Source organism: Pseudorasbora parva, chromosome 12, assembly GCF_024679245.1.
Source record: "Pseudorasbora parva isolate DD20220531a chromosome 12, ASM2467924v1, whole genome shotgun sequence".
Classification (NCBI taxonomy): Eukaryota; Metazoa; Chordata; class Actinopteri; order Cypriniformes; family Gobionidae; genus Pseudorasbora; species Pseudorasbora parva.
This window is the reverse complement of record NC_090183.1, coordinates 14,408,903-14,697,260: the sequence shown is the minus strand read 5'-3', so window position 1 is coordinate 14,697,260 and position 288,358 is coordinate 14,408,903. Positions and strand designations below refer to the sequence as shown.

General features: G+C 38.8%; 4 protein-coding genes, 1 long non-coding RNA gene and 1 pseudogene across 19 annotated transcripts; 5 read left to right on the top strand and 1 right to left on the bottom strand.

Moving 5' to 3' along the window:
- Positions 1–87,130: 87,130 nt before the first annotated feature.
- Positions 87,131–98,811, top strand: LOC137093516 (uncharacterized). Its single transcript, XR_010908473.1, has 3 exons — positions 87,131–87,268; positions 95,975–97,104; positions 98,434–98,811. It is a non-coding gene; the product is annotated as an uncharacterized lncRNA (long non-coding RNA).
- Positions 98,812–113,300: 14,489 nt separating this feature from the next.
- Positions 113,301–117,407, bottom strand: tmem182b (transmembrane protein 182b). Its single transcript, XM_067458330.1, has 5 exons — positions 117,201–117,407; positions 116,027–116,153; positions 114,637–114,735; positions 114,400–114,537; positions 113,301–114,310 (listed from the first exon to the last, which is right to left on the bottom strand). Exons 1-5 carry the CDS (start codon positions 117,339–117,341, stop codon positions 114,042–114,044), a joined length of 774 nt encoding a protein of 257 aa, XP_067314431.1. The 5' UTR covers positions 117,342–117,407; the 3' UTR covers positions 113,301–114,041.
- Positions 117,408–120,391: 2,984 nt separating this feature from the next.
- Positions 120,392–201,102, top strand: inpp4ab (inositol polyphosphate-4-phosphatase type I Ab). 9 transcript variants are annotated; one of them, XM_067459310.1, is made up of 24 exons: positions 120,392–120,547; positions 163,500–163,686; positions 163,778–163,822; positions 164,263–164,381; positions 166,807–166,923; positions 167,022–167,101; positions 167,245–167,356; positions 167,460–167,550; positions 171,165–171,312; positions 171,437–171,567; positions 172,578–172,682; positions 174,530–174,638; positions 175,801–175,818; positions 179,626–179,812; positions 179,960–180,175; positions 180,992–181,292; positions 182,314–182,349; positions 183,974–184,146; positions 185,212–185,335; positions 185,537–185,804; positions 185,955–186,052; positions 186,167–186,279; positions 189,217–189,371; positions 199,704–201,102. In XM_067459310.1, exons 2-24 carry the CDS (start codon positions 163,602–163,604, stop codon positions 199,834–199,836), a joined length of 2,964 nt encoding a protein of 987 aa, XP_067315411.1. In that variant the 5' UTR covers positions 120,392–120,547; positions 163,500–163,601; the 3' UTR covers positions 199,837–201,102. The 9 variants fall into 9 exon arrangements, with proteins under 9 accessions (XP_067315411.1, XP_067315407.1, XP_067315402.1 ...); XM_067459306.1 differs by having other exon boundaries at positions 179,623–179,812; XM_067459301.1 differs by lacking the exon at positions 199,704–201,102 and adding an exon at positions 192,578–194,137 and having other exon boundaries at positions 179,623–179,812.
- A 7,276-nt stretch (positions 201,103–208,378) lies between these two features.
- cacnb4b (calcium channel, voltage-dependent, beta 4b subunit) lies at positions 208,379–254,172 on the top strand. 3 transcript variants are annotated; one of them, XM_067459297.1, is made up of 14 exons: positions 208,379–208,583; positions 227,577–227,660; positions 232,365–232,496; positions 234,779–234,901; positions 235,076–235,203; positions 237,832–237,881; positions 238,150–238,169; positions 238,377–238,457; positions 243,585–243,643; positions 243,749–243,858; positions 244,759–244,910; positions 245,012–245,107; positions 247,912–248,100; positions 251,985–254,172. In XM_067459297.1, exons 1-14 carry the CDS (start codon positions 208,521–208,523, stop codon positions 252,267–252,269), a joined length of 1,572 nt encoding a protein of 523 aa, XP_067315398.1. In that variant the 5' UTR covers positions 208,379–208,520; the 3' UTR covers positions 252,270–254,172. The 3 variants fall into 3 exon arrangements, with proteins under 3 accessions (XP_067315398.1, XP_067315399.1, XP_067315400.1); XM_067459298.1 differs by lacking the exon at positions 237,832–237,881 and having other exon boundaries at positions 208,380–208,583; positions 238,151–238,169; XM_067459299.1 differs by lacking the exons at positions 208,379–208,583; positions 227,577–227,660 and adding an exon at positions 228,017–228,510.
- LOC137094680 (5S ribosomal RNA) lies at positions 209,958–210,074 on the top strand (annotated as a pseudogene).
- A 23,721-nt stretch (positions 254,173–277,893) lies between the features above and the next one.
- etv5b (ETS variant transcription factor 5b) lies at positions 277,894–284,796 on the top strand. 5 transcript variants are annotated; one of them, XM_067459292.1, is made up of 13 exons: positions 277,894–278,068; positions 279,404–279,551; positions 279,713–279,797; positions 279,911–279,958; positions 280,213–280,263; positions 281,141–281,264; positions 281,352–281,639; positions 282,005–282,291; positions 282,600–282,662; positions 282,817–283,055; positions 283,138–283,245; positions 283,407–284,377; positions 284,411–284,796. In XM_067459292.1, exons 2-12 carry the CDS (start codon positions 279,504–279,506, stop codon positions 283,641–283,643), a joined length of 1,578 nt encoding a protein of 525 aa, XP_067315393.1. In that variant the 5' UTR covers positions 277,894–278,068; positions 279,404–279,503; the 3' UTR covers positions 283,644–284,377; positions 284,411–284,796. The 5 variants fall into 5 exon arrangements, with proteins under 5 accessions (XP_067315393.1, XP_067315392.1, XP_067315396.1 ...); XM_067459291.1 differs by having other exon boundaries at positions 277,895–278,068; positions 279,710–279,797; XM_067459296.1 differs by having other exon boundaries at positions 277,896–278,068; positions 283,138–283,239.
- The last annotated feature ends 3,562 nt before the right edge of the window (positions 284,797–288,358 follow it).

The following is a 288,358-nucleotide window of genomic DNA, read 5'->3' as shown; positions in this document are numbered from 1 at the left end:
TAATGTCTACGCCTAAATTTACTTAAACCATTTTAATTATGAGTTTGTTTCATAAAGTACACTTATTTTGCTAATGACAAAGCACATGGAAAATAAATGATTTAAAAAAAAAAATTAGTTGTCCAAATTTACATTGGTTAATTTATTTTTCTTCAAAATTTCACTCGCTTACACTCCAGTACAACATACTGTTGAAATGTTATAACTAGCTCATATGAACACAACTACAAGTGTCAGTTTTCTACATAATTTGACATTGTCAATCTTTATGAGAGGAGTTGCCTAATGTACTGTAGGCTACTTTACATCTGTGTACAGAATAACCTACTTTAAATATTATGTTGTTGTATGGCGATTAAACACACATTTAATTGCATTAATTGCAAGAAAAAAGTTGAACAAATCTAAACCAAATTAATTTGCATTAAAATTAAGTTAAAATAGGCTACATTTCATTTTAATCAGACTCACTGTAAACATGATTGACTTTTAGTTAGGTGAATGAGTCAAGTTCTCTGATCTACAGTCTAACTACACAGTGTTTTAGAACAACCTGAACAGAAATGGATAATTAATACGTCATTTATAATCAACATTTAATGCACGAAATATCTTATTTTATATTTATACTTAATATTTCTATGCGCATGCGCCAAAAATACTACGTCATGATTTTGAAAAATGCGCGGTCTGCCATGTTTGCGTCATCGCGATGCGTGAGGGAAATGAAGCTGAAGGACAACAGACAACAGAGGAGCGAACCGTTTGGATCATTACAGATGAGACGTTATATGCTACAAATAACGAGTCAAGTAAGTATATATTGATATAAGCTCTCTTGATTTTACATTTTCACCGTAACATGGTAGCTCTCTATTACGGTGTAAGTTAGTTATTTAGTTTAATCGCAGATAGGATAGACGCACTATGGACTCGGGAGGTGAATTAACGTTAATCATGTTTCCTATGTATCTAAGATTGTATTATTCATATTCATGTATCTAAGATTGCATTATAATAATTTCTTAAATCGGAATGTGATCGCCGGTGTGGGCATGTTCAATGAATCTGCTGTAAATACAATATTTTAATCGAACTCCTACTTTTTAAATGGACAGAAGACATTTAACGTTATATACATTTATTCCATATATTAACTTATAACAACCAGTAATGAAATAATGATTTTAATATGTTCTTTTCTTTTTGCATTTGGAGAGTAAGATGTTAAAGTACTATTTGTGTTTTTAATATTTTGTGCTTATCAAAATGTGCTTATGAGGTCAAGTTAATGTTAATTATGAATTTATGCCCAGCCATGACACTGATCACACAAGCTTAAACATTGCTATCAAGTCTTTAGCTTTCAAATGCTTTGCATCTTGTCCATTTGTAAGTAATACATTCCCACTTGTGCATTTCCAGATCCCCTAATCATTATATATTTTACAGGCCACACACCCAAAGGAATGGAGCCGCAGCATTGCTGTGCCAGGCGTGGTAAATGCAGGAACATCCTTCATGGAGATGGTGCGAGGTAAACTGAAACTTGCAAGCAGGGCCGGCGCGTGCCTATAGGCGAACTAGGCAGCCGCCTAGGGCGGCAGCTCAGCCAGGGCGGCAAGAGAGAGAGAGGGCGATACCTTTTTAAAAAGGTATTTGTTAGTTTTACATTAGGTAGGTTACAATTATCGCACTTATACCAACAACATTTTTTCCCACTCCATTAGTATACATTTAAATTAACTTTAAATTTAGAATAAAAATTCCCGCCCGGCTGCGCCCCCACCATTTTCACACCGCAACGCGTGAGCGGCGCGTGAGCAGCGCGTATTTTTTTCGGCGCCCATGTTGATCAATGAGTGCATTCACACCGGGAGCAGGAGCAGTGCGTGAGCGTCAAGCAGGAGCGTCGCGTGAGCAGCAGTGAAGCGGGGGTTTCGGCGGCGAGCCTATTTTTGCTGCGCTGCTGACGCTTCTGACGCTCAATTAAAGTGAAAGCACATGTTTAAAGGACAAAATAAATGTAATTTCACACAAAAAGTGCCTAAAATGCACACAGGAAGCACGTGTAGTGTATTTGAACAATAACTGGAGTAGCCTATGTCAGAAAAGAAAACGAAGAATAAAAAATATCTGTGGAAGATTTTATCAAATGATTATTCAGTTTGGGTGAACGTATGGTTATGATTATAAAAAATAAAGTAAACTAGCCAGAAAATATAACAAGCTTTCGTTTAGTTTAGTATTTAATAGGCTACTCAGACAGGTAAAGGCTCTCGGTCTGCAGCTGCAGTCACGGTGTAGCTAAAGCACACTTGATGGACAAAATAAATATAATATCACAAAAGCGCTCAATGCACACAAGAAGCACATGTGGTGTGTTTTAACAATAACTGGAGTATGTAGCCTAATTAAAGAAAACGAAGAATAAAAATCATCTGTAGAAGATTTACCCATTTAAACTAGTTTTAATTATTCAGTTTGGGTGAAAGTATTATAAAAATTATAGTAAACTAGCCAGAAAATATAATAATTTATTTTAGTTTAGTATTTAATACTCAGACAGGTATGCTCTATCATTGTGGGACTCGGGAGCCGCTGCTGTGACGCTGCACCAACGCTTCCAGTGTGAATACTCTCGCGCGTCTGCAGCTGCGATTAGTAGGCTATATGCGTGCAAAATACGCTCGACTGTGCCATCCGTTCCGTGGAAGAGTGCTTTTCGCTGCTTCGAGACCATGGGCGCATATTTGGATGACATCGCATCTCTCAAAGAAAAGGAGAATAGCCTACAATAGTTCTTCAGGATTGCTTAAGACTGAAAAAAGGCCCTGACTCATGGAGACTCACGGGATGGTGGGCAGACGTCTGGTTGCTGGATCTAAACCACTGGATGCGCTTAAATTCATCTGTGAAAAAAGGATGGAATCAATTTTTCCGAGCCCGATCTCACGAAAATGCGTATAAATAGTCCGAGTTTGCAATCTCGTGGAATGTATAGCCTACGCCAAAATGAGTTTTAGCGTGCACTTTATGGCGTATTATACATACGAACCCCCCACCCCACCACCCTAAACCTATCCAAGAGCGTGTCATATCATATGCACGCCATAAAGTGCGTATATGCACGCAAAAAAGATTTTACACTCGTAGACTATACGCATGACCATGAGATTGCGTTGATTTTTCCAAATGTTTTTATAGCATTAAAAGAGTGCTTCTCACTCTCACCGTCACTGTGAGCTCTGGAGAACGCAGTTTCTCAGAGCTTAAACTGATTAAAAATTATTTCTGAAGTACAAAGACACAAGACAGACTCAATGGACTATATTGCAATTGAGCACGAACTTGCTGAAAAAGTCAAACTCGAGGACGCAATCAAAGCGTTTGCCGCTGCGAAAGCCCGATGCGCGAGACGCGCACGCTTCTGAAATGTAGGCTATTAGTTATGTGAATGTGTGTTTGTGTGTATCAGTCAAGAAAAAATCGAAACCTCCAATGAGCTAAAAAGTTGTGTGCATGTTTAGTTTTATTCTGTACACTGTCTATTATTAAAAAAAAATTATATGCAGCTGTAGCACTGTGTACTTTTTTCACGTTGCAGAATAAAAAATAAAATCTGAAAACATGCTTGCACGTTTTTATTTTAGTGTAATTTCATAGATAAAGAAACTATTAATTTGTTTAAATGCATCTTAAGGATACCTAATTGTGAGTGTGAGGTGGGGGCGGCACGATCATGCTCTGCCTAGAGCGGCATTTGAGCTTGCGCCGGCCCTGCTTGCAAGGCAAGATGAGGAAAAATGCAAGAATACTTTTCTCAATTTACATTGGTCTTGGGTTATTTATCTATATTTAAGTTATGTTTAATTCCCTGTAAAGAAGGAATAAAAACCATTATTAAAATGTTCTCTATTTTTAAAGTCCAGTGTCAGTGAAGATGATGTGCTCAGTGGGATACGTGAAGGAACCTCTCCAATCATTCTACCCTGACGACTGAGGTAATTCATCACATAGGGGATGCAGTTGTGGTCAAAAGCGTACACACACCATGCAGAATAAACTGCTTCATCAGGGCAGTACTAGATAAAAAAGAGACAACATGCTCATTTTTATGATTTCTTTTTTTTTCTTCTTTTTTTCATACAGATACTGCTGTGTGAATATAAACTTTGGAGCACAACTGTACATCTATCGTTTTAATTTAATTGAGCCAATTATAATAATGGATAGATCTGATTTATAAACAAGTTTTTTCTTTGCGTTTTCTTTTTCTTTCCTCAAGGTATATATTTTTTTGCTTTTCTGCCTCTTTGGAACATGTCCATTCACATCTACTGTGGAGAGATGGTGCACCAGTTTCCTACTGATGGAGAGCTTCTGGGACATTGACATAAACAGCACTTTCCAAACAACTTGAAAATAGTTGGTGACAAACAATTTTGTGTGCCTTTGGAGTTCTTCAGTTTTTTTTTTCTTTTTTTTTTTTTTCTTTCACTATAATGCTGGAATAAGATTTTAGAATAAACCTTTTGGTCCTAATTTTGGTGCTAGTAAAGGTTTAAGAGCTTATAAGTTCAGTAACACTTTACAATAAGATCTAATTTGTTAACGTTATTTAATGTATTGGCCGACATGATCTAACGGTGATTTCTTTTTATTTATTTCTTTTATTTAATTTTTTACAGTGTTTATTAATAGTTGTTGACCTTGCTTAATAAATTATAGTTCAAAGCTGGTTAATTAAATTTATAGTCATTGTTCATGCAAGTTAAAAATGCATTAAATAATTAACATATATACAACTTTTGATTTTAAGATTGCATTAATAATAGGGGTGTAACAGTACACAAAGCTGACAGTTCGGGGAGGAACACTAAATATAAAAATGCTATTTTTTTTTTTTTTTATTGGTTTACTGAACAAATTGTAATTGTCCTAAACTAAAGGTTTCTTAAAGAATTAAAAATATAATATAAAAAATATCTCTACTAATTATTATTATTATTACCTTTATTTAACCAGGAGAAAAACTCACTGAGATTAAAATGTCCTGTCCTGGCCAAGATAGGCAGCTGTGTTTGCATGTACAGTTATACATAAAAAGTCACATAAAAAACATAAAACATACAACCAGTCAAAAACAATTACACACCATTAATTTACTCTCAAAATGATGAAGTAAAATTTTAAAATGACTAAATGTCACCAGATCTTTTAGCTTCAACTCAGTCTGGAGCAAATTCCAATCTGAGGCTGCGACATATTTGAAGGACGTTTTACCAAGCTTAACTCTAACAAAGGGCACACAAAGATGATAATTTGATTCAGAATGTAATATATAATTGCCTTGTTGTTTCTGTTTAATCAAACGACAAAGAATGCTGTATAGTGTAGACTATATAGGGAGGCCTTACTTGCACTTGCATTGTATGCAAACGTGTAAACTTCTCATGCATTAACTTATAAATCTAATTATAGATTAGATTTTTTTCAGGTTTTAAGGTTAAGTAGAATATGATGAATATATAGGCTAATATAATGCATACATTTAGTGAAAGAGTTCATCTCTCTCGTGTTTTATCGACATCTTTCTGCTGTTGAAACACTGAACGATTACACAATGTGATACATTTTAGTAAGTTGTAATGTATCCTTAACATACCTTCTGATGTTAATTCATGTTTATTCTTTGACTATGACAAGGTGATCACATTCACTCGTGCCGCAGTGCTGCTTGAACTGATGTGTCTTTACAGTGATCTGTCATGTCACATTAAAGAGCATCAATATGGCATCACTTGAATTTAATGATAAAATTGACAGAATACATATGTTCTTGTGTTTGTGTAAATAGTTTTTTGGGTTTTTCTTGGGCATCAAAAAAAAGTTTTTTTTGTATATTTGTTTTACAGATTGTTTTGTCAATAAATGTAGAGGATTTAAATTTGGATGTGTTTATTATACGAAATTGGAGCTGTATTATTTGAAAAATGTAATTATGAATGTATTTCATTATATTAGAGTGTACATGTAAATTACGTTAAGGTATATTTTAGTTCATATTAATTGCTTGTTTTTAAGACAGTAGAATGGATGTCAGTACATTGAGCAGTGCACTTTAATTGCAATTTCAATACACTAGAAGTGATTATGAAAGTACATATAAAGTTGTATTTAAGTACCACTTAAGTTGTTCCAAAAAATCACTCTTAATTGCAACTTATTGTATTTTATTTCAACTTAATATGTGATAAATTTGAAATCAATTACATATAATGTGTGTTAAGTACACCGAAAACATTGCATTTAATTCACACTTAAGCGTATATTTAGCTGACATTAAAGTATGTTTTAATTCACATTAATTGCTTGTCAGTACATTGAGCAGTGCACTTTAATTACAATTTTAATACACTAGAAGTGATTATGAAAGTACATATAAAGTTGTATTTAAGTACCACTTAAGTTGTTCCAAAAAATCACTCTTAATTGCAACTTATTGTATTTTATTTCAACTTAATATGTGATAAATTTGAAATCAATTACATATAATGTGTGTTAAGTACACCGAAAACATTGCATTTAATTCACACTTAAGCGTATATTTAGCTGACATTAAAGTATGTTTTAATTCACATTAATTGCTTGTCAGTACATTGAGCAGTGCACTTTAATTACAATTTTAATACACTAGAAGTGATTATGAAAGTACATATAAAGTTGTATTTAAGTACCACTTAAGTTGTTCCAAAAAATCACTCTTAATTGCAACTTATTGTATTTTATTTCAACTTAATATGTGATAAATTTGAAATTAATTACATATAATGTGTGTTAAGTACACCGAAAACATTGCATTTAATTCACACTTAAGTGTATATTTAGCTGACATTAAAGTATGTTTTAGTTCACATTAATTGCTTGTCAGTACATTGAGCAGTGCACTTTAATTACAATTTTAATACACTAGAAGCGATTATGAAAGTACATATAAAGTTGTATTTAAGTACCACTTAAGTTGTTCCAAAAAATCACTCTTAATTGCAACTTATTGTATTTTATTTCAACTTAATATGTGATAAATTTGAAATCAATTACATATAATGTGTGTTAAGTACACCGAAAACATTGCATTTAATTGCACAATTAAGTGTATTTAGTATAAGTATATTATCTGTGTAATAAGTACACTTTATAAAAGTACACTAAAGTGCACTTTTTTTTCACAAGGGGTTGCATTTGTTTTCAGGTGCTAGTGTTTGACGATTCATTAAAAGGAATCTTCACCCAAAACAGAAACTTCTGCAATCATGTATGTCATTTTTTCTTCTGCAGAATGGAAAGACTATACATTGAAGAATATTTCAGCTATTTTTCTCCCAAAAGTCCCATGGACAAAACTAATGGTATACTCTGACATTTTATGGAATATCTACTTTTTTAGATCTACAAAAAAGACAACCTAGTCTCATTAGAAATACACACATCTACCTTATTTTTTACTAAACTACAATAACTTACCAATCAATGCAATTTCTAGCTGAAATAAACACGAGGCAGTAAAACACCAGCAAATGTTTTTAATTTTCACACAAATTGTGATTACAGGTAAAGTTCAATTAATAAAGGCTTCCTTTCATGGTTTCTTGCACAATACCAGTTAATGACATCAAGATACTTTTACCATTGTGCATTATTCACAAACTAACATTCCATTTCCTTTTTGCATAACCAGCTCCAACTTTCGGCTTCTCTTACATAATAAACTTGCTTAGCGGCTCACCTGGAATAGCGCTGCACTTCCAATGCAAAAAGCATGGGTATGAGTCCTGTGAAACACAAGTCATGATAAAAGAGCTCAAAGAATTATCGAAGCAAGCTGAAATTGCATGGTTATCTCAACAAATGCCTTTTTACCTCACATCTGCTTTTGTTAACACTTTTGTGAGGTGTAGGTAGTATTTTTTTCACATGTGATACAGTATAAACCATTTAGCGCCATTTAATTTCTGAACTGCGGGATATGCACAAAAACCAAAGTAATAAAACGTCGCCAGATTCACATTAATCTGTTGTTGTTGTTGTTGTAAAGTTTTGCGAAACATGCAAGCAGCATAAATGTCACCATAGGCATGTGTTTCTGATCATCCTGGGTTGCATGTAATGCATCCAGGGTTGAAACAACAGTACATTTCTTTTCTGTTTTTTTTTCCCCTTTTAACAACAAATCTGCCTATAAAGATAATCTGTTCCCTAGCAGATTGACTACCAGCCTGAGAGACACAACAGCAGTAGACGCTGTCTGCGGCCCAGACCTAGGCAGCTGTGCTACAGAGAAGTGTCATCAGCTCCTTTCAAAAGGCCACTGACAGCCATGGGAGAGATTCAGACAGACTCACTGTCAGTTCCTCCTACTCTGCTTCTCCCTTTATTCTCCGAGCAGTGTTTTAGCACATTCTCATGGCGGGTAAAAAGGCTACAGAGAGATAGAGGAGTGACAGCAATAGCATCTTTGCAGCAGAGCCAAGCTCCTTACTCCATCCACACAGAGGTCCCCAAAGGAGCTTCAACCTGGCAACATAATCCATTTTACTGTCCACAAACAAAAGAGAGAGGGAGTCCTGGACAGGTTCTGTAACTCTCTCTCTCTGACTGCCGAAATCCCAGAGGGTTTGAGTGACAGGCGCTGTTGTCGGGGCTGTGGTGACAGCTGGTGAGGGCTTTCTGTGAAAGAGAGTGGCCTGCACTCTTGTCCTCTGCACTGGGCGCCACAGCGAGGAGCATTGTGCCAGCTGGGCTCCACTGGCCCAAACACGCCCAAACAGGTAGCATATCAACTATGTGTACTGTACACTCCCGGTCAAAAGTTTAAATCTGTCACGTCATTAAAAATGTTTTTTTGAAAGAAGTCTCTTTTGCTCCCCAAGGCTGCATTATTTGCTGAATACAGTAATACTAGTAATATTGTGAGTTATTATTGCAATTTAAAATAACTGCTTTCTATTTTATTTTAAAATGTCATTTATTCTTGTGATGTCAAAGCTGAATTTTCAGCAGCCATTACTCAGTCTCACATAATACTTTAAAAATCATTCTAATGTGCTGATTCGGTGCTCAATTATTGCCAATTATTATTGATGTTCAAATATTAATAATAGCTATTATTATTATCAAAGTTTTTGCGGCTTAATATTTGTGATATATTTTTTCAGGATTCTTTTAAGAATAGAAAGCTCAAAAGAATTTTAAAACGAGTTTATTAAAATAGGAAGCAGATATTTTGAATTGTAACAACATTTTCACAGTTATACTGATTTTATTTTATTTTTGATTAAATAAATGCAGCCTTGGAGAGCATAAGAGACTTTGTTTAAAAACATAAAAAATCTCAATTATTTTAACTTTTCACAGGTGATTTATGATTGCTTTCAGATGAATATAACCATGTTTAACTGATACCTGGTTTAACTTTAAAAGCAGCAATCATGTTTTTCATTGATGTCTGTGTATGTTCTTTAGGAAATTTTGTTGGCACAGCAAATGTTATGGGGAGAAAATGTCCCTAAAAAGACGGCAATATCCAAAATATTGGACAAGTTGCATATTAAGTGTTTATATATGCAGAAGCTTTTCTGTGATTGGTCGTTTTAGGGGTAGAGTAGTGCAAGGGGATAGAAGATACATATACAGTATAAAAATCATTAAGTCAACACGGTAAAATAGAATTAGTAGATTTAAAAAAAATCATGCAAACCGATTGCCTTAAAAAACAAGAAAAATGAAATACACTCTAAAAACAAACGGTGCTATAGTACTTAAAGTGGTTCTTTGGCTTGTAATCATAGGGGAACTACTTTAAGTGCCGTATAACACCAAATCTTAGTGATTCAGTGGTTCTTCAGCGGTTCTTCACCAGTTCTTTGGGATGACTGAGGTGCTATAGTACTGTTACCATATACAGAACCTGCATGGTTCTTCAGCGGTTTTTCAGTGGTTCTTTGGGGTGGTAAAGGTGCTATATAACACCACTGCCATACAAAGAACCTTTCAATCCCCTTTAAAGGTTCTTTAAATGCCAAAGAACTACTGTTGGTGCCCTTTAGCACCATTTTTGAGGAAGAAATAAAATGCGATATGGCACCTCTTATGGGTTCTACATAGCACCATTTGACAAAGATGTAAATGTAGGTGCTGTAGAGCACCTTTAAAGATATGGTGCTATTTGGCACCAAAAGTGGTTATCCTATGATTACAAGCCAAGAACCCCCTTTAGTGCCAAATAACACCATTTGTTTATTTTTTAGAGTGTAGGAATATTATGTTGTGCTAACAAATGCTTAGTTAGTATAGTTTGCTTACACAAGAGTTCTAGTAACTAAAGAAGAACAGTAGAGAGTATTTGATCATTTACTTTAGATTTACTTTTGTCATTTAAACCCAATTAAATGTTTCACAGGTGTTTATGACATAACCGTTAGCAATACATTTGTAAACAATCATTATATGACATGAAGGGAAGTATTACACAGTTTCCTTTTAAAAAGTGACTTAATTTCTGACTAATCATCAACTATAGTTAATTTTTCAGTCAGAAGCTAGGTCAACTTTTAAAAGCAACCTATTTATTATCTTCCTTTGAAACCAAATAAATGTGATTTCTTGTTGCATCGCTGCATCAATAGGTAGAGAATTACAATAATATGAATGTTCCAAGTGCCCAACCAAAGGGACCACTGATCACTATAATGGTGAGTTGTTGGTTTTTTGTTTGTTTGTTTTTTTGCTTGACAAAATGGCACTCAAACCAATCAATTAATCTTAAATTGGTCTTAGTAAACAAGTATGCGAATAGTGAAGATTACTAGATGTTGACCATTAAGACAAGACATTAAGTAAAGGTAACTTAAAAGTGTTTTTTAGTGTATTTAACTATGTGCGTGCGTGCGTGCGTGTGCGTGTGCGTGTGTGTGGTGTTTTTTTTTTTTGCCCCGTCTGGTGCCCCCGCTGCCTGGTGCCCATGACAGGATGTTTCCTCTTTCAGACTGGTTAACGAGGGCCAGCTCCCTGTCCCATATGTGCCCCTCATTACCACCCAGTACTATCACACACACACACACACACACACACGCACACACACACACACACACACACACACACACACACACACACACACACACACACACACACACACACACATACTCATGATACTGTCAGTGCAAACCCTTTCAAGTAAAGGCTTGATCAACATCGCTTCTTCCCTCCCTCCATCCTCCAGTCGCTGGTACAAAACAGAAGGGCCCTGGCATTATTAATGGCCCACGGTGGTAACGCTGCTGCTGCTGGCTGGTCAGATGCACAGGCAGTTGTGCCGATAAAATGCTGCTGTGTCAACAGTGTGATGGGGAAGAGATAACGAGAAGAAAACAAACATTTGAAGAATTAATAATCTAGCCACTGCAGGTCAAATAGGAGGAGGATGAAGATCAGAAAACTCAAAAACCATCGGTGATCAGTATGACAAATTTATTTTTCACTTAAGATATTTGTTCAAAAACGCTGATTCATCCAGTAATGAAACAGGTTAAGTTTTTATGAGTGAGTCATTGAATCATTTATTCAAATTCACTTCTTTTTAAATAATTTATTCAGATTTCAGAGATTAAAATTTTGTCCAACCTCTAGAAAATGACACGCTATTTTGGTTAGTTGTCTGTTCAGAATCTCTGTTTGAAACTAAAAGATTGTAATTCTCAATTTATTCAGAATCATGAAGCTCTAATCTGTTTTGTGGTCGTTTAGGCAAACTGACGCCATTGTTTTTGATAACATACCATAATAATGTATAAAAAAAATGATCAATCAATTGTGAAAATAAATTTCATTGATAAACAAAAATGATTGAAAGCAGTGATGTTTTGTCTATCTGATTTGTATTGGTTATTTTTCTCAGCACAGTAGTATTTGTCTGTAAGGTTAACACTTTAATTGAACAATATTTGATATAGGTATACAGCCAGTTAGTCTTTTTTGCATTTGTGAAGGGCCATTTGACTTGCAAATTACTCTGAATTTACTTGTTGGGAATTTTATGAAGGCCCATTTTGTGTAAATAAGTACTTTAAATAAACTTGAATCAACCAATGTGCCTACCAAACCAAACATCAACTGTTGTTCCATAACTCCAATTAGCAAAGAGAAATTTACCATTCAGTCTTCTTGGAAATGCTTGGACCCACACAAGTTCCCGTTACACAGGCTTACAGTATAGGGCAAAGTGTGATTTAGCCAAGAACATCTTTTGTTAGTCCTGGAACAGAATTATTTTTCACATGATTATGGATCAAAAGTCATCCTTTAGGCATTTTCTGTTGTTCATTTAAAAAGCTATGAGAACACCTGCAGAGGCTTATCCAAGTTCGGCCACCATACACCATAAACCATAAGCCTAACAAGCCAGATCCACATCAAGATGTTTGGTCTGGAAACTCACCATTGACAGGACTCAATCCGAGGGGCGGGATAAACGGTTGTCTTTCAAACTCCCTCTGCACGCGATAGGATAGCGCTACCACCAACCAGAGCAACGAAGGTGAAACAGAGCTTGTTGATAGATTAAACTTTCGCCGTATCCGGTCGGCAAAACTCCAAACACATCTTCCCTTTTTAAGAATGACTTCAGTGCGTTTCTTTGTTCTTTTCTCTGAGAAAAGCTTACCTCCAAGTCTTCCAGAGTCGCAGTCAAAGCTGATTCGAAAGACCGCCGTTCGCCAGTTTCTGTGTTTACTAGAAGCACGCAAACGCAACGCGGCCTTTGTCATTATGGCCCCACCCACTGACTCTATACACGATGTGATTGGCCCGGCAAGAGTTTGGCGATTACAGCTCAGAAGGGTATTGAGAGTTGCTAGATGACACTCACGGGCAGATTAGATTTGCTGCCACTAGGGTGCGTCTAGATTTCTAGGCTACCATAAACCCGGATAAGTTGGCAAAACTCAAAAAAGTTACATTTAAGTTTGTCTTAATTAAAAGAAACAAGTTTATAAAACTCAAAACAATGAAACAATTCAGATGATTTAAAATGTGTCAGTTTTGTGGACTCAAAAGAAAAAGAAGTTCCCTTTCAGTCGGTCACGTTCAACATATGTCGGAACTGACTGACGAATTGAGATCCCGACGTACGTCTCCGTTCCCTGAGTTACATTCGTAACCAAGATGTTTTAAATACTCATCTAATTTGTTTAAGGCGAGACACGGCAGGTGAAAACATCGTTTTTTCATGCAGTGGTCAATTTTGAGATTTTGGGCCAGTTTGCTCCCTTAACATGTAAGCTTTCATTTCAAAATAAAAAATATGTCGACATTACACATTAATGTGGTTAATTCACTATATTTTGTCAACTTGCGCCTTTAGAGTTCTACCCAAAATCATCAAAAGTTATTCTAACGCGAGCTCCCGTGCCGTCTCCATTCACAGAAATATGTCATGCCTGGTATCATTGTAAAGCTCTCAGCGCTGTGTATGAGACTGTCTAATCCAAATATGGGCATTTCCTTTCTAGAACTAACCAACTGCGAAAGTTTGCAGCCGAAAATCACATTTGATTGGCCGATGTGAATTTCACACTACGTCATACGTGCCGCCGTTTCCTTGTGTATTCTCCGCCTGAGAGAAAATGCAGACAACGCTGAAATAAGCTCATAAACGTTCATAAACCCTGTCAGAATTAGATTCAAATAGTTATAGATGGACATACAGCAAACAGGGAGAGTTTTTTTTTTTTTTTTTTTTGCTGTTTTTTGACTGTTATGATGTGTGTTTGATAAGGTATTTCTCTTCAGCTTAAGGCTTTTGGTATTAATAATTTATTAATTTACATATGTTTTAAATGTTATACACTGCTGATATAAATGAAGTGAATATATATTTTGTTTTTAAGTTGGGGGAAATGTATGCATTACATACATGCATTATGCAATACAAAACTTTAAAGGCCGTTTTCTCAAAATGAGTTTTTTCTCACACTCAGAGTTAGATATTTCAGTAGCATCTACAAGCACCGGCTTTTCCAGCCTTATACTCAACTATATTGTGAAGGCTTTTACAGAGGGATTTGTTGATATATTGGTCTTTTTACTCCAAAGATTATGGCGAAAATTGATTTTTCAAGGCTATTGTCACTATTCTATAATTTACTAAAGAACAAAATAAGATATCCAGAATCCCCTCCGTAAAAGCCCTCTCATCTAATATGTTAACAAATAGAATCAAGAATTTTGAACCTGGTCCTTTCCAATTTCCAGATTTAGTTTTTTGAAATATATGCAAATGAGCGTATATTTAAGTATACAAGGCCTCATTTGCATATTGAAACATTATTTTATACAAAACTTGCAATACATTTTTTTTCTTACGTTTATGCCATAAACTGGAAAAGTTTCATAGTGACATCTTGTAATTTAAAAAAATTCCCTATTCACTTGTAGTGTCTCGCCTTAATTTGCGTTGACTCTACTCAAATCAATTAATTATTTTGAGCATTATGGTTTACATTCTGCAATCAGACTGGCCTAAAAAAGCTACAACAACCTGGATCTTTGTTTAATGAATGCAAGGGTTCTTCCCTACTCTACAAACTCCAAATCCTACTAAAACACATTTGTCACCAATTTGCAATCCTGCATTGCCAGTCAGGAAAAAAGCTACTTTACAAAAGCATTATTTAAAAGTCATTCATTTGTCATTTTTAATCTGTAGTCCTCTTGTCTGCTTGCTCAACCTCGAAAAAACGATACCCGTTTGTGCTGCACCCTTGGCAAAACCCTTGGCCCAACGTTTTGCTTTTTTAAACCAGCCAAACAGTTGAAAAAAAAAACGTTATTTTAATAACATAACGTGTACGGCTACTGTTTTGGGTGCATAAAAGTCTGTTTCCGAATGAAATGTTTCAAATACATTTTCATACTTAATTTTTTTCTGAAAGTCTGAAATCACTTTCTTTATATACAAAAACATCCCAATTTATTCCTCAAATCTCAAAAAGAGAGGGCAAGAGAGCGTGTTTAATTAAAGAACATAGTTTGATCGGCACAGACGGATTAATAAACAGCATCAGATGACTGTGTAAGGTACTGGGTGAGTGTTTGCAGTGCAAACAAATAGCTGGTTCTAGTTTGCAGTGTATAAGGTTCAGATTGATCCTGACAGCTCTTCAGGTTTCTGGGCATTAATTAGAGTGCCTGGGGCTGGTGGAGAGAGAGAGAGAGAGAGAGAGAGAGAGAGAGAGAGAGAGAGAGAGAGAGAGAGAGAGAGAGAGAGAGAGAGAGAGAGAGAGAGAGAGAGAGAGAGAGAGAGAGAGAGAGAGAGGGAGGCCACCACTACTCAGCTCTACACCACACATTTCTTCTCTGCTCTAGTAATTACTAGCAGGTGCGTTGCCACCATATGTAAGAAAGAATTTTCTGCCTCGCTCTTTTTGTGATCAGAATGTGGTTATACATACTGTTGCTATTACTGACAGATTTCAAACACCTTTCCAATGGGATTGACACTCTCACAGACCAGCATCTCCAGTAACAACTCTTTCTCTGTGATAGTGCTGTGTGAGTTACAAAGATATATAGGGCTATTCATTGTTTTACTCTGAAACATTCACACACACTTTTACCTTACTAAGCAACCATATCATAGACCAGGGCTTTCAAACTGGGGTCTAAGGACCCACTGTAATGGGGTAAAAGGTGGTTCATGTTTTAAAAATATAAATAGATTAATTCACTGACTTTGGTCCCACTTTACATTAGGTGGCCTTACAGTCTAAAAATGCTGGGTTAAAAACAACACAAGATGGGTTGAAATTTGTACCCCCGAAAGAGTTGTTTTAACCCAGCGGTTGGGTTACATGTTTGCTTAAAACAACCCAATCGCTGAGTTTGTATAATGTACTTATTGTGTTTATATTGTATCGCAAAACACTTTTTTTGATATTGAGGTGGGATACGGGTAGAGTTAGGGCAGGTGTGGTGGGATGGGTCAGTAAGGGTAGGTTTAGGTGTAAGGGAAGTGCCAACTGTGTAATTATAAATGTAATTACAGAAATTAATTACAGATGTAATTACATGCAGCTAATTTTTTAAATGTAAGTACAATGTAAAAACATTTATGTACACAATAAGTGCATTGTATCAAATTATTAATTTAAAAGTAAGTACATAGTTAAGGCCACCTAATATAAAGTGGGTCTCTGACTCTTTACAGAACTAATAAAACTATAATTATTATTAACTAAAACTAAAATAAATAAAACTATAATTAGTATTAAACTATAATAAGAAAAAAAACTAGAATTATTATTATTATTTAATTTTGCTTCCTAACTACATTAAAATATTTGTGATAATAATCTTAATTTGTTTATTCTTCTGACAGATAAGATGAAATGTTGTCTTATTTTTTATAATATAATATAATATAATATAATATAATATAATATAATATAATATAATATAATATAATATAATATAATATAATATAATATAATATAATATAATATTTGTATTTTCACAATATAAATACATAATTATGTTTAAAAAAAATGCTCAATATTTTTTTTTTTTTTTTTTTTTTTTACATAACATTATTACCATTTAATTTTCCTTTTGGAAATCCTAAATTAATCAGAATGTTATTGCATTTTCATTTCTAAAAACACTGGTTGGAAATCATGAAATTAATAAATACATTTATTCTGCTGGCAGTTAAGGTAGAAAAAAGAAAAAAAAATGAAAAAAATATGTTTCACATTATAAATACATCTTTATGCAAGAAAAAAAAAAAGTTGCCTTTATATTTTAGGAAGAAGGTCCCATTTGAAATATCCTGCCATGACGACTGTTTTCATTTTAAATACTACTAACTTTAATAATCAAACATATACATATTGATTGAGTAGCACTGTTGAAGGAACCCCTGAGGTTTACCCACCTGAACCAGATCAATGAATTGCACCGTTTCATTAAAGCATGAGAGATGATCCAGAATTTCCTTTCTGACTTTCTGAAGACCCCATAAATGCCGTGTGCACAAAGCAGAAAAGCCGTAGCTGGTGTCCAGGATTATCTCTCTCCGATTTAAACTGAATGGAGAGCCACTGCCATTTTAATTAGCGTTATATTCTCTGTTTAATATTAGTGTCTATGAGAGAAGGCTCTGAGCTTGCATTTACAGGGACAAAGTACAGAGAAATCACACCGTCTGTCAGGGAGAGAAAGAGAGAGTGTGAGAGAAAGACAAGGCCAGATGAACATGGCTGTAATTACAGGCAACAATAGCAGTCAAGCACATGTCTATAGATTCATTACCTTTAACAACCCTTCCTTCTCTTTCCTGCCTCTGTTCATCACGCTTCTCTACACATCTTAGACCTGCCGCAAACTCTTCTTCAAGACTGCTGGCAGATGGTGTAAAAAAAAAAGTTACAAATTAATCTAGTTGTAGCACAAATGCCCAAAATGTTACAACAGAACTGTTACTAAAATGTAACACCACACACTAACTCAAACAATATTCGGGTGAGTAAATAATGACAAGTTTTATTTTGAGTTATTCATTTAATTAAAAGGAGCTAAGATCATTTAATTTAAACCTATTATTATATATTATGGGATATTATTATTATAAACCTATTATTATATATTATATTATTATATATTATTATATATTATTCACACTTAAAAGTAAGACAAAACCATGTGGAACAATGTTCTGTGCTCACATGAACCCCGCTCAGTTTTAAAACATGTGGTGCTAACTTTCCCACAATAAGATATGAAAAACGTGATTTCTGAATTTTTGTGACGGTTTAAAACATTCAGTTTTTTAAATGTTTAAATGTTTTGGTTACACTTTATTTTGATGGTCCCATTTAGATATTATATTAACTGTTGCATTAAATTGCAACTAAAACGTCAACTAACTCTCATTATAGTAGTCTCATAATCTCATCATCAGTATAAGTAGAGTATTAGTAGAATGTCTCTTAAATATCTGTAAGACTTTGAACCTATTTTAATTATCTAAATGCATGGTTTGAAGCGCATGGCACATGTCCGACACGTGGACATCACTTAGGTCATATCCAAATCCACTTTTGCTAGTTTGACGACATAAAAAAACGGTGCCAGGTGCATGGTCCAAAAGGGTCATAGTCTCTTAATGAGTCATTGGTGTGTTTTGGGCATGACTATAAACCAATCAGAGTCTAATATCTCATTTCCTTTAACCCTTAAAGACCTTGAACATTTTTGGAGCGCCTGACGTGCATCTACTTCTCTTTGTTTTTCTCACCTATTCTAGCAGTTAGCATCAAATGCCGTATCATTTTAAACAGGACCTGAAGTTTCCATCTAGCACATCTGATGTCCCAATTTTACATTTATTTATTCTGAGAATGGATTAAATTAAAATAATTTCAAGAAAAACAGCAGCAAATATACTATGAATTACTATGAACTCAAACAGAACTTCATGAAGTTTGGATTTTTTTTTTTTTTTCTTTTGAAAGTTAGACTTGGTTGTTTTAGAATTCCAGATGAAATTTTTTCTAAATGTAACAATCTCTTAGCAAATTATAGCCATTTAGTATAATATTATTCTCTGCGTTTCTAGGTTTTTGAGTGAAAACAGGTGTATTTTATTTACTGACAATACAGTCCTAAAAAGTTCAAAGAGTAAAGGAAATAGAAAGATTGTTATATAATAACAACACTGAAACCAAACAATTCTTCAGAGAAATATATACAAATTTGAACATGAAAAAACAAATGCAAACAATGCAAAAAGTTGTGACAACAAACCGTGCTATAAAATATACTGAGTAAATGAACAAATGGTGCAAATAATCTTCTCTTTGTTTTGATGGTCCTCCCCTTGGTTATGTGAACTTTAATGGAGCATTACATTTTTATAATTTATGTAAATATTATGGGTAAGTTACTTTTGAATATTCACTGAAAATTCTGAGTAATAGCATTCCAGAAAAAAGGTAACCTGAACAATGTACACTCACCTAAAGGATTATTAGGAACAACTAATCAATTTCTCATTAATGCAATTATCTAATTAACCAATCACATGGCAGATGCTTCGGTGCATTTAGGGTGTGGTCCTGGTCAAGACAATCTCCTGAACTCCAAACTGAATGTCAGAATTGGAAAGAAAGGTGATTTAAAGGGGGGGTGAAACACTCAGTTTCAGTCAATCTTCAGTACCTATAGAGCAGAATTGCATCCTTCATATCTCCGAAAAGTGTTTAGTTTTATCATATTTATAAAAGAAATATAGGCTGTACCCAGTCTTTCCGGAAAAAAAACGAGCGGCTGGAGGCGTATCGTGTGGGCGGAGCTAAAGAATGACAAGCGCGCAAAGCGGTGACGTCCTCAAGCGTGGAGAAACCCATGGCTATCTCAGCTAATACAGATAATGATCCAGAATCAAATCTGAGGCAGAAATAAATTGAACAGGAGAAACGGCAACATCAGGACGTCCGTCTCTGTGGTATGTACTGTATTTAGTGGCCTCTCAACATTTCTGTGTCTTTACTCGCAGTGTATGAGTACATGATTCGGTTTATGGACTATTGTATGCGACTAGACCTTAGAAGTAGCAAGCAAAATGGTTTTGCACGTCAGACTAGTGGAACGTTATACATAGAACAACAATAGAGTAATCGTTAGCGCATTTGAATGATGAAGCACGCGATCGTGTCGTTTACTGATGTTTACTCACGCGACGATAGCCGACAGCACAGACATTTGAAGCAGTTTAACTCACCGGCTGCTTCCAAAGCAGGACCGAACCTTTATCGCTGGGACCGCTCCGTCAAAAACACACTTCTTTGGTATGATTTGGTGAAGTCCTGTGACAGCAGTGGCGTGGAAATCCACTTTGAGACGCGACTGAAACGATGTTGTGAAGCTTCCCGTCATTTCTGCGTTCAAATCGGTTCAAATGCAGCGCTGCCTTCCCGGAATGCTGTGCTGAAGCTGTCGCTCGACGTCACCCATAGGAATAAAGTGGAGCGCGGCGCGCCACATAAGTGTTCACTGGATCTTCACCTGAGAGACTGTTTACGCCGTGCATTTCCTCTCTCTCGCTCTAGTCACGTGCGCGCGCACCCTACCGGGAGAAGAGCCCGTACGGCCCATACAAGGACCTTCCGATCTATTAACGTCAAGTGGACCCATACTCGAAAAAAACTCTCCGAAACTTGTGAGAAACCGGAAGGAGTATTTTTGACACAGAAATACTCTATCAAACGTCCAACATTAGTTTTTGAAACTTTGTCTATGTTTAGGATGGGAATCCAAGTCTTTAACAGTGTAAAAAGCTCAGTATGCATGAAACAGCATTTCACCCCCCCCCCCCCCCCCCCCCCCTTTAAGCAATTTTGAGGGTGGCATGGTTGTTGGTGCCAGACAGCCGGTCTGAGTATTTTACAATCTGCTCAGTTACTGAGATTTTCACGCACAACCACTTCTAGGGTTCAGAAAGAATGGTGTAAAAAGGGAAAAACATCCGGTATGCGGCAGTCCTGTGGGTGAAAATGCCTTTTTGATGCTAGAGGTCAGAGGAGAATTTGCACAAGATCACCAAAATCGGACAGTTGAAGGCTGGAAAAATGTTGCCTCATCTGATGAGTCTTGATTTCTTTTGAGACATTCAGATGGTAGAGTCAGAATTTGGTGTAAACAGAATGAGAACATGGATCCATCATGCCTTGTTACCACTGTGCAGGCTGGTGGTGGTGGTGTAATGGTGTGGGGGATGTTTTCTTGGCACACTTTAGGCCCCTTAGTGCCAATTGGGCATTGTTTAAATGTCACAGCCTACCTGAGCATTGTTTCTGACCATGTCCATCCCTTTATGACTACCATGACTACCATGTACCCATCCTCTGATGGCTACTTCCAGCAGGATAATGCACCATGTCACAAAGCTTGAATCATTTAAAATGTTTCTTGAACATGACAACGAGTTCGCTGTACTAAAATGGCCACCACAGTCACCAGATCTCAACCCAATAGAGCATCTTTGGGATGTTGTGGAACAAGAGCTTCGTGCACTGGATGTGCATCCCACAAATCTCCATCAACTGCAAGATGCTATCCTATCAATATGGGTTAACATTTCTAAAGAATGCTTTCAGCAGCTTGTTGAATCAATGCCACGTAGAATTAAGGCAGTTCTAAAGGCGAAAGGGGGTCAAACACAGTATTAGTATGGTGTTCATAATAATCCTTTATGTGAGTGTATATATATAAATGTTTTGTGCTAACATTGTGAGAACATTATTAAAGGACAGATAACTTTTAATGAACTTTCTATTAACATTACTGGAAAAATGTTTGATCTTTGCGAGAACCTTGCCAAAACGTCAGCCAAAGTTCCGAGAATGTTCCTTGTTAGATAGAAATACCTACTGAATGGATTACAAATCAACTCCACTGATAGCGCGGCACAAACCTTAATGCCTGAATTGGTGGGAAGCATGTCACTTTAGAAAAATTAGAAGTACATTTGGAACTTAAACATATGTTAATACAAGCTGTATATGGGCCTTTGTCACCTGTGTGGGAAGACTTAATTTCTTGTAACCACTAATAGGATGTGGCTATTCTAAAGTGTACCTAGAGTGTAAAGTGTATTCTAGAAATGCTTTTAATCCCGGGCTTATGGGTACATTGCAAATAGTCACCTTGTCTAATTTAATGGTACAGATAATCATCAGCATTATGTGAGTGAGGATGAGGTCAGATGTGGTTTACTTCATGTTTCCAGCCATCTCCATATGAAAGGGAGAATGCTAATACATTGATCACCTCCCACTCCCGTCCTCTATGGGTCTTTTTACCCAGCTCATCTGCATCAGCTCCGGGTCTGAGTTGACACTGCTCTCCTTCACCGGCCACAGGCTTCCAGAGCAACATTAGCTGTCATGACAGTCTGCCTTGAGCTCAATATGCTGTTAAATAAAGATTTACCGCCTTAAAGCATTTATAGCTTCCACTGAGATGCATGTGCATGTATGCTGGAGTGTGAAAGCAAGCATACACAAATCTGCCACAGGCCTAACGTGATTTACAAAAGTACTATAAGTCATGTTCCGGGATTTTAAGGTTAGTCTTATCTTAAAATAAAGTCTTGTTCGCTTTGCAGCTTTATTTGGTCAAAAATCAAGCTCAAATGGCAGCATTCATTACCCCTAGAAACAATAAATGTCCTTTTCCAAACAATGGAAGTGAATGGGGCCAATCTGTAAACACTACAATACTAATTGTTTTTAAACAGTATAGCTACAAGATGCAAACAATATGCATTTTAACATGATTTTACAAAACAAATCACTGACATTTTCTGTGTTTATTTTATTTATTTTTTTAATTGGCATCACAATATAATGCATAAACCCTAATACAGCATAAACGTGATGAGAACCAAAATTTTTGTTTTACAAATTAAAGGCCACCTATTATGCCCCTGTCCCCTTGCCTATGAAGTTTTGGCTCATTTATTACAGCTTGTCAAATTTGCCTCCATTTGGTTGTGAGCAAAACTGGCCATTTTTGTTTGTGTCTCTTTAAATGCTAATGAGCTGCTGCTACACTGTAAAAAAATGATTTAGAAAAAAAGTTACCTGGTTGCCTTAAAATTTAGAGTTCATTGAAATTAAAATTTTGAGTTAATACAATGAACATTTTTTGAGATTCGACAACCTTTATTAAAATATTATTAAAAGATTGTAAGCATTGTGTGTGTTTTATTTTAGAAGACGCATAATTCATAGTTCATTTTTTTTAAATTTATAATTTATAAAAAAATGTATGTGGTTCAGATACAATAATATTTTGAGTTTCCATTTATTAAACAAATTTCCTTCATTGTATCAACTAAATTTTTTAATTTCAATAAGCTCAAAATTTTAAGGCAACTAGGTTACTGACTTTAAGTTAAACCAACAAAAACCAACAATTTTTTTTTTACAGTGTACATCTAACCCTTAACTAAACCCAGTACCTTTCGTACACTGTGTATGTACTGTAAAATAAAGTGCTACCATATTTCTTATCAGCCGTATGGTATATCAGCCGTATAATGATTCTTATAAGGTTTCTATTACATTTAGGCAGAACCAGATTTAAAGGGGTGGTTGTATGTGATTTCAATTTTTTAACTTTAGTTAGTGTGTAATGTTGCTGCTTGAGCATAAACAGTAGCCTATCTGCAAAGTTACAGCGCTGAAAGTTCAATGTAAAACAGACATATTGTCTTTTAAAGTTATGGCAGTTTATTGCCTACAAAAACGGCCGGTTTGGACTACAACAAGCTTCTTCCCAGGTTGGTCCCGGGTCTACATTTGGCCATCTAACCAATCTAAGACCATTGCGTTTTTCGGAGGGCTTCATAAAAGCAGGAAGCAAACGAGCCGTTCAAAGGACAGGGGAGGCAGCGGTTTGGAATAAAGGAAAAAATATGAGAAAAATATGGCGTTTTAAAAAAAAAGAAGTATTAAGACATGTTATACTGCACCCCATAAACACAACCAAGCATAGAAAAAAAACACGGAACCATCCCTTTAATGGCAGAACGAAGGTTCCTGGATCAACCTCTTTGTTTATCCTGGAATACCATTCCAATCAACCAGTCAGATTTGAGGGACAAGCAGTTTAAGTCAAGTTTAAGCTTGCAACCACGGTTAGATGTTTAACATCAGTGTTATTCGCCTATCATTTTCTTTTTATTTTAGGGATAATTTATGAGTAAGGTTAGGTTTGAATGTAGGGAAATGGTTAGGATTAAAATTTCAGACAGGAATGTTGTTCTAGGCTCAACTAAATGTTGACCCAGGAACGCGTCTAACTTAGCAAAATCTGGATGTGCGAAGGTTAGGGTTAGGAATAGCTTATTAATGCACCATTAACTTGAGAGGTCCTTACTTATAAATGTATACACTAACCATTAGGGGGTTTTGCACTATAGGCTCAGGGTTAGTACCTAGTTTCATCACTACAGTAAGTACAAAGTATGTTCATGTGAAACAGGACTTTAAAATAAAATTCTAGCAAAAATATTTATGGCATATTAATTACCCTGCCATTGGCTGATGTAACAAAAAGTTAAGTTTTGGACTCTGTGTGCTGGCATACTCTAAAACACACACACACTCACACACACACACACACACACACACACACACATTCTTCACATACATTGCACAAGTACACACTCACACAAATTCTACATCTCAGACTTGTCAGTCTTTCCCATGTCTTTATCTTCACGCACACCTCTCGTTCCTCTTCCTCCACCCATCTTTCCATCTGTCAGTCTGTCACTCCCTGGGTTTTATATTATGTTTTCCCCACTCTGCAGCGCGAGGAGATCGCTGTTACTGTGATTGTTTCCAGTGTCATGTCACCTGACGCTCTGAGGAAATTTAGCCACATCTGGTGAGACACGCTCGGTATTCCACTGACGCATTCTTATGCTACAGTACACATATAAACACATGGCACGACTACACACACAAACACACACTGACACCGCCTGCGTCAAACCAAGCTGTCAAATAGCTGTAATTTAGACACTATACCATGAAATAATTAATTACCCACACCAGGCTCATTTGAAAGCTTCTGAAAACAGAGGTCATTCTGAGCACACAAGCAAGGATGAGGATGAGGATACACACAGCCGAGAAAAGAACGCTCGCACAGTGGCGGAAATATATGCCCATTGATTTTGTGTCACTGGTTGGCTCTTGTGCGCGTCTGTGTGGGAGTGCTATTGAAATGCATTACGTACGTAAAGTAATTGCATTAGACACCTCCTAACACGACGTTATACACATAATGAGCGTGTAATCAGCCTTCGTTGTAAAGGGGCCGAAGTGCTGAGTCATGGTTATCGCGTATGATGTCATGTCTGGAGGAGGAAGGGACCACAGAGACTTGAGAAAGGTGTTAACGCTAAATGGCACAGTGTGTGCACGCAAGCTTCATATTTTGCAAAATGCAAAAAGAGTTATAGTCACAACACGTTATATGCACAGAAAAAATGCTTTGCAAATGAATAAGGAGAATGCAAATTGGAATTGACTTCTCTCCAAACCACGGTCATCTTAGCTCTATTTGTTTGTCTCAAAGAGGGTTATATTAATAACTGAAAAATTTTCTCATCCTGAATTTCTTTGTTTTGTGGAGTATAAAATATATGTTGTCTCAGTGTCATAGAGGTTTGTAACAACATTAGGGAGAGTAAACAATGACAGAACTTTTTTAGGTGAACTACCATTTTAACGTCATCGAAACTGACAATTTTATGTTTTTTCTTTTTGTATAATAAGTATAATCTGTATAATCTTGAATCTACAGAGACTACATGGGGTATTGGACAGTTTTGAACAATAATTATATATATATAAAAATAAAAATAAAACTATGAATGATTCACGTTCAAGTCTGGTTTCATTTTAGTATGTGACACTTTTCATAATCTAATAAATTCGAAAATCTGTCACATTACAAATGTAAAATTGGTTGTGAGAGCCTGTTTACAAGTCCCCCCAAAAATAAATGGTTATTTTCTGAAGAAAATAAAAGAAAGAGCAATTTGTTCTTTTAAGAAATACTTTAAAATAAAACCTTTTTAAAGCATTTATAGGGAAAAAAAATATGTAGAAAAATGTACATTTGATGTCATGAATTGAATATAAAAATTTAATTACATTTGATTATAATTTGATTTGCGATCAGGTTAATGGATGTTATACACTCACCTAAAGGGTTATTAGGAACACCTGTTTAATTTCTTAATAATGCAATTTTCTAATCAACTGCTTTAATGCATTTAGGGGTGTGGTCCTGGTCAAGACAATCTCCTGAACTCAAAACTGAATGTCAGAATGGGAAAGAAAGGTGATTTAAGCAATTTTGAGCATGGCATGGTTGTTGGTGCCAGATGGGTCGGTCTGAGTATTTCACAATCTGCTCAGTTACTGGGATTTTCACACACAACAATTTCTAGGGTTTACAAAGAATTGTATGAAAAGGGAAAAACATCCAGTATGCGGCAGTCCTGTGGGCGAAAATGCCTTGTTGATGCTAGAGGTCAGAGGAGAATGGGCCGACTGATTCAAGCTGATAGAAGAGCAACTTTGACTGAAATCACCTTTTGTTACAACCAGGTATGCAGCAAAGCATTTGTGAAGCCACAACACGCACAACCTTGAGGCAGATGGGCTACAACAGCAGAAGACCCCACCGGGTACCACTCATCGCACCTACAAATAGGAAAAAGAGGCTACAATTTGCACAAGCTCACCAAAATTGGACAGTTGAAGACTGGAAAAATGTTGCCTGGTCTGATAAGTCTGGATTTCTGTTGAGACATTCAGATGGTAGAGTCAGAATTTGGCGTAAACAGAATGAGAACATGGATCCAACATGCGTTGTTACCACTGTGCAGGCTGGTGGTGGTGGTGTAATGGTGTGGGGGATGTTTTCTTGGCACACTTTAGGCCACGGCCTACCTGAGCATTGTTTCTGACCATGTCCATCCCTTTATGACCACCATCCTCTGATGGCTACTTCCAGCAGGATAATACACCATGTCACAAAGCTCAAATCATTTCAAACTGGTTTCTTGAACATGACAATGAGTTCACTGTACTAAAATGGCCGCCACAGTCACCAGATCTCAACCCAATAGAGCATCTTTGGGATGTGGTGGAACGGGAGCTTCGTGCCCTGGATGTGCATCTCACAAATCTCCATCAACTGCAAGATGCTATCCTATCAATATGGGCCAACATTTCTAAAGAATGCTTTCATCACCTTATTGAATCAATGCCACGTAGAATTAAGGCAGTTCTGAAGGCAGTTATTAACTAGTTGCTTATTAGCATGCATATCACTAGGATATTGGCTTATTAGAACTTATAAAACACATATTAATGCCTTATTCTGCATGACCTTTTTTTTTACATCCTACCCAATGCCTAAACTTAAATGCTATAAAACGACCTTACTAACTATTAATAAGCAGTAAATTAGGAGTTTATCTAGGCAAAAGTCGTATTAATAGTGAATATGTGTTCCCCATACTAAAGTGTTACCATAATAACAATAATGACATAGCTGAGCAGAAGGGAAGCACTGCTTCCCAATTTCAACACAAAGATCATTTGAGCAAATGAAAAGGTTTTGTTTTCAGAAGCAAAATTATTTATGATAAAGCAGTGGGGTAGTTACATACCTAACATTCCATAGATATATAAAAAAAAAAGTAAATTGACATTTGTTAGATTTGCTTGGCTTCAAAGAGCTACATGGCTCTTTGAAGTTACAACAATTTAGTGAAGTGCTATGGAACTTTAATGTGGTCAACAAACCTGGAACTACTTCAAAATCAAAAGTATACAAAAATGGCAATATTTCAGACGTGGTTATAGCTACGTTTCACAATCTCGTCGAACACATTTTCTACGCCGAAAATTTGCATATGTTGTGAGCAGGCCTTTAACCTTGTCTTTATGTCACAGATCAGTTCATTCTATCTGTGCTTCGGTCTGTCTTTGTCTCAGGTTTAGGTCTGTGTCTAAAAGCCACAGGGAAGAGTGTGAAGCAAAGTGAAGGATGCCCTCATCGCCCTCTAAAGTAAATCAGTCAGCAAATCCTCCTGTTGAAACCTCAAGTCTGAATAAAGTGCGCAAGTGTGTGTGTCTACAGGTGCAGCGGAGCTGAGCTGACCCACTCTCCTGGGCTGGACTGTGCTGATGGGGGTCTGAGCTGATGCCAGGTGTGATGGGACGGCCCCCTGCAGAGCGACAGGGGTCAGCGATCCGCAGTATGGGGCAAAAGCTCAGGAGCCGAAGCAGGGCACAAGATAGAGAGAGAAAAATGTGTGTGTGTCTGGTTGATGGCATGAATTATGTGCAACTAGAGTCAGTAGTGTGGGACATTAGAGGAGAGGTCAGGGCCAGTGAACCCTTAAACACGAGCCCTTAAATAAAGGCTTTCAACTTCCGCTCCACCAAACACAAACCCTGCATTCAGGGACCGGAGAAATGGCGAGATATTGCAGCTGTTTTAATGTGAGCACTGTGGTAGCCAGCACCGAGAGGTCATGTGCCTACGACAGAAACAAACAAAGAAAAAGAATTAAAAGAAAGGCAGAGTGGAAGCATAGAACAAAAAGAAAGGCTCCTTTCATAAAATAGCTCAAGTGTGCACAGGAACGGTTGCACAGAAAGGGCTTCACTGAACTTAAATGTCTATGACACCATATCTCAAGCATCTTAAATCAATGAGTGGTAACCGGCCCACACAGAATCTGCACGTGCACAACTCCACAGAAAAACTCCACAGATGTTCTCTGAAACACACAAAGTTCCATCTATTAAATATTTTGGGTGGTTTGATTATGCTTTATACATAACAGGTAATCCAGTTGTAATACGGGGTGAGCTGTTACAATGTCAGTTTATTTACAGAAGGGAGAAAACTCAATCTCAAACTTCCAAACAAAATTGATCCGAGGAGCAGTTGAAGAAAACATTTTCTTAAGAAAAATCCTCCAGGTCCGAAACATTCTTTGGTTTCTCTGCAAAGTCAAACAGTCACTGTATAATTTTGAGGAAAATTGAGGGATTCATACACAACTATTAAAATGGGAAAACATTGACTGATGCCCAAGAAGGATATGCAATTGTGGTAAGAATTATTGGCACCCCTGTTAAATATGATCAAAGATGACTGTAAAATATAAATCTGCATTGTTTATCCTTTAAAATAGCAGTGGAACCAAACCTTTCAGTGAAATAAAAGAATGGAAAGTTGGGGGAAAACACGATACAATTTATTGGTAACACTTTACAATATGGGTGCACTAATAAGCATTAATTCATGCTTAATTAATGCACAGATAATCATTATTTTAATTTATTACTATTGGTACATTTATTAATGATTACTGCATCAGCAACTAATGAAGATACGACATGATTAATAGATTAAGTAATCATTAAATTGTTATTAGTTAAATGTGTCATAATGTATTAATTCCTTAATAACATTATATTTACTAATAATGTAAATTGATGCGTTAGTTACTACAAGGGGTCAAAGCCATGCATTTCAACTTCCAGTTATCTGCTTTATTTAATCATTAGCTAATGATTTATAAAATTAGCATTATGTTATGACTACTTGTTGGGGCACATGACTATTAACTAATTCAAAATTAATTCAAAACCCATAACCGCAATTACATATTACTTAATCAATTAGTTAATATAGTCAAGTGCCCTAACAACTAAAGTTTTAACATGATGATATCTTTATAAATCATTAGCTAATGATTAATTAAAGCAGACAACTGGAAGTTGAAATGCATGGCTTTGACCTGTTGTGGTTATTAACACGTTAATTTAAATTATTAGTAATAAAATATGTTATTAAGTGATTAATACATTATGACATATTTAACTAATAACATTGTAATGTTTACTTAATGTATTAATCATGTTGAATCTTCATTAGTTGCTGATGCAGTAATCATTAATAAATGGGTTAGTTCACCATTAGTAATACATTAACTCATGATTATCTGTACATTAGTTAAGCATGAATTAATGCATATAAGTGCACCTGTATTGTAGTTACCCATTTCTTTCTTTCTTTCTTTCTTTCTTTCTTTCTTTCTTTCTTTCTTTCTTTCTTTCTTTCTTTCTTTTTTTCTTTCTTTCTTTCTTTCTTTCTTTCTTTCTTTCTTTCTTTCTTTCTTTCTTTCTTTCTTTTTTTCTCCAAAACATTGACACATTGACCATAATTACTTTTTAAATAGTAAAATATCTCTGAATTATATTCCTATTAACATATACATTTTTTAGCTCCCCAGGGTGATTAGGAATATGAAATTGTATAGCCATGACGTTGTTTCATATAAAGTATAAATAAAAAATTCCCTTAATCATTCATCACAATGTATAACCAAAGAACATAGTTCTGACCTCAAGCAAAAGATTGTTGAGCTTCACAAAATAGACAGTGCTGTAGGAAAATAGCTAAAGCATTGAAAATTCCCATTTCCACCATCAGAGCAATAATTAAGTTCCAATAATTAAGTTCCATGCAACTAAAGATGTTATGAATCTGCTTGGAGGCGTGTGTCTATATTGTCTTAATGTATGGCGAGGAGAGAAGTTCAAGTGGACAAAGACTCTCCAAGGATCACAGATGGAGAATCACATAGATTAGTGGAGTCTTCGGATCAGAAAGCCACATTTAAAAAAAAAAAAAATCAAACAATCCCTACACCACCACATTTTGTTTGGGAGGGATTAAAAAAAAATCTTGCTCATCTATAAATAAACTCCAGCCTATTTATTTGTCAGACATGATTTGCACTTCAAAAGGAACCTTATTGTGTGGTCAGATGAAACCACACACTCTGTACCTTTAAGGTACTAATACGCACTCTTAAAGTACTGATATGTACCTTTTAAGGTACTAATTTGTACCATTTAGGGGTGAGTAAGGAACAAAGATGTACCTTTTCACTTTTGTACCTTAGGGTGACGTCCCAGTGACAGCTCTGTAACTTTTTTTCTGAGAGTGTATAAAAAGAGCTTTTTGGCAGCAAACCCAATAGATGGGTTTGGTGCAAACAGGAATAAAATGTACCCCATGTCCACAGTTAAAAATACTGATGGCTCTTTAATCTTGTGGGCCTATTTTTTAGCTGGAGGTCCTGGACATCATGTCCAGATACATGGCATCATGGATTTTAGCAAATAACAACAGATAAAAAAATCGAAACATGACGGCCTCAGCTAGAAATCTTAGAATGGGCCGTGGTTAGATCTTCCATAAGAACAATGTTCCAAAACAAACATAAAAATCAACACACAAATGTGTCACTGAGCACAAAATGAAGCTTCTGCCATGACCATCCCAGTTTCCTGACCTGAACCCTAATGAAAAGGAGTGGGGTGAACTGAAGAGAAGAAACACCAATGGATCTGTGAATCTGAAGGATCTGGAGAGATTCAGTATGGATGAATGGTCTCTAATCTCGTCAGGTGTTCTCCAAACTCATCAGGCATTATAGAAGAAGACTCTTGGGCTGTTGGAAACACAATGATTGTGTCAAAGGGAGGTTGCAAAATGTATTTAATAAAAGGGTGCCTATAATTATGGACAACGTGTTTTGGAGAAAAACCTTTATTTCATAATGTGATTTACTCCTCACTTTCAATTCTTTCAATTATATTCTCAACCCAGAGTTCAAGTTTAAACTCAGAGTTGGTTCGTACGTATAATACGCCATAAAGTGAGTATCATATGCACGCGAAAAAAAACGCATACCATATGCACGCCAAAACTCATTTTGGCGTATACATTCCACGAGATTGCAAACTCGTACTATTTATACACATTTTCGTGAGATCGGGCTCAGTATGTTGATATGGGAAGAAAGAGGCGGGAACCGGCAAACGTTCAACAAACCTTAATCCAAAGTAAACAAACTAAAAGTAACGCAGGCAGCCACTCACGGACATGCATAAGTAGGGGATAATCCACGGCTAGCCATGCATTAAAAGATTTTAATGCACGGCGTAGAGACGAAGAACCGCCCGACGTGAAGCGGAGGGTGGTTGCCTCAAGGTCGTGCATTAAAATCATTTAATGTATGGCTAGCCGTGGATTATCCCGCTTATACCATGGTTATTTGCCAAGATAAAAACAAGTTAAAGCTGTAACTGATGTTTTTTTAAAAGACAGGTTAAAATGACGGTTGTTTTCTTACGTCTCATTAGTTCTAGCACACCGTCGCTTTAAATAAAGTAGAGCCATCGAAATGTTTTTATATGAACAAATGACCACGTTTATTTAAATTCATTTAAACAGAGACAGAGAACTGAAAGAGAAAGATCAGAGAGAGAGAGAGAGAGAGAGAGAGAGAGAGAGAGAGAGAGAGAGAGAGAGAGAGAGAGAGAGAGAGAGAGAGAGAGAGAGAGAGAGAGAGAGAGAGAGATGCGTTCGCGATCTCTGCAGTGACAAGGCAATCTTTATTTGAACTAATCATCATTTTGTAGCCTAGTGTGAAATAAACCCCGCGTCAGCCTATAAAGACACATTACATTTAATGCATTAAATTAAATAATAATATAGGTGCTCGAGTCTGTCAGTGTAGGTCTCACGACCATCATAGAATGTAAAAAACCAGCCGGATCTCACAAAAAATGCGTATAAATAGTACGAGTGCGCAATGTCGTGGAATGTATAGTTGTGAGTTTTGAAAATGAGTTTTGGCGTGCATATGATACGCTGTTTTTCGCATACATATGATACGCACTTTATGGCGTATTATACATACGAAGCCCCCACCCCACCACCCTAAACCTACCCAAGAGAGCGTGTCATATATACGCCATAAAGCGCGTATCATATCCACGCGAAAAACAGCGTATCATATGCACGCCAAAATGAGTTTTGGCGTATACATTCCACGACATTGCACACTCGTACTATTTATACGCATTTATGTGTGATTGGGTTGAAAAAACGCACGACACACGGCGACATGTTCCGCAACTTGGTGTCATGCAGGTGTCAGTGCGTGTCGCGTTATACATGTACATATCTGTGGCTGATACTGCAGTCTGCCACTGTCACTCTGTTTGCAAGCGTAACTGTGTTACTATGGTTACCAGTGTTTATAGCAAGCGGCAACCTCCCGCGATCTCTCTTGAAGCCAATACGGAAGTAATGTAAACTGCAATTCCTCAACTGGCCACTAGAGACAGGCTCCAGAAGGGAGCAGAATCTCATTGAGCCCCATGTTAAAATTCTCAACTTTAAAGCAGAAAAAAACATGTTTACAGCCTGGTACAAATTGTGGTTTTGGCTTATAAGGCTAATTTTGATCTTCATGACAACTCTGAGGGGGGTGAATTTTTTTTATAACTCATTCGTTTACGTTATGTAAAGCCTTAAAGTTCTGCATAATTAAGGGCGTGGTTACAAGTGGATAGCCATTTATCCGCTGTCTATAGTTATTGCGTCACCTCCGCTCCGCGCACATCCCGCCTTTTTGCCCATTTTCTGTTATCAGGGAGTGACACGCGTTGACTCGCTCACAAGATGGCAACGCCCAGCTCGCCCCTACTTTAAGCTTCAGAACGGCTTATCAGAATCCTATGGGTGACGTCACGGACACTACGTCCATATTTTTTTACAGTCTATGGTTTATAGTGGCGGATTAATTTCGAACTGTAATCAAACTGACTGGAACTACCTGTGCATTAAATGTTTTTACTGCGCACCTTCCAGCCAATCAGAATTGAGTATTAAAACAGACCATGGTATAATAAAACATAAACCATTCAAAACACAACATAAAGTCCTGGTCCTCTATCGTCCTTCACTGTCGTGGCTCCTCCTTTTATGTGTCCGAGCTCCTCCGTGAGACACGAGACAGGTGCAGCGGTTCTCTGTCTCGTTGCTTGCCACATTGATTTTTAATCCAAATAAGAAAAAATTACACGTTATTACAGTTAAAAAAGCATTACAACTAACCCCTGCCCCCCCCCCCCCCCTCCCACTCTGAAGATCTGTTAAATACATTTTACCATATTTAAATGCATTCCTCAGAATTGTGAGTCAAAATTCAGTGTAGAAAACTGAATAGGAATAAAATGTTAGTTTCCTTCTGCATCTGGTTGGTACATTGTCAGTGCTGTGAACTCAGTTTGTGCATGTGACGGGTCACGATGGTTTGAAATGCAGATCAAATGAGCTGTATATTCTTTTTATTATTAGATGTATTCAAAGGCATCATGACTGACAGTAGTTTCGGTACTAGAGTGAAGATTTGATTCTACCGCACTGGCCTCTGCCAGCATCCAGCTGTCACCGCAAGTGACACCATCACATCATGAAGAGCCATTGAGAGTTTGAATCATCCGCGCATCTACTCATTAATCACTGGCTCAGGTACAGGAGGAGAGAGAAAAGTGAGAAACAGAGGTGACATCATCTCTAAAATACAGAGACGTTTTTTTTTTTTTTTTGGGGGGGGGGGTGTTTTTGCTTGAGCTGCTCAAATATTGTGGCGGCAGAGTATGGTGATCTGTAGACTCAATGTGCATTTGTGAGTTTTGCATTCCTTTGATAGTAGTCATGATTTGTCCTTTGGGCAATCATACACTCACACACACTCCGAGGGTGGAATTAATCAAAACCGCATCCTACCTGTTTGCCTTGATGAGAGATGACAACGTAAAGATTTGGCAGCTTTAATCAAGGTTGTAATAATGCACGCTCTCTGATTAAAAGGACAGTCTCCTCGCCTTTTAATCACAAAGACAAACAACCGCGTCTCTATCGCTCAGATCTAAATACTGCTGGTGGGGGGGAGGGGAGGAAGAAAAAAGAATGAATGCTTACAAAACTGGTTAGTGACAAATTCACTGTACACATTAGTAGATTACACAAGACTGCCGTGGTGATCATCGAGGTCCATTCACGAAAGCGAGAGGAAAAAAGAGATGCCAAAATGTTCCGCAGATTCCTTTTTGTATACACTCGCCATGTTTCCTCAGCTTCCTTAACAGCATTTAGTATAATCAATTAACAAGTTAGATCCTATTTACATCTGTAACTAATGTGCAATTTTATATCCAGATAGTATCCTGGATTTGAAACGGGATATTCTTGAGTTAGACTCTATTTATACTTTTTGATAAGCAAATGCACGTTATACAGTACCCACATCATTTACCAACTAAACCAAAATTAAAATTATTAAAACAAAAATAATAAAAACATTCAGGGATAATTTAGAATAATGTGTCATTCTGCCTGTTAAATAAAACAAAATGTAAATTTTTACATTAAAGGATGCTAATAGGGATTTTAAGTGAAGAATAGGAGAATATGACAAATGTTAATGCTAAGAAAATGCCAATAATCCACAACACAGCACTAGGACTAAAAGTTGTCTAAAAGGACTAAAAGGACTCTTCTCACAAAAGTTATTATTATATCAATGTTAAAAATACTAAGTACTACACTATGGCACCTAAGAATATTTTAAAAAAGCCTGATAGAAATTTAAAAACCCACAATTATTTTAAGGATGATAGCATTAGCAACTTCATATGTGGTCAATCCATGTTGTCACCTCCAAATGTGGTTTCAGTGATCCAAATGAGATGGATCTCGACACCTGGTTTTTAACCAAATAGGAAAATTCTGCTAGCATTTACTTTTTCCAGACCTGTATGCACATTGAACCGCATTCACTTCCATTGTGTGAAAAGAAAAAAAAAATCCAACCATTAGGTTGGTGCTTACACATGGGCAGGATCAGATGAGGTGAGTGATGGCAGCATAGCAGCCGTGGCTTGTCTGGGTGGCTGTCAATCAACAAAAGGTTGACAGAGAAAGCAATCCTCACAACTGAGCCCCATCATACACTCCTTCGATTTATTTACAACAGAACAGATTAACCCAGAAAAGTCACAATGATTAGAGAAAAGAAAAACAGTAGACAAAGAAGAGAAAGTCTCTAAAGAAGTGCAATAAAATGTCCTTTATGCTGGGTTTAGGCAGAGAAAAAGTCAGAAATGTTGATACTAAAAGATTTTGTATGGTTCTGAATATTATGGCTATTATGAAACTGCTCTCTTTGAGTTAAAGGAATAGCTCACTCAAAAATTAAAACTGCCATGATTTACTCACCCTCGTGTCATTCCAAACTTGTATGACTTTCTTATTCTGTGAAACACAAAAGATGAATTAACATATTTTGTGAGAGTAACTGACTTAAATCGTTTTATCCATTGAAAATCCTTGATTTATTCTCAAGAGCAGTTCATAAGAGAAGTAGCAATGCCAGATTGTTGATTAGACCTTAATCGTTCACAAAACCGTTCTATAATTCGTTCATGAATTGGACTGATCCAGTTATTGACTCAACGACATTGACACAATGATACAATCACAGTGTTTAATTGAGGAAGTATTATTAATGAATAACAAAAACAAAAAAAAATCTCCACTCATAACAGCATGAAAAAGAGAGTGAGTCGGCTTTAGTGATTCACAAGAGGAAGAAACTGATAAGGTTTGGAACAACATGAGGACTGGATGATGGCAGTTTTTTTTAAGTGAAGTAATCCTTTAAGGCATCAATTTCGTGAGGATTCTGCTGAGAAGTATTTCTCTGTGGCTTGGGCAGTCCCAGAGTTAGCGCTCTCCCCCTCTCTCTCTCTCTCTCTCTCTCTCTCTCTCTCTCTCTCTCTCTCTCTCTCTGAACTGTCTCTCCTTGTTATGTATTCTCTTTGAGATGCAGTGGCTGACAGTAGGAAGGCTCCTGTTTGATATGTGGTGCACGCATTAATTTAGTCGTTGGGTTCCTGCAGATGTCAGCACAGTGGTTCATTAACACTGTTTGTTTTATCAGAAAACTTCCACACACACACAAACATACACACATACGAAAACATGCATGCAAATAGAAAATATAGATGGAATTCAGCAGAGAATCAGCCAGCGCTCCCCGGGGGAGAGAAAAAAATGACCACGCGGACTTAAGTACGGAACGGAAGCAACAAACATTTTAAATAAGTGGTCCTGGTAAGAGGATGAAGAGGGGCGAGGGGGAGCGGTTCAGAAGTGGGAGAGCTGTTAGGTTACAACTGGAAAGAGAGGCGGCAGAACAAGTAAGAGATGGGGGAGAAATGAGAGGGAGCAGGACGAGCAATCGAGAGAGACCCGTGAGAGAAGGTGCTGAGAGAGAAGGAGTGAAGCTGAGAGAGAGAGAGAGAGAGAGAGAGAGAGAGAGAGAGAGAGAGAGAGAGAGAGAGAGAGAGAGAGAGAGAGAGAGAGAGAGAGAGAGAGAGAGAGAGAGAGAAGGAGCGGTTTCATTCCAGAAGATGTCATGCTGTCAGGCCAGCCCAAGTCTGCTTCTGGCACTGCCACCCCCTCCGTACCCTGTGTGCCATGTGTGCCAACCTCATGCCAACAGCCAGGCCGGCCCTTTCCCTTTACCCAGCAGATGCCACTCAATCTAGTCTAACAGACAGACGTCACCGTGCCAGCACACACCCGGCGTGTGAAGAAAGGGTAGCAGGGCCAGATAGAAGGGGCAGGAGAACACACAGAGATGCCAAATATAGCAACAATTTTCACCAACCCCAAGTCTCAGAGAAACAGACACACTTTCCTCTCCTGAGCTAACACCCCCGCAGGCTTCTGAAATATTATAATTCTGCTTCCTGACTTCCATTATCCTGCGAGTGTGACATGCGAATTGTAATTAGTATCTGTGGGGTGAGCAAAGAGCGAGCCCTCAACACTCTGGGGGGCTAGATTCAAAATCCAAGAGGTTTGGGTCCCTCTCCAAATACGCAGTGCGATTCGGTGGGCCCAACCCTGTGGTGCTTTCCTTCCCCAGACCAGTGTGAAAAACACCCTTCCCGTACGGAACTCCTCCCTTTAGTTTCTCGGCTTAACTGGGCCAGTCCTGAACTAGGCCAGATAGAGTCTCCAGCACCAAAAGGGTTAAGTGACAGCGAGCTGAGCGAGCAGCCTGTATCGATAACCCTGCAGTGAGGTGTGCACGCGCTGTAGTGTAGGTTGGCACGGCTAGACTTCAGGGATTGGGGATAATGGGATGGCGCTGGTACTTAAATCTCAGCGAACCACGGCAGCGCAAGTAATTAGCACCGCAGATCCATACTGGAGGTGCTAATCAGAGCTAATGTAAGGGTGCTCGCAGCCACGGCCAACCCCTAGACCAGGGAATCCGTTAGCCATCCTTTCCTTGCCTTAGCTCGGGCAACGGTAAAGCTGCTAGGACAAGCTCATCTCCCCGCTGCCCTCCAGAAACAGCAAGAGAGAGAGGGAAGGAAGAAAGAAAAGAATTCTAATTTAGCAGTAGTGTCGAAGGACAAAGATGGGGCTGTGTCCTGTCATTGAAGGTTCATTAGAGGAACAATGGTGTCCTAGCGATTTCATTAGGAGAGGTTAATAAGCAGGAGCGGGGCAATTCATTACCCAGAATGCACTATGTTGTGGGGAGAAAGGGCCAAGAGGTCTGAGGATCAGTTGCTTGTCATTTTACCTCCTGCCGCATGTACGACGGAAAAGATCAGCGGCAAATGTTATAAGAAGGCAGGCGGGCTTGGGTTTGCAACACTGGCTTTTCAGCTACACAAAGACGACGGAAATTAAAGGTGCTTTTTCGCTCACGCATTTAGCATTTTATGCAAAGCAACTTACATTGCATTCAAGGTATACCGATTTTGGTGTCACAAGGAACGCAACTAATTCTTCCAAAGACCCAAGCATGGATGCGAGAGGGGAGAAAAGAGATGGGATTTGGAAACTGGACACGAGCCATCTATTATGTGGATAATAAACATTAAAGCCCCAGATCAATCCTCGTCAAACAGCCCGTTCGTTTTATGGCCACAGGTTGCGCAACAGAACCATAATCTGTACAACTAAGCCGTCGTCCACGTGTCCTTCTGGCTAATTTAGAAGGGTCACAGAGAGATTTTGCCAAAACCATTCCGGAATGCGGTAATGGGCCAAAATAGTTCTGTTTTAGCAGAGGTCTGGCAGACACCAATTGATGAGACAGCATTAGCAGTCTGTGACGCATTCACGCCGTATGCTAACAGTAACGGCCTTTAAGCACGAAACCCAGCACATTAGCACGGCTAAAACAGATTTGGCTACAGTCACAGGGGGAGCATATTTTAACGTAACTACCTGTAAAAAGCCTGTTTCATGGAGCGAGGCTCACCTAAAGCAGAGATAATGATAGACTGATTCAGCACCATGGGAAATCAAATAGCAGAAAGGTGCAGAGGTACACGCATGACAGCCCTGTTGTGAAAAAGAGAAATTATTAATGCTTTCAAAAAATAACAGGATAAAAAAAGTGATTGCAGATTACATCCATTTAGGTTTAGCTCATACACCTCAACGACAAGCATCAGTCCCGTTCGGCGGCGGTGGAATTTTCTGTGTTTGTTGTAAAAACTCAACGATCAAAACATTTTGCGGGCAGAACAGAGACGCGGCAGCCTCTTTATATGCACACGCATTAATGCAAAAACAATGAGCATTTTCATCCGTCAGACACGTCGGGGAGAGCGCTGACGGAAAAAGTAAATATTCTTAACATGTGTATCTCAACAGGAAAATAACCAGCACTTTAATAAAAGGAGTAGAGTCATTTCCTTGTGTCACAGATGCATGCTGAAAGCTCATTGTTATACCTCAGTTGTGTTTTCTCCTTTCTCTCCTGAAATGTGTGTGTGTGTAATGGTCTGTCATTACCACCTCTCTCGCTGCGTGCTTCTGTCCCCTGCGTTCAGACTTTGAAGAGAGCGGTTGTGAGCGTGTTATGTGATTTTCACAGTAGCCTCTGATGGTTGAGGTAATTTAGTTGTTTTAAAACAACAGAGCGACAGGACATTAGTATTCTACTGATCTGTGTGTGGAAAGGTTACTACTTTACCAGCTGAATAGCAGTGATGGACACATATATGCAGAGATTGATGGAGTGCTGATGCTCACTGCAAGCCTTGCTTAATGAAGAAAATGGCAGTAAAGGCTTTGATGGGCTGTTACGGTATTGAGAAGTACATGACCCTTGCATTATCAAAGCAGACAAAAAGAACGGACACTCTACGGGTATAGCCAAACATGAACGGCGCACGTTTTCGCTGGAAGTTAAAGTCTTCCCATACATGTAGACATCACTTTTTTTAGTGGTTATGATCAAAAGGAAGAACAAAAAAAAAGAATTTAGTGTTCTTGAATGCACTGAGGCGGTTTCGTTTGGCCCTTTAAACCGTGAAGAGGAAGCTGGTAACTGACACCGCTGAGATGATGCTAATCAAACAAGCTCCTCTCTTCTCCTCTCCTAGCCAAACACGTCGAGGCAACTTCCCAGTCACGTCAAAGTGACAGCGCAACAAAACACAGACTGATTCTGTCTCTATTTTCATTCTGCTGGCATTGGCATGCTAGTTTGTTGTGCATCGACATCAGAAGTTGGGAGGAAATGATGGTGTTTTGTCTGGGTTTTTTTGCGGGCTTTAGTTTGATATGCCATGCATTCCTTTCAAGCTATTTGTTAGAGTCAATTTCCCCCCAGTCTCTCCTCTCCATGCATTTTATGCTCCGATCTCGCAAACAGAGAATGGAGCATCAGAACATTAGAAAGGGATGAGGGGAGCGAGGGAAACAAGAAGAAAGGAGAGGAAAGAGGAAGAAAGGCTTAGAGAGGATGAGTTGAATACATAAGTGAACTGGGGAGCACTTCAAAATAGAAATTTGTTTCTATTTGTTTATTAGTAGGGCTTAAAGGAATAGTGCTCCTAAAAACACACTTCTATCATCATTTACTCACTCATGTCTTTTCACAACTCCATTACTTTTAAAGGGAACACTGGTGGAAAAAATGTACTGGTCATATTTTCTGTGGAATTACAAAGAATGCGTGGGGACTGAAGCTTTCAAGCATCAAAACCATCATAAAATATCATATAGATCAATCAATCAACTTTATTTATATAGCGCTTTTACAATGATGATTGATTCAAAGCAGCTTCACAGTGTTAAACAGGACAATATTGCAACAAAATTGATTTGCGTCAAATTCTCACTATTAGCTAACTATTTACTATAATTTTTGCCTCGATGAACTCCTAATATTAGGTTACACTTTATTGTAATATTAACTATATTCCTTACTATAAGGTTAGGGTAGGATAAGGATTTGGTTGATGGTTAGTTGCATGTAATTATGCATAATTTACTGTTATTACTATGGTACAAGTAACATTATGTAACATATGTAACAATGATACTAAAATAAAATGTTACCGCTTATTAATAGGTAGTTGTTAAGTTTAGACATTGGGTAGTGTTAAGGGATGCAGAATAAGGAATTAATATGTGTTTTATAATTACTAATAAACAGTCAACATATTTGTAATATGCATGCTAATAAGCATCTGTAGTTATAATAGAGAGAATTGGACCCTAATCTAAAGCGTTGCCAAAATATCATACAAGTACTCCACATGATTTGTGTGAAATATTCCTACAATAACTGTGTGAATAATAATGAATAATTTATTTCCAGTGAGCGGTTAATCGCTGTAACCAGATTGAGTCAGTGCGTTTAACTTAAGAACCCAATCATTTTGATTCGCCAATCAATCTTCCGTGCCAGTTTTGTGAATCAAATCAAATTTGGCCATTTAAAAGATCCGACTCAAAATAATGACTTTTTCATTTCGTTAGTTTCCCAAAAAGTTGAGCTACAGCAGATGTCAAGATTAACAACTTCAATTTTGCTCTGTTCCTCACGCAAAGATATTGAATGAATTCAGAAGGCTTGGAAAACGCCTTTTTTAAGCTTGAAACTTCTCAATCTTCTCAAAAGCACCTGTACATTCTTTACAATTGATGTTCATTTAAGGAAAAAGGTTCATACAAGTTTGGAAAAATAGGAAAAGGGGAATTTTCATTTGGATGAACTACACTTTAAAACTTTGCATTTGTGTGTGAGCTCATGCGAGCAGGCCAGCGCAAGTTGTCTCCCTCAGGGCTCCTCTGCCTCTTTAGTCTGGATGGTTCTTGGAGAGGTGAAAGGGAGAGAAAGAGAAGGATAAAGAGAGAGGGTGAAAGAGAGCAGGGGCTTTGTGTCAGGTGCTGCTGAAGTGGGCAGCTGCACTGTACACTCCTCCTCTGCACTCATTCATTCTGACATTGGGATGATTACTGTAATCAAGACTCACTTCTTCCAAGGGGAGCCTTCAGACACACATCTCTGAAACACCGGACTGGACACAGCGTGTGCTGAAAAGAAACTCCATACCTAAACAAAAGACTTCGGAATTAAAAAGGAAATTTAAGCTAATGCAGATATTGACACTTTGTGATAGTGCACAAAACTCATAAGAGAGATTTATAAATTGATTTGATTGGTGTGTGTTGCTTACACGCAATAGTATACATAAATAATGGGGAATCAAAGCACATGTTCTTGTTTTGTCTCTGAGGCCTTGTCCTGTGTCTCTGTGCATACTGCAAAAAGAGAAGAAATTCCATCTCCATCACAGCAGAAATGATGGCCAGCACAAACCTACACCGCCATCTAGTGGATTCACTGAAGCGACTTTTTTTTCCTGACCTTTATGCCCTCCACAACTCTGGTACAAACACTAATACGGGTGGAGGTTGCTTCGATGAGTGAAACTGCTGTTTTTTTTTTTTTTTTTTTTAATGCAAAAGGATGAGACATTAAGTTGTGTAACATAAAATGATATATTCACAAAGTTTACGGTTGTACATGTTTAAGTTCTAAAAGTATAAAGTGCCTGTCCACAGTTAACAAGCACTCCATATATAGGCATGTGTGTGTGTGTGGGGGGGGGGGGGGGGGGTATGTTTTTGTGAAATATTAGGACACAAATGTGTATAATGACATGGGTATGACATAGGTATTATAAGGAGAGGGTGAAATATGAGGACATTGGCCATGTCCCCACTTTACAAAATGCTTATAAATCATACAGGATGAGTTTTTTAGAAAGTAAAAGTGCAGAATGTTTCCTGTGATGGGTAGGTTTAGGGGCAGGGGCAGTGTAAGGGGATAGAAAATACGGTTTGTACAGTATAAAAACCATTACACCTATGTAATATGTGTGTGTATGTGTGTGTGTGTGTGTGTGTGTGTGTGTGTGTGTGTGTGCGTGCGTGCGTGCGTGCGTGCGTGCGTGCGTGCGTGCGTGCGTGCGTGTGTGTGTGTGTGTGTGTGTGTGTGCGCACGCGCATTTGTACGAGTCCGTGCGTGAAGTGTGGCATATTTGCGTTTGTAACTGCCTGTTTGTATTGTGGGTCATGCTTGTCTGTGTGACCCCTTCCACATGGCAGATGAGGCTTACAGCACAGTAGCTTGCTCATGTATATGTGTGTGTGTGTGTGTGTGTGTGTGTGTGTGTGTGTGTGTGTGTGTACCTCACCTCTCAGTAATGAAATCATACGGGTCATTGGGAGCAGGCAAGCACGCCACCGAGCCAGGTCATCCAGCGGCTCGGAACTAAGCTGGTTTGACCCAGCCTGGTACCTCCTGCCAAACACAAACGGATACATGTACACACACACAAACACAGGGGAGCCAGCTCACTAAATAAAACAATGATCTCATTGTACGGGAAATACGGCATCAGACATAGACAGTAAGGTCCAGTAACACTGAGAGTATTGAATAATTTGTATGGAAAAACAACATTTTTTTTTCAGTGGTTTTTTTATTTATTTTTTTATCAAATTGAATATTAAAATAAAGTGGTGCCAAATGTATAGCTTCTCATTATGTAGAGGTGTTTGTTTGTGTCTTTACCAAAACCTGATAATAACATTTAAAAAAAAAAAATACTTTCCATGCAAATTACTTTCAAATAATTAAAAACATGTCTTCACAAATAGTAGCATAATTTAAGAAACTAAGAAATGACCCTACAAAATGTAATTGAAAAATAATATTAAATAATATACAATTGAAATATTGGATTATTGAAATTTAGAACAGCATAAATAATAATAATAATAATAATAATAATAATAATAATAATAATAATAATAATAATGATAACAATAATAATTATAATTATTATTATTACTATTATTATTATTATTATTATTATTATTATTATTATTATTATTATTATTATTATTATTATTATTATTATTTAGGCTGTATTTTGATCTTTTTTTTATTTAATATTATTTTCAAGCTACAATTTGTATGGCCATCTTACGATTTTTTTGTATGATCATATTATTTTTATTTTTAATTATTGTTATGTTATAATTAATAATATGGTTTTAATATAAGTAAATATTGTATATTATTATGTAATTATATTGTATTAGTAGAACCAGTATATGATGTATGTAAATTGTACACATATTTTTCATTGTGATGGTTTGTAAAATGGTTGTAAAGTGTTTCATCTAAATGAGAGGCTTTAAATACACCACAATTATCAATATACACACACTAATTTTTATAGGCATATCTGTATCAATAGAGTCTGTCTGGGTGACAGTGACTGACGGGCTCTACAGCTAAAGTCATTAATAAGAGCTGAACCAGGTCTGATGGGTGTCTCTATATTGTAAATACACTCCATTTCCCCCTGTAAGACTGTGGGTGGGGACACATAGCGAGACATAGATTACGCATACAAATATTACAAATGCAATTGTCTCCAGAACACGGGCAGGCAGCGGTTTGGAAATTGACTTTTTGATTATTCAGTTAGTACGATAATTAAATATTCCATGCCCAGGGTTTCGAAAGCCACTGAACCATGCCAACGATATTTAACAGGGCTTGACAGATGTTTTAAATAATGTTTATTTATCAATACAAATATAAAACGCCTCAAACTGAAACTCCACACCCTTCATATACCACCATGTTATGTATTTCTATACTGATGTATTGAGAAAAGTTTGTGCAGTATATTCAGCTCTTATAGGGAAAGAAAATACACAACAGAGGCATATTTACAATGCTGATATTAAAAGCATTGGACCACAAAACCAGTCATTAGGGTCATTTTTTTATTTTTTATTTTTTATTTAGATGTATACATCATCTGAAAGCTGAATAAATAAGCTTCCCATTGATAAAAATATGAAATATGAGGATGCAAAAACAACTACATATTGAGAGAATCACCTTTAAAGTTGTCCAAATGAATCCCTTAGCAATATATATTACTACTGATAATACTTTTTTATATATGTTTACAGTAGGAAATTTACAACATATCTTCATGGAACATGATCTATACTTAGTATCCTAATAATTTTGGGTATAAAATAAAAATCTATAATTTTGACCCATACATTTACAAGTCAAAAATCAATGTATTTGCTATTGCCACAAATATATATTATATTTGTATGACTGGTTTTGTGGTCCAGGGTCACATATGCAAAAAGCAAAAAAGTAGTGTATGTAAATGGCTAAATTTGCATATTTTGGGGATGTTAAAATAAACAATGTAGCTATACTTTCAATACTCCTCACTTCATTTGAAATTAAAATATATCAATTAATATAACTTCATATATAACAATAAATTATAAATATAAATTCGACCTCTGTGTTGATATACAATTATGATATTGCAAAATGGAACATTAATGGCCAACTGCTGTCAAACCTTCCAACCGAAAAAAATATATATAAATTAATAAATTAACAAGTCAAAAATCTATTCAAATGTATGAACTATAAATTAATACATGGCCATATTTATTCAGTTACCATAGCAACCCAAAATGATCCAAGAGAATATTCTGTTATTATAATTAGAGAAACTTGCGCATCATAACATGCAATATCTTTACATATTTCCAACTTAAAAAATGGCAATGCCATTCAAGATCAACGCATCATTTGCAAGTCCAACAAAAGCGCAGTGAATATAAAAGCAAAAGTAGTGCTTTCCAGGTCATTTCAAACTTTCATCCATGAAAAGGTTCACTGGAAATACACAGCTGACTACCATTACAAACATCTGAAGACCAGAGGAAAATACATCTCACTGGACCTGTGCAGGACCAGAGACAACTTCACAAGGCACAAGAAGAAACTTGATGACTTGATGTGTCTGCTTGTCTGGATGGGGAAAGTAAGCCTACTGTTCATGAGGATCCCTGAACAATGATCCTCTCAGCTCTGGGAACAAAGGCTCAAAGATTCTTTAGCATTTCCTAACAACTGCCTTAAGATCTAACCAGGCCAAATGAGGTAACTTTTGTGGGATTCTGTAAAATGATTACATTTAAATTCTTGTTAAATCGTGCGGCATTGGAAAATGTTTTTTAATTTGCAATCTCGAGATTTTTATTTTTACGTATTGTATGGAATTGTTTAAACATGGCATAGTTAACATTTATTTATAAGCAAAAAAATAAAAAATGAAATAAAAAATATATTATCATTCTGGTTGGTTGCTGGAAAAAATAAATACAGGCCTATATATTATACATAATATAGTAGAAATAGTATACAAATGTATATTTTACACAGATTTGTCATTGCATAAACATAGTCATCAATATAAACATTCAAATTTTTATAGGCATATCATATCATCAAACATATAAAATGTTGACAGTCTCTCCTATTTTGAATGGAAAGCAAAATGTAAACATTTTCTCACATTATCACAGTTTATGTGTTATAGTTGGTAATAAAAATGTAATAATAAAATATGACAAGAACTAACACAGTTAAACTGTGTCTTTATAATTTCAGATAACTTTATACATCATCTGAAAGCTAAATATAAATCACCTTCCCATTGATGAAAATCTGAAATATTAAGATGCAAAAACATCTCAATATTGGGAGAATCGCCTTCAAAGTTGTCCAAATGAAGTCCTTAGCCATGTATATTATTTACATATTATGTATATATTATATAATGTATATATATATTTAGATTTTTACCTATCCAAATTATTTTTGCTGTTTGACCCACACAATGTATTGTTGACTATTGCCAAAAATATAATCGTGTGACTTATGACGGGTTTTGTGGTCCAGGGTCACATGCTGGGGAAAAAAAAATATATAGGCCTATATATTATATATAATATAGTAGAATTAGTATACCAATTTATATTTTACACAAATGTGTCATTGCATAAACATGGTCATCTATATAAAACATACTCATTTGTATAGGCATATCAGTAAATATATAAAACGGTGGCAGTCTCTCCTAATTTGAGAGGAAAGCTAAAACCTGTCTATACAGTCAAACCAAAATGTATTCAGACACCTTCAACATTTTCTCAAATTATCACAGTTTGTTCGCTATAGTTTAGAAAATGGTAATAAAATATGACAAGAACTCAGAGTTAAACTGTCAGAACAAATTCATCTTGATATTGTCAGATAACTGATAGAGAGGTATTTAATGATTACAATCAACCAATCAGCTGTCAGCTGTTAAATTTAAATACGCTATTAGATCATACCAATTTAGGTCAACCAATGACCAAGCAAAGCTTCATTTAGTTCAGTCTGTGGTGTAAAAATGAGCCATTAAAGAAAAGCATAGCCAGCTCAAAGAATAATTTTGGTCCCAAATGTTGTATCAATTTTACTGCCAGTCCCCTCTATATGAAGAATGTGTGGGTATAATATGTCATAGTTTACTTTATTTTGCTCTCCTCACTTACATAATGAACTAAAGTGTCCTGCACCCACTATTAAAAAATGATATCTGGTGCGTGTGAATCTTGTTTGATTTTTTTGAGCGTTTGTGTTGTTGTAAATGTCAAGCGCGGAACCGGTGGCGTGTTTTGTGGAGCGCTGTTTTCAATAAATAAACAGATCAGAAACTATTAAGACTGAACTCATAGAATATTCATAACTACCCTGTTAGCCCTGTATGACAAAAGCCATCACAAAAGCCTCAGTACATTCTCCTTTCTATTGCTTATGTCCCCAACACATGGAGCCTTGGCTGCCACTTAAAATCAAATTAGTAATTAGCAAATTGAATCAACAATTAGAGCAAAAGAGCTACATGGAATTAATGTCAGTACGGTCATTTTTTGTCAGGCTGTCACTTAAAGTCCAAAAAAGCATTTCCTGTGGTGGTGCTCAATGTTCCCTTTTTTGTACTGCTCAGAGCTACACTGCTTCAGTCCACCGCCAAAGTCAAATAAGCCTCTGCGTTTCTGAGAGACAAAGTTGTGCGTGCGTGCGTGTGTGTGTGTGTTTGTTCAGCTCTGTGTGCCCTCCTCACACACAGACAGTGCCCACTGCTTTCACTCCTTTCTCTTCTCATCCCTATCGACGTTTTTCACTTTGCCCGAGCACAGCTCCAAGTTGGAGATGTCAAAAATATTGCTAGCAGAAATGGAAGTCTCCTCATTATGCAAATTGGGGCTCCACTGATGGGCATATTCTGTTTTAGGAATTACATCTCCTTGTCACAAGTCAGATTGCATTTGAGCAACTTTACAGGAATTGTCACCAAGATTTGAAAGCGGGTGTCCTCTATGCCAGTCTCGATTTTATCAAGCAATAAAAATAGACATATGTTTATTTTTTAAAAGAAAAAGAAAACACTTGAACGTGGTGTCATAATGAGGTGGGGTTCTGTTGGTGGTTGTGGTGTAAACGTATGAATAAGAAACAAAGGAACGGTTGGAATTTGAATAAATGCATTTCAATTCAACTATTTGTAATAAAATATGGTAAGGAGCTCATTTTACTGTATATTTTAAATTCATTTTCCAGCTCCTCACGTGCTCAGCACAGAGAAACATGACAGCTCCTCCTGCAAGGGAACATTAATAATCATGTTCCATTAAAAGTCACTAAGCAAGGCAGAACACAATGTGGTGTCAAAATGAAAGAGATTTTCTCCTCTCTTCTTCTATTTTTCAAGACACGTGTAATATTCCAAATTATCACAAGTTAAAATAAACCTGACAGGCACAAACAGACGTTCTCAGATTGTTAAATCGGTAAAATATGACTTTGGCCTGAAAAGAAAGTCAAAACTGTTTGAAAATGCCTTAGCTTTCACCTAAAGAAGATGTGAAGGGTCTTTTTATTTTTATTTTTTTATACATTTATGAATATTGAGGAGGAGAATCTGGTTAAATCTATAGATAGTATTGTATTATTCAAAACAAACACATACACACACGTGAAAATGACCCCATGTGCTATGACATTTGCAGAAAATAAGTGCTGCCAGAATTCCCTAAATTTGTTCAGGCTTATTTCAATATTCATTAAATTTTCTGTGATGTTCAGTTCAGCAGTTTTGATTAAGCATTAATTAGCAGCCAGGGGGGGAAACCAAACAAAATAAGTAGCTGAATTGTTAATGAATGCTATTTGGATATGGGTAAGATCCTACGTCTAGAGTTCAGGAGTTCTCCAGTCACCCTCTCTTGAAACTATTATTATTGATATAGTATAACTTAAACATACTCTCTGATCTAAAATGCAGGGTGAAATGTGCTTCAGTTACTAATCAAACTACTCAGGCAACTAATATTTTCTTTAATATCTTTTTTTTTTCCTCTCATTAAGTTTGCACTGTACAATAAAGAATACATTCAAATGTAAAGCGCTTTTTACTGTAAATCAAAAACATATATCCGTAACCGTCAACAACAGCCAAGTCGAGTGATACATAAAATTAAAAAAATCTCAATAATTCACAGTATAAAAACTCTCCAGAAGGTTGGCAATAATACTCATTTTATTATTCATTTAATATTAATAATTTAATAGTTTTGTAACATATTAATAATGTTATTGTTCTTATTAGTATTAGTATAAGTATTAGTATTAGTATTAGTATTACTGAGCATGGATGTCTGTAACCTTTCTAAAATACCACTTAAGCTTTTATTAAAATGGAACACCTATAGAATATTATGTATTAGTTATGTTCAAGGCATATTCAAAACAATTTCAAATATTTCAAAATCTATAAGAATATTTGTTACATTTAAATACAATTTTTACTTAATTATTTGTCTAATTTATCAGTACCTCATGTCTTAAAGAAAATCAAATATTCAAAAAACTTAAATATAAACTGATAGCCTATATTATTGCTTTTTATTTATGTGGATTTATAAGCTTAAACACTTTTGTTCTATATACAGTAAATGCATATTTAATTAATTCAGCGTTGAAAAAAAAAAAACCTTTTTAAAACACCCGTTGAGGTGCTGATGGTGTTAAAATGCACCAAAAATGTTTATTATTATTCTTTTTTTAATAATACATTTCTGTTGTCTCAGCTGTAAAACTAAGAGACAATGCAATGGTGTTATTTGATCTGTTTCTGTTTGGGGAAAGGGTTTAGGGGCTCAGAGCACAGTAAGACATGGATAAAGACTACAGGCAGAAAATAAATGATACTGTTACCGTGGCATTAGCCTTAAGCCAGGGTGCGATATTTGAATTGTATCGGTGAATTGTAATCAGGTATTTTAGCTTAGTCAAGCTCAACCTAGGCATCAGCCATCTGGTTTGGGTAGACGGGTTGACAGAGGCGGAGCGTGTGACGGTGTGTGTGTGTCTGTGTGTGTCTGTGTCTGTATGTGTGTGCGTGTGTGTGTGTGTGTGTGGAGACAGGGTGAGGGGATATCTCTATTCTCCTGCTGCAAGCCCCACAACTTCCTTTAAAATCTCTAAATCTGCGTATTGTGATGTGAGTCCACGAAGCCAAAATCCACAGTAAACACCGAATGCCGAACCGACCGCTGAGCGCAGCCTGCCAACCTGCATCTGTGCTGTTTATTCTGTGTATTAAGAAAAAGAAAACATATGACATTTTCATTTTAATTTGATTCTTTTTTGTTACTTATGTATGCTGCAGTATAAGAAGTATTGCAAAGAAGGCTTCCGAGCAGTTTCGCCCTTAATCCAGGCGATAAGGGAAAGAACAATGTGTTTGTGTGTGGGTTTGTCTGTGTTTGTGTTGACCCAGGTGACCTACAGCATCTGCTGTTGCCCCGTGTCCATTAAAAGCGCTTCCTCCCCCGCAACACCATTCCAGAAGAGAAGATTCAGTTTTTCCCATTTCAGAACTGCGCACGTTTCGCCAATACTAGAATTTTCAGAATAACCTCTGCTTTAAAATCATTTTAAACTTAAACGGAACAATATTTTGTTCTTCGACTGACCTTCGCCTATAATCTTCATCGTTTCCTTTAGGTCAGCTATCATGCTACAAATGTTTTAAACTCAAAAGCTATTGTTTAGATGGCAAATAAAAGACAATCCTATCTCTCGCTCATGCACGCTCTCTCTCTCGCTCTCCCTTTATTTCTCTACCTATCCCCTTACACCCTATCACAATCCATTACCACAAATTAGGGTTCAATAAAATTGCTATTCAGAGATAATTAGTGGCTGGTTTTGTGTAGCAGGGTCGTGAAGGGGGTGTCAGGGCCTCTGCAGCTGGGGGGGAAGTGAAGTGTGACACAGTCAGCCACGGCAGCCTGACCCCGGCCCCGCGGTCCAGCCGGGCCCCGGAGCTCTCATACAGACCGGTCTCACCTGCTGAGACACTAAGCAGCTCCAAATTAAACAAATTATTTCAATCTCCCATCTCCTCTTTTTTTTCTTTCATTTGAAACCCCAAGCAACAGCAGACTGCCACACAATGAACTCAGTTTCAGCGCTGATTAACGAGGAGAAGACGGGGGAAAATCTGCACTTAATTAGGGAAAGCTCGTCTTTCATTAATTATCACTTTTTAGCAAACACAAGTCTTTTTTCGTGTTCGCTAAGGAGTGAAATATTTTTTTTCCAGGGTGACGGGGTTTGGGCTCAGTGAAGTTTTATCAAATGTAAGAACAATTACGTATCTGTTCAGGGGCCATTTGTCCAAAGTTCCCAGTATTTATTTAGTTTTAATTGAAATGTGGAATTGATAATAATAGCTTTTAACGTTTTATTTTTATTTTTGCATTAGTTGCACTTTGATTGTATATATTATGGAATTGGAAATACATTCAAATTTAGTTTTTCTTGTCAATGTGTCATTAAATGAACATCAATGATTATCACATTATTATAACATGTATTAATGCCACTGATGCATCACATTTGAATATAGCGTTTTGTTCAGTGCATTTGAAGCTTACGGTAGACATAGCACAACATCATAATTTTTTATTTACATTTTTTTCGGGAGAGAAAACAGTCCTTTTGCACATTATGCTAAATATTCAACGTTATACAACTTTTAACAAATTTAAAAATCACCAATATGTCATGACAAAACTTTTAATATTAAAGACACAATTGTCGATTTTGACTTTGACTTTGACAAAGGCTTCTAACTCTAACCAAACTGATTTTCTTTTTTATATATATAATGGATATAATATTATGGACATTGACGTGAAGAATGAAAGCTATATCAGACACAGGTAATTCACTCATACAGTCGATCTCTCTCTCTCTCTCTCTCTCTCTCTCTCTCTCTCTCGCTCTCTCTCTCTCGCAAAAAGAGCAAGAACATTTTTTTAAGATCAAATTTGTGGTTGCACTTAATTAACAGAAGAAATATATGCTCAGTGGTGTCACATACGTGTAAGGTTTGAAATGAGCATCAGGCGAGTGTCATAAAGGTTGGATCTGATACCTTTAATGTAATTGTGCTAAAAAGTATCATCTGTATGGAAATACAGATTTCTGTAACCAAAGTAATTTCTAGTTCTGAGCCAGAGGCTCTGGATACAGTGGTCACTATGCATCAGCAATCAAGAGGAATGTTTTCCCCAGTCGCAGAGAGTCAGACAGAAGGTGGAAGTGGTCCGTCTAATAAGGGCAGAGTTCCACCTTTAGCCCTGTGCCCGGCGGACACAAATGGCCCGTGGGTTGCCCGTCCTAGAGGTCAGAAAATGATGCGATGCCGTATGAAGACGAGTTATCTGCTGTAGCCAACAAAAACACAGTTACAATAACTGGGCATAGAGACAAACCAAACAGAGGATACATCCTCACTCGAAGTGCAGGATGAGTGTGACTTTCATTCTTTCTTTCTAAAAGAGGTCTCTCACATGGCAAACATAACATCCTAAGCACCCCGATCAGCAATTATGCACTTACGGGATCTCACACACGGCAGAGAGGAACTAATTCTCCTGAGAGCTGTAACAGTGCAGGAACACACTTCCCTCTGTATGAACTGGAACAGAGTCAGGCCATTAATGCACATTAGTCATACATTAAATACAAGTCAAACAATTACATGCCACGTAGAAGCATTAAAGCTTGCAGTCTGACTGACTCTGTGGGTCATTGGTACCTGTTTTAAAAAATGTGTCTTTCACACTGGGGCTGTACTTTTTTGTATGTGAAAATGAGCAAGTTTCTCCTGTCTTCACCTAAGCAAAGGTCAACCAATTTCTGCTACTTATTTTGGCACACTGTGTTGATTATTCTGCCAAATTAAAGCACATTAGATTTTAGCTAATTATGAGACCACTCCACAGTTCAAAATATGCAAATTGCTATTCATCTCTTTTAGTGATGTGCTAATTTACTGCTTTTTAAAAATGTATATTAATGTGGGCAAAAACTCGGTAAATGGCTATGTGGACAGAGAACAGGTCAAAAAAAAGACAGCAAAATCAAGAATCGCCAACCTTCAGAATAATTCGCTTCAAAATTGTGCGCAATCAAAAGACCTGACTAGAACTCCTCGCCTGCATAAACCCAGAGGATCAATACAAACAAGAATTTATTTGAAGAGCAACCACTATCAGTTGATTTTTTTTGTCCCCACTTCTTAATTTGAGGATAAACATTAGAATGATTAAAAATGTGATTTGTTTGGAAAAAGTTAAATCAGACAGATACTGAGGGAAGGCAGTATTATTATTATTATTATTATTATTATTATTATTATTATTATTATTATTATTATTATTATTATTATTATTATTATGTTCTCTTTTAGAGTGGCCCAATGGTTCCTTTACCTAAACTCTGTTGGGTCATATTCACTTTCTATTTAAGCAGACATTATGTCTTCTGAGAGCCTCTTTGTGCCTCATAACATGTCCATGAGCATTTTTAAATCTTGATTTTAGGCTAAAATTGATATAAATGCTTGATAAAATATTCTAGTGATGAGACCAGTCACCATTTCTTTAAAGTTTTTCACTATTTTAAATCATATTTTTTGCCTTTTTTTAATGATTCTACGGCGCATAAATACAAAAAAAATCCATTTATACATTCTAAAATAATAATTATAACATAATATAACATAAAAAATCAACACAACTTGCACTAATTGTTTACAATAAGTGTATGATAAAATAAAAATATAAAAACACCACAAACAGCGTTATGTCAAATACACGGACTTTAAATCATTCATATTCCAAAATCTACCCAGATGCATTTTCAAATGTGCACCGTGCACTTAATATGCAATACGGTGAGCATGAAGGCTTTTTATTTATATAACACAGAACCGCACAATTTGTCCCCCCTGCTCTTGTGCTTTTAGACATGTAAAGCGTTTTAAAGAATTTACTTTAAGCGTGTTATCACTGACCGAGATTATATCCAAAAGTCCCAAATACCATGCATCGAAATTCGGGCACTTTGACCTCTCCAAGCGATCTACCCGGCACATTTAAGTCACCCAGGGCACCTTCATAGAGGAGACTCTCATAGACGTGGAGATGAGTGACAGCAGACAGTCTCTGCATGCTGCAGCAAACTGTAGTGTCAAAAGCACCTGTCAAAAAATCACTCAACTGCCATTATCAAACAAACACCTCGCCCAGTCGTATCACTAGCAATGTGCCAAAGATGCCCAAAGTGCTGCAACGCAGGGCTTGCCTCTGTCTCCAAGCTCTCCCTGATAGTCTCCATGCCAGGGCCCGCTCGTATGTACACAGCAAAAGGTCACAAATAGCCTCCAGGCCCTCGGTTAATTAGAGACTGCTTTAAAAAGGAGAGAATGAGAAAGACTAAAAAAGAGAAACGAAGCACTTATATAAGACATTTCATCTGCAGCTGATAAAGAAACATGGCTTTCTTTGGAGGGAGAACGTGTCATGTTCTTCTGAGGGGGTGGTAAGGCGCCGAACAGAATGGCAGGACTTGGGCGAGCGTGTGACGTTAACACAAGGCCAAGTCAGGCTGTGAAACATCCCCAGATTTTACAGATTTTTTCGGTTGTTTTTTGGGGGGGTGGGGGGTTAATTTCACAGCGTCTGTTCAACAGCGCCTTCTGCAATGCTCGAGCGTCTCTGAAGTGTCTTCTGATGCGCTCTCGGAAGACGTTGACCATGCAATGATATTCAGATGACCGGGCTCGTATGATCCCGCTTAGCCAGATAAGCGAATCAACCTTTATAATTCAATGTGACAAGCTGACAAGAAAAATGAGTGTAAAATTTTATACTTATATGAATTTTTGTGTCAGATTGCCGTCTGTGCACTTGTTTTTCTCTGAGTCCATAGCCGAGGGCTTCTTTGTGCCTGGTTCGAGCGCACTTTGTTTCCAGGCCTTCAAACAGATCGCCCTTCGCCCTAGTGAATTTGCTGATTAATTTTGGATGCTCCCCTTAATTAGCACCCCAAAGGAAGAGTGCGTATCCTCGCCCATGTTCCGTGGAAAAAAAAGTAAGTCTGAGGAAGAATGACCCTGAGGAGACAGACGTGCTGATGTCCGAAATGACATTACAGGAGCCACCTCTCGCCTTCGCTCGCTCTCGCTCTCTCCGAGGACGTGTAGACCTGGATCTAGGCAATGCCCGAGGAACTCCTAGGCCTTTTAATCAGTGGCTGGAAACAAGTCTCCTATTAGTCTAATTTCATTCTCATTCCCGCTGACAAAGACCAAGCCACACAAGATGCCACCCGACGCCTGAAACATGCTGCGCTTGTGCCAGTGCTAGTGCCGCTGGGCAGTAATTGGTGGCACTTTAACTTCCAGGGAAATTGGCAGATGACGGATGGGGGTGAAGTAAAAATGTGATTCGTTTTTGAAATCAGATAGAATTTTGCTAATTGGGTTTGTAAATCCACCATCACTTCCTCTGACAGCCAACTCAACTGCATACTGGGCTCCAGGCGAGGTCTTCAGCCTCACACCAACTTTGAAGACAGCGACAAGATATAAAAAATAAAAAAAAGACAGAGACGGAACGAAATCCGACAACAGACCTGACCGATAAATCACTGCACCTAGGGGACCATTAAGCTCACGTGTTCTTTCGATCATTGAACTAAGACTGACATAGTCTATTTTGCTTGGTTGTTACAGGAGTGTTCTTTAAAGGGTTAGTTCACCCAAAAATGAAATTTATGTCATTAATGACTCACCCTGATGTCGTTTCACACTCATAAGACCTCCGTTCATCTTCGGAACACAGATTAAGATATTTTATTTTAGTCTGAGAGCTTTTCTGTTCCTTCAATGAAAGTGTATGCACACTATACTTTCCATGTCCAGAAAGGTAATAAAAACATCATCAAAGTAGTCCACATGTGACATCAGTTGGTTAATTAGAATCTCCTGAAGCATCGAAAATACATTTTGGTCCAAAAATAACAAAAACAATACACAGCGTATTGATTCATGATTCGGATCGCCAATGTCACGTGATTTCAGCAGATTGACACGCCATCGAAAACATGAATCAATACGCCGATTCATAACCATTTGAATCTTTATTTGAGGATTGAAAACAAACCCGGAAGAGAAGACAATGCTGAATAAAGTCGTAGTTTTTGCTATTTTTGGACCAAAATGTATGTTCGATACTTCAAGAGATTCTGATTAACTAACTGATGTCACATATGGACTACTTTGATGATGTTTTTATTACCTTTCTGGACATGGACAGTATAGTGTCCATACACTTTCATTGAAGAAACATAAAATCTCTCTGACTAAATATAAAATATCTTAAAATGCGTTCCGAAGATGAACGGAGGTCTTACGGGTGTGGAACGACATTAGGGTGAGTCATTAATGACATCAATTTCATTTTTGGGTGAACTAACCCTTTAAGTAAAGGGAAGTTCATCATCATCATCATCATCATCATCATCATTGATGATATACCATTTTATATTAATAGTTCTTTATGTAGCCACTTCATATTTGAAATGCCTATGTTTTAGCTCCTTGTAAGACAACAAATAAAATATAGTCAGGTGAGCATATTACACATTGGGCAGCCTGTTTGTTCTCACACTGCAAAGAGATAATGAGCGTGCTGCATACAGTATGCTGCCACCCTAACAGTGTTGTTCATATAAGTTTAAATGGCAGCCAAGAAAGGGGTATAAGGAGGTAGCCGTAGAAAAGACAGTTTACATAACTTTGAGCCTTTTACAGGGCTCTACTGGGGGGCATTGAAAGCTTTGGGCAATTATCCACACATACGATCCGTGGGTTTCCTGTAAAACTGACATGCCTGTTTGGGCCGCTGCTTGAAGTACAATCAGCCCCTTTGTGGTACAGACAGGAAAGTAAGAGAAATCCTGTTACAAAAGGACATGAAGTGCCGGTGTAATTGGGATATTTGGGAGCGTCCTGTTTCAGGGCAATGGTAAACGCTCCTGAAATGAAGCCGGTAAGAGTAGAGGGCCAGCTTGCCTGGGTTACTCGCCCTGGTCGCGCACCCCTCCCAAGCAACCCATCACCTTGTCGTCACCGTGACACGGCGGGACCATCCGTGACGGGGCCGCGGTGATAGCGGTCTGATCGGGAGGTATAAGTAACAAATGAGATCAATTAAAGACTCGGAGAGGGGCACCTGCCTTGAGCTCCGGTTGCACTAAAACGATCCCACCATCTTTGTTTCCTCCAGCAGGATTCCATTTGCAATCTCATCACTTCCACGGCTAACAATGCCGGTGATTGTTCCCTAATGGAGAGGGAGCTCCAGAAGGATAGCCTCTTCTCCAGACCTCAGGGTATCGCTAGCATCGGGGCCCCAGGCCAGGGATGAGGGGCAAGATCAGCTACACTCATCCAAACTACTTCAACCCTTTCTGTGGCCCCGTTCAACTTTTCAGGATCTCAACAAGCTTAATTTGTAACAAATTTGTAACTTCAACTCTCCTTAATTGAGTCAAAGAGGCCCAAACAAGGCACTGACTGAGGTGTATAATGGTGCCACAGGGGATAAAAGAGAAGCGCAGGAAAAAGAAACTGGCCAGCGGGCTGACCTATCTCTCTCTAACTGACAACACCATGGACTCCTTTACGCCACAGATGGCACAATAGGAGGGCTCGAATCTGCCTTTGGCTTTAACTCCTAACCTTAAACCCTGTGGTTGTGCATTGTTCAAAAATATTTGAGACAAACAGAGAAGCATTTGACTGATCTCATGAAATGGCGTATGTATGACACGCCAATTCGTATGCCATTTTGGTGTGCTATCAAGACGCATAATCGCTTTTTAGCGTTAGTGTTTATCAACGCTGTTTCATTTTATCCCCCTACACTGCCCCTAACCCTAAACCTACCTATCACACACACACACACACACGTTAGTCTATGTGGTTTACAGGGACTCTCCATAGGCGTTTTTTATACCGTACAAACCGTATTTTCTATCCCTTTACACTGCCCCTGCCCCTAAACCTACCCATCACAGGAAACATTCTGCATTTTTATTTTCTCAAAAAAACATAATTTAGTATGTTTTTAAAGCTATTTGAAATATGAGGACATTTTAAATGTCATCATAAACCACATTTATAGTGTAATACCAGTGTAATACGCCATGTAGTTATACAAATGTGTGTCCTCATAAACCACATAAACAGGCTCACACACACACACACACACACACACACATTCAGACACATTTTGAATGTGTAACTCAAACTCTTCCATAAACCTACCCATTTGTGTCTTATAAAAAACAGGATATAACAGGCAGATACAACTGCAGGCACAATTTATTCAGATAGTACAAATATTAAGTGTTCCGTGGCCAAACGATTGATTTGTGTGAAGAAAACCCCCAAAAGCGATCAGTAACGTCGAGCCCATACGCCTAAGATTAATAATGCATTTCAAATATTGCCGCCAGAAGAAACGTCACGTCAGCTTTGACAGCATTGGCTGTCGTGTGTCTCGTGACCAATTGCGTCATTACGTCAGCTTTGATTGTAAAATGCCATTGGCTCTCGTGAGTCTTGTGACCCTGTGTGGTCTGAGTGCGTGTGTGGTCTGTTCACGAAGGGGAGCGATCATCATTTCAACGACTAAAACATTACGTTCAACTCTGTTCTTCACATGAAGATATCGTATGACTTCAGAAGACTTGGAATGCAACCTGAGTTAATACTTTTATACAGTTTTTTGGTCAGTTTTTGCAATAAATACATGTGACTGTACATTTATTTGCCTGTTACGTGTTTTATATTGTTGAGAGTGGGTAAGTTTAGGGTAGGAGTGGAGTTAGTTGCTCCAAAATACAAAAATTAGTCTATAAATATTAATTCTGTGAGATCAGGTTGGCGGAATCACATGGCACAAACATACACGCGGAGATGATGGTTAGTTTCGGCGTAGACATACACACGGATAGCTCAAGCCGCTTGGCTTTAGAAGTGGCGTGTATGTTTAGGCAAAGTCATGATGTCATGTTGGAGAAGCAGGTTTCCTGAGCAACGGAAATCGCCATGAAGACGCAATGTTCAGAGGGTCTTGTCTGTCACACAACATTCGGTCCAATGAAGGGTCAAGGTAGACAGCATTGTTGTGTTACTCTACAATTACACTGCTCGTAATGTCAGACAGACAAACGCAATGTGCGGGGGCCCCGCAAAATCACTGAAGTTGAATACACAATTATGAGGGATCACCGTAACCGAGACAGCCTCACCACACTGAGTGCATCTGTCTGAACCGCCGGGTGATTGTGATGGCCTGTCTGTTCTTCTCCTCAATTCATCCAGCACCGTCTGACTGCTCTGTTTACCATAACCTTGCAATCAGCCCACCTGACAGTGTACCATTACCCATGGTAACAAGCCTGGCGTAATTTCAGGCGCAGAGCAGGCCGCGCCGGAGACCGGGCTGATGGTGTATTGATGGTGCGCGGCTCTGTTATCTTTCCCCTTAATTTGTTTTCAAGAACTGTGATTTACATTTCAGTTGGATTAAACCTTTTAATGTATCGCCAGCGTGAAGAGGGCCCCTCTGAACATCGCCTCTCCCCCTCCATCTTCCGTCCGGATTTCAAACGGCACATTTTCAGCCCTCAAGTGGAGAGGATTACAATTACAATTAAAAATCAAAAGCCCGAGTGTCCACCTAACGACTGCCCATCACCCTTTGTGCAGCTCTAAACAGCGTGCGGCGGGAGAAGAGAGGCAGGCAGATGTACCTCAGCACTGGAGCATCAGTAGGTATTTCTGACACAGTTCATCTAGTTATTACGCAATGAGTGTTATTTTAGATGAAAGTAGGGGCGGCCAATGACATGCAAATGTAAGTCATTTGGCAGCAGGTAAAAGAACATTCAGGCAGGCCTTTTAAAACAATGGTGCGCAGTTTAATACCGAGTTCAATTATCTGCCTTGATGTTCTTTTGCGTCCTGTAGATCCAGCCTGCCATCAACGTTTGGAGATAAATTCAGCGCGTGTAACTCGGGTCTTTAACTTTTGCTTGGGATTTTATAAATCATCGTTTATATTGATAATAACAAATGATGGGGTTTCAGCCTGTGATTTTTCTGCTCATTGATGTCAAATAATGTTTTGCTTCCTGTCTGCAGCCCTGAAACAACTTCTATTTCTACAAAAATTCTGTTGTAGGGATGCACAGCAGGATGTCTTTATGCATTGTCTAAACAACCTGATGGCGAATAGAGACTTTGAAAGGAACGTGTATACAGAAGTTACTCCACAATTACACTGCAAAGAAAGAAAGAAAGAAAGAAAGAAAGAAAGAAAGAAAGAAAGAAAGAAAGAAAGAAAGAAAGAAAGAAAGAAAGAAAGAAAGAAAGAAAGAAAGAGAAAATTATTTTGTTTAATTAATTACATTCTGTATTTCTATGTTGTATTGTAATAGATTTTATATATTGTATTTTGTATTTTTTTTCTGTATTTTTCTTTTTTAATGCAGTATAATATTCAAATACTGTATTGGAAAAAATATATTAAAATCCCTTTTAGTGTAACTAAATCTAATTAATCAAAATTCACACTCCTCTAGGGAAATATCGCATGAACCTGCCATATGATAACCCATAATGTAAATTATGATATTTAGGCATATCTTATCTGTTGGTTATTCATTATCATTTTGCACTTTTTATTAAGATTTTTGAAAAACAAAATGTCAATGGAAGAGAAACGGGCAACATCATTTGCACATAACATTATTCAAATAAATTCATGTTCTCTAAGGCAAATTATATCAATGTATTTTGCTTCAGTGACACTTATTGTTAATTTCTGCAATCATTTATTCTCAGATGTTGATACATAATTCTGAATTATTAAACCTAATGCTGTTCTTTTCAGTAATGATGATTTTGAATTTTACAATGCATAATCACACAGTGTGTGCATTATTAATTTCTGCTTAAAATTAGCCTGCTGTATTAGCTGTCTTGATGTTTACCAAGTCATTCCATACCTTAGTGATGAATTCAAGACCCCCTAAAATACATCTATCTCAAATGCATTTTCACTAAACCACTGTCTATACATAAATACAATACAGAATACATTTTCTAACAGACTGTTAGAACTCAAAAGAATATTAACATTATTCATATTGTTTAAATATGTTAATTGTTTAACTGAAAGTAATGTCCTTTAGCAAAAAAATAAATAAATAAAATAATACACTGCATTAAATCAGTTAAAGGTTAAGTGTGAGATTGAAAGCAAATTAAAGTGGTTCTCATTTAACAATAATAAAAAAGAGAAGAAGAAAAATTCAGGGTGTACAATCCACAAACACTTGTTTCATATGTTAAAATGTGCCTTATTTGTTAACCTACTCATACAAGCTTTTGGGGCATATGAGAATAATAATAATAATAATAATAATAATAAAGAAAAAATAGCAGCTAAATTAACATATGATTGCTTAATAAATATCTATATTTTCTGGTTTGTTAGATGCCCGTATGTTGCAGGTGATTAAAATAACCTGACGGAGAATGCTGAAGGAGGACTTCTGTGTTTTCGGTTCACCAGGGGGCGCCGTCTTGATTTTACAGACCCTGTTGTGTCCAATATTTATTTATTCTATACGAATATATATTTTTTTTTATTGGGCTGAAGGTGTTAAAGTCTCCTAACTTTTATTACTGGTCAGTTTAGTTGTATATATTCTTATAGTTTAATAGGTAGTAGGCTAGGCCTATTTTGTGTTTAATAGCTTCTGCCTGAAGAGAGATTTTATAGAAATCAAAGAACTCCGTGGCTGCGTGCAGATTTGCAGAAGGTAAACACAGCAACCCTCTGGGTTACACAAAAAAAAAAAAAAAAAAAAAAAAAAAAAAAAAAAAATTCAGTTCGGTGTTAAGTACTTTACCGACATCTAGTGGACAATAATGCCACTGCACACCTTTGCATTACTTTATTCACAGCCAAACGGAAACTAAACAAGTAACCAGATGTATCCGATGTGTATGTAATCGTGAACTGCATTTATATTCAGTTTAAATGCATTTATATTAATTTTATTTCAGTTTAATTTGAATCTTCTTTGGGGCAATAACTTAGGCTACTCGTTACATCGGTACGTGAATAATTACTTAATGACGTGTGTTGATGTCTCCTCAGTTGCATCCGTTTTATTTAGTTTATTAGTAGGCGAAGACAACTGCAAACGATTTTGTGAAACAAAGCGTCGGTGGGTGAAGGGCGGTGGGGGTAGTTCTGCATGGTTTGGTGTTTATTCATTGAGCCTTTGTCGCATGGTACTAGATGAGGTTCAAAGACAAGTATTGTAACAACATTGTTTCATTAGGAGGTGCAGCGCTTTTGATGTCCTCCACTTGTGCAGCACCTGTAGCTTTGATAGTGAAGCTCTGGACCACACTGAACAGAGACCAAGGCGGTTTAGAGTGTTTTGTTATGGTTTTATAACATACATAATTTTAGCACAAAATCTATTCTTTCTTCATCCACACTTCTCGGAGACAGGACACAAATAGTTTTTTGTTTGCATCTGTTATAGCTCTATATGCTCTTATATATCTGCATATATCCACTAAATGCTAAGAGAAAACCTTTCTTTAAAAAAAAAAAATCCCACACAAATGATTTGCCGTTTGTGTGCAGTTGGCATGGTTGTGACATTCAAATATAAGGACAATTAGGCTACCTAAATGATAGCCTACCTCAATGGAACTCACCAGAACCTGCATGACCTTGCTGAACTCATAGCAGGGGAAACAGTGTTGGTCCCCCTTTTGCTACCAAAACAGCCCTGACCCATCAAGGCATGGACTCCACTAGACCACTGTGTGCTGTGGTATCTGGCACCAAAATGTTAGCAGCAGATCCTTTAAGTCCTGCATGTTGCAAGGTGGGGCCTCCATGGATCGGACTTGTTTGTTCAGCATATCCCACAGATGCTCGATTGGATTGAGATTTAGGGAATTTGAAGGTCAAGTCAACACCTCAAACTCGTTGTTGTGCTCCTCAAACCATTCTTAAACCATGTTTGCTGTGTGGCAGGACGCATTTATCCTGCTGAAAGAGGCCACAGCCAACAGGGAATACCGTTTCCATGAAAGATTGTACATGGTCTGCAACAATGCTTAGGTAGGTGATACATGTCAAAGTAACATCTACATAGATGGCAGGACCCAAGGTTTCCTAGCAGAACATTTCCCAAAGCATCACACTGCCTCCGCTTGCCTTCTTCCAGGGTATTCTCACAAAAATGCGTATAAATAGTACGAGTGTGCAATGTCGTGGAATGTATACGCCAAAACTCATTTTGGCGTGTCTATGGCACACTGTTTTTCGCGTGCATATGATACACATTTTATGGCGTATTATACATACGAACCCCCCACCCCACCACCCTAAACCTACCCAAGCGCGTGTCATATATACGCCCCACTACCCTAAACCTACCCAAGCGCGTGTCATATATACGCCCCACTACCCTAAACCTACCCAAGCGCGTGTCATATATACGCCCCACTACCCTAAACCTACCCAAGCGCGTGTCATATATACGCCATAAAGAGCGTATCATATGCACGCGAAAAACAGCGTATCATATGCACGCCAAAATGAGTTTTGGCGTATACATTCCACGACATTGCACACTCGTACTATTTATACGCATTTATGTGTGATCGGGTTGCTTCTTCCCATATAGTGCATCCTGGTGCCACATGTTCCTCAGGTAAGTGATGTACACGCACCCGGCCATCCACGTGATGTAAAAGTAAACATGATTCATCAGACCAGGCCACCTTCTTCCTATGATCCGTGGTCAAGTTCTGATGCTCATGTGTCCACTATTAGTGGACAGGGGTCAGCATGGGCACCCTGACTCGTCTGCGGCTATGCAGCCCTGTACGCAACAAACTATGATGCATTTTGATATGAATTCTGATACCTTACTATAAGAACAAGCATTAACTTCTTTAGCAAGTTAAGCTACAGTAGCTAATCTGTTTGACTGGAACACACAGTCCAGCCTACATTCCCCACGTGCATCAAAGAGCCTTGGCCGCCCATGACCCTGTCGCCAGTTCACCACTGTTCCTTGTCACCAATTTGGCTCTTGTCAAACTCACTCAAGTCCTTGCGCTTGCCCATTTTTCCTGCTTCTAACATATCAAATTTGAGAACAAAATGTTCGCTTGCTGCCTAATATATCCCACTCACTAAAAGGTGCCATGATGAAGAGATAATGAGTGTTATTCACTGTTGTTAATGTTAAGCCTGATCAGTGTAAATAAGGTGTTTACAAAAGTATGGGACAGTTGAGAAATCGTCCAAATCCAAATCTAAAATAGCCTACTATGTCATTATTAACATTATTATTATTATTATTATTATTATTATTATTATTATTATTATTATTATTATTATTATTATTATAGTCACTTAAAGATGCACTCTGTAGTATTTTTCTAGTAAAATATCCAAAAACCACTAGACCAGTGTTATATATTTTGTTCAGTTGAGTACTTAGAATATACCAAATGTTTCAAACTATTTGTAAATTGTGAGAAAATTGCTATTTTAACTAAAGACCGGGACGTTTCAGCATAGCGTTTGAGGGAGTCGCCTGTCAATTGCATCATATCTGCGTTACCCTCAGTTTTATTTGGCAGAAGCGCTTTAATCTTAGCAGTGTGAACAAGTCACAGCAGCGTGGAGCGAACACACAGAGTAACGTCATAACATCATTTTAAACACACTTAAATGTATCTAATATGATAAACAGAGCTGCTTTACCTTGTAATCATGACCGGAAAAAGCGGAAGTGCGCGCACCCGGCGACTGTGTCCTGTCCCGTCGTAATAAAAGTCCCGGTACTCGCGAGCCGTGTCTTTGTATAGCAATCGCTCGAGCGGCCGTGCTCAGCTCCACAACACTCGGTCCTGCTCTGCTTCATACTGCAGTAACGTTAATAACCACATCAATGAACATGATTTCTGCCCGTGTCCTATTTTCCACCGGCTGTGAGGTGAAGACCACATGTCCCAAAATACTGCGCTCACACTTGGCGTCATCAAACTACGCCTTTGTTTAGAATAGGCGCTCTCTATTAAATAGAAAGTTGCATAGTGCACCTTTAAGACATAACCTACTATGTTTGCTAGGCTACTCACCAAGACAGGCATGTTGACATAATTTTTGTGTAAATTTGTATGTTTAAAGGAAAGACTTGAAAGAGAACTCAATATTTGTGCACTGTCTGAGACGCCGCTTTCCATGTGCACACCCACAAATCTCTTTTGCGTCTTCTTGCGCTTGAATGTTGCCATCCCGTGTGCTGAACCACGGGTGGAGAATGGTACAGTTCCATTTTTACAAGCAAACTGTAACTCCCCTAATATAATTGGATAGCATACATACACTGTAAAAAAGATTTTTTAAAGTTGTAAATAAAACAGATTACTGGAGTACGTTTTACAATAAAATACTATTTTAGTTTTTCTATTTCAAAATGTCATGTTTAATGTGTTGCTTGCTGCCTTTTTTTGCTATTTGTGAAATTTACTAGTACATTTCGGAGTGAAAATTATTTCAAAGCAAATCCTACACCTTTTTTTTGTGCAGCAGAGAACATCTAATCTAAACTTTATGGAACACTTAAAGGGTCATGAAACCCCCCTGCTGCAGCGGTGTTTTTTCACACCTTCGATTTGAAAAGGCTTGTTAAAAGGGGAGTGGTCGACTGTGAAAAGGTGGGATGGTATTGTGTGGAAAGAGGGAATGGTTTGCATAAATAGGGGAGTGTCAGTAGGTGCATTAAGATTAGAGATATAGCAGCAGTTACAGCGGTTCTGAGACATGTTCTTGGTTCACGTTGGCATAGTTTACTACAGTGAGATTAAATGAGGGATGAGTTCAGCGAATGAGAGAGCTATGAGTGGCGTGCAGCAGAGATCGCAAATCATTCAGCTCTTCAAACCAGCATAATTCAGTGAGAAATGAAAATAAATGTTATTCTGCATGACGAAATATTTTGCAAACGTGATAAAACTATATTTGTCCAAATATGCACGCTGTTTGGCAAGATGAACAACGCGCCGACGTGATAAGAGAACGTGAACCACCCAACATGCGATGTGATAGAGATATGTAATTCTAGATCGGGGTAAAAGCGAAGGGGTTTGAGGCTAGTCTCGACCGCGCATCTGAAGCACAGAGCGACGCGCGCTGGGTTGCCGTGACGATCCGCGCTGTCTATCACTCGGCAGCTAAATCTATATTTGTCCAAATGTGCACACTGTTTCACTAAGAGCCCGAACACATGCGGTTTAGTGCATGGCTGTGACCACAAATAAAACGGAGAGGACGTTCATTATCCAACAGATTACAGATTGGTTATTTTGCACTCCTGACAAAAATTAGATAGTCAACGCTTGCAGGTTCGACGTGCGATTGCTCAAGTTAATTTTACTTTACCGAGCCTTTGTAGCAAACGCTTCCACAGACGGCGCCGGTTACAGCTCGCTCTGCGCCCTTTACGTTACTTCGTATCAGCACAACGCCTAGCTTTCCTCCGTGACTTTTCTGCACGCTGCTTCCAAAACTTCCCCACCATATCTCTACAATAATGATGGAAGATGAGCCTGACAGAAGTGACTATCTCATGCATATTAACTAAATTATCTTGTATGCATTCTACAGCACAGGGATTGGACTGAATGAGCTTTATGTCATGAATATATATCGAGAATCGCTCGGAGCGGTCGACGTCAGCATGTGCCCAGCAGCCCATACATGGACCGAAAAGGCCGCGCCGACGTCAGCATTTGTGACGTTGCTCCGACTAAGCTTTTCAAACCGGAAGACAGAAATCGCTCAGAAAAATGCAAAAATAACTATTTTCACATATGAATACCATTAATGAGTACCCTTAGTGTTTTCAATAATGTGCAGACTATACATATCTGTTTACATCTCAAAAAAAGTGTTTTGGGGTTTCATGACCCTTTAATGTAAACAATCAAAACAGGCAGTGTGATCTCTTTTAACACTTTAGGCCAAGGTTCAGGCTTTTAACAAGGTGTAATTTAAAGATTCAGATCACACATTAAAAGACAAACGATTTGCGGATGTCTCCTTTTAAGCTTCTTTAAAGTAATAAACAGCAACCATCTGACAGAGAAGATACAGCCAGCTATGCATTCTTTGGTTCTGCGACCTAGTATTAGCGTATATTATCAGTGACGCAAAATCAAAGCAGAGTTCTGGCATTGTTCTTGATGTCAGTTCTCTCTAATTCACCCTGTCCTTTCTGTTTTTTCAGCTTTTGTGCTGGAAAATCAAAACAGAGAAGCTTTGCTGAGTGAGAGACTGGAATGAAGTGCAAATCAATGATTCGTCAGGACATTCAGAATAAAGATGGAAAATCCTGTCAGCGATGCACAACCTCAAACGTGAACCTCGGGGAAACTTAATTGTGGCCTAATGTTGACTAGCCTGCACTTATTTTTGGATGGTCAATTACGTCTCATGAAAAAAATGGAAAGCCCTTAAATAGATAATTCACCTAAAAGACTTTTGTCTTGGTTTCAAACCTGTAAGCATGCCTTTCTTCTGCAGAATGCGAAAGAAGATCTTTTCCATTGTCCACTTTAGACATTCTACTTTAACTTTAAGTCTCATTAGCGTACGACTGTAGTAGACTGTTAGGTTAGGGATAGGTGTTAGGGTTTGGGTTAGTAGAATAAGATGACATGTAGATTCAAAGCTACTTATAGTGAGTAAAATGTCTGTTGGTGGTCCATTAACGGATTTCTCGTTGCAAATGGATTTAGCAGTGCAGCTCTCTGATCTCCCCGCAGTCCTCATAAGCAGAGAATGGATTTTCAGAGTTACTTTTTTTTACTGAACAGAACCAACATATAGACGATATCATTAATGTTCAATAATGTAATGCACAACATAACCAAAGAAAAATTTGTCTAATTCATTGAGGAATATCAAAAGGCCTAGCCTTGACTGGACGAGAGGAGCTGCTGGGGATGGAGGATAATTAGCTCCTTAGCAATGTTATAAAGCTGCTGAAAATACTGAATGGACCCTCTATATAGGGATGCTGTGAGGCGTCGTATTCCTTGTAAACGTGAATCAGCTGGGAGTCAGCTGATGTGAGCTTGACTGACATGACCTGACAGTACTAATGCTGCGTTTGATAACAAGCTAAGAGAAACAAGCATTTCAGTGACAAGACGAAACACTTGGGGAATCACACATCTAAGCATGCACATCTGCAGCGGACCCTATTTTGTAGATTTCTGCTGCCTTCATGTGCTAGGCTATCTGAAATTTCATACATCTCACTTCTGAAACCGCTCATCGCATTCAAGTGCAAGAAAAAGAACAAGATCGCAAAAGAACACCAGGTTTATTCTTGCCTATTTATTGGAAAAATCATACTGAAGCCAAAATTATATTTAACATCCCATTCATGGACAACCAAATAAACATTCTCTGTCCTATCTAGATCATCATGCTGACTATTCATATTTGTGAACATGCACTACTTTAATGACAAGACGCCCTTTAATGGGTGATTGTGGGAAAAAACTAAACAAAAAAAAGAATGGCAGTCACGCAGCAATTGCTCTCCCTTCCACCATGTTTAAAGTTTATGGCATGCCCATCTCAGGAACATGGGTATCAAACCTATCCCCAAACTTGCCAGTTGTAAATACGACTTAAAAATACGAAATACGAGGAAAAAAAATTGCACTCAGTCGGTCTTAAATGATAGGATGTCTTACCTGCCTTATCAACATATGTATTTCCATACCTCCATACACTACGTCACGTTATCATTGCGCTCCATGAGGCTATAGTTGTAGACAGACCATCACAGAGTGCCACAAAGACAGGAGCAAACTTTACAATTCCTCCTGAATGAAAACAATGAGCTTATGCAGTGTTCATGCCATGTCAAGCGATGGCAACCCATGCTATTCTACTCGCCGCAGTTCATGTCCTCAAACTCAGAATTATGCGTTTATATGACTGAGATAAATATATATCTGTCTCAGTCTCTGCTATAAAAAGTTGTTCTATCGGGTTGAGGTTAGGACACTGTGCAGGCCAGTCAAATTCCTCCACACCAAACTTGCTCATCCATCTCTTTATGGACCTTGCTTTGTGCACTGGAGCACAGTCATGTTGGAACAGGAAGAGGCCATCCCCAAACTGTTCCCACAAAGTCGGGAGGATGAAATTGTCAAACATTTCTTGGTAAGCTGAAGCATTAGGAGTTCTTTTCACTGGAACTAAGAGGCCAAGCCCAACACTTGGCACAATGCAGTCAGACAATTACCGTTCTCCTGGTAATTGCCAAACCCAGATTGCCCATCGGATTGCCAGACAGGGAAGCGTGATTCGTCACTCCAGAGAACACATCTCCTCTGCTCTAGAGTCCAGTGGCGGCATGCTTTACACAACAGCATTCGACACTTTGCATTGCACTTGGTGATTGTAGCATCTGAAGTCTGGATATATCTTATTCTTATACTTTTAAATCCTAGCCTCAGCCCATTCAGAAGTACCGGGACTATATATATATATATATATATATATATATATATATATATATATATATATATATATATATATATATATATATATATATATATATATATATATATATATCCATCCTAATTAAATTCATAATTAAAACCTTAATCAATCTTCCTATATTATTATAATGATTCTTTTCAGTTATGATTTTGCTTTATGTTTTCTTGTTTTCTAAAGTGTCTTTAATTTAATTTATTATATTTTATTCCTTTTATATTTCCTTTTACTGAAATGAATATTCCCTATTGTTTGTACCTCTCACTGAGAGAAAGAACATGTTATCAGTATGCTTTGGTGAAAACTGGAGCCTAATCAGCTCCAACCTTGGAGAAACTGTGTATCTGTGTATGTGTGCAGTATTGTGTGTGCAGGCCTAATGTTGAGGTGGACATTTCTGCAAACAACGCCAGACTTGAACCCGCTTTTCTGTGTGTAATTCTGGTTATGGGGAGACGACTTGTCTACCTAGTTTGGCGATATGTGCTCCTATCTGTCTATGTGTGGAAAGTTGCTCACATTTTTCTTTTAATTAATTACACTCCTGACTCTTGGTCTTCATTTCTTTACTACTGATCCTGGGTCATAAACTGTTAACCCCTAACAGTTCTAATTCGGACACATCATAAAACATGCAAAGTGAGTAGTTAAACAGAGAAAAAGAGGACCCGCTTTATATTAGGTGTCCTTAACTACTATGTACTAACATTGTAATTAATCATTTGATATAATGCACTTATTGTGTACATACATGTTTTTACATTGTACTTACATTTAAAAAAAAATACCTGCATGTAATTACGTCTGTAATTAATTTCTGTTGTTACATTTGTAATTACACAGTTTGCACTTCTCTTACAACTTACCCATACCACAACACCTGTCCCTAACTCTACCTGCATCCCACCTCAATATCAGCAAAAGTGCTTTGCAATACAATTTGAACACAGTAAGTATAGGCCTACTTATTTTTTGATATAAGTACATAGTACTTAAGGCCACCTGATATAAACTGGGGCCGAAAAAGAAAATCTTTCCCACTTAAAATTCACCCTCTGGATTGTTCAAGCTCTGAAGCTTTCTACGCACTATTCTTGAGATAATCTGAAGGCCACATGAAGTATGGAGATCTGTAGGTATTGACTCTAAGAGAGTTGGTGACTTCTGCGCACTGTACAATTCAGCATGCACTGACCCCGCTCTGTGATTTTACGTGGCCATCACTTTGTGGCTGAGTTGCTGTTGTTCCTAATTGCTTCCGCTTTGTTATAATACCACTAAAAGTTGACTGTGGAATATTTAGTAGTGAGGAAATTTCAAATAACTAACATAATTATTATATATAACTATATATTGTCCGCTTACCCTTAGCATAACCTGCTTTTGCAATTCCCAATTAAATGACTGGATTTTACACACATTGTGACATTTCCTAATAGTTCAAAAAGTTGTGATTCCCAATGCCTGACTTATACTTTTTGCATGTTCCTGTAGACAATGTGTATATTTTGGTGTTATGCTATGTGATATTGCAGGAGGGAAGGTGTTCGGTGTAATTAGGGCAAGATCAGCGTTATCGCCTTACTCGCTCCTCTCTGCGATGATGAGCCGTACTGCCGGGTCTGTTGTTGCCTAATTCCTGCTAACAGCAGCCGGTGTAATCACACACCCCAATTAGCCACCCCTGCGCCCCACTTCCCCCAACTACTTCCTCTGCACGCCTCTCCTCACCACGCTGTGTAATGAGCTTTCATCTGTCGCTGCAGTCCTTATGGGAAAAGAGCAGAAAAGAGCACCTCAGTCACAGTACAATAAAGTTATTCGTGAGGACAAAGACTTGTATTCACTTGGCTTGATTTTTGTAACTTATTGCTACATTATAATGTGCTGAATTATTGTGCCTAATACCTTAGACTCTTAAGCTCATTTTACAAGAAACCCCACATTACCATGTACAATGTGCCTGTGTAAAGCGAAAGAGTTGCGCCCTCAAGGAGGGAGAACCCCAAAGAATGATCAATATCAGCATGCTCATTTGTATTCCAGCACCTCCTCCCTTTTCACTGTCTGTTTGTCCTCTTATCTCTGCGTGTCCTCAACAAATCAATGAGCCAGTCGTTAGTACTGGCTGGTCTAGCTGCTCAGCACAGAGAAGTGTCCCATATTAGAACAAACCCAATGAATCTTCATGACTGTATGCTGTACACACACAAGAGTGTTAAGTAAGTAACGCTTTATTTATATAGCACCCTTAAGCACCAGTCAGGCATGACATTATGACCACTGAAAGGTGACGTGAATAACACTGATTATCTCTTCATCACAGCACCTTTTAATGGGTGGGATATATTAGGCTGTAAGTAAACAAATGCAGCTCTTGTAGGATGTTCCCTGCCTGCAGTGGTCAGTATCAATCAAAAGTGGTCGAAGGAAGGAAAAGTGGTGAACGAGTGACAGGTTCATGGCTCATTGATGCACGTAGGGAGTGAATGCTGTTCCGGTGCAATGCAAAAGTTAATGCAAAAACTGCCTTATGTGAAGTTTACATGTTTGCATACAATGTGTTATTTGAGTGTTGAGTATTATATCTAAAAATAAATAGCAACTGAATTAAGGCTAATAGTTTGGCCTCTGTTGGTAACCTTTAATATTATATTAATGTGTAAGTAAGGGCTCCCTATAAGTTTACAGCATTATCTTTAAGAAACTTAAGTAAACCACTGGTTAATAATAAAAATAAAAAAATAAAATAAAAACTATTTTAGATTTAGTTTTCTCTCCCCTGGTGTTTTACACATATGAACTGTGGCCCCGCCCACAAGCAGCCAGAGCTTTCCCAATCCGATCTTTTTTTTCCCTTGTTTCAAGAAATATCTGTGTCCACACGAGATAACTGAAACCGACTCAAAACAATGTAGTATACATGCCAGGCCAGTGTGTGGCGCTGTAATTCTACTACAGAAATACACGAATAACGGGTAGGAGGCAAAATCTCACGATAAAATAACAATTAATACATTTGCTACTTAACAGATGTGTTTTATTAACGTCTACACCTACCCCAACCCATAACCTACCCTTACAATAATGTAGATACGGTACTTAAATTATGCAATATTGATGTGCGCATGCCCAGTGCCCGTAGTTGTATCCCTCAACTCTTTCACCGTGCTGGACGTAGTGTGATGACATCACCGTTTCAGATAATATACGGATTTGCTGTACACACGAAAACAGAAGATTGTCGTTTTCAGATTTATCCACTTTGGGACCCGGTTTCAGAAAATATCGGATTCATGATTCCAAAACGGCGGATCCATGTGGACGAAACACTGATACGGTACAAAATTTATACTCATACAACTAAACGTGTCTCCGTGTGGACGGGGCCTGTGACTTTACCATTTACCTTTACCATTACACCCCTAATGTATAACATGCTATTCCTTAATAGGTTTATTATAGGTTATAAAATTCAGTAGGCGTAGGACAGTAGGCTTTTTTTACACTTTCCCCAGGCCAAATAACCTGTCCTAATACTACTCAAAGTAGAAGTAAAAAGTAGCCCTTTTAAAAGTACTCAAGAGTAGTGGGTATTATGCTATGAAAGTTATTCCAACATATGCCCTGTAAATCAAAAATGTAGCTTACTATTTTATGGTTGATTCTAAGTTAGAACAAAACATTTCTTTGACTTGGCCTATTTATTTTATTTTTTGACTGCTAGCACTAAAAATACAGCCATGTAATATTTGAGAAATCAATGAATAATCTGGTAACATTTATGACAACCATTAAGTAGAGGTTATTATACAGTAACCAGCAACCCCTTTCATAAAGCACGTGTTCCCCTCACTGGTTGCTATCATGGTTGATTTATTTGATTGGAGTCACACGCGTAACAAATGGAGACACAGGACTGATTATTTTAAAAAATAAACATAATGCACCAACGGCAGGTTTAGGGATAATAGCGCAGTAAAAGTACAGATACAGCACTTAAAATGTACTCAAGTAAAAGTAAAAGTACACTGTTTTTAAACTACTTAAAAAAGTACAACTCCTGAGAAACACTACTCATTTACAGTTACGAGAGTATTTGTAATTCGTAACTTTACACCACTGGATATGATGCTGACTAGCTGTTACACTTTATCTGCTACTGGAAGGTCAACAAATATATAACTAGTTCATTTGAACAGTGATAACTTCATCTCATGCAAGCCACCCCTGCTGTATTACACTGTTGAAAAACTAAGATGGAGGTCTTCACACATAACATCTGAAAGTCTTAAGGCGCAACAAATGGTCATATTAAAATGATATGCAAATATTAGATGCTGAGGGTTGGGTTTTGTCATTTGTGTGAAGATTGAGTGAAATGATGCAGGAATCATTTTTCTTTTATTTGTACCATGAATATGTATTTTCTGAGAACATTATTAATGACTCCTTGTTTACATATTCACGCTCATATAAATGCCACTTCACTAATAATGTGTGACAAAAGTTTGTCTGTTAAGTTTGAGGCTATGTTGTCTATCAAGGGTAATGATGGTTAACGGATATGGATGAAGAAAAACAGAATTAATCTTTGTGGCTATTTCCACAGACACTGCAGTGCTTCTAAAAAAATGTCATTTGAACTAGACATGTTTTTTCTTAAGAATAACAATTTGTTCATCAAAAGTGAGATAATAAAACCACAATTTACTTGCCTAAAAGAATTATAACAAAGAGTGGGCTTTGTAGTGTGCTATAGTTGCAAATCGCTGCAGCTACGTTATTCTGGTGGTCACAAAGTTTAGGGCATCTGTTTGTTTTCCTTCATTTAGTTTCCATCATAACTGCATGCACTAGTCTTTAAGCGATTACTCCACAGCATTGAACCCACCCAGGCCATTAGAAGTGTGAAGTAAGCAGGCAGCCAGTTGACCTTTGAATGCAAAAAAATAATACAAAAAAATATTTGTTAACTTAAAGGGATTGTTCACCCAAAAACAAAAATCAACCCTCAAGCCATCTTAGGTGTATAACATTCTTCTTTCAGACGAATACAGTCTGAGTTATATTAAAAAATGTCCTGGATAATTTAAGTATTATAATGGCAATAAATGGCAAAAAAAGTACATCTATCCATAAAAAAAGTAATCCACACGGTTACAGGAGGTTAATAAAGGCCTTCTGAAGTGAATCGATGTGTTTCTGTAAGAACTTTATAAAACTTCCGCCAGATACCATACCCAACTTATGAAAAAGTGTAACGCCTCTCACCTTTCAAAATTTTCAATACAGAAGGCGGTCTGGCGGGAGCTAGATATATTATTTTATAAAGTTTTAAATATGGAGATTTTTCTACAAACCCATTGATTAGCTTCAGAAGGCCTTTATTAAACCCCTGGAGCTGAATGGATTACTTGTCACATGCCTGTCCTGTCTTGTGTGCACATGTGAATTTGTTATTCTGAGCATGTGCTCATGTTATTGTCTGATCCCTCCCCCTTGTTATCTGATTAGTGTTTGATTTCTCCCACCTGTTCCCTCTTGATTTCTTCCCTTTATAAGCTCCTTGTGTTTGTCAGTCTGTGTCGTATCCTTGTACTGTCTATGTCATACCAACGCAAACGCCCTGTTTTGGTATGGTTTCAGTTTATATATTTCCAGTTTATGTTTTTTTTTTTTTTTCCTCATGGGTTTTGTTTTGTGTGTATGTTTTGTTTTATAAATAAATCATTAATTTCTGCACTTGAGTCCTCGCCAGTGTTGGGCAGCGTCGCTACAAGAAGTGAAGCTACTAGCTTAACTACATTTTTCAGTAGCGTGGTGGTAGCGTCGCTGTTTTCTCAATGAAATAGCTTTTCAGTAGCGAAGCTCTTCTGTTGATCAAGTAGTGCGGTAGCGTACACAACAAGCTAACGTTACATTTTCCCAAGCATTTCTGAGGATCAAGCTCAAATTGGAAACACAACTGATAAGAATGCGGATATACTTCACTTTCTACGTTCCTTTCTGCCTCGCGCAGACACGCACAGATGCGCGCGCGAGCCTTTCAAAGTACTCCTTTAGCAGTGAGCGTGTAAAGACGGGATAGGCTAGGACGGTTTTTTGTTTCTCCTAGCGCTCAATTCGCTGTTGCACGCGCATCGTCCATGCGGTGACAAAAGAGAAACGGCAAAGTTTTAAATTCTATTGTGTCTCTTGAATCTTGTTAAAAGTATCGGGGTCCAGCCTGGCCACCTCTTGATATGAATGAATGAATGATTGGGAGACACACACACACAGGCTGTTTTTTTTTTTTTTTTTTTTTTTTGCCATGTTTGTAGCTACTGTTTGGAGCAGGGCTTAATTATTTTGCTACTGTAGGCTACTTTCTGGACTGGACTATTTTTGTACAAGTTGAGTTGTAAATTAACAGTTTGTCCTGCAAAAGTGCCCAAGTCTAAATTGCGCATAAATGCAAACACAGTTGTGTATGCATATCATACACATACAGATGAACATACACACACACACACACACACACTCTCTCTCTCTCTCTCTCTCTCTCTCTCTCGACACCAGGGGCCTATTGCACAATACTAGGATAAGGGATGACCTGGGGCCTATTGCACAAAAGTAGGATAAGGGATTAAGCCAGGATATCTTGGTGATCCTGGCTCAATTGATCCACTAATATGCAGTTATCTTTCATTATCGTTATCATTCTTGGTATGAGTTTGACTTCAGGGTATGTTTACATGACAGCTGTGTACTAAATTTTGCATAAAAATGACAAGATCCCTAAGAAATCCCGGCTTAATCCCATATCCTAGTTTTGTGCAATAAGCCCCTGGTTTTGTTAATATTTTGGATCACATGTTTTTGTTGCCGAATTGATTTTGGACAGTTTTTGTGTAATTAAAAAAAATGTGTGTCTATATGCTTGACTTTTATTGATCACTGAAATAGCATTGATTGGAATGAAGTGGGTTCAATATAAAATTAAATAAATAAAAAGTAGCTTAGATGTAGTAAACTACTTTTTTTCAAGTTGCTGTAGCTTAGCTTGCTACATTTCCCAGGGGGGTAGCTTCAGTGTAGTGAAGCTTAATTTAATGTAGAGTAACTGGTAGCTTAGCTCACTACATTTTCCAAGTAGCTTGCCCAACACTGGTCCTCGCACAATTTTCTTTGTGTTCCCAACCCTGACATAAGGATACGACCATGTCGAGGACTCAGTGTCCTCACTTTGAGAGGATTCTGCGGTTTAAACCAGGAGGGGGAGGTGGTCAGGAAGTTTGCAAGGAAGTTCCTGGAGACAGGGGCTGAAGGTCAGTGACTCTGTGCTCAAGGACCTTTTTAATTATGCTCTAGATGAGCCCATGGAGTGGTGGCTCAGGAGGGCATATGACGGATGCACCTTTGAGGCGATGAGGCTATCGATGAGGCTATCACCCGCCAGCAGGAGAGAGCTGGAGAGAGCTGCCAGGGAGATGGCCCCTGCCCTGGCGGTCCCAAGATCGGTGGTCCCTGCTCCAGTGGCCCTGAGACCGGTGGTCCCTGTTCTGGTGGTCCCAGTGCCGGTGGATCGTGTGCCGGTGGATTGTGTGCCGGTGGATAATGTGCCGGTGGATCGTGTTCCGGTGGATCGTGTTCCGGTAGTTATTAGACAATGTAATTATTGTATTTATTAGAAGTTTGGGAAGGCTTTACACAGCAGACATGTCCGACAAGTACATGGCCGCCTCCATCACCCTACAGCTCTCTGATGGCCTTGAAAAGATTGACCAAAGTTTGTTAGTAGGCAAAATAAAGGGCTGGTGTTACCAGTTCACCTTGTACCATCGCTTGATGTGGCCCCAAAACCTGTTGACATCGGCATATCAGCAGTCCAGAAGATGGACTCAAGGGCTAACAACTATATCCGTAAGTGGCTAGGCCTCTACCGGTGTCTGTCAAATGTAGCCCTGTTTGGAAGAAACTCCTTGAGGCTCCCAATGAAATTCACCAGCTTGGTCTACAAGCTGGAGAAGGTGCATCTGGTATATGAGCAGAACCACTCACCGGATCCGGCAGTGCAATACACCAAGGCCCAAAAGTAGACTTGAAGGAAATGGAAAGCACCACAGTCAGTCAGTAGACCAGGCCATTACCTGCCTATAACACCAGGAGATTGTCGGATTGTTGCGAAATGGCAGGGCAGGCTTTGGTTGGGGAACACCACCTAACATGGGGTCCAAAGCCTCAAAGGTTGAGAGAAAAAACCTGTTGATCTCCGAAGTTGTGAGGGATGAACAAAATCAAAGCCGTGAGCCAATGCCAACAAGGGAGATGGACAACCTGGGAGGTTGTCATTGACAGGGCTGTGATGTGATGTTAATTTGTGGAGGATGCATCAGGCAAGGCTTAGCTTCCTAATCAGGGCCACGTACAATACCCAACTAAGTCCCCAGAATCTGTACCTTTGGTATGGCTCGGAGGGGACCTGCCAGCTTTGTGGACACCAGAACCCCAGCTTACAGCACATCCTATCCAGCTGTCAAATGGCACGGACCCAAGGACGTTATGGTTGGTGTCACAACCTGGTCCTGCAAAAAGTAACTGAAGTCTTCGAGGCATGCAGATTAGAAACCAACATGGCCAGCCCAGCAGCAACTCAAGGGCTGATCCTATTTGTGAGGCAAGGGGGTGAGGCATTATGCAGCACCTCAAAGTGGTCTTTGCTGTCACTCAGAGGCAACTGGGAACTGAGAGCTAATCTTGATCACCAACTGAAGTTCCCACCGCAGATCACCGAAACCTCCCTCCGGCCAGACATTGTGCTCTGGTCTACCATCACAAGAACGGTTATTATGGTTGAACTGACTGTGCTATGGCAAGACGGCCTAGAGTCTGCTTTTGAGAGGAAAAATTAGAAGTATACAGACCTATTGTTATGGTACAGAACTGCAGAGACAAAGATGGTGAGTATATGTTTTTATTGAGCGAAACCAGTAATGTGAACAGATGATAAGGCAGTGCAGGTGAGCTGAGGTGAGGTCTTGAATGGTAGTCACAGGTGAGAGATGCAGAGAGACTAGGGGAACTTCGATGGAGAGAGACGCTGGAGAACGAGGAACACAGAACCACTAGACGCTGGTGAACGAGGAACACATAGACACTAGGCGTTGGAGAACGAGGAACACAGAACCACTAGACGCTGGTGAACGAGGAACACGGAGACACTAGGCATTGGAGAACGAGGAACACAGAACCACTAGACACTGGTGAACGAGGAACATGGAGACACTAGGCATTGGAGAACGAGGAACACAGAGACACTAGGCATTGGAGAAAGATGGAGGCACAGGGGAGATGCTGGAGACAGGTCAGAAGTATGCTGGAGTCCATTGGTTTAGCTTCGGTTGACATGTACCTTGCACAAACGAGACCGGACAATGAGTGATAGTGACAAAGGTGTATTTGTGCTTGTGCTAATGAGAGTGCTGATGGGCTGCAGGTGGCGGTGATTAGAACTCAAGTGAGGATGTGCACTGTGATACCATGATGTTGGAGCCTGGCATTTCTGTGACACCTATCAGCTGCATGCACAGAGGCAGGGTGGCACGTTGACACATACCCAGTGGAAGTCGCCTGTCGAGGCTTCACTAGAACCTCCATGCAATGGCTCCTGAAGTCCCTAGGTGTCAGAGGTGCCAGGTTATCAAAGACACTAAAAAAGGACAAGGTGTTTTGGGAGAGAAGGATCCTAAGAATGGCTGCAGGGACCGATAGGGAGACGTCCCGGAGATGTTCCGGGATTAAAGGACCCACACATCAACTAAAGGTTGCTCCCGGCTGACGACTCTGCAGGCCAGCCCAACTGGTACCATCCGAGGTACGTCAGGCAGAAATAATGCCTTGCAGATATTTCTACCTGTGCTTACAACTAACTAAGCATACCTTTGTCATCAGTTGTCCACCCATGTCCATTATGTTGTCACCTTTCCTGACAGCTGCTCTCCTGATTGTATCATCAGCTCAACTCTGTACATCGTCTGACCTTTCAATTTTTTGCTACATTTGTCACAAAAAATAAATTTGCCCTCATACACCCTTGATGCCGGTGGACCTAGTCTAGTGGATTTTCTTAAATCTTCTGTGAGAGATCTTTCTCAAGAATTTTATTTTGCAAGGATGCTGTCAAGCAGTTTATTCATAGTGAAGATGCTAGAACATTTCCTGTGAAACAATACTGATGGTATGCTATCTTCAGGTAGGTCTTTAGCAAGATCAAGATATGGGGCTGTAGCCTCTTATTTTAGCTGCTCTGAGTAGTGTGTTCCATTAATCTATATTCGTAGGTGCCACAAGGTCAGAGTCATCCTCCGAACAGTGTATTAAATATTCTGCCTTTGCACTTTGTTCTGCCATACTTCTCTATTCTGTGATGTGCATTACTCTGAAAATAACAGAAATACTGGGATATCAAGAACAAGGAACATTTAAATATGTGATGCTAAAAATAGCATCAGGATTAACCATTTCCAATTATGCTATGTGCTAGTCTGTGCAACAAAGTATTATTGAAGTAATCTGGTTTTAAAAAATCAGCCATCTTAAAATACTTCCATCTCTACATCTCCACACACTCATCAATATATATAAAAATAAAAATAAAAAAATCAGGTATCAAATGAAAGAGTGGACTTTATGCTTCATGGTGACACAAGTACCTTGCTTGTAGAACAAAGATGATGCTAGTGGCTTATCTGTACAATGGAGTATGGTGGTGTAATCTGGTTTTGAAAATAGCACCAGTCGTTGTTGTTGCATGTGATTGTCCCAAAAAAATAGTAAAACTACTCATTTGAAATGGTTATCATGTTTCAAAGTACTTGGACTCTATGGACTATGGACTCTACAAACAAACTGGTGCCAAAGAGATTGTGCCACCTTAGGTGGTACCAAATTCTGGCTTAGCCCATGGACTACTAGTGGAGCGTCTGGTAGCCGCTCCATAAGGAGGGGGTAGTTTCACATGCCTGTCCTGTCTTGTGTGCACATGTGGATTTGTTATTCTGAGCATGTGCTCATGTAATTGTCTGATCCCTCCCCCTTGTTATCTGATTAGTGTTTGATTTCTCCTACCTGTTCCCTCTTGATTTCTTCCCTTTATAAGCTCCTTGTGTTTGTTAGTCTGTGTCATATCCTTGTACTGTCTACGTCTCCCGTTTCCCCGTGTTGGTATGGTTTCAGTTTATATATTTCCAGTTTTTTTGGTTTTTGTTTTTTGCTTCTTCTTTCTCTCGCCCTCGTGGGTTTTGTTTTATAAATAAATCATTAATTTCTGCACTTGAGTCCTCGCACCATTTTCTTTGTGTTCCCGATCGTGACATTAATTTTATAATGGATGGATGCACTTTTCTGAGCTTCAGATTTTGGGCTGCCATTCACTGCTATTATAACTGCTTCTGAAAGAAGAATGTCATATACACCTAGGATGGCTTGAGGTTGAGTAAATCACGGGGTAATTTTAATTTTGGGGTGAAATATCCCTTAAAATAAATAACTATGGGAAAAATACTGTGAACTGTTTATATACACTCACCTAAAGGATTACTAGGAACACCATACTAATACTGTGTTTGAACCCCTTTTGCTTTCAGTGGCCTGTTGCACAAAGCTGGTTTCAGTTAAGTTCGAGATTAGTTTGAGCAAACTCTGTTTTTTGTGCTCAAGAAGGTGGTTTGGTTTTTATTAGTGTTTATCACCATGGTAACTTACAGCTAACCTGGAGCAGGTTTTATTCTGGGTTTGAGATCGCAAACCCAAACTGGACAAATCAGCTGCAAGTAAAGATGCAATAAAGCCACACACCCTGTATGTCTCGTTCCAAATTAAAGAAGTTTATAAATGAAAGAACTTTTGAAATTGTGTATCTTTTGGTGCTAATTATTTATTTATATTTACTATAATCACTTTGAATTCATATATGTACATATAAATATTTTAATTGACAAGTAGCCAAATAGTAATATAAATATTATACATGCATTCATAATTCTTTTAAACAACGTGTATTCATTTGAGCTCTTTGTGATAATTATTAGGCATATTTCTTTAATTCACATCATGCATTGATATAGTCAGATATTCTTTAAGCTGCCTTCTCAAACTGTCGCTGCAGCATCAGAGTTTATTCCTGCCTTGTAAATACATTTAATTTTATAATAATTTTCAAAACGATCTCTCAATCTTCAGAAGAGAAGTGAATCAAACGGACACAGCTGTTTGCACACTTTCAGGTGCACGTGCTTCAGAGTTAATCGCTAACTCTGGATTAAACCTGAGTTGACAGAGAAAGTTTATACAGAGCTTTGAGAAACAGTTGAACTTGATCTAAACCAGGTTGGATTTATCTGGATTTGTCAACTCTAAACTTACTCTGAAACTCAGAGTTTGTTCAGCTAGCTTCATGCAACAGGCCTCAATACTGCCTTAATTCTACATGGCATTGATTCAACAAGGTGCTGAAAGCATTCTTTAGAAATGTTGGCCCATATTGATAGCATCTTGCAGTTGGAGATTTGTGGGATGCACATCCAGGGCACGAAGCTCCCGCTCCACCACATCCCAAAGATGCTTTATTGGGTTGAGATCTGGTGACTGTGGGGGCCATTTTAGTACAGTGAACTCATTGTCATGTTCAAGAAACCAATTTGAAATGATTCAAGCTTTGTGACATTGCATTATGCTGCTGGAAGTAGCCATCAGAGGATGGGTACATAGTGGTCATAAAGGGATGGACATGGTCAGAAACAATGCACATGTAGTGAAGTGCCACTATTTAGTGACATCCATCCTCTATTTAGTGACATCCATCCTCTCTGGGATCGATTACTCTTCCCTAGGCTCAGGTGATCAGCATCTCATTTCCAACAGAATATAAGGGTGGCTGTAGTGTTGCCAGGGGTGGTGCTATTGTGCGACCGTCTATTACGGTGCCCTGGTTTTCTCTGTTGTAGGTGAGTGCTGTTTCCGGTTGTGATTTGTGTTCGAGCTCACATGATGTTAACCTGTGACCGTTACACGCTGTGCAGAGCTACCCGCGTTGTGCTGATAAAGTGCACAACGTGCAGAAGGTTTGCTTTTGCGAGTCTCCGTCTAACAATCAGTGCCTGTTGTAGTGCTCTGAACACCGCTGACGGATTGCTGCTTGACTTCATGGTAGGTTCATTCCTGTTTTGGGGCTGTATTTATTTTATTAGTATTTGTGTGGTTATGGGGAGTTTTGTATTCCAGCTCGTCTGTGAACTCCTTATCTGTGGCCGCTAGGTGAATGACGTGATCTTCGCATGCTTGGTATGTGCGATTATTGTATAATGATGAATTGGTGTCCATGTTGATATTTGAGCTTACATTTAGTTTCTTGAAGGTGAATAAGTCGCCTGTTTAAGGGCATTCGAGGACTGCTGCCTGACTGCTTGCTGCTGTCTTGTTCCTATTTAATGTTTTGTTCCTATTTACTTTAATATTGTTTCATTAATGTTTTTGTTTGTTTGCTCAGCATGCCCATGTGTGTTTGTCTACATATGGTGCATGTCAGCGTGTTGTTTTTCTTTTAAGTTTATTTGTTGCTTTAGTTAAGTTCTTTTGTTTGTTGTAATTTTCACAGGTCGGAGCGGACCACAGATGTTGTGAGTCACGCCCCTTCCTAGTTTCCACCTTGAGGAGGTCCCAAGAACACCCCAATGACCAGACACACGAGAGACGGTAAGTAAATATTAAAACAGACTTTATTAAAAATTACTAAAAAAAAAAGGTGTGTGGAAAGGGGGGGGGGGGGGGGCTAAAATCCAACAGTAACAGTCTCGAGTCCCTTAGACTCTGTTGCGGGGGATCTCCGGTGAGTCCTTCACTCCTCTTTCCTTCTGACAATCAGCTTATTCACCCCTTGTTCTGAATTGCAGGATGACTGTCCAGGGCCCTCTCCTTTCTTGGACCTAACAGATACAAGTGGTGAGTATTGAGAGTTTGAATGCACGATGAATACCTGCTGCTACTCGTGGAGAACTCCAAAGCGGCCCAGCGGGTTGGACTCCCGGTCGTCCAGATGCCGATGGAGCTGCACAATGGCTGCCGGGGTCCGACGGAAACCATACTGGTAATTGTACGGGGGGGGGGTCTCTGCGGTTTCTGTCTCCTGAGTGACGGGTCGACGTACAAGTACACGCCTCAAAGGGGCCCGCTAGATCTGCACAAGAACATACAGATAAGAATAACAGGACTGGACACGGACGGTGGACAGAGGGGCTGCTGGCTCTTTTCACTCGGGGCACAGGTAAGTCTGTAGACAAGACAACTGAGGCTTCACTTGGGCATGCAGGCGAGTGTACAACACAATATGCTGGCTTTAGCTTTGGGCATACAGGGAAACAGGAAGTGATGTGACTCACAGACCGTGGAGGAAATTGACGTCAGGCGTTTCCTTTTCTGGGACTTCAACCAAATGCTGATAGAGATACGGATCAAAAGCTGCTGCTGCGTTGGGCCGAACACGGCCTCCGCTGGTGTCACACACAGGTAAGTTGTTTCACCCGGGGTGTGCTACACTGGGTGGGTCGACCGCTTCCCTCTTCTTTCTTCCAAACGACAGGGCGAGAACTCTAGACAGGGGCAAACCTTTGAAGAACTCCACAACAGGTATTAATACACACACAGCTGATTTCCTCCTACAGCAGCCAACTCCTCACCGTTAGTGCTTCCCACTATATCCACACTGTTCTTACTTGAAATTGTTTCCCATCACCGTCACATGGGGGCTGAAGGATCAGGATGTCATCGACGGCATATAATTGGAGATGATTCCTTTGCCCGCCTCAGTACTTACTTCCTTCGCAGGATTTCGTCAGGCCTGAAAAGGTGGTTGTTGACGACACAAACACAACACCACACTGCAATTTTCAAGTGTATACACTCACAGCAAAGGAAAAAGACTCACCCACTGCACTCCACACAATCTTGGTGAATTTAGGGTCAAAACCCCGTCTGACCAAAGACTCGTCCTGGAAATCGTAGAGACACTGATGCAAAGAATATTCAGATTTAAACGCTGCCACCACGACTCCCCAACGTATTCTCTCGCTCACTGGTCCCGGCTCACCCACAATCCTCCTCCACAGTGGGGGCCGCTCACATACGATGCCACAAACTCACCAAAAAGGCTCACAGATAGTTCACTCGAGATAATTATGCTGCTGTACAATGGTTTAGGGTACTCACACCGTTACTAACACAAGGTCTCTTTTCCCTCCTCTTTCCAGCTCCTGGATACTTCTCCTGCTACCCGTGACCTGTTGAAAGGCGAAAGTATCCTTTGGCGATACTTCCGGTGAGTCTTCCTGTTTTCAACCACTCAGAATTTGTTATGCATGTCATAGAGCATTTCACAGTTAGGTAGACATCCCAATATACTCAGCCCGGTTTCTGTTTCTGCCAAACCCTTGTCTCCATCTTCGCCCAGCCAACAATATCCTCCGCCTTCTTTCCGCAGCACTCGCCCAAACACTCCAACTCGCTCGCCGCATCGGCTCGGGAAAAAAAAGACTCTCCTCTTCAGTTTCTGAAGCCCTCTTTATACTCCCCCTTTTCTTCACACTGCCCAATCCGCGATCGCCCCGCTCATCTATCCACCTGCGATCAATAAAACCCTGATTTCCCTCCCCGGAGTTCCCGGAAGCGACCGGTGTTTGAGGATTATGGTCCGGGCGGAACCAATCTCCGTCACCTTTAGTGCCGCCCTTACAAGGTAGCGCAGTAATTTTACCCGGCCTGTGGCAGTGCTCCATATATTCTCTCTCAAACCAATGGTTGCAGGTTGAGTGGTTTGTGGTTTTCTCTTGTTACGTTGGATTAATTTTGTTGTCTGTATATATTATTTCCATAAAGTGGGTACCCACCTTTTTGTATCAACCTTTTTGAATCCTTTTGAACTTTTATTTTGTTTGGTAATTTGTGTTTCATGTGTTCCAGGTGCCGTGGGTCCAGAGCAGGAGGGCTAGTTGCTCTTTTGGTGGTGGGTCCTTCTTAGACACAGAGCATGGTTTATAACCTATAGTGATTGACCCTTAGTTGCAGTGAGTGTGCGTGTGGGTGTTCCCTGACTATCGTCGAATCTAGCGATGCATGGCACTAGCTCGTCCTGCTTCTGGTTACCATGAGCCCTGTGAGTTATCGTCAGTGTCACTCTTGTGGTGTGTCTGTGCCAGCAGTGATTCGCCTTTTTGGGTGTTCAAGATACAAGTTATTAACTCTAACATTTTTACCATGGCTTAATAAAGATTTTTGTATTTTTGTGTCTCTGAGTCTCTGTCAACGGGGAAATTGAACCTGTGTCCTTATTAGGATATTTCCCTGGTTTAGTGACCAGGGTGGCGTAGTCAGCTCTTTTCTCTTCTCTCTCCTTTTCCGTCCCGAACGCCACACACAGGTAGGCTGTGGCATTTAAATGGTGCCCAATTGGCACTAAGGAGCCTAAAGTGTGCCAAGAAAACATCCCCCACACCATTACACCACCACCAGCATCCTGCACAGTGGTAACAAGACTTGATGGATCCATGTTCTCATTCTGTTTACATCAAATGCTGACTCTACGATCTTAATTAGGGCTGTGTTGAAAAAAATCGATTCACCAATTCTGAATCGATTTTATATTAATTTCTAAAGATCGATCCGTAACTCAGAGGATCGTTTTAATAATAGGCCTATGTCACGGAGTGACTTAATGCGGCGGAACCTAAAATGGCGGAAATTTTTCCGCCCGGACCGTTGTCCATGAGACACGCAACCAGTTCCGGTAACTCCGGGCAACTGAAATGGGGGATTATTGAGAACAGGTGTGCGAATGGACATGGCGATTGGTGGTTGGGCAATTCAGAGAAAAGGAGGCATATAAATAAGGTATCCGGAGAACAGCAAAGGGTGAAGTTGATTCCGGCAAACACTGTGGGTGAGACGGAGCTATCGGTGTTAGAGGGACGTAAGGAGGCGGATGGTACAGACTGGGCAAAGTCAAAACAGAGTACTGGGCTGAAGGAAACACAGAGTTAAGTGTTTGAAGAATTCCCTTTGGAGTGATTGTGTTGATATGTATTATTACTGCCTTGAAAAGATTGTTTACACTGAGAAGTCCCCGGAAACGTATTGAAGAGAGGAAGAAGTGTGCTGGAAGGTCGTGGTCTTGACGTTCTCATATGGTGATCCTCTGCACTGACCCTTTCTACTATCCAGGACCTATTTCCTGGCCCAATGTGGTGATTCTGACCCTAATTCACCGTGAATGTGTGGAGTACAGTGGGTGAGTCTTTTTGATATGTGTACACCTGAAGAATTGTAGTGTTGTGCTGTGCAAATGCTGTCAGTGATCCCTCTCCAGGCCGAAGAGAAAGCCCTGCATTAGAGGAAGTGAATTGGTGATGATGGGCGATTGTTGCATATGTATATACACCCGACTGTGACTCGTCAACCTTTTTCCCCTACCTGATGGTGGTGTGGCAACTGTATGAAGTAAGAGCTTGCTGTGAAAAGTGTGTGGAGTATAACAGGAAGGGAAGTTGAATTGGCTGCTGTGTAGAAGGAGCTTATGTGCTGTCTCTGTATGATCCTATGTCTGTGAAGTGCTTTCAGGACTGAGCCAAGGGCTCTGCGTCATTGTGGGACTGTTCTACTACGTGTGGGAAGTCAACGTTAACGTGTTCCTTAGAAGTCTGTCCTAGTGAGGAAGGCTGGAAGTCCGCTGTGTGTAAATACGCCCTCTCCAGCCACCTGAGACTTGAAGCGCTAAAGCCGACGCCTGTCTACCTGCGGAGCTGTGAGTAAAGCTAAGAGCCCAGTGTACAGCCTGTATACTCCCCTGTACGCCCAAAGCTAAGAGCCCAGTGTACCGCCTGTATACTCACCTGTACGCCCAAAGCTAAGAGCCCAGTGTACTGTCCTGTATACTCACCTGTACGTCCAAAGCTAAGAGCCCAGTGTACCGCCTGTATACTCACCTGTACGCCCAAAGCTAAGAGCCCAGTGTACTGTCCTGTATACTCACCTGTACGTCCAAAGCTAAGAGCCCAGTGTACCACCTGTATACTCACCTGTACGCCCAAAGCTAAGAGCCCAGTGTACTGTCCTGTATACTCACCTGTACGTCCAAAGCTAAGAGCCCAGTGTACCGCCCTGTATACTCACCTGTACGTCCAAAGCTAAGAGCCCAGTGTACCGCCCTGTATACTCACCTGTACGTCCAAAGCTAAGAGCCCAGTGTACCGCCTGTATACTCACCTGTAAGCCTAGGCTCGTACGAGGAAGAGAGAGAGCTGGGAAGATCCGTTGAGAGTCAGAAGCGACTCAGATCCCAAGGCCCCAGTCCTAGAGGGCTGGTTCCCCTTTTTTTTAGTATCCCTTTCTCCCCTTTCCTATAACCTTTTTAAATTAATAAACATTGTTTTAACCTACCTGTCCTCGTCTGTCCGGTCATTGGGGTGTTTCTGGGACCTCCTCAGGGTGGAAACTTAGGGAGGCGCTCCGACCTGTGACACCTACATTTTCCCCGTGAATTTTAATTTGCCGCGTCATTGAATTCACACATGTGCGCGAGGTGGAAGGACATTAAAACAACGAACAAGGCAGCTTTGAAAATTCCAGAACCGCCGCGGACAGAATACTAGAGTAGGTAAACCAACTCAAGCCGACGCTCTCGTCACTATACCGCTGCCGCCGTGCTGAAGAAGTGCCGCAGACAGACCAAGTTTTTCTCACTCTTCCTCTTCTCTCGTTACCACAGCGGACAGAGAATACTAGAGTAAGGTAGATGAGTGAACTCTGGCTGCTGGATATGTCGAGAACACAGCTTACGTCACAGCCGTTCTCACTGCAGCTCGCGCTTACTGCCAAGGAAGTTGTAATGGCTGCCTTGTCATGACAGTACGCGCCCTCTCCGTGCGCGCGTTCGCTGACTAGATCACTCTGGAAGGGGGATTGTTCTTTACAACCATCAATACTCCATTAATTTGCAGTTGAATGTCTATAATAATAGTATCAATATGTTGTATTACAGACACTACAGTCCTGTAATATTCAGGTAACAGCTGGAAAAAATGCTTTCTTTAAAAACACTTAGCTAAATCTCAAAGATCGGATCGAATAATGATAATCGTTTCAAGATCTTGAGAATCAGAATTCAATCGATTCTTGAAATTTGATTCGAAACCCAGCCCTAATCTGAATGTCTCAATAGAAATCGAGACTCATCAGACCAGGCAACATTTTTCCAGTCTTCAACTGTCCAATTTTGGCGAGCTTGTGCAAATTGTAGCCTCTTTTTCCTATTTGTAGTGGAGATGAGAGGTAACCGGTGGGGTTGTCTGCTGTTGTAGCCCATCCGCCTCAAGGTTGTGCATGTTGTGGCTTCACAAATGCTTTGCTGCATTCCTGGTTGTAACAAGTGGTTATTTCAGTCAAAGTTGCGCTTCTATCAGCTTGAATCAGTCAGCCCATTCTCCTCTGACCTCTAGCATCAACAAGGCATTTTCACCCACAGGACTGTTTTTTTTTCCCTTTTCACACCATTCTTTGTAAACCCTAGAAATGGTTGTGCGTGAAAATCCCATTAAATGAGCAGATTGTGAAATACTCAGACTGGCCCGTCTGGCACCAACAACCATGCCATGCTCAAAATTGCTTAAATCACCTTTCTTTCCCATTCTGACATTCAGTTTGGAGTTCAGGAGATTGTCTTGACCAGGACCACATCTCTAAATGCATTGAAGCAAATGCCATGTGATTGGTTGATTAGAAAATTGCATTAATTAAAAATTGAACAGGTGTTCCTAAAAATGCTTTAGGTGAGTGTAGTTCAGACAGTTTGATCTCCTGGTACTCTCATAATAAAGTGATTGTGGGACAGACTTCTTAAAGGTGAACTGTGCAATTTCTGTACAATTTGCATCACTGAACAGAATTATACAAATGTTCCTATCTACTATTGGTTTAGAAAAACAGATATTCTTGCCCCAAACTCAGGTCAGGTTGGACCAGATCAATGTTCGGATAGGCACTACAATTACACTTTTTTTTTTTAGGGAAAACGCATATAAATTACTTAAGTGACCTGTTCAAACAAAGACAAATGTTCACTGCAAAAATGTATAAATAATTTTTATTTTAATGAATGGCTGACTTTAAATGTGTCTGTTCAGACCGACACAACTATATTTGCATGACAACAGTGTAACAGAATTTTTTATAGAGGTGTTATCTTATTTCTTTTTTTACCAAAAAAACAATAGCAAACCAATAAGATTTGCACTTTCGGTCACATGCCCTGAGCTGCGGCTGTTAGATTAAACTATAGTAGCACTCATAAACAGATTATTTTGCTCGACACAGCTTCGTTCGACACAGTGAACGACAAAGGTAGAAATTGTCAAGAAAAAAAAAAAAAAAAAAAAAATATATATATATATATATATATATATTTAGCCCCAAATAGAATTTCAAAGCTAGTTTTCAAATGTCACTATTGCTAACTGTTGCAATCTTTATGTAACATCCCATAGCAATCAACAGAAATGGCAATTCTGAATCATGTTCAATTGTCACAAAATTTGCCGTGACCAGTCCTGGAACGTGCCCTTTGTGAACAAAAGGCAGGATCAATGCAGTAAAGGGCTGTGCTACTGAAGCTGAGATCGTTCGCCAGCTTATGCCGAGTTCACACTGTAAGATTTTAGGCCGATTTTCACTCGGCGACAGGTTTTTGCGAAATCAATGACAAAAGCTCAAATCATAGGCAAATAGGTGCTCATTCACGTGAGTGACAATCACGCAGTGTGAATTATCAAAGACGGGATCTGAGGGAATCGCAGACGAGTCACCGACGACACCTGCAAGATATTTGCCACACTATATATCAGAATATCAGCATTTGAACAGACATATTTACAATTAAATAAAACTGAAACAAAGCACAAACATTTGCTTGACCAGCAGCACACTGCAAAATGATTTGCTTACCTCCAGATCTCTGTGCAGAACACACAATCCTTGCTCCCCACGTCTCCCCAACCATTTCTTCCTCCATAATCTTTTTTTTTTCTTTTTCTCCTTTTTGCTGCAAATCAACGCACAGACAATTTGGATCGCAAGCTGTTAACGGGCTTTTATTTTTAATAACAATTCCAGTCTCGTACAAGAACTCCGGTCTCGCACATGTGTGATCTTGCGTTATTTCCTTATCACTTCTCGCGTGTTTGTCATGCATTGTGAAACCTCCAGTCACCGATCCATTGTGCAGTGTGAACACAGTAGCGACTGAATGCTACCCAGATAGTCAAGCAGTGTGAAAAGAACAGGGATCTGACGACTTTGAAAACAATGCAGTGTGAATTCTGCATTAGTGAAACGGTGCGTGATGCGTTAGCTTATGATCAAATCAGGGGAAAAAAAATGTTTTAACATATTTTAGATGAACAACATTTTAACATATTTTAGATAAATTCCACTATGTTCACTGTAAAAAAAAATGTCAGGCCTCTTCACTGTGTGATGTGATCTGATCTAATTGATCACATAAAAAATGTTCAGTTGGCCAAATTTAATTTCTTTGAATTGAATTGTATCCATTGTGGCAACAGTCTGTTAATATGGGCTCAATCAGAAATAATATGTTAAACAAATGGAATAATTTAATTTATCAATTAAGGCCGCTCCCATTTAAAATGTTCAGTGACTGGTCACATCTAATTTTTTTCATTTGGTCAAATTGAATTTCGGTGAATTATGCTATTTAAATCACAGAAATTCAATTCAGCCACACAAAAAAAAATGATGTGACCAGTCACTAGAACATTTTAAATTGGATTTTTTTTTTTTTTACAGTGAAACTGTTGATCCAGTTAAAATATTTTAAATTGTAGTAACAATTGTTTGAAATTTCAAAACACTGACAACAGATTTTACATTTTATAACATTACTTTATTAACAAGTCAATTCCAACACAGGATATTTGGTAATTTTTTGTATTATTTTCAATAAAGAAAAACTCTGAAAGAAGGCTTCTGAATAACAGGATGTCTTAATGTGGTGAAGAAAATGCGGCACTGCATAGGCTAAAAACCTAGAAAAAAATATAAAAACTAACACTGATGACAAAGTTCCCCAGCATCAGATCTGGCAAGTGGCAGAACAGAAGTTATATAATGAGGATGAGACGAATGAATGGACGAATAAGAAAATCACAAGTTTGGCAAGTTTGATATTAAAAGGCAATAACTTAGGAGGCCTAAGCCAAATGCAATCTAACGTGTTAAACGTTTGCATGCCACACATATCATAAAAATGACTTAATTTCCTTATTACCTATTATTTTAACCATATAAGACATGAGGGTAAGACTACTGGCTACAATTAGATAATTATGTAGTAACCGAGAACATGCTCATGAAACCAATGAATGCATGAACTTGTGATTCGACAAAGTGCCTTTTAAACTTCATACCGGGTCAATAATGACTCTGGAGAATAATGTCAGTATACTCGTTTTTCACATGCATATGATACACACTTTATGGCGTATTATACATACGAACCATCCACCCCACCACCCTAAACCTACCCAAGAGCGTGTCATATGCACGCCATAAAGTGCGTATCATATGCACGCGAAAAACTGTGTAGCATTTGCTCCAAAACTCATTTTGGCGTATATCCATTCCATGAGATTTCACACTCGTACTATAATTGATACGCATTACCATGAGATCGTGTTGGAATATCTTTATTCTCTTGGGAATATTTGTTTCTGTCTTCAGCACCGACTGATTACGGTTTTCCTCATTCGCATGTTGCGCATGCGTATACAGGTTTTCAGATGTAGGACTTGTTCATCCAACATGGATTTTTCACTTCGACTTCATAGATTGACTGAGCACAATTAAATATGCTCGGTGAATATACAATTTTAATTTTGAGTGAAGACTAGGGTGACCACCTGCTAATAAGCCCAAGGGGGGACAAAGGGTATGTTTCTGAGGGACAATGTGGGACACTGCCTGGCGCGGCGGTGCCCCACCCCACGGGCAGAAGGCCAGATAGTGGTTTACCCATTTCTAGCACATAGCACCTTACATGGTATATTAATAATGCCCTATTCCCCTAAACATGTGTAGGCTAATTGCTGATGTATGCTTATGAATATAGGCCAACCAATGTGTATTTTTAACATACTATTTTGAACATTCGATGAACTGACAGATGCACTTCCACTTATGATTTACTTTAGCTAATTTACTTTACTTATTTTTCATTACAATTTATTCACTTTAAATCAATAATATAAAATTATGGGATTAACAGAAATTAGTCGCTCAACACCACAGGAACAGTGTTAAGTTAAACTAAAAGTAAAGTTAACTCCAGCTCACGGAACGAGAAGGGGAGAAAGAATGGTGAACTTCCATGTTAGTAAAGTCTGCACTGCAAAAAAAAAAAGCATTCTTACTTAGTATTTTTGTCTTGTTTCAAGTCTAAATATCTAAAAATTCTTACATTAAGAAACATTTAAAGGGGGGGTGAAATGCTGTTTCATGCATACTGAGCTTTTTACACTGTTAAAGACTTGGATTCCCATCCTAAACATAGACAAAGTTTCAAAAACTAATGTTGGACGTTTGATGGAGTATTTCTGTGTTAAAAATACTTCCGGTTTCTCACAAGTTTCGGCGAGTTTTTTTCGAGTATGGGTCTACTTGACGTTAAATAGATCGGAAGGTCCTTGTATGGGCCGTACGGGCTCTTCTCCCGGTAGGGTGCGCGCGCGCGTAAATAGAGGGAGAGAGGAAATGCACGCCGTAAACAGTCTCTCAGGTGCAGGTCCAGTCGTCCGTGAACACTTATGACGCGCCGCGCTCCACTTTATTCCTATGGGTGACGTGGAGCGACTTCAACGCTTCAGCACAGCATTCCGGGAAGGCAGCGCTGCATTTGAACCGATTTGAACGCAGAAATGACGGGAAGCTTCAAGGCATCGCTTCAGTCGCGTCGCAAAGTGGATTTCCACGGTCACTGCTGTCACAGGACTTCACCAAATCATACCAAAGAAGTGTGTTTTTGACAGAGCGGTCCCAGCGATAAAGGTTCGGTCCTGCTTTGGAAGCAGCCGGTGAGTAAATCAACTTCAAATGTCTCTGCTATTGGCTACCGTCGCATGAGTAAACATCAGTAAACGATACGATCAAGGCTTCGTCATTCAAATGCGCTAACGGTTACTCCATTGTTGTTCTGTATAACGTTACACTATTCTGACTCTGACGTGCAAAACCGTTTTGCTTGCTACCTCTAAGGTCTAGTCACATACAATAGTCCATAAACCGAATCATGTCCTCATAAACTGCGCGTAGACACACAAAGGCCCCTAAATACAGTACATACCACAGAGACGGACATCCTGATGTTGCCGTTTCTCCTGTTCAATTTATTTCAGCCTCAGATTTGATTGTGGATCATTATCTGTATTAGCTGAGATAGCGATGGGTTTCTCCACGCTTGAGGACATCACCGCTTTGTGCACATTCGTCATTCTTTAGCTCCGGGCGCTCGTTTTTTTCCGGAAAGACTCGGTACAGCCCATATTTCTTTTATAAATATAATAAAACTAAAGACTTTTCGGAGATATGAAGGATGCAATACTACTCTATAGGTACTCAAGATTGACATGAGATTGACTGAAACTGAGTGTTTCACCCCCCCCCCCCCTTAATAGACATGTAAAAAAATTGTCTTGTTTTGGGAAAATATAGCTCAAAATTAAGCCAAACAATCTGCCAATGGGGTAAGAAAATTATTCTTTAAGATTATTTTTCTTACCCCATTGGCTGATTATTTGTTTTATTTTAAGCAAAAACTCTCTTAGTTTTGAGTTATTTGTTCCCAAAACAAGACAATTACTTTTGCTTGATATTTTTTTATTTATATTTTGGCAAGAAACAAGACAAACATACTAAGAAAGAAAAGCATTTTTTGCAGTGTGAGTCTGTGTCGTTTGACATCGTATTTTACTCTCCATGTCCGATTGAGAAAGACGTTTTGCAAAGGTCACAAAAAGCTCTCTTTTTTGAACACCTTTCAGTCACAAATATTAATTTTTCCAGTATTTCTTGTACCCACTCCTCTTTTTAATTGATGATTGCGGAGCCTAAAGACTATTTTTCGAATAGGAAAGTGCGCATCTAAAAAGTTGTAAGTGTCTCTGGTATGCACGTGCGTGCGCTGTCATGACAACAACGAAAAAGTTGACAACAGCAGTTCACCTGAGGGGTGGGTGGGGCAACAGTAGCACGCTGAACTGTCAAGTAATGTTGGTTTGGCTGCCTGAGGCACGACCAACTTCTTTTTGAGCAAGCATTAATTATGCGTGACACGGTCTCAATTTGCGGGACGCATGAATTTTGCTTCAAACGCTGTGCGTGCACGTGCTACGCGGGACGGGTGGTCACCCTAGTGAAGACCTTAACCTATGATAGTACAATCCATCTTTTTGCATGGGGATAATTATTTGGAAGTCATTTATTAGGCCAATATATAATGATACATTTTCACAATTTTTCCCCGCAAAAAAATATTTTTACAGTGTTGCATTTAAAATACCCATACACATATCCTCCATTAACGTACATAAGAAAACTGCAAACACTTGTCTGAGAAAATGTCATACAGCTAAAGTTGCTTAGGCAGGATTACTCAATTATGTTTTTAAGGCAGGGCTTAGCAAGGGCCACGAGATCAACATTCTAGAAAGTTCTAGAAACATTTGCTGTTATAGAGTCTGTGCTTTCAGGTTATAGATTGTTTGACTATTTTTTATAGTTTCAGATTTAGATTATAGTTCATGTTCCGACTATTGACACAATTTATATTTGTCTACCATGTTTTTTCTAGCATCTTCTTTTTTGTTAAGTCTAAAGCTAGCAAACTTTTTACAGTGCCAAACTGTTTTTGTTTTGCACATTGTCGCAGGTTACACCAAAGCCAGTCATCCAACGACAGCGCTCGCCATGGCACCTAAACCATGCGCACAGACACGCACAACACCATCACCTCCCAGCCCTCTGCTGAGCTGTTTGTTTAGGAATCTTGGCCTGAAAATTGTATTCCATCGACCATGCTCGCTATCAACACACAATTATCTGGGTTAATCATGTGGAACAGTGGCAAATTCACCTGGGGCTTAGGAACTAATGACATTCGCGTCTGGCCTGCTTTAGTGAAATAGCCCCACACCTGCAGCAGGAGAGACGAGATTGCCAAAGAAAATTTGGTCTCATTTTGTCCCCCTCCCATCTACCACTGCACCCTCACTCCCTTTTTTTGCAACATTCTCTCTCTTCCTCCCTCCCTTTCATTTCCCTGCTCTCTTTTTAAATCTCCCTTTTCGCTCTCGCGACTGTTTATTCTCCCATTTCTTCACCAGTTTCCATTCATACCTTCTCTTTCTTTCAGTGTTTTTATCCTGTCACCTTTTCTTTTTTTGATTGTTGTCATTCTTTCCATCTCCTTCTTCCACATACCCATTCCGTTTTTTCGGGTGTCACCTTCGTAGTTTCCAATTTTTAAACAATGAGTCTGCCAGAATACATCAGCAAAGGCGTCAGAGTTGTCCTTGTCAATAGGGCGAAGAATACCATTCTGATCAGCGTATCAAGAATCGTCAGATGGGAAACGCATAAAACACCACATCATCAGACGAAAGCCGAGATGCCCACATGCGCGCTGGACGGCAAGATGTGGTCACACTGCATAATTAGGCTGCGATTGTGAGCCAGCGGAAAGACGCTGTCACGACATCACCTCTCCCACAATCCCCCGGCTTTATGAAGTCATTTCAGCCAACTTCCAATACAGGAAGAGAGTCTCATCGCTCATAATTATTTATCGATACTGTGACATACTTTTCTCATCACAGGCCGCATCCATGTGTGAAATAGCAGCGTGCAACTGGGAGATTATTACCTGTGTGATTGTGATAGGCTCCCTGTGTGCTTGGGATAATCAGCAAGGCACTGCCACAGACAAGACTGCCAATCAATGCAGCACTGAATCAACTCAACTCTTTCCCTCAATCACATGGGTGTTGCATCTAGATCTAGGTAAGTTGGCATACCATTTTACATGCAAACTGCATTGCCAGCACCCATCACTTCCACAAAAGAAGACATGCATTTATGTTAATCATTATGTCAGATGCCAAGCAAGTCAGAATAGAAAGCTATTGTATGGCTATTCAGTCCTAAAACGCAGAGTATAATATAGCAAACAAGACAAGAGGCCAGACGCCATCAAGCACTCTTGTATATGCGGCCTTGTAATGCACACAAATGCTCATCTCACATAAAGACCTTTGCAAGTCAACTCCTCCACATCCCAAGCCAAGATGCTTTAATTTAATTGAAAACTAAAATAAATAATCAAATTTAAGGCTTAAAGGTGCATTTTAACACACGTGAAGGAAGCGTGCACATAGGACCGTGCTGGCGTTATCCTCCAAAGTCCATGACATGGTTTAACAGTCTCATAGAATTTATAAAACGCCCCTGAAGGCCCACATAATCTCTCCTTTTTTCCGCTTAATGGGAGATAATACAGGAGCATACCCTGATGAATCAACACGCAACAGCAGCTTTAGTTTGATAATTAATACCGACGTTGGAAATAGATTTGTGATTTGGCAGCGCAGGTCTCTCAGTCTGATACGGCACAAGCCAAGCCCCCGTTCCAGCCGGATCTGCATCCATTCAGCTAATCTCATTTTTTCAATAGTGTTAATTCTTTGACTAAAGCCTGTTATCTCATTAAGAGCCCTGCCATGGGATCCGATGGCACCCTGACATCTGTATTCATTCGCCACAAAATTAGTCCTGACACAAATTTAATGAAAAAAATTTCTCCAAACACAGGAGATTAGAAGACGGGCCAGGAATATCAGAAAAATTCCTTTCTATAGAAAGGGTTGTTGGTTTACTATTTTTTTATTTTTCTTCAGAGGTGGTTTAATAACATTTCCATGCTGCCTCTGTATTCGGTTGTTTCATTAAAGCCTTGTGTGTATTGAGGTCAGACGTAAATCCCTCCTTCTAAGATCCTTAAATCTTGAAGCTGAACTGGTCTTTTCTACTGCGAGTTCGGGATCCTTCATGTCAGTCTCCGATTCAATGATCAATGACATATTTCATTAGACTGTCGCATCACTTTCTGTATTAATCTCATGACCAAAACAATTCCATACAAAAGAGGCGGGTGCTAAGTAAAATCCCTCTTCATCAGGAACCTTACTTCCTTCATTGTTCACACCTCCTCCTCCCATCAGTCCCTGCTGCACGAGTACCAGCACTGATAATTCTCTGCTTGAAAAAAAGACATGAAAGCACTCATGGATGAAAGAAACTTGGATTTAATCTTTCTCTCGCTCACACTTCCAGTACACTGTGTCGAAAAATTTTCTCAGGAAGAATGTGGAGAGGCTGGGATGTGAAGGGGGTAGAACAGAAGAAAAGAGAGAAGGGCTACAAACTCATTCTGATCATTAGTGCAAGGCAAGTTTTCATTCCCTGATGTATATGGTGACAAATAAGAGTGTCTATGAAAGGAAGATCTATAGTTTAAAACTAAACTTGAATTCATGATGATTTTGTTCTTTTAAACCATTTTTAAGAAAATTTTCAATGGCTCTAAAATGTCACCACATTCAACCATGAAGAAGAAAAAGTTATGACATATTTCCTTACATCTTGAATACATTAATACACATCCTAAAGGATCAGTTCACCTCGGTATTAAACAATTTTCTGATAATTTACTCACCCCACATAATTTTTTGAGGAAAACATATCAGGATTTTTCTCCATATAGTGGACCTCACTAGAAACGGGAATTTAGACCTTCAACCCGTTGTACCCCATACAATGGGTTGAACGTCAAAATTCCAGTTTAAATGCAGCTTCAAAGGACTCTACACAATCCCAGCCCAGGAATAAGGGTCTTATCTAGCGAAACGATCTGTCATTTTCTAAAAAATATATATACAGAAAAATGATATACTTTTTAAGTATAAAGGCTGTGCCCCGTATTACGTAATCAAGTTGAAAAGGTCATGCAGTAGGCGAAAAAACTCTCCACTAACTTCAGAATCGTCCGACATCGTTGTTTTACCGTTTTTTTGCGAAGGGCATTTGACTTATAGTCTTAGCACATTTGCTTTGGAAACACTTGATCGGTACCTCCGCCTATGTCACGGGACCTTTTCCAACATGATTATGTAATATTTGGAGCATTGAGCAGTGCAAGACAAACATTTGTGGTTAAAAGTAGATTTTTTAAATATTTTTTTTTTAGAAAATAGATCGTTTCGCTAGATAAGATTATTTCCTCGGCTGGGATTGTGTAGAGCCCTTTGAGGCTTCACTGAAAGTAGAATTTGGACATTCAACCCTATTGAAGTTCACTATATGGAGAAAAAATCCTGGAATGTTTTCCTCAAAAACGTTCTTTTCTACTGACAAAAGAAAGACATCTTGGATGACGTGGGGGTTGAGTAACTTATCAGGAAATTTTAATTCTGAAGTCACACCACAAAAAAATCTAAAACAACCTTCACTGTAAAAAAAAAAAAAAAAAAAAAAAAATCATGTTTCCAATTTTCTAGTGACTGTTCACATCTAAATTTTTCAGTTGGCCAAATTGAATTTCTGTGAATTGATGAAATTGAATTCACAGAAATTCAGTTTGGCCAACTGAAAAATTTAGATGTGAACAGTCACTAGAAAATTTTCAATTGAAGACCTGATTTTTTTTACAGTGTTGTCAAATTATTTTATATGAAGAGACTTGACCTTGACACAATGATTATATTAGTCCAGTTCTGTCAACACTGCACTGGCTCCTTATTAAACATCGCATGCATTTTAAAATCTTACTTATTACTTACAAAGCACTAAACTGTTTAGCTCCCCAGTACTTAAGCGAGCCCTTAACACATTATACTCTATCACGTCTATTGCGCTCTCAAAACTCTGACCAGTTGATAATACCTAGAATATCTAAATCAACTGCAGGCGGTCGATCCTTTTCCCATTTAGCACCTAAACTCTGGAACAGTCTTCCTAGCATTGTTCGGGAAGTAGACACACTCTGTCAGTTTAAATCTAGACTAAAATCGCATCTCTTTATTATAGCATACACATAGAACATCCTTAACTTACATTATTCAGATCAATTGACTGATTGTTAGGCTGCATTAACTAGGTCAGCCGGAACCAGGAACACTTCCCATAACACCTGTTGTACTCATTACATCATAAGAAGAATGGCATCTACGCTAATGTTAGTCTCTCTGATTATCCCGAGGTTTACTGCAGTCAGCCGGATCCAAGCCGTGTCTGGATCGGATGGTGGACCTGCACCTGGACATGACCATCACATCCTGGAGTGTCTGCTGGGACTGTGTGAATTGGTGTCTCCTCTGAATTTGCCTCACCGGCATGTCACCCTCAATAAACCTGTCTCCGGTGCGAAAACTCAGATCCTTCAAATATTCATATTCTTGTGTACTCAACACGCCATCCTTAATAAACTCGTCTCTTGCGTGATACCCAGAAATTCCGATCTAATATGATTTCTGACCTGTAAGGTTGCCAGAATAATAATCATACACTGTTTGTTAATAGGCCAGAGGAGAACTGGCACCCCGACTGAGTCTGGTTTCTCCCAAGGTTTATTTTTCTCCATCATGCCCTGATGGAGTTTTGGTTCCTTGCCACTGTCGCCTTTGGCTTGGCTTGCTCAGTCGGGGACACTAAAATTATGATTAGTTATTCAACGAAATATACAAATAAAATTAATAAATTAGTTCTTATTTAATTCTATAAACTATAATACAGATCTGCCAACATTGTCGCTATATAATAAATTAAAATAAGATGATAATCACTGTTTTTTCCAGAAAGACTGTACAGCCAAATCTAATTTTGTTGCAATATTGTCCTGTTTGACACTGTGAAGCTGCTTTGAAACAATCCTCATTGTAAAAGCGTTATACAGATAAAGTTGGTTGGTTGATTGATTGATTGATTGATTGATTGATTGATTGATTGATTGATTGATTGATTACACCAACTTGAGACTTTCCTTAGGTGGAAATTTTTGAACTTTTTAATTTTTGAACTTCTTTCAAAAATTAAATATATTAAAATATATTTTCTAAGAAATAATAAACATGCCAAAATCATAAATAAGGAATTTCATAAGGAATTTCAATCCTTAAATTAGTTTATTCTCTTCATTAAGATACCAGGAGTTTTTAATTGTATGCCCTTCAAAAATATTAAAAATAGTTTTTAATAAAAAAAATTAAGTATTTTAAATAAATTAATAATTCCAGACAAAAAAAAAAAGACAAAAAAAAAAGAGCGCCGTGTCATTAACTCTTGGAATCTGACAAAGAAACATAGCATTGAAACAGCTCCTGCATTCTTTATTTTTATAAGCACCTACATTTTGGGGTGCCTAAAAAAAATTGCATTAACATCCAGAGCCTAATGTTAATAACCAATTGAAATTCTAAATATAAGAGGAGAGATCTGAGCAGACTTTTAAATTCACTTTATTAAAGGACTAAAAAATATATAAGCAAACAGGGAAATTGAAACAAAGAAAATGCAGTATGCAATGCGCAAATATTATCTCTCCTATAAAAGAGTAGCGGGCAGCCCATTCGGGGTGAAAGAGAGAGGGGTCTGCAAGGCTCAGTGCCAAAGATGGACAGGGGTTTGTTCAACACCTCAGCGTGTGTGACATGTCTAACAGCAGCATGCTGATCTCTCCGATCCTCATTAACCTGCCGCAGAGCAGAGAGGGGAAGCACGGGGCACAGGGGCGCACAGCAATCACAGAACTCATTATGGACCCTAAAAGAGTTGGCCAGAGCGAGAGAGCAAAAGAGAGAGGGAGAGAGAGAAAGAGAGAATAGCCAAAGGAATGAGAGTACTGGCTAGCATCTCTGGAAAATTAAAGAACAGCCTTTTGCTGAAGAGTTCTCTGTAAATGAGATATAAGTGGGATTCACACAATGCAGAAGACATTCACAGCACCGCAGATTGTGGCCCCTAAATTTGATTCAAATCAACTGTCTGTTTTCCTCCCTGATAATATAAAAGGAGCCATCCAATGCCCTCTCCAGAGACAACATGCCAGGCCCCAGGCCCTCTGAGCAAAAGCCCAGACAAAGCATCATCTCAGAATGTGACCTCCGGAGGGCCCACTCATAAACAGACAGCACTCAAAGGAAGGAGGCATAATTGTGGAGGGGACAGTGGTCCAACATCAGGTCCCCTGGTTGAGAGGTCTTGAATCCAGAAACAGCCATTTTCTCTTCTTGGCTAGCATGTGTAGAAGGTAATTGTGCCCCCTGGGTGTGTGTTCTAGATGAATTGTTTGATTCAAAAAATGAGTGCCATGTATACAACTGGTCTGGCCTGCATTGAATGAAGGTAATTGTCACAACAAAATGACATATAGTGTAACCATCAAGAAAAAAACATGCATGTTATTTCCTTACACCTTCAATACATGTGAGTTTACATCTTTTATCATTTAGCCTATTTAATTAAGTCCTATTTTTCACAAAGTGAAGAGTATTTTAGCAAATATCTTAATCAATTAACATTATGTTTTTGGGGATTCGGACCATTTAACATTTTACTAGCCTACCTGAACTAACCTTGCCTTGTTATAAAATGGTCAAGTTATATATTTTAAGAGACTTGTTGACCTTGAAATACATTATTGAGGGTCTTCAGGGGTCCTTTGTATGATAGCCATTTATTAACTTTTAATAATAGTTGGTTTTGTTTCCAGTTTTTTTTTTCTCCATGTTTATTGCATTGCATACAACTAAAATAGATTAAAATAAGTTTCATGTTAAAACGTCACAATATTTGGTGCAAATATATATATATTATCTTTAAATGGACACTAATAAAAACTGGAAAATCATATATAAGCTACATATTTTGTATTTCTATTATTATTATTATTATTATTATTATTATTATTATTATACATTCTGAATTTTAAAAAAAAAGCATTTAAAAAATGTCATTAACATTCAGGCGAAGCAAGAGGGACACAGCTAGCTTTAAGGGGGCTTTTTGCTTGCTTTGCAGTAAACTTTGGCACAGCAGGCTAGTTTTATACATTTGATTGGTTTATTTATTTATTTGCATGTGTGTAGTGTCAGGTATTTGCATCTCGTCGCCTATCCGTATCTCCAAGAGAAACTGCGAAGAGATTAAAATGCTTCACCGCTTGTCGTTAAAGCTCCTGAGGTAATTGTTCTGGACAGTTCTATCTCTCTGGGACAAAGACCCTCAATGATGAGGGGGGACGAACAACTGCGCGAGCCGTGCGGGTGACAGTCGAGCCGCGGGAGAATATCGTGCGGGGGGTTGTGGGCAAGCACCGGTAATGAATCTGCCAACAGACGCAGTAACGAAAGAAAAAAAATTGAATCTGAGGTGATATGACTGAATCCGACTTTCCCTTATTCATTAAAACCTACCTTAAAACATCAATTCATCGCGGTGGATTGACGGGGGTCGGGACTGACAGAGATGTTTAAGTTGGATTCGGCGGCGGAAGCGGATGTGACAGGCCCAGGTGTAGCTCGCGATTCAGATTAACGCTTTGCGTCAAACATTAAAGACATATCTCCGATTCTCCGCTGATGAGACGCTTCACTTCTTCATCTAGCCTGAGTCAAACTCCACCATCTCTCGAACATCTCAGGGGTCTGTTTGCCTTTTCCAATTATAAAGGTGTGACAATAGGCCCAACGAATGTATTGTAATTTTTTATGCAAGAATCATTGTAGAGGAAAATGGAGAACATTGAGGTTTAGATCAAAATGTGCCAATTTGATTCATGTTTATTTCAAATGTACAGTTATTATCTGAGCTCCCGTGTCTTATTCATAAAACAGTGATTTATTTTTCAATCTCAGCACTGTTGTTTCAGCTATCTGGGATCAGCTTTTGGATAAGACTCAGTTCCCTGGGGTGAGCGCTGCTTCCATTATGACAGTTATCAAGATCTGAAGCAACACTGCTCTCTAGTGGTTACTTTCAATAAGACAGTCCATATTTATGCATGAAACAAATTCAATGAATGACCTTTTTGAAAATGTACACTTCCAGTCAAAAGTTAATATTTCAGATTTTTTAAAGTATACTAGTCTTTTATTCTCACGAAAGCTGTATTTAGGATTATTTGATACAAAACTACAGTAAAACAGTAATATTGTGAAATATTGTAATTAGTTTCACATTAATGTTTGTATTATTTTAAAATATAATTTATTCATGTGATGGCAAAGCTTAATTTTTTTCATTACTTCAGCCTTAATTAGGCTAAGTGTCACATGATCCTTTAGAAATCATGCTGCTTTGCTGCTCAGATATTATTATCAATTGTTAGTGCTTAGTTATTAATAATGTTATGTTATTTATAATAATAATAATAATGATAATAATAATAAGATCAACAAACTGACATTGTTAATAATCAATATTATTATTTTTATTATTAACAATGTCAGTTTTTGCTGCTTAATGTTTTTGTGGAAACTGATTTTTTTTTTTATTAGAATTATTTGATGAATTATATTATTAATTAATGAATTATATTATTAATTATATGTAATTATATTTCACAATATTACTGTTTAGACTTGATTTTTGATCAAATAAATGCAGCCTTGGGGAGCATAAGAGGCTTTTAAAAACATTAGTGTAGGTTTTGCTTTAGCATAGATTCAAATTAAAACATCATTATTCTCCAAACAATATCATAATTAGGTTACTTTTTATTGTACCTGTAGGTAAATTTGTTTTACAGTGCAATGACTATGACTATGGGATCCATTACAAAAACAAAAACACACAACACATAAGGACAAAGTAAATAGTAAAAAAACACGTATAAGAATCATAAAACCCTAGTACAACATTTCTAAGAACCACCTCTACACTTTGTTAATAAAGCTAATCGCATTTGGTATGAAGCTGCTCTTATAAGTTTTCATTCTACAACTTGGGACTTTATACCTCCTCGCAGACGGCAATAATTGAAACTTACTGTGCAGGGGGTGAGAGTCATCTAAGATTGAGAAGGCCATCCTTTGTAACTGTTTGGTATACAGGGATGCCATTCCTGGTTTAGACTTACCTATCACACGGCCAGACCATTTTACTATCTGGTCTAACTGATTTTTTGCCTTTAAAGATATATGACCATACCAAACTACAGTGGAGAAGGACAACACAGATTCAATAAAAGCATGATAAAACATTTTCATTATTGTTCGGTCAAGATTAAACACAGATAATTTCCTTAGGCAATACAAACGCCGGTGCCCCTTTTTGCAAAGAGCCTCACAGTTCTTTTCAAAATTTAGTTTCTCATCAATAATAGTCCCAAGGTATTTGTATGATTGTACATACTCTATTGTTTGGCCTTTAATTGAGGTAGATTCACTTGGATGAGTACTTTTCCTAAAATCAATGTTCATATCCTTGGTCTTTGATATATTAAGCTGTAAGTAAGATTCCTCACACCAATTGACAAAGTCCTCAATAATTGGGCCATGTGAGGTCTCATTCTCCTTAAGTAAACTCAAAATAACTGAGTCATCTGCATACTTTATGATAATTCTGTTATCATACATGCTTTGACACAAATTTGTATATAAGGTAAATAAAAGTGGAGACAGCACACATCCTTGAGGAGACCCTGTAGAGGAAATCCTCTGTTCAGATAAGACACCATTTACTCTGACTCTCTGAGTTCTGTTAAGAAATCCAAAATCCAACCCATCAAATTTTTGCTTAACACAAACTGATCTAAAAGCCTCTTGATTAAAATGTGTGGTTGAATTGTATTAAAAGCTGAAGAAAAATAAACAAATAAAAGTCTAGCATGTGTTCTCTGGCCATCCAAATGTCCTAATAGCAAATTTAGCATTGTGACTATAGCGTCATGTACTCCTCTGTGAGGTCTATATGCAAACTGCATAGGGTCCAATTTACGTTCGGTCACCCTTAGGATCTCAGACCGCACTAATTTCTCAAAGATTTTCATTAAAACGGAAGTCAAAGCAACCGGCCTGAAATCATTAATCATCTTAGGACCACTACATTTAGGAACAGGGATGACCACCGCATCCTTCCAGAGGATCGGTACATGTTGTGTCTTCAGAGACTTATTATAAATCTCAAGAAATACTGGGCTCAGTTCTTTTGCACATGACTTTAATAGTCTGCCACAGATGCTATCAGGACCTGGGCTTTTATTTGCCTTCACAAGTCTAAAGGCTTTTTCAACCTCCTGAAGGTCGATGTTAAAATGCTGATCATCCATTAATTTAAAATTCAACTCCTGGATTTCTTTACTGAAGTCCAAATTGTCAAAACGACAGTAAAAGTAGTTTAGTGCATTTGCCAGTTCAAAATCAGAATTAAAATTTAAAGTAACCTGATTGCTGCAGTTTGAGCCTACTATTGTTTTCATATCTGCCCATGCTGAGCCAGGATTTTTGGATGCCATCTTATTTTCTAATTTTTCCTTATAGCTTTGTTTAGCTTTAAGGATTTCAGTCTTCAAATCCTTAGTGGCCACATGTAAGTCCATAGTTGTTCCGTGTTTAAATGCATTTTTTTCCCCCTTTGTAAACAGGACTTTACTGATTTAGTAACCCAGGGCTTATTGTTGGAATAAATTTTGACCTTTTTACATGGGATTATCATGTCCCTGCAAAAAGCCATATATGAGCATGTGACATCCACCATTGAGTCCAAATCGTCACCACAGGCCTGTTTAAAAATGTCCCAATCTGTAACAGTCTTATAGACAGGACACATCATCTTCTGACCACACTCTGATGTCCTTAGTCACTGTTTTCTCTCTTTTTAAAACAGTCTTGTATATGGGCAACAAATGGACACAATTGTGATCTGACGAGCCCAAGGGGGCCAGAGAAATATTTGTATGCACCTTTCACCGATCCATAACACAGATCTAAAGTCTTTCCCCGTCTGGTCGGACAGGAGACCAGAGACCATATGAGACCATATCATAATGACAGGAGACCATATCATAATGTCCATATAGCTACCGGATACACAAATCATGATGTATGTGTAGAGAAACCCAAAGGGCCATGTTCTTTTGTCTCCTTTTGTTGATCATAGATAATCAAATTTTGTTTGCTTATTCGTTTTTTTTATTGTTTTTTTTAATCACTGGGACTCAGTAAAACTGAAATAGTGTTTGTCAGTGCCACTTCTGATTGATATTTGACTATCATTATAGACATTATAGTTACTCTGAACACGTGGTCAATCTATTGCATCCAAATCAAGAGACTGGGACGTCTGAATTGTTATTGAATGTTTGAGGGATGCTCATTATAGAGTCTGCAGCAGACCCCAAAAAATGGTAAGCAGCATTTCTTTGAAGTTGAGATCATGAAAACGCTGAGGTCACATATTTATGTTTGCAAGCAGCGTTTAAATCACAAATTCAAATAAAGACTAATTATTTAATAAACAAAAGAAAATAATCTACAGAGGTTTCAACAGAATAGCATGCACTTAAACACAATTAACACCAGACAGTGAAGGAACTAAAACAGAGGGCATATACACAAGATAATTAACTAAATACAAACAGGTGTGGTCAAATTAATGCTTAACCTGGTCCTAGACAAAATGAGCTGTGTCATTTCAGAAGGCTACGTCCTCCGGAAGTCGCATTTGAAGGCTGCATACGTTATAAGGCTGTCTCATTTCAAAAAAGTGAGTAGGACACTCCAAATGCAACCTTCGAATGCGTCCTTCTTTTACAGGAATTCGGAGTGTGCATGAGGTGTATCCTTCACGGCTGGAAATAACCCACAATTCTTTGCATCACCGTGTATATATATATATATATATATATATATATATATATATATATATATATATATATGAAAAAACTGCACCACTGCCAGATATACATGCGAGCATAGGTATGGTGTTTAAATTTAAGTTCAAGCTTGTTTTTATTTTTTAAGCTCTATTACCTTAAACAGATAGTTGTGGTTAACAGGATTACAACGCTTTAGTGCTTTTTAAACGTTTAGAACAGTGCATTGCTTTCAAGACAAGAAACATTTCATAGTAATTTTCAAGTTCTAAATAATTTTCATTCATATAACTGGCGTGAGAGCAATGAGGCTGAACATGTTGGCATAGCAACATGATACTTCCTGTCTGTGTGTCCTACAAAGGATGTCTCGTTTAATTCTGATTGAGGACACTCCATATACTGCAGCCTACACAGGACGTGTTCTCCGGAGGACACAGCCTTCGAAATATAACAAAATGAGACACAGCTATAGTAACGGGAAACTGCACAAAGGGAAACTAATAGATGACTAAGCAGACAAAGCAGGAACTGAACACAATAGACAAACAAATTTTTGTTTGTTTGTTTTTTCATGTTTTTTTTAACAACTGCCAATGAGATAAATGGGAATGCTAATGAACTGAATAACTTTTTAGGAATAACTTTTTTTTTTGTTATCTGTTAGTGGGATTGGTTTAGTTGTTTCGTTTTTGTTACGTTTATTATTTTTAATTTATTTTCTTTAGTTTAGTTTAGAATGGGTTACATTAGTAACCTAGATGTTCCCTATCAGTTAGTCACATTCGACGTTACATCAGATTGACTGACAAATTGGTATTCCTAAAAATAATGCTACCGTTACTGCCTCTTCCCAGCACCCAGTGTAAGGGTACGGTAGAAAAAGGATAAGGCTTTACACAGAGAGTGTCAATCGCTGCTGTTCCTCTTACACCCTATACAACACAACTGGGGAGGCGTGCCTATTCCAAACGGCAGGGGACACTACAGAGACCACATCCACATTGTCTGTAGGGAGGTAACATGTGGAGTTACACATATGTACTGGCCATTATGACAGTGCTACAGATGGACGGTCTCTGTGATAGATCATGCCTTGTCAAGGATGGAGTCAATACTGTTACAGAGATGGTAAAAAGAAAAAGACAGTCTCAACCACAGGGAAGCCGTACCGTGGAAAAATACACACATAGGATCACCCTGAGGTGAATCACAACATGTGGGCACCTAGTCTTGCATAGGGGTTGACCAACAGGGTATACACACAAGTGCTAGTCCTGATGTCTGATGCCTCCAGACGCCTAACTGCCAAACGGTGCTGGAGGAACTCTATCCAAGGTTCACCAAGCAGGGAACTCACCTGGGGAGCAAGATGGCTTATCCCACCCCTCCGGTCCCGCCGAGCACTCTTTGAGGAGGGTGCTTCAGCGCGCGTTACCCAGGGGGCGGGTCCCGCTGCTGCCGAGGCACAGTGGTCTTAGTGGGTAGGGCGTACTCGGCAGCAGGTCAGGCGGCCGCCAATTTACACACTATGGGGATCCTTCAGGCATATCAGGCTGACCTGCTGAAAGACAATCTATGTCTTTACGCATGTCTCTTTGATGAATGTGAGGAAGTGGGGAGAGAGACCATAGCAGAGATTAGAAAGGCAGCTGATTTATCTCTCTGGGCCACCAGGGAGATGGCAAAATCCATCGGCCGCTCTATGGCAGCACAGATGGCCACGGAGAGACACCTTTGGATAAATGTGTCTGATATGAAAGACAGGGACAAGAAGGTTTTATTAGATGCCCCCATCTCTGCTGCCGGCCTTTTCGGTGACTAAGTTAATACGGTCGTTGAGAAGTTTCAAGAGGCAAAAAGGCAGGCGGCAGCATTCCAAAAGTTTCTCCCCCGCAAAGTCTATGTCTCTGGGGCTGCTGGCTGCTGGGCGTCCTCCTCCCATAGAGCCCAACAAAAAGTGAGCGTGGCTTCCCGAGCCCCCCCACAGAGAGACTGGGGGTCAGGACAGCGAGCTCAGCCGAGGTCTTCCCGAGGCAGAGCAGATCTGAGGACTGTAATCGTCTCTAGGAAGGCCTCGGCGAAGAAGTCCTGATCGTTTTCTCGCGGTGCCATCAGGGGGCCGTTCCGCCAACCACGCCACCGCTGGTGTTTCAGGGCGCAGTGGTTCTCAGCAAGCATAATTCTCCATGTCCGCCCGGAAACGTAGCGGCGTGAGGAAGCTCTTACCCTCCAAGGAGGGTTCTTTGTGGGTCAGTTCGGTTGCTTCCTGCCGGTTCGCCGTTTCAGGACACCGGGCTGGCCTTACAAATGACAGAGGCCAGCCTTGAGAGGCTGGTTCCCTTAGTAGATTTTCCGGCAGCGTGGAAACTTCTGCCGAATATCTCAGATTGGGTCCTGCATACAATAGAAAAAGGGTACAGAATTCAGTTCGGGTCACACACGCCCAAATTCAACGGAGTGTTACACACAGTAGTAAGCTCCGAGCAGGCTCTGGTATTGGAAAAGGAAGTACAGACACTACTGCAAAAAGAGGCAATAGAGAGGGTCCCTCCCCACAGCAGAGAGTCAGGGTTTTACAGCCGGTACTTCATAGTTCCAAAGAAGGATGGAGGGCTACGGCCCATTCTAGATCTGCAGCAGTTAAACCGGTCAGTAAAAAGATTAAAATTCAAAATGCTCACACTGAAACAGATCATGTGTCAGATCAGATCCGATGACTGGTGTGTCACAATAGATCTAAAAGACGCTTACTTTCACGTCTCCATCCTTCCACAACACAGGAAGTTCCTCAGGTTTGCTTTCGGGGGCGAAACATACCAATATCGGGTTCTTCCATTTTGCCTAGCTTTATCACCCCACACTTTCACGAAGTGCATGGATGCAACTCTGGCTCCCTTAAGACTCCAGGGCATCCGCGTGCTGAATTATATAAACGATTGGCTCATCCTAGCAGAGTCGGAACAGATGGCGGTTCAGCATCGAGATGCTCTCCTCGCCCATATGAGAAAGTTGGGGTTAAGGCTAAACAAGAAGAAAAGTGTGTTGTCATCCCTTCAGGTCACCACTTTTCTGAGTGTAGTGTGGGATTCAAAAACCATGAGGGCTCTTCTATCACCAGCCAGGGTCGATTCGATCCACACGGCCGTAAACAAAGTGAAACTAGGCCAGGCGCTCATTGTAAAGCAGTTCCAGAAACTGCTGGGTTTATTTGAAGCAGCATCCAACGTGATACCTTTTGGCCTGCTGTACATGAGACCCTTACAGTGGTGGCTCAAAACCAAGGGTTTTTCCCAAGGGGGAATCCCTTTTGCACAATCAAGGTCACGCGGCGATGCCTTCGTGCCTTGGTGGTGTGGAAGGACCATTGGTTCCTGTCCCAAGGTCCGGTTTTGGGGGCTCCTTGTCTTCGCGTAACGCTAACGACGGATGCTTCCCTCACCGGGTGGGGGGCGACCATGAATGGTCGCTCGGTCCGGGGTCTGTGGAGCGGTCACCAGCTCTCCTGGCATATAAACCAGTTGGAGCTGATGGCTGTGTTCCTGGCACTCAGGAGCTTTTTTCCAGACCTCAGGAACCGCCATGTGTTGGTCCATACGGACAACACGACGGTGGTGTCCTATATAAATCGCCAGGGGGGTTTGCGCTCACGCCAGTTGTGGAAATTGGTACACCGGGTCCTGATATGGGCTCAGGGGAAGTTATTGTCAATTTGTGCAATATACATTCCGGGGCATCTAAACAAGGCGGCAGACTTCCTGTCGAGGCAGGGGGCTCTGCCAGGGGAATGGAGACTCCACCCCGAGGTGGTGGGTCTCCTCTGGGATCGCTTCGGGCAAGCTCAGGTGGATCTGTTCGCATCTCGAGAGATGTCGCACTGTCCATTGTTTTATTCCCTCATGCATCCAGCTCCCCTGGGGCTGGATGCCATGGTGCAGACGTGGCCGAGGCTGCGTCTGTACGCCTTTCCCCCTCTGGCATTGATTCCAGGAGTTCTAGAGAGAGTTTACCGGGACGGGGTCAGGCTATTGTTGATAACCCCGTTCTGGCCGGGCCGAGTATGGATGTCCGATATTGTGTCTCTCCTGGAAGGTCCTTCTTGGGAAATTCCGGTCAGGGAGGACCTCCTGTCTCATGCCCGGGGTCAATCCTGCACCTGCGTCCGGAGTTGTGGAAGCTGTGGGCCTGGCCCCTGAGGGGGTTCAGTTCATAGGCTCGGGTCTCTCTACTGAGGTAGTTGAGACCATGCTACATTCTAGAGCTCCTTCTACGAGGAGGCTTTATGCCCTAAAGTGGAGAGTTTTTGTTGCGTGGTGTACAAACCATTTGTTGAATCCGCTTAACTGTCAAGTCAATTCAGTTCTTGAATTTCTCCAGGAAAAGTTCTCCTCAGGGTTATCCCCATCCACTCTAAAAGTGTATGTGGCGGTTATATCAGCTTACCATGTTCATTTGGATGGTGCTTCGGAGGGGAGACACCCATGGGTAACACTTCCTCCGTGGTACTTTGAGGTTGAGGTCTGTGGCACGTTCAAGGGTACCGACCTGGGATTTGGCAATAGTCCTAGAAGGCCTAGCGTTGGCTCCCTTTGAACCGATCGAAGAAGTGCCGCAGAAATTTCTTACACAAAAAAACATTTTTCTTCTGGCTATTTCCTCATTAAAGAGAGTAGGAGATCTACAAGCATTGTCAGTTGCTCCCTCTTGCTTAGACTTTGCACCGGGTATGGTGAACGCGTTCCTGTTCCCGAGGGAAGGTTACGTCCCTTCAGGCCTTTTCCCCACCTCCATTTCAAAATTTAGACCAGGAGAAACTAAATTTGCTCTGTCCAGTGAGATCGCTGGATGCTTATGTCCACAGAGCTGCCCTGTGGCGCAAGTCTAATCAACTATTTGTCTGTTTCGGCTCCCCGAGTAAAGGGAAACCTGCTTCTAAGCAGACTCTGAGTAAATGGATAGTCGAGGCTATATCATCAGCATATGAGTCGGCCGGACATCCTTCACCTTTAAAAGTCCGAGCCCATTCTACTAGGAGTATGGCGGCCTCTAAGGCTCTTCTGTCAGGGGTCTCCCTCCAGGAAGTATGTGATGCGGCAGGGTGGTCTTCTCCGCACTCATTTGTGAGGTTTTATAATCTGGACGTGGCTTCTACTCCGGGTTCTCGGGTGCTTGTATCATAATGTGCGCAGTGATTTCACATATACAGGCATTTGAGAGTTATGGCGGCGTGGGTTTTAAGTTCCTGCAGCGTTCCGACGCAGTGCGAGTTCCCTCATTAAGGGAACGTCTCAGGTTACGTATGTAACCATGGTTCCCTGAGAGGGAACGAGACACTGTGTCGCTTTGCCATACTCCCAGCACGTCTGTGACCGACTTGTTCGACCTATCAGAAGCTGACACTGATTGGTTCAGGGGTGCTATATATAGTTTCCTGGTCAATGACGTCATCCGCCCGTGACGTTCGTGCACGCCATTGGACTGATTTCACGAGGGCTTCATGACGCAATCACGGAGGGGTGTTCCCGCAGCGTTCCCTCTCAGGGAACCATGGTTACATACGTAACATGAGACGGTTTGCACTAGTCAATTCACTGGTCAGTAAAAAAGCATATCTTAAACCAGACACTAATTTGCGCTGCTCTTGGTAGATTGTGATGGCCATTTTGGAAATTATAATGCTGCGTCTGTGTTCTTTAATTTGCGTGTCATAAGTTATGAACAGAACTTTCCACTCCCATCTGCTTTTTTTTTAAATAATGATCATGCTAATTTATCATGTATAATGGTAAAAATATGGCTGTCTGTATAATAATAATAAAATATAAATCTCCCCTATTAAAAGTACTTTCTTCCTCCATACTTTATGGTGCTTTTTTGTCATTTTTAATGCTAGTCAGTATTTGCTTTCTTTGTATGTAGCAACATGATTATCCTGTTAAACATATTTTTTGGCACTATATAGAAGGCAGAAAACATAAACATTCAGAACAATATTAGGGGAGTAAATGATGGCAAAATTTTCATTTTATGGGTACATTGGGGGAAAAGACATTTTCATGTATACACAACAACACTACACACATTCCTCTCGCAGTGAGAGCAGCTGATTCTCTGTGTCTCTGGCTGATGCTCTGCTGACTGATGGAATGAGCAGGAGAAGTATGCCAGTGAGCAAGCAGAGCAAGGCAGCAGTAGGAGCCAGCATAAAAGACGGACCGTAGTGCACACTGAGTTGCAGACGGGGGCACACTATGTGTCTCCGCTGGAGGCCGTACCGCTCTAAAGAGTCAGAGATCTGCACCCACACAGCAAACAACAGCACTACAGACATGATTAAGACACCTGCATGTGAAAGTAGAGACAAATAATAAATGCATTAAAAATAAATCACTAGAATCACTACAAAGTGAGTATTTAACATTTTTTCTCACCTCCAGTTATAAAGAGAGCCCCTCCAGCCTCATAAAGGCGATGGCTGGTCCCATGGGTTGCACAGATTGTGATAAACCCCCCGATAATTACAGAGAGGACTCCTAGCACAAATATTACGCACCAAAAGGCCCTTTGCACTAACAATACAAAAATCAAGTTATATATCTTTGACTACACACTAATTGAGAATTATATCATATTGACAACATTGAGCAAAATGCTGCTTGATATCTCACCTGTGACAGAGTCTGAGGTTAGAATGCTATTGGGAAGTCCTGAAATGGGAGCATGAGAAATGTAGGCTGGCATGCAAACCTTCTGAGATGGCTGATTGGCTGGTGAAAAAAAGAAGCAGTATGTTTACAATAAAGAACAAACAGTCAGGTGTTGTGCTTCTTCTTTGGAAAAGTTCAAGTTTATTCAATTGCAGGCGTTTATTTAAAAATAAGTGTTACAAAACTCTGTAAGAAATCCTAGTTATCAAAAGAGGAAGTGAAGAGCAGATGCTCAGTCTAGAAACTAGCAATGCAGAAAGTATTCAAATGTATTTTGCACATTTTTTGTAGCCTTATGCTAAGATTCACTAAAAATCTATGCATACCCCCATACTGACAAAGCTCAAGAAGAAAAAAAATTGGCATACTGAAAATGTTCAGACCAATGCAATCCAATGGCAAGTTGAGTCTACCTGTGAAAAAAATACCCTTTTAGCATAAGGCTACTACTTAATAAAATACTGTCTCACATTAGGTTTGGTGGTTTGGTTTCGTTTTTATGGACTTTATTTTAAATTGCTATTTATTGTGTTTTCCTTACAATGTTGTGCGATGCTTTCACAAGTAAGGTCGGTAGGTCTTACAGTACATTTCAATTTGAACTTACTTTGTGACAGTTTTAAAAAGTTCTATAATGTATGAATATTAGAGTGAATATAATCCGACTGTACTACATCTGTCATTGTTACTGTAACATGAACTTCCAGCATCAGTTGCGTCGCTTGACTGCCATTCATAAATCCTCTCCTGTGGCATCTCGGGATAGTAAAGTGTTCATTGAATATGCACTTCAAAAATCTTGGCAGAAGGATGAGATCATACAGGTACTTTTTGCCCACTGTTTTTTTCGAATACTATTTATTTTGACATACTACTCATACTACATCTACTTTTTTTCACTACTTTTTGCACAATTTTTCACATAGTAGGGAAGTATTCGATTTCAGACGCAGTTTTGGTTTCTAAGTTTGTGTTCTTTTGATGTCATAACGATTTATTGATTAGTTCAATTGTTTTGTATTTAGCTAGTCCATTATCCTGTATAACCTTCATTTCTCTTAGTTCATGGTCTTGTGTTGGTTATGTATGCAGTACACTGTTTCTCTTTTGTTTTAAGTTATACCTTCCGTATCATCATCGTTATCATAATGCAACAAAATGAAGGGGGTTTAATATGGGGTATAACAAATCTTAGAATATATTCTAAGTATTAAAATGTAATTTAAGAAGTGTTTAAAAATAATAAATATATTTTTCTCTCCTTTCCCCTTTTTTCAAATGCAAGCAATTAAAAACAAGCAATAGTGATTTTTTTTTTTAAGTTGGAAGTTGAAAGAAAGAGTTGACCTACTGATCCAAAAAGCCAACATGTTGTCCTGCTCTCCATTTGTACCGCAATAGGAACATCTCCAAAAGAGGCCCTCATGGTAGAACAGTAAGGGGGTTTCAGTCTGATCTGGTCGTGTTTGAGAGAAATCCTAATATAAAAATATAAAAGTTAATTTGATATTAATAGTATTCATATTCTGCTGAGAGGTCACTATCATGTTTGGTTTGAAATCTTGTGCTTAACAAAATAAAAAGCAAGCCTTCTTTGGGCAGCTGCAGCTTCAGAAAGCATTTTTTGATGGCGAATAACATGGCTGTGCTGGTAAACAAAGCAAGAGCAGCAATAAACAGCATAATGCATAACTCAATAGAGATCTATAGAGAGCCATTAACATCCATGGAACCTTTTCATTGCACAAAAGGTACTTTCATGGTGGGGGAAATTTAGATTATTAAATGTTCTTAATATATATATATATATATATATATATATATATATATATATATATATATATATATATATATATATATATATATATATATATATATATATATATATTTTACTTTTAAAGTCTCCCTATTATGCTATTTTAAAGGTTTCAAATTTTGCTTTGGAGATCTAAGGTCAATAAACTATTTATTTTTCTCACAGTGCAGCATCACTTTTTTCTCAGTGTCTGAAACATCCTCGATCCAATCTCTCTAAACTCCTCATATACTGGAGTTTATCTGCTCTGATAGGTCAGATGGCCCAGTCTGTTGTTATTGGTCTACCACTTACTGAAAAAATGGAAACTAATTATTTTAATTGTCATATCTGAATTTCAGCTCCAGAGGCTTCCACAGAACATGTATACACTGTGATACAAACAGTAACAACGGCGTTGTTTTTACCTAATCAATTCAAGCCTATTTCCTCATCCTTTGGAAGTGCTTGCAAAGTGGAAAAACTGTTCACTGAAAGGTTCTTTGGGAACCCCCAAATATTCGATCTGTGACAAAAGTTTGAAACATCAACAATACAGTGCAGATGTATGATTCTAATGGCCTCAGAAGGATTAATTTATTCTTGTCGGATGTATCAGATAAAGCTATGTATTGCTGAATTCTCTTCGAAGTCACTTAACTGTCTAATAAGTCGAATGAAACACATGGACAAATCTTTTTAACACATGGTAAATATGTCCAATCCTTACCTCTGTGACTCTGAAAAAAGCCGCATGATCACAAGATTCAAATACCATGAGCCAGTAATCAGACCCAATAGATCCCAGGAGGAACATTGAGCTTAGAGCTCCAAAAAATCCAGCCAGGAACCGTAAAACAATCAGACGCATGGCTGCTGAAAAATATTTGTCTTGTCAGTCTCTCAATCAAATTTAAATGCTCACGAGTTGGTTTGTGTTACCAGCACTGTCCAGCTGGTTTGTTACTCATCTGTCTACATTATTTCTTGTCCTTCAAGCAAAATGTTTGGTTCTATCTCCCACTGCGTGGCCACTGTGTGTAATGACCAATGATATAAAAAGACCAGACGCCACTATTATTAGAGTCTAGCTGTAGGGACTTGTTTAAAAACATAAGTCTGATCCAGTTTGACAAAATAAATCTAAACCGCGAATAAAATAATCTGTTTATTTAACTGAAGAGACCTGTGTGACTGAAATTTGTAATCACTGACTGTAGCACTTCTGATATCAAGTTACACTGTGCAATCAGAGAACACTGGATTTTCAACTGAATCTACTCTGGTGAGGTAATGGACTAGAAAATAGCATCTGTCGTCATGCATTACTGGAGTCAGTATTTGGTTCCCGTCTTTAATAAAAATAGCTGTACGACTGTGAAGAGTTTATTTAACTCTGAAACAGATCTACACATATCTCCAGACACTGATGTCCTATGAAATAACTATACTGAAACATTAACTTGTGGTGTATGTTTTAAATAATGTGAAAATAAAACATACAGTAAGTGCACTTCCACCTGCATGACAGATTTTTCCACTGTCATCATTGAGCAGTGACCTTGATCTTTGCCAAAGCAGTTAATATTTTAAGGACAAATATTAAGTTTAGAACACCATACAATTCTGTAAAAAAGGTGGTAGTTGACATACTGAGGTCAGTGTATCTGCAAATATAGTGATTTATCACTATTATAGTAACTCAATAAAAATAGATACATTTTAAATATGCAAAATATGTCCGTTGAGTGAATATGAAATAAACACACGTGTGTATATTATCCATACACATTCACAAAGACACAGAGCACAAACCTAAAGTCTGTCTGGCTTTCAGAAATTTTATAATTTAAAGAGCCAATATTGCGTAAACTGATTAATTTAAGTGACTTGCATAACTGGATTTGTTAACTAGACAAACAGGTATATATATATATAATATACTTTTATAAGAGCCTCAGGGTTATGTATATAACCCGGTTCCCTGAGAAGGAGAAATGCCATGTTGACACAAACAGGAACTCCTTGTTACGGGAGTTGGATGCAGCAGAGAAGAGGAGATCCAAGACTTCCAAACAATACTGGCTTTATTTAATTCCGACTCAAAACAGAACATCCAACACCATTAACTTAACGTGAGACTAGATAAAGACAGAGTGAACAAGAGGCACTTAAATATACATTGATGACCAGACTACACAAGGGGGACAGGTGACACAGCACTGATGATGGTAACTATGACAACGGAAAAGTGGCGGGAAACAGAACAAAGGAACATTTGACAACTCAAACAGGAAGTACAAGGAGTAAAACGCAACCAAAACAGACCACACATGTAACACTCCTAGGTTTCAGAAAAGTGAAAAAGGGGAGGAGTTCCCTTCTGTGTCAAGCTGATGCAATGTTGAAGTGACCACTCTCTTTAGTCAGTAAAAGGGGACAGGGAGAATATCTTTATCGCTGCACACATTCATATGCATTTTTTGTTAGTCACTTATCTTTAACTTTTGTTGTTAAACTGATTTAAACTAAAAACTAAACTTTAAAAAAAAAACTGATTAAAACCAGCTTGAGATCAATTAATTATTACTGACCGTCCCCTATATTTAAGTCTTCTCTCATTTATATATATAATCATCCATCCACCTAAAATATTTTAAAAAAAAAAACCTAGTTTGGGATATTTATATATAAAATAGGGTTATAGTATTAATTTGATCCTTAGGCAAGATAACAGTCTTTATCTATAATAACAGTCTGTTATTAAGCTCAAAGATGCACTATGCATTATTTGACGTAATCAACTTTTTGTTTCTCTAATTTTCATAATTACAAATGCATCAGCTGCACTATATTTCTGTATAGCTTTATCAATCTACAAATGCATTCACTGAGCATACACTGTAAAAATGAAAAAAATGAAAATAATCATGTCTCCAACAACATTTTCTAGTGACTGATAACATCTAAAAAAAATAGTTGGGCAAATTGAATTTCTGTGAATTGATGCAATTGAATTATAAATTAAATTGAAATTCAATTAGGCCAATTAAAAAATGTAGGTGTGATAAGTCACTAGAAAATGTTCATTTGGAGACATGATTTGTTTTTGTTTTGTTTTTTAGTGTATGAATTGAATCGTATGCCTATTAAATTCATATGATAGCCTATTCTTATATTCTTCGTATACTATAAAACTAGTAGGCTAGCCTACTTAGTTCCTAAAAATTTGTGCATTGATATTTATGTTATTTGGGGGGGGGGGGGGGGGGGGGTCTTTAAAATGTCTAATTTGGCACCAATGTTTAAAACCCTTTTTGTGAATTCGGCTTTTGAGAGATTCAAGATTGTAGTTCTGTCTTGATATCACACCAAACAGAAAGTGAAATAAAAATTAAACTTACCGTATTTTTACAACCATCCACATGATGGCAATATAGATCTTAGAACTCATGATTTACAAATTTTGAGTGTTAGGAAATAGCTAGATGTTTATAGCCTATAGCTTAGGCTATCTGATACCGGCTTCCTATGTAAGGTAGTTAGGCTATTTCTTTATAGGCTAACCAATAGTTAGAGATAGCTGTGAGTAATATCTTCCTTCGAATGCACCATTAACCAAATTACTGTCTAATTTATATAAATCCCTCATTTAATGATTCTGGAGATTTTCGTTAAAGGGATGTGGTTCCATTAGCCTAATAGCCTACAATTGATGAAAATAAACATAGCTGTAGCCTATTGAATGTAGGCTATTATGTTTTGAATTCTAAAGATTCATAGTTACATGAGCTACAACCTAGCTAGAATGTTGAACTATTATAATGTTTTATCAATGAGTTCTGCGTTGTCTTGTTAAAACATTACTTGGTGTTTTTGCCTTGCACGTGTAGTTGCGGACAGAGCGCGTGGGAAAGGCGGGGCCCAGCAGGCCAGCGTCACGCATTAGGGCGGGGCCACGCTATGCAGCAGCGCAAGGAAGAGCAAGAGGCAGCGCGCTGGAATTTGGCAACAGAGATTCGCATACATCACAACTCTTCCGATGGCAATATGGATTGACACAGCTCTCATTGAGATGTGAGTAACTTACATTTGATTTGTGAAACATTCCGAAGAGTTAGTCTCGAGGCTCTTTGCTAATTAGCCTACATAACCAGAGAAATTACCATAAAGTAGTAGCTATCTGTGTTTGTATGCTCTCTATATGTTAGTGCGCAAGAAGGCGAACTGGAGAGAAGTTACCTTTGTAAGCTGTTTGTATGATTTGGCTGCGATGCCATTTAATAATCGCTTGCCTATTGTGAGATTGGCATTCGGAATCATACGTACAATAAGCACATGCCTGCCTAATCGAAAGCTTCAGTAGGTTTCTTTGAGGGAAACACTTAAATGTATTTAATAGACAGAGGAAGGTGAAAGTGTGTGACCTGAAGGGCCGGTGTTTGACTGTGAAAGTGAAACAGCAAACGGGGCCAGTCAGCTGCTCATTGAATTGTAAACATCCTCTATGCCATTATTGCCATATTTGCCAATTAGGTGTTTAATGTCTTAACCCTTTAAGAGTAATTATTTTACCAGAAAATATAAAATATTACCATATACTTTGTTTACATGTACTTTTAATTGATTATTTTTTATCAAATGTATATATATTTATATATTATAGTTACATCCAGTTAAGTAAAGAGCAAGTGGTTCACTTCAAAATAAACATTTCCTGATTTTTACTCTCTGAATTTACTCACCCCCATCTAATACAAGATGTTGATGTCTTTCTTTCTTTATTTGAAAAGAAATAAAGAAAATTGAGGAAACCATTCCAGCCAGGATTTTTCTTCACATAATGCAATTGAGATGCAACCAACGGGTTGACGGTTCAAATCAGTGCATGATCCCAGCCGAGGAATAGGGGCTTATCTTGTGAAACTTTTGGCCGTTTTCATAAAAAAAACCTTTATATACACTTTCTTAACCTCAAATGCACAACTTCTGTGTTGTTTTTCTTCATTTTGTATCACGTCCATGGCGTCGGAATACCGACCCAGTACCGAAAAACTCTATACTTTATTTTGTAAAGGGCGTTTGATTTAAGCCGGGTAGACACTGCGATTTATAATAGTCCTTTAAGATTGTTTCTTGTCAGACTGTACGAACATGATCCCCTCTGTAAGCCATGTCACACTGCAGGATCTCAGTTGTCATTAATGTACGACTGTATCGACAGTACGATAGTTGAGGCGTGCTAGAACGGTTTCACGCAACAACAAAAAAGTCCAGAGTTTTATATCATCAATGAATAACGCGTTTGGTCACAACAAGTGAGCTGCAAAACACGCAGGATTTAAATGGTCTCTCTCTTCCTTCAATGGTGTTGCTCGTCCATATATGCCTCCGAGCTCCCGCATGAGATATGTGCCTTGCAGGTGACGCTCATCTTCAATCACTTACCGGTCTCGCTCGCTCATCCCACGTCTCTCGCTCGACTACCTCGCCACAGATATTATTACTATAATAAAGTTAAACAGCATAAGATTGTTAACTTTTTATTTAAGAAATATTGCTGCAAGCAGTTATTACTTGGCCAAGAGTGTCCCTTGCTCAAGTTTACAGTGGTACTTCTGACTATTAAATCAAACTCTTTTAGTGACCAACTTTTGGTTATTTTTTTCATAATGCTGCAATATCCACAACTTCCCACAATGTCCTAAGAGGAATGTTGATGCATTGCATTTGCCGGTTTCTGTTGTTGTTGTTGTTGTTGTTGTTGTTGTTGTTACTAGTTAATGGTTTTGCTATCATCTATTAAATAGTTATTCTCAGGCATGGTCTGCAGATTTTCAAGAATAAGTGTGAAACTCTTTTTGCTTGCATGTAATAAATAATTAGTCTTTTTTAATAAAAAACTAAATATAAATGTGAGATATTAAACAATGTTCACATAATGGCTGGTCAGTGTTTGTCTGATACCCAGACATTCCTTTCATAAACAAAAATAATCAGACCTAATAGGGTTTGACTGGTTTACTTCTGATTGGAGTTGATATTTCATGGAGCTGACAGGCTGTTGCATAAGCACGGTTCAAATGCAGTGTGCTTGTTCACACTTCGTTAGGGGATTTGTGGTTTCACTCAGCTGAGGGGAAAACATGGGCCATGTGCGGGCACCACACAGCACCCTGCGTTAAGGGCCATTACATTACATTAATAAGACTTCATCAGGACTGTACAGGCCAGGCCTTTAAGAGCAAAATTGTAGGTGGCGCTTTTCTCAGTTGTATGGTCTAACTTTTTTGTTACTTCTAGGGGTGTAACGGTTCGCATTTGATCCGTGATCCATACGGACCGGGGGCCACAGCTCGGCGCGTGTGATTCGCAGAATAATTGTAAAGTTTAACCTTCATATGGTTGAGTACATGCCTGATCATTTGCACGTGTTTTGTCTTGCCAATTTACACATTCAAGCGATTTTAAACCATTCAAGCGCAAGAGACAGTAGAGAACTCACTTTGGTACTTGCGTGCTGTTTTCTGTGCACACTATAAATACCTGTTGCCATCTATGTCATTAATGTTAATAAAACAACAAAACAGCTTTACCAAAGATTAATCTAGATTTAATTTATACAGTGAACATAGTCTTAATGTACATTTAATTATTACATTTCTGTACCTACGTTTCTGCTACTGTTATGGTGCATTCACACAAAATGCAAATGTAATTATTTGCACGAGTAGATTGCATACAAAGTCAATGCAAAGACTCAAATAGGCACAAATTCGACGCTAATGACGCAAAGTGCTTGACTTGTTTGCCACGAACGTGTGATATTTGCCTCAAACGCGTTGTCGCGTTTTGTGTGTTGTCGCACAAGCATATCAGCTTATTGACACGACCGTTTTGACAGGTTATTAAACTGGGCACCTGTCCCCCTCAAGTAGTGTTAGAAGTGGCTGTCATCCATGAATGGTGGTGTGAACCCAAGATTTTTAACTCCAACCGTGGCTCATATAATGCATGTACATTTAATTCTATGAGAGCCAATATGAGAGTAAAAAACACGGACATGCGAATCCATATTAAACCCTGCTACTTGTGGCAACACATTGATGTCTTAAAGGGTTAGTTCACCCAAAAATATGATGAGAATATCATTAATGACTCACCCTAATGTCATTCCTCACTCGTAAGACCTCCATTCATCTTCAGAACACAGTTTAAGATATTTTATATTTTCAGCAGTTTGGCAGTTTGACGCGATCTGAACTGCTGAAATCACATGACATTGGCGACCCAAATCATTGATCGATTCACTGATACATAGCCGTTTGAATCTTTTTGGAGGAACACGGAAGAGAAGACGATGCTGAATAAAGTCATAGTTTTTGATATTTTTGGACCAAAATGTATTTTCGATGCTTCGAGACATTCTAATCAACTATCTGATGTCACATATGGACTACTTTGATGATGTTTTTATTAGCTTTCTGGACATGGACAATAAAGTGGGCATTGACTGCATATGCTCTGGGACTTAAAGGGGGGGTGAAATGCTGTTTCATGCATACTGAGCTTTTTACACTGTTAAAGCCTTGGATTCCCATCCTAAACATAGACAAAGTTTCAAAAACTAAGTTGGACGTTTGATGGAGTATTTCTGTGTCAAAAATACTCCTTCCGGTTTCTCACAAGTTTCGGAGAGGTTTTTTTTGAGTATGGGTCTGCTGGACGTCAACAGAGCGGAAGGTCCTTGTATGGGCCGTACGTGCTCTTCTCTCGGAAGGGTGCGCGCGCTCGTTACTAGAGCGAGAGAGCAAATGCACGCCCATAAACACTCTCTCAAGGTGCAGATCCACTCGTCCGTGCAACACTTCGGTTGCGCTGCGCTCCACTTTATTCCTATGGGTGACATCAAGCGACTTCAACGCTTGATTGAAGCGACTTCAACGCTTGAAAGCATTCCGGGAAGGCAGCGCTGCATTTGAACCTATTTGAACGTAGAAATGACAGGAAGCTTCACAACATCGCTTCAGTCGTGTCGCAAAAGTGGATCTCCACGGTTATTGCCGTCAGGACTTCACGAAATCAACAGTTACCAAAGAAGTGTGTTTTTGACTGAGCGGTCCCAGCGATAATGGTTCACGGTCGTGCTTTGGAAACAGGCGGTGTGTAAAACTGCTTCAAATGTGTAACGTTATTTTGTTGGCTATCGTCGTGTAAGTAAACATCAGTAAACAACACGATCATGTATACGTTAGTTAATTTATCAATGGAGCATGCGATCTATGGTGTGTTTAAATACATTTTTTTAGCAGACCAATATAGGTGTTAGTTTGTTAATTGTAAAACCACCCAAACATAAACCTATTGGACGTTCTCACAAAGCATGCTTCGTCATTCAAATGCGCTAACGGTTACTCCATAATTGTTCTATGTATAACGTTACACTGCACTGTTTTGCTTGCTACTGCTAAGGTTTATACAATAGTCGCATACAATAGTCCATAAACCAAATCATGTCCTCATAAACTGTGAGTAAACATTCACAAATGTTGACAGGCCATTAAATACAGTACATACCAGAGAGACGGACGTCCTGCTGTTGTTGCTTCTCCTGTTCAATTTATTTCAGCCTCCAGATCTGATTCTGGATCATATCTGTATTAGCTGAATCAGATCGATAGCCATGGTTTATTTAGCGTAGCATTTTCTTCTCCACGCTTGAGGACGTCACCGCTTTGTGCGCACTCGTCATTCTTTAGCTCCGCCCACACAATACGCCTCCAGGCGCTCGTTTTTTTCCGGAAAGACTCGAAACAGCCTATATTTCTTTTATAAATATAATAAAACTAAAGACTTTTCGGAGATATGAAGGATGCAATACTACTCTATAGGTACTCAAGATTGACATGAGTGACTGAAACTGAGTGTTTCAGCCCCCCTTTAATATAAAATATCTTAAACTGTGTTCGGATGATGAACAGAGGTCTTATGGGTGTGGAACGACATTAGGGTGAGTCATTAATGACATAAATTTCATTTTTGGGTGAACTAACCCTTTAAGACACGAAACGATCGTTTTCTGCGAGAAACCGAACAATACTTTTTTTTTTTTTTTTTTTACTCCTATCAGAATAATCTTATCTAGTATTCCCCAATCCCCAGCGCCATTACTTCCATCGAAGAAGGTCAAAAGACCGGCGTGATCATAGATAAGTTTACATAGATGCCTCATTCGACTGCGCAGACACTAATGAGGTATATATTATTTATTATATATTTAAGGTTTTTGAGTTTCAGATCGGATCATCAAAATAAATAAATAAATTAGTTTGGGGGGTGGGGGCAATGTAACTTGTAACTAATGCCTTGTTCTAATCAGCAAAAAATTGGTCACTATACATATATATATATATATATATATATATATATATATATATATATATATATATATATATATATATATATATATATATATATATATATATATATATTATGATCCACACCATGAGCACCGCACCCGCGCACCCCTATAAGGGACCTTACTTTAGCAAAACTTCCACATCATTAAATAAGACAAAGAAAGATGTGTTTTTAGGCTTGTTCTGTTGTGATTTAGACGATAAAAATGATCTCTTCAACCTGGTTATCGGCATCGCCTCAACCCAGGTCACATGTAGCTCTGCTGAGAACAGCCTCATGTCACAGTCAGCTATGTCTGTGAGTCAGATATAACACATTCCTCAGGCAGTGTGAGCTGTTTGATTATTCCCCTTCACTACCTGAAAAGGCACCTTCGCAAGATTTACAGCCTGAGAATTTCAATCACAGAGACATGTTTTTCTCTTAAAGATTGTTAGCATTCTCAAGAGATTCTAGCACTATGCCAGGGTTTTAGAGTATTTTTTGTTTTGTTCCTGTATGGCTTCCAGAGACCATTAGGCCCAGGAAGCACTTTGCAACTGAGGTTATGTAAACTGTAAAAGAAATTAATAAATGACATAGATAGAAGAAAATATATATGTTCTACTAAAGAGACTTACTAAAGAGATTTCTTTTTGTTTAAATTATGAAACTGATAACATTTTATTCTGAGGTTCTGTTGCATTTTGAACAGCAAGGAGCTCATGCTGTGCTGAGATGCATGATGGGATACATACTGTGGTTCACATGGAATCAAATTAGGATCTGTCTCAGTGTTTTATCTATAATGACTCAGCTTCTTAAAGCCTGCCTGGAGGCTGCGAGCAGATCAGAACTGATCAGTGGAGCATTTGTTGTTGAACTTGTATGGTGCTTCCCAAGACTTGCCCGCTAGTTACGCAACTCAGGCCTGCATTATTGATAATTCCTTGGATATAAGATATTGTGGAGCTAAAAGGTCTGTCTATTTTTCTATTTTTGTCTGCGGAAAGGCACTCATATGGTTGTAAACGTGATGGTGTGGAAAGGTCTTCAACCATATGCTATGGCAAGGATGGGTTATGTAATTTCGGTCCTGATGCAGACCATTTCCACAAAATGTTCCTTCTCCAGCCATGTGGATGATGGTGTCTTGAATGCAGTCTCGGATGAATAATAAATGTACAACTCCTGCCTGAAACAGCTGATCTGTCTGGGTAGATCACTTTCAAATTGTAGTCATTTATTGATTCCAAATTATTAAAAAAAATTGACATTTTTTTTTGTTAGTAACGTATTTCAGTACATTACACATTTCAGGTAATATATTCTGTCTACTTTTTGATTACTTTGACCTAACTTATCACATTTAATTAAATAGGGTAATACTGCACCATATTGATATAAAAAATACAAAGAGAAAGAACAAGAACAACAACATGAAGTGCATTAAACATTAGATTCCATCTGGGTTTCCCAAACTGGGGTTCGTGAAGGAATTGCAGGGTTTGCGAGTTTATTGAAAAGCTAATAATGAAATAAATTATATATATTTTTATGAAATTATTTAAATAAATGTATTTATTTACTATCCTAAATAAATAAGTATATATTAAATCAATACATTATTAATGTTTTAATGCCATTGTGTGAATACTACATAATCATAATCATATAACCAATAAAAATGTAACTGTAGTCTAGGGCTGCAGCTATCGATTAGTAGTGGGAAGTTCGGATCATTTTACTGACTCGGATCTTTGAGTCTCGTTCAGCAAAATGAACGAATCTTTTTTCGAGTCATTTCGAGTCATTTCGTTCATTTCACCAAAATGACATGTTAAATAGCCCAACACATCTAGTACTTGTGAAAATGTTGATTACATTTTAAAACTACATACAAATAAACTATAGGGTACAGCAACCAAAGCCAAATTATAAGAAACTGAAATGTTTAATTAATTGATTAGTTGTTGGGTCAGGCTATTGCAGTCTCTGTTTGTTCACCTCACCTCCTGATCCAAAACATTCTTTCTCTTGCAACTTCATATTTATCATGTTTGTTCTCCGCCTCTCGTGTCTTCGAGCTCCTCGAGACGTTAGCTGTCGACTCGTCTGTGTCTGACTCTGATCAGATCTGGGGGCTGGGCCGCCCGGACCGTGCGTGACACAGGTCCGGAAACAAAAATGATTAGTTCTTACGAGTCTTTCGGGTTTGAGTCTTTCGTTCTTCCTGTTAGTCCCATAGAGTCTATGCTTTCAATAACGGAAACAGAAAAGATTAGTTCTTTTGATCGAGTCTCGGGTTTGAGTCGTTCGTTCTTTTGTCACGTGACTTGTCACCGTATAGACCACAAGTTCACAACCTTTTTAGTAAAAAGCACGTAGTTATTTATTTTATTTTTTATATTATTCTCAGTTCATATCAGACATATACAAATATGGGAAATATATTGACTATTCAAGTCTAACATCACAAATTCAATTAGACTAATTTTGAATCAACTGTGTGTGTGTGTGTGTGTGTATATATATATATATATATATATATATATATATATATATATATATATATATATATATATATATATATATATATATATATATATATACACACACACACACACAGCATGTGACTGACAGCAAGAACGAAAGACTCAAACTCGAGACTCAAAAGAACTAATCTTTTCTGTTTCCGTTACTGACAGCATAGACTCTATGGGACTAACAGGAAGAACGAAAGACTCAAACCCGAGACTCGATCAAAAGAACTAATCTTTTATGTTTCCGTTACTGACAGCATAGACTATATGGGACTAACAGGAAGAACGAAAGACTCAAACCCGAGACTCGATCAAAAGAACTAATCTTTTCTGTTTCCGTTATTGACAGCATAGACTCTATGGGACTAACAGGAAGAACGAAAGACTCAAACCCGAGACTCAAAAGAACTAATCATTCGGAGATTCAGAGCTCATTCAGAGGCCATATGTTGCGTAATGCGCATGCGCGGTCAACACAAAATGAACGAATCACTATCTGAGACAACTCGGTAGTCCCGAGTCATAATAAAGATTCGTTCAAAATGAACGAATCGTTCATGAACGACACATCACTACTATCGATTCTTTTTGTAATCGATTAATCTACCACTTAATCGATCGATTAATCGATTAATCGGATAATAATTACTTTTTCTTTATTAAAGAGCAATAAGAGACAATAAGACGGGTATCTTAAAATTAATATCTAATTTGTTTTCTTTTTAGAAAAATTAAGTTTTTGCTGAAATTGCATACATTAATAACTTTGAAACTAATTAAATGCATACAATTGCCATATTATATTAAATAAAAATCTATTTCAAATTACTTTAAAAAGGTAAACATAGTTCAATCTAAAACTAAACCTACAACCAATACATCTAAATAGTAGTAATATAAATAACAATAATGCCAATATAAATAATATAAATATTCTATAAATTCTATATAATATAAATATTCTAATATTCTATAAATAATATAAATAACTAAACATTGTATTTATGTTGTGCAACTTAACTTTCATGTTTCAGCTTCAGCTCAGGCATGACAAGCATTTACTGTCTTATTTACTTCTTTACTGAAGCAAAACATATTGGACAGGTTAACTTGGAGCAAGAGATGTGCGGATCAGCTCTATCGTCACCGAATCAGCTGTTAGAAGCAAACCATCCACCCGCACCCGGTATTCACAACTTCAAATCCTCTGTGTTAAGCGCGATGGTATCGTTTACATAAACCAGGGTCGACAACCTATACATCACACGGAGGAATAACCGCTAGAACGTGATCAAACGCGAGATATGTTTAATTCAGTTACAGTACATCACACATGCTGATCTTTTGAGCTAATCATTCATCATTGTAACACAGCTTGTTTTAAGTTAGTAGCTATAAATATGATTAAAGTGTGATTAACTTACACAAATCAATGAAAGCACGCATGCTCTGAGCTCTGAAAGCACGAGCGCTGCTCATCACAAACGCGCGCGCGTTACAGCTTGTCTGTGATTGGTTCCCACAAATGTGTATTAGAAGCAGGATAAATGTAGCCTGACAAGCCAGACCCACATCAAGATGTTTGGTCTGTAAACTCACCATTGACAGGGCTCAATCTGAGGGGCGGGATAAACGGTTGTCTTTCAAACTCCCTCTGCACGGCGTGCACGCAACTGGATAGTGCTACAACCAACCAGAGCAAAGAAGGTGAAGTGGAGCTAGTTGACAGATTAAACTTTCGCCGTATCCGGTCGGCAAAACTCCGACCACATCTTCCCTTCTTAAGAATGACTTCAGTGCCGTTCTTTGTTCTTTTCTCAGAGAAAAGCTTAACTCCAAGTCTTCCAGAGTCGCAGTCAAAGCTGATTCGAAAGACCGCCGCCGTTCGCCAGTTTCTGTGTTTACTAGACAATAGAAGCACGCATACGCAACTTGCCCGTCGTCATTATGGGCCCTGCCCGCCGACTCTATACACGATGTGATTGGCCCGTCCAGATTTTGAGGAATACAGCTCAGAAGGGTATTGAGAGTTCCTAGACGACACTTGCGGGCAGATTAAATTTGCTGCAATTTTGGTGAGCTTGTGCAAATTGTAGCCTCTTTTTCTTGTTTGTAGTGGAGATGAGTGGTACCCGGTGGGGTCTTCTGCTGTTGTAGCCCATCCGCCTCAAGGTTGTGCGTGTTGTGGCTTCACAAATGCTTTGCTGCATACCTCGGTTGTAACGAGTGGTTATTTCAGTCAAAGTTGCTCTTTTATCAGCTTAAATCAGTCGGCCCATTCTCCTCTGACCTCTAGCATTAACAAGGCATTTTCACCCTCAGGACTGCCGCATACTGGATGTTTTTCCCTTTTCACACCATTTTTTTGTTAACCTTAGAAATGGTTGTGCGTGAAAATCCCAGTAACTGAGTAGATTGTGAAATACTCCAACCAGCTCATCTGGCAACAACAACCACATTCAAAATTGCTTAATTCACCTTTTTCCCATTCTGACATTCAATTTGGAGTTCAGGAAATTGTCTTGACCAGGACCACACCCCTAAATGCAATGAAAGTACCATGTGATTGGTTGATTAGATAATTGCATTAATGAGAAATTGAACTGGTGTTCCTAATAATCCTTTAGGTGAGTGTACATTTAACAATGTGATGCATATTAATATAATTTCCTAGTTGGATGTTAAACAAATAAATAAATCACTGCCATGACCCATCCTGAAATCAAAATATGTGCATGCATGCGTGCACATAATCAATAAAGACACAATAGAAGGGAAATTACTTAAAATGTATATGCATGCATCTATGAGGAATAGCTGATTGTAATTCTGATTACATCATCCTTTTGGACATGGAAAATTAGCGGCTTGACTTGATTGATTTCTTACAGTTACAGTTTAGGGACAGTTGTTTATTTTTTATTTCTTTAATTTTTATTTAAAAAGTAATAATTTATTTTTTAATAAATTTTTTAAATGTTTTTTTTTTCCTTTATTTTTCCTTTGTTTTTCTTCTCTAGAGATATTTTTGTTGTTATAATACATTAAACAACTGCACAGATTTGATGTCAGAATAGAAAAATGGCACCAAGCAATCTCTATTGGAGAACCCCCCAGTTGTAGATAGACTTCTGTGAAATAGGAGCTCAATACCTGACAAGCACCTGTACATCGGTTGCACAGCAATGTAATTTCCTGCTGACCTTCAGAGTTGTCCTCCTTGTTTAGTCATAGAGAAGCATGCTGAACAATTGATTTGAGAGTGCATCTTTTCTGTTTTATCATTAGATTTGTAAAGGTCTTGTTAAAGATTTGTAGTCCCATGAGTTCTTTTTGGCATTCAGTATAGAGTAGGTAATTTCATCATAGACCAAAATAAAGAATATAATCATCCTAGTTTAGTACCTTAATTCATCTTTATCTATAGTACGTCCTCAAAGTCATGCTTTTTCTGCAAATGGTAAACCACTTCCCTTAAGACCTGCAAAACAACCTGCTTCAGCTGCACTTACACAAATGCATTTCCACTCACCACTTCTTGTTAGCTCCTTTCTTGGTGAACACTTCTTGACTTAATTGAGCTTTTATCATTGGCTTTAAACATATCACGCTTTGTGACACTTCATTTAACAGAGAAATCTAGATTGAATGGTAAAGATTTATGGCTGCAGTTTCCTCCACTTGACGATTTACTGGAAGTAGTTAAAATTTGTTTCATGAAAATATTATTAAATGAAAATATTAATAATAAGAACATCAGACATAAGCTACAAAACTTTTTTTGTTGCATAACTATAGGCAAGGGGTGTGGAACTAAAAGGTACACATTCTTAATTCTTAACTCATTAGAGTCATCACCTATGGAACAGTGTTAAGTATTATTTATTTACCATTATAGTATTAAGGCAAGGCAAGTTTATTTGTATAGCACATTTGATACCCAATGGCAATTCAAAGTGCTTTACTTAGAAATGAATTAAAATAGTGGTAACATATGCATGAAAAAAAAGAATACCATGTGGACAAATACAAAATTAGAAACAAGCATAGTTAAAACAGTTGTAAAGATAATTAAAAATAATAAAATAATAATGAAATAAAATAAAATGGTCAGATCCACAATAGTGGTCTGATATAAAAATGAAATGAAGAAATGAAGCGAAATGACCAGAATATTTAGTAATGTTTTGAATTGGCTTTTATTTATTTTTTTCAGATTTAATTTTAAATATAGTGTATTTTTTAGTAAATGTAGGCTTTTTTCATTTTTAAAACTTTTTTGTATTTATTTGCATAATTATGCTTTTACATTTTGTTATTGAAGATTAAATATTTAAAGGGGGGGTGAAATGCTGTTTCATGCACACTGAGCTTTTTACACTGTTAAAGACTTGGATTCCCATCCTAAACATAGACAAAGTTTCAAAAACTAATGTTGGACGTTTGATGGAGTATTTCTGTGTTAAAAATATTTCTTACGGTTTCTCACAAGTTTCGGAGAGTTTTTTTTAGAGTATGACTCAACTTGACGTTAATAGATTGGAAGGTCCTTGTATGGGCCGTACGGGCTCTTCTCCCGGAAGCCTCCTAATGATCCTGGACCATTATCTGTATTAGCTGAGCTCGATAGCCATGAGTTTCTCCACGCTTGAGGACATCACCGATTTGCGCTCTCGTCATTCTTTAGCTCCGCCCACACGATACGCCTCCAGGCGCTCGTTTTTTTCAGGAAAGACTCGGTACAGCCCATATTTCTTTTATCAATATAATAAAACTAAAGACTTTTCGGGTATATGAAGGATTCAATACTACTCTATAGGTACTCAAGATTGACATGAGATTGACTGAAACTGAGTGTTTCACCCCCCCTTTAAAGGTGCACTATGTAGTATTTTTGCAGTAAAATATCCAAAAACTAGGCCAGTGTTATATATTTTGTTCAGTTGAGTAATTACAATATCCCAAATGTTTCCAACTATTAAATTGTGAGCAAATGGCTATGTTAACCAAGGACCCGGGACGTCTCAGCATAGCGCCTTAGGGAGTCTCCTGTCAATTCTGAGTAAGTCGTCATATCTGCATTACACTCGGTTTCCGGTTTTATTTGGCAGAAAAGCTTTGATCTCAGCAGTGTGAACAAGTGTCACAGCAGCCGCTGACCGAACACACAGAGTAACGTTATAAAATCACTTTAAGCATACTTGTGAAAGTATTCGGCCCCCTTGAACGTTGTGACCTTTTGCCACATTTCAGGCTTCAAACATAAAGATATAAAACTGTAAGTTTTTTGTGAAGAATCAACAACAAGTGGGACACAATCATGAAGTGGGATGAAATTTATTGGATATTTAAAACTTTTTTAACAAATAAAAAACTGAAAGATTGGGCGTGCAAAATTATTCGGCCCCTTTACTTTGTGCAGCAAACTCTCTCCAGAAGTTCAGTGAGGGTCTCTGAATGATCCAATGTTGACCTAAATGACTAATGATGATAAATAGAATCCACCTGTGTGTAATCAAGTCTCCGTATAAATGCACCTGCACTGTGATAGTCTCAGAGGTCCATTTAAAGCGCAGAGAGCATCATAAAGAACAAAGAACACACCAGGCAGGTCCCAGATACTGTTGTGGAGAAGTTTAAAGCCGGATTTGGATACAAAAAGATTTCCCAAGCTTTAAACATCCCAAGGAGCACTGTGCAAGCGATAATATTGAAAGGGAAGGAGTATCAGACCACTGCAAATCTACAAAGACCTGGCCGTCCCTCTAAACTTTCAGCTCATACAAGGAGAAGACTGATCAGAGATGCAGCCAAGAGGCCTATGATCAGTCTGGATGAACTGCAGAGATCTACAGCTGAGGTGGGAGACTCTGTCCATAGGACCAATCATCCGTATACTGCACAAATCTGGCCTTTCTGGAAGAGTGGCAAGAAGAAAGCCATTTCCATAAAAAGTGTCTTTTAAAGTTTGCCACAAGCCACCTGGGAGACACACCAAACATGTGGAAGAAGGTGCTCTGGTCAGATCAAACCAAAATTGAACTTTTTGGCAACAATGCAAAACGTTATGTTTGGCGTAAAAGCTACACATTAATCAACTGTGTGTGTGTGTGTGTGTGTATATATATATATATATATATATATATATATATATATATATATATATATATATATATATATATATATATATATATATATATATATATATATACACACACACACACACAGCATGTGACTGACAGCAAGAACGAAAGACTCAAACTCGAGACTCAAAAGAACTAATCTTTTCTGTTTCCGTTACTGACAGCATAGACTCTATGGGACTAACAGGAAGAACGAAAGACTCAAACCCGAGACTCGATCAAAAGAACTAATCTTTTATGTTTCCGTTACTGACAGCATAGACTATATGGGACTAACAGGAAGAACGAAAGACTCAAACCCGAGACTCGATCAAAAGAACTAATCTTTTCTGTTTCCGTTATTGACAGCATAGACTCTATGGGACTAACAGGAAGAACGAAAGACTCAAACCCGAGACTCAAAAGAACTAATCATTCGGAGATTCAGAGCTCATTCAGAGGCCATATGTTGCGTAATGCGCATGCGCGGTCAACACAAAATGAACGAATCACTATCTGAGACAACTCGGTAGTCCCGAGTCATAATAAAGATTCGTTCAAAATGAACGAATCGTTCATGAACGACACATCACTACTATCGATTCTTTTTGTAATCGATTAATCTACCACTTAATCGATCGATTAATCGATTAATCGGATAATAATTACTTTTTCTTTATTAAAGAGCAATAAGAGACAATAAGACGGGTATCTTAAAATTAATATCTAATTTGTTTTCTTTTTAGAAAAATTAAGTTTTTGCTGAAATTGCATACATTAATAACTTTGAAACTAATTAAATGCATACAATTGCCATATTATATTAAATAAAAATCTATTTCAAATTACTTTAAAAAGGTAAACATAGTTCAATCTAAAACTAAACCTACAACCAATACATCTAAATAGTAGTAATATAAATAACAATAATGCCAATATAAATAATATAAATATTCTATAAATTCTATATAATATAAATATTCTAATATTCTATAAATAATATAAATAACTAAACATTGTATTTATGTTGTGCAACTTAACTTTCATGTTTCAGCTTCAGCTCAGGCATGACAAGCATTTACTGTCTTATTTACTTCTTTACTGAAGCAAAACATATTGGACAGGTTAACTTGGAGCAAGAGATGTGCGGATCAGCTCTATCGTCACCGAATCAGCTGTTAGAAGCAAACCATCCACCCGCACCCGGTATTCACAACTTCAAATCCTCTGTGTTAAGCGCGATGGTATCGTTTACATAAACCAGGGTCGACAACCTATACATCACACGGAGGAATAACCGCTAGAACGTGATCAAACGCGAGATATGTTTAATTCAGTTACAGTACATCACACATGCTGATCTTTTGAGCTAATCATTCATCATTGTAACACAGCTTGTTTTAAGTTAGTAGCTATAAATATGATTAAAGTGTGATTAACTTACACAAATCAATGAAAGCACGCATGCTCTGAGCTCTGAAAGCACGAGCGCTGCTCATCACAAACGCGCGCGCGTTACAGCTTGTCTGTGATTGGTTCCCACAAATGTGTATTAGAAGCAGGATAAATGTAGCCTGACAAGCCAGACCCACATCAAGATGTTTGGTCTGTAAACTCACCATTGACAGGGCTCAATCTGAGGGGCGGGATAAACGGTTGTCTTTCAAACTCCCTCTGCACGGCGTGCACGCAACTGGATAGTGCTACAACCAACCAGAGCAAAGAAGGTGAAGTGGAGCTAGTTGACAGATTAAACTTTCGCCGTATCCGGTCGGCAAAACTCCGACCACATCTTCCCTTCTTAAGAATGACTTCAGTGCCGTTCTTTGTTCTTTTCTCAGAGAAAAGCTTAACTCCAAGTCTTCCAGAGTCGCAGTCAAAGCTGATTCGAAAGACCGCCGCCGTTCGCCAGTTTCTGTGTTTACTAGACAATAGAAGCACGCATACGCAACTTGCCCGTCGTCATTATGGGCCCTGCCCGCCGACTCTATACACGATGTGATTGGCCCGTCCAGATTTTGAGGAATACAGCTCAGAAGGGTATTGAGAGTTCCTAGACGACACTTGCGGGCAGATTAAATTTGCTGCAATTTTGGTGAGCTTGTGCAAATTGTAGCCTCTTTTTCTTGTTTGTAGTGGAGATGAGTGGTACCCGGTGGGGTCTTCTGCTGTTGTAGCCCATCCGCCTCAAGGTTGTGCGTGTTGTGGCTTCACAAATGCTTTGCTGCATACCTCGGTTGTAACGAGTGGTTATTTCAGTCAAAGTTGCTCTTTTATCAGCTTAAATCAGTCGGCCCATTCTCCTCTGACCTCTAGCATTAACAAGGCATTTTCACCCTCAGGACTGCCGCATACTGGATGTTTTTCCCTTTTCACACCATTTTTTTGTTAACCTTAGAAATGGTTGTGCGTGAAAATCCCAGTAACTGAGTAGATTGTGAAATACTCCAACCAGCTCATCTGGCAACAACAACCACATTCAAAATTGCTTAATTCACCTTTTTCCCATTCTGACATTCAATTTGGAGTTCAGGAAATTGTCTTGACCAGGACCACACCCCTAAATGCAATGAAAGTACCATGTGATTGGTTGATTAGATAATTGCATTAATGAGAAATTGAACTGGTGTTCCTAATAATCCTTTAGGTGAGTGTACATTTAACAATGTGATGCATATTAATATAATTTCCTAGTTGGATGTTAAACAAATAAATAAATCACTGCCATGACCCATCCTGAAATCAAAATATGTGCATGCATGCGTGCACATAATCAATAAAGACACAATAGAAGGGAAATTACTTAAAATGTATATGCATGCATCTATGAGGAATAGCTGATTGTAATTCTGATTACATCATCCTTTTGGACATGGAAAATTAGCGGCTTGACTTGATTGATTTCTTACAGTTACAGTTTAGGGACAGTTGTTTATTTTTTATTTCTTTAATTTTTATTTAAAAAGTAATAATTTATTTTTTAATAAATTTTTTAAATGTTTTTTTTTTCCTTTATTTTTCCTTTGTTTTTCTTCTCTAGAGATATTTTTGTTGTTATAATACATTAAACAACTGCACAGATTTGATGTCAGAATAGAAAAATGGCACCAAGCAATCTCTATTGGAGAACCCCCCAGTTGTAGATAGACTTCTGTGAAATAGGAGCTCAATACCTGACAAGCACCTGTACATCGGTTGCACAGCAATGTAATTTCCTGCTGACCTTCAGAGTTGTCCTCCTTGTTTAGTCATAGAGAAGCATGCTGAACAATTGATTTGAGAGTGCATCTTTTCTGTTTTATCATTAGATTTGTAAAGGTCTTGTTAAAGATTTGTAGTCCCATGAGTTCTTTTTGGCATTCAGTATAGAGTAGGTAATTTCATCATAGACCAAAATAAAGAATATAATCATCCTAGTTTAGTACCTTAATTCATCTTTATCTATAGTACGTCCTCAAAGTCATGCTTTTTCTGCAAATGGTAAACCACTTCCCTTAAGACCTGCAAAACAACCTGCTTCAGCTGCACTTACACAAATGCATTTCCACTCACCACTTCTTGTTAGCTCCTTTCTTGGTGAACACTTCTTGACTTAATTGAGCTTTTATCATTGGCTTTAAACATATCACGCTTTGTGACACTTCATTTAACAGAGAAATCTAGATTGAATGGTAAAGATTTATGGCTGCAGTTTCCTCCACTTGACGATTTACTGGAAGTAGTTAAAATTTGTTTCATGAAAATATTATTAAATGAAAATATTAATAATAAGAACATCAGACATAAGCTACAAAACTTTTTTTGTTGCATAACTATAGGCAAGGGGTGTGGAACTAAAAGGTACACATTCTTAATTCTTAACTCATTAGAGTCATCACCTATGGAACAGTGTTAAGTATTATTTATTTACCATTATAGTATTAAGGCAAGGCAAGTTTATTTGTATAGCACATTTGATACCCAATGGCAATTCAAAGTGCTTTACTTAGAAATGAATTAAAATAGTGGTAACATATGCATGAAAAAAAAGAATACCATGTGGACAAATACAAAATTAGAAACAAGCATAGTTAAAACAGTTGTAAAGATAATTAAAAATAATAAAATAATAATGAAATAAAATAAAATGGTCAGATCCACAATAGTGGTCTGATATAAAAATGAAATGAAGAAATGAAGCGAAATGACCAGAATATTTAGTAATGTTTTGAATTGGCTTTTATTTATTTTTTTCAGATTTAATTTTAAATATAGTGTATTTTTTAGTAAATGTAGGCTTTTTTCATTTTTAAAACTTTTTTGTATTTATTTGCATAATTATGCTTTTACATTTTGTTATTGAAGATTAAATATTTAAAGGGGGGGTGAAATGCTGTTTCATGCACACTGAGCTTTTTACACTGTTAAAGACTTGGATTCCCATCCTAAACATAGACAAAGTTTCAAAAACTAATGTTGGACGTTTGATGGAGTATTTCTGTGTTAAAAATATTTCTTACGGTTTCTCACAAGTTTCGGAGAGTTTTTTTTAGAGTATGACTCAACTTGACGTTAATAGATTGGAAGGTCCTTGTATGGGCCGTACGGGCTCTTCTCCCGGAAGCCTCCTAATGATCCTGGACCATTATCTGTATTAGCTGAGCTCGATAGCCATGAGTTTCTCCACGCTTGAGGACATCACCGATTTGCGCTCTCGTCATTCTTTAGCTCCGCCCACACGATACGCCTCCAGGCGCTCGTTTTTTTCAGGAAAGACTCGGTACAGCCCATATTTCTTTTATCAATATAATAAAACTAAAGACTTTTCGGGTATATGAAGGATTCAATACTACTCTATAGGTACTCAAGATTGACATGAGATTGACTGAAACTGAGTGTTTCACCCCCCCTTTAAAGGTGCACTATGTAGTATTTTTGCAGTAAAATATCCAAAAACTAGGCCAGTGTTATATATTTTGTTCAGTTGAGTAATTACAATATCCCAAATGTTTCCAACTATTAAATTGTGAGCAAATGGCTATGTTAACCAAGGACCCGGGACGTCTCAGCATAGCGCCTTAGGGAGTCTCCTGTCAATTCTGAGTAAGTCGTCATATCTGCATTACACTCGGTTTCCGGTTTTATTTGGCAGAAAAGCTTTGATCTCAGCAGTGTGAACAAGTGTCACAGCAGCCGCTGACCGAACACACAGAGTAACGTTATAAAATCACTTTAAGCATACTTGTGAAAGTATTCGGCCCCCTTGAACGTTGTGACCTTTTGCCACATTTCAGGCTTCAAACATAAAGATATAAAACTGTAAGTTTTTTGTGAAGAATCAACAACAAGTGGGACACAATCATGAAGTGGGATGAAATTTATTGGATATTTAAAACTTTTTTAACAAATAAAAAACTGAAAGATTGGGCGTGCAAAATTATTCGGCCCCTTTACTTTGTGCAGCAAACTCTCTCCAGAAGTTCAGTGAGGGTCTCTGAATGATCCAATGTTGACCTAAATGACTAATGATGATAAATAGAATCCACCTGTGTGTAATCAAGTCTCCGTATAAATGCACCTGCACTGTGATAGTCTCAGAGGTCCATTTAAAGCGCAGAGAGCATCATAAAGAACAAAGAACACACCAGGCAGGTCCCAGATACTGTTGTGGAGAAGTTTAAAGCCGGATTTGGATACAAAAAGATTTCCCAAGCTTTAAACATCCCAAGGAGCACTGTGCAAGCGATAATATTGAAAGGGAAGGAGTATCAGACCACTGCAAATCTACAAAGACCTGGCCGTCCCTCTAAACTTTCAGCTCATACAAGGAGAAGACTGATCAGAGATGCAGCCAAGAGGCCTATGATCAGTCTGGATGAACTGCAGAGATCTACAGCTGAGGTGGGAGACTCTGTCCATAGGACCAATCATCCGTATACTGCACAAATCTGGCCTTTCTGGAAGAGTGGCAAGAAGAAAGCCATTTCCATAAAAAGTGTCTTTTAAAGTTTGCCACAAGCCACCTGGGAGACACACCAAACATGTGGAAGAAGGTGCTCTGGTCAGATCAAACCAAAATTGAACTTTTTGGCAACAATGCAAAACGTTATGTTTGGCGTAAAAGCTACACAGCTCATCACCCTGAACACACCATATTCACTGTCAAACATGCTTTTCTTCAGCAGGGACAGGGAAGATGGTTAAAATTGGTGGGAAGATGGATGGAGCCAAATACAGGACCATTCTGGAAGAAAACCTGATGGAGTCTGCAAAAGACCTGAGACTGGGAAGGAGATTTGTCTTCCAACAAGACAATGATCCAAAACATAAAGCAAAATTTACAAAGGAATAGTTCAAAAATAACCATATCCAGGTGTTAGAATGGCCAAGTCAAAGTCCAGAGCTGTATCCAATCGAGAATCTGTGGAAAAAACTGATAACTGCTGTTCACAAATGCTCGAGCCAAACAGCTCGAGCTCAGTGAGGTTGGATGGAGAATCCAACCTCACTGAGCTCGAGGTGTTCTGCAAGGAGGAATGGGCAAAAATTTCAGTCTCTCGATGTGCAAAACTGATAGAGACATACCCCAAGCGACTTACCAGCTGTAATCGTAGCAAAAGGTGGCGCTTCAAAGTATTCCGAATCATTTTGCACGCCCAATTTTTTAGTTTTTGATTTGTTAAAATAGTTTGAAATATCCAATAAATTTCATTCCACTTCATGATTGTGTCCCACTTGTTGTTGATTCTTCACACACATTTTTTTTTTTATATATATATATATATATATATATATATATATATATATATATATATATATATATATATATATATATATATATATCTTTACGTTTGAAGCCTGATATGTGGCAAAAGGTCACAAAGTTCAAGGGGGCCGAATACTTTCGCAAGGCACTGTAAATGTATCTAATATGATAAACAGAGCAGCGTTCCCTCATACTCATGACCAGAAAAGCGGAAATTCCGCCGGGGACTGTGTCCCGTCATGATAAAGTCCCGCTGCTCGGGAGGCGTATGTTTGTGTAACAATCACTCTAGTGGCCTTGCTCATCTCCTTCAACATCGTTAATAACCACATCCATGAACATGATTTCTGCTATTACGATAGCTATTACGTAATAGTCCTATTACGATTCTTTTCCATCGGCTGCGAGGTGAAGACCACATGTCCCAAGATACTGTGCTCAAACTTGCCTTTGTTTTGAATAGGCGCCCTCTAGCGAACGGAAAAGTTGCATAGTGCACCTTTAAACAGGGGCTGTCATAAAAAAAAATTCATGAACATACAGTATATAAGACATCATAAATTAAGTAAAAGCTGTAATAAATTTAGATTTAGAAAATTACATTTAGCTAAATGTTAGTTTCTAATAGTTATTTTTTTCAGGTAACTTACCAAGCTATGGCTTCATAGTTAAATGCATACAACATTTGTTTAGTTGTAATATTTTATTTTATTTAATATACAGTTTTTTTTCCAGCTATATTTAAAAATAAACAAAAAAAATATTTTAAATAGTTTTTAGTTTACTATATTTACTAGTTTCATATTTATTTACTACTATATTTATTTAATTATTATTATTTACTGTAGATTTGGAAATTAATTAATTGCAAATGATTCACTCTAAATTATTGAATCTGCTGACTGATTCACCTATGACTCAATAATATAATACTCTCCTCAGTCGGCTGAAGTTATTTATTTGTTAGATAAGGCTGGTATTGTAATAAACCAAAACCTATAGAGGCCTGGGTTTCTGTAAAACATACACAATAAAAAACCTCTGTTATGCATGTTATACATGAAAAAAGGATTAGGGATAAATGCTTTGTATTTGTGTTTATGAGCTCATGCTGGGGGGAAAAATGTCTGTTGCTCATTTTCATCTCAAAGAGTAACATCTGTGGTTGTCCTCTAAAGAAATTATGCAAGCTCCAATTGGATGAACGGACTACCAAAAAGGATGGGCAGTTTTTTTGTTCTCGAGCACAAAAACACATACACACTCACACAAGGGCTCTCTCTCTCCCTCTCTTTTTCTCCCTATTTATCTTTCCATCACACACAGTTCTTAGTGCAGTGTTTGCTGCTCAAGCTCATAGATCAGTGTCTCCCTAATGCTAGTTAGGCCATCTGGAGATTTTACATACTGGAAGTTTCTCAGGATGCCCCTCTGACAGAAAACATAAGGAGACAACTATTATTACCCCTATAAACTTACTGTCTATATGTGTTAATTTGATTCCCTCTAGTACCACAGTTTAACACATTGGTTTACTTTGACACGGCATTGTAAAGCATGGGGCAAATGTAATGCCTTAAATAAAAGCTTTAAGCTTAATCGTTTGTCTTATCTTATCCACTTTCCAGAGAGGGTGTTCACACTTGTAGTTCAGTTCTCTTGGTTGTTTTAATCTGGACCAAAACAAAGAAAAATTATACATTTAGTTTGCTTAGAGTTCACACTGTCATTTTTAACACTTGTTTGGTGCACACCAGGGTATCAGATTGGGACTCAGACCGGCAGATACTCAATGTTCAGTAACTCGCATCAGACCGGGCCCACAAAAACTTGATTTGGACATCCATAATATTATGCATTCCTAATGTAAAAGACTACACTCAAAAAAATGATATTGGATTTACTTAACTTTTTTGTGTCAACTGGTTCCATGTAACTGGGTTATGTTGAATTTAATTAAAGGTGGGGTAAGTGATATCTGGTAACCGTTGTTGATATGTCAAATCACCAAAACACCCAACACCCAAAAAGGGTCTCAGCCCTATTTTGATAGCTCCGCCCCACACATATGTTAACCCAGGCAATGACTATGGCAGAATCTGTGTGTAAGTAATCCAGGTCGAATATTCAATGAAAAAGTCACCCCTTCCATCACAAAAACACAAAACGTTCTCATGAACAACTCGATAGAACACGAACCGACAGTCCAGCTAACAACATATTACGATTATGACAAGATTAGATTTATAGCGATTACAAAATACAAACAGTTCTCATGAACAACTCGATAACGTTAGTATACAAGCTCGATAGTCCAGCTAACAACATATTACAATTATGGCCGGATGGATTATATAGATGAAAAGAGGAAATAAACATATATTATATTAGTATAGTATCTTACGTCAGACACATTTTTTGAGCTGACGCTTGAAACACTGAGGGGATTTAGATGTTCCATACGATGTGGAAATGAACGGGTCTTTATCATCATTGAAGTGAGCCACAATACGGTCGCAAATGGACAAAAAAGCGAATGTGACACACGAGCATATTCAAGCAAAAGCCAGCATATATTAGTTCTTTCTTGGCTAATGTCCGTCCTGCGTGACTCGTGTGTTTTGAATAATGTTGTGCACTGAGCCTCTCTTCTCCCCATAGACACGCCCCTTACCTGCTGATTGGCTACAAGAGTTGTTATTCCACTCGGCCCGAGTCCTTTTTCTAAAACGGTTTTGAAATAACACTTACCCCACCTTTAACATTGTTTATTTCAGTAAACTTAAGTTTTTTTACGTAACGTTAATTCAATACCTTTTAATCGAATCAGGTTAACATTCTTAATTTTGTCCAAAACTATTAAGTTCAATTATTCTAAAATGAATATCAAACAAAAACCATAACAAGTAATCCAGTGTTATTATAAATTTACAAATGTTATTTAACAAGAAAACCTTTAAAAAAATCTTATTGGCTAGCCAGAAGATGGTTTTGTTACATCCATGGCATGCCAAAAATAGTTGTTTTTTATTATTAAAACAAATGTAATTGTTATTAGCAGGTCCTCACCCTGAGCACATGCTCGACACTTCACCACAATGGTAACCTCCAAAAACACTAACATAACATAAACTTTTAAATACCAACATTAAACATTAAAAAATCATTAAAAAATGTTAAAAATGCATAAAATAGCACTGTATTTAAACATTTACTCTCTGAATTCAGGCCCTTTGCAAAGCATGATGGGAAGTAAATGTCCAGTTTGTTCGGTTACTTAATTGAATCATGTTATTTGAAAATAAAAACATTAAGTTATGTCAAAGAGTAACGGTGTTATGTCAATATAACCTGAAGCAGTTACATTTGAACCAAATATAATGTTATTAAATCAAGATGAGTTACTTAAATAAAGTGTACAGCATCATGGAATCTTTTTTTTTTTTTTTTTTGAGTGTATGACTGGAACCACAACTATGAGGAACTTACTTGTATGAATAGATAAATTGGGTTGTTTTTTGGTGTGACAAATATTGGTATATTTGGTGAACTAGTCCATTGTTGAACATTTTAAATCAAACGGATGGTTTGGAGTTGACAGCGGTTGAGAGAGGGTAAAAATGACAGTTTAAAACTGAGAAGGTTTTACCTGAGTGTATGTGTGGGAGGAAGTGATGCAGCTGTAAATGAGAGTTGTGTGGGAAGAGAAAAGGAGACACTGGTGTGTTATAGAGATGATCAGTTCTGGATCATGTTGAGCATGGTTTGTTAACTCTCTCTGTGTGGGAAGTTTAACTAGAGATACAGAACATCTGAGGAGATTTCAGACCACTCACCTGCTTAATTCCTTAATGTCATTACACTGAGAGAGAGAGAGAGAGAGAGAGAGAGAGAGAGAGAGAGAGAGAGAGAGAGAGAGAGAGAGAGAGAGAGAGAGAGAGAGAGAGAGAGAGAGAGAGAGAGAGAGAGAGAGAGAGAGAGAGAGAGAGAGAGAGAGAGAGAGAGAGAGAGAGAAACTGTTAGTGTAAGAGGAGGACGACTGTGGGTTTAAGTTTTGGCAGTCAGACAAAAAGTGAAAACTGGAAAACTAGATTTGCCCTTTTACGGTCTCCAGTCTCTGCTATCCCCTGACTCAGTGCCTATGGAAAAAAAATATATATATATTCTACACTCTTTCTCTCTTACTCTCATTGATATTTGAAAAAAAAGTGGTTTTGTTTTGACCACACTAAACTAGCTCTTAATTTCAAGCAGAAGGCATAAAGTTAAAATTGCCTTTGTTTTGTTTTGTTTTATACTTTGGGAGTGGCCTGTTTCTAGCTAGGGTCTCGGATAAGTAATTTTAGAGATTCCGATTCTGCTTATTGATTTTAAAGGGGGGGGGGTGGGGGTGAAATGCTGTTTCATGCATACTGAGCTTTTTACACTGTTAAAGACTTGGATACCCATCCTAAACATAGACAAAGTTTCAAAACTAATGTTGGACGTTTGATGGAGTATTTCTGTGTTAAAAATACTCCTTCCGGTTTCTCACAAGTTTCGGAGAGTTTTTTTCCAGTATGGCTCGGCTTGATGTTAATAGAGCGGAAGGGTGTGCGCGTGCGTGACTAGAGCGAGAGAGGAAATGCACGCCCATAAACACTGCTCTCAGCGCTGCACGCACTCCACTTTATTCCTATGGGTGACATCAAGCGACTTCAACGCTTCAGCACAGCATTCCCGGGAAGGCAGCGCTGCATTTGAACCGATTTGAACGCAGAAATGACAGGAAGCTTCACAACAACGCTTCAGTCGCGTCGCAAAAGTGGATCTCCACGGTCAATGCTGTCAGGACTTTACCAAATCATACCAAAGAAGTGTGTTTTTGACGGAGCGGTCCCAGCGATAAAGGTTCGGTCCTGCTTTGGAAGCAGCCGGTGAGTAAAACTGCTTCAAATGTCTATGCTGTTGGCTCGTCGCGTGAGTAAACATCAGTAAACGACACGATCGCGTGCTTCGTCATTCAAATGCGCTAACGGACTCTATTGTTGTTCTATGTATAATGTTACACTAGTCTGACGTGCAAAACCGTTTTGCTTGCTACTGCTAAGGTTTAGTCGCATAAACCGAATCATGTCCTCATAAACTGCGAGTTTATGGGTGATGACCAAATGTTGACAGGCCACTAAATACTGTATATACCACTGAGACGGACGTCCTGCTGTTGCTGTTTCTCCTGTTCAGTTTATTTCTGCCTCCGAATGATTCTGGATCATATATCTATTAGCTGAGCTCGATAGCCATAAGTTTGTCCACGCTTGAGGACGTCGACCATTTGCGCTCTCGTCATTCTTTAGCTCCGCCCACTCGATACGCCTCCAGGCGCTCGTTTTTTTTCCGGAAAGACTCGGTAGCCCAAGGTTATTTTTGTAAACGAAAACTGAAACTAAGACTAAAACTCTTAGTCAAAAAACATTTTCGTAAACTGAAATAAAATTAAAAAATCTGAATAAAAAAAAAACTAAAACTAAACGAAACTAACTACTCTTACTAAAAAACTAACTAAAATAAAATAATAATTAGCAAAAATAAATATTCGTTTTCGTTATTAATAAGCTCTCTTTAATGTGGCTGTGGCGGTTGAGGGAGTGTCTGTATATTGCGCTACTGCGCGTGTAGTGATCAGGAGATTAACTGCTGTCCTGTGACGGACGCGTGCAGACAGGCAACGCATTGCTAGTCCTAAACGGCAGTTCACAAAGAATCAATGCGTCCGTGGCAGTGAAATGGGAAATAACACAACAAGGTAATTATGGAGGACCAAATGTCTCAAAATGAAATAATTAAATAAATAATTAATTCAATTAATCAACAATTAAATGTAACAGTTTATTCTGAAATAATTAAATAATTTATTTATTAGTTTAATAATTAATAAAATAAATAAATAAATACATCTGTTTATTTTTTAAAAATGACATGAAATTGTTTAATATATTTCACAATTACCTCTTCCACACACACTATTGCTATGTTTAAAAATGACGCCATTTGACGAATCATGCATTTCCAAAGCACGATTTTTTCATAATAATAGAGGACATTTTACAAATGCCAATCAACAGGCAGTGGGCGGAGCTTGGCGCTGATTGGTCAATCCTTTCAGATTGATTACTTTTTTCTGTCTGGGTCTGGCAAGGGGCAAAGGGGAAATTGGGGAATTGATTGGAAATTAATATGGCGGTAGGAATTGATCAAGATAAAAACACAGCCTAAACACAGCCACAGTACTCATTGTTTTCAGGTTTTTAGAAAATTCAATAGAGTCAAAATACATTTTTAGTCACAAATAAGAAATGAGAAGCACCCTTGGTGTTGCGTGATGTCACCACACCACACACAGATCGATCTGTCATGTCTGACTCTTCAACTTCAAGCCAATCAGAGACAAGCTCCGCCCACTGTCGGTTGGTTGGCATTTGTGAAATGTCCTCTATTATTATGAAAAAAATCTTTGGGAAAATGGTGCTTTGGAAATGCATGATTCGTCAAATAGGCGTCATTCATATGTGCAGCATATTATTATGAACAACGTCTTTTTGAATTATTTTTAAACATAGCAATAGTGTGTGTGGAAGAGGTCATTGTGAATTATATTAAACAATTTCATGTAATTTTACAAAATAAATAGATACATTTATTTATTTAATTAATTATTTAATATTAAATTATATTAATTATTAAATTATTAAATTATTTCAGAATAAACGGCTACATTTAATTGTTGTTTTATTGATTTCAGTATTGATTTAATTATTTCATTTAGAGTAATTTGGTCCTCCATGGGTAATGAGATGCACGTTGAACTTCTTTTAACTTAAGCTCACTGTTTTTGAATGCCGTTTCTTACGCGGCGAGAGACGCAGGCGCAAAAGTCAGCAACTATAGTAGCAAGTACTAGCCTACTGTGCATTTGAGATTTCATGTTTGCATAATATTGACAGGCTCAAAGGTGTTATCATAATCATTTACTAATAAAATATTATTATCTGTGTGGAGACATTTCCCCACAAAGTAGGGAATACCAGGATACATATACAAACACGTTTGTTTCACTATATAATTGAGGACATTGCATGGACTTCCATTGATTTTATATCAGGTTAATGATATTTTATATCATCTAACCCAATCCCTATCCTTTACCTACCCATCCCAAGAACGTGCAAAACAATAGATTTAAATAAAAGCATGTTTTGGCCGATTTATAAGCCTTTTTAACTAGTGAGGACCAGTCAAATGTCCTCACTAGTCAGTTATCATGATATTTTACTAGGTAAGTGAGGACATTGGTCCCCTTTACAATTATAGCACAACACACACACACACACACACACACACACACACACACACACACACACACACACACACAGAGAGAGCACACACAGAGTACAACAGTGTGTGTTGGCTGTATTCAGATGACTTTAGCTGTGGTCTTATTGACTTTTATACTGGCTTGTGACTTTTATACTTTACGTTGCATTTATTTGGTTCTTTAAGATAGATCCTTTGAGTATTAGCCTATGTCAAAAATATCAAATATAATTTTTTTAATATCAAAATATAATATATTTCATTTTTAATCTCCAGATCGTTGTTTGTATAGGTCATAGTTTGACTCAAGCTTTTTTGCTCAAAGGTGAAGACCCAACTTTATGCATGTTTTGTAAGACCGTCCTGGGTATAAACAATAATGCTCGTTTATCAAGTTATTTCACTTAAGGATGTTGTAGCAAAGTTCGTAAAGAAGGAAGGAAGAGGACACGGGGGTCGGTTGGACTGTTGACGCTATCTCTTTTATTTAGCTCAAAACTCAAAACACCCACTGCGGTGTGGATTCACATAAACACACGATCACTTCCGGGTCGGCGCTTCCGGTAAACTCAGTCTCTAGGGTTCGCGTCAACAGTCCGGCTCTCTCTCTCTCTGTCCTCTGGTTCCGCTGGCGTTTTATCCCCTCTCCGCGCTCATTACTGGAACGAGAGACAGGTGTTATTAATCTGCGTCCAACCCACTCACTTACCGCTCGTCCCGCGGCTCTCTCTCCCGCTGCAGACCTCGCTGAACCACGCCCCCCTTGCCACATACCCCAACCGCCCGACTCAGGCCGGGGAGCCGTCCGGCCTGCAGCCCCCCCCCCCCCCCCCCCCCCCCCATTTCTGGAGAGGAAATCGGCCACAGCCATCTGAGTACCCGGCCTGTGGACCACCTTGAATTTAAACGGCTGAAGAGCTAGATACCAACGGGTGATCCGCGCGTTGGTATCCTTCATGCGGTGGAGCCATTGGAGAGGAGCGTGGTCCGAACAGAGGGTGAACTCCCGCCCCAGGAGGTAGTAGCGAAGGGTGAGAACGGCCCACCTGATGGCCAAACACTCCTTCTCTATGGTGCTGTACTTAGCTTCCCTCTTGGAGAGCTTACAGCTAATGTACAGCACCGGCCGCTCTCCCCCCTCCACCTCCTGGGCCAGGACTGCGCCCAGCCCCCTGTCCGACGCGTCAGTCTGCAACAAGAAAGGGAGAGAAAAGTCAGGGGAGTGTAAGAGCGGCCCGCCACATAGAGCAGCCTTCACTCGGGTAAAAGCCTGTTGACACAGCTCCGTCCACTGGACCGTATCTGGTAGCCCCTTTCTAGTAAGGTCAGTCAAAGGGCTGGTGAGGTCCGAATAATTTGGTATGAACCGTCTATAATATCCCGCCAGCCCCAAGAACTGCCTAACCCCCTTTTTGGTCTTGGGTCTCGGACAGGTTGCAATTGCTGCGGTCTTATCAATTTGGGGACGCACCTGTCCATGACCCAAGTGGAAGCCCAGATACCTTACTTCCACCCGCCCAATCGCACACTTCTTTGGGTTGGCCGTGAGCCCCGCACCCCTCAGCGACCTCAAGACCGCCCTGACATGCTGCATATGCCGCTGCCAATCGTGACTGTAAATCACGATATCATCCAGGTAGGCAGCAGCATATGCGGCATGGGGACGCAAAATCCTGTCCATGAGGCGCTGAAAGGTAGCGGGCGCCCCGAACAACCTGAAAGGAAGCGTGACAAATTGGTGCAATCCAAACGGCGTGGTGAAAGCTGTCTTTTCTTTGGACAATGGCGACAAGGGGATCTGCCAATAGCCCTTTGTTAAGTCCAGTGTCGAATAAAATCGAGCCGTGCCCAACCGATCAAGCAACTCGTCAACCTGCGGCATTGGATACGCGTCGAATTTCGACACAGCGTTTACCTTGCGGTAGTCCACACAGAACCTGACCGAGCCGTCTGTCTTGGGGACCAAGACTATCGGGCTCGCCCAGTCACTGTTGGACTCCTCGATTACTCCCATGTCGAGCATTGCGCCTAATTCTTCCTGAACTACCTTTTTCTTGTGTTCAGGCAAACGATACGGCCGGCTGCGAACTACCACGCCCGGCTCGGTCTCGATATGGTGCTGAATCAAGTTGGTACGTCCCGGTAGGGGCGAGAACACGTCGGCGAACTCCGCCTGTAATTTCGATAAATCAGTGAGTTGGGACGGTGAGAGATGATCTCCCCCAGGGGCCAGCGCGACCGATTGTGCTTTGATGCCGAGATCATCCTCTCCCCCGATCACCGTTGCCAACAACACTGATTCCACCTCATTCCATTTCTTAAGGAGGTTGAGGTTGTATATTTGACGTGCCCCGTTCCTATCGGATCGTATCACTTCATAATCGAGGTCTCCAATCTGTCGTGCGACCTCAAACGGCCCCTGCCACTTTGACATTAATTTAGAACTCGACGTAGGGAGTAATACGAGCACTTTCTCTCCCGGTGTGAATTTGCGTAGCTTCGTACCCCTGTTACATGACCGGCTCTGGCGGTCCTGGGCTTGCAACAAATTCTCCCTAGATAGCCGCCCCAAGGTGTGGAGTTTTGTTCGCAAGTCCAGCACATATTGAATTTCATTCTTCGCCAAAGAAGGCCCCTCCTCCCAAGTTTCTCGCAGGACGTCCAGCACCCCCCGTGGCTGGCGGCCGTAGAGAAGCTCGAAGGGGGAAAACCCCGTGGAGGCTTGTGGGACCTCCCGCACGGCAAACAAGAGGGGTTCTAACCACCTATCCCAATTTTTGGCGTCTTCCTGCACGAACTTACGGATCATGGATTTAAGTGTGCGATTAAACCGTTCGACCAAGCCGTCCGTTTGTGGGTGATAAACGCTTGTTCGAATGGACTTAATGCCCAATAACCCGTATAGTTCGCTTAATGTACGTGACATAAACGCCGTGCCCTGATCAGTGAGGATCTCTTTCGGAATCCCCACCCGGGAGATTAGTCGAAACAGTGCGTCCGCAACACTCTTCGCGGAGATGTTGCGGAGGGCCACTGCTTCCGGATATCGTGTTGCGTAGTCCACGATAACTAACGCAAAACGATGGCCGCGTGCGGATCGCTCTAATGGCCACGATGAGGGCCATCGCAATTCTTTCGAAGGGGACCTGCATTAATGGAAGTGGGCGCAAGGGCGCTTTTGGGGCGGCCAGTGGATTCACCAACTGACATTCAGGACAAGACGCGCACCACCTGCGCACGTTGTCATGAATGCCTGGCCAAAAAAATCGGGTCATTAAGCGATTCAGTGTGGCCGCCTGCCCCAGGTGGCCCGCCATCGGGTTAGAGTGAGCCGCCTGGAAAAGCATTTCCCGGCGGCTCTTCGGTACTAATAACTGGGTTGTATCTAACTTTGTCTGAGTGTCTTGGGTCACTCGATACAACCGATCCTTTATTATGGCAAAATAAGGGTAGGAGACCGGCAAGGCAGGTTGGAGAGACTGTCCGTCGATCGATCGGACCTGTTGGAAAGCGTTCTTAAGGGTTTCATCTTGTGACTGCTCAAGAGGGAAGTCATCGCGGTCCGAGAGAATCAGTCTCTCAATCCCGCTCGGTTCCTCTGGAGCTGTCCCCAAGGGTCCCGGCTCAGTCTCCCCAAGCTGCACTCGCACCGCCCCCTTCCTCGCCTTTTCCTCCCAAGCGGCATCCGCACATAACGATCCCAATAGAGCCGTAAAGGCGGGCCAATTCGTCCCCAGAATTAGCGGATGCCGAAGGTGTGGACTAACCGCCACCTCAACCCTATGCTTTTCTCCCCTAAACTGTATCGTGACTGGGACAACCGGATATTCCACCACATCCCCGTGCACACACCTCACCTTAACCATGCGGCTTGTATCCAATGCCCCAGGCTGCATCAGGCTTTGATGGATCAAGGTTTGGTTACATCCTGAATCCACCAAGGCCTGATATGTACCCCCCTTGATACTCACAGGAATTTGGTACTCTCCTGCTTGATCGGGGGTGGTCCGCTGGACGTCCGGGATCCGGATCATTGTTCCGATGTCCATCCTCGGACATCGGTCCACAAAATGATCACCGCACCGCCAGCAGGCCAGCCCAGGCCTACCCGCCGCCCCGGCGGCGGGGAGTGGGTTGGAGAATGAGCGCGGGGAGGGCGTGGAACCAGAGCCATTGTCACCCCCCGCCCCCAGCAGCCCCGCCCCCCTGGGCGGAGCCCGCGAACTCCCGAACGGTCCAGGGCCCATCCCACCCCGGCCTCTGGGGGGGACGCGAGGAGGGCCTGGAGGGCGGGACCTGGGGATAGGGACAGGGCGAGAGAGAGAGGGGGGAGAGAGAGAGTGAGAGGTTAGTGGGGGCTCGCCGACCCCCGGGCACGCCACCAGGTGGTCCTCCGCCAAGTTGATGGCCGTCTCCAGCGACGTGGGCCGGTGGCACTGGACCCACTCGGCGGTCTTCCTTGGGAGCCGAGCGGTGAACTGCTCCAGCACCACCAGATCGACAATATGGTCCACGTCGCTTCCGCCGGCCAAGAGCCATCTGCGGCAGGCGTCCCGGAGCTGTTGGGCCATCGCGAAGGGTCGGCCGGTCTCACCCCACTCCATGGAGCGGAACCGCTGCCGGTGTTGCTCCGGGGTCCGGCCGACCCGCTGGAGGATGGCCCGCTTGAGGTCCTCGTATTTTAGGAGGTTCGCAACCGGTAGTTGTTGCGCGGCCACCTGGGCTTCTCCGGATAGTAGCGGGATGAGGCGCACCGGCCACTGTGCCCGGGGCCACCCGCAGGCCTCCGCGGCCTTCTGGAATAAATCGATGAAGGCCTCCGGGTCGTCTTCCGGCCCCATCTTGTGGAGGGGCACGTGAACCGGTGCGCTGGCCAGCCCGGCGGCCTCAGCGCGAACCTCCCGATCCGTCCAGCTCCGGAACCGCTCGCGGTCCTCTTGCTGGCCTTGGACTATCGCCGCGAAGCGGCGCTCCTGGTCCGCCCGAAGGTCCAGCATCGCCTGATGTTGGTCTTGGTGGAGGACCGCGAGGGAGTTGATGATGTCCGCAAATGGCGTGGCGGAGGGCGTTTGCATGGCGGCGGCACGGTCCTACTTCCTTCCCGGGTTTCGGCACCAGTGTAGCAAAGTTCGTAAAGAAGGAAGGAAGAGGACACGGGGGTCGGTTGGACTGTTGACGCTATCTCTTTTATTTAGCTCAAAACTCAAAACACCCACTGCGGTGTGGATTCACATAAACACACGATCACTTCCGGGTCGGCACTTCCGGCTTCCGGTAAACTCAGTCTCTAGGGTTCGCGTCAACAGTCCGGCTCTCTCTCTCTCTGTCCTCTGGTTCCGCTGGCGTTTTATCCCCTCTCCGCGCTCATTACTGGAACGAGAGACAGGTGTTATTAATCTGCGTCCAACCCACTCACTTACCGCTCGTCCCGCGGCTCTCTCTCCCGCTGCAGACCTCGCTGAACCACGCCCCCCTTGCCACAGATGTTTAGTAAGATTAAACTCTACACTTCATTATGGTAACTCTGCTAAACTATAATTACTAAAACTGAAACTAAATAAATAAAAACTAAATAGAAATATATTTGCAAAATAAAAACTAAACTAAAACTAGCAAAACCATTTATAAAACTAACTAAAACTAAACTGAAATTTGTAGCAAAATTGAAAACGATAATAAAATTAAAAACTAATTTCAAAAAGCAAAACTATAATAACCTTGGGTACAGCCCATATTTCTTTTATAAATATAATAAAACTAAAGACTTTTCGGAGATATGAAGGATGCAATACTACTCTATAGGTACTGAAGATTGACTGAAACTGAGTGTTTCACCCCCCCCCCCCCTTAAGAATAGTTGATATTAATATTAAACACACCATTCAAGCAATTTGCTCCCAAAATGGTACTTATTCTAAAGTGAAAGTAAAATCCGTGCAGGAATTCATAACAGTGCGCATTATGAATGCAGCCTCCATTATTCGTCAAAAATAAAGATAGAAATGTGCACAGGAAACAACAACCTTGCAAAAATTATATACGATCCGCCTAATCTTGGCCAAATTCCAGGAATTATTAGCAATTATTACAAATCACCAGAGATCCCCAGATAATACTAATCCCGTGCGAACAGGGCTTTGGTCTAACAACAGCGCCCCTCTAAATAAATAAAACTTCTTACAAGGCAGGCACTAGGACCTGGAGTAGGCTGCGTCTGTAAAGCCTACTGCTCCGCTGAAGAGTAGAGAGTGATTGGCCCTGTCCCAAATGGAACCCTAAACCCTTGCCATCTTCAAGTCCACACTTTCAAGTCGTAATCCTACTTTGACTGTCAGGTAAAAGTCTGCTGCAAATCTTGCGTGCTTGTGATTCCGATGTTGTGCCGATAATATCGTGCAGCCCTAATATAAACATTGATTAATGCAAACACTCTGGAGCACAGCTTAATGAGAGCTCAACTGTACTTGCTCGATGCGCAAATGTGCCGCACACATCCTGAAAAGTGAAGCTACAACATTTAAATTACCCCCTGTTAGCTGGCTGCAGTATTGGTCATAAACCCTGCCCTCTCCATGTAATCGAATGGGACAAGAGCCAAACTAAAAAATGTAATTACACGTCCAATAATCTTTTTCTGAAGATAGTTTCTGTCATTTTTAGGTAGTTCTTATCACACTGATGTACGTTGAAGTGTTCCCAGGTTTAATTCGTTATTTGGTGCTAATAATGGGATGTAATAATATGCGTTTGGTGCAAAATAAAATTGGATGTAACGTCATGATTGACAGTAGTGTTTGCGATAAGTGGGATATGGGCAGGACCTTGATACCATAGCTCCACATCATAACGTAATTGGCAAGAACTGCTTCTCAGATATTTTGGTTTCATTTTTCTACAGTGGAAAGAAGTATCCCATTTCACATCATTATTTTTTACAGTCTAAGGTTCCCATGCATCAAGCTAATTCCTATGAGCTTTAGTTTACCATATTTGATATGCTTCAAATGTGATTGGTGTTACATGTTTATATGTAAATAAAAGCTAAAATTAGTGACTGTTTCTCTTCAGAAGATTTCGATCAAAGCACATTCATACGGATTACTTTTAAGATCTCTTTATGGCCTTTTGAAGTGTCATAGATCATTTTGGACTTTCAGTAGCAGGACCGAAATCTCTCAGCTATGGTTTTGGAGTGGTTATGACAGAATTTTAACTCTTGGGTGAACTAACCCTTTAATTAAAGAAAAAAAAAATATCTTAAGGGAGTGTAGGGCAACCAGCTGCATCAAGTTCCTGTCTGTTAACATGAGAAATGCAGTAACAGTCAGAGAGAAGTGAAAAGTGCTTTCACTTCAACTCTCCTTGCCCTTTGCCACACACTCAAAGGCAGCATCTACTCAAAACCTGTGCCTGTTGAAGTATGTCTTTGCTTTTAGAAATGACAGTGGACTCCTACAGTATTGGGTACTTGCTTGGAAGGTCATTAGAATTTGTGTGCCGTTTCTGTGCACATGAAGAAAAAGTGTGTCAGGTGGTCCATGGGGATTATCTGAAAAAGCTCTCCCTGTCTCCCTGTTCTAGTTCATGTGACTCATAAATCTGGTGGGGTCTCCAGGACCTATAAATGGCACTTATAGATGTTAGTGTTAATGTCTCTTTCTGATCCACTGAGATTAAGAACAAGAAGTTTCAGTTCAGATCCAGGGGTAGTCAAGCAATGTCTGTTTGTAACTGTTGTGTTTTTTCAAATAATATTTGTTGGGGGAAAAGGCCAAAATTTGACCAGAAACGAATCTAGTAGCAGAATCTTTGACATGGAAAAAGCAGTTTCCACATGATACAATCTAGGCGCCACCTTTATGTTTGAGTGATGAGACTCTTAAAGTGCGTCTGACTGCGTCTGAAAACTGTAGAAAGCTGCCCTCTGAGGACACATCAAGGTAGGAAAGCATCAAGGCACGTCCAAATCCAATGTTAGCTTTACTTCCTTTAATGCCTTCAACTGGTCAGTTTTTGAAGGGAGCATAGATGTATCCTTCGATGCCTTTGATATCCCACAATCTATGAATTTCTTTTGGTGACAGTTGAGCAGGAAAAAGAAAGGTGGCATCTGAAACTTGCGGTTGCTGGTTAGTTTGTGTGTATAAATGTACGTTTTTGACCAACATTTTACACTTCTGATGTCATTTCTAGTGAGAAATTACTACTGTAGTAGTTAAATACTTGTTTAGTTATCACCAAAGCTTGCTTTATTTTGCTGTATATCATTAAACTGTTATGCTGCCTAAGAAGTCTGTCCGAAATCAGTTTTGTGAGGTACCTTCATGTGCTTGCTTGCTACGAGTCATTGCCTGATAAGGCAGCGAAGCAAAAACACAGCTGTTTGTTTTCGGATTCAGCCATTGTTCTACTTTTTTCAGCTGTGCATAAAAGTCACAATGCCAAGAAATGATCAATATGTTGGTTATTAGCACATTAATAAAAATGGTTCTCATGTTTGCACAGAAGCAGTAAGGCTATTGAGCACAAAATCTGTAATACATGAGAAAAGGAATCATCACTCATGTGGCAGAGACACTTCTGTTTCTAAACAACCTGTCACCTTTCTTATAAAAGAGTCCATTGTCTATTGTTGGCTGTTCTTAAGAAGGTACAAATGTGCTTATGTTAGTCCAAAGTAGGGATTTCATTCAAATGCAACTTGCCGTCTAGCATTTCTGTTTTTGATTGCATTTAGCCTGTTGTCGTTTTAGTGAATGATTTTTGCTTGTCACACTTCTGACCTGGCTAGATCAGAAATTTGAATATGAATATACAAAGTCCAAGATTCCAAGCAAATGCACTAATCTCCATTATGGTGACTTTTGCATATTACATTGGTGTTAAATAATATAATTTCTTACAGTGGCATGGTTAAAGACAGCTTTATAATGGTGAAATCACAGTAAAACAAGAGCAGTAAATTACTTTGATGTTAGCATTTTACTGTTGTTTCAGAGTATTTTTTTTAAAGAAAATTACACATTGCAGTAATTTGTTGTAAAATAATACTCTTTAATCCTGTACATTTCTGTCTTTTTTTTAGTGTACTACATTGAGAAGAGAAGGTATTTTATTTATATTACTTGGATTATATCAATCAAAAACAGGACAAAAAAACTTTTGAAGAGCGTCGTCCGCATACAATCGCAGGAGAAAGTATTGATAGTTCGGTCCAATGGTGTTGCAGTTGTGATCAATTTCTTCCGCGTTGAGAGAAGAAATGACAACGAACTCGCAGAGACTCTGTTATGGTCGAAGAAGGTCAACGTGTGAGTGTGAGTGTGAGTGTGAGTGTGAGTGTGAGTGTGAGTGTGTGTGTGCGTGTGCGTGTGCGTGTGCGTGTGCGTGTGCGTGTGCGTGTGCGTGTGTGTATGTGGATGGATAACCAGCGCAGCGGGGCTGCCAGATGTGGTCTCATGCCATGGAATGCCAGCAAGTACTAAGTTCCTTGGAGGCCACGCCATTTAGTTTTGGCTTTACCAATGGGAAACGTACAATTCTCAGGCAGGAGAGCCCCTTTGTTTGAAAGATGGATTCATTTGCATGATAGGACTAAGTATGTGATCATTAATATTCTGATAAATATAATAAACACACGGCATTTTATGATAAAGTGATGTCCACCAAAGTGTCATCAGATGAGGAATATTCTGATAGGAGACACCAGCTAGATGGGCTAACATAAAATAGTAATTCTATCATCAAGTATTCTATCATCAAGCATGAAAAACACTATACAATATAAAAGACAACTACATAAAGATTCAAACAGTCATGAATCAGCGTATTGATTCATGATTTGGATCGGCAATATGAATCATGAATCAATACGCTGAATCATGACCCTTTGAATCTTCATTTGAGGTTTTAAAACAAACCCGGAAGAGAGGACAATGCTGAATAAAGTCGTAGTTTTTTTGCTATTTTTGGACCAAAATGTATTTTCGATGCTTCAAGAGATTCTAATTAACTGATGTCACATATGGACTACTTTGATGATGTTTTTATTCCCTTTCTGGACATGGACAGTATAGTGTGCATACATATAGATACGCTGTCGGACTGAATATAAAATATCTTAAACTGTGTTCTGAAGATGAACAGAGGTCTTACAGGTGTGGAACAACATTAGGGTGAGTCATTAAATTACATACATTTCATTTGTGGGTGAATTAACCTTTTAAACCCACTCGCTCCACTCTGAATCTGATTTATATGATATATGATGATAACATAAAACTCAACAGACACATCTAAGTAAAATTGTATGTAGTTTTCACTTAATTTATGCTTGTAACTTAAAGAAAGATGCACAGATCATAGAAAATGCCTCATCATTACTTACAGTGGATGCTCCCGATTGAGTCCACAATTAACAAAATCCATTGCGTTGATCACATGATATTCCTCACGGAGGAACAACAATTTTAGAAATGCTTTCTAGCTGTCAGGGCTAAACAAAAAGGTTACAAATGCTTTAAATTTTGATTACGCTATGCTATCACCACAATATGTAGCTCATATGTAGGGGGTCATCACCAAAATAATAGATGTCATCCTACCTTATTTCCTATAGTTATTGCATGTCAGATAAGAAAGATATGTTTAAAAAAAAATCCCTTGATCACACTTTTTATTTGATTATATTCAGCAGTTTTTCATGAGTGTCCAAATGTAATGATTTTTTTCAACAACAAAAAAAGTTTTCTATCAACTGGTACCTACCTTTTGAGTCTCCTTGCTGGTGGGAGTTATGAGTCTTTACAATTGTGTATGTCACAAAGAAAGAATAAAACTCTAGATATGCCTTTGGGTCTTCAAAGGTTAAATCCAGGATTTTTGGTCAAGAATTTTCCATTTTGATGTATCACTACTTTCATAACTTGTTTTTCTTGTGGCTTTTGCAGAAGCTGCAGAGATGGGTCATTGAGGTTATGTCAATAGAAAGTGAAAGTTTGCAGCCCACTTGCTTTAATAATCTCCCACAGCAGGTCTTGATTTTTGCATTTCAGCTGCAATGAAATAACAATCCCACATAGAGTGACAATACCATAAAACGCCATCTCCATGGAGACAGCCAGCTGAGCCGAAATTTTCTGTCATATTTCCGTCAGTTGTATAAGTCAAAATTTTTATGTATAACAAAAGACCATTAAAACGATTTGTGCAGACAAATAATTAGTAAAGGATAGTAAGTAATGGTAGAGAGTAGTGAGACAATGAATTGAAGAGGAGAATCTCTCTCTCCTCGCCTGTGTTCTCATTTGTAAAAGGCACAGACACGTGCCTGCAGCTCAACATTCATTAAACAAGCTGCCATACAGCATCCATATTCTCTCACATACTGTACCATTATCACTGCAGTTTGTGCAGTCTGTGGTTGAACTTGAGACATTTGTGTGAGACTGCTTGCTGTGGGGTCTTTAAGTCTGAATCCACTTGTGAAAATGCTTCTATTTAACACTTTCCTTAATTGAATACAACATTTTTCAGTATTAATTGTTTTTTCAGCATTACAATTAGGGCTGGGCGATATGGCCAAAATTTCATATCCCGATATAGCTCATTTGATATCCCGATAACGATATACATAACGATATAGCAACCTTTCTATTAATTCAGTTTATGAATAGTCTATACAAAATTGCAATGTGGAAATGCAGTTTGAAATGATATACAAAACAAATAAAGGTAGTATGGACTACATTTTTATTTTATTTAGAACCTTTTTTTAAAGCAAGACTGTTAGTAAAGTTAACACCTGCCTAGGGATGTTAACCGATGACCGTTTGACCGATGGCTGACCGTATCAACGTTAACCGATCAAAGTTGTCGGTTAAAATAAATAAAAAAGTGATCTCTAAATTAGGCTATTATAGACAGTGGACTAAACGCTACTACAGTTGGCCGTCTCATTCCAAAATCTTTTTGTGTGATTGAACATATCCCTCGCACTCAATTTTTCATAACTTGCCTGTTTGTACTTAATAAACCAATAAAAACATTTGGCGCGAGGTCACAGCGTTTGGGTTTGCGCGCTCACAAGGTTTGCAAAAAGTAAACACTCGAGGTTAGAGCCAGAGCAGACGACAGTATGAAGGGTGCATTTCGCTTAAGATGGGCTTACATTTGGAAATATATTACATCTTCATTTCAGTGGTAACACATAAGGTGTTGATCGTCTTTCTTTATTATTGTTAGCAGTAACGTTACCTCAAACTAAAGCGGCGTCTCTTCGAAGCTGTCATTTTCTTAAATGAGCCGCGGCAATGATTCAAATGAGCTTCTAAGGCTGGACAAACGCCTTTATTTTCAACGCGATCACCTTGTACCCAAACCATTTCGAAACTAAGGAGCCATTTGTCCTCTGATTACAAACAAGCTCCTCTGCGGCGCGTTTGCGGGACTCGTGTTTCGCGCTGTGGGGGATTTTAAAAAAGTGACGTGAGTGGAAGGGAGGCTGCAGCGCGTGTGTGTGTGAGTAAGAGAGCGAGAGAGAGACAGAGGGAGCGCGTTTATGTATTGCATGGGCATGCCATGGCGTGAGGTGCATCTTGACATAAAATTCTGCCATAAACGCCTTATCGTGGCGTAAGCGATAGAGCCTTATATAAAACGATAGACATTTTCTATCGTCCAGACGATATATTTCGTCATATCGCCCAGCCCTAATTACAATTTTAGGAAAACATTGAGAAATGTGCATGAATTTCAAAAAATTCTTAAAGGTGCACTATGTAGTATTTTTGAAGTAAAATATCCAAAAACCACTAGGCCGGTGTTATATATTTTCTTCAGTTGAGTATCTACAATATCCCAAATGTTTCCAACTATTTGTAAATTGTGAGAAAATTGCTATTTTAACTAAGGACCGGGACGTTTCAGCATTGCGTTTGAGGGAGTCGCCTGTCAATTGCGTCATATCTGCGTTACCCTCGGTTTCGGCTTTTATTTGGCAGGAGCGCTTTACTCTTAGCAGTGTGAACAAGTGAATCCACGGTGTAATGTCATAACCTCATTTTAAACACACTTAAATGTATCTAATATGATAAACAGAGCTGCATTACCTCAAAATCATAACCGGAAGAGCGGATCAGTGCAGGAGCCCGGCGACTGTGTCCCGTCCCGTCATAATAAGAGTCCCGGTATTCGCGAGGCGGGTATTTGTTTAACAATCGCTCCAGCAGCTGTGCTCAGGTCCACAACACTCGGTCCTGCTCTGCTTTACACTACAGTAACGTTAATAACCGCATGCATGAACGTGATTTCTGCCCGAGTCCTATTTTACACCGGCTGTGATGTGAAGACCACATCTCCCAAGATGCTGCGCTCACACTTTGCGTCATCAAACTACGCATTTGTTTTGAATAGGCGCCTTCCAGTGGACGGAAAGTTGCATAGTGCACCTTTAAATTTGGTATTTGTTATGTTCTGTGTTTGCTTTAATAACAACATCAACCGAGCTGGCATGACATTCCATGGCATTACCTAAAATGCAGTGAAATATTAAATCTAGTATAATGCATGTTTTTCCTCATTTATGTCATGCCCTTACTTTGTTTAAAAAAAAAAAAAACATTATGTCCATGTTATGGCAAAAAAAAAATTAATAATAATAATAATAATAATACACTCTTTTCTGAATAAGAGAGAAACCTGAGCCTATTTCTTGCAAGAAAGAGCCACAGTCAGCATCGAGTGTGAACTGAAGACATAACAGAAGTCACAATCTCTTATACCCCCATTGTCAAAACAATCCCTCTCAGTAGTTTTTTCACACATGGTAAGAGTGATAACAGTGATTAACATCTTCTCCGACACAGTCCATGTCCACAGGAAATAAATTCCATACTTAAAATTTAGTATCAGACCTTTGGACCACGCTATGTGGATTTATAAACAGTCCATTTGTTGAGATTTGATGCATCTGAGGGTGTTCATTTTAACATCAGCTCCTCTTGTTCTTGTTTGACTCATAGAGGATGATGTGGGCAGGCGAGGTTCTGCTCATCAACCATGTCTGTTAACATTATGAAGTTATATATGCCTACTAGAGGCACAAATGATTCATAAAAGGTCTCTCAAATGCTTCAAAAATCTAAAAGGATAAGCAGATATACAGTATAGAATAGTATAACATATTGTCCTATATAGTCTAACAGCTAATGGTCACTTTTAAAACTGTTCTTAGTAAACCCAGGTATCTTGTCCTCTACTAAATAATTCTAAATAAATATAAAGAGTTTTCAGTCCTCTCTTTCGGATCTAGTAGATTTAAAAGTGCATATTCAAGAAAAGAGAAATTCAGTGGCATTTCTTAATTTCGAAATAATGAGAAACAATGTTTTATGGCAAGTAGTGGATATTATATACAATATTATAATTATTCTTTTGAATGTAGTGAAATAAGATTTTCCCAAAATATTAATGAAAAAGTACAGATACTTGAAAAATGTATGTAAGTACAGTAACAAAGTAGGTTTCTTTCTCATAGCATATATCCTATGCAACGAAGCACGCAATTGTCTGGCCCGTAGATACCTGGTTTGAGAGTTTTGAGAGTGTGTACGTGCGTGTGTGTGAGAGAGAGAGAGAGTGTGAGATAGGGCTGTCTCTAGCACACACTGCACATATGTGGTAAAATTTAAAATTGATTCTCAAGATTCAGAATTGTTGAAGTCCCAGCAAACCCCCACAAGGATTGTTTCTATTTAAAAACTTCTATTGTACTCAAGAACCCTTCAGTTGTGCCCATAAGGGGAAAAAGTGATCCGTGAAGTATTCCAAAGTTCCAAACTCTCTCTCTCTCTCTCTCTCTCTCACAGATAACAGAGGAGGAAACAGCCACACGGGAGTGTGCCTGGCTGTGTGTGGGTTTCCACCACTCCTGTTACTCTAGCATCAACACACATAAACATCCTGCCACAATGTCACGGAGAGAACGGCCATGGTCGGTGTACAGAGCGAATACATTAGAGCTTTCTTCAGAGATGCTTGGACTAGCATTAGAAGGTATACCATAGTACCCATGACCTTGCGTTTTATTGCACATTTTACTTTACATATGAATTATATCAGGTCTCTCTCTTTCTGCTTTTTGTAGGAAACAGTCAAGATCCAGATGAGCCAGTACTGGAGTTCAGTCTTGGTCAGTCTTGTTTTTGTTTTTTTTAATGGTCACACATTCAGATTTTTTTAAGGAGCAAAAATGACCTGTTCTCCATTAGTAGCCAAGACTTCTTGGGATATAAGGGTTCAGCTGACTATCAGGTCTGATCTTTGGACTGTAAATGACACTGAACAGGGGTGTAAATATTTCTGTGAGAGCTCTGTGTCCTACTGTATGCTTATGTGAAGATAAGCACTTAAGCAGCTGCGTTTGGTTTAAGTGACTGCCTCTATCTCTCATCAGTTGTAAATAAAGTAGTTTAACTGTGGAGGTCTGATTAGATCTCAGAGAATCGGCGAGTCTTAGCAAATAACACTTGAGGTACACTGTAGCTCATTAATATATACAATGCACCTTGTGGGAAATATTTACACTGTTATGACCCTCAAGGGTGAATGCATTTGTATGTGGTTTTGTAGTCTGCAGTGAGCTGACCACACCGTCTCTGGACCGAAAACCCAACTGTTTTGTTGCTGTGAGCTGTACCACACCTCCTCAGGCTTTCTGGACCAAGCATGCACAGACCGAGATCATTGAGGTGAGATGGACACAAATAATAATAATAATAATAATAATAATAATAATAAATTTTATTTATAATGCACTTTATATTAAACAAAATCTCAAAGTGCTAATCAAATGCTCTCAAATGTTCCCGTTTTATTGTCAGCCCAGGTCTTACCCAACGCTCTAACCCAAAACCCAAATTATTCCCACCTGGTGTTAAAGGGATAGTTCACCCAAAAATTAAAATCTGGGAAAGAGGATATTTTGGTCACACTTTAGATTAGGGTCCAATCCTCACAATTACCGTACTATTACCTACAACTTAATATGTGCTTTATAAGTACTAATAAACAGCCCATATCCTAGTAATATGCATGCTAATAAGCAAATAGTTAAATCTGGACCCGAAAATATTACCTATATAGATATATATTAGGGCTGTCAAGAGAGTAAATGTTTTTAATCACGATTAATCGCACATATTTTATGCAATTAATCACGATTAATTGCAATCTTAATCGGTTAGTTCACCCAAAAATCACCCTAATGTTGTTTCACACCCGTAAGACCCCCGTTCATCTTCAGAACACCGTTTAAGATATTTTATATTGAGTCCAACAGCATTTCTAAGTGTTTAGGCACAGTATACTGCCCATGTCCAGAAAGGGAATAAAAACATCATCAAAGTAGTCCATATGTAATGTCAGTTAGTTAATTAGAATCTCTTGAAGCATCGAAAAAACATTTTGGTCCAAAAAAAAAAAAAAAAATGCCTTTATTCAGTGTTGTCTTCTCTTCCGGGTTAGTTTTCAATCCTCAAACAAAGATTTAATCGGTTATGAATCAGGGTATTGATTCATGATTCGGATTGCCAATGTCACGTGATTTTCATTTTGGCAGTTTGACACGCGAACCAAATCATGAATCAATCCGCTGATTCATAACCTACTACTATGATGATGTTTTTATTATCTTTCTGGACATGGACAGTTTAGTGTGCATACACTTTCATGGAAGGAACGGAAAAGCTCACAGTCTAAATATAAAATATCTTAAAGGGGTGATGAATTGAGAAATCAACTTTCCTTTGAGCTTTTGATATATACAATGTCATGATGAGATTATCCTGTAAGTTTCAGAGTGGAAAACTTACTATTTAGTCCAAGAAAAGTCTTTTATAGACACCTGGCCCAGCAAACGATTGTGTGCTCCATCCTGACGTCATCGCGCGACAAAACACACCTCTACAGAACGTGTAATTCAGTAACCCCGCTCACCGACTCATGGAGCTGTTCGGATCACTAGCCAGCAGCAATAAAACTGTGGAAGAAGATAGCAAGATATTGTGGAAGAACACAGTTGCTGCATAAGCTTCCTACAAGTAGTCCGGGGGCTGTGTGTTTTTCAGATGGGCTACGAAAACGTACACCCGTCGGCAGAAATTATTTCTTGATCTGGTTGCGCGTGTTTGTGTGTATGCGCGGGCGTATGGTTCATGCTTATATCGACCGATCCTCCGGGCCATGTAATACAGAAATAATATTCCAATCAATCACGGGTGGATATGAAATAAATAATTGTGTCTGCTTGATAAAGACGAGAGAATCTTTGCAGTAAAAACCACATGGACCTCATTAGTTGACCTCAGACAACAGTATACATTTTTTTTAAAAGCCAGTTCATGACACCTTTAAAACTGTGTTCCGAAGATGAACGAAGGTCTTAAGGGTATGGAACAACATTAGGGTGAGTCATTAATGACATAAATTTCATTTTTGGGTGAACTAACCCTTTAAATGATTTGAACGTGTTAAGGACTTTAAATGAATCGCATACGTTAACGCGTTAACGTTGACAGCCCATATAGATAGATAATATATATTGTATATTTTAGATACAAGTATTTTTTTTCCTAAAATGAAAGTCATTGGGTTCGATACACTGTTTGGTTACCCTTATTCAGTAGAATATGTTCAGCAGAAGAAAGAAATTCATACTGGTTTGGAACAACTTCAGGGTGATGACTGAATTTATACTTTTGAGTGAACTATCCCATGAACATCTGTCTCGCATCATCTGATCACAAGTGGTCATCCGAGACAGGTTTACAATTCTGAATTATGTTTCAGTTATCACAAAGCTGTTTAGAACCATTTCACATCTGTAATTTAGTAAGGTTAGGGCAGAGAATCAAGATATTTTTGACAAGATACTCTGATTGCACACAGTGCTGTGCAATGCCGTTGGGCTGTAGAGGAAACTAGGCATTGACTACAAGTTTGGTTGTGGATTTTTAAGAATTAAGGTCACAGTTAATCAGAAAATCTATATTTTTACCCAGCCTTTTTAACACTTGTGATCCCCCAAGACGGTTGTTCATTTTCTGTCATTTATGCAACAATGTGGACTGATTTGGATGACTAACCAAAACAAATGGTTTGACTTCTGTTTTGCAGGGTACAAATAATCCCATGTTCCTCAGCAGTGTGGCTTTCTTCCAAGACTCCTACATTAACCAGCACACACAGGTCAAGCTCTGTGTGTACGATGTAAAAGATCGCTCACAAGGAACGGTGAGATGCACACCACGCACATCAAATGAGAAGCGCTCAGACTATGCTGCTTTGTCTTTTTCTTTTGGTCCTTTTAATACTTTTTTCTCTCTTTCTAGATGTACCTTCTTGGCTCAGCGATGTTTCCGGTGAAAGACCTTCTGCTGGAAAAGAATCACAGACTTAACTTACCTCTCAGGTGATCCAATCCATCTTTTTTGACTAGAGTTTGTTTGAGCAATCTGCTTGATGGGGTATCTAGAACATTCTGGTTCATTGCTGAAAAAGACCGCAAGCATATGCAGTTTGAATGTATCGGCATCTGTGATCCCTTTTCCTCAGGTCAGCAGAAAACAAGCATGTGGGTAGTATTACAGTCATTGCCTGGCAGCTAGAGGAGAAGAGAGATCAGCATACACCAATCAAACAACTGCATGACACCATCAATGGCAGGGTAAGCCTGACTATGACCCAGTGACTCAACTAACAGCATGTTTGTTTACTAGTTTTACTTATTCTGATGAGTGTTTTTATTCTTTCATGTGCCATTGTTGCAGACAGTCCTCCCCGTGGATGAAAGTCTCACAGAATCTGTGGGAGTCCGAGTAAAGTACGCCTCTCTGTGGAAAGACTCCTTTCTACAATCCGGTATGAATATCAGGGACTTGAAAAATAGCTTCTTTTTCACACCCTATTAATTATACATTGTGATGGAAATTAGGGATGTCACGTTTGTACATTTTCACACCTGCCGTAACTTGCGGCAACAACGGTATCAACGACAACACCAGTTAGGTGGTGTGTACGCTCAAGATCTGTTGCGCATCAAATCCTCTGCCGTCGTCTTGTACTTCATCTCTCCTTAATCTCGTCACGTGATTAGTCAAATGTGACTCTTGGAGCTCTTTGCTGTAACTCTGCAGCTCATGCTGCATGGAGATGAGCAGACGCTTTCAGTTTATAATTGTAACGTCTGTTGTCTAACTGAACTAAGAGATTTTATTTCTATAAAAAAGCAAAACAACAGTGGGGTTAGTTCACGCCTTCGTTCATTTCCGGAACACAAATTAAAGGTGTCATGAACTGGCTTTTAAAAAAATGTTATACTGTTGTCTGAGGTCAACTAATGATGTGTTTTTTACATTAAAAAACATCACAATGAATAAGTAATAGGCTATGTTCTACACTGGTTTTGAGGCTCTCTCCAAAACGCTGGGATTTGATGGGCGTGCCACACAGGAGACTTGGAAGTAAACGCCCACGAGTAGGATTGGATAAGATTTGCATATTTAATGAGCTTTATCCACCCTGTCAGTTTAGTTCACATGAGGGAGGGATTGTTTTGAAAGCGGCAAACAGAATGATTCTCTCGATCACAGGGCTCGTAAACGTCTTTATCAAACAAACACAGTGATTTATTTCTCATCCACCCGCGATGTTTTGGAATATTATTTTTCACAAGTGCAAAGTCAAGAGTGCACAGCGGAGATCAAGAAAGGAATATTATTTCACTATTTGAGATTCACCGGCCTGCTGATGGGCTTACGTTTTGGTAGCCTCTCTGGAAAACACTTTGTCAGTCCTGGTCCATACATTGCTGCTGGCTAGCACAATCCGAGCTCCATGAGTCATGGGTGGGGCTACTGAATTAGACGTGCTTATTATTCTGTAGAGGCAGTGTTTCGCCCCACAATGACGTCAGGATGAGGCACATTCTGAAATTGACCGTTTGCTGCGCCTGGTGTCTATAAAAGCTTTTCTTTGATTAACAAGGAAGTTTTCAGCTCTGAAACTTTCAGGGTATTCTTATATTACCTTGACTTTTTTAATATCAAAAGCTCAAGGGAAAGTTGATTTCTCAATTCATCACCCCTTTAAGTAGCCTGACAAGCCAGACCCACATCAAGATGTTTGGTCTGGAAACTCTGCCTTGACAGGGCTCAATCCGAGGGGCGGGATAAACCGTTGTCTTTCAAACTCCCTCTGCAAGCAATAGGATGACGCGAAAACCAACCAGAGCAACAAAGGTAAAGCGGAGCTAGTTGAAGCTAGTAAATCCGGGTCAGCCGTATCCGGTCAGCAAAACTCCGAACACATCTTCCCTTTTTTAAGAATGACTTCAGTGCCGTTTTTTGTTCTTTTCTCAGAAAAAAGCTTAACTCCAAATCTTCCAGAGTCGCAGTCAAAGCTGATTCGAAAGACTGCCATTCGCCAGCTTCTGTGTTCACTAGGAGCACGCAAGCGCAACTCGGCCGTCATTATGTTAAGTCCTGCCCACCGACTCTACACGATGTGATATTGCTGACCAGAGTTTGGTTTTTACAGCTCAGAAATATATTAAGAGTTGCTGGACGATACTCGCACTGCTAGGGTTCGTCTAGATTTCTAGGCTACCCTTTAAGATGTTTTTGAGGTTTCGGAACCATCCATAAGCAGCAATGTTATTGCAACTTTCAAGGCCCTGAAAGGTAGTAAAGATATTGTTAAAATAGTCCATGTGACTTCAGTAGATCAACCTTAATTTTATGAAGCGACAAAAATACTTTTGGTGCACAAATAATCAAATAACGACTTCAGTCTTCAATGTAATTTTCCTACACTATTCATGTAGTAAAATCAGTACAGCACTGTACTGTGTTTAATAAGTCAACAGCGTAGGAGACTGACAAAGACAAGAAGAAATTGTAGAATAAAGTCTTTTTTTTTTTGCACACAAAGTATTCTCATCACTTCATAACATTAAGCTGGAACCACTGTAGTCACATGGACTATTTTATAAATGTTTTTACTACTTTCTGAGCCTTGAAAGTTGTAATAACTTTGCTGTCTATGGATGTTTCAAAAACCTCTCTGAATTTATCCAAAATACCTTAACTTGTGTTCCAAAGATAAACGAAGGTCTTACGGGTTTGAAATGACATGAAGATAAGTAATTAATGACAGAATTAAACATTTTGGGTGAACTAACTGTCACGGCCAGCTCGTTCTCGACCGTCACATAAAGAGGATCACACATGCAAACAAATGGTTTGACTTGCAAGATTATTTATTAAATAAAAGTGATCTGTTACAGAAATATAACACAATGTCTAGGGATTTAAACAAAAAAGGGAAAAATAATAATCCAATGGGTGAGGAATGTTGATAAATGATACACAAACTAAAACGTAAGCTGGAGTAAATTACTTCTCTGGAGAACGATGTTCCACCAGAGGAAGTACTGATGAGCAGGTTACTACAACTTGTATACTCTCTGCCCATAAATTAATCAATTAGGAGTGAGGAGCCAACCACACATCCTCAAGTAAGAAATAGAAGACAGGGTCGTAACACTAACCCTTTAAGAGCTTAACTCTTTCCCTTCCAAACACAGAATTCACCATTATTTTTGAGAAAATGCTTCCCCGGCCAAACACAGAATTGTCTGTGTTTCCATGATTTCACTTTTAGACGCCTGGGGGGCATTATTACGCATCTTCTGAATGACTACAGAATCTCCTGATCAAACAAGATTAAAAAAAACGATCGTATGTAAGCAGATGCATATGAAAAATAACATGATCATCAACATTAAACATCATATACATCAAAACTGTCTAATGTTACTGAATGAAATGTCGACCCAGGACGAGCTATAGGACTGTGCAGGTGTTAGGGGTGTTGATGGACTCAATCTACTCCATCTGTGTTTAATAATCATTCTGAATCTGATCTGAATGCAGTTTTTGACAAAAACGTGATTTTCTCAACTTTTTGTTCAAAATGTTGCTTTTTTTATTAAACTTACTCACATTCAAGTGTTGATAAAAAAGGAAAGCATGAAGCTAGAATAAAAGTTTGTTTGTTTGTTTGTTAGTTTTTTTAAGGAGAGGGTCAGCTCTTTCTTTTGATATATTGTATGCTCAGATATTCATAAAACAAAATATTCTATGTGCTATTACATTTTTCGTGGCTGGCAACTTTTTTTTTTAACGCTGGCGGGGAAAGAGTTGATACATATTTTGCCCTGACAAATAAGTGACGAGTGACATCTGTGCTTCCCAACTCTTGAAAAGCACCAGCCACCACTGGATACATGTTGCCTAATGGCATTATGGGAAATATTGACAGAAACATTTCTGGTACTAAGAATAACTTATGAAAATTATAATTTATTGTTGTAATAGTGATTTTCCCAAGAACAAGGCACTTAGGTGCATTTTTATTGACAGCCTTGCACAATTGATTTCTCTTTATGGTTTAATCCTGTTTCTGCATCTCAGTGTTTGGTGGCACCATGTCGCGGATGTACCGATTACCAACCACTGATGGAAATCATTTACGAATCCTGGAACAGATGGCTGAGAGCGTACTGTCACTTAACATCCCACGACAGTTTGTCAAACTCTTACTGGAAGAGGATTCTGCCAGGTGTACATCATAACCTCAGACAGCATGCACACTATGACTATTTTGACTTATATATTATGTGTGTGTATATATATATATATAAAAGATCAATCCTTTACATGATCGTGTGTTTTTATGCTCGTAGAGTGTGTGAGCTGGAGGAGTTGGGGGAGTTATCTCCGTGTTGGGAGAATCTCCGGCGGCAAATCGTAACGCAGTACCAGAGCATTCTTCTGGCCTATCAGGATACAATCACAGACCTGCAGGACTACAAAGGTCAGTCTGCACTTTGAGATTGCAGGAGGTGTTCTTGTTGTATTCAGGACTTTTAGATTTAGATGTTTTAGATGTTCAAAAGAAACATATGATGATACAGAGGGGTACAAAAGTCTGGGATTCAAAAGATAATTTAAAATTTGGAAAAAATTACATAAAATGAAGAAGAAATATGTCAGAATCTGCCCTATTTCTAGGTCACTATTCAAATAATTCTTAAATAATGCTGATTTAAAGGAACACTCCACCCCCCCCCCAAAAAAAAACACTCACCTAATTACTTTTTGTGGCCTGCGTATTCACAACGAGTACAAATAGCGATGCAGATTAAGACTAGGCGATCTTCTAGGCATATATTGACTTGGGACTATATTATGGGGAAGCACAGGCGAAGCACTGCTACTTGGGCGCAGATATATCACGGCTCTCATCCTCACGTGGCTGTTGAGCGATCGCAATGTGTTGTGTGATATCTTTGTGCCCAAATAGCAGTGCTTCGCCTGTGCTTCCCCATAATATAGTCCCAAGTCAATATATGCCTAGGAAATCGCCTAGTCTTAATCTGCATCGCTATTTGTACTAATATTGAAAAATGTTAATTTCAAGCCCTGGTAACTATGGTAACAAACAGGAAGGGAACGGAAGTGAAAATAAATAATTAACATACTAGAAGACTCACAATGAAACTGAGGTATGAACAGAACATAAAACTCAACTCAACAAATGACAACCGAGACCTGAATGTTGAGATTTTTAGAATGGTACCAAAATCCCTTTTACTTCCTTAAAAGTTATTAACTGTCAATCAGGCGAAAGAAGGCATGTACTACATTGTGTACAACTGTTCTGTTAACCAGTTTTCCAATTCCAGTATCACATATGCTTTATAGGGTTAAACTAAAAACTTCCAGATGACCCAGAATTCTATGAAAGATTCTCGAGTGACCTGGAAGACTAAGAATAGTAGACATGTCTACCCTATTTGAATGATATCTGTCTGTCTCATACAGGTCCATCATTTAAAGCCAGTAATCTGAAAGCAGAAAGGAAGTTGGAATTTATGCCCACCAACCTCCATGTGCAGAGAATGAGGGTTCAGGATGAGTCTGGCTGTGGTTAGATCTCTTTCTTTCATTCTGTGTACTTAATTCATTACTCATCCCATTCCTCTTTTATTTGTTTTCCTCCGTTTGAAAGGTTTTTGTCACTGCTCTATATATTCCTGTCCACTTTGGCGTATGTGCTCTTTACTGAGTAAATCCCAGCAGGGAGTAGGTGTTATTATTCGGAGCACTTAGCACATGTAAATAGTCTCTCATACAGTAGATGTCATGCACTCAACACAAACACACACTCAGATGATCACTGATGTTCTTTTGGTTTTGACCCCAAGTCTTAAAATTACACTCCTAGGCTATAGTATTATTATTTTTTATTTAGAAAGAGAATTGTAGCATTTCATCTCAAGGGTGGCACATTTTTTAAAGGTTTAAGGGGGGGCCTTACCACAAAAGTTTGAGAACCATTGTCTAATGGGACTGTGTCACAGCTATTTCTATGATTTGCACAATTGGTTAAATAGATTGATAATTTCATTCTTCGTTGCTGCAAATGGATACATTCTGATACATGCAATGACTATCCATTATGACATGAAGGCATTTGTATCTTTATGTACACAATCATAATCTTTTACATTGTAATGCATAATACATTTAATATTTGCCATGTTTGTGGGCTGCTGCACATCCCTGTGTGTTATAAGCAGAGTGTACGCTCATTGTGCACCTGCCCATAGGTGCATACCATATTTTCCGGTCTGTAAGTCGCACTTTTTTTCAAAGTTTGGCTGGTCCTGCGACTAATAGTCAGGTGCGACTTATACATAACATTTAATTCATACTGACTGGCAAGAATAAACATATAGCCGCGAGAGGGCGCTCTATGCTGCTCCTGTAGCCCACCCCTGAAAAAAATTACTGAAAACAGAAAAAAGACAACTTAGAAAGCCTGATCACAAACAAAATGCCCCAATAAAGAAAATCTTAATATGCAAATTACAAACTGCTTGTAGTAAAATATGCAGCCTAGAACGATTCACACAGCGTTCGTCTCGCACGGCTGAGCCTCTACCGTCAGAGAGTTCAAGCATCTGTGGACTCGTTCCATCAGCTCTGGCCATCTTGCTTACAGTCCGCGATTAGCTTTCTTTGTTTTCTTCATTACAGTTAAAGTAACGTCTGCTTTTCATCAGTCCCTCATAAGTTTCTCACTCACTTCAAACTTTCTTTCTTCTGCTTGGTTATGCACAGTGAGCGGGCACGAGCGGGTGCATGCATGCGCGCGCGGCTCCCGCTCTGCTTCTGTCCTAATGCGACTTATAGTCCAGCGCGACTTATATATGTTTTTTTCCTCTTCATGACGCATTTTTTGACTGATGCGACTTATACTCCGGAGCGACTTATAGTCCGGAAAGTACGGTATTATCTTTAAATAACGCAAAAAATACAGCACCATTGACTTTAGACCAGGTTTCAGATGGTCAGTTGCAGTCGATTTCAGTTGCCTCAAAATAGCAACACAGCAACAATGTGTCTGAACACACCTGGTTTTCAGACCAGCACACCCATAGATGCACAAATGGGTGAAAATGCATTTGCTATTAAAACAACATGGCCCAGGACATAAAAATGATAACCGCACTGGGCTGAAACTAACGAAGAAACGCTTGCATCACGCCTGGCGTCGCATTGAGCCGGGGGTATGATAGGGTCCTATATCTCACAATGTGACTTCATATGACACAATGCAACTTCTTGAGACTTTTTTTCACATAATTGATATAATTATATACTGTATTAAGAACCTTTTGTTTTTATTTATTTTTAGTACTATGTAACCAGTGTAACATGAATGTTTATATAAAGTGTAACATGAAGTGGATGTGTTTATGTGTTTCTAGATCACACATATGATTTGGTCACGATTGGGGCGCCTGCAGCTCACTGCCAGGGCTTCAAAAACGGTGGTTTGCGAAAACTCCTACAGAAATTTGAGGAAGCAAAGAAAGTGTAAGTTAATTTTGACAAATTCAGTGTTCTGTACGTATGTGTCTGCATGTACAGGCATGTGTTGCATGTAAAGGAAGAGCTATCAGACATTTTTAGTTGGTGGTAATGACCCAAGGCACAGACGGCAGTATAGATATATGCATCTGTTTGTTCATCAGCTGTCTTGTAGTTTCACCTAGCTAGATTTTATCAATTTCCTTTATGCTGTAATATGTGTAAATAAATAAATGTGTGATGATTCATTGATTAAGAAAAAAACTATTCAAAAACATCTTAGTGAGGGAGCATGTTATGGGGACATATGCTTTTTTGACCTTTCAATTAGTTTGTTAGTTAACATGTACTTGTTTGTACATGTAAACAATCTGCATAGTTACAAATCATGAGGTCAATGCCAAATGGAGTTTATCTCTCCTACAGAAAACACTTGCCTTGAGAGTCTCATTCATAGTCCTAGCAATATTTCTTTAATGCCCTCAAACAAAGATAGTTATTTGTCCAGGAAGGCCACTACAAAGGCAAGACTGCAGTACTGCCACAACCTTTTGTGTTCTCGCCACAAAAATTGTTAAATAAAAAAGTTACTACTGTGTCCTGCACACTTGCAAAGGTGATTTGGGTTGATTAGCTTGTTCTTCTTTACTGCCATTGTCAGCCTTGGGATTTAACTGATACAGCAAAACTGACAACATAGCATAGTTACAGTAATATTTACAGTGCTTGTAAATACTATTGTGGACATTCAGAGCAGACTGAGCTGATTTTAAAGAAACCGAAACTAAAACAGTGCCCTCAGGCAGAGGGTGAAAACAGGTGCTTAAACAATGTAGAACATTAAATCATGTAAACGTATTCCAGTAGACCCTATGAACAAAATCATGAACCTGTTAATGAGCATAATAGTAGACCTTTAGAATCACACTAGAGTTTTGCTAGCTTTATCATTTCATGTCACACAAACTATTGTTATAATTGTATTTTGCCTTTAATAATGTAGAATGTATATTCTATTTTCAAAATCATTGCTCTCATTGGTGTTTATCACCTTATCTGGGCTGCTTTTGGTTATGTGTTGGTTTGCTAATTTTCCGTCAGTATTAGTTTTCCGTTAAGATACGTTTATTTTTCATATGTTTTAATTGAATTTTTGCTTTCTAATCAGCATTTATGAAGAGGAATGGTGAGTTTGTTTGAACTTATTTTTATTTGTTTTTTGTGGTTTGTTAGCACTTATGCATGACATCTCTGATCCAAAACTTAGTGATCTGCGGCATTATAGACTCATCTAATGCATTGTGGGATTGCCTTCAATGCTTCCTTAAAATTTGGGACAGCCTTTGTGCCAGATGAGCGCCTAAGATGCCTAGACTGCCTCACTGTTTTGGAACAGAATGGTATTCCTTATTCTGTGATTCCGTCATCCCTTCTCTGTGGTTGCTACACAAGTTTAATAGCAGTGTGTGTGTGTGTTGGAATAACGTTGTTTATATATTGTCTTTTGTTGAGCGCACACACACACACACACACACACACACACACACACACACACACACACACACACACACACACACACACACACACACACACACACACACACACACACACACACACACACACACAGCTTCCTGTTTGATCTTTACTTGTGATTCAGAATCTCAGGTCTGTTGTTATTTTTCTAAGCTAGTTTACTGCAATAACTGGGAAAATATCACATAGAAATGTCCAGGCCCTAGTATTTCATCCCCAAAACAAAAATAACATTTATTTTGCATAAAGACATTTAATCCTATTTTTAGGGTCCAGATTTTTTTTTTCATTGTGACAACACATTTTCACCCAAGTTCCAATTAATAAATCTCATTTTCATCTTAAATAAGTTCAGTTCCACAGTGCCATGTGTCAATAATTAAAACAGTAATAATCAATAAGATTGTTTTAACAGGTTTTTTTGCAGGGACAACACATAAGTAATGCAAAAAAATTACTTAAATTAATGGTCCCTAAAAACAGATTTTATGCTAAATGTAATTTCTTATACAGTATATTACATTTAAAATAGAGGTGAAGTACACTATATTGCCAAAAGTATTGGGCCACCGCTCTAAATCATTGAATTCAGGTGTTCCACTCACTTCCATGGTGTCTATAAAATCACAGATGTATAAAATCAAGCACCTAGGCATGCAGACTGCTTCCTCAAAGATTTGTGAAAGAATGAGTCGCTCTCAGGAGTTCAGGGAATTCAAGTGTGGTACTGTGATAGGTTGCCCCCTGTGCAGTAAATCCATTCGTGACATATCCTCCCTACTAAATATTCCAAGGTCAACTGTTAGTGGTGTTATAATAATAATAATAGATTTTATTTATAATGCACTTTTCATTCCGAAGAATCTCAAAGTGCAACAAAGGGAAAAAATAATAATAAAAATGAATAGCAAGTAAAAATATAGAATAATACAAAACAATCAACTAACAAATAACAGTAAAAAGCTGATGGTGGAAATCACTGTAAGCTCCGCAGTACACTCTGGTCCACTCCATGTTTTACATTTTTCCCAGCGCTAGAGGCTCCATTGCTACATATTCCCAATTCGGCAGTGTCCTGATGATGTGGTCGAGGCATGACAGCTGAAGACCAGATGATGGGGATCGCTGCAGCACCATGCAGGAGGCAAACAGTTTTCCGGGCACTTCTGTGGACACACCGGGGTCGGCGCAAAGTCCAAGCCGTTCCAAGGCTGCGATACAAGATGGAACAGCAACATAGCCGAGAAGCGGAACATCTCAACATCACGGCGGACGCTGATGACGCTAGCCCGGTGCAAACAAGCCCGAGGGAGACAGCCAGTGACCACCGACACCCACAAGAAAGAGCAGCCGCAGTGAGCAACATCAAATGTCCTTCAAACCAGAACCAACTGCAACAATTCAAACATAAACAGCAGCGAAGAGGTGAAAAACGGCAAGCGGCGAACAACGTTCTCTCAGTGGCTGCCAGCAATCAGCAACAGTTCCAAATGTAGCTCTGACTGTTAGACTAGTCAACATAAGAAACCAAAAAATAATCTAAATCTAACTGTACAGTTAACATGATTTGTGGGTGGAGAAGCGGTGAACAGACAACGCCAACGTCTTCTCCCCCACGTTGCCTAGCAACAATCAAAATTATAACAATTTATAATAAAAATATATATAATAAAAATATAATGTTAATTATAACAAAGTGGAAGCTTCAACAGCAACTCAGCCACAAAGTGGTAAGCGATGTAAAATCACATAGTAGGGTCAGAAAATGCTGAGGGTGCACAGTTTGCAGAAGTCGCCAACTTTCTGCAGAGTCAATAGCTACAGACCTCCAAACTTCATGTGGCCTTCAGATTAGCTCAAAGACAGTGCATAGAGAGCTTCATGAAATAGGTTTCCATGGCAAAGCAGCTGCATCCAAGCCTTACATCACAAAGTGCAATGCAAGCGTTGGATGCAGTTTGTCCACTGGACCACTGGACTCTAGAGCAATGGTGACGTGTTCTCTGGAGTGACGAATCACAAAATCTGATAGATGAGTCTGGGCTTTGCGGTTGCCAGAAAAAACTACTTGCCTGACTTCATTGTGCCAAGTTTAAAGTTTTGTGTAGGGGTGATTCGGGATTGTGGGATTGTTTTTCAGGGGTTGGTCTTGGTCGCTTAGTTCCAGCAAAAGGGACTCTTGATGCTTCAGCAATCCAAGACATTTTGGACAATTTCATGCTCCAAACTTTGTGTGAACAGTTTGAGGATGGTAAATCCATAAAGACATGGATAGCGAGTTTGGTTTGGAGGAACTTGACTGGCCTCACCCTAATAGAACACCTTTTTGATGAATTAGAGCATAGACTGCGAGCCAGGTCCTCAGTGCCTGACCCCACAAATGTACTTCTAAAAGAATGGTCAAAAATGCAAAAGGACCAATTCCATATTAAACCTACAGATTAAGAATGGGATGTCATTAAAGTTCATGTGTGTATAACGGTAGGGTTCCCAAAACTTTTGGCAATATAGTGTATGTCCTATTTCATTACAGATTTGGGAGATTTTCCCAACCATATATTTTTTATCAAAATTAGGCTGGACAGTCATTGAAGATGTAAAAACACACTAGTGTTGCTGTACCTTTTAAAGGGATACTTCACCGCTTTTTCCTATTAAACTGTTATTCCCTTAACTAAGACGAGTTGATACATACCTCTCTCATCTCAGTGCGTGCACTTAATCGCTCTGACGCGCGGTGACGATCTGATAGCATTTACTCTGCGCAGTAAAAAGTCCCAGCTGAAACATCCTCCCTCACATCTCTCCCTCCCCCCTATTGACAGAAATGAGAGCGAGAGGGGGAGACGTGAGGGAGGATTTTTCAGCCGGGACTTTTTACTGTGCCGAGTCGAAGTACTCTCAAAAGTGCTATTCCGCCATACATTATAGTTCTCCTTTTTAATCCGCTCAGAAAAGCACCAAGTTTTATTTTATGTCATCATACTAGGTCGTTCAACTATTCGTGTAACTGTATTTAAATAGGGAAAACATGGAGCTGTTTGGCCGCTTCTAACTTGATCTCTGTTTGGTACCATAGTGAATAAACTGGGCTTATTGGGCTAAGCTAAATGCTATCGGATCGTCACAGCGCATCAGATGAGAGAGGTGTGTATCAACTCGTTTTAGTTAAGGGAATAACGTAGTTTAATATGAAAAGGCGGTGAAGTATCCCTTTAATCCACAGAAGCACTTAGTGAAACAGTTCTGCCATTCAAAGAACTGATGGCACTATTCTCCTCTTTGCTCTGAAAAGACTGAGGACCTAAAGTGGTTGGTGCTTTTCAAAGTCTCTGGAGCATCACTGTTTGAATGAAATTCACTATCATTATCTGTCTGTTGTTGTGCACTAATCTAGTGGTATATGTGTGTTTATTGCTTGTATGGTGTGTAAGTAATCAAGCTCTCTCTGGTCCAGCAGCAGTGCTCTGTCCAGCTCCCAGTCCATCGTCTACATCCCTCAGGATATCGTCCGTGCCAAAGAGATCATTTCCCATATCAACACGCTCAAGACTCAGGTCAGCTACTACGCTGAACGCCTGTCTCGCTTTGCTAAAGAACGCTCCGCTAACGGCATGGAGAGAACCCTCGCCATCTTAGCGGATAAGGTGGGTGTCAGAGTAAATATAGCTCCTGCCCATTTAATGCTACTTTTAGATCCATTTGAGATTACAAATCAGCTTCTTTTTTTTCTATCTTGTCCCCAGTATGGTCTGAGGCTGATACTATAACTCCTTTTTCTCTCTCACTTTCAGACACGCCAGCTGGTGATGGTGTGTGACTGTAAACTGCTGGCGTCTGCAGTGCAGGCCCTGAACGCAGCTAGACCCGAGTACATAGCCTCTAAAAACTCACCCTCTGCTGACTCAGAGCAGGTGGTGCTGAGGAATGATCAGGACACACTGCTGGCCAAATGGAGTGGCAGTAACAGTCGTTCATCCCTCCACGTAGATTGGCATGAGGAGGAGTGGGTAAGAACGTTTTAGAGGCCTGTTCACCGTTAGAGGCCTCTTGTGTTTTTTGCCTATATGGCTAATTTTGACCTTCATGACAACTGTGAGGGGGGTGAATTTTTTTCTAACTCATTCGTTTACGTTATATAAAGCCTTAACGTTCTGCATAATTAAGGGTGTGGTTACAGGTGGATAGCCATTTATTCGCCGTCTATAGTTATTGCGTCACCTAAGCTCCGCCCCCATCCCGCCTTTTTGCCCATTTTCTATTATCCGGGAGTGACACGCGATGACTCGCACACAAGATGGCAATGCCCAGCTCACCCATACTTTACGATTCAGAATGGCTTATCGGAATCCTATGGGTGACGTCACGGACACTACGTCCATATTGTTCTACAGTCTATGGCATCTCCCCGTTATCGTAAGAGGCGGAACCTTTCCGGGCAAAGTGCACTAAGCTGCTGTCCAATCACAGCACGGGAAGCGCTGGCCCAATCAGAACTCGTTACGTGTTTCTGAAGGAGGGACTTCATAGAACAAGGAAATCATCAGGCCGTTTTTAGGACAGAGGAAACAGCGCTGTACAGATAAGTCAATTGTGTGAAAAATACTGTTTTTTTTACACATGCGAAACATGAACTGTTATATTGCACACTGTAAACATAATCAAAGCTTCGAAAACATGCGAAGAACGGGACCTTTAAAAAGGGCAAAATTAGCCATATAGACCAAAACCACAATTTGTACCAGGCTGTAAACATGTTTCTTTCTGCTGTAAAGTTGGGAATTTTAACATGGGGCTCAATGAGATTCTGCTCCCTTCTGTTACAGGAAAAGGTGTGGGGGAATGTTGACAAAAGTCTGGAGTGTATAATCCAGCGTGTGGACAAACTGCTGCAGAGGGACCGTCTGCACAGCAGCAGCAGTGAGGACATGTTCCAGGCTGACCAGCAGAGCGGCGTCAGTAAGAAAGGTAATAGGAACACGAAAGCCTTCTGGATCAACCCTGTCTGCATGGAAGAGTCTTCCTCCGCCCATGAACCACAACAACAGTCACCTTCACCACCACCACCTTCATCTTCACCACCCGATCTGAACCCTGCATGCCCAGTTAATGCAGAAATGCATGCCTGTAGGTGCCTTTCTATCTTGTTCACACCTTTCTCTCTCTCTCTCTCTCTCTCTCTCTCAAATATATTTTTGAGAACATCATGTAATCAAGTGGGCAATTTAGTCATAATTTGTTATGCTTTTCTGCCTTTCTGCGCTCTGCGTCACATTCCCTGCTGCTCGTCCATTGCATCTACATAGTAGTACAAAACCTAACACATGTACATACTTATCTCTTCTATCTAGTTATCACCCTTTCTGGATCTGTTTCTCAAACACCCCGTCACCTGTTCATCTTCAGACAGTTTTGCATGCTGCCATAGCAACAAGCTTTTCAATTGTTTTTACTTGTAGCTTGAATTTATTCTCCTACTTTTTCTAATCCCCCCATCATCTGTATTTTTTTTAACTACATGTATTTTTCTATGGTACATCATTGTGTATGTTGTCTGGTTTTAAAGAGTCTTGTGATATGTGTATATTTGTTTATCTGTTTTCAGTTATCAGTGACAAAAACAATATTATTGTATGGAAAAACTGACATCCAAGTGGATTCAATGCCACAGTTTATGTTAATGAGAGTGTGTTGACTCCGTGTGACTCTCTGTTGATGTGCCATGTCTCTGGAATATGTTTCTGGAACATTCTGTTGTTTGACCCAGCATATTTGCCTACTGTGAACATGTGACCGGGTGCTCTCGTTTGATTGGCTGGCTGACTAACATGCTCACAGGCTGTCTGTCTGGTGCTGGCTGTCTGTGCCAGTTAGTCACTTGGCAGTGCCAGCATGCTGTGATTTACAGTAGTCTTTTCCATTATATGATGACTATGAAATCATCAGTTTGCCAGGCAGCTGTGAATATTACTTTATTACATATTATTTCTAGACAAACCTTTGCGACATTCCAATTTTTAGTAGTTGTTAAATCTGCTTGACTTGTTTAAACGTTGTTGCTGCTGTCTCAGTGTCTGTGTGAGCTGCGTGTGCTGTGCTTGTTGCACTCGCTAAATAACTGTTGCAAGTTGCACCTCCATCCTTCTAGATGGCAGCAGCAGCAGCGGAGAGGAGAGTTACCCAGGTAAGAGCCCCTATCCCTCCATTAAGCTTATGCGCTTATGCTAAATAGGTGTTCACTTTTATGTCACGTCTGTTGTCTTCCATCCTTGTTAATGACATTACTTGATGTCGAACGGTCTTTGCTACTATTCTGATTCCAGTGCATCCATGTTTCCTATAAGGTCCCTGTGGCTTGTCAAACACAGTTACTAGATGTGCTACTGATGTGATATTTGTGATTGAAAAAGAAAGTCGGGACGGGACATATAGAAGTGCTTGTTTCTTTTTTGAATAGCCAATAGAATTTAGTTTATACAAAAAATGACCTATAACATTTTAAGGCTTCATTTACTCTAATGTGAAGCATATTTGGGGGGGGATGTTCATGTCTTTCTTTCTTTGGTCGAAAAAGAAATTAAGGAAAACATTTCACAATTTTTCTCCACACAATGGTCTTCAATGGCAACCAAAACGTTGAAGGTCCAAATCAATGCAGTTTCAAAGCGCTTGGAAGGGCTTCAAAGGCTCCCAGAGTCTTATTTTAGCGAAACCATCTGCAATTTTCAAGAAAAAAATAAACATTGATATACTTTTGAACCTAAACACATCTTGCACACCTTTGCAATGTGCCACGAACTGCGCAATCATGTCGGAAAGGTCACGCTGGATTTAGGCGGAAGTACCACCCCAAGCAAACGTGCGAAGACTAAAAAGCCCTTTACAAAAAAAAAAACTCCACCTCCAACTTCAAAATCATCTGACATCTTTGTTGAACCTTTTTTCGCTAGATTACCAGGAAATTCTCATTTTGAAGTGAACTAATCCTTTAAGGGCATATATCTGCTAAAAGCAAATTTGTCAGTGTTTAAAATCACCTCAAAGGGATATTTCATCCGAAATATGAAAATCAGTTATTTACAATCATGTTGTTCCAAAACCACAAGACTTTCATACATCTTCGAAACATGAATGAAGATATTTTGAATGTAACTTGAGATTTCGGTCCCTTCATTGAAAGTCCATTTTGTAAAAGTAGTTCAATCCAAGTATATTGAAAAGACATGATTCCTTAATATAATGGGCAGATTTAATTTATATTCACATAAACGTTGATCAATGCAATGCTCATACATAGAGCATAGCAAAAATGGTAAATGTAAAACCAAGCGTACTTGACTCAAGCGAGCATGTTTGAGTTTCAGTTTACCATTTATTTGATGAGCATGTGTTGATCAATGTTTATATTGGAATAATAAATATAAAAAAAAACTGCTCATCATATAAAGAGATTGTGTCTTAACTGCTCGATTCATGTGGATTACTTTTACGATGTCTCTATAAACTTTCTGAAGCATGAAAGTGGTGCAATGACGTTTCAATGGAGGGACAGAAATCTTTTAGGAGAAATCTTCATTCGTGTTTCAAAGATGAATGCAAGTCTTATGGGTTTGTAATAAAATGAGGATGAGTAAATAATGACAATGTATATTTTGGGCTAGTAAACAAATTCAAAGTATTTCTTCACTTCAATTTTAAATTCATGGGATCTTTAAAGTGAAACATGAGAATGTAAAGCTCTGACTTGAGAAGAATTTGAATGTGTGATATTTGATATTAGCAGTAGATTTTGTGTGTGTGTGTGTCAGGTGAGTGGAGCGAGGCCCTGTATCCCCTTTTGACGACCCTAACGGAGTGTGTGGCCATGATGAGTGACAAAGCCAAGAAGTCGATGGTTTTCTTGCTCATGCAAGACAGCGCACCCACCATCGCAATGGACCTCAACCTGCAGTACCGCCGAGACGTTGTCTTCTGCCAGACAGTTAGTTCTCAAGCACACACATTAGTGAACTCCTCCATGACCTTACATGGTTGGTTAACCCAAAAATGAAACTTCAACTCATCAATTAATCACCCTCATATCAATTCAGACAAAACTTAATGATTCAAAAAGTTCATAAAGAGTTCCAATATAAAAGAGATCCATATGAATCAAGCAGTTTAACTCTAAGTCTTCTGAAATTAAACGTCATGCAAACACATTAGAGCTGCTATTTATCCTATTTCATGTGCTCAATGTATGTGCAGTGATTAGTCTTTGTATGTGACACTGGACCACAAAACCAGTCATAAGTCGCATGGGTATATTTGTAGAAATTGCTAACAATACATTGTATGGGTTAAAATTATTTAGAAAAATTATGCCAAAAATCATTAGTTTATTAAGCAAAGATCATGCTAAGGACTTCATTTGAACAACTTTTTAAAGTGATTCTCTCAATATTTAGATTTTTTTGCACCTAGTTGTATATCAGCCAAATATTTTCCTGTCCTAACAAACCACACATCAATGGAAATCTTATTTATTAAGCTTCCATATTATCTCAGTTTTATAATTTTAATTTTGTGGTCCAGGGGCACATGTGAATAAACGCCTAAATTAAATCTTTTAATCATATAACGGAACCGTGTCTCTACAGAAAAAAGTTTTTTTTCTAATGATCTCTTTTTGAAGCGTCAACATTTTGGGTGAATTGTCCTTCAGTAGAGGGACAGAAATCTTGTTTCATTAAAAAATAAATATATATTTGTTTATTAAAAAAAGTGTTATGGATTTGAAATAACATGAGGGTGAGTAAATGTTTTGGTTGAACTAAGGAGGTTTTTAAGATAGCCTTGCATCCCTACATTAATAACTGTAATAAATAATGACCTTAAAAAGGACATTCTAAATCTGAAATGTGTTACCCTTTTCATTGAATCTGAAAGTCTTTCTATACAATTAAAGTTCATGCAGGTTTGAAATAACATAATTTAGGGAGATCATTTATACCTTTACACCCATTTTTTATGTAATTTTCTGACGCGTCTTTTTGTCTCTCTTAAGCTCACAGCACTAATTTGTGGCTTCATCATCAAACTGAGAAACTGTCTCCGTGACGACGGTTTCCTGAGACAGCTTTACACCATTGGTCTGCTCGCTCAGTTTGAGTGTCTATTAAGTACTTACGGTAAAAACACATTTACACATATGCAGCATGCCCATACTTTGCTCCTGGATAAACAGTGACCACTGAATCAAAATCCCTATGTTATGTAAACTCATTATTCCTATGTGAGTGATTCCTGTTTTGAATCACTTTGCATTGGGTACATTCATTTAGCCCTGGTGTGTGTGTGGGGGGGTGGGTGTGTGTGTGTGTGTATCACAGGAGAGGAGTTGGCCATGTTAGAGGACATGAGCATAGGAATAATGGACCTTCGGAACGTTACGTTCAAGGTGACGCAGGCCACCTCTACCTCTTCCCCCGATATGCTGCCGGTGATCACCGGAAATCGAGATGGGTTCAACGTCCGCATCCCGCTCCCAGGTAGCATGTTTGATGCATTGCCAAGGGAGATCCAGAACGGCATGCTGCTGCGGGTACAGCCGGTGCTGTTCAACGTGGGCATCAACGAGCAGCAAACGCTCGCCGAGAAGTGAGTCTTGATTATGTAAAACAGCCCTCAAGAGTGCTTGCATAACATCAACAAATAACATTATTCCATTATTGTTTTATCTGATCTCTTTTTCAGTTTGGTTTACACTTGTGTTCATCTAAAGGGAAATAAAATGGTTTTGTGTTGCAGATTTGGAGACACGTCACTTCAGGAGTTCATCAATGGGGAGAGCCTGACGCGTCTTAACTCTTACTACCAGCAGTTCAAGGAAGTTTTACCAGAGGACTGTAAGTTAGCACTCTCTTTTATGTTCTGTTTTCTCTCTCTACTTATCAAAAAGGAAGTTATAGCAAGATTTGAAGTACACAACTCACAAGGTTTTAATCTTCTGTCTCTCTCAGGTCTTCCTCGTTCTCGTAGTCAGACGTGTCTCCCAGAGCTGTTGAGGTTCCTTGGTCAAAATGTTCATGCTAGGAAAAATAAAAATGTAGACATCTTGTGGCAGGCTGCAGAGGTAACAATTATGCTACTTAAATGGTGAAATAACCAAATTGGGTCTAATAAAGAAGTGTTTTTCAGCATTTCTTTAAATATTTACATTTCAGCATTTCTTATAAAAATTTAAAAATAAGGTTTACCACCCAGGTTTTTCATGTACAATACAATACAGTAGAGTGCATATTTTAGAGTCCATATTTATAAAAACATCATAAGGCCATGTGTCCACCAAAGCGTTTTTTCAGGCAGCTGGCTGGCGTCGTCAGTTGTTTTCAATGGGAGCGCCGCGTTTTTAGAATGCCAGGAGCGCAACGAGGAGCTGAGCGAGCAATTCATGCTCAAGCGCTGAGCGCTCAGTGTTCAGTTTTTTAAGAATGTTCAACTTTGAATAAAACGCAGTGCTCATCACTGTCACTTTTCACCCAGCCGTCCAATCACAGTGGAGGAGGGGCAGGACGAATACAACACAGACCAACCGCCACATTCTGTGTGGTGACAACAGATGACAACAAGCAATAATAACGGAACAAAATGATTTAAAACAAGAGCCAGAGCAAATACTTTACATTGTATCTGCAATTTTTTTAATATAGAATCAATACAGAAACAAACTACCTGTGAAATTAGTAACACTTATTCTTTATGAACTTATTCACTTATTCACTTATGAACTCCATATCATAACAAGCAAAGAGTCTCAACTGAAGAAAAAAAAACACTGCTGGCTGCCAAAACGCTCTCAAGCGCTCACAGCGAGGCGTTTTCAGCAGAGCGCCTAGCGTTTTCAGCTGGCTAAAAACGCTTTGTTGTACACACGGCCTAAGTGTTTTTAACAACAGAATTCAGTAACTTAAAGGGATAGTTAAAGGGATAGTTCACCCAAAAATGAGAATTAGCCCATGATTTCTTTCAGACGAACCCAATCAGAGTTATATTTAAAAAGTCCTGGCTGATCCAAGCTTTATAATGGCAGGGATTCTTGTTTATAAAAAGTTCATATAAATGTACCTGTCCGTCAAATAACGTGCTCCACATGTCTCTGGAAGGTTAATAAAGGCCTTCCGAAGCAAATTGTTGCATTTGTGTAAAAAAAAAATCCACATTTAAAACTTTTTTTATTAAAGTTCTGGCTGATCGCCTTCTGTGGAAAAGTGTTGAAAGTGCCTTCTCGGAGTTCAAATGCGTATGCGACATCTGTTGAGCGTACCTGGAAGTGTAAGCCTTTGAACTGCAGAGACACTTTCAACACTTTTTCCATAAACTGAATACGGAAGGCGATCGGCCAAAACGTTACTTTATAAAGTTGTAAATATGAATATTTTTCTTACGCAAATACATCAATTCACTTCTGAAGGCATTTATTAACCTCCTGGAGCCATGTGGAGCACATTATTTGATGGACAGATGCACTTTTATGGAATTCAAAAACAATCCCTGCCATTATAAAGCTTGGATTAGCCAGGACTTTTTTAATATAACTCAGCTTTTATTCGTATGAAAGAAGAATGTCATTTACACATAGGATGACTTGAGGGTGAGTAAATCATGGGCTAATTTTCATTTGCGGATGAACTATCCCTTTAACAATGACTTTTGTCCCAATAAACTTCTAATTTCCTGCTTATTAATAGTAAGGTAGTTTATGTAACGTTTTAGTTTAGGTATTGAGTACAATTAAGGGATATAGAATGCGGTTAACTAGTTAATAGCGAGAAATGAACAGACAGAACCCTAAATAGTGTTACTCAGAATTCCTTGTGAAAAATTACACTACTGATGATGATGCACAAAAACGTAACACGTGTCAAAATAGCTCTAAAGCTCCACCCACTCCCATGAAGTACTTTAAATGAGGCATCTCTCTACACTCTCAGAGTACTTAAATGTTTGTATATATATATATTTATATTTTGCAGTAAAGTAAAATATTTTGTTTTATAGAGTGTATGTAATCACTCTTTGTAAATGAGAAGTTTTATATTTCTCTATTGTTTTTAATTAAATTTCAATTAAAAATTTCAATGCTTCAGGGGATTGTAATTTAATTTCACTAAAGCCGTTAAGTACACAGTATTGTACCTTTTGTCTGATTTTCAAAAACTTTTTTACTTAAAATCAAAGTTTGTAGTATTGTGAGTCACCTCAAAGGTGTCATGGCTATTCAAACCGTGTAAAAAATAAAAATGTAGGGCGGGTCTTTATTTCGTCCACGAGGAATTGATTGGATCATTGTGGTTTACTATTGTTTCCTGCCCTTGTGAAAAGAGATGTTGCAAGAAGGAGGGGAAGTATTTGGATTTAAGATTACGAGGACACATTCATTTAATGTCCACTGATGAATCATTTGAAATAAATTCAACAATATTTAATTAAAAAAAATTGAGAACTTTTTAAGAGTAAAACTTATTTCTTATAGTTCAGCACAGTGCCAACAGAGTTTGCATCTAAGGGCCAGATTTATTAAACAGAGCAAATTAGCGTTAGAGCGCAATTCCAAAAAGCGTAGACGAGAGTGGAAAGTTCTGCGTGTGATCTACTGACGACACGCAAATTAAAGAACACAGATGCAACCAGATCATTTCCATAATGACCAATTCAATCTACCAAGCACCATCTGGTTCAAGACATGTTTTTTGGGGGCGGTTAATAATGGTGCAAAATCCAGTAAATTGACAAGGGCAAACCTTAGTAAATCACATTGTGTGATTCATTTAAATACCCTCCTCCAATATATTTTGGAAACTCCTGCAAATGCAAGTGCAATAAGTTCAGCCGCAGAAATAACTCTGTCTGCGCCTTTTCAGTGCAAAATGTCTTTAGTAAATCCTGACATCAGTTTTTTAACGCTAAAAGAGGGTTTGCACTTGTTAATCTGGCCCTTAGTGTTCTTTTTCAACTGGAGTTTGTGTAAATCTGTGGTTGACTAACAATATTTTTCCCCCTCCACGCTCAGATTTGTCGGCGGCTGAATGGAGTGCGTTTTACCAGCTGTAAAAGTGCAAAGGATCGCACTGCTATGTCAGTGACTCTGGAGCAGTGTCTGATCCTGCAGCACGAGCACGGGATGGCCCCGCAGGTCTTCACCCAGGCCCTCGACTGCATGCGCAGGTAAGACACCTGAACAACTGCCCGTTCTTAAGCACTGCACGCTTTGGGGATATCCGTCTCTTTTTTTTCTCTCTTTTTCTTTTTCTTCCTTTCTTTCTCCTTCTCACTCAAGGATCCCCCAGTGCATCATCCCCTTAATTGCTTTTGGCTTCTTGGTGTTTGCAGTAACAATATTCTGTCTTTATTGCTTTGTGCTTATGTGGCCTAATATGTTCATGACTTTTATATATGCCCACTTATTTAGGGACATAGTGTTTATTCCTTCCCATTCCACCTTCCCATCTTTCATCCCCTCTCTCCACGCTCTACGAGAGACGCAAACACAAATAAATCGCTCCTGTAGAGTGAGGAAACTGCTGAAACTGAAACTGGCTGATTTGTTTGGCTGTCTGCTTGCCAGATGTTCTGCTTTTAAAGAGTGTGAAATTGTCGGGTGTGTCCCATCATTTTCTCCTCTTGTCTCACGTGCAATCTGAGGACAGATCTAAACAAACTTATTTAGTTAAATTTGTACTGAAAACTGTTTATCTGTCCTATGGAAATTATGAAAGAGACAAGATGAGCACAGGAAGGTTTTGTTGATGTTTTATTAGAGCACTCAATTTAAACACTTTACGATAAGGTTTAATTATTTAACATTATTTAATGCATTACCAATCATGAACTAGCAATGACCATTCCTTTTACAGCATTTGTTAGATAACGTTTATTTCCATCTTCGCTTAGGGATGAAAAGATCAAAATACATTAGCCGGTATAATGTTAGCGAACATCCCAACGCTGCTTAGATCACATTTAGATGAATATCTAAATGCTGTGCCCTTACCTCTCACTAACAAAATTGACGCATAACAAAAATGATACACTGCTGCTCAAAATTTTGGATAATACTTTTATTCAGCAAGGGCTAACGCTTTGATCAAAAGTGACAGTAAAGACAGTTTATAATTTTCCCCCAAAAAATTTTTTTCGAAGAAATGCGGTTCTTTTGAACATTAAATTAATCAAAAAATCCTGTTAAAAATAGCATGGTTTCGCAAGGATATTAATCAGCACTGGTTTTTAACATTGATAATAAGGACCCACTTTATATTAGGTGGCCTTAAAGCTACACTGTGTAACTTTTTTAGTTTATTCTTAGCTAAAAACACTTAGTTATTTCAAAAGTATATGTGCTCATTAATATATATTTACTTCTTTCAAGTAATAAAGTATTCTCGTAAGTTTATAATATGCCATTGAAAATGCATACGGGTGAGGGGTTCGAATGCTGGTCGCCATGTTGGCCCTCCATCTTGAAAGTACATTAGCCAAAGAGGGACATACCCATAAATTCAAGCTTCGCCTTTCGCGTTTTAACACTCGATGGCACCGTGTCGAATGTGAAGAGGGGGATTGCCATGTTAATTTTGGACTAAATAGGCCACCGTAGGAGATAAAACGAAATCAGAAATGAGAGAAACAGAAACTAATATTCACTGGATGGTCATATACCTTTACACCGCTAGATGGGGGAAAATATCACACAGTGGAGCTTTAATGTGGAGCTATGTACTAACATTTTAATGAATCATTTGATACAATGGACTTATTGTGCACATACATGTTTTTACATTGTACTTACATTTTAAAAATACCTGCATGTAATTACGTCTGTAATTAATTTCTGTAGTTACATTTGTAATTACACAGTTGACATTTCCCTTACCCCTAACCCTGCCCTTAAACTGACCCACACCACCACACCTGTCCCTAACTCTACCCGTATCTCACCTCAATATCAGCAAAAGTGTTTTGCAATACAATTTGAACACAGTAAGTACTTATTTTTTGATGTAAGTACATAGTACTTAAGGCCACCTAATATAAAGTGGGGCCGATAATAATAATAAATGTTTTTATATTTATAATATTTATAATATATAATATATTAATATTTATAAATTAACATTAAAGGAACACAGCAACTTTTTTGGACTTCATTCACCATATCCCCCTGAGTTAAATAAGTGTATACATACCGTTCTCATAGCCACAGCCTCATAGCCATTCCTAGCCATATCAGTCTAGAAAATTGCAACTTTTTATTTTCCGGCAGTCTTATTACACAATGCAACTATACTCATCACAACATGTAAATAGGAAAATATTGGTGTTATTTTGTCACTTATATTGAGCAGTAGGCTAGATGTAGCCATTTGCCTCCAGTCTTTTTGCTAAGCTAGGCTAGCGGTGGGTGCGTCAGACAGAGTTGTGGCACGCACAGAGATGAGAGTGTACGAACTTGTGTAACTATAGTGAATAAGCTAATGTCCCAAATAGTCGGTGTGTTCCTTTAACCTAGAGTAGATCAAAATAAGTGCTGTAAAAAGTCTTCATTGTTAATTCATAATATTTAATTCATTAACTAATGTTTTGTTGAATTGGATTGGATGTTAAGATAAAGTATTACCCACAATGCACTGTGCATGATCTTCCACTGTGCTGGCTCCCTTGTGTGCGTCTGAGATTAAGTAATTTGTATATCAAAGAAAGAAAGCCAGCAGTCTGTATATATATATATATATATATATATATATATATATATATATATATATATATATATATATATATATATATATATATATATATATATATATATACATTTATTTTTATTTTTTATTGGTTGGATCTCCTTATAGATTCAGAGATGCTGTACACAAAATTGTTTTCATGTTTACAATTGGTTTGTTATGATAGCTCTGTTAGCCTGTTGCATGCTGGGAGGATGCTTGATTTGCATGGCCCAGTGCTGGCAGCAGCAGCAGCCCCCATACGCCCACTTCTGCCCAACATGGAGCCCATTTCTTTACTGTAAATGGCAAAGATGCAGGACATCACTCTTAATTTTCTCTTTCTTTATTCTCTCTCCTTCCCTTCTCTGTGTCTATATTTCTTTTCCTACTTCACGTTGTCTGTTTTGTCTTTTCGAATTACTTTTTAATTTACATTCATATCCGACGGATGGATTCTCAACACCTTTTCATCATGTCTCCACTTAATCTTCTCTTAAATTTTTCATGTCATGATTACTTTACATTAATGTTGGAACCACCTCCGTGGTCACGTCACCCCATCCTGTGCATGTCGGCCCATTCTGTTTGTCTTCTCTGGCCTTTGCCGCTGCTCCCTCGTCCCCGTCCTTCCGTCCCTGCCCCTCTCTGCAGCATTGGGACCAGGGAGGGGGTAATTCAGAAGAACCTGAGCGGCTTATTGCCTGTACGTGACTTCAGGCTGGACCCCAGTCTGCTCTACTCTCTGCCCCTTCTGGCCCTGAGCCCAAACCTGCTCATCGTCTGGGTGTTCCTCAGCATAGCCTACCTGCTGGCCAAACTCCGCTGCAGCTGAGCCTGAGACCCCCTTTTTTCATTTTTCTTTCTCTGTCTCCCTCGCTCCAGCTATCTCAGCACTTCCTTTCTCTGTTTTGCACTTTCTCCTCCTGTGGTTGAGGAGCTGTTTGCAGACAACACTGAACTCTCTCTGGTTCATTTCAGCTCTTTTCTCTAAAGGCCCCGATATACTCATGGCAAAAATCGTTTTCATTCTTCGCTTAGGGATAAAAATATCAAAATACATTAGCAGGTATAATGTTAGCGAACATCCCAACGCTGGTTAGATCGCATTTAGATGAATATATAAATGCTGTGCCCTTACCTCTCACTAACAAAATTAACACATAACAAAAATGATAGCAATGAGAAAACAGCTGTTAAGAAAGCATCTGATTATAGTGATTTGGTTATGTTTGCATTAACTTTGCAATTCATCACTACTGTCAAGTCATGTTTATTTATATAACACTTTATACATTAGATTGCAAGCAGCTTTAGGCTGTGTGTCCACCAAAGCGTTTTTCCACCCGGCTGGTATATTTTTCTGTTTGTTTTCAAAGGGAGTTTTAAAAAAGGCATGAGCGGAGCGAGGCACTGACAGCCTATTTCAGATGACAACAACAAGCATAATAACGAAACAAAATAATTTAAAACAAGAGCCAGAGCAAATATTTTACATTGTATCAAAATTTTTATATAGAAACTATACAGTAGCAAACTTTTCAACAGAGCGCCTAGCGCTTTTAGCCTTTAGCGGACACACGGCCTTAAAGTATTAAATATTCAAAACTATAAGTGTCACTTTCAATTAGAGCAACAGCTTCAATACTATAAAGCAGCTTTACAGTATATTACTTTACTCATGTCTGACCTCGACAAACTAAACAGAGGAAATGAACCAGAGAAGATTTCCATTAAAGAAGGCAAACTTGCCTATTACATAATCACCACCAAATATTAATTTGAATATGTTTACCAGCTAGAGTGAACCTTTCTGGAACGTTCACTTTGGCAAGCTTTCGAATCAAACTTAGATTTGACCTGATTTTGTTCCATAGGATTTTTTTGGCACAAGTTCATTCTTCGATTTTCGCTTGAAGTATATCGAGGCCATAACAGCCAGTCTAAAGGTCTTGGTGTTTCTTTCTGCCTTACCTCTCTCTCTTCTTAAGTAATCTTAGATGATATAAGAGAAAAGTTTGTACATTCATTTGTGACATATTACAAATATTCTGAATTATTTTAGATGGTACATTGAACATATATATATTTAAGACATTGATTTATTTATTCAATATTAAATATTCTTATAATATAAAACTGTTTTATTTATGTTATTATAACGAACTATTATTCAGCACATGCATATAGCATGCTGGTGGTCCGTTCGATATTTATAATGATGAGATAACAGTATCATGGAATTTTCCAGTGATTTCTTTTGGTCGATTTTGTTACGTCTTCCATGTGTTTCTATCTAAATGCAAAGCTAAGGCCTGGCCAAAGCTAATTTCAACTATCATCGCACTTGCTTTAAAAATATATTGCACTTTAGGGTGTTGTGTGTCCACGTCTTCCCATGTTTTGCAGGAGTAAAACTTTGTTCTTTTACCTTGATTGGTCTGCACTGTTTGCAGCCTTTCCAAACTGTTAAATTTGGCCAAATAAGATTGTATTTTCAGTCAGGGAAATCTAGATATGCACTTGAGAATTTATTTTTTTCACTGTCAGCTGACAGGAAGTACATGGCAATAGGAATTTTGTAAAGGAATGTTCCGGGTTCACGCAAGTTCTGTCAAACATATCTGAGGCATGCGACCAATTACCACAGGCAATTTTCACTCGTCACTCGATTTGTAAAAACAAACAAAACCTTCTTAAAGCTACACTGTGTAACTTTTTTAGTTTATTCTTAGCTAAAAACACTTAGTTCTTTCAAAAATATATGTGCTCATTAATGTATTAATGTATTAGCCAAAGAGGGACATACCCATAAATTCAAGCTTCGCCTTCCCCGTTTTAACACTCGATGGCACCGTGTCGAATGTGAAGAGGGGGATTGCCATGTTAATCTTGAACTAAATAGGCCACCGTAGGAGTTAAAACGAAATCAGAATTGAGAGGAACAGAAACTAATATTCACTGGATGGTCATATACCTTTACACCGCTAGATGGGGGAAAATATCACACAGTGTAGCTTTAACATTAATGCACTAAAAATGAAAGTATACAATGAAAGTACAACCATTGCTTCTTTTTACAAATTGAGAGACTAATCAATGTTGGCTAGATTGCGTCAGATTCACTTTAGCTTGCATTGAACCTGAAACAGTCCTTTTAGGATGTATCTGTTTAGAGATGACAAGAGTGTCCATGTGTTGCTTTAAGTAAAGTGTCCTTATGCAGGACTAATGCATAGAATGTATGTTATTTTGCCAAAACTAATCATGAAGTACTGGCTGCAAATCTTCAGAATTATTCCCTTATTTATATGTAAATAAATATTTTATATGTAAATATTTACCACAATGATTAGAAATTACATCATTTTAAAGGACTCCCAATTTAATCGTGCTTCCCTCTGTGCCAAATTAGAACTGGCCTCTCTGTGCTTCGTAAAATTTGTCTGGCCAAATGCCACGGCCAGTACATCTGCTGTTTACAAGTTAGCACTGCTTGAGTTTACATGCTCTAAAGAGCTGCCCATTACAAGAACGTCATGTTTAAAAGAGAGAGAAAAATTAACCTTTACCAGACTTTCATCTGACCCCACAAAGAAATTGACTGTCCCAAAATATCTCCATTTGAGATGCTGAAGGGATTCATTTATAATGATGTTGCGGCTCTGTGAGTCTATTTTGCTTAAAAAAGTCAGAGATGACTTCCAGACTTTTTCCTGTTTGTTTTAAATCATGTTGGATAATGTTACTAGCTATATTCTACTTTACGTAAGTTGGAGAACGGTTTGTGAGTGATTTTGAAGTCTTTTAAGACAGTGACAGTCTAAGATACTGCCTCAGGTTTGGATGAATGTAATTGGTAGGTTTAAACGAATAGAATTTAAGGATAGATCTCAGTTTAAGTTTGACAGATTTAAAGTTTGCTCATTGGTTTTAAGTAGGGCTGCATGGTTATGACAAAAAAAACTTAATTCCCTTGATATTGTAATCTGAATTATTTTATTATTCGTTGTATTCATTATTTCATTACATAAATATTAAAACAGCTGCATGTCGGTATAAATTAAATTTTACTGTCTACATTACGAACAAGCTGCGCAACATCTATCCATATGATTGCAAATGATCAACTGTTTATTTTGCCTGGGTTCATGTGCTTCCTCAAATAACTCGCATGTAACACTCTGTTGTCATTTTTATAGGCCTATTGACTTTAAGGTGCAGTGTGTAAATTTTAGCGGCGTCTAGTGGTGAGGTTGTGAATCGCATCACCAATCACTGACCTCTCCCTTTCATAGAGAAGCTACGGTGGCCGACACAGGACAAAGATGTCATCGTCGGAGAGAGCAAAGAATTTTTAGCGCTTTTAGAGAAGTTTGTCCATTTAGGGCTACTGTAGAAAAATGACGGCGCAAAATGGCGACTTCACTGTAGGGGACTCGCGGTGTATGTCGATGGAAATGGCTCATTCTAAGGTAATAAAAACATAACAGTTGTAAGGTTTTTATGCACCAAAACAAAGCTTTGTATAATATATTACATTTCTGTTATTAGATCCTCATAAATACTACACACTGCACCATAAAATGCCTCTGATTAATTGTAGTAGCCATACTCAAACTTTTTTTTGTATTGATTGTGCAGCCCTAGTTGTAAGGATCAGTTCTTGGTTTGAAGCTGTGTTAGTGAATGTTTTGGGAACCATGTTTTTAAATGAGTATCTTAGATTAAGCAATAGTTTTGTGGACTGGTTTTAATGAATTTGCTTGATTGATAAATAGGTTCAGAGCACAGCTCTTTTGATTTATTGAGCTTTTCATGCTCTGAGAATCATATTTTATAAATATAATATACAATATGCAGTGTTGTTTTTATGCTTCCTCTTACAACTGTTGTACATTTTGAAATGTCAAAATAGATTTTTCTTAGTTCTACCTCGTTTTACACTTAAAGCGCGTGAATTGAGCATTCATGCTCATTTAATCAAAAAGAAAAGGTATCTGCATGGCAAAGAAACAGGTCTGATTTGGTTGCTAGAATGGAAATTCATGAAAAATGTTGTGGTGAATTCACCCAAAATTGAGAATTCTGTGATAATTTACTCACCTTTGAATGTTTCTTTCTTCAGTAGAACGTAAAAGGAGATATTTAGCAGAGTCCAAGCTGCTCTTTTCCAGATATTTTTCTTATGCGATTTTTTTTAACGAGTGAAGAACTTAAATTTCATTCTGTTTATCACACAAAACTGCCATATAGGGGTTTTAGGAGACCAAAGGCCAAATTTACTCACAGTCTTGCGCCAGCACAAACCCTCTTTTGATTTACCAAACACACGCAGTGATAAATTCAGGCGCAAAATGCATGGGAGGAGAGGATTTAAATTAATCATGCAAGGTAATTTACAAATGTTTGCGCTCTTCAGTTTATTGGTATTTGCCCCATTATTTACCACCCAAAAAAGCGTGTTTTAAACCAGATGGTAACAGGTTGATTGCGCTAGTCATTATAGAAATGATCTGGCTGTGTCTGTGTTCATTCGTTTGCGTGTCGTCAGTAAATCACGCACAGAACTGTCCACTCCCATCAGTGCTTTTATGGAATTGCGCTCTTGTGCTAATTTGCCCTGTTTATTAAATTTGGCCCTTAAAGGGATAGTTCACCTAAATATGAAAATTCTGTCATTTACTCACCCATAATGTTGTTTGAAAACTGTACGAGTTTCTTTAATTTGTTGAACACAAAAGAAGATATTGTCAATAATTAATAGTAATTAATTTAATTAATTAGTTACATTTATATAGCGCTTTTCTAGGCACTCAAAGCGCTTTACATAGAAGGGGGAATCTCTTCAACCACCACCAATGTGCAGCACCCACCTGGATGATGTGACGGCAGCCATATTGTGCCAGAACACTCACCACACACCAGCTTTCTTTCTTTCTCTTTCTTTCTTTCTTTCTTTCTTTCTTTCTTTCTTTCTTTCTTTCTTTCTTTCTTTCTTTCTTTCTTTCTTTCTTTCTTTCTTCATAACATACACACACACACTCACACACACCGACATGAAAGCTCTATGCACCCAGATATACATAATACCTATAAGAAAAAATAAATGTAAAAAAATATATATACATATATATATATATATATATATATATATATATATATATATATATATATATATATATATATATATATATATATATATATATATATATATATATATATATACATACATAAACAGCTCATAAAAAAAATAACCAACCCAATAAATCAAACACTCTAACCATAACATTATTATTATTATTAGTAAACATTATCATTCACACTATTATTACTATTATATTATTGCCATTTCCACTATTCTTATTAGTATCACCATATCATTATTAATATAGCAACAATAATCATCACAGAAATCAAATCCTAAAAAAAATAAAAAGATCACTCATGCTCCTTATTGTGTAAAAAGGAAAATCTTTAACTTTTTTTTGAAATAGCTTTTTATTATTTTCGAACAACAAAAATACAGGTAATGCATTCCTGATTGGTGGAGAGGAGACTGAGTGATTAAGCCAATCAGGATATGGGGATTATTAGGAGGCCATGATGGACAGAGGCCAATGGGCAAATTTGGGATTTTGTGGATTTTTTTTTTTTTTTAACGACCACAAAGAGTTGGGACCTCGGTTTAACGTCTTATCCGAAAGATGGATGGTAACCAAAATGAATGGTTACCAAAACGCTTTAAAATATCTTTATTTTAGATCAACAAAAGAAATAAACTCATATGGGTTTGGAACAACATAAAGGTGACAGAATTTTATTAAATATTAAATATTATAATAAAAAAAATGTTTAAATGGAACACGGAAAATTAGGTATACCCATAGGCCTTAAGTGCATGTCAAATTATATGGACTACACTTACGGTGCTTTTTTCAGAGTTTTACTGTTGATCTATTTTTATTGAATGGAGCAGGATGAACATTTTTCAGAATTTCTACTTTTGTATTCCATGGAAGAAAGTAAGTCAAATGATGTATATGAGAATGACAGATTGCACAGATGTTTCATTTCTAATTGGACAATTTGACAAAAACCTGCACCTGAAGTAAATCAGGCTTAATGATGTCCTTTACATTTACATTACAACAGTTGACGGAGTTATAAGGGTTTCATTTATTGTTTTTATTTGAATATCACTAAGGTATTTATGTGTAAGTATTTCAAGTACCAACAATTTCTATGTATATATAATAGACGGTTGAATAGACGGTGAAACAGAATTTTTTGAATCTCAATAAGAGGGACATGTTATCCTGATCAAATGTAATTTACTATTAGTAATTGTTTACCATACCCTAATACACGCCAATGTAGCATGCTGATCTTAAAGATTTCTACACTTTTGTCACATTTGCTTCAGAACATTGACTGCCTATGTGCTACTTAAAAATGGTCCTAAAGAACTTTAAGTGACCCGCTTTTCTTATCCCCAGAGAAATGTTGCATTAGCATTTTCAGCTTGTGTGAACTGTATTGTGACGTGGTTTGTTTATGCAGCAGCTTTTTTTTTTTTTTGATGATGATGACTAGCTTTGGCCACCCTCATTTTCTCTGGTCACCCATAACACTCATGCTCATAACACTGCTGAAATGTCTGCTGCCATCTTTTGTGGCTGTGATAATTTTTGCTTGTGATTTTTCTAAACATTGCTTCATGTTCTGTTTGTTTTCTACTTGTTTTTACACACTCAATCCCGCCCCATTCCCCTGCCAGTGAGGGCTGCCGCCGTGAGAATACCATGAAGAACATTGGATGTCGCAAGTATGCCTTTAACTGTCTGCAGCTGAAGGCCTTTCCTAAATATTACAGACCTCCCGATGGCACTTTTGGAAAAGTGGAGACTTAATGAAATTACTCTTGTTTGGATGTACTGCAGGTAGATTATTAATTATGATGTTACACAAGTCCTGCGCATTAGAAATTCAAGCTTCTTCAAGCTAAGCTACAGTAAATCTGCTCGACGCAATTGCCATTTCAATGTGTTCCGATGGTTATTGCGCATTTACATTTCAGGCATGAACTTGAAGTGGAAATGTTGACTGCACAGATTTGTATCAGTAGACACAGTAGATACAGACTACATATCTGATCAGTTCTCTTTCATAAGCTCAATATCATCAAACACATATGTATTACATGTAATGTTGTATTTTATCATATTGGCCCTCTGCAGTGCACAATGAAGGGTTAGTCATTTTCGCTGTGTATTTCATAATCCTGGCCCCTTATAGTGCATAATGGAGGGTTTAGACCTTTATGCTGTATTTCATACTGTAGCCTTGACTGCCTACCGCAAACTGTTGTGTGTTTAGTACGTTAAGCTACACCTGCTGCAGCATAATAGTAATCTGTCTAGAGTCACATGACTCTTCTTGCCTTGTGTTCGTATGTTAAGGCTCCACCATTTTCAAGCGTCATTTCCGGTTCCTCCAATAGACCAGCAGAGGAACCTTCTGGAAATGACCAGGTTAGAGTTGTGTTCTTTATGCCTTTTTAAACCTCATTTATTTAAACTGATCGTGCACAGCATCCTCTCAGTTCCTTCAACTCTGGGGTTGTTCTTCACGGAGACAATGTCCTATTCAAGTAAAAGAAATAAACTACTGGCAAGTTTCTTCTATGGGCCAAGGTATAAAATAATGAAGGAAAAGTGAGATCAGTGTATCACTGTGTTCAGCTGGCAGCAACGACTCCGACAACTTTGACATCTTTCTAATAGATGATGATGCTGTCGTTTTGTACTGTACCTGTTTTTAACAAGAGGTACATTCATAAATGGAAAATCGATGGACTGTGAAATGTGAATTTGTTTCAGTCATGCAAATTATTTGTTGAAGGTTATTCTTTCGTCATGTGCATATCACTGTTGTTTTTGATTCTGTTTTTGACACCGATGTTGATTCAATTATTGTATGCCTATACAACGTTATTTAAGACAGATATGCTCCAATTTTTGGATTGATGTTGATTTGTATTTATTTTATGATAATGATATTGTATCTTTTATGATGCCCTCTTAGATATATTATGTCTGTCTAGAACAGAGTTCTGCTGTATTAAAATGCTGTCATCAATATCTGATGCCATTAAAGAGAGAATATAAGACCATTCACATCAATCGTGTTATTTTTATCATTGTTAACCTTTTCTGTCTGTTTGCATGTTGGGATGTGTGGGGATCTACAGATTAAAACATGGTAAAACGTATTATAATATAATGCAGTTATCTTTTTCTTTTTATAGATTTTTTTGTAGATGTTGGTTGGAAAACTTTTGTCAGAATGCATGGATGTTTTTGAATGGCCGTCAATGGAGAAAGATGCTTTCTGCTCATAATAATATCATAATAATATGTATATAATAATGTACATATGTACATAATAATAACATATATATGATTATTATCATAATAATAATAATAATAATAATAATAATAATAATAATGCTTATCTGAGTACCTGAAAACGTTTTTAAAAAATTGAGGGATTTGATAAACAATTAAGGGATTTAAATAAATGACAATACATTTAAATTAACACTGTAAAAAAATGGTAATGTGAAACTGCCTAAGTTAATAGATTTTTCAAATATAAAATGTTATTTAATATTGCTGAAATATCCTAAATATATTTGGTTGCACTACCAAAACTAAATTTAAGGATAACATCAGGCAGAAATAGCTCTTCAATGTATCAATTTCAGGTCACCACTTTTTTCAGTGAGAGATGCTTTAGGCTTGTTGCATGGATAACACTTTACAATAAGGTTCCATTAGTTAACATGAACCCACAATGAAAAATAGTTCTAAAGCATGAATTAGTCATTTAAACATTTAGTAATACATTATTAATATCAAAAGTTTGGTAACACTTTAATTTAATGTCCTTGTTACACGTTTCATGTAGTTACTATAATAGTTACTTAGGTTACACCTTATTTTAAGTTTTTTATTGTTACAGTGTAATTACAGTGCCTTGCAAAAGTATTCGGCTCCCTTGAACTTTGCGACCTTTTGCCACATTTCAGGCTTTAAACATAAAGATATAAAACAAATTTTTTTGTGAAGAATCAACAACAAGTGGGACACAATCATGAAGTGGAACGAAATGTATTGGATATTTCAAACTTTTTTAACAAATCAAAAACTGAAAAATTGTGGCGTGCAAAATGATTAGGCCCCCTTAAGTTAATACTTTGAAGCGCCACCTTTTGCTGCGATTACAGCTGTAAGTCGCTTGGGGTATTTCTCTATCAGTTTTGCACATCGAGAGACTGAAATTTTTGCCCATTCCTCCTTGCAGAACAGCTCGAGCTCAGTGAAGTTGGATGGAGAGCATTTGTGAACAGCAGTTATCAGTTCTTTCCACAGATTCTCGATTGGATTCAGCTCTGGACTTTGACTTGGCCATTTTAACACCTGGATATGTTTATTTTTGAACCATTCCATTGTAGATTTTGCTTTATGTTTTGGATCATTGTCTTGTTGGAAGACAAATCTCCGTCCCAGTCTCAGGTCTTTTGCAGACTCCATCAGGTTTTCTTCCAGAATGGTCCTGTATTTGGCTCCATCCATCTTCCCATCAATTTTAACCATCTTCCCTGTCCCTGCTGAAGAAAAGCATGTTTGACAGTGGGGATGGTGTGTTCAGGATGATGAGATGTGTTGCTTTTACGTCAAACATAACGTTTTGCATTGTTGCCAAAAAGTTCAATTTTGGTTTCATCTGACCAGAGCACCTTCTTCCACATGTTTGGTGTGTCTCCCAGGTGGCTTGTGGCAAACTTTAAACAACACTTTTTATGGATATCTTTAAGAAATGGCTTGCTTCTTGCCACTCTTCCATAATGGCCAGATTTGTGCAGTACACGGTGTTACGAGCCCCTACTCTTTCTCTTGTTTTCTTTCCTGTCTGAGAATAGCTGCCAATTGGATGGGGGTGGAGCCTGATTATGCCTAACACCTGAGGCCTCTGCCTACTTAAGAGCTGCTGGTGAAACTTCAGTTTGGAGGGGGGGGGGAGCCTACCTCTGGAAACCTGTTGTGTTTCTGGTTTCTTTTGTACAGGATGGTGAGTTTTTGTTTGTTTAGTTATGTTAGGTTAGTGGGAAAGCATAGGTAAGGAAGCTGACCCGGAAGATTTGTTTATGTATTTTCTTTTGTGTTTCTCGGGAGTTAGGAAAGAATTAACTCTGAGTTGTAGTTTAGATTAGTTTAGCTCACCAGTCCTTACTTTAAGTTTTATATGTTTGTTTGTTTTTGTTAATTTGTTGTAAATAAATCTTTCTTTTTACTACCATGGCCTTTGTGATTTGGGTTTATACACCTTTATGAATGGCTCTAATGTTGGTCCCTATTTTGGGTCGTAACATAAATTGGGGGCTCGTCCGGGATCGATCTTAACTGCCTTTGTTTGCAATGCTACTTTAGTTCTTGTAACTTGTTTTAACGAAGTGCTTTTGAATCCAATGCTACTTGTTTCCTGTAGCATGCGTGTGTTTAATGCATCGCTACATGTCTCTTCTGTAGCATGCTTTGTTTAATGCATCGCTACGTGTCTCTTCGGTAGCATGCTTTGTGTTTAATGCATCGCTACGTGTCTCTTCGGTAGCATGCTTTGTGTTTAATGCATCGCTACGTGTCTCTTCGGTAGCATGCTTTGTGTTTAATGCATCGCTACGTGTCTCTTCGGTAGCATGCTTTGTGTTTAATGCATTGCTATTTGTGTCCTTTTTGTAGCATTTGTTCCCTTTTGGTTTTGGCAGTTTAACTGGTGCTTAATTTGACCACTTGTCTTTGCCATTCTTTTGTGTAATCGCTTTTTTTTTTTTTTTTTTTCGGCCATTGGTTTTGTTTATGGGGTAGAGTTTCTGGATTTGCCTAATTGTATTTTGCAGTAGGCTTTGTTAGTGCTTCTGTTTTGTCAGGTGACATTTGTGATGGAGAATTTTGATTTGGAGAAGTTTGTTTAGACTCCTTCATTAGAACAGCTAAATCGCTGTAGAAACCCTGGGTTTCAATGTGTGAATTCAGAAATGGAGATCGTTTGTGGCAGATTCAAATGCCGTGAGACAACAAAATGTGTCTGTTAGTGGCTTAGAAACTGTTCTCCAGTGATGCTCTTTAAAAGATCTCGCAGGCTGTATTTTAATTCAGCTTGATTTTTTTTCTAGAGAATAAGATGCTGAGATCTTCATATGTAATGGAACTTTGAACTGTAATGTAGGAGTAACAATCGAGGTTAATGCGCAAACCAGAGTTTGCATTTGAAAGGGATGCTATTTGATTTTTCGTGTGTACCTCAAAGTGCTACCAACTTTGCTCTGCTTGGACCTCCTTGATGCTTTGATAACCTTCTTGAGTCAACCGAAGGTGATTTTTAGTTGACAAAGCTTCTGTTTTAGCTGATTCTTAAACATACTTTTGGTACAGAAGTCTAGTGTTCATTTTTGATAAGCATTTTGAAATGAACTTGACCCTTTTAGCCAAGTAAGCAGCAGATAAGCTAAGTGAGTTTGCGATCATGCATAAGCCATTTTGCTCTTATTGTAAATCGTTATATTATGGCAGAGTTTGGCACTTCATAGAAATGCCAGAGCTAAGCCTACTGTTTTTGTGAACACTTCTATGATTCTTAAGCGCTTTCTGAGTGCTGGAATGGAGAACTGTTCTTTAGAGGACTACCAGCCTTTCCTTCGGTATGGGTTAGGTCAGTGAGCACTGACTTGGACAATTCTGGTAAGAGCTTGCATGAATTGGAGCTGTGCAATCTCATTTTAGGATTTTTGAATGTTTTGTTTCATCATAGATGGTGAGTACTGACTTCATTAAAATAATTATTTTAATTATATTTAATGTTTTATGTGTGGGGGTGTTACGAGCCCCTACTCTTTCTCTTGTTTTCTTTCCTGTCTGAGAATAGCTGCCAATTGGATGGGGGTGGAGCCTGATTATGCCTAACACCTGAGGCCTCTGCCTACTTAAGAGCTGCTGGTGAAACTTCAGTTTGGAGGGGGGGGGAAGCCTACCTCTGGAAACCTGTTGTGTTTCTGGTTTCTTTTGTACAGGATGGTGAGTTTTTGTTTGTTTAGTTATGTTAGGTTAGTGGGAAAGCATAGGTAAGGAAGCTGACCCGGAAGATTTGTTTATGTATTTTCTTTTGTGTTTCTCGGGAGTTAGGAAAGAATTAACTCTGAGTTGTAGTTTAGATTAGTTTAGCTCACCAGTCCTTACTTTAAGTTTTATATGTTTGTTTGTTTTTGTTAATTTGTTGTAAATAAATCTTTCTTTTTACTACCATGGCCTTTGTGATTTGGGTTTATACACCTTTATGAATGGCTCTAATGTTGGTCCCTATTTTGGGTCGTAACACACGGCTGATTGTTGTCCTATGGACAGAGTCTCCCACCTCAGCTGTAGATCTCTGCAGTTCATCCAGAGTGATCATGGGGCTCTTGGCTGCATCTCTGATCAGTCTTCTCCTTGTATGAGCTGAAAGTTTAGAGGGATGGCCATGTCTTTGTAGATTTGCAGTGGTCTGATACTCCTTCCCTTTCAATATTATCGCTTGCACAGTGCTTCTTGGGATGTTTAAAGCTTGGGAAATCTTTTTGTATCCAAATCCGGCTTTAAACTTCTCCACAACAGTATAACGAACCTGCATGGTGTGTTCTTTGTTCTTTATGATGCTCTCTGCGCTTTAAACGGACCTCTGAGACTATCACAGTGCAGGTGCATTTATACGGAGACTTGATTACACACAGATGGATTCTATTTATCATCATTAGTCAACATTGGATCATTCAGAGACCCTCACTGAACTTCTGGAGAGAGTTTGCTGCACTGAAAGTAAAGGGGCCGAATAATTTTGCACACAATTTCAGTGTTTTTGATTTGTTAAAAAAGTTTGAAATATCCAATAAAATTCATTCCACTTCATGATTGTGTCCCACTTGTTGATGATTCTTCACAAAAAATTACAGTTTTATATCTTTATGTTGGCTCTGCTGTTCTAAACGATCATAATTATTGTTTCTTTATGGCTGTATTAACAGAATTACGTTAATGATCGTTCAGATACATGAGGAGGAGGGGCACCGCTATCGTGTGAGTTCACGTCCGAGACCTACACGGATAAAGTCATTATTTTGATTTTTTATTTATTTTTATTTTTTTGTGCACAAACTATTCTCGTCGCTTTGTCAAATTATTGTACAGCCCCTGTAGTGAGATGGACTTTGTGTCGATGTTGTTAGTGCCTTTATGGGTCTTGTGAGTGATACTGAATGCCAATGGAGGCCTTTCTGAAGCCTTTCTCAGCCATCAGCTTTCAACAAAAATATCTTCATTTGTGTTCTGAAGATGAACGGCGGTCTTCCGGGTGTCCGACGACATGAGGGTGAGTGATTAATGAAATAGTTTTAATTTTTGAGTGAACTGCAGAGACCTAAACCCTATCCCCTGTCAGCGCTCCTCTGATAAGCTATTGCTGCCCTCTTGTGTTCGGTAGGTATCAGATCAGACACAGCCTACATTTACAGCAACCAAAATCACTTTCCAAAGAAAGCGTTTTTAATATTGTTTGTAGCTTCATTTAATAACAAACACTTAACATTATTATGATGGAGAAGAAAAAGGATAAACACTGAAGTAAACTTACAATTGATCAAATGTTACTGTTACCCCTGTACAAAATAACCCTGCTTCCCGCACACTTCCTGTAGGCTACCTCAGAAATTAGGTAACAAGTAGATGAGCAGATAAAGTGGCATGAGCATTCTGTTGACAAGCCTACACGGGACAAAATTAAACAAAAACATGTGGATGTAGCCTAATGCAAGTGACAGTTAAAAGATAAGTTACTGTAGCGAGCAGCTAGATAGACTTAACTCTATAATAAAAACATTTTCAACCTCAGAGGAGACAAAAGCCATTTCTAATGCATTTAGGCTACTAATTGTGCATTTAATAGGCTATGTAAATTCATTTGACTTGTAAGCATATCCACATTTTCCCTATTATAGGCTACATAATATATTATTCACTAAAAATGAACAAATAGGCCTACATACGAAGACCGTCTGGCGTTTTTCTTTAAAATAAGCATTTTTGTCTCCTATCTATGTACAGGTTTTTACCTACAGGTAGGCCTACTTCTGAATGGGCTGAGGTTTAGTGGGTTTGAAAGTCAAAATATTTTATGAATTTAATGCGGAGAGCATTCACATAGCCTAGCCTATCGTTATCTCATTTTTGACCGAAGTGGCTAGGCTTTTGCATCTAAACTCATCGAAGAACTTGAATTCTACCGACGTTTGGTTTGTAGGCTTGCTATATGATCATATAGCCTATAGACAAACCAAAAGTCGGTACATGTGAATTTCAGAGCGTTTTAAACTGTTATTGGAAAGTAGCCTATTACAAGAGCAGATAATTTTAATCTAAAAGGGCGCTTAATAATCGATCCCACTTTAAGTACTTACATTATATATATATATATATATATATATATATATATATATATATATATATATATATATATATATATATATATATATATATATATATATAGTCTATATATATATATAGTCTATATATATATATATAGCCTATATATATATATATATATATATATATATATATATATATATATATATATATATACATATATGTATATATATATATATATATACATATATGTATATATATATATATATATATATATATATATATATATATATATATATATATATATATATATATATATATATATATATATATATATATATATATAGGCTATATGTATATATATATAGCCTATGTATATATATTGTACAAAGCAGTATTCATAAACCTTATTAGAGAATTTGGACCCACTTTATATTAGGTGCCCTTTACTAGCCTAGGCTATGTACTTACATTTAAATTAATAATTTATACAATAATTAGGTAGCCTACACGTTAGCTATTGTGTATATAGGCCTGCACGTTTTTACATTGTATTGACCTGCATGTAATTTTATCTGTTATTAATTTATGTAGTTACATTTATATAATTTACAACCTCTTGTTCAAGCAATAGCGCCACTATGTGGAGACAGGGTTCTGCTGTTCTAAACGATCATAATTTCTTTATGGCTGTATTAGAGTAACGAAACACCTCGATATAACAGCTATTTTCTCGTCGTAGTAAACCTTGTGCACTGTTTTTATTGGTTTGATGAAGTAAACTTATGCGACTGATTTACGCCGGGTTTTTTTTTTAAAGAGTCATAATTTAACCAAAAACATTTCACATTGCGCCCACAGGAGCGCGCAGTGCTGTGGTGCGCGCGCACCTGACACCTGTCACACTGTGACGAGTTTCTTTCTGGCTCTTCTGATGCGCGGGAGCAGAGCGGATCTTCACGAGCGCGGGGTAACACTCACACACATCACCGAAGCTGGATCAAGCCGTCCGAAACCCTCCAAACTTCCACTGGGCCGGGCCAGCGGGCCAGCAACCCCCGATCTGGACCGATGTGCTGGCTGAGATGTCGCGACACATTTATATTAGGAATAAGATCGGCGAGGGAATCCAAGCGCCTATATTTCAGGTGACCATGTTGAGACTTGAGATAAGACTTAATTTTTAAAGCACTTTGTTAGTTTTGTTAGGCAACTTTATATTATGTTTTTGGTTGGTATTTGCTTTGGTGTGTGCAAGTAGCCTACTCAGTAAACTGTTTTGAAGGATGTTAGACTGAAGTACTGGCTTGTTTTTTTTTTTTTTTTTTTTTTTTGTGGCTTCTGCAATTTTGTCTTTTTAAGTCTTTGGACAGGGGCGTCAAGGTCTAAGTGTTGAGACTTTTACTACACTCTTGTGTACACAAGGTTCGAAAATATGGTTTACCGAACGATACCATAAAATAATTTTTGGTTCCTTAAAAAACCTTTAGGTGAACAGTTCTAGAACCATTTAAAAAATCTAAGAACCATTTCCACTTTAAAGAACGCTTTGTGAAGTGTAACCTTTCTGTGATTGTTCTTCACGAAACCTTAAATGCCAATAATAAAAAATAAAACTTTATATTTAAGAGTATGCACCAAACTTGGTCACATCACGTGAAATATTTAAACCACAAGTAAATAATATTTAGTATATAGAGAGTATTTGACAGAAATAATGTAGGGAACTCACTTAGATCACCTGGCGACATAAAGAACAGCCTTAATGGTGTGAAATGAGCACAGTGACCTACTTTTTGGTGGCCCTATTAAGCAAACTTTAAAAAGAACAAGCTCTCTTACTATCCTCAACACTACTATAGAACTCTAGAGATGCCTAGAAATAGAAACAAATCAGACCTGGCTAATTAACGTGTCCCTGTAGTGACTTTTTTTTTCTCTCAGTTCATTCCCATGTCTCTCTCTTTCTCTCTCTTGCTCTTTCAAATTTCCATTTTGTTTGTACAGCTGTAATTTTTTTCTTCCCAAGGGGTATGGAAGGGTTAATATCTCTGATATACCCTCGAGCTGAATTACTGCTCTGTGCTTTTTCTGCTCTTACTGTTATCACCCCATCAATATAAATTGCACTGATAGTTTACATTGTTGCAAGCGGCTGTCATTACAGAATGAGCTTCCCTCATTGATAGTGTCGGCGCAGTGTTTTCTGCTGGTACTCTCCCTCCCAGCACACAATTTGGCTAACTATGTTTCTACATAATGTCTAGTCTGGAAATTTTACTTATTTCTAATTTATTTATCTGTAAAATCTGTCTATTTATTTGCCTCCATACTATTTATGTACTGAGAGTTTCTTATAACCTTGCTAGCAATAACTAGCCAGCAAATTCAATAATGTTGTTAAATATTCAATAATAATATCCTGCTCCTATTCTTATTGTATTAATATCGGTAACACTTTAAAATAATGGTCCATCATTAAAGGAACACTCCACCATTTTTAGAAATAATGTTTAGAAACCACCAGCAGCCATATCACCCTGTAGCCCAAGACTGGTTTCCCACTGAAGCTAAGCAGGGCTGAGCCTGGTCAGTACCTGGATGGGAGACCAATTGGGAAAACCAGGTTGCTGCTGGTAGAGGTGTTAGTGAGGCCAGCAGGGGGTGCTCACCCTGTGGTCTGTGTGGGTCCTAACACCCCAGTATTGTGATGGGGACACTGTACTGACAAAGAGCACCGTCCTTCGGATGAGACGTTAAACCGAGGTCCTGACTCTCTGTGGTCGTTAAAAATCCCAGGATGTCTTTCGGAAAAAGAGTAGGGGTATAACCCCGGCATCCTGGCCAAATTTGCCCACTGGCCCCTGTCCATCATGGCCTCCTAATAATCCCCATATCCTGATTGGCTTCATCACTCGGTCTCCTCTCCACCAATCAGCTGGTGTGTGGTGAGCGTTCTGGCGCAAAATGTCTGCCGTCGCATCGTCCAGGTGGATGCTGCACATTGGTGGTGGTTGAGGAGATTCCCCCCCTTCAATGTAAAGCGCTTTGAGTGCCTAGAAAAGCGCTATATAAATCGAACGCATTATTATTTATTTATTATTATTAGAAATAGGGCTAATTCAACTTCTTTCCTACATTTAGATATGTGGACAAATGCATTTTTGCATGCATTTTTTTAGTTTGGCAGGGTTGCCGCTAGCTTAGCTTAGCATAATAAATGGAATCCTATGTTCCCAGCTAGCATGTCCTGAGTAAAAATGATCCAAAAAAAACACCTAATTACTTCTTGTGGCCTGCATATTCACAACCGGTACAAATAGCGATGCAGATTAAGGATATGCGATTTCCTAGGCAGATATTGACTTGGGACTGTATTATGGGGAAGCAAAGACGAAGCACTGCTCTCATCCTCACATCCTCTGGCTGTTGAGCGATGTGTTGTGTAATATCTCTGTGCTCAAGTAGCAGTGCTTCACCTGTGCTTCCCCATAATATAGTCCCAAGTATGCCAAGGAAATCGCCTAGTCTTAATCTGCATCGCCATTTGTACTCGTTGTGAATACGCAGGCCACAAGATCCAATTAGGTGGATGTTTTTGTTTTTTGGATCACTTTTATTCAGGACATGCTAGCTGGTAACATAGGATTCCTTTCATTATGCTAAGCTGGCGACGACCCTGCCAAACTGAAACAGTGCATGCACTGAAACAAAAATGCACATGCTAAATGGAGAAATGAAGTTGAATAAGGCCTAATTCTAAAAACGGTGGAGTGTTCCTTTAATAACTAACTATGCTGGAAGTAATGCAGGACAAACATAGTACTACATTAACACTTCAGCTACTACTATTAACTAATATGAAAAAAAAAGCTTTACTAATCAAGTAATATCACATTTAGGACTGAGATAGTTAGTTAAGTAATCTTCTAGGTTACTAACATAACCCCCTTTCCATGAAGGAGGGAACAGAGATGTAACGTCATTATTGAACTGACAAATTGGGATCTTGCCTGAGGGCCCAATCACCTTTAAGTGGTAACAAAACAAGCCAATGGAAATTGACAGGTGAGATTTGCACTGTGAACCACACCCTGTGGTATGGGTTTAAAAGGAAATGTACAGCACTCTCTTAAAGGAGAAGTTCACTTAATTTATATAAATTAATAATTTTATCACCCCCCATGTCATCCAAGATGTTCATGCCTTTCTTTCTTTAGTCGAAAAGAAATTAAGGTTTTTGAGGAAAACATTCCAGGATTTTTTTCCATATAGTGAACTTAAAGCGACACTGTGTGATATTTTCCCCCATCTAGCGGTGTAAAGCTATATGACCATCCAGTGAATAATAGTTTCTGTTCCTCTCAATTTCGATTTCGTTTCAACTCCTACGGTGGCCGATTTAGTCATGGCTTCCAGTTTGACCTCTTCGGTGAGTGTTGCTTCAAGTGATGAGGTTACTTTTGAAAACTATTATAATTTGCAGTTATTTAATTTGTCTAATGATATATGATCAAATTAATCTATGTAAAATGAATAATAGTTTTACTTTTTCGTTATTTTTTACCATTTCATTGCTAACATCAGCTATCAGGTTCCCAGACGAATGCAAGCTAATCTTAGTAAAGTAACTTTTATCAGTGCTATCGTTATTCTGTATATTGTACGACATCACTAGCGTAAGGCAAACAAATTATAATGCAATTCAAATATTAATCTCATGTTGTCCGTCATAGAACACGGATTTATGTTACAAGGTAAACAATACTTTTTCATCATTGACGCAAGGAAAACTATCCTAGACGTCGCTCTAGTGTTATGCACAGCACACACTGATATAATTAGCCAAGCAACAATAAAACTTCCAATATACACAAATAGGCTGAATTAATATTACCTGTCGAGAAGAAAGCAGGCAACGTCGGCGTTCTTTTTAAAATCGTTGCTCCTCATGAGGTCTTTCCATCTTGGAATGGCCACTCCAATATTTACTTTTGTCTTGTTGATTTGCCTGTTGCGTTGCCGTCTTAATTCTCTTTTCCGCTTCCTTGGCGACTCTGATACATATCCCGCAATGTTACTAGGTCCCCGACCCGGGTCGAATTCGGTAATCAATTCCGGGACGTGGTTGCTTTTACACAGAAGGCGACCCGGCAATGTTCCGGGAATATTGCGGGTCCGACGTGCAGGGTGAAAGGGGCTTAAGAGTGATCCTCCATCATCATATAGCAGCCTCAAGCAATCCTCCTCTTCACATTCGACACAGTGCCATCGAGTGTAAAAACGCGAAAAGCGAAGCTTGAATTTACGGGTATGTCCCTCTTTGGCAAATGTACTTTCAAGATGGAGGAGCAACATGGCGACCGCCATCCGAACCCTCACCCGTATGTATTTTCAATGGTATATTATAACATTACGAGAATACATTATTACTTGAAAGAAGTAAATATACATTAATGAGCACATATATTTTTGAAAGAACTAAGTGATTTTAGCTAAGAATAAACTAAAAAAGTTACACAGTGTAGCTTTAATGGGGTACAATGGGTTGAAGGTCTAAATTTCAATGCAGCTTCAAAAGGCTTGACATGATCACAGCTGAGGAATAAGGGAAAAAATAAATATTTTTAAATGTATATAGTTTTTAGCCACAAATGCTTGTCTTGCTTTGTGATGCGCCACATATTACATAATCACGTTGGAAAGGTCACAAAGTAGACGTAAGTACTGCAGTAGGGCGAAAAAATGATCCTGCGACCCAATTTGCATACTATCTATTCTAAAAAGTATTCGAAAATAAAATATTCCAATGATACCCGGATGGTTTACTATTTCCGGTTCGAATTTGAAGTGCCTATCGATGCACAGTCTTTATATAACAGCTGATATTGCCCACAACCCATTGCGAATTGGACGAGGATTCAATTAGAACTACAAACATGGATAATAAGTGTTAAAAAACTACAAACATGACGGATGTGCGAGTCAAGAGGTTTAGATAAAGGTTTGCGTGATCAATTATCAGTATTTAACCTGACGAAAATATATTTATTCAGTGCTATCCACATTATATTTCACCTTCAGCAGCATTGTGAACTTTTGTAATGACACGTTTGGCCATTAACTTTTAAATGTGTCATTATATTAAAATTAGGGCTGTCAAAGTTAACGCGTTAACGCAAATTAATTTTAACGGCACTAAATTTATTAACGCGCGTTAACGCAGCGCGTTATACGTGTTAAACGCAGCGTGTTCATAGACGTAAAGGATGCAGCAGCAAACATTAATAGGGTAAGAAAACGGTTATCATTAATATTCTAAACCAAAAGAGCAGTTATTGCCTATATTTTCTGTTTAACCATATTAGACACCAGGTCGAAAGAAAAGTCTGTTTACATTGAGAACATTCTCTGCAGTCCGAGCGCGATGCGCGAATACACTGAAGCTCACTCTCGCTCATGTCTGAGGTAAATCATTAACACCATCATCACTTACAGTAGGCCTACATGTGCTATATTGAACTAAATGCATTACAGTCGTCTAAAACGAATGCACGGGTTACTTTTCTGAACAAGAGCGCTACCGAATCCGTGTTTCTCACACTGTTCACCACCTGAATCGTGGCACAGTTCGGCGCGCATGCACAAAATACCAGCAGTTCAATAGGGAGCGCACGTCTCTTAAAGGGGCCACACTATATTCCTACTCGTGGAATAAGGACCTCCTCCAGTATGGTGTGTTGCTGGTGCACTCACAGGTCCACATGACAGCTTTCACAAGACCAGTGCCCTCATAAGAACTGTGCCCTGCTCTGAACTAAACTGCCAGTAATACTACCTTTATTTATATTCTTAAAATGAGAGAAATGCCTGCTTATTCTGAATTTTTAAGCTTAGGCTTAAGAGACATGAACAAGTTCTTTGATCAACGCTGCTCCATCTGAAAGACTGCGAGTTTGAGTCGCTTATAACGTGCGTTTGAAAAAGCAACACGAGTTAAACATCTTCACAAACTAGTGAAGCGTTCATAAACCTGTTCAACAAAAGACAACGTTTAATGACATGTTTTACCTCACTTTATATCGTCAGTCGAGTGTTTGTGAGCTGATGTGGCTTCTCATCACAGAGTGAGGGAGACGATGCGTTATTTTATAGCATTCTATCTCAATCAGCACTGCATTATAATACACTTTATTATTATGAAAATACCCTTGACAGCTTGAAGAACTCAAATACACCATATTTTGCTGCAGTCGTGTTTATTGTCGTCATGTTTAATCAAAGCGTCTCTATCTTCTGTTTACATCGCTTTAGCTTCACATCATGGATTTCCTGAAAACTAACGTCAATTACTTCTCTGAGGCAAATGTGGTGTTTTCCGCTCGAGGGCGCCCTCTGGCTTTCAGTATGAATTAAAAACTTTTGGGTAATGAATAATAAGAATATAATACTTAATACATTTTAAAACTTAATAAACTTTAAAAAAAATACAAATTTATTGGACAATCCAAGTTTTTCTTCAATGCACAGGAGTTTTTTCCCCACAGTGGATGCACAAGAGGTTCATATTTCATATCAAAGACAGACTTTAAGAATAACTTCTTAGGCTTAGACCTTTCTAATGTTTTTTAGTCATAGGCTGTCTGCATATTAGGTAACCCAGCATTTTTTTTTTTTTTTTTGAAAAATAAGTTTTCTGTAAAATATTACAAAAATAATAATAATAATTAGTATTAGTATTATATTGTTATATTTATTCTGGTGTACTCTTTTTTGTTTGTAATTATAAAAAAAAAATATTGTTGTGGTAATATTTCTTAGTTTTTAAAAATATTTTTAGCAGTAATAATTATCATAATAATTATTATTAGTCACATTAATATAAAAACACAAAATGTTATATACACACACTTTTCATTTGTAAAAAATTATAATAACAATAATCGCATTTTAAATCGCATTCGCAATTTTACCCAGAATAATCGCAATTATATATTTTCCCCAAATCGTGCAGGCCTATTAAAAACTTAATTCAAACTTAATTTAAGGTTAAGACAACAAATAAAAATATGCGATTAAATTGTGATTAATCGCGATTTAACTCATGACAATCATGTGATTAATCGAGATTAAATATTTTAATCGTTTGACAGCCCTAATTAAAATGCAAACACACGAGGAGAGTCTCTGCATTTAAAAACCCACACATGGCAAATCAACGCGTGACTACATTTCTATCCCATATGGTAGGAAATTAAGGATTTTAACTGACAAATCTGACGATGATTGACAGGGCAGTTTAAACGGTGATGGGATGCACATAACTAAGCAACAGAGTCCATTTAAGATGACGAAGTAGTATGTCCTGAAGCTTGCATACTTTTCTGCTACACACTCAAAAGTATGTACTTTTTCTTCACAAAAAAAGTACATACTTTTAGGACATAGTATAAGTAGGCAAATTGGGATACAGCATCAATCTAATTCTCCTCCAACTTGAAAATCATCCAACATTGTTGTATTACCTTTTTTGTGAAGGGTATTTTGCTTACTTGTTGCACATTTGTGACTCTGGACCACAAAACCAATCATAAGAGTATTTTTAAATTGAGATGTATACATAATCTGAAAGCTGAATGAATAAGCTATGTATTGATGTATGGTTTGTTAGGATAGTATCTAAATAAAGTCCTTAGCAATGCATATTACTACTTATAATACATTCTTAAAAAATTACGGTAGGAAATGTACAAAATATCTTCATGGAACATGATCTTTACTTTAATACCCTAATGATTTTGACATAAAAGAAAAATCGATAACTTTGACCCAAACAATGTATCATTGGCTATTGTCACAAATAGCCAACTTTCACAGCTATGTCACAAATAGGCAACCATGTGACTTATGACAGGTTTGTGGTCCTGGGTCATATTTACTTTGTAAAAACTTGATCGGTACTTTCATACTACATCACACGTGACCTTTTCAACACGATTACGCAATACGTGGCGCATTCGCAGACCAGCTCAAGAAAATCATTTGTGTTTAAAAAGTTTTTTTTTTTTTTTTTTTTTAGAAAATTACAGATTTCTGGGCTGCCATTGTGTAGAGCCCTTTAAAGCTGTATTGAAACTGGAATTTGGACCTTCAACCCGTTGTACCCCAGACATTGTACCCACAAACCCCACATGAACATCTTGGATGATGTGGGGGTGAGTAAATTCTACAGATCTACAGATGTCTGCTAGCAAGGCACTGTGTACCAATGCCCAGGAGGCAACACTATCCAGTGTACAAATCTTTGATTAGATACAGCTTTTTCTTTCTGTTGCCCTCCATAGCAGACAAAGAGCTGTTCTGAGGTCCTGAAGCTCTGCATGCAGTCCACGTACACATGCAAAGCTCGAATGGGACACAGCCGTGCAAGGGCTGGGTCCGCCTCCTCCAGGAGCAACACTTGCAAGTTCAGCACCTGGTCCCTGTAGGGAGTAGTGGGAACATGTACCTCTGCAAGGCTGAGAGGGACCAAAGAGATGCCCCAAGAGGGAATGAGGCGAGGGTGGGGAGGGTTCAACCTCCTCGCACATATCAGGAACCTGATGATACCATCTATTACATCGTGTTGTGTGGTGATAGTGACAACATACACTTTAAGGGTGGAGAGAGAGCACCTTCACTTCAGCCTTTCTTGCAGGAAAGAAAGCACTGCTCTGATCAGGCATTTACAGGGGTCTTCCTGGTGGGAAGAGCACTAGTCAACAAACAGGTTCTACTTCAAAGTGTAGCTACGCCTCGTAGGGTCGGCCAGTGAGGTGCAACCATCAAGACCTGCTCCTCGTCCTCCCTGACCTTGCACAGTGTCTGTGTTAGCAGGCTCACTGGGGGAACTGCATACTTGCGTAGGCCCCGGAGCCACCTGTGCATCTGTGCCCCCTTGGTCAGGTAGTAAAACAACTGGCAATGGGATGTTTGAAGATGCAAACCAGTCTACCTGTGCAGCTCCGAAGCGAATCCAAATCTCTTATTCTTCCTGGAGCGTGAGAGCTTGTCAGCTTCATGAATGAGCTTGCCTAAAATGTGAATGGCGCAAAGTGACCTCAGATACTTCTGAATACAGAGGAGGAGATGGCAGGTAAGTTGTGACACGATAGGAGCGTAGACAATTCTGATGAAGGAAAAAAAAGCAAGTCTGACCGTGGGTTAAAAGCTTGGCAACAGGCCAGTCTGATCGTCACCCAGTCTGTTCCGTGTAGTCATGCCCATTATGTAACCAGACAGAGTAACCAGTGCTGAAGTGGTCTCATATGAAGCAATCAGAGAAGCATGACAACACTTACCTGGCTCCACGGTTCCCGTTAGGGAATGGCAGGGGGTACGTGAGAAGGCGTTGCATCCTCAAAACGCAAGCTCCTGCCTGCTGGCAATAGAACAAGGGGAAGAGAATGGCAAGGCATAGCGTCACTCGCTGTCATCCGAGCCCTCTTGGAACCAGGAGATAGAGCTGGCCTTGGAGATGGGGCAGTTGAGAAAGCAGACTTTGTCTGCCTCCATCTCTGTCTGGTTTAGCCAGAGATGGGGTTCCTGGCTTTCCATCACCGTGCGACTTCCGTCATGCAGCTCTTTGAGTACCTTGGCCTGGTATTCTTGCAGGAGGCCATGGTGTGCAGGGCGGAGTGGATTCGGCACGGTGGAGGATTCCACTCAAGCCCAGCGCTTGCGGCAGCCTAGGAAAGCATGGCTGTCGGCTCTAGTTCATACTCGAACAACAAAACTCTCCCCGAAGGGGGCAGCGCAATGGAATCTTTATCTCCAGAGGACTCTAGCCCACCTTCCAATGCAGTAATTGATATCTGATACCTTCCGCTGGAGCCCCGTATGTAATGCTGAGTCCCCCATTAAGGACCAGTGGCCTCATCCGCAGGCTTCACAGCTTGCGATGCAACAGAGTGGGGGGCCGCATAGATTGACCTGGCAGGAGAACCCCTACTGTAACCCTCAGATCACCCAGTGTATTAACCCTGGGTAATTATTATAAATGGGACTCCACCTCTGCTGAGGTACTCGAGTCTTGATCTCAGCATAGCAATGGTCATCTTCCTGCAGTGGGTACATGACTCATCCAGAAATGCTACCTGTGTGCTGAGGCCCAGACACGTGAGCTAATGATCATGACCACGATCGTGACCATCGTGAAACAACCACATCCAGAAATACATGGGTGGAATGACGTCTTGAGAAAGACGCAACGTCACAACCGCAATTGCTGTTTTAGGGAAAAAGCTCTTTAGTGCTGAAGCACCCAGGGGAAAGTTCACTGCACATTATGCACACCTCTTTTCTAAAGGGCTGCAGTGTGTTTACAATACTCTTTTAGAAAGTCTGCACAGAGTGAAAATTGCTCTTATATGAAAGCTGCACCGACTCGAACGATGATTGCAGAGCAGAAACGTGAGAAACGCTTGGCTCTGAATGAATGAGTGAGTTCTGTACTTTTCCTTTCATACCCGTATCAAGGAGAGTGGTTTTGTGATGCAAATCTTACTAGCCAGTGTTCAGTGGCTTGTTCTGTTACCACTCGAAGGGAATTGGACTTTCAGTTGAGATGCCAGTTCCTCAGTTCTGTTCTGACGTACAGTCGTGACTGATAGGGAACAAAATTACTGAATTAGCCTTATTTCTATTTATCAACTACCTATGACATTTTTCAAAGAATTACCAATTAATTATAAATCACAACATTAAAGGGATAGTTCACCCAAAAATGAAAATTCTATCATCATTTACTCACCCTCAAGTTGTTCCAAACCTGTATAGATTTATTTGTTCTGCTGTACTACACAAAGGAAGATATTTGGAAGAATGTTTGTAACCAAGCAGATCTCGCCCCTATTGACTACCATAGTATTTTGGGGTTTTACAACAAAACAAGCTCTGACAATTGATAAAAGAACATATAGATACTTAATATTTAATTTTATTTGATGATTAGTTAATTGCATTTGAAAGATTTTACTTTCAATTAAACATTTGCAATAGATTTGTAAAAGGTGTTTTTATGCATGTTTGGAGTGGGTTTTTGTTGCATTTACACTGTTCTGACCAGCAGGGGGCACCGTGGAGATGGGTGTCGAATTGTTTTGAAGCTGCGACACAATATGGCACATTTGCTTCAACTGTCTGTCCATCACTAGTTACAGTACAAATAAAGGTCGTCAGGATCTAGATGCAGCAGCTTCTTTTATAAACTAATCGAACAAACTCAACAAAACACTGAAGAATCTCTAGAATGGGAACAGAACAACCAACGGTGTATTAATTAGGACAGACAGAGAACAGAAAGAAACACAGGGTTTAAATACACATCTAACAAGAGGAACTAAAGAGACTAATTAATGAGACACACCTGAACTGAAACTCAACTCAGTATGTAACTATGGTGACAAACGGGCAGGGGAAACTGAGGCCCCGTCCACACGGAGACAAGTTTAGCTGAATATCTAAAACTTTTGTATCGTATCAGGCACTGATCACACAGAATGCGTTTTTCATGTTTGAAAACGCGAGGCGCACTACGCTGCCATTTTCTGTTGACATTTTTTAATTTAGAAAAGAACAGTGCACTGCATTATTTTTAATGTTTCTACACTCTTAAAAGTTTCTATCGGAGCTACGTATTTGGAACCCCTAAAAGGTTCACTACAAAAAATGCTTTTCTTACTCAGTATTTTTGTCTTGTTTCTAGTCCAAACATTTAAAAATTCTTAAAACAAGAAGTATTTACTAGACAAGCAAAAGTAATTGTCTTATTTTGGGAAAAAAGAACTCAAAATTAAGATTTTTTACTAAGATAAGAAATGCATATACTTCTATATAGAACCTTTTAAGGGGTTCCAAATACGTAGCGCCGATAGAACCTTTTCTTCTAAGAGTGTAGGCAATCCTATAATCAGCTGTCCTGTCAGTCAAATCAAGATAACAGTCAACACGACCGAAGACCCACCTCTCTGTTCATTGGATTGGATAACAGGAAATAAACGTGATGACATCGGCCGTTTTCCACTTGGAGCGCTCCTTCAAAAACGCGAGGCGCCCAGGGCGCATAAGCAACGCACATAACGCTTTCTGCCAACCGAAATCCATTAAAAAAAATCGCATTCTGTGTGATCAGGCCCTCAGCATTCTGTCCACACAGATCCGCCGTTTTAGGAGCCTGAAACTAATTTTTTTTTTAACCAAGTCCCAGAGTGGATAAACCCTTGCGTTTTCGTGTGTACAGCCAATCTATATATTTTTTGATGTCATCCCGCGCGGTAAACACTAAAAGGAATACAGCTACAGGCACTGGGCATGCGCATCAATATTGCATCATTTAATTATTGTATTTGCATTATTGTAAGGGTAGGTTTAGGCAGGGGGGTTTCTTGGATTTTCCTTTTAGGGGGAATTAGCACCCAGTGAGGGTAGGCCTATGGAAAAAAATATGTAACATTTTAGTTTAGAGTCAAAACTGCGCTACTAACTAGTAGCTTACAAACATGCATACCCATAGGATAATTGGCTGTTTATTATTACTTATAAAGCAAATATTAACACCTTACTGCATGGCCATACTGTACAAGCATTAATCGTACCCAATAATGTAGGCAGGTTTATAATCACCGAGATCCCAATTGTCAGGGTGGTCCCCCGAGAAAATTTAGATTTCTATGATCTCTCTCTCTCTCTCTCTCTCTCTCTATATATATATATATATATATATATATATATATATATATATATTAGGGGTGTAACGGTTCACAAAATTCACGGTTCGGTTCGATACGATACACTGGTGTCACGGTTCGGTTCGGTACGGTTCGGTATGTTTTAGATAGGGCCTACAGCAAAAAGAAAAAATTGGCAGAAATTACCTTTTTTTATTATTATTTTATTAAAACTAACAAAGTATGATTTTTTGTTGTTGTATGGTTTTACCCATCTTCTATGTAGTTACAGGAATAAGACATTAGCTCTTTACATTAGCGTGTGCGGTGCGCGTTGCGTGTGCGTTGCAGGAGCCCCACACCATGTAGTGCTTTACATATGCTGCGTTTGCAGTCCGCAACTGATCCGCTGTTGCATACCACAAACACAGCATTTATTCATTATTTTTTATTTAAAATCCAAAAGTTTTTATTGAACATGCCTCGTCAGAATTCCAATTTTCTTTGTTTACTCTTTAATAGAAGTCAGGTTACGTAGCCTACTACATTTAAACAACATTTTATTAAATTCATTTATTCATATTTATATACTTTAGATTTAGCTCACACAACTGGCAAAACATTAAAACATAGTTTATAGCCTTAAATCACAAACATTTTAAATTAGAAACTTACAATAGTCTATTCAAAAACAGCCGACTCTAGTCTTTACTTTCGTTTTACACCCTTTGAAAAGAAATCCTGCAGGTCAAAAAGAACTTTGCTTTTCACCTCCAAGAAAGTGCGAGTGCTCTCCATTATGGCACATTTTTTTTAACCTAAATGCCAGGTAAGGTGTCGTTTTGTTGCTTTACTTGAGAAAAAAAAGCGTGTTGACTTTGAAACAAGAGTATATTTTAAATGAGATGCATCTGTGGTGAAATTACTAGATTTTCGCATCAGTACATGTTTATTTTAATGCGAACAATGTTCTATCACTTTAATGCAGCAACGCAGCGCAGCAAAAAATAGCCTCGGTACGAAAACGATCCGTGCACTGCTGCAGACGCAACGCTCCTGGAACGGACTGACGGACAGCACCCGCGTGCAGTTTGAATTCTGTCATCCGTTAACATGGGTACGGAAAAAAATACGCACCGCACACGCACTGCAGACGGAGTATGTGTGAAACGGGCGTTAGGTCTCATATCCGCGGCTATAAATGGACCACTCGCCGCGCCGCGGTGATGTCTTTTGCCATTTGAATAAGTTGGAAATGTCTGTCTAAATGCTGCGGGGATAGTTTGTGGCTGTTTTTCCTTTTTATCGTCTTGTTGACGGCGTAAAGACAACAAGATCGTCTTGTTGTCGGCTTTGATTGACATGACATGAATTATTCCCGCTGCTGTACCATCAGCAAATGCGACATACCGTAGTTTTTTAATCCATCAATCTTGCCAACACCATCATAGCTTACCAAGAATCCAAAGTTCACCCAAACACCAGACCTGTTGGTTATTGGAGGATCTTCTATTTCTGGTTTGTTAAACGCAATAGCCATTTTGCCACGAGCATTCAGCGCGTAGCCTACTGAGTAAGCGAGCACCTGACTGAGCAGCCTAAAACATATTTGGTGTTTTTTTTTCCTTTCACTTCGGCGGTGTCAGGGGCATTGCCTGTTATGTCGTTTTGGTTATTGGGCTACCTTGTTGAACGCATATTATTATATTTCACACACTTTTTTATTTTCCAAATCTAATTAATTAGTCCAAGAACCGTTCGGTACATAATGCGTACCGCGTACCGAACCGAAAGCCTCGTACCGAACGGTTCAATACGAATACGCGTATCGTTACACCCCTAATATATATATATATATATATATATATATATATATATATATATATATATATATATATTAGGGCCGGGACTCGATAAAAAAAAAATCTAATTAATTGGAGGCTTTGTAATTAATTAATCGAAATGAATCGCATTTTAATTGCATATAAATATTTGACTTGTGAACAACGAGAAGTAATTTTTCACATGAATTTTTAGTATACCATTGAATAATGACTGAATACATAAGCTTAATCAACAAAATATTGTTTATTTTTTTCAGTCCAGCAGACCAGTGCAATGTTTGCCATTAAGTGTAGTAAAAGCGTATTTGTGATATTTGAGGCTTGATGTGCTGCTGTGATACGCAGATTCCTTGTTGTATAGCTTGCACACAACCATGCTCTTGTCGACGCTTCCATCCTTTCATTTTTTTTAAACAAAATTTCCCATCCACGGGGCCAAGAAAAGCGGTCTCATCAGCTTCTTCGTTCATGTTCACTATGGTTTGTTGTTGTCGTGACTCGTGAGCGCTAGTTGGTGTTCCAGTATAATCGGTCCATCGAAACTCATTCATTGAAAAACGTTCCACAGTGCAAAAATAAGTGTGGTAAAAATTATGTTATTTATTTTTTTGCGTAATTAATTAACGCGTTAAAGTCCCGGCCCTAATATTTATTCTAATGTCTGTGAGAAGTAGCCTGTATGCTGAGTTTCGGTTTATTTGTCAGACCGCTCCAGTTCATGTGCAACGCAGATCGCTCCGTCACGGTTTGTCTGCTATATTATTTATTAAAGCTTATTTATTAAATTCAGGCAAATGATGAAACATTTATTAAAATTAAGATACAATTTATACAAAGCTTTCTACAAAACAAAACTTAATGAAGTGGTCAAAATCATTTCTGACCCGATGTCTTTGACATATATTGCACATCTGTGTACGTTTCATAATTAGTATAGCCTAGATTAAATTTAAAAATAACATTATAATATTTAAACATAACTATAAAACAAAAAACATTGTTTGGCTAAAAAGCCTAGTCTTCTCCTCCTTTCCTGTTGGCGGCGATAAAATGTTTGCACAACGAGGACGTTAATTTGGTGAATTTGGCCTTGAGTATAGTTGGTGCTGCACATAGTAATGCCATAATATTAACAGAATTGGCAACGACATGCGTCTGTTCATACATTCTTGTCAAAGTTAGCCGCTGAATCTGAATTGACAACATACTGACGTCAGACGCACGTCCGCTACCAAACCAATTCATGTTAAGATGCAGCCCACATAGATGATGACGACAGGACATACCTGTCAACTTTTGGGTATCAAAATCCGGGATAGATGGGGGGGGGGGGGGGGATGGGGTTAAATCCTCACATAAACCCATAATAATAATACATTTTATTTGTACCTGTGCTCTTCCTACATGTATAACAACTTATCAAGTGGGAAATATACATAAATTGTTATTAGTTTGCACTGCATAAGTTAAGAATTATATATTTAATCCTTCTTAAAGGTACTGAAGTTATTTACTCAAGAACAGAGCATATTTAGTGAGCAATTACTTCTGTTCTTTACATTGTCATTATAAGTGAATACTGTCACTTTAAAAGATCTTCCCCTGTCGCACATGATGAAGGCGCAGTTACAAAACTTACAAAACGCGTGACTGTACCCCACCTGCTCCTCTTCAGAAAATTAAATTCGCTGTCCCATTGATCCCGGTATTTACACAGGGTTTGGGTTTGTTGGCAGGAGTGCCTTCCGTCTCTATCGTTAGTTACGTCCATCATCCGTCTGTTTTGTTTTTCCCCGCGTTGTCACTCGTCGTCATCTGACCACACACACTATAACCTCGCGACAACGGCCACCTGTAGGCTACTGCAGATGGCAGTTATCGCGAGGCTAGTTACATAGCTCAGATTGGAAATTTTTTGTTCTTTTACTCCGGTATTATTATTTTTTAATAACGCAGGTTAAAATACGGGAGATTTACGGGAAAATACAAATACGGGAGGACGGCGGGAAAGAAGGGTAAAATACGGGACTTTCCCGGCCAAAACGGGATACTTGACAGGTATGCGACAGGATGCCAGTGCGTCATGTAAAGTCCTTTAGTGCGCTCGCATAACTGCAATGTGAAAGCAAACCAAAACTAACCAAACGGATACAATATATCAAAACACAAACTTTGGTCCGGACCTTTCAGGTGTGAAAACGGCCTAAGTTTTTATAAGCTACCGAACTTTAAATTGGATACAGGCAATAAGACGTGAAGCTTCAGCAGGAAGAATGGGTACATTGTGGGATCCTGACACTCAGTATGCCTACGTGTGCAGTAAACATTTTGTCACGGTTAAGTCAAATATCCAAATTTCAGTTTTATATATTTCCTGTCGCTGATTACGTTACCCTCCAGTGGGCGTAGTTCTCAGTGTAATGTAACATTTTTGTCTCAATTGCCTGTATACACTTTTGTGGCCTTAAACACTCATTTTTTGGGTGGACGGCTTATAAAAACGTCTGGATTTTTGGTTCTGGGTTTTTTAGCTTGTTTGCTGTACACCTTGTCACATAGCAGCTTTTAGACATTGTTCTGTTTTTTGTTATCAGTCAGAAATGACAAGGAGGCAGCCTCACCCAATACAAAGTCAGTGGAGATGGTTGGTTTGTTTCCAGTCGTTGAACAGCTGTGTCGTCATCAGAGCTCCTGCAGCCACTCTGGAGAAGCTGCGCAAAATGCACCAGCCGGCTACTCTCGGATCGCTCTCGCAGCGCTTTGTTGACATACATTGAATACGTCGGTGCTGCCTCAAGCCGGACAAAATTTCTAAAGTTGCAGATCCACTTGTCCGTACAACACTTCTGTCGCGCCGCGCTCCAATTTATTCCTATGGGTGACATCAAGCGACTTAAACGTGCCCGCATAACATTCTGGGAAGGCAGCGCTGCATTTAAACCAAGCCTGCAGTCTCCCTCTCATTTACTGAAACTTTCGCGCCTCGATCGCCCCCCGGTGACCAGTCCCAGTATAGCCGCCCCTCTGTGATTTCTAATGGACGCGAGGCAAACTAAATAATAAAATTACACTTCAAAAATGTTCCCCCAAAGTTAGTTTATGTCACTGAAGGCAGTTATCATCACGATGATTTCATTTCAGGTGTTCGTTTTAAAAATAAGTTTAGTTTGAGTTAGTTATTTGATTCTATAAAAACGGGGGTGTGACGTCATGATTGACAGCTGAGACTGACGGCTTCTCTGAGTGAAGTTGTCACTGAGGCACTAACGGACTTTTTTCGAAATTTTTGGGAGCAGATTAGAACTTTAGCTTTAATTTCTATATTTCCATAACTGTTTATTTCACACCAACGTAATTAATTGTTCTGCATCTGCGAGAGTGTGGGCGGGCTTTTGATATACTTCCTGCTCTACTTCCTGCGCTCTACTGCGCAACTCCGGTCCCGAAATCGCTACTGCGCAGACTCGGTCCCAAGATGTCCGCGCCGTGCAAGGCTGTCTGAAAGCTTCAAATATGGCAAGCGGAAACGGATGATGTCGAGTCGTCCATATTTTTTTACGGTCTATGATTTAAACGCACAAATGAGGGGAAGCGTCAGAACATCACGCTTGAGTCATGTCGCAAAAGTGAATCTCCATGGTAACCGGCACGCAATGCTTCAAGTCAGCTGCCGATCAGTCTGCGCATCGGTGCATCAAGTCGAACAAGCCTGTAGTTTGTGTTGGCCATATGCTCCTCTGGTCCCGCCTCCTTGTTTCCCTTTACCAGGCCCTCTTCGTTTACCGTGTTTCTAGATCTCGTTAACTTGAGTGTGTTCACCTGTTTCTCATTTGTTCCTTTTCTTTATATTGTTCTCCTTTTCCGCTTGTTCTCTGCAGGTCAGTTGCATGTCATGATGCGCGTTATTTGTGCTTAACTGTGTAATTGTTTTGCTAACGGTTCACCAATCTTTAGTGGGTTTTCAATGGTTCTCCGTGACTGCTTATGATTCATGGGTTCACAGAGATCATCACCCCCTAGAGGTGAACCATTGACTTCGAAGTGTTTTGAAACAGTGATGACGTAATAAAGCCTTGTTTACTCAAAATCACATGACTTTGGTAGTCTGATACACGCTCCAAACCAATTGATTCGAAACAGAAGATTTGTAAAGCTTCGAAGCTTCATGAAGCAGTGTTAAGAAATTGCCATCACTATGTATATATGTTTCAGTGTTTCCTTCCTTACCCATTTTTGGACTGTGTTAACTTCAACCCCTGTCATCTTGTATCTATTCATTTGGTTATTAAACTTGTGGAACAGGAGTCCTACCTTCACAGATCCATGACGAATATTGCTTACAAATTAGTTAATAGTAGTAGCACTAAGTAAGTACTAATTTAGTACTACTCATTTTGTCCTGCATCACTTTCTGCATAGATACCTATTAATGACAGACCATTATTCTAGTGTTACCTTAATATCAGATATCAGAATCATGATACCATTAGCATAGATGCTATATTCTCAAAAGTAAATGGTTGGGAAAGGATTGAGGAACAGCCATGTCTGAAACAATTCATTCATGTTTTCCTCATTGCTCCCTCTACAGGTTAACAGGGGAACATATTCGCGCCGTAGCCGACTAAAGAGGTCTGATGGCAGCACCACCTCCACCAGTTTTATCCTGAGACAGGTAAAGAAATGTGTGTGATAATAATTAAAAGATTATAGTTATAAATTATATTTTGATAATTCAAAATATAATTGATTAAATGAATCAAATAGAATCATTGCAAATAAAGGGGAACATACTGGAGAAAAAATGACTGTAAAAAAATGACAGACGGAAAGACAGAATGAAAGAGGCAGAGGGAGGCTCTCTCTCTCTCATGAGCGTTCACAGTCAAGGAGAACACACGTCAGCAGCAGCTCTGACTAGAAGGCTGCTCGACCAATCAGCATGCAGCTGCTCAACTGTGTCATCAGCCTGAGATTGAGGAAGGGTTCTCTCTCTCTCTCTCTCTCTCTCTCTCTCTCTCTCTCTCTCTCTCTCTGATGCGGGGAGCAGTGCTGTGCCGTGTGTGTGTGCGTGTGAGCGTGTTGCTGGGAGATGATGAAACGTCCGCGTCAGTGAGCCGTTGGGAAGCTTCTCCCTGCCTGAGGATGTGAGAGAATTGGAGGCTGAACGAGGGATCCACTCCATCCTGCAGGCCGAGCCGTCTGCACTGGCCTGCTTTCCCTCTTTCTCTCTTTCTCCATCCTTTCTCGTGAGGCATCTCTCACCCTTTTTTTCCCTCCTTGTTCTTCCTCTGTGGAGCAGGGGGATCGTCATCCCCCCATCGATTCTTTTTTTTTTTTTTTTTTTTTTTTTGTGGTGGTGGTGGCTCCCTCCTCCTTTTCCTCCTCCTCCTTCCCCCCCTCTCTCCATCTCCACCACCTCCTCCTCTCTCTTTTTTTCTCTATTCTTCAAGAGGACCTCTTTGGAATAGCAAACCTCCATGTATGACAATTTGTACCTGCATGGATTTGAAGACTCGGAGGCGGTGAGTTATTTTTCTCTCGATCGGAATTGGCTACGGCTATATATAGTTTTTTCCCACTGGCTATATGAGTGCGTGCGTGCGTGAGCGCGCTCGTGTGCGTGTGCCGAACACTGGCTCAGCTGTGCCTCACATACAGGGCCTGTGAGACTCAGTGTACCATGATTTTCTAAGATGCAGCCCACCAATTTCCGTGGGTGTACAATTGGGAGATGCTCATCAGAGGCTTGCGTGTGTATGTCTTTCAGTATGTGTTGTTAATATCACACATTCCCATTGAACATTCACTCCTATTCCATACGGCGTGTTTAAAGAATGCCACAGTAAAAAAAAAAAAAACAAAGTATCTCATTCTTTTTTCTGTTTGTTTTTTTCTGGATTAAGATAAGTGGCTTTCTGTTCTCCTATCTGATCTCTTCGGTTTCGAATGCTTAAGGTGTTATCGTATCAATTGTAAAGGTTCCTTTACTGTCTGGCTGTTAAAGGGGCAGAGCCGTTTCTTGCTGATGTGTAGAATGTAATGAGTCACATGGCTTAGGTGCCTCACTTGAATGCCTTGAAATGAAATCGAGCCAGAAGTCTGGAAAAGCCATCAGGAATTATGTGTTGTGTTTGAGGCCCATAGAACCCACTCTAATTCCCATCAGCTGTGTTATATTTCAGTGTTTTGTATGCATATATACCATCTATTTAAAATACAGACCATAATCAGACTCCTTTGCTTTTGTTAATGAACATGGTATATAATGTTGTGTGTATATTTAGTCAGCATTAACATGTAACTTTTTAACTAGGACACAAAATAATTTAAAATGTAAGTCACACTTTCTGATTCTCGCTATTACTATGGTTATTAACTACAGCTTTTACTATAACTAACTACAACTATTAACTATTTGCCTATTTTGCCTGTTTGAATTTTGCCTCAAAACTATTATTGCTAATTTACTAATTATTGCTTTTAGTTGGTTGGTTGGTTGGTTGGTTGGTTGGTTGGTTGGTTGGTTGGTTAGTTAGTTAGTTAGTTAGTTAGTTGTTAAGTTTAGGTATTGGGTAGGTTAAGGGATGTAGAATATGGTCAGGCAGAATAAGGCATTAATATGTGCTTTATAAGTACTCATAAACAGCCAGTATCCTAGTAAAATGCATGCTAATAAGCAAGTAGTTAATTGTGGGAATTAGACCCTAAACTAAAATGTTACCAATATTTCAATAAGGAAGCATAATGATCAAGAAAGTTGTGTAACTACATAGTCTGTGCTCATGTCTGATATTTTACATACTTCCAAATTGATGTCTGGGAGAATTTATATTTTTTTAATAATAAAATACAGACCCGTTTGAACCACATTTGCTGCGCTTTGCATTGCACTTTCATTTGAACTGTGGTTATAAAGTGTCTAAGCTTAATAAAAGCTTAATTTTGTTGTAGAGGAACCTGTCTTTTTAACATCATTTTGGGCCATTGTTTTTTTTTTTTTCATGATGTTATACATGAATCTGTACAGGCCCTCCAAAGTCACTCTTCAGCAAAAAGACTGTTATCTCGTTAAAAATCGAGGATGAAAGCCATTCATTAGAATTTTCGCTTTTTGCTCGCAATCATCACTTCTGCGGCGAAAGATAAGCAAACTTGTGCATTTTTTTTTTGTTTCCCGAATCAGGCGTTTTGTGATTGGACTCACCGGCCTCAATTGGGTCCCTGCTGAAGTAAGCTTGTGTCGAGCGGCTGCCTTCAGGGAAAAAGTGTTTCGCCATAGGCAGCATGCTGACATTTTTTAGCCGACTGCGAGGCTTTTTCGCTCTCTCTCTCTGCCTCTCTCTCTAATGCGATATTGACCCGATCATTCTTTTCACTGACTTGAGCTAATGTTGTTTCCAAATTGGATTAACAGAATACAGCTTCCCAGCTTCACTTCACTTCAAGCAATATCTCTCATTAATTAGAAGACTATGTACTTGCTGGTTGGATCTTCTTTATTATCTTAAGGGGAAAAGTGTGAATGCAAACGGTATATGTTTTTATTTAGCGGATAGGGATCAGGTGCTTCTCTTTTGAATGTCATGGAGCCGTCTGAGGAGGTTATGGAGATTTCAGGTGAAAATGTTCAGATTATGTATTGTGACGTGTTTCATGGTCCTGAGAAGCCAGCAGTGAAGGTATGTATTCTAAAAGGAAATTATCTAGTTATGTTTTCGTATAGGAATGCTGAGAGGGTTCAAGTTTTTACTTTGGAGAAGTATCCTTTTGAAGACTTTTTGCTATTAAGAGTAGGTCTGTTTGTTGTCTGTTGTCAAAGGAACTTTCTCCCAACTGATGGATGATGGAAACGTACGAGGAACACGTCGCTGAAATGAATGTACAGCAGTTAAAAGGTTTTTGAAGTTTAGACTTAGACATATATTTATAGTTTTTGCTTTTGAAGATAACTGGTTTCTGTCCTGTTGATAAAGATATGATGTTTCATAGCCTGTTTACTCTATTTTAGGATTCAATATGTTTATATTTGTCTCAGACAGTGACAGATGCCTCAAGGTGGAACTCACAGTCTAACTCTAAATCATTTGAATGCATACTGGTTACGCTGTTTTAAACTGTGAATGTTTATATTCAGTTATAATTATATACAAAAATATGTGATGACTGATGATTATCCATTAAAATGATGGGTGACATTTTACATTACAGTATCCATGTTACACATTTAACATTTGTGTAATAAATGACTGTACCGTTACATATGTATTACCTAATATACTGGTAAATGTATCCATTATTTTCAAAGACTATGTAATATATACTGAACAAAAGGAGTTCACATTTAGCTCACAGGTGTATTTATTGTGTTTGTTTAAGGAGCGTGGGTGACAGCTCTGTCTAGTTAATAGAGGTACAGGTGGGTTTTTTGCTGACCTGTGTTTGCAGCAGTCTGAATAGGCAAACATGCGAATCACAGACGTAATGAAAATCCAGCAGACCACACCAATGTGCATAATTGCTGAGGAAGATGGTTCAAGGCACTATTAAAATAATAATAATAATTATCTTAAATTTACGGTAAAAAAGGCAGCGGTGGATTGACATAACTTTACTGTAAAAAATAGGGTAGTAAATTTTACAGATTGACTTCAGTAAAAAAAAAAAAAAGTTAACTCGTTAACTGTTAATATTAAATAGACGTTTTACTGTGGCATTTTCACTGTTTTTTTTACCATTGAAATAATTTGTTACCATTTGGAGTGTCTGATTTTGTTTTTTAGTTCACAAATGTGTTCATATATGCAATGGCATAAGAGACGGTTTCAGGTAAATATCTTTTCTCAGGCATTCTCCAATTTGGAAAGGGGTCTTTTTTCAACTTTTTCTTTTTCTTTTTCTCACTTCTTAAACCCAAAACAAATGTTTCACAAGGCAATATTCCATCCAAACTCTGACCTATAGAAGGAAACATTTTGCATTTAGTAGACGCTGTTATCCAAAGCAACTCAAGGTACACATTTTATTTCCCTGAGATTCAAACCCATGACCTTCGCATTGTGACTGCTATGTTCTACTGATTGAGCCACAGTTTTTGATACTGTACCTTTAAGACATCTATATGTAAATGTCCTTGGTTATGATTGGTTCCACACAGTGGCATATTCTTTTCATCAGGGCACACCGACTTTCTGAATACTGAATAGATATCAACATCGCAGAGCAGCCATATGTTAATGAGCTGGTCATTTAGAACAATCAATTTTTGAGGTTTTCATAAGTGGTCTGGGTGGACTAATCATTTTAATAACTTTCCCATTTGAAGCCATGACTTGCATGAATGCGTGTAAGTAATGGAGTATTTGCCTTTTGTTCGCAGGGTTCAGCTGATTCCTACACTAGCAGGCCGTCTGATTCAGATGTGTCGTTGGAGGAGGAGAGGCCGGAGGGGGGTAGTCAGGGCCGGCAGGAGCGAGAACAGCAGGCTGCACAGCAGCTGGAGAGGGCAAAGGTCAGGACAGACACAGATCACACTTACTTCATATTGATATATGGAGTTTATCATATTCAACACATTTTATATTGTAATGAAATGCATATATATCAGAGGCATTTCTTATTTATGAGAAAAAAAATAGATGAGAGGATTATTTTCAATCGTGTGTATATATATATATATATATATATATATATATATATATATATATATATATATATATATATATATATATATATATATATATATACATACACTCACCTAAAGGATTATTAGGAACACCATAATAATAGTGTGTTTCACCCCCTTTCGCCTTCAGAACTGCCTTAAAGGACAACTCCGGTGAGAAATGAACCTAGGGGTAATTAACAGATGGTTACAGAGTAGATCGTTCTCTGGGATGCGTTTTCATGGAAATCGAATTTAAAGAGTTTTATCTTTAAAAACAGATTAGCTTATAATGCTAGTCTATGGGGCACAGAGTAGTGAAATTAAATCGCTAGTTAATACCACTAACAAGGCTAAAAATAGCCTCACACTAACACAGTAGCATAATGAGGGTCCCTACATGCAAACCGAAGGGTTGAGAACTTTGTAAGAGTACAAACAGTTTAATAAGAAGACACATTATAAACAGAGCGCATTTCGCGATCACGAACAGGCGCCATCTTGGAAAACAGTCTCGACTCATCGAGCGACGAGAGCTCTGCTAAGTGATGAACTGTGACTTGGAATCTCATATGGTCCGTTGTTTCTGGAAGAAAACACTGAACACAACAGAGAAAATAAATAAATAAAAATAAAAATGTCCATGTTATTACATTTCACAAACTTAATTCCTATCGACCAGCTCACTTAGAACAGCACTCGTAGATCGATTCATCAAGACTGTTTTTCGAGATGGTGCCTGTCCGTGAACGCGTAAGGCACTATGTTTACAACGTATCTTCTTATTAAACTGTTTGTACTCTTACAAAGTTCTCAATGCTTCGGTTTGCATGTAGGGACCCTCATTATGCTACCGTGTTAGTGTGAGGCTATTTTGAGCCTTGTTAGTGGTATTAACTAGCGATTTAATTTTACCACCCTGTGTCTACCCTGTGCCCCATAGACAAGCATTATAAGCTAATCTGTTTTTAGAGATAAAACTCTTTACATTCGATTTTCAAGAAAACGCATCCCAGAGAACGATCTACTCGGTAACCATCTGTTAATTACCCCTAGGTTCATTTCTCACCGGAGTTGTCCTTTAATTCTACGTGGCATTGATTCAACAAGGTGCTGAAAGCATTCTTTAGAAATGTTGGCCCATATTGATAGGATAGCATCTTGCAGTTGATGGAGATTTGTGGGATGCACATCCAGGGCACGAAGCTCCCGTTCCACCACATCCCAAAAATGCTCTATTGGGTTGAGATCTGGTGCCTGTTGGGGCCATTTTAGTACTGTGTACGCCAAATTCTGACTCTACCATCTAAATGTCTCAACAGAAATCGAGACTCATCAGATCAGGCAACATTTTTCCAGTCTTCAACTTTCCCATTTTGGTGACCTCATGCAAAATGTAGCCTCTTTTTCCTGTTTGTAGTGGAAATGAGTGGTACCCGTTGGGGTCTTCTGCTGTTGTAGCCCATCCGCCTCAAGGTTGTGCGTGTTGTGGCTTCACAAATGCTTTGCTGCATACCTCGGTTGTAACGAGTGGTTATTTCAGTCAAAGTTGCTCTTTAATCAGCTTGAATCAGTCGGCCCATTCTCCTCTGACCTCTAGCATCAACAAGGCATTTTCGCCCACAGGACTGCTACATGCTGGATGTTTTTCCCTTTTCACACTATTCTTTGTAAACCCTAGAAATGGTTGTGCGTGAAAATCCAAGTAACTGAGCAGATTGTGAAATACTCAGACTGGCTCCTCTGGCACCAACAACCATGCCATACTCAAAATTGCTTAAATCACCTTTCTTTCCCATTCTGACATTCAGTTTAGAGTTTAGCAACTGCCATGTGATTGGTTGATTAGATAATTGCATTGATGAGAAATTGAACAGGTGTTCCTAATAGTCCTTTAGGTGTGTGTGTGTGTGTGTGTGTGTGTGTGTGTGTGTGTGTGTGTGTGTGTGTGTGTGTGTGTGTGTGTGTGTGTGTGTGTGTGTGTGTGTGTGTGTGTGTGTGTGTGTGTGTGTGTGTGTGTGTGTGTGTGTGTGTGTGTGTGTGTGTGTGTGTGTGTGTGTGTGTGTGTGTGTGTGTTATTTTTTATATATATTTATTTAGTTTCTAATTCTAAAAACATCAACTTCTAGGCCAAAGCCGTGGCCTTTGCCGTGAAGACAAATGTCAGTTACTGTGGTGCGCTGGATGAAGATGTGCCTGTGCCAGGAACTGCCATCTCATTCGATGCAAAAGACTTCCTGCACATCAAAGAGGTACGGTGGCCTGGTGGCCCATTAGTGAAAGGGTCACTAATGACTCACTGATGACTTTGAATATAGAAAAGTCAAAATTTGTTATTAAAGCTGGTATCATTGGTCAAACGCTAAGAGGGGATAAAGTTTTTCCAAGCTTTTATTTCTTTTGTCCTTTCTCTGCTCCATATGCAGAAGTTTAATAATGACTGGTGGATTGGGAGGCTGGTGAAAGAAGGCTGTGAGATTGGTTTTATCCCTAGTCCCCTGAAGCTGGAGAATATCAGAGCACAGCTGGAACAGAAGAAAAGTCGTGTACAAGGGTAAGCAGACAGAGAACTTACTTACCTAATTGATGGAGCATTTGATTTTCCACAACCTTTTGGTCCTAAATATTCTGTCTGTTTAGATCCTTTTTTTAATCAAACTGGCTAGGAAATCTTGGAGAATTTTCTTAAATATGTGCACCACTACATATTTATGGATTCATTTTTTGTTTTTTTATTTGATCCATAATTAAAAACTTAACTTGTTTTTGATGCCCTTTCGAATCTGTAGAAAACCAAATGCTCTATAGTTGCTATTCTATAGATACAGTAGATACTATAGCTTGATGTAGAAACAGAATATTATATATTAGTCACTATATATAATATATATATATATATATATATATATATATATATATATATATATATATATATATATATATATATATATATATATATATATCCCAGTCTGTACACCTTACCATTAAATAAGTGTTGTTAGGCTTCAAGAACAGAGGTGGCCTTTTAAAGAAAATTTACTTTCGCCTCAGTGAATCTGGAAGAATAGCATTGAAATTGAAACCCAGAGGGTATTGTGGATTGCATTCCAGTTTCACACCAGATCTGAGTTTTACGCTCTTTTTTTCTCAAGTTACCTGTTACTTAAGTACAATGTAATCAGGAATGTTATATTTGCCAAATACATTATGACTTAAATTTGACCCCAGATTTTACATAAATGACAGTTCACTGTTCTTTTGTTGCATGTCTTAGCTACAGTAATGCAGTACCAGAACCAGCCTTTTTAGTATCAACATCGATACCTAGTCCACTGTGAAGTTATTCTGGCCGAGAACCACCCACTTAGACTGTCTGATTGAAAAAGCACAGCATTCAATAATTTATGTTGTTGTTGTTGTTGTTGTTGTTGTTGTTTTTCAATGTTTAAAACCAGAGGAAAATATTTAAAATGTTAAATCAAGGATACAATCAATGATACTATGGCCAAGAACCACCCACTTAAACTGTGTTTGAAAAAGCACAGCATTCAGTCATTTGTTTTTGTCTATGTCGTTTTGTTTTGTTTTGTTTTATTGTTTTTGTTTTGTTTTGTTGAATTTGTTTGAATGTTTAATGTTTAAAACAAAGGGAAAATATTAAAAAAGTTATATCAATTATGCAATCAGTCATCTTATGGCCAAGAACCACCCACCTAGACTGTCTGTTTGAAAAAGCACAGGATTCAATCATCATTTGTGTTTGTTTTTGTTTTTTGTTTTTTTGTTTGAATGTTTGATATCTAAAACGAGGGGAAAATATTTAAATTGTTATATCAATGATTCAATCAATGATATTATGGCCAATAACCACCCAGGAACTTTCCCCAGGAACTAGGGACTTTGGGGTGTTTTTTTTCAAAGTTCAAGAACTTTTGGCAGTGGGACTTTGGCACTGAACATGCTGATTGGTTGAGCATTTTGATTGGTCGACTCGACGCAGGATTTTATTTCAACCACTCTTTTTGCGGTTTGTGGATTAAGAGTTGTTTGCTATTCAAATCAACAATGGATTTTAAAAATACGACCGATGGGACGACGAAAAGGTTCAGGCTTTATAAAAAATGTATTTGCAAAGGACGAAATCCAGTGGGAACTGTAAAGTCACTGGACTAATTTGCATAATCATCACGGTACTTTAGACTACGATGCAAACACAGACTGGAACAGGTCTGGGGGGGGGTTAAAGTTTTAAAAAGCACAGCATTCAGTCATCATTTGTTTATTGTCTTTTTTTATCTTTGTTTAGTTTCTTGAATTTGTTTGATGTTTAAAATCAAGGGGAAATATTTTAAATGTTAAATCAATGATAAAAGCATAGTAGCGAGTGTCATAAAATAGTAAGCCTTTCAAATAATGGTACCACAGTCAAGTAGTTGTAGAACTAGAGCGGCAGAAATACGTTTTGTGGTAATAATTAGTAATAAATACAGATTGTTTCCCCCCCATGAACATAACTCAGAACATGCGGTTGTGCACAAGGATATACTTTTTAGTGTCTCAAATGAATATCTTTTAAAGATTTGGTGGTATGAACCTCGGAAACTGTTCATTGTGGCAGCCTGGCACAATAAAAGTATTTTTTTCCAGGTAAACTGATAAATATTTGCACAATGGAAATTGCATTGAAGCTAATTAGATTTAAGCTTAGAATTTCGGAGATCTCTTGACATGTTTGTATAAAATATGCATCAGACCAGGTCCATAGCTGGGCTGTCTGATGCTGAGACTACCACATGAGAGACCCAGCATTAAATGATGAGGCAGTAGACTTGAAATGATCCCAAAAAAATGACAGTGGAATTTTGAGATTGTTTGACATTTGATCTGTTGAAAACTGGGTATTAGGTTAGGTGACACCAGCTCGCAGTTTGAAATCGGATGACTGACCCTCAAACCCAGGTGACTATCGATAACAATTCTACATGCAGCATCAATTCTAGGCCACAGTACATGGACAAGGACATAGAATCAGTGTGGGTTTGACCAGGTTTTATGCATTAGTAATTAGAGATTATAGCATGTAGTATTAAATGTAGAGATTTAGAGTAGTCTGCTTGTGTGTTCGGACACACAGACTAAAAATGTTCTATCTCTGTCTCTGTTTGTCTGCTCATTTCTTTAGTAAGTCCAGTGGAAGCTCCTCCTCCAGTTTGGGGGATGTGATGTCATCAGGTGAGCCAATGATCTGGTGGGGGTGGGGCTTTAGGAGATGGGGGTGGGGTTACAGGAATCTCCCAGAGAGAAAAAAAAAGCGGAATCGTAGGCAATTCGTCAGTGGATGATTTTACTCAACACTGTCCTGCGTAAGGCTAAAGATCAAACGAGCAGCTTCTTGTGAGCATGGGACAGTGGACCATGAATGACTTGAATGGCTTTCTCAAATTTGAAGAACTTGACAGTACTTTATTCTGACTTTCTCTTTTTCCCTCTCTTTGTACAGGCAAGCAGAAACAGAAAGTGGTAAGTGTGTCCACAGGATGGAAGAATCCCCACCTAACCTTCCTGTCCAGTCACTGAGAAGACTGTCACCGCTGTCTTAAACACAAATTCCTCTCAAGTTAAATTAAAGTCATATTGCTTAAAAACTAATTGACGTATTGAACTGATATTATGTAAGCATTGGCCTTTACGCTGTTCTTTGTTATTTGCCTATGATCTCATATGCAGACTGAACATGTGACTCCCTATGATGTCGTGCCTTCCATGAGGCCTGTGGTTCTGGTTGGTCCATCCCTGAAAGGATATGAGGTGGGTTGTCAGAAATGATGTCGAGGTGTATAATCATCAAACAGAAAAATGCATTTGTCACAGATCAACCTGGAAAGATTTTACAAGGTGAATCAGCGAATTCATCATAAAGCAACATCGAAAACAGAAAATTCCTCCGTCAAGGCCGCAGAGCTGACGTTCTTTGTTTATGACTTGCTTCGTGTCTGTGTGTGCGCATTTTGCGTTATTGATACCAGCAAAATATAATATCTATTCCAGTCTCCCCATCTCCTCTCACAGAGAAAACAAAAACATACTCCTCCTCTCCGTCGTTCCGTTACCACGGCAACAACCTTCCGGGGTCCAGGAGACGTCAGTGCTAGAAAGTAGAGCACGGTTTGAAATTAGAAAGAGACAGAAAAGGGAGAGAAGAACAGCAACGGTGATGGAGGGAGGAAATTGGTGAGAGAGAGAAAGAAAGAAGGCATGTGAGAGACAAAGAGGAGGAGAGACAGTGAAGTAGAGAAAATTAATAAGGAAAGCAATCTCCTTTTATAAGACGTAACTAGATGCAGGTTTGCTTTATTGTAAGGAATTAATTTATTCACGCAGCTGCTTGGTGTTAAATTTAGTGATTTGGTTTAAGTAAATTTATGCATTGATAAGGGCAGAAGATGTATCCTTAAAACGAAAGCAAATGTTTAGTTCTGTTCCAAAAGCTCCCTATATGAGCAAATGACTTCTAAGGCAGATTTTCATGGACCCTTATAAGTGACCAACAGTGCTGGGTAGTAACAAAAATGAACTGCTTCCAGTTAGATTATTACCATATTAAAATTATTCATTATATGATTACATGTTATTTTTACAATGGCAGTCAAATATTCATAATTCTACTTCTTTCTTATATTTTAAATTTTCCTTTCTATAAAAACGCCTACAGCTTGTATGCATTCAGAAGGTCTTCCAGGTTTGTGGAATTGCACACAAAGACCAGCCACTAGTCATGAGACTATCACTGAAAACTGAGAGCCACACATTTGATCACTGGATTTACAGAAATCATTTCACTTATAATAAGTGTTTTCTCAACATTAAAACACTGCATATCTAATCAACTCCTGATTAAAACAATTATTATTTGAATTATTACTGTTTCAGTGAGTTATTTTACCATTTGGCTTTTGGCTTTCAAACACATTAAAATGTACAAATTTACGTCATTTCATATTTGCATGCAATGAAGGAATTCCCCAACTTTTTTGTCAGCTGAAATTTCTTTAACCTAATAAGAAGTTCCCTCCTGAGAAGTTATGACAATAATAAAATTAAGCCAATATAAATAATAATAATAAACAATAATAGTCATAGTCCTCTTGGTTAAGAGGTGGGTTAAGTCTAACATGACATGCAGGTAAACAAATAAAATATGTTTTTATTTATTTAAATAGTGTTCTAAAAAATATAAAAAATTGAATTTGAATTAAAAATGTGTCTTTAACTACTTAATAGCTTTTCATTAAACTCACAAATCTCTGCCATTCTATCACAAACCCCAGTCTGGAAAACCCTGACATCATGTAATATTTAATGCACTTCATGTTGTTCATAACAAAGATTGGAATATATTTTCTTTCTCTTTGTATCAATATGGTTATTCTACGGTTATTCTATTCTATTAAATTATGGTTATTATTAGATTATTCTACTCAAATCAATGTGATAAACGAGTTAGTTCAAAAGTCTTCTAAAAGTAATCCAAAAGTAGTCAGATTGTATTACCTTAAATATGAAATTTAATGGAATATGTTACTAACTACAATTTTTGTCATGTAATTTGGAATCAGTAACAGGCTACAATTTGTAAGTAATCTACCAAGCTCTGGTGACCCATTTGGAACACTCAACATGTGTGGCACACAAATAGCACTTTTCACAGGACACTCAACGAGCAATTAATAAAGTACAACAGTCGGGTTTTAGGAGTAAAAATCCCTTCTTCTTTTTTTAATAAGGGAATTGATTTCGAACAATAACTCGTAAACCTTTCAAGACAGATCACTGTGAGCTGTGTGGCTGTTAATAGATGGTACGTTTTTCTTCAAGCCATCAGCCTGTATTATTTCAACTTTAAAAATAAATGATTAATTGTTCAACAGCAGAATTCCTGGTGAAAAACGACATTACCAATGATTCTGTGAATAAATCTCAACCAATCAGAGAACCATGACAATTAAGTCAATACTAAAGAACACGTAAGCACATTGTGAATGTGAATGAGTTTCTCCATGCTCTAAAACTACTTAAAGATTTGTATGTGTAATATGCATATTTTGCAGTAAATGTGAAAATATTATTTTCTCTCTCTGTATGTTTGTGTATATATATACAGGGAGTGCAGAATTATTAGGCAAGTTGTATTTTTGAGGATTAATTTTATTATTGAACAACAATCATGTTCTCAATGAACACAAAAAAACTCATTAATATCAAAGCTGAATATTTTTGGAAGTTTTAGTTTTTAGTTTTAGCTAATTTAGGGGGATATCTGTGTGTGCAGGTGACTATTACTGTGCATAATTATTAGGCAACTTAACAAAAAACAAATTTATACCCATTTCAACTATTTATTTTTACCAGTAAAACCAATATAACATCTCAACATTCACAAATATACATTTCTGACATTCAAAAACCAAACAAAAACAAATCAGTGACCAATATAGCCACCTGTCTTTGCAAGGACACTCAAAAGCCTGCCATCCATGGATTCTGTCAGTGTTTTGATCTGTTCACCATCAACATTGCATGCAGCAGCAACCACAGCCTCCCAGACACTGTTCAGAGAGGTGTACTGTTTTCCCTCCTTGTAAATCGCACATTTGATGATGGACCACAGGTTCTCAATGGGGTTCAGATCAGGTGAACAAGGTGGCCATATCATTAGATTTTCTTCTTTTATACCCTTTCTTGCCAGCCACGCTGTGGAGTACTTGGACGCGTGTGATGGAGCATTGTCCTGCATGAAAATCATATTTTTCTTGAAGGATGCAGACTTCTTCCTGTACCACTGCTTGAAGAAGGTGTCTTCCAGAAACTGGCAGTAGGACTGGGAGTTGAGCTTGACTCCATCCTCAACCCAAAAAGGCCCCACAAGCTCATCTTTGATGATACCAGCCCAAACCAGTGCTCCACCTCCACCTTGCTGGCGTCTGAGTCGGACTGGAGCTCTCTGCTCTTTACCAATCCAGCCACGGGGCCATCCATCTGGCCCATCAAGACTCACTCTCATTTCATCAGTCCATAAAACCTTAGAAAAATCAGTCTTGAGATATTTCTTGGCCCAGTCTTGACGTTTCAGCTTGTGTGTCTTGTTCAGTGGTGGTCGACTTTCTGCCTTTCTTACCTTGGCCATGTCTCTGAGTATTGCACACCTTGTGCTTTTGGGCACTCCAGGGATGTTGCAACTCTGAAATATGGCCAAACTGGTGGCAAGTGGCATCTTGGCAGCTGCACGCTTGACTTTTCTCAGTTCACGGGCAGTTATTTTGCGCCTTGGGTTTTCCACAAGCTTCTTGCGGCCCTGTTGACTATTTTGAATGAAACGCTTGATTGTTCGATGATCACGCTTCAGAAGCTTGGCTATTTTAAGACTGCTGCATCCCTCTGCAATATATCTCACTATTTTTGACTTTTCTGAGCCTGTCAAGTCCTTCTTTTGACCCATTTTGCCAAAGGAAAGGAAGTTGCCTAATAATTATGCACACCTCATATAGGGTGTTGATGTCATTAGACCACACCCCTTCTCATTACAGAGATGCACATCACCTAATATGCTTAATTGGTAGTAGGCTTTCCAGCCTATACAGCTTGGAGTAAGACAACATGCATAACGAGGATGATGTGGTCAAAATACTCATTTGCCTAATAATTCTCACTCCCTGTATATAGGCATACCATAATGACCACCTTCCTAATATTGTATTGTTCCCCCTTTTGCTGCCAAAACAACCCTGACCTAACCATTAACAGCATTAACTTCTTGAGCAATCTGAGCTAAAGTACCACACGGGCCAGCCTTCACTCCTCATTTGTTACTGGGCTGGATATATTAGGGAGCATGTGAACATTTTGTCCTCAAAGTGGATATGTGGACAAATTCTGATGGCTAGACAACTGGGTCATAGGATCTCCAAAACTGCAGCTCTTGTGGGGTGTTCCCGGTCTGCCGTGGTCAATATCTGTCAAAAGTTTTCCAAGGATAATACAGCGGTGAACCGGCAAAATGGACAAGGCTCATTGATGCACATATGGGGCTAAGGCTGTCCCATGTGGTCCGATCAAACAGACGAGCTGCCAGCAGGATAATGCTCCGTCACAAAGCAAAAATGGTTTAGAAATAGTTTGAGAAGCACAGCAACAAGTGTTTGAGGTGTTTGAGGTGTTGTCTTGGCCTCCAAATTCCCCAGATCTCAATCCAATCAAGCATCTGTGGGATGTGCTGAACAAACAAGTCGGATCCATGGAGGCTCCACCTCGCAACTTACAGGACATAAATGATCTGCTGCTAACATCTTGGTGCCAGATACCAGAGCACACCTTAAGGGGTCTACTGGAGTCAATGTCTCGACGGGTCAGGGCTGTTTTGGCAGCAAAAGACCAACACAATATTCGGGAGGTGGACAGAATATTATGCCTGATCGATATAATTATAAGGTTTATATTTCTGTTTTTTTATTTCAATGCTTTGTGGGATTATACTTATTTTTCTGATGCCATTAATTAATTAGTTGCTTTGTCTTTTTGTCTGATTTTTAAATAATTATTTGCTTAAAATTCAAAGTGTTGTGATTCACTTTGTGGCTGGTTGGTTTGTTTTGTGGCTTTTAACACTTAAACAAAGTTTTTTTTTTAAATACCTATGAGAAAAAATAAATGGGAAAATGCATCGGGAACCAAGGCAGCTGAAGATGTAGACGAGCACTCTTGCAGTCTTATTTTAGTGGCGTTAGCATATTGCTTAGCTACAGTACAATACAATAAGCATAAACTGGCACATGCGAACATTGTTGTGGAACACAGCAAATGTTATTATTTATATATGAAGTTATTATATAGATAGGTATTTATTATTTATAATAAATGCCCTTTGTATCTTTTGTACAGGTCACTGATATGATGCAGAAAGCTCTTTTTGACTTCTTGAAACACCGGTTTGATGGCAGGTAACAAAAGTAGTTTATAGATGATTACATAGTCATTTCAAAATATCATGTTCCTGCACAACTTTTTACTGCAGCTAACCACAGATAATGTTTTTATTGTCCTAGAATAACTATAACACGTGTGACGGCAGACATATCACTGGCAAAGAGATCAGTGCTCAACAATCCCAGCAAGAGAGCCATTATTGAGCGCTCCAATACCAGATCCAGTCTTGGTAAGACAGAGTTTTAGGCTAAACATAATAGTCCAGGTTAAAATCAAAGTGCCTCTATTTAGCTTTTTTGGATATTACCTTTCATACAGATGTTTATCTGTATTGTATATGCTGTAGCGCTATAAACGTGACTTGACTCCCAAAAGAAAGAACTGATTCTTAACTGCCTGAAAGGAGTCATCAGTAATTCGTCTTACTTTTGGCATGAACCTAAATAGGTTTGTAACAAATTTGCATAATGTCATGCGTTGCTCTTTATTGGTTGCCCATTAGCAGCAACTATCTTCCCCCGCCCTCAAACACTGTAGTTGCCTGGTAAAGGTTGGTTTGTGTTGTTGACATGTTGAAAAGCGGATCCACTTTGAATGCACTTCAAAAGAATGAGGATTCAGGCTCAAATTGCCAGAATAATCACTGTGTATAAGTACTGATGAAGCCTGCAAAGCTGAAATTCAGATGTGGTGATGGGAATTTCTTTTCTGACAAGTGCTGTAAGCGGTAGACCAATCACAACCAAATGGGATCTCTGACCAATCAGAGCAGAGTAGGCTCTCGGAATGGAGGGGTTTAGAGAAACTGAATCCTTTATTGAGCTGTTTGAGACACTGTGAAAAAAGTGGTAATGCTGCACGTACTGTGTATTATGAGAAAATTAGTGTTTTTTGACCTTAGATGCATGTAAACCTATTGTAGGAGACCTCCAAAATTTAATTAGGACTCTTTAAAATAGCATAATAGTGGCACTTTAATCTAACTATCAAATGCAATCGTATACAACCACATGTCAAAATAAGTCACTTCCAAGTCCTGAGTTTTTGTGTGTGTGTATGTGTGTGTGTGTTCTATTCATGTGCAAACTTTAAACTAATATCTAACTCTTTGTGTGATATGCATGTAAAGCTGAGGTACAGAGCGAGATTGAGCGCATATTTGAACTAGCTCGCTCACTCCAGCTGGTTGTGCTGGATGCAGACACCATCAACCATCCTGCTCAGCTGTTGAAGACTTCACTAGCACCCATCATCGTCCATGTCAAAGTGTCCTCGCCAAAGGTGCGACATTCAGAGACGCTCTTGTGTCATGGTTTTAGTGTTTCATTAGAGAAATACCTTATGGTTGTTCTTACTGTGAAACCGTCTCTTCTGTCCTGTAGGTCCTCCAGCGGCTCATCAAGTCCAGAGGAAAGTCGCAGAGTAAACACCTCAATGTACAGCTCGTAGCAGCAGATAAACTAGCACAGTGTCCTCCGGTGCGTCTTCCCTTATGTTTAAACATAAACACACATATGGAAGGAAAATACAGAAATGACTCAAGCTTTATGCAATTTTAACCTCAGGCAGTTACTCTTTAGTTCCATATTCCACTTTAGATAAGTAACTTTTCAACTACATGTCAGCTAACTCTCATTAATTTGTAACTAACGCCCTGTTTACACCTGGTATTAAGATTCGTTTTGGTCAACCGGATCACAAGTAGACGAGGGAGACACCCATCGTGTTTTAATTCACATCTTTTGTCCACTTTCAAACACTTCTGTCCTGATTTCTATAATGGTAGGGTCTATGGGCAGGTAATTGTATGTGTTTTTTTCAGATATTAGGATCTAATGGACAAAATAAGCTCACGCAATTTACATATGAACGCGCCCAGAGACGAACTAAAAACATACGGAGAGCAGCAGCTTTTGTTTCTGCTCTAACAGCCGCAAGACCAGGCCGAACACAGTGAGTGTGTGTTAGAAATCAGGAATGATGAGAGAACATTGTGCTTGGTATGTTTTTTTGTCTTCAAACCAAACTTGGGTGTCTTTGTCGCTGTTCGAACGCATTCGGCCACATGAGCGTTTACACTATCCGGTCAAATTCCAATGCCCTGAATGTGGTCAAATGTAGACAAGTTTACAACTTTTTAGACCCCGTTTACACCTGTATTTAACGTTGTCCAATTGAGCTGATCAATGAAAGCACATCTTAATACCAGGTGTAATCAGGGCCTAAATGTCACTTATCTCTCATTAGAGTGTTAGGTTAGGGTTAGTAGAATAAGTTGACGTGTACTTGTCCTGTGTTAAGCCCTATTCGGACTGTAATTGTTTCTCGTGGGGTCATAAGGTTTTTTCATCACTGACGGGGGATAGTCATTGATTTTATTGCCGCCAGCCACTTAAAAATCCCTGGCTGAATGACCTACTGTTTTTTTTTTTTTACAAACACCAAGGTCGTGTGGTAAATTAATTGCCATCTGAATCCACATCTCCGAGTTTTCTATAATATCACTTCAAAATTCACTGTTTATATTCTTTTTGACCACTGCAGAGCACCGTACGGTTGCGCTTCGCTGTAATTTGGATGCATTTTAAAGATCTAGACTTTTATTACTAAAGTACTGGGAAGTATTCACAAAAGCAATATATTTCTAGCCTGACAAGCCAGACCCACATCAAGATGTTTGGTCTGGAAACTCACCATAGACAGGGCTCAATCCGAGGGGCGGGATAAACAGTTGTCTTTCAAACTCCCTCTGCACGCGATAGGATAGCGCTACACCAACCGGAGCAACGACGGTGAAGGGGAGCTCGCTGACTGATTAAACATTCGCCGTATCCGGTCGGCTAAACTCCGAACACATCTTCCCTTTTTAAGAATGACTTCAGTGCCGCTCTTTGTTCTTTTCTCAGAGGAAAGCTTAACTCCAAGTCTTCCGGAGGTGCGGGCAGAGCTGATTCGAAAGACCGCCGCCGTTCGCCAGTTTCTGTGTTGACTAGAAGACTGTGTTACTAGAAGCACGCAAACGCAACTCGGCCGTCGTCATAATGGCCCCGCCCGCCAACTCTATAGCCTACACGATGTGATTGGGCCGTCCAGATTCTGAGGAATACAGCTCAGATAGGAATTGAGAGTTGCTAGACCACACTTTCGGGCAAATTAAATTTGCTGCCGCTAGGGTGCGTCTAGATTTCTAGGCTAATATATTTCATCACCACTCCAAAAAAGAAGAAAAGCACATAAAGATTTGAAATGGCCATTATTATAATGAGAAAGAAAAAAAAAGTTAAAATTATGTTAGCAGCATAAGCAGCATTATGTTTACCTCATGTAAATAAGAGGCTATATTAAATTATTTCCACTCTTTTCCATGTGGAATAAAATGACTTCCTTTATTTTGAGATAAAATACAAGACAAAACCATTTTGACTAGACTGGGTAAACCCATCCTGATCCAGCGATTTGATTTCACCCTTCAACTCAGTCTGGAAACCCATAGCCTACATTCATTTCTACTGCTTTTGTTACACTTTTGCGGGAACCAATCGCAGACTGGCTTATCCACCTGGCGCGCTATTGGCGGGTTTAACACGATGACAGATAGAGAAGAAATGGGTCGTTGACTGTTGGTCCCGCCTCTTGTGGTCAGATTGGTTGAAGGACTATCCAATTGCATACAGAGTCATTCGAATAATGCTCGTTTTTCACGCCTCTTGTGCAGTAGAAAAAACTGCAGAGCTGACTCCCCAAACCAATGCTGAATTTTAAATTGAGCTTGTTCTGGTAATAGCCAGACAACATTTTAACCAAAAAGTTGTGTCTATATATCTTCCTATTTTTAAACAGATTCAAATAATTAAGGTATTATTTTCCTATTATTAAATTAAATATGCATTTATTCATATTATACCAAGCATAGGCCTATGACAATTAATTTAGAGAATACAATCATGTTATTGACCACGTTAGCAGCATGTTTCCAGGTGTTCTGGATCACAAAACTCGCTTGTCCACCGTAAAAAAAAAAAAAACGGCAGTCGCCATGCAAATGCACCAGTTTTACCACTGAGGTGGCATGCTAATTTATTTTTACAGTCCTCCACGTGGGAAACAATTAATGTCTACTGATATTCTGACTGGTAGTTGACATGTAGTTGCAAAGATACTTCTAGTTAGTCAAATGTCTAAAGTGAACTGTTGTTGCTTATCACTCTAATAATTTGTCAATATTTTTGAATGTGTTTGTGTGTGGCATGACTGTGTGTATGTATGTGTTCCTTTTTAACAGGAGATGTTTGACATCATCTTGGATGAGAATCAGTTGGAAGACGCATGTGAGCACCTGGCTGAGTATCTTGAGGCGTACTGGAAGGCCACCCACACCTCCAGCAGTACTCCACTCAACCCTCTGCTGGGCAGGAACCTCGGCCCTGCTGCCCTGGCCCCTTACACTACATCTGCCATATCCGGCTTGCAGGTGCGAAGTCACACACGCACATCACATATAGAAGGCTATTTAACACGTAGGGTCAGATTTACTATTTACAGAGAGAGCGATTCCAAAAAAGCGTCAATGGGAGTAGAAAGTTCTGTGCGTGATCTACTGACAACAAACAAATTAATGAACAGATGCAGCCGGATCATTTTCATAATGACCAATGCAATCTACCAATTAGTGTCTGGTTTAAGAGATGCTTTTTTAGGTGGTATATAATAGGACAAACAACAGTGAATTGACTAGTGCAAACCTTAGTAAATAACTTTGCATCATTTATTTAAATCAATTATTTGCAATTACTTTTAACCAATTTTTGCCAAGATGATTTTGGATATATAAAGTCAGTTCCCTTGCACTGCAAGGGACAATGGACATGTCCCTGTAACATTTGACAAGCAGAAATCCAAATGCTTTTGTTAAAGGTCCACTGAAATCAAAATTGAAGTTTTTTAGCTTTTAGTATGACTGTGTTAGCCTTAAAGTTATGAATAAGCTGGTATGTTCCAAAACTATGACAATATTTGCATTTAGGAGATATAAGCATTCAAAATTTACAGTCTCCCACTTCCGCTAAAACGGATCTCAGATTTTGATAACATCATCGCAGACTTCACCTTCTCGTCAAATCTTTTGTCCAATCAAAATGCTCTCTAGAATCTAAAGCCCACCCCCTTACACTGCTGAAGCTGTGGCTGAAATCGGTCAGTTGTTTACACACGTATACTAATTTCTACATGATGAAAGGCACATAGCGCACTATGTATGTGATAGGAAATGATTCAGTGTAAATCTGCTTTCATTTGAAGTGAATGAAGTCTGTTTTCACGTTAGTTTCATGCACCGCCTCAGCGCACACACCCCAACGGCTCTGGTCTAAATTTAGACTACAGACACGAGAGCGCAGCGCGGATCATATGCGCAAGTCCACGCTGCCAACAAACATATCGACCCATTTGAATTCTGCACAGAATGCTGCATTTCAAAAGCGATATGGAGGAGATTATGATGGTAAACAGTGTTAGAGGAAACTGATGGCTTTACCAAACAGAGAAAGGTCCCTCTTGCTAGTCAAACTTTATATTAATTAACTAAACGCTATTGGCTGTTTCAAAAAAGGGGAGGAGCTGCTAACAGCTGGAGCCGTTTTAGGGGAAATTACGTCAACACATTGAATAATGCGGCGCGTTCCAAAGCACTTCAGTGGGCCTTTAATATTTGAACATTTGTTTCCCACATTTGTCACTTGCAAAGTATTCCTATGTTATCTTTCTTTAAAATAATAGTTTATATATTTTATGTAGAACAGTGTCTATAAATATGTTAAACATTATCAGATTTCTTAATGCTTAAGCCTAGTCTTAGACTAAAATGCATGTTTCAGCTGTTTTAACTGAAAGCAACTTGCACTTGCAAATCTTACATTATGTCAGTCTACTTATTTTGTCTCAAGATACATACCTGTAATGATTTTTTTCTAAGGTACATTTATAAAAGCTACTTAAAGGTGCCCTAGGTAGGATTGTTGCAGTAAAATATCCAAAAACCACCTGGCCAGTGTTATATATTTTGTTCATTTGAGTTATTACAATATCTCAAATGTTTCCAACTATTTGTCAATTGCGTCATATCGTCGTGACCCTCGGTTTCTATTTTTTTTGTTTTGGCAGAAACGTTTTACTCTTAGCAGTGTATAACAAGTGTCAAAGCAGCCGCAGAGCGAACGCACAGAGTAACGTCATAATATTAAACACACTTAAATGTATCTAATATGATAAACAGAGCTGGAAATACCCAAGACCGGAAAAGCGGAAATGGCGCCCATGACTGTGTCCCGTCATAATAAAAGTCCCGCTGCTGGCGAGCAGTGTGTTCCGTAACAATCGCTCCAGCAGCCTTGCTCAACTCCACAACACTCTGTCCTGCTCTGCTTCATACTACAAGAATGTTAATAATCGCATCCATGAACATGATTTCTGCCCGAGTCCTATCCCAATTCTTTTCCACCGGCTGTAAGGTGAAGACCACATGTCCCAAGATTCTGAGCTCAAACTTGGCGTTATCAAACTATGACTTCGTTTTGAATAGGCGCCCTCTAGCGGACAAAAAAGTTACATAGTGTAGCTTTAGCCCCGTTTCCACTAAAATTACCCGGAACAATTTGTACCAGGAACTTTTTTACAGGAACTTTTCTCCCCCCCAGACCTACAACTGTCTGCGTTTCCACCGCGATCTAAAGTTCCGTGAAGATTAGGCAAATTAGTCCGGTGATCAGATGTAGGACTGCGCGCGACTGTTCCTTCAAGTCAGTGAAAGACAGTGATCATTTTTGTGTGTACCGGTTGACAGATTTAGTGGACTATTTACATGAGACGTTATCTAAACCGATCTGGTGTTTACATGTGATGACTTTCAATCTCAATCATTTTGTCACATGCAGTTTGTCTGTCGCATCAAAAATGTCATCGCTGTTTTCTCCAGCAGCTGGAATGTGTTAACTGTAGCCATAGCAACTCTTAACGGCCACCAGGACTAATACAGTATTATTTATAGCTATTTATTTGTTGTAAAGTGTAATAATCATCTCAGAAAAAAAAACTTTATTCTGTCAGTCGCAGAGTTAAAGTAAAAACTGCCTGGGGCAATAAACGCTGTGTCATTACTCCAACGTTATCTTCATAACTTACGAAATAAAAAGTTTACCCCTCAGAAAAATGAACTTTCCTCTCTTGTCAACATGAGCGCGGCGCGCACGGTCACGTCATGTAAGGACACGCACTTAAAAGTAATCGGTCAGGTCGTTTACATGGTGAAAAAAAATAATAACGAGTATGGAAGAGATTCAAGCTGTGCTGCTTTTGCTGGTTATGTATAGGTTTACTAAGGTAATTAACAACGACAGAAAAGAGCACTAATATGCAGATTCAGCAGCATGCAGCATATTCAGAAAGCTTGTAAAGCTAGATTTAAAATGACAATGTAACGTTATATTATTATCAGCTACTACGGACATTGCACGTGAGATGGCTGAGACAAACGCGGAGTGCGCCAGACAGAGAGCAAGACTGATATTTACTGAACGTAGACCGAACCTCGCAAAAGACTTTTAAAAATGCCCTTTGACATAATGCTGCGTGAGGCGCTAAACCAATCAGCATGTTCAGCGCCCAAGTCCCACCCTCGAAAGTTCCTGAACTTTGAAAAAGTACTACCTTGCGAGCAGGGCCGTTTGGAGGGGGAAATATTTACCCGGAACTTCATTTAGACCCTGGTTCCTGCGGTCAAAACACACAAAGTACCACCCAAAGTTCCTGGTTCCTGGGTAAAGTTCATGTGGTGGAAACGGGGCTTTTAACTGACCTTATTGAAATAAGGCCAAAATCTAAGCCTTGTCTGTGAAACCAGGCCTATAAATGTCTTCACTGTCACTTTTGATCAATTATTGTATCTTTAATGTAAGTATTAATTAATTTATTTTTCTTTTTTTACATTTAAATGGTAGTGTATTAAAAAAAAACATTCATGCACACAACACTTAAAGGAATAGTTCACCCAAAAATTACAATTCTGTCATCGTTTACTCAACTTCAAGTTGTTGCAAACCTGTATGACTTTCTTTCTTCTGCTGAATGTCGGTAACTGAATGTCAGTGTTTTTTAATCCATACTATGGAAGTCAATGGGGCCCAACAACTGTTTGGTTACCCAAATTCTTCAAAATATGAAATTTTGTGTCCAGCAGAAGAAAGAAATCCATACAGGTGTGGAACAACTTGAGGGTGATAAATGATGAATTTTCTTTTGTTGGTTAAACTATATCTTTAAAATCAGTGCTGGCTCTTACTTTATTTGGTACTTGTACATTAGAATCAACAGGGACAAAAAACACGGCACGCCAACCACACCGGGGACAACTCCACCCCCAACGAACGGCGCAACCTGATGACCTCAGATGAGAACTACCACAACGAGCGAGCGCACAAGGGACGAAACCGGGGCTCATCTGGCTCGCAGCACGGCGGCAGCGGTCGAGACCACCACTACATGGAAGAGCAGCAGGGCTACCAGGACCCCTACCAGGACACCTACAAGCCCCACCGCAATCGCAGTTCCCCAGGCAGCTACAGCCAGGACTCAAGACACCGGCTCTGAGCCACCCTGCCCCGTTTCGTCCTCCAAGCCTGAGCCACAGAGCCACCGAGCCAAGATGGCTTCTGTCCAGAATTGTATACATCTTCCATTACGTTTTCCTTTTGTTAGGGTCTCTTGAGCTACAAAGCAGAAACTGTTTAGCCCCTCCTGAACCTTCGCCATCTGACCAAAGCCTGCATTTCCACCTGCTTATACGAGGCTCAACATGTCTGCCTGGGAAAAGAGGACCTTTTAACATGCAATTGGAGACAGTTGTTATGTTTTGTTATGTTATGTTAATATGCTTGTTGATTATTTGTTTTGTCTATTCTGTTGCAAAAAGGCAGGTTTTCCTTCTACCAAGCAACCATTTAACTTCGAAATGGAATTGAATGATTGGTTGGCCTTTAAAAGCAAATATTCTGTGAAGCTAGCAATAGCAGAGAATCAGAGAGTTTCAAAGGGTGTATACAGGATCCCTGAAAACTGAATAAGGAGCTCAGTTAGTCTTTATGTCATTATTGCCAGCATGTTACCTGACCGCATGCTTTCCCTCGTCATTAGTGCATAACTTGAGCGGACAGACCAATAAGCAGGACCCCGAGAAAATGGCTGCCAAACTGGAACATTTCAGTAATAATGTAACTAACACAAACCTACTGCCAGCTGTCTTTTGTTACAGAAATAGAATCTTAAATACAGTGATCTTGGAGTTTCTTAGGCGGAGGAATTTTAACTTCTGCCTTAAACCGCAGGAATCTCAGATTCAGCCACAGACAGACACTCATCTGTGAAGTTTAGCATGACGCACTGCAGTCCCATAGACTCATTTCTTGCCAGGCGTTATTTTCAATTAGGAAGACAGCTTAAAGAGACGCATAGGAATGCCGAACAAAAGTGTCACGTGATCTAGTCCTCAGTAGAGTTAGCAAGTCTTTTTATGATTCATTTTCATGATTTAAAACCAGAAATTAGGGCACTTTTGTACATTGTAATTTAGCTAGATCCATCTTTTCTCAAGGGTGCTTGGTGTCTCTAAAAGAAGACCATCGAATGACCATGATGAAAAGGTTAGTTTAGCTCTGATTCTTTAGGAGTGACTGGCACCCTGTTCTCCACCCTGCCAACTGGAGCAGCTGGCGTCCAGCCCACTTCAGCCGATATGCAGTGACCTCCTCGGCAAAGGCAGACCGCTTGCCCCGTCTCAAATACTACGGACTAAATCCGACAAGTGATGTTCTTCTGCTCATACGTTTTCAGGGTGAAAGGGACCGTCCAAGGACAAGTAGGTCCTCAACATAGGGAAGCCGTTCACACCTGGAACTGAAACTTACAGACACAAGGCCTTGGCAAACCATGGATTTCCTCGCCTGCATATTCTCGCCTTATTAATTTATGCTAGTTTGTGCATTTTCAAAAGAATACATTTTAAAGAAAAAAATTAACTCTGAAAAACGAAGGACCGCAACGAGTACATTCTGTATGCATTTGTCTATGAGCATGCTTCTCTGTTAATTATATAATGAGGATGAATGAACATGAGGAATTTGGCAGTCAATGCCAGAACTGGACTAAACAAAAAAATCTGAAATCTCTGAATTTGCTGCCTGAGACAATCAGATGGAACTTCTCTGTAAAACCGGAACGTTGTTCATCCCTTCCCGTCATCCTGCTCTCTCCCGTTTCACAGCAGCTTCATCTGAGCTCCAGATAAAAGAATAAAAATGTGTCAATTTTTTCCTTTTTTGTGAAAGTTGAAAATTAAGGATGGAAATGCAAAATTGCATGCATATCATTTTAATTTATAACAAATTTGAAAGAAAAAAATGTTTTATGGAATATAATTGTGTAAAAGGCAAATCTAGCAGTATTTAAGTTCTTTTACAAAAAAGAAAAGAAGAAAAAATAAATGGTCATTTTGAAACTGTGTCCTATTTATTCATTCATTTTAGATTTGTTTGGACCAGTTGGTTTCTCATCTCAAAGGCCATGGTAATACCATGGTAAGGATGTAGTATGATGACTGAATATCAAACAGGTGCATTTTATTTTAAAAGTTTCCGCATGATTTAAAACAACTATCAATAATTGTATAATCGCAAGGTACTACTAATATACAGAATATGTAATATGAAAGTACCAGAGGCTTCTCAAAGAATTTTTTTTTATTTTTTTCGTAAATCCATGTTTAAAAATACATAAAAGTTAAAGCAATTACACTGTCGAGGAAAACAGGATGAGTTATGTAGAATGTGAGACCACATCAACCAAGAAAAGTGAATTGCATTATCCCTCCTCACCCTCAAAAAAAAAAAAAAAAAAAAAAAAATCCTTAACTTTAGTTAATCCTTAACTAACATGATTGCATGCAGCAATAAAAAAAACTGAATGTTGGGACGGATAATTATGGAACAGAAGCTAACGTTGCAACCATCATTTGGCTCCTGTTCTTTAGGGCCAGGATGCACCTCAATAAATTGGTTAAGAGAATCATTAAACATATGAAGATGACACATTCGACCGCTACAGAAACGTCGACGCATCCGCCATCTTGGAAAAGGTAAAGTTTTAGGTGCTGTTGTCACTCAGTAAAAAAATAAAAAAATAAATCTATTAAAAAAAGAGTATGTATATTACCACAACATTATTAAACAGCATCGGATAGTAAAACCCGCAGATATTTATATTCCTGAATAAATGGGATAACCATTCGCAGGTGAGAATGTGTTGTTTTTAAATCTATTAACTCATTATTACAGGCCTTTAAACTATGATAATTTGTGTAGGCTATGTCGTGTTAGCTAAACCCGTCGTCTTGTTGTATTGTGTTATTGGCAAAAGCATCAGCTGAAGCTCATACATGTAGGCTAGTTACAGACGCAGTCAACTCTCGAATGTTTACGGACCGACTTTGACCGTTCCGATATGGCGGATGGCTTAAGCATAATACGGCCCATAGAAAACAAATCTGCTAATGAGGCGTCTATGTATACATTTCTATGGAGAATGTTTGGTGTGTGAAGAGCTGTATTTTACACACAAGATGGCGACTTTGAGTAAGAATTTAAATACTACCATTAATAGTTTTGATGACTAGAATTTGGGAAATATTATGAATAAAAACACCAGTGGATCCATCTGTATGTCCAACCATTGTATTGGAATTCTATACAATCAGTTGCTTTCTGACAAAGCAAGTCATGCACACTTCTTACAAAAATCCATTCTTGTTTCGAACAGTAGGGAGCAGTATTGTCTTGAATGTTGCTGATGAACCTCTTCCCTGTTAGAAACCTTTTCTCCTCCCTCTCAACCCATTTCCCTCCCCTTCCTCTTAAATCTAGATTAAAGCCACTTTGTAGTGTAGCATGCAAGACGCTGTTGGACAGAATGTTCCCTCTGTGGCACACAGAATCAAGACATTTTGTTTAACATATATTCAAAAATGTATATTGTTTTCTTCAATATTAATGACTTTGGTTCGTACAGCCTGTTATTTATCAGTCTGACAGAAACATCCTCCTTTTCAGGATGCTGAAAGCTGAATGTCCTGTTAAAAGAGGTTATCGGATATTCTTTAGGTCATGTGAGGAAAATAACAATATCACTGTTTAATACACAACACTTTGAAATAAGTGCTTTTGGCTTTGCTGATTACATCAACACTTACTTTTTGAGGAAAGTGCTCTTTGTGGTTGCCAGGCAACATTGAATTTTCTATCTTCAATGAACGAGATGGTAAGTGCTCTTATTAGAAATGGCCACACGAATAGCTGCATCACAAACAAAATAAAAAAAAAAAACTGTGCAATCAGCTTTTATAGTAATAGGCAATAACATTAGTGAAAGTGTTGGGAAATATGAATACAAATTTTACCAGAAATTATCTTCTATAGACGGTTTCATCGAACGCACGCGCGTTGCTACGGTTACGCGCCTGGCCCGAAGTTAACTTCCGGTCTGTGTCTGTTTGTATGGCGCACTACTCAGTAGAAATACATTTTGACGTACTATTCTTGGTTAACATGATATAAATATTAAAAATCAAGCAGAGAGCACATGACACAAGTTTCCCAACATTATTCTTATATTATGAAACAAAGAAACATGTTATGCCGACGCATTGCATAATTGAAAGGCGAGTGCGCATGCATTTATATAGGCTACTGTGAACCCACCGGTAAAATTATGTTCGTTCAAATCCAGCTCAGACATGACATAAATCTGTAGCTTACTATACTTGTTGTAGCCTTTAAACAATGTTTTTTTTCTTCATATTTATGTAAATATTATAATATTATTTTTAGATTTCATCTGATTATGATAGGCTATAAGTGCAAAGATGCGAGTGGGTCAGAAATGATTTTGGTGGTTATATTTAGTTTAATATTAAGTTTTGTTTTGTAAAAAGCCTTTCTTTCGTTTTGTACAAATTGTCTCTTAATTTTAATAAAGGGTTCTTCGGTTAATTGCATGTATTTAATTAATAAGAAATAAATAAGTAAGCGTCTCAAACTGAAACTCGGCAGGCTTGCCTCAGACATGAGGAATATGTAGCCTAATATGTGTAGAAACTAAAAGATTTAAATAAGCACATGGTGCAGTGTTCAGAACTCACGGTAAACAACCAGCTGGATACAGATGATCACGGCGATGGGCATGAGCGGGATGGTAAAGTTTAAGGGATTTTTTTTTTTTTTTTTTTACCTTCTACTGAATATGATCGGGTGCAAGCACATTTTTAACAGCACTTATTCACACACGTAATTTTGTGAATAAGTAATTTTGTCGTTTTCTCTAATGATTTCAAAAACATCTTGTAGTGCTTACCTGCTTGTAGTTATCAGTATCTGTTATATTCTATTATATGATTTTGTCATTTCACACGGTGGCCAATTTAAATGTTACCAACTAAATGAGACATACTGAGTTTATAATTAAATTTATTAATTGCGTTTAATTATTGCATCTAAAGATTTTCACGTGAATAAAGGCAAATAGATTTGCACACTTTGCTTATAATCCCTGGTCTAGTCTGTTAAACGTGTCAGAAGTTCTCGTTTCTAATCTGCCCTCTTAGCCTATTTTTTCTCTCATCAAAACCGAATATCATCAGTGGCTGTACATCAAGAGCAGGGACAGTTTTTGTGCGTTTTGTTTCGCGATCTGACCGGAACAAATAGAAAGTCTCTGCAACGGCGTTAAGCGTTAGAAGCACTCGTCTGTGTGAAGATTGCATGAGCCGCGTTTGCTGCATTGAACTGCATTGTTTGTATTAGTTAGGTTAATCCGTGAAGCAAGATGTTTTAAAAAAGTGGTAGGGACATGTCCCACCTGTCCCACCCGCAAATTACGCCTATGAGTTAAATAAATTGGTTGACTGACGCCAATCGGACGTTCATGTTTTTTTCCCGTCTATTTGAAAGTTCGGCTAATAAACATGGTCATTTTTTTTAAGTTACATAAACTGCTTTCAGGAGTTTTTGACCGGCATATCATCAAAATGTCCGGAAAACGAAACCTCTGCCGGTCACTTTGACCGGCACCATTGTTTTCTAGCAGAAACTCTGGGATCAACGTGACGGTGAGTAATGAATGACAGGATTTTCAGTTTTGGGTGACCTACCCTTTAAGTGGGGCGTTTTCCCACTCTATATTAAAGACATAAATGGGAGATTATTTATAATAAACATGCTGAAACAAAAAAAAATCTATACATTAAGATAATGGTGCACAATCAAAATTAAAGATGCTAACGCATAAGAAAGATAACGCATCCTCTGGTGTTATTGATGTCTACCGGAAGTTAAGTTTGGGCCACAAAAGCGCGCATGCGCAGTAGCGTTTGTTTATGTTGTTACCGTTGAAACCGTCTATACTTTACCTCATAAGAAAAGTATATTTAAAGGTGTCATAAACTAATTTTCCTTGTGCTTTTGACATTAAAGGTCATCATACTTTAGGGATATCCTGTAAGTTTCAGAACTGAAAACATCCTTGTTAGTCCAATAAAAGCTTTTATTTATGCCAGGCCCAGCAAACAACATGTTTTTCAAAGTGGGGATCTATGACGTCAAAGGGAGGCAAGCACCGCCTCTGCAGAAGAAGATCAACGCCTATACTTCATCACTGCCTGTTTAGCCCTGCCCACAGATCCGCGCATGACATGCAATAGAATAGGTAGCCTAAGTAACATAGGCCTGGTGTTAAACCAGATCGAGCTACCAAGCAAAACAAACCATTGAGGATACTGCCTGCACTCGACAGTAATGCAACATGTAACTAATGCCCAGTTGACACCGCAAGTCTTAATGCTCAATTCTGATTTTTTGTTCAGATCTGATTTTTTGTTTGGCTGTTCACATTACCTTTTAAAATGTGGCCTAAATCTGATTCCAGTGTGAAATGTTCGAGGTTTCAAACTAACCCGCATGTGCAAAAAAACACGATATCAATGACATCAGACACTGTTGCACTAAAGTTCGGGAGGTTATGGAGGAAGTAAGCATTTTCACTTTTATTTTAAAATGTTTGGGTAAGGAAGCCATAACATTAATGAGCAAGTGCTGAAGAGGAGAAGAACGAAAAGAAAGAGCAAAATTGGTTATTTTGGCCTTTTGTCACCTTCCTTTGGCACTGAAGTCATGTTTGTCCCCGTTCTTCTATTTCGTGTGCTATTTTTTCAAAAACGGAGCAGTTATGGTAGGATCCTTCTAGCGTAGCTTTAATTGAAGTATCTCCCCATATACTAATTAGGTCTAACACATCACTCTCCCTCCACTGACTCACTCCATCGCTGTTCTCCATATCTAGTCAAGTTTTTAAAATTACTGTCTGTGTCTGTTGTGTCTAGGGCTAACTCACTGGCACATAATTGTGACAAATGTCAACATAGATTGACCTAAAAGTCACATCAAATCCGCCTTGGTTGTTCACACTGCGGCCGCATTGGGAAAAATCAGATCTGGGCTAGATTTGAGTGTTCACACTACCTCTTAAGAAGTCTGAGCTGGTCACTTGACCCATAAAAAATCAGATACGGGCCAATTTTGCCTGCAGTGTGATCTGAAATGTAATGATTCATTATACAGTCAGATGTTCTTTGTCTATGTGTCAGAAATCAAATCAGTGACTAAACTTCAACTTGCATGTTTCTCTCAGTAGGATGAAAATAGTCTGTTATTTAACGGTGATTCAATTCTATAAAGAAAACGATCAAATAAAGCTTGCTTTGCGATCGTTGGAGCAGCGCACACTGAAGCTATCAATCAAACCGCGAGAGTTTATCAGTGACTCCTGTTTTATTTAAGGAATCTCTCTATATCACGTGCTCTGTTAGTGAAGGTGAAAGCACTCGCTAGTGTACAGAAACTGAGTTGCAATGACGAGATCACTGCTTCATGTCTGTGATTGGCTACAATGTTCATCTCTGCAACGTTTCGTGCCAAGATCTTAATATATTGCCATAGATCTAAATATAATGCCATAGATATAGATGTAATGCCACACGTTTCACGATGAGTTAACCATGAGAGTTGTAATAGTAAAAACGCACTAAAAGAGAGAGTAATACTATATCAAATGGAAAGACGTTAGCCAATCACAGGAGTGGGCGTTTACACTGAAGTCTCACAGCAGACACGCCCCTTACAACAAAGCATTCAAACTAAAATCAGGGTAGACAAAATGTATTTTAGTTATAAATTATCGAAAAAATTGTAAAAAGCACTCTAACATTATAAGTGCACCACAGGAAACATCATAAAACAATAAAACAACGCAATTCATGACCCCTTTAAAGAATAACAACATATGAGAGGTGTTGGGCTGTGTCATGCCTGCAAGCCCTTTAGAGTGCCTTTGTTGCTTTTATAAAATATTTACTGCATTATAAATCATAATAATAAAACACATTTTTAATAGATCTTTATTTTATTTAGGAAGTTCATTGAGTGCTGTTATACACTAGAAGATACACCGCCGTTCAAAGTTTGCCGTCAATGTTTTTGAAAGAATAACAAAAAAAATAATGTAGGCTATTTTAATATTTTTAAAATGCATTTTATTTTCGTGATGGCAAAGCTGAATTGTCAGTATTACTCCAGGCTTCAGTCTCACATGATCCTTCAGAAATGATTATAATATGTTATAGTTCTTAAATTGATCGGTGTTGAAAATGGTTGTGCTCTTTTGTGGAAACATATTCATATTTTTTCATAAATTCTTTGATGAATATGTACACCAGCTATTGACAATTGAATTTAGCTCGATGACATCCGAATCCAACATTACAATCGGCATTGTAAAAAGTGCTATATAAATAAAGGTGACTTGACTTGACTTGAATAGAATGTTCAAAAGAACAGCATTTATTTGAGATAGAAATCTTTTGTAACATTGTACATTTCTTTAGAATCAATTGTATGCATCCTTGCTGACTTACTAACTGAGAACTAACTTCAGACTATTGAACGGTAGTGTAGATTCTGCTAACTAAACAAAACTATTTTCTACAGTGAACAGGTCAAAGCAGTTACTGATGGCGTACAAGATTGGTTCGCTATTGACAAATCCATTTTCATGATAAATGTTTTAGAGGATTCTAGAACGGGAAAATGACATGCAAAACATGGAGGAGTGACTCTTTTTTGTTGGCAAAAACAGCATAAACATTACATAAGCTGCAATGCTTCCACTCACTGACATCGGCCCGAGGGAATGCTCATCCATCATCAAAAAAATATCTAGCCTTAGTTACTCTGCTGCAGACATGAACATGCTCTGCGTGGATCCATCAAAATCTGTTATTTTTAGCGCAGAGGCCTCTCAAATTAAGTCAAAAGTGAGAGATAGATTTCCATGCGTCTTTGGATCAATATAATATATAGTCTAAAAGCAGGGGTATATTTTAATGCCGTTACACAATATGTGCTATAATGAATGGAAATTGTTATGTGGGCCTACTAGAGGCTATAATAAAGAGATGGTGGTACAGCAACATAAGCACAGATGGTCACACATTTGGGTTTCACGATGAGTCCAGTCACCTCAACATGAGCGTGAAAAAAACCAAGCCTGTTACCACATGTCCAGCCTCTTTTTCTGCCTGCTTTACTTCGAGTTGAGCTCAGAGTTCTACACAGAATGTAGAATACGTTTCAAGCACTCAGAAACAAGCACTCAGCCATCTTTAAACTTCCGTTCTTACCCTATTACTGGGGTAAGTACGGGTTAGGGTTACCCCCATTCATATCTTCATAAGATCTTCCCTTCATGCTGTGGAAATACAAATCGGAAGACAGAACACAACGAGCGCAGAGCTGAAAAGGGCCGGGGCTTCATAAGGTCTATATAGAATACATGTCAGTGCACACAAGGATAGTAAAATGTCTGACTGAACAAGACGCTTAACGAAACATAATATCTAAAGTCCCTGTGGAGGTTTTGAAAATCTAATCTCGAGGATCATTTTCATACCCAAGTTCCTGAGTTGGGTGGGCAATAAACTTTACACATGCCAAAGGGGAGAACAATTGCTGCTGTCTGTGACAGGAAGGCCTATGCTTTATTAGTTTTTTCCACAATGTTTTTCACTTTTTCTTGCCGTTAATCATTTGAAGGGTACATTGTAGCCTATGTTTTATAAAAAGCATGTATGTGACTGAAATTACAGAATCGTAAGGAAACTATCTAGATAGTTCAGTGAATGTTTTTATGGTTGTCAACCATATAACATTTAATAAAATTTCCTCAAGAAATGAGCAAGAATAAACCTAGTGTCCTCAATGACTTGAACACAACAAGCTTGTAATCACGACTTCAAAGTGGGAAGTAGGAAATGTCCTGCTACACTATAGAACTTTGACATGAATTGCCTGTCTATCGCCATCTGTGGCTGAAACATAAAATTGCATGTCACTGGAAGAGTAGTTATGTCGTCAATTGAGCGTCAGCACTGCTTTCCTGCGCAAATTAATCTGATGGTTTGGGATCTCTATAGTTAGGAGCCATCTACCAGTGATCACCACATCATATATGCCATTGGATATAGTTCAGATCATGTTTGGCCACACACTCTTGCGTTCCCCTTTTGTCTCTCGGAGGTTGGAGGCCTGATTGCTCAAGAGGTCAATGAAGTTTTTTATTCACAACTGTCCATTTGAAAAAATTGCTAGCTGATTATTTTAAAGAACAATATTTGTTGTACCTCCTTCTGTGAGAATATTAGGTTACTATTATGTGACAAAAAGATGTCATAAGGGTACATTTGAAAATATTATATATATCTATCTATCTCTCTCTCTCTCTCTCTCTCTCTCTCTCTCTCTCTCTCTCTCTCTCTCTATATATATATATATATATATATATATATATATATATATATATATATATATATATATATATATACATATCATCTGAATAAAAATAAAAAATTTAATAAATAAGCTTTCAATTGATGTATAGTTTGTTAGGACAGGGCAATATTTGGTATATATCTTCATTTAACATGATCTGTAATATCCTAATGATTTTTGGTATAAAAGAAAAATCTATCATTTATCAATCTACCATCAAATATACCCATGTGACTTATGACTGGTTTTCTGGTCCAGGGTCACATATACCCAACAAGCAATGTTGTGTTTAAAAAATCTCTAATAGCCGTCCAAACACAGCCCTGACATCTAAGCTAAAACAAGGAAAATTTTACGCTGTCAGTGAAAATGGATGTCTAACCATAGCCCAATATTAGACTAGTCATCTAGAACATGAACACATTGGGGGGGGAAAATAATCAAAACACCTTGTAATCACTGTTGACTCTGCTTTCATGATGGAATATCATCTCACAAGTTATTTTGTGCAAAAACGAAGTAATGAAGAAGTGGGTTACTCATAGCCGGACTATATCGGATCAACCAAGATGGTGAAATGATGGCTATTGCTTGCTGGGTAGGCTTACCGTAGTGAATTTAGATAAGGCAAGAGGACAAATTTGATATTTATTTACTCAATAATGAAATTTTGTTAATTTTTAAACAAAAATATTTCACGTAAGCTTTACATGATGCTTTACAAGCTTTACAAAGGAAGCTTTCATCTAGAAAATGACATGCTTGACATTTCTGCTTTTAAGTCTTTCAAAAATCAGCCCCATAAACAGTCCTTCCATAGAAATTGCCTCACTGTAACCTTGATTTTGCTCTCTTTTTTTAAAGAAAATGTGGGTGGTAATCAACAGTATGCCACAGTTAAGCTTAACTTGTATTTTCCCTTAGGGCTAAAATAGGCTAAAACTTAAACCTGAGGCTTGCACCCACAATAAGTGAATATGTTTAAAGTTCACCCATTAGAATTTGCTGTGTTAACATGTTTCATGTCTGTGTCAATAATAAGCCTATGTGCAGCGAAGCAGGTATGGACATGCTTTCTTCCACTAGACTCCACTAGTGTGTGATAAGATTTCAGCCCTGTTACAGTCCAAATAGCATTATGGTCATTCCCAAATGTGTACACATTAAATGGACACATTTGGGAATGTCCACACACCTCAGCTGCAGGTCAGTGACCGTAATCTTTTTTGTATTTGAGTAGAGTGTCACTGATTATCTTTGTCTCTAATGGAAGGCGATAGGATTACTAACCTTCCACGCAAGCCATCACAGTGATTGAATATTCAATGATGAAACTGAAATGGTTGACTCCCTGATCGCGGATAACCATAATCGGTGTGCGTGTGTTTTGCTGAAGGCATGGTCTAAAGGTCAGTGGAAATTTGACAGCATGCTGATGGCTGTCTATTTTTTAAGACAGGATGTCTACTTTTTTATTGTACTCCTTTATTGGCATGTTTCCTTCTTTTTTAATGTTTAAATGGTTATAACGTTCAGCACTGAACTGCACTATCATCTCTTACAGGTAACAAAATATCAGAATTCGAGGTTATAGTTTCCGAGAACTTTAAATAAGCATATTTGTTATGACACAAGGCCCTCATGACATACTCCATCAGACATAATGTGTCCTTTGTGAGTAGAACATGTTTGAGACCTTTACAAGCCAATCACTGGCGTCTTTTATCAGAAGTGACAGTAACATCACCTCACCACAACTTCTTGTCTATTTTGAAAAGGTCACTTAACTGTAGACTGTATTATTTTTGAGCTTTTTTCTTCCTCCTCTCCTTCCTGATCCACATCCCTATTTTTTAATTTCTCTCGTAGTGTGGAGAAAAATGCGGAGCTGACATTTTCAGCAGCTTGCTCTGTTTCTTCCACCACATTGTAAAAAGATCAAATAGTAACATCAAAACAAAGTGCGTCACTGGAGCACTGGCAGGTTATTGTGAAATGCCATCCGTCATCAGGGGCACACTGGTGGAGTGTGTTGAGGAACTTGCCCTGTGCCAAGTGAGGAGTCCTAACAGAGGTGGTTTATGGCTTTCATCAAAATGGACAGTTGAGATTTATTATATTTAACAGACTTCTTAATGTGATTATAGGCTGGCATACTCTAGATATAGTTCTAAAAATCCTTCTAAAGAATAGCAAAATCCACATCACAACTATAACGATAACAGCACAGGAAAGCAATATTGGAATGATTTCAGAAAGATTTTCCAAGCTGATGAAAAATAAAAAAATATTGACAGCCAATCAGAATCCATTCTGCTTTAAGAGGTTGAGCATTTAAAGTGTTAGTTTACCCAAAAAAAGAAAATTATGTCAATAATTGCTTACCCTAATGTCGTTCGACACACGTAAGACCGCCGTTCATCTTCGGAACACAAATGAAGATATTTTTGTTGAAATCCGATGGCTCATTGACACCAATGTCATTTCCACTCGCAAGACCCATAAAAGGCACTGACGTTGTTACAAAGCCCATCTCACTACAGTGGTTCTAGAATAATTGAAATAGTTAATTAATAATTAGATATAATAATTAGAATAACCAAAAGGTTATGAATCAGCGTATCGATTAATGATTTGGATCGCCAATGTCACATGATTTCAGCAGTTTGACACGCGATCCGAATCATGATTCAATACGATGATTCATAACCGTTCGAAACTTTGTTTTGAAATCGGCCCATCACTATATAAGTCGCTATTTTGTTTTATTTTGCGCACAAAAAATAATCTCGTAGCTTCATAAAATTGTAGCGACGTCTTTAGTGCCTTTATGGGTCTTGAGAGAAGAAATGACATTGATGTCAATGAAGGCCTGTCTGAGCCATCAGATTTCAACACAAATATCTTAATTTGTGTTCCGAAGATGAACAGAGGTCTTACGGGTGTCAAACGACATTAGGGTAAGTAATTAATGACAGAATTTTCATTTTTAGGTGAACTAACCCTTTAAAGTGTCAGTCGACAAAACAGAACAAAGTTGTCCACTGGTGTTGGCGCTATAGTTATCGGTATAGTTATCATCCTTGAAAAGAAAACGGAATACCTGGAGACCAATTTCGTCTGATGGCAATATTCTGTCAATGGCGAGGGCCTGACAATGTCTGCACAGTGATAGTTGGAACGGTAAGGAACGGTTACGGTTATATTTCCACTTGAGCTTGGTTTGGAAAGATTACAAACTGTTCTCACCTTGGAATTCTCGACTGACACTTTTGTATTGCATTCCAAAGGACTCTGATATCAACCCCACTTTGGAAAATGTTATAACCATATCCGTACCGACTGGGCTGGATCGACACAGAATGGAGCAAAGAGAAAGAGCCCATGGCATATGGTCATTGTGAGAATTATGAGAATGCGGTGGTATGGGCAAGTCCAAGGCACCTACCACATCATGGTGGACCGCAAATGCCCACTCAGAAGAACAAAGCAGAGATAGCAGGATACAATCGAGGCATATATGAAGATTGCCAAATTACACAGCAAATTACCTGGAGAGTGGACTCCGCAACAGCGGATAATACACTAGAATGAAGGAGAAGAAGGTAAGAATGGGCCTTAAGGTGCGTTCACGCCATGTCGTAATTATTGTAAACTGAATTTTCTGAGAGCTCCATCTTGTACCATGTGGCCCTTGTACCACTCGACCGCTGCATAATAATAATAATTTTAACATTGATATTGTTGCTGAGGACGTGAACAGCATTGAGAAGAAAGTCACGTTATTTCGTAATTACTGTAATTACGACATGGCGTGAAAGCAGCATTAATAGTCTTTGAAAGTATTCTCAAGAACACAATGGTGTCTTGTTAGTACAAGATATTCACATAGGCATGGTTGCCAGACTTTCAGAAACCACACTGAAAGGAAAGGAGACAGCAAGGAATTTAGTGTGCACTGTATGTTAATTAAAAAAGAAACACATTTGATTGCTGTGCAGTTTCAGCGGCCTCAGTAAACACTCTTTATCTATCACAGACTTGCTTAAATACAGTAAGTGCTGATATACAGTCCAAAATCACACAATACACTGTCTTTGGCTTAATAATTGCCCGACTGGTAGCTCTCAACTAGGTGAAGAGGGCAGTGGTTTAGCTTTGTGTGTCTGTTATATGACAGAAACTAAACAAGAAAGACACAAAACGGATGGCTAATATGTACGGCAATCAAATCAAATGCAACTAAAGCATAAACGAGATGTATTTGATCTCATTAAATACAATTAAAGCATCTGTAACCATTAAAAATAGCCATGTTTTCCTACATTCCCTTGTCCTTCTCTAGTTTATTCTACAATTGAAATGATAAAACCTGAATTATTTGAATTACTAAAACATTCAGTTGTGCTCATAACACGTTATTCCCACATTGACAGATGAAACATTCCATCACTTTGTGACACAAATGGAAAAAAACAAAATGTAGAAATTACTACATTTGTCAGGCTATTCAACTATTCAGCCCTGTTACCAGAAAATAATTAAATAAAATATAAATTCATTGATAACTTCCAACATTTTGTCGCACTATCGTGAAAATGTAGAATAAAATTGCAGCCAGCTCTGTTAATCAGCCCTATTACCAAAAATAGGAAGTTTAGTATTGATAAGCACTTTTAGGATTTACTTATTTTTAATTTCTAGAGAATAACGAAGTCACACTAATGAAGGTATTGATTCCTAATGTCTTAAAGTTTGGTTAGCAGGACTGCAAAAAATGCTGCTCATAAAATTAAACAACACATCCTGAAGGGGATGAACAATACGTTTAAGCAAGCAAAATGAATTTTGAACAAAATGTGTGTTTGTGTGTGTGTGTGGGGGGGGGGGGGGGGGGCATGTTTTTGTGAGATATGAGGACACAAATGTGTATAATGACATAGGTATTACAAGGAGAGGGTGAAATATGAGGAAATTGGCCATGTCCCCACTTTTCAAAATGCTTATAAATCATACAGGATGAGTTTTTTTGAGAAAGTAAAAATGCAGAATGTTTCCTGTGATGGGTAGGTTTAGAGGACAGGAGAAATTTTAGGGGATAGAAAATACGGTTTGTAAGGTATATAATCCATTGCGCCTATATGTAATGTCCCCACATTTCACAAAAACAAACGTGTGTGTGTGTGTGGTTTTGTCTGTCTGCATGTGTTGAACTCCCATCTCTCTTATGCTCCAGTTACCCCGAAGCTTGCTTAAAGCAAGCAGGCATAGCAGTCGTTTAAACACATCGGCACGGCAGCTGGCCTACTTTGGTTTAGTCTATTAGCCAAAGCCGAGTCCCCACACACTCAATCAGCTTTCAGCTGCATTTGGGACAAAGGTTTGGGGGAAGGGGGTTGATGTTTCTAACAGAGGCTCTAACTCTTTCGGGGTAGCTGTTGGCCCTCCTGAGCTCCTGATCTCACTGCTGGAGCCCATGGGCTTAATGTGTTTACTTGCATTTCCTACACCTACCTCATACTCCTCCCCCAGGCAGCCAACAGTCTCCTGCCCCAGCCAACACGGTGCCCTCCCCGGCTTCATCAGCATGCGTGAAAACCAGCAGCTCCGAACACAAGACCATTGGCGAGGGTGTAAATGGATTCAAACAGAGGAATGACAATGGAGATGGTGTGAAGAGACTGCCCCTGAACCACCCGTCCAACAGAGACAGACAGAAATGGAGTGGTAGACAAGTGAGAGGTTGTGTTGGTCAATGAAAAATGTGTCTTTTAACAATAACGGCCTCCCGGAAATGACACTCAAAAGAATTATGCTTTCATATACTGTTATTTTGAGCAACACAGTTATTTTAAGTGGTGACACAACTAGGACATGTCTCATGCAGTTTATTTTAGTAGATGCTGAAGAACTTTCACAGAAAGCCCACACATCTTCTCGAGCTAAACTGACATGCATTAGCTATAATAATTCATAAAATAAAAATAGTCTCGTAAATCATATTTCAAAGGAGTGTTTCTTAAATGATTGATATGAACGATTGCCATTTCTTTTGTATCCATGAAGCTATTTTTGCTTTGTGGGTCACTCTGACTCGTGAAAATCTAGTAGATCTGTGAGTCAGCTCTCTCTCTCTCTCTCTCTCTCTCTCTCTCTCTCTCTCTCTCTCTCTCATGACCAAGGTATCTCCATGGCTACAGGATCCTCAGAGGTTCAGGTTGCAGAAGTGGGTGTGTGGGTAGGTGTTAACTATAGCCGTGGTAAATAAGCTTGAGAAGAAGCATTGGAAATGCAGAAGAACCTAGAGAAGTGAAGATAAATTTGCTAGATTGAGAGTCTTTTAGCAACTCCTCTTAACTCTGCTGCTGTTTTAATGAACGTGAGAGAAATGTAAAATCCTGAATGAAAGAAAAAGAGAAAAAAGTGAGGGGACGTCTGCACTAACTACAATCGAAAGAAACTTTTTACTAATTCTCTTTAAGGGCTCTAGACATTACACATTATTATAGGATTTTTGCATTTATAATTATGCCTTTAGTAAACTATTTTATTCAAAGCATCTTATAATAGAGGAACATAAGCATATTTTCAGAGAACCAACAATATTCATGCCAGGTTAATTAGACCACTAGATTAAAGGGGGGGTGAAACACTCAGTTTCAGTCAATCTCATGTCCATCTTGAGTACCTATAGAGTAATTGCACCCTTCATATCTCCGAAAAGTCTTAAGTTTTATTATATTTATAAAAGAAATATGGGCTGTACCGAGTCTTTCCGGAAAAAAACGAGCGCCTGGAGGCGTATCGTGTGGGTGGAGCTAAAGAATGACGAGCGCACACAAAGCGGTGACGTCCTCAAGCGTGGAGAAACCCGTCTTTCGTTCAGATTCAGCTAATAGATATATGATCCAGAATCGTTTGGAGGCTGAAATAAATTGAACAGGACAAACAGCAACAGCAGGACGTCCGTCTCTGTGGTATGTACTGTATGTGAACATTTGTGTGTCTTTACTCGCAGTTTATGAGGACATGATTCGGTTTATGGACTATTGTATGCGACTAAACCTAGCAGTAGTGTAACGACAATGACTCATGAGTTTAATGTCTCGGGGAATAATTAACTCAAAAGGGATTTAATATTCAATATTCATGAATTTATGAATATAATTTGCTAGTCGTTCATTACGTATTAAAATTTTCCGATAGGGAAAATTGTTTAATTAAATACAAGTAACCCTTTACGGAATTGCTTGAAATTATCCTACTAAGTTTGTCCTGCAAATTAGTTATAGACTTTTCAAATCAATTCTCAATAAGGGATTACTGCTTTACGAGCGCATAAGAAACATTAACTTTACTGATCAGGTCAAGTTCAATATTTCAAATGGTCATACAGTTTACTTTACTAACATAGTAGCATAAGCAGTTAGGTAACGTTAGATCGGAAGTTTCATTGACTTTGTGTATGTGGGAGAACAACAGACTCAACTCATTAAATGTCTTTTGGAGGTTTAATAAACACAGACTAAAAATAACACTACAATTCACACAGAAAGTACACACTAAATATGCATCAAGAGAGTAGAAATATAGATATTAACGAAAGAATACATAAAAGAGAATAATGAATAGACTGAAATTAGAGGGAGATAAAAGAGAGAGAGAGATGAGAGAGATGGGACAAAGAATTAGGGATAAGAAGCAGCTTTTCTTCAGTTCATCAAATACAACCTTCACGGAGTTAACTTGTCCCAACGGGAAAATAACACACCCTCTTTACAGCAGTTTGAATTTGGAAGATAATACTTGCTCTAGTTGTGGCTTCTCGCGTGTGTGTGTGTGTGTTCCGAGTTCCAAATGTCCTGCGTGTCCGGTGGTTCTTTCCGAGGTCGGGAGGGAAGCAGCTTTTTCTCTAGCGGTGCTTCGTGTTCTCCTCCTGAAGAAGTCCCGTGGGGCTAGTAAGTTGATGAAGTGAGGAGCAAAGGGTTGTTGAAGATCGGATTGTAGAAGAGAAGGGTTTTGGAAGAGCTGAGGCCTGTTGGCCCCATAGTGTGGTGGGCCTCGGTTTCTGGTCCCACACAGCACATGGCTCTGTGTCTGGAGCCCCTCCCTGCTTGGGGGGGGGGCGTGGTGGTTCAGCCAGGGAGAGAAGACGAGAGAGTTGGAGAAGTAAGAGAGAGGAGAGCGAGGGGGGCATCCGAGCACCCCTTTTAAAGTCTGGGAGTAGTCCGGCCCTCCAGGGTTAGACTTAACCAATGAGATTGTTGGGATTTCCAGGCGGGAAGTTCCTCAGAAGATTTTATGGCTCTTTGTTTCAAAACTTGAATCAGTGGGTCTCTGACCATTCATATTCTAATTAATGCAACAAACACACACTGCATTTTCTGAATAAGTGATATACATGGAAGTGTAAGTCGTGAAGTGAGCATTAATTTGATAGGAGACATGACATATATGAGGTTATCTGAACTAGTAATTTGTTAAGACAAAGACAAAAAGATGCAAAATACCATACAGAAGAAACATTTTACAAGACAGTTATGTGTTTACATACAATGTCCTGGGGTGCATGTTCATTTATAGATGGTTGTCTATAATTTGAGGTAAAATCGTGTGTTTTACAAGGACTTTTCATGTGGCCAAATTCTTTTGGGCCATAAAACATCTTATCAGATGGTTTCCAGGGTAACGAAGAATCTTTCTCTGTTGTGTTGGGGTAAGGTCTGGTACTAAGCACAAAGCATTCAAAACATATTTGTTAAATGTAACTGGCGATTGTGTGTTTGATTGGCCTGAGTCGCTACAGTAGCAAGCAAAACGGTTTTGCACGTCAGACTAGTGTTACGTTATACATAGAACAACAATAGAGTCCGTTAGCGCATTTGAATGACGAAGCACGCGATCGTGTCGTTTACTGATGTTTACTCACGCGACGAGCCAACAGCATATACATTTGAAGCAGTTTTACTCACCGGCTGCTTCCAAAGCAGGACCGAACCTTTATCACTGGGACCGCTCCGTCAAAAACACACTTCTTTGGAATGATTTGGTGAAGTCCTGACAGCAGTGACTTCACTGCTCAGCACTGAGCGTTGAAGTCGCTTGATGTCACCCATAGGAATAAAGTGGAGCGCGGCGCGGAGTGTTTATGGGCGTGCATTTCCTCTCTCCCTCTAGTCAAGAGCGCGCGCACCCTACCGGGAGAAGAGCCCGTACGGCCCATACAAGGACCTTCCACTCTATTAACGTCAAGCAGACCCATACTCGAAAAAACTCTCCGAAACTTGTGAGAAACCGGAAGGAGTATTTTTAACACAGAAATACTCCATCAAACGTCCAACATTAGTTTTTGAAACTTTGTCTAAGTTTAGGATGGGAATCCAAGTCTTTAACAGTGTAAAAAGCTCAGTATGCATGAAACAGCATTTCACCCCCCCCCCCCCTTTAAGAAACCACACTAGATCAGAGCAAAGAGGGGCAGAAAAGAAAATACACATTAATTGGTTTGTATGTACATTCTTTTTGTGAAGTAAAACTGCATTTCTGTCATGACAACTCTCAGGGCCCTATTTTAGCGAACTCAGTGCATGGCCTAAAGCGCACGGCACAAGTGCACTTAGAATCCTGAATTCTGAACACTGAAAGTGTCTGAATCCACTTTTGCTACTTTAAAAACATGATATTTTTAGAAAGAAAGTGATGATTAGGGTCCACCCTTAAACATAACGGATCAAACAGAAATGTTTGAATGAGATTGTACAAATTCATACAAATTAGCCACCAATTCGGCAAAATAAAAATACTTAAGAATTGGCATGAGATTGTGTTATAACTTGTGTTATAAATTGATTGTGTTATAAATAGTGTTATAGCCTATTTTGTCACAACTCAATCTTTCAGTAGAACAACGTATTTCTTTCTGGTGATGTATGCCAAACTTCTCCAATCTTTTAACCACAAAAATGTAGAAGCTTGCATCCAGATCTGTCTTATCTGAACCAAGTCCCCACCCTACTTTATTTTTTATTTTTCAATAATCCATTTCACTTGGATATTTATCACAATATGGGGAAAAAAGATATGTTGCTACATTACTTTAATAATATCCTCCTTTTCTAATTTAGAAAAAACAATCAAAAACTGGCTTTTTTTGGTCAAGGCTGATATCCCTGTCAATGAACCTGCTGAACAGCTCCATTAAATTAAGTGATAGTGCTCCTCATAACCTGAAATTAAACAGGTTGCCATAGCTTTCATCAGTGTTCCACGCGACTTGCTGCAAGGCCACTCTAAATATAGCTCTCAAACGCCTCTATTATATAACAATATGCTCTAATTTCAATTGAAATGGCACCATGCTGCAGTACTAAACGTATCTGCCTTTTTTTGTAAACTGTAGCCAAAGCAACTTCACATTTCTGTTGAGTCATTGGCTTTCGGTCCATGAACGTTCATCTCTGACTCATGCATGAGGCTGAACTTTTTGTTGTTGTCTCAGATCGAAAAAGCAGTATGTTATTAATTGACTGTTAATATGTTCCAGAGCCTTGATCTGCTGCTGTGCTGGGTGTGAGTCAGTGTTTGTTTTCTTCTTTGAGGAGAGCTAAATTCATTTCACAGTCCCTGGTGTGTCATACTATACAGGATACATCAAACCTGTGATTGCCTAGTGCTCCCTGTAATTGAAGGGAACGATTCTCTTTCATTCAAAGCTGTAATTTTGCAAATCTCCCTTTGATTGATGACGGACGAGAGTGGTTATGTGAATGTGTGTAAAGGGATATGGCAGCATTTAATCAAATAAATGCATCACAAATGTTTAATTGTAAAAAGGATGACATTTATGGGACAGATAAAATCTGGGTGCATCAAAAAATATATATATATATATATAATAATAATCCTAGTGATCAAGTAATCCTATATCCTTAACTCAACCTGCTTGCAATCACATCTTTCTCTATAAAGGGAACATCTGATTGGTTCCTGCTGTAAGCCAATAAGCTTGCTGATCAACCTTCAAATACTTGGGCATCATTTGTTGTAGCAGTTGCAGCGCCCTTTCAGAAACCCTCCCCCTTCCCCAGCTCCACCTTTATAGATCTGCTACGGGTAATTCATGTACGCTATATAGCAGCACGTCTCACTTTCTCCAAACAGTGAGTTATAAATGAAATGGCAGTAGCAAGTCCCATGTGCTCTATAGCAGCAGCAGCACTAGCAATAACAGCAGCAGAAGCAGCGTAACAGATCTAATCCACCAAGACCAAAAGTATCATCAGTCATATCCATTACCATGCCAAACACTCTGAGGGCCCTATACCTAACTCGGAGGAATGTGGCGCCAGGTGCGAAGCAAATGTTTTCAACCTGACGCAGTTATCATTTTCACGTCCAGCATCACTTTGTTTAAATAGCAAAAACATTTGTGCCCAATAGTGCGTTCATGGGCGTGCTGGTCTGAAAATAAGGTGTGTTCAGACGCATTGTTGGTGTGTTGTTGTTTTGAGGCAACTGAAAAAGACTTTTTTTGTGTTATTCAATATGCGCCTATAGGTGGGTGCACAACATGCGCACACTCTGCTTGTTACACACACAGGGATGTGCAGCAGCAGACACATGCCAAATATTCAACAAAAAAGGATTACAGTGTAAAATATTATTATTGTGTACATAAAGATAAAAATGCCTACATACCATCATCCATATTGCATGTATAAAAATGACCTCTTTGATGGGACAAAATTGGCTATTAACAGACTTCTTAATGTGATTATAGGCTGGCATGCTGTAGATATAGTTCTAATAATCCTTCTAAAGAATAGCAAAATCCACATCACAACTATAACGATAACAGCACAGAGAAGCAATATTGGAATGATTTCAGAAAGATTTTCCAAGTTGATGAAAAAATATTATTATTAAATAAAATTGTATGAATTCATACAAAATCACCATCGGGTAAAATAGTTGTTTAATTAATATTTTAATTAAAAAGGACATGGTCAAAATAATAACATGGATGAATTGTTTTATAATTAGATCAATAACATCCATTTAGTAAAAAAAAAAAAAAAAAAAAAAAAAGTTTTTTTGAAAGAAGCCAAAGTGACACTTTGTCCTTATTTGTGTCTTGTAGATGATGATGTTTATGGGATTTTTGACGTGCACTATATTGCCAAAGGTTTTAGGACGTCTGCATTTACATGCACATTAACTTTAATGACATCCCATTCTTAATTTGTTGGGTTTAATATGGAGTTGGCCCACCCTTTGCAGCTATACAAGCTTCAACTCTTCTGAGAAAGCTTTGGACAAGAAGGCCTCCATGGCTTGCAGTCTCCCCTCTAATTCATCCCAAAGGTGTTCTGTCTGGTTGAGGTCAGGACTCTATGCAGGCAAGTCAAGTTTCTCCACAAAAAACTTGATCATCCATGTCTTTATGAACCTTGCTTAGTGCACTGGAGCACAGAAATGTTGGAACAGAAAGGGGCCATCCCCAAACTTTTTTCCACAAAGTTGGGAGCATGAAATTGTCCAAAATATCTTGGTTTGCTGAAGTATTAAGAGTTCCTTTCACTAGAACTAAGAGGCCAAGCCCAACCCCTGTAAAACAACCTCACACCATAATCCCCCCCCTTCACCAAACTTTACACTTGGCATAATGAAATCAGGCAAGTACCGTTCTCCTGGCCAAACCTAGACTTATCCATCAGATTGCCAGACAGAGAAGCGTGATTCGTCACTCCAGAGAACTCGTCTCCACTGCTCTATACTCCAGTGTTTTACACCACTGCATCCAATGCTTTGGATTGCACTTGGTGTTGTGAGGCTTGGATGCAGCTGCTCGGCCATGGAAACCTATTCCATGAAGATCTCTTCGCACAGTTATTGCGCTAATCTGAAGGCCACATGAATTTTGAAGGTCTGTAGCTATTGAGTCTGCAGAAAGTTGGCAAATTCTGCATATGTGCGCCTCAGCATGCGATGACCCCAATTGCTTACACTTTGTTTTAATACCACTAACAGCTGAACGTTGAATATTTCATGAGTTCACACTTACATCAATTAAATAGAGTAAAGATTATGCATATTTGGCGTGCTGTCCAGGGGAGGGCTTCGGGCTCTGATTTTTGCCCAAACCCAGAGTGGAAGTGACTTTTGACATTATAGTGTATCTCCTTGATAAAAGCTGTCATTTGGCCAACATGTCCATCTATTGTTACATCTTAGTAAAGTCATATTCATGCACTCATAACTAAATGAGTGCTTGCTTACTTTCCTGTTTAAAAGTTTGAAGGTTGCTTTTCTTCTTGAAGAGGCCTCCATTTGTGTATGTGTGTGTGTGTGTGTGTGTGTGTGTGTGTGTGTGTGTGTGTGTGTGTGTGTGTGTGTGTGTGTGTGTGTGTGTGTGTGTGTGTGTGTGTGTGTGTGTGTGTGTGTGTGTGTGTGTGTGTGTGTGTGTGTGTGTGTGCGTGTGAAATATAATGACATTGGTATGACATAGGTATTACAAGGAGAGGGTGAAATATGAGGACATTGGCCTTGTCCCCACTTTTCAAAATGCTTATAAATCATACAGGATGAGTTTTTTTTAAGACAGTTAACATGCAGAATGTTTCCTGTGATGGGTAGGTTTAGGGGCAGGGGCAGTGTAAGGGGATAGAAAATACAGTTTGTACAGTATAAAAACCATTAAGCCTTTTGAATGTCCCCACAGTGAGTGAGAGAGAGTGAGAGAGAGAGGGGGGGGGGGGGGGATGACTCACCTATTTACAGAGGGGTGTAACATTCACATTGCCATCGACACAGCAGGAGTGTGCACCATTTTTCATTCTCGTGCACACATTTTGTCTAATAAACTGTATTAGTGAACAAGCTAAATGAAATCCTAATCAGCAATTACAAAAAAGTATGACATTAGCTGCTGACACTTAACTCCAGACTTTGAGGAAGCTGTTAGCCATTATGCTCTTTCCACCCTGCACAGTAAATGTTTTGTTATTCAAAAAGACCAATATTTAATTACTTGAGCAGAATATGTTTGTCAGTTTTTGGAAATCTGCAGGCTTAAGAGACTTCCAGCACACGCATAAGTGTTTTTTTAATTTTTATTTAATGTCCAAAGTAGACAGCGTAACCAATTTACAAACATTTTAGTAAGAAGTAGGCTAAACAAATAAATGTATGAATACTTTATTTTCTTCAAACAGAAACCCTCTCCACGATACATTGCAGCCCTGAAAATGTTTATTATTCTATGGCCGTCATGCTCCCACAAATAGAGTAGTATACATGAATTTTAAGATTGAAATGAAATTAATTGAAATATAAGTATATAGAAGAGTAGACATATTAGCTTTGAAGGTTTTAAGGTTGTAACCTATAAGTAGGGAAAACCAGAGATCAGACATCACTGTCTGATGTGCAGATGTTTCTTTGAGGAACAGGCATGAATAATAGATCAGACAACAAAGTGTTCTCTCACAGTGGAGTTTCCCAGCAGGCAGCAACACTGATTTTATAATCTCACTATAGCCTTCCTATTGGGGATAGTTATGGTACCATGATCATTTAAGGTGGTATTCATTTGTCTGTTTATTGTGCAGGCTCAATATAGCCTAAGTGATCTGTGCATTGGTTTTAGAGAGTGAGCACAAACAGATATAATGTGGGGAAATGTTTTTGTTAGAATGAGATTATCACAGAGGATTCCAGTCATTGTCCAGAGTGACACGTCCACTCTTCTGTCACCCAAGATAGAGGTCAGTGGTTTTCACAGCTCCGTCAATAGTCACACTGAAAAAGAAATGGATTAGACTACTGTAAACATGCTCCCCCTGTCCCTTTAAATTGTTATATCATATATAATTAAGGATTTAAAAAATAATTAAAAAGTAGGCCTACTATTGGCACAGTTTTTATATAGTAGTTTTTATAATTTTTGATCTGGAATCTGGGACTGTAACTTTATATATAGCCTAAAATCACAGTTACTTATTGCGCTGCATTTATATTAAAACATCACTTAGAATACAATTCAGATCGGCTCCGCAAGTTTAAATCCTCAGTTGGACATTCACTCTCGTTTCGCTTCTGGCCCTTTAAAAGTCTCTTCGCGGTGGAGAAACATCTGGTTGTTGAATGAAACTCAGTCATTCATAAAAACAGGAGAGAATCCTGCTCTGATTGGCTGACTACAGCCTAACGATCGCATAGGTAATGTAGAGACAGCTATTGGTCAATCCTTTGAATGACGTGACGGACTACCCAATGAGCTTGACTTACAGTGTTAAGCCGATGCTCTTGGAAAAGCAAGCGATCCCATTGAGAAAATTTCAGTCGCGTCAAGCTGAGGGAGAGTGCGAAACCTAATAGTTGCAGCAAAAGCAGTCCGTGTTTCTCTCTGGGATTTATCAAATCACTTTTGTTTGTTGCAAAAGCAACGGATTTAATCACCGTTGGGTGAGTATATTTTCCGCGCTGCTCTAGCGTTGTATTGTTTATATGACCCGGTGCAAGTTTCATCTACTCTTATTTTTATAAAGTTGTATTACTTAAAACGTCGCGTTTAGTTTTGCTGGCTCGCACGCCATTTTCTTTGTTGTGCATATTTGGCAACCATTTCCAGTTGTCTGGGGTTTTTCCAGTACTTTATGGAGCTTATTTAAACTTAATCATATTCGCAGTTTGCGCTGTGCAAAAGCCATATGCGGTTTGACGAAGTGCTTCTCGCGCGTTTGGTGTTTTTATGAATGGAACGTCTGAGGTTTCTTTGGGGTAGCGCGCACGAAGGATCAAATTTCACTTCATTGAGAAAAACAAGCGGCCGAGGAGAGGAGGGAGGGGGAGCGCGCGGCGATAATGGGCGCTGGGGGGGAAGGGATTGAACTTCTTGAACTCGCTCTTACCTGTTAACTCGCTGTTGTAATGCTATAATCTCGCTTTACTTATTCAACAACTATAGCTTCCGCTGACCGCCTTTATTATCGCCAATAAAAATCTTTAAAAGCACAAACTCTTCTTTTTCAGTATGAAATGTGCATACGCACGTTCCTCGTGTTTTATAAAGGTCTGATAAGCTTCAGGAAGCAATAATGTTTAGCGATGGATGTTTAATTTGTTCTTGGTCCAGAGAGGTTAGGCGGTGTTGGCTGTGAGGTGTTTTCTTGGCCTCGCGGCTGTAATACGATTTTATGGCCTGAACACTTGCGTCAGGGAAAATAAACACACGTGTGTGACGAAGCGTGAAGAATAGCTTGGCCTTCATTATTTTATTCCTATCCTTCCACTATTTAAATCCAAACCTTATCTGTTTTAATAAAAGTAGCATCATTATTATTATTAAACTATCACTTTCGTTTAGATTCTTAGTGTCTTGGATAGTCTCATAGGCAACAGATGGTACTGTATGGTTATGTAAGGACCCCCATCTGAGCCTTAAATGGTGTGTGTGAGAGAGAGAGAGAGAGAGAGAGAGAGAGAGAGAGAGAGTGTAAGTGTGTGTGTGTGTGTGTGTGTGTGTGTGTGTGTGTGTGTGTGTGTGTGTGTGTGTGTGTGTGTGTGTGTGTGTGTAAGTATAAGTGTAAGTGTCCTGCACTAATGCAGCACCCTTCATCTGAGCAGGAGCTGAGAGTGAGTGTTACACAAACAAACATGTTAGCTGAAGTTTTCACAGATCAAAGGGACAGTTGGTCCCGGACTGTCAGGACCCGGGACGGTCACTGACAGCTGCATCAAATCCTGACAGGGTGCTTGCCTTTCTCTAAGTGCCACTTTTCTCGGCTCTTCTTCCGACAGGCGACGATATCACCCGTGGGCCCACCCCCCTCTTTATCCCTGTTTATTCCCGTTTTCCGTCCTGCTGCAGCCCCTTAGGCCGCAGTGAGAAGCAAGCGACATGGACGGCTTTTACGACCAGCAGGTCCCTTTCGTGGTGCCCCCAAGTGTACGTCTCTGCTTTAAGTCGTCATGCCTCATTTTCTTCACTTTGTGACTAATTCACTTTTTAGATATTTTACTACAGAATATCCATTAAAGTGAATGGCTGTACACAGTGATCACTTGTTCCAACTCTCATTATTTGATCTCGGTCTTATTTTACAGAAGTCTCACATGCAGGAACACATTTGCAGAACTTTCAATGACCGAAAAAGGAAGTTTGTTGACACTGAGCTGGCACAGGATACAGAGGGTAAACAAATGAACATGCAATCAATCCATCCATATCTCTTTAAAACACATCCTTTAACCCAGGCCCAAACAAATCACCTTGTTTATTCACAAATCGATCATTGTGTTCCACAGAGCTCTTTCAAGATCTCAGCCAGCTACAAGAGATTTGGATAGCAGAAGGTATGCCAACAGCTCTAGAATAATCTAGGTTATGGAATATATTTCATATCTACTGTTAAAGCACAACTTGGTGGTTAATGCATCATCCTAGTGGTTGATTTCTGGGGCTTCATTTAAAAGGCATAAGACAACATGGCATATATAAACATGCAAATTATTTATCGTCATGCTAAATATTTCATGCCTTTATTCACTGACTGTGAAGCAGGTTTGTAAGCCAGTTAGTATAAATTGTTTTCCTTCTCCATGTGCAGCCCAGGTACCCGATGACGAACAGTTTGTTCCAGATTTCCAGTCGGATAACTGTGAGTACCTTTTGAATATTCATGCAGCAAGGAAGTAGGGTTGTTTGGAGAATAGCATATAGAACTTGCCTTTATGAATTATAGAAACTTCTGGCATATAAAAAACATTTATTTATTTATACTGCACAAATTATTAGCACAGGGTATTTTGCTATGGACATTATGAAGTGTTTTGAGATGTATTGTATCTTCCTCTTTGAAGAGTTTCTGTGCCAAACCTGATTCCTAGTCATGAGTTTAAGATGTTTCTATGGTGTGTGTGTGTGCGCGCGCACATGTGAGGCCCAGTCTGCCGCTGCTGTGCTGTAACTCATGGCAGCCTCCAGCTTGGTGACATTTTAATGGGGCTGGATCCTCGGTGCGCACACACTCTGGTTATTATGTGCTGGTGAACAGTGCTCTGGCTGTTTCCCTTGTTAGTTTTTTCTTCCCATTTGGCTCTGAATAACTCTTAATTGTGTGCATTTTCAATGGTGTCAATGGTGTTTATTGTAGAATGTGAATGCACATGGATGTGTTTGCATAGAAATTGTGTGTGTGAGAGGGTATGTGTGTGTTTGTCTGGCACAAGTCCTCTTATCTGGCATCGTGCCTGTAGCTCTCACAGGCCCCTCTTTCACCACAGCTGGGCAGTGGGGCCCTTTTTCCATAGGAATCACGTGATAGTCTGCGAGTTCTAACTTGCGGCCTCCTTTTCTAGAGGGAAAGGACTTTTTTTCTCCCACTTTTAAAAGGTGTAGTTGCAGTACTACATATTTATCTGACACCAGAAACATATTAGGTTAGGTTCCTGCATTTTTGGTCTGGCATTTTTGTTCATGTAGACACAATGTATTTGTGCCACACAACATTAAATGAAAAACGTTTGTCTCTCTAGTGATGTTCCATGGACCTCTTCAAACTAAAGTTAAGAGGGAGCTGAGCCCAAGCAGGGAATATTCCCCCTGTGGACAAGAGCAGAGACTCTCTCCATATGGAGAGAAGTGCCTATATAACTACAGGTATATATATTTTTTTGTCCTTTCCCCATCTTTCCCATCTCCATATTCCCCCTCACTCATGCTTTATTTATATTTTGTCAATTTTAGTGCCTTCGACAGGAAGCCATTTTCTTTCAACAAGCCACTGACTCCTCCTTCTACACCGGCATCACCCTTCGGCTCCTCCACCAGCACAGCAGCACATCATGTTCAAAAAAGAGCGATGCCACCAGGCCAAACTCAGACACAAGGACTGACACACTTACCTGTCCACAACCACAGTTCTACCCCACCACATCATAGAGCACAGACTCCACTCCACAGTCAAAGCCCACCTTTCGCTATGCCCTGCCCACCTGTCAATCACCAAGATGCCTCTTACAGTACAGACCACAGGTATGAATTATGACATCTTGCATTTTCTTATTAGGTTGTTTTTATTTGGGTCACGGTGAACAATTTTTAAACTCATTTCTATCTTTGCCTTCAGCTTGAGCTGTTCGTGCATGTTAAAAGTACTGTAATGAGCTCAGCTTGAGCTTTTCATTAGGCATTATCTTGTTAAAGATGCCACACTGACCTGAACATCAGTTCTATGTTTATCCCATTCAAGTCTCTAGGTTTAACTAATGGAAAAAAGAGCTTTAACACCACACTTATATCTTTGACGTGAAACTAGTGATCTCCATTGCCCTTGATGTTGTGAATAATGCCTTCTCACATCTTTATCCCTCTCTTTCCCTTTCTCTTCGTCTCGTTAGGTTCCACCGGCAGCTTTCCGAGCCCTGTCTGCCGTTCCCACATTCCGATGGCCGTTGTCAGACATCTTACCCGCACACCCGTGGCCATTTTCATCGACATAGCCGCCCCCCTTATCATCGGCAGATGTCAGAGCCGTTGGTGCCAATGCCTCCCCAGGGATTCAAAAAGGAAATGGTGGATCCTCGTTACAATGAGCAGGGTGTGCAAAACATGGGACCTCCTCGTGCACCGTTGATCCACCAAATGTCAATCAAACAGGAGCCCAGAGACTTCGGCTTTGACTCAGGTGGGTGTAAATATTTGAGATTTGGGATTCAGTCCGTGAAGCATGTAGTGCTGTAAAGAGAAATCCTTTAATTCCGACTAGGTCGACAGATGTACTGTTGGCTGTGACACTGTAAAAGCAGCTAAATTTCAAAAGGTGTACTTTTCAAAGTCACTTTTACACTCAAGATGAAATCTGCATTGGGAAATATTTTTCCCTGAAGGGAAATTTCCAGTAGCGTAATGAAACACTGATAACCTTGAACTCCCAAGCATTATATATTTTATTATTATTAATGTGATTTTTATAATTTTCTCATTGTCTTGCAGAAGTACAGAATTGCCAGTCGTCTTTTGGCAAATCAGCAAACTTCTATGGCGCCAACAGTGAGGGTGAGGCTTTTATCAGTTTAGTTTAGTTTACTATTTTCTTGAATTGTAGATTTTTTATTGAGCAACAGCTTCTCATAAGTCTTATGTTATAATGAGACTGTCCATATTAAATCCGTTTTTTTTTTTTTTTTTCCTCTGGCTGTTGATTTTGCAGGTTTTGGGTATGATGGAGAGTCCCACCTCTATTATGATGATGCGTGTGTGGTCCCAGACCGCTTGGAGGGAAAACTGAAGCAGGAGGGTGGAGTTTTCCGGGAGGGTCCTCCGTATCAAAGAAGAGGGTCTCTGCAACTCTGGCAGTTCCTGGTCACTCTGTTGGATGACCCATCCAACAGCCACTTCATTGCTTGGACTGGCCGTGGGCTCGAGTTTAAACTAATTGAACCAGAGGAGGTCAGTGTGTTATGAAAGCCAATGGCAGTTTAACCCATTTATTTCAGCTAACAAGCAGTATTAACACTCAAATTTTTAATAGGTTGCTCGCCGTTGGGGTATCCAAAAGAACAGGCCTGCAATGAATTATGACAAGCTGAGCCGCTCCCTGCGTTACTACTATGAGAAGGGCATCATGCAGAAGGTAAAGGCACGTTCACGTTCCAATGTCATTTTTCTTCTTTCAATCCCTTATTTAGATTGTAGTTCCCTCATTTCCTTTAGTTTGTACAATCCACCCCATCAAATCATATCAGTTTTTTCCAAACAAGATTTTTCTAAGACATTTCTCGTTCTCTTGTTCATGTGCAGGTTGCTGGAGAGCGGTACGTGTATAAGTTTGTATGTGATCCTGATGCGCTCTTCTCCATGGCATTCCCTGACAATCAGAGGCCCAGTTTAAAGGCAGACCCCGAAGGGCTGCAGGTTCCTGACGATGACACTGTTCCACTCTCACACTTTGAAGAGACCAACAGTGTCCCTTATACAGCAGATGCCAGGGACCAGTGCTTAGTGGGGCCATCCTTTCCTGAAAATTACGCTTTCTGAACTGCTTCACTACCTCTGAGCGGACCAGAACTCTAAAATGCATCCTCGCACTCCAAATGCAGCTCATGTCGAATTGTAATCGCTCCAATGAGGAATCTGTAACGCCTGCTGAAAAGTCTCTAAACTTTCTTGCCACATTTTTATTGTTCATATGTTTGTTACTACACCGGTTCCATGATGGAAAAATGTTTGCTTTTTTAAATTTACACACACAAAAAATGTAAAGGGACACAACAGTATTTTTCAGTATAACCTTATATAAATAAGTGTATATTTTCAAATATGGCTTTTGTGCACTGCTTGCTTTGTGTATTGGGCCTTGTGTCTTTTTTTCAATGCTCTGTTTCAGTGAGATTTTTAGAATTGACAATGCATAATGATGCACCACAGGTTGTGTTGTCATTATCAGTGTATATAGCTTTGATTATAATCTGGAAAAATGCACAATTTTTCTCCAGTTGGCCAAGTAAAATGCTTTATAACTGTTCAGAAATGGCTATTCCTACTGCTTTTGTAATGTAATTTTTATGGCTTTGGGGCAGGGTAAGAATGGGCAAAAAGATAGGAGGGGAGATGAAAAGTGAAATCTATGTATATTATGAGTATATTTTTGCTAAAGCAGAAATGAATTGCATAGTATAAGCTGTACAACAGACTTTTATCACTTCTAATCTGTTCTGTTTGTACATGTGCATGTGTGTGAAATTGAAAACCAGCTCTTGATGGGGGTGTGTGTGGGGGGGGGGCTGTCTTGATGGGGGTGTGAGGGGGACAAGCTGTCCAAACTGAAAAGTCTGATTGCTGATTGAAGATCAATCATGGTTGTGTGACCATTAACTGTTCACCAAATGATTAAAGCAATGATGATCTTTACATCTGATCATTGTTCAGTAGTAAACAAGCATGGCAAGAAACCCCCTAGCTCTTTCCACCTTCACTGTCAACCTTACTTGTCTGTCCTGGGTACAAACAGACCCCTAGTTCTGTTTCACTGTGGATAAAACCATTGTTGTTTCATTGTCTTTTGAAGGCAATTTCTTTAAAAAAAAAAAATCTTAAGTACAGTTTTGGTGTACAATTACAGATCTGTATTTTCTAAACTATAAGGTACAGGATAAATAAACGTCCATAAACCGATATGGTTCTTTTTGGAGATAGTTTGTTTGGTTGTTGACTCATTTATAGCCAGTGGCACATCACCTACACCTTGAGAACATATTTAGGGTAAATGAACAAAGTAAAGAGCATTATGATGGCTCATTAAATTCTCCCACTTAAGGCTGGAATACACTACATGACTTTTGCCCAGATTTGCAGTCTGCACAAACTGACGCTAGTTGACAAAAATGGCCATCCCTAAACTGTTCTCTCAAAAAGTTTAGAGCATGAAATTGTCCAAAATGTCTTGGTATTATGATGAAGCATGAAGAGTGTCTTTCACTGGAACCAAGCCCAACCCCTGAAAAAACAACCCCACACCATAATCCCCCTTATACCGTTCTTAGTACCGTTCTCCTGGGTTCAGACTCATCCATCAGATTGCCAGACAGAGAAGTGTGATTCATCATATTTCAAAGTACAAGTCTCCACTGCTCTAGAGTCCAATGGTGGCGTGCTTTACACCACTGCATCTGACATTTCACTTGGTGATGTAAGGCTTGGATGCAGCTGCTCGGCCACTGAGCTAATCTAAAGGCCACACAATGAGGTCTGTAGCTTTTGACTCAGCAGAAAGTGGACGACTTATGTACATTGTGAGCCTCAGCAGGCACTGACCCCACTCTGATTTTGGATGGTTGAGTTGGTGTTTTTCTCAATTGCTTCCACTTTGTTATAAAACCACTAACAGTTGACCATGGCGTGGAATATTTAGTAGTGAGGAAATTTCACGAATGGACTTTTTACACAGGTGGCAGCCTATCACGGTCCCATGCTTGAATTCATTGAGCTCCTGAGAGCGACCGATTCTTTCACACATGTTGGTATTAGCGTCTGCATGCCTAGGTGCTTGACTTAATTCACCTGTGGCCATGGAAGTGGTGGAACACCTGAATTCAATGATTTGGAGCGGTGTACCAATTTCTTTGGCAATATACAACAACATTGCCAAAACAATCCCCTTTCACACGGATCCACGAAAACAACTAAAAACACTGGAGCATGCTTCCATGCCTGCTGGATCCATCTGAACAGGGATAATTTTGCTATCTTTATTCATCTGTATGCAAAAAGCCCAAAGGAAAAATGCTGTTGCCCCTCAAACGCTGTTGTCATGTAAATAGATACTGATAAACGCATAAAAAGATTTCCGTTTTTAGTTGAAAACGCTGTCATATAAACAGCCTGTGTGATTTCATCCAGTCAGAATATCAAACATGTTGATTTTTTTGAGCCGATTTTAGGACACATTGTTTACATGTGTCATGCTTCTCCTAGCAATGCTAACCACGTTTCTGCATTAGTTTATGTTCTTATGACTGGTAGTGTGTGATACTTAGGTGTTCAGTTGCCAATTGTTTTAATATCTATTCAGATGTTAAAAGTTGTGTAGAGTATTCCAGCTTTTACGTTTAGACTATTTAATCGATTTGGCACATTGAGGAATCTCATTTACGTGCACCTGTGATCTTTCCAGGAACCTCTCAGTTTGAATACTAAACTGTAACTCAGCAAAGCCTGTGTAACGAGGCGATGTAAAGTAGCAGGGTATTGCATAACCTAGTGACGCTCATTCTCTTTCTTCTCTCCTCTCTCCTTTAGCAGGGTTGGTCTTAATCCTGCTAGTGACCTTGTTCCATGGAGTCAGAGAAAAGAAGAGTTATTAAGCTGTGATACACTCTGATCATCATAAAGAAATTCAAGCTAATTGAATGCTTGATGAAAGATAAAGTGTAACATTTTTGGTGCCAAACCACAGAAAAGTTACATACTTAAAAATGCATTATTCTTAGAGACTGAGTATCATTTACTGTTATACAACAGTTCCAGTACTCAAATCCGATTGGCTGAGCGGTGTTATAGGTATAACAACACTGGGACGTTTAACTGATCATATTAGTCAGTTTCTCTCTGTTCCTATGTGACCAGAGCTGAGTGGAAGCCAAACAAAGATCGTTTCTTGTTTGAAATGTAAATGACTTAATCAATTACTTGTTTATAGAAATGTTGTATAAGAGCAATATCACTCTCAGAATCTTGCTGAATATCCGCTCAGCTGTTATAAGTTATCCATCAAAGTTCCATGGATGTTAAAGGTTCATTGTGGAACCACGGACCTTATTCAGAGCAGGTCCATGACAGGTGATGAATCTCAATCTGCATACTATCGACATTAGTAATAGAGTGGTGCAGGTATGATATCACTTTGTAGGCCATCTGGCACTTCGCAATGGTTCTCTCGAGAAAAACCCAAAAAGATTCTCCAATAGGATTTTGGATTATCACAAAAAACAAGCTCTGTGATCAACAAAAGTTTATGATACTTACAAGTTTTGTCCATCAAGATAATCACAGATGAACACAACTTCTATTAATTTTGAAGCCTAAATGCAGTTGCCAGAAGCAAAAGGCTAAAGGTAAGCTATAACAAACTACACCACGGTCCCGAGATTTCAAATTCATCATCACAGATTCCGACAACTCTTTCAGTCTTTCTCTGAGTTAGTTTAAAAGTAATGAGTATAATGAGGCTGTAAAAGCGAATTAAGTTTACCTTTTTAGAGTGAAGATGTCTCTTCGGATTTGAGAACTTAATCTCTTTGACAGTCTCTAGTCCCATTTAGCCACTTATTTGCAACTGCCTTTTTCAAGACTCGTAACAGCTTCAAAAAAATCACGAGTGGGGTAATACTGAATGTGACTGTATATTGAGCTTGTGTTCACCACAGACCTTATTTCAGCCATTTAACCAAAACCTTGTTCAAAAAACCTACTTGGACATGGGAACTGGAGGTGCTAAAATGCTAACTCGTTTTGGCCTACAAAGTGATGTCATACCTGTAGCAATACTATTCAGGGTGGATAAGGTGGATAGCAGGCACATTGGGATGTGGGGCTGGTTTTCAATGGCATCTGATGTAAAAAAGCTGTATTAAGCTCTTAAATCACTATTTTCCACAGCTCTTGTTGTCTGGAGCTTTTTGTAGCCTATACTTAAATATCATGGAAAGGTATTTGCAGGGTTTCTGCCGCAGAACAATTAAACAAACAAACAAACAAAGAAAAAACATAAATAACAGTAGAACCCACTGAAAGGATGTAGGCTATGTCCATGTCCATCCCTCACAGCCTCGCTTTCATTCCCGTAAAAAATGTTTTTTTTCTTATTCTGCTGTGATTGAGAAACCTACGGTAGATTTTTAAAGGTGTGTTATGACGTCAACAAGTTTCATACGACCAAAACATCTTGAATGGAAGGAAGCACCAAAACTTACCTCCAAACTAAAGTCGTATTGCTGGGTTGGTTGAGTGCAGGAGCTGCCAGCCTCTACTTTTAGTGTAATGGCGCCGACCGGTGGTTTTCAACTTAAATGACAGGATTATATAAGCACGCCACGCACCATAAACACGTCACCACACGGCACGCAATGGCGAATTAATAAAGAATAAAACTGTATCACCTGTAAACACGTCTGTGATTATTTTAAACGTTACAGTGTTTACCATGATGCATTTAATAAGCAAAACTGCGCAATATCATTGGCCACCCATTTGTT

Excerpts from the sequence above, each read along its gene's own strand:
- tmem182b (XM_067458330.1), bottom strand. The coding sequence starts at position 117,341 with ATGCGTCTGATTGTTTTACGGTTCCTGGCTGGATTTTTTGGAGCTCTA. Across the intron at positions 116,154-117,200 it reads CTTTTTTCAGAGTCACAGAG|GATTTCTCTCAAACACGACC; the intron begins GTAAGGATTGGA and ends TTTTTATATTAG. Across the intron at positions 114,311-114,399 it reads GGCTCTCTTTATAACTGGAG|GTGTCTTAATCATGTCTGTA; the intron begins GTGAGAAAAAAT and ends TTTCACATGCAG.
- inpp4ab (XM_067459301.1), top strand. The coding sequence starts at position 163,602 with ATGTCACGGAGAGAACGGCCATGGTCGGTGTACAGAGCGAATACATTA. Across the intron at positions 185,336-185,536 it reads GTGTCTATTAAGTACTTACG|GAGAGGAGTTGGCCATGTTA; the intron begins GTAAAAACACAT and ends TGTGTATCACAG. Across the intron at positions 189,372-192,577 it reads GCCCTCGACTGCATGCGCAG|CATTGGGACCAGGGAGGGGG; the intron begins GTAAGACACCTG and ends CCCTCTCTGCAG.
- cacnb4b (XM_067459297.1), top strand. The coding sequence starts at position 208,521 with ATGTCGCGACACATTTATATTAGGAATAAGATCGGCGAGGGAATCCAA. Across the intron at positions 208,584-227,576 it reads TCCAAGCGCCTATATTTCAG|GTTAACAGGGGAACATATTC; the intron begins GTGACCATGTTG and ends CTCCCTCTACAG. Across the intron at positions 237,882-238,149 it reads GGGGGATGTGATGTCATCAG|GCAAGCAGAAACAGAAAGTG; the intron begins GTGAGCCAATGA and ends CTCTTTGTACAG.
- etv5b (XM_067459291.1), top strand. The coding sequence starts at position 279,504 with ATGGACGGCTTTTACGACCAGCAGGTCCCTTTCGTGGTGCCCCCAAGT. Across the intron at positions 283,056-283,137 it reads AACTAATTGAACCAGAGGAG|GTTGCTCGCCGTTGGGGTAT; the intron begins GTCAGTGTGTTA and ends AATTTTTAATAG. Across the intron at positions 283,246-283,406 it reads GCATCATGCAGAAGGTAAAG|GTTGCTGGAGAGCGGTACGT; the intron begins GCACGTTCACGT and ends GTTCATGTGCAG.